Source organism: Rhinatrema bivittatum, chromosome 8 (assembly GCF_901001135.1).
Source record: "Rhinatrema bivittatum chromosome 8, aRhiBiv1.1, whole genome shotgun sequence".
In the NCBI taxonomy this organism is placed as follows: Eukaryota; Metazoa; Chordata; class Amphibia; order Gymnophiona; family Rhinatrematidae; genus Rhinatrema; species Rhinatrema bivittatum.
Window position 1 is genome coordinate 78,958,778 of NC_042622.1, and position 207,153 is coordinate 79,165,930.

A 207,153-nucleotide genomic window follows, 5' to 3' on the forward strand; every position below is an offset into this window, starting at 1 on the left:
TGGGGTGCCTTGGCATTCAGCTGTGTTGCCATCAGGTCGAGATGAGGAACTCCCCATTGGCGGGATATGAGGGACATTGCCTGCCAGGACAGCTCCCATTCCCCAGGATCCAGGGTTTGGCGGCTGAGAAAGTCCGCCTGCATGTTGTCGACCCACTCAATGTGAGATGCCGCTAGCAGAGCTACATGCTTTTTGGCCCAGGCCATCAGACGTTCAGCTTCAAGAGCCTGATATATGCCTGAACAGAAAACCAACATGGAGAAAGAAAATATGTCCCAGAGTCCTCGGTTTTCTTAGCCTGCCTGGGCTGAATGAACTCTAAGTGACTTATTGAGAATGACTTGCAGGTTTTTCAGGACATCTGGACAGGCTGGCTCCAATATGATGCTTATTCATAAGGTCATACAAAGAAGAAACCAACAGCTGGAGCTTCAGGCACTATTCTCAGGAGTATCTATAAACATAGCCAAAGATGTGTTAATTACCTTGACCAGTAAGATTTTAACAGAACAAAGGACTATCTCGAGAGTCATGGTAAATGGGCAGTCACGCAAATCTCTAGAATCTTCTATCCTTGTTCAATTTGAATGTTATCTATAATAGAAGGATCACTTCCTGTATACGATGAGATGCTGGTGGACAGTTTGTCAGAGGCATGGCATCAGCATCTCCTAAGAATACTGATATCGTTCAATAAAAAATCTGCTTCTGATTGTTCTTGTCTCTCTGGCCATAAGCGTCATAAAAAATGGCGTGGCGCTTAACTAGCCACTGGTCAGCTCGTGGTGCCCCCCCCCCCGGCGATTGATGTATGCCACTGTCGTCGCATTGTCCGAAAGGACTCTCACAGCCCTGTTGCGCAAGAGTGAGAAGAAATGCTGCAGCGCCAGCCATTCGGTGGACCACTGTGCCTCCGTCGCTGACCAGTGACCCTGGGCTGAGATTGGCAGACTGCTCCCCAACCGGAGAGGCTGGTAACCATGGTGACTATGACCCACTGAGGGACCTCGAGATCCACCCCTCGCGTCAGATGCTTCAGAACCAGCCACCAGCCACCAGCCAAGACTGGATCTGGCAGAATCTGTGAGTGGCAAGGGAAAGTTGAAATCCTCCAACATTGGGTCCCAGCGGGAGAGGAGCGCTGTTTGTAATGGTCTTATATGCGCAAAGGCCCACGGGACGAACTCCAGAGTAGATGCCATGGAACCTAGGACCTGCAAATAATCCCAGGCTCTGGGAGACTCAAGAGACGACGTACCTGCCGCTGCAGCTTGTCTATGCGTTCGGTCATAAGGAAAACCTTGCCTGCTTGAGTATCGAAGTGTGCCCCTAGGAAGCCCACTTTTTTTTTTTGAAAACCCCAAATAGGTCAGGACCGCAGGTTTTGCACCGTCTCCATCTGCTGGAGACAGAGAAATACTGAAGAGAAGCAGGCAGCACATAGGCTTAAGAGGGGGCACTCTCGAAGTTTTTCTCTGTCTCCATCTGCTGGAAGGGAGGCAAAACCCAGCTATCTGGACTGATCTGGGTATGGACAGGGAATTCAAATTTTTTTTTTTTTACCTTTGCTTTCTGATCTTAGTTTTCTAATTGGTTGGTCATGGGCTTTTTTTTCCCCACTTTTCCTTTCTTGGTCATTTGCCAATTCCTTTTACAGGGTCTCCTTTTTTTTTTCTTTTTCTTCTTTCTCCACCTGTCTTCTTCCCTTCTTCCCTCAAACACACACTCAAGCTCTCATTCTCACATGCTGTCTCTCTCACACATACACACATAGGCTCTCAGTCCTACATGCTGTTTCTCACACACACAGCTCTCACTCACACAGTGTCTCATACATACTGGATGTCTTTCACATGTTGTCTCACATACACACAGCTCTTAGATGTTGTCACACACAGCTCACTCACTTGCTGTCACACATACACAGTTCTCACTCACATGCTGTACCTCTCACACACACAGCTCTCCCTCTCACATGCTCTCTCTCATACATACTGGCTCTCTTTCACATGCTGTCTCACACGAACACATACAGAGGCTACTCATGCTGTCTCTCCATACAGGCTCTCCCTCCCCCACAGTCTCAACTCACTCTCATACACATTCTTGAGGGCCTCATGGATCTCCCTGGTGGCCCTATTCTTCTTGGGCTGCCGTGAGGCTGTTCTGCTTAGCAAGAACAGCACTAGACGAGCACGCGTGCCTACTCAGCTGCCAGTATGATGAAGACCATCAGCACCCACATGGGCCTCCCTATCGTGGCCATGAGCACTCCTATGTCCCTGTGTGTGGGGGGCATTGCCCCCATCGTCCCCCACCTCCTCAGAATGCCCCTCGTAGTAAAAGTGACTTACTCTAAACGGTGGGTGCAGCAGCAGTTTTGCAGCCGTTGTAACTAGCTAGTGGCCCGTACCACACCAACTTCTCTTCTGCGCTTGCCTATAGAGGGAATTGGCCCATTGGGATGGGCTCATGTGTGTATCCGCTTCCTCTCTCCCTTTGCTTTAAAATTTGGAAGAGAGACTGGTGAGGCTTTCAACCCTTCCCTAGTTTTTCTTTTGACCATTTTGAGCCTTCTGCATGTCTGTATTGCCTGTCCGCTGGAGGCTGGTGTGCCTTGGGCTTGGAAAGGTTGGGGAAACGCTGCCCCAGTTGCATTTTTTTACATTTACACAAGTATAAGGATTCCCACGCCTTCCATCACTACTATATTTCTGTTCGTCTGTATCCCAGCAAGCACGCGCCCTCTTGCCCCGATCTCATTTTGAGGTCTCCCATGCCATGATCTGACGACTAAATCTTTCATGTGTAGTCATACAGTTGGTGTGTCTTATTAACCCCGGTATACTAATTCTGCCCACCAGAAACCCCTGCGCTATCCAAAGAGAAGAGCCTTATCACGTGTTCCGGGAGACGACTGCCCTAATCACGTGCAGAGGCTAAGGCGGTAGTTGGTCCGGAAACGGAAGTGGCGGTTGGTAGCCGGCTAGAATATTGGAAATATGCAGTCGAAACGGCGATGGGAGACACTGGAGGCTCTGCGGCGCTCTCGGAAGGGACGTCTGCCGTATTACCGGGATTCTACCCTGCAGGGAGAGGTGGGTTGTATGACACTCTCGGGAGGGGGGCGTGCTTCTCTTCGTCAGGCGGTGAGGCTTGTGCCGTAAGAGAGTCTGGGAGGAAAACGAGCTGTGCCTTCACTGGCAGTATTTGTGCACAGGAGGTGATTGCTATTTCTTGCACGGACATGCAGAAGTTTAATTTGTGATGGAGATGGGGTGATTTGTCGAGAACTTATTGTCCTATCCAACCTAGGGAAGCTGCGTGAAGTATAGTCCCTATGTCTATCTCCAGGTTTCACTGCTTTGATGACTGACTGTGCTGTGGCTTCTGCACTATATGAGTTATGATTTGTGCATTGTCTATATACGAGATTCCAGAGTTACTTTAAAAACTGATTAAATTGCCACTTTGTCATCATCCATCGTGTGCTGCTCTATAAATAAATAAAATAAATAACACACTTTCTCCTTGTAGGATATGTTGGAGAATTTCAGGTTCTCTCCAAAGCTTTCACCTTACTCTGGGTGGGTATTAGATCAACTGCACTCCAGGTCTTCATGGAACACCATGTGCGCCGAGGACTTTGTGTCTCAAGAATCCAGTCTCCCCACGGCCTCTTTTATGAACACACACTCTAATACCTGCCAGTTGGTATCCGCACCGATTTCATCAGAAGCACCAGGTGTGACTAAGGTAACTGTTTTTGCAGCCTGGAGCTCAAAAAAGGGTATCAAGGTGTGATTTGTCAACTTGCATTACTCTGAGCTATGTGAACGTGGACTCCTAGTCTGATCACAGGCTCTTAGATATACCTTGGATTTGTGCTATCACTTTGCAGCCATATTCAGCAATGGTGACTTTTTTTTTTTCCCCATGATCTTCATCTGCCTCTGATGGAGCAGAAACCCTCTCTGATGCTGCTGTCACCCAGAGCTGTGGAGGTGGAAAGCTGCATCAGGCAGTACGAGAAGATTCACAGGACGAAGAGCAAGGTGGGGCAGAAAGACATCTGACGTAACAAGTCCACATCTTGCACTTTGATTAGGCCTGGGCTGTTCCTAAAAAATTACTTACCTTCATGTCTGACATCTATTGTTCTTTTATAGAAGATACGTTTTAAAAATATGAAGTAATAAATAAAAAGATTGTCTGTCTGGGGTAGCGAGAGTAAATTCAAGACACCCATTGAAGGGTTGGCATGTACACGGATACAGATGCAGCAAAGCATCTTGAGGCAGCACATAATCTCTTGCGTGAGTGTAGAAAGGGGAGCATTGCCTTTCTATGGTTTAGCACTGCCCCACTAATACTTTCCTATAATCTTTGGTTTTCAGGAAGGACTGCAGGAACGGCAGGAGCGGCAGGAAAAGCTAGGCAAAAACGTGTCCGATTTTGCAACTGAGCAGCTGAAGCGCTTTGAAGAATTGTTGGAGTTGAAGCAGCGGCAGGAGTGTCAAAACTTGCGAGAGCTGATGGAAGAGGGGTGAGTGATGCTTCTATGATTGTTGTTCTAAAAGGTCATCATGGGAGTTCTATCTGAGTATGTTCAAGGGTATGCTGTTTTCAAATTGCAATTGTGTTTTAATTATTCTCAAAAATTAGTTTAAAAGTAATCCTTGGATTGTAGTATGCCAATCCCTGCTGTATTTGTTACCAGTAGAAAGCTTTTTCACTGGCACACATTTGAAATGTGAAAAAACCAGAACCATGTGCGCCTCGACAAAATGGAGAAGCTTTTCGGGACCCTGAAATCCTCCACTCCTGCATTGGTTTCTTCAGCCAAGGATTGTGGGGAGCCATCTCCATCTTTACCCCTCGCGACTCCTCTAGTCAGCACCCCCAAGGATCTGGGAGAGGGAGATAGATCCTCGGTGGTCATGGACCTCCTCAGCACTGGGGAAAGACCAGGCCGAGCATCTGAAGCGATCCCAGAAGCACCAGCACTTTTCCCTGTTATGGCAAGGTTCTGGAGTGGCATTGGCGGCCGCCATCAAAGCACCAGCCACCAGAGGCCCCATCCTCTGGAGCCTCCGGTAGTCTGAGGCATTCCCACAGATATCTGTGCCACCTCGGGGACCCGAGGATGAGCCGGCAACGCCTCGTCCTCCTCCATCAGTCCTGAACACTCAGGACTTCCAGGAGGAGCTGGACCGCAGGGTGCAATCGGCAGTGCTCAAAGCACTGCAAAGCATTGAATTATCGGTGCCACCGGCCCCCATGCCTGTGCCCGAGCTTCCGCCATCGGTGTTGGAACCCCTGCTAGAGTGTCTGGATATCCTTCTGGGTGCCCTTCCAACGCAGCTGGTGCCTGAGGGGCCATCGATGCCCTGTTGGCCACTGATGCCCTCTACAAGAGCGATCCCAATCCTCGGGTCCTCTGAGGAGGATGAGGCCACCGGGGCTGGGCATCCTTGTCCACGGTTCCCCGAGCAGCTGCCGGGCCCATCCAGCTTGCTGCGGCTGATGGATCCCTCGATGCCAGGGGATCCATCGGTGCCGCTGATGCTCCTGCGTTCTCCGAAGCCCTCGGCGCCCTGGCCCAAGTGAGGAGGAGGGTCCCTATGACCCTTGGGGTGATGTCCTTTTTCATGTAAAATCTGTTATAAATGCATCATTTTGAAATTGTGTGCGAGTAGGGTGTGATGTGGTTGGGGGTACAAGGCTGTAAGGTTTTCCTAAAATGCCTGATACCCTTGTACTGGCCATGGTCATTACTGGACAGACATTTAACAAAGTTTCCCAACTCATGACACTATGTGTTGTGTAAGGACGAGGGTATAGTTTTCCACTTGGCCATAGGTGTCACATTGCCTGGCTACAGCTCTGCAGAAATGCAATGCTAATACTGGCGCTCAAAAAGTGTTGGTTTAAAAAAATTGTTTACACACACAAATTTCCACACACCTAGTCACACTCAGGAGGTGAAGGCAGTTCCCGCGCTGTCATTCCCACATTGGAGTGACTCTATCTGCTGCTGGAACCAGCCTGCTCTTTCAGATCAGTGAGAATAACTAAGGTCATTTTGAAGGCATATGCTGGGGGAAAAGACAGATCTGGTGAGGATGAAGGCCTCTGGCGTTGTTCCCTGCCTGTCCAATTGCTGAACGGATGGGTGAGGACCTCTCCGAGGAGGATTCTGAGGCCACTGAGTCTTTTTCCACAGGCTTTGTGCTTTTACTACAGAAAGCTTTTTTGGCAAAGAAAGGTGAGAAGGAAGCACTCTCATTCCCAAAGTCCCCCTGGGAGAGGTAAGACTAAAGTGTGAACCTTCCGGAGAGCAAGAAGGGGCCCATTTGTAAGGCTGGTCTGGGAAGATGGCTAGTAAGCGCATCAGAGGAATCAGAGGTTCCCTGTATGTACCAGGATCAGTCCAGGCTGCTGGGTTATGCTTCCCCCTCCAGCAGATGGAGTCAGAGAAAAGCTGAAAGCGCCCACCATATAACCTGGTGTGCCACCTGCGATCCCTCAGTATTTTCTCTGACTCCAGCAGATTGAGAGGCATAACCTGCGGTCCTGAATCTCTCAAAATTTCTGGGGACTTGTCCCAACAGGTTTAATTCTATCACAAATAGCCTTTGACTAGATCATTTAAAAAAAAAAAAAAAGTTTTAATTTTGCTTTTTCTAAACTTTTTAGCAGTACTTAAAGCAGCCAGCCACAGGCAGGCGAGGCAGGGCATTGCCCTACAGCCAATTTCCCGGAGTTTTTAGTGCAGTAGCCTGGTGAGCAGAGGGGGAAGACATACCGGTGGGCCGGTCACTCTCCCCCTCCCTCAGAGATGATTCAATTCCTCTGTTCCCCCAGTATTGCCGTTCCCCGAGGGCTGAGTTGTAAGTTTCAAAAAAAAAAAAAAATCAATAGTAGTAATTTACCGAAGCAGCTAATTTGATTAGACAGGTTTTTTTACCTCAGCCGTGCCTGCCTGAATTCTCCCGGGCCTTCAGAAGGGATGGAGCTTTCACCCGGCTGCTTCGCGCGCTTTATGCTGAGAGGAATGGCGTGTGCAGCTTGTGGAGAGCCGGGGCTCCGGATCTCCCACGAAGGCCTCTGCTCCCGGTGTATCCCCGGGGGTGAGGGCCTTCGCGACTTTTGATGCTGGCACGGGGGGGCGGCCATTACAAGGCCACGAGGATCGCGCGGTGGTCAGACGGCTGGGAGGCAGAGGCCTGGCTCGCTCCCGATTAGCGCGGGAGCGGCAGCCATCTTGCCTCCCTTAGACGGAGACGCTGATTTCTCTGACGAGGGAGAGGATCTCCCTCCTCCTCTGTCCCCGCCGGCCCTAAATCCACATAGACCGCGCGGTTTAGCGTCAGACGCGATTCCTCCTCCATCCATCCCCCCCGGGGGGGGGGGGGGGGGAGCCCTTAAAGCGGAAGCACTCGTTTTCTTCTCATTTTATATTACTATTACATAAGGCTTATATGGAAGCGGAGACTGAGTGGGAATCCCAGTCTCCTAGCCCACCTAAGATTCTTAAGGCTTCCATGGATCAGGGAAGATCGGAATCTCGCATTCCTCGCTCTGACCCGGAAGATGGACTACCTGACCCGCTTGCCCTGGTGGACCCAGGGACTCAGGATTCCTTCACCCAGGACATGGGCGATGCGGTTGACAATGCCAACCCAGTGGAAGGGGATGATCCTCAGGTGCTCCATCTTTTCCGCAGAGAAGAGCTGCATCCTTTGATTTCACATGTACTTCAGGACCTGGAGATTCCCCTCCCGCAGGAGACACCTGATACCTCTCCAAGTGATTCGGTTTTAGCGGGACTTCGGGCTCCGCCACAAACGTTTTTCCTTTTCATCTGAAGCTGTTCCAGCTCGTGTCCCGTGAATGGGAGACTCCTGAGGCCTCATTAACAGTTAGTAGGGCCATGGAAAAACTTTATCCACTTCCTAATGATTCTCTCGACCTTAAGATTCCTAAAGTGGACTCGGCGGTCACGGCCATAGCCAAGCATACTACTATCCCAGTGATGGGAAGCACAGCGCTCAAGGACCTTCAGGATAGGAAGCTGGAAGTGTTGCTCAAGCGAATTTTTGAAGTGTCCGTTTTGGGCGTGCGGGCCGCAGTATGTAGTAGCCTTATGCAGAGAGCTACGCTAAGTTGGGTTCAACAAATGCTCACGGCCCAAGACCTTTCCCCGGGAGAGGCTGAGCAGGCGAACCGCATGGAATCAGCGGTCGCCTATACGGCAGATGCCTTGTATGATCTCCTTCGTACTTCGGCACGCACTATGTCTTCGGCGGTATCCGCAAGGCGCCTGCTATGGCTCCGTAACTGGTCGGTGGATGCCTTGTCTAAATCTCAACTGGGTTCCTTCCCTTTCCGGAATAAACTGTTATTTGGAGACAAGCTCGAACAACTCATAAAAGCCTTGGGAGACAACAAGGTTTATAAGCTGCCAGAGGACAAACCCAGGTCGGCCCGCTCGCCCGGTAGCTGCAGGGGCCGTTTTCGGGGACAGCGCCGCTTCAGGTCGGGTAGGGGTCAAAATTACCTCTGATCAGTGGGTTCTAGATATTAAAATTCACGGTTATGCTTTGGATTTTGCTCGTCCCATCTGGGATCTCTTCCTAGTATCTCCCTGCGGACCGCCCCAGAAGCAACAAGTTGTTCTTCAGACCTTATCCCGGTTGAGGGCTCTAGGAGCCATTGTTTCGGTTCCCCGGTCAGAATGCCGGACCAGTCGCTACTCCATTTATTTCGTGGTTCCCAAAAAGGAGGGATCCTTTCGGCCGATTTTTGGACCTCAAACAAGTCAACAGGGCGTTGCTTGTACCTCTGTTTCGAATGGAGACATTGAGATCGGTCATTGCGGCAGTCCACAAAGGCGAGTTTTTGGTTTCTTTGGACTTGACGGAAGCTTACCTTCACATAGGAATCCAAGAACACCATCAGCGGTTTCTGAGATTCATGATCATGGGACAACACTATCAGTTTTGCACCCTGCCCTTCAGGTTGGCGACTGGTCCCCACGTGTTCACTAAGGTGATGGTAGTAGTGGCAGCGAGCTTACGACGGGAAGGGATCTTAGTACATCCTTACCTGGGCGACTGGCTCATACGAGTGAAATTGTAAATCCTCTGCAGGGCAGCGGTTCGTTCGGTTTTACGTCGCCTGCGGTCCCTGGGCAGGGTTGTCAATTATGCAAAGAGCCAACTGATTCCATCCCAGGTATTTGGAGTTTTTAGGAGCCCGGTTCGACACCGTCGTGGGCAAGGTCTCACTACCTCTCGGGCGAATGGACAGGTTGATGTCTCAGGTGCAGCGACTGCTGTCGTCCCCCACACCAGTGGTGTGGGACTATTTACAGGTTCTTGGTTTTATGGCCTCTACCCTGGAATTGGTTCCTTGGGCTTTTGCGCATATGAGACCCTTACAGAGAGCACTACTTTCTCGTTGGGATCCCAAGTCAGAAGAGTTCCACCTTCCCTTGCCTCTGCTCAAGCCGGCCAGATCCAGTCTGGATTGGTGGCTCACTCCGGATCACTTACTGCAAGGGGTAGACCTCGAGAACCCTCAATGGATAATTGTGACAACCGATGCCAGCCTATCCGGTTGGGGGGCGGTTTGTCAATCAAGGTCAGCTCAGGGTCTTTGGACTCCACTACAGACCAAGTGGTCCATCAATCGATTAGAGACTAGGGCGGTTCGTCTAGCACTGCAACAATTCTTACCGATGGTCCACCGCAGAGCGGTAAGGATTCTTTCCGACAATGCGACCACGGTGGCTTACATAAACCGTCAAGGGGGTACAAGAAGTCGCCCCATGGCCGACGAGGTGGACATGTTAATGGCCTGGGCAGAAAGTCATCTGGCCTGCATTGCGGCGTCTCACATAGCCGGGGTTGACAATGTTCAGGCGGTCTTCCTTAGCCGGCAGCGGTTGGATCCCGGAGAATGGGAGCTGTCCGAGGAAGCGCTGCGGATAATCTCGAGCCGGTGGGGGACCCCCCGTCTAGACTTAATGGCAACTTGTCTGAACGTGAAGGCGACTCGCTTCTTCAGTCACAGGAGGGACCACGATTCAGAAGGTGTGGATGACCTGGTCCTTCCTTGGTCGGCACACATTCTCCTTTTGTGTTCCCCCCGGCCGCTGGTAGGAAAGGTGTTGCGTCGCATAGAGTCTCACCAGGGACCGGTGATTCTGGTGGCCCTGGAGTGGCCACGAAGACCGTGGTTTGCCGATCTGATCAACCTAGCGGTGGACGATCCGCTGCGCCTCTGTCATCTGCCCAACCTCCTACGGCAGGGTCCAGTATTTTTTTGAAAAGGCCGACTGCTTCTGTCTAGTGGTTTGGCTTATGAGAGGAGACAGTTAAGGAAGAAGGGTTACTCAGAAGCGGTTATTACTCTTCTCCGTGCAAGAAAAACTTCTACATCTATCACCTACGTTCGGGTATGGAAAATGTTCGATTCTTGGTTTTGCGGGTTGAGCTTGTCCCTGCGACGGGCCACTATTGTTCACATTGTGTCCTTCTTGCAGGACGGCTTACGGAAGGGCTTGGCATGCAGTTCTCTCCAGGTATAGGTAGCGGCCTTGGGCTGTTTTCGGGGTAAGGTTGATGGTATTTCCATTGCTGCACACCCGGATGTGACACTGTTCTTGAAGGGAGCCAAGCACTTGAAGCCGCCAGTGCGTGCAGTTTTCCTGTCCTGGAGTTTAAATTTGGTTTTCTGTAGCCTCTGCGGGTCACCCTTTGAGCCTTTGAAGCGTGCTACGTTAAAAGATTTAACGCTTAAAGCGGTGTTTCTCGTGGCTATCTGTTCAGCGCGACGGATTTCAGAACTTCAAGCCTTGTCATGTCGAGAGCCTTTTCTACATATCTCTGATTCGGGGATTTCTCGTCGCACAGTGCCCTCTTTCCTTCCTTCCAAAGGTAGCATCGGCCTTTCATGTCAACCAGTCAGTTGAGTTGCCGGCATTCTCTGATGAGGATAAGGATCTGAGGAGATTGGATGTCCATAGAGTCCTCTTGCGGTACTTGGAGGTAACTAATCCTTTTCGATTGTCTGATCATCTTTTTTTGTTGTGGAGCGGTCCTAAGAAAGGAACTAAGGCTTCTAAAACGACTATTGCCCGCTGGTTGAAAGACATGAGTGCTTCAGCTTACATATGTCACGTGCGTCCAGTATCGGATGGTTTTAAGGCGCGCACTCTCTTAGGTCGCAAGCAGCGTCCTGGACAGAAAGCCAATGTGTCTCGCCCCAAGAGATTTACCGGGTGGCCACTTGGAAATCTTTGCACACGTTTGCTAAACATTATCGGTTGGACGTATGGGATCCGAAGGTGGATTCTTTTGGCAGCAGTGTGCTTCACGCGGGACTCTCCAGGACCCAACCCTTTTAGGGCAGATTGGGTACATCCCAGCAGTCTGGACTGATCCTGGTACGTACAGGGAAAGGAAAATTAGTTCTTACCTGTTAGTTTTCGTTCCTGTAGTACCAAGGATCAGTCCAGACGCCAGCCCATTGACAGGAGAGTCCATTCAGCTGTTGGTATTTCTCTTGACAGATTTTGTTCCAAGACTTCTCATCTATGCAGCATGGTTATAGTTCTACTTGTTCTTTTTTAAGCATTCATACTAGTTCTACCTTGTTCAATGGAATTAGGATTAATTTGATCTAGTCATTGGTTGTTAAAACGCATTTAATTATAACAATAAGATAATTATAGTTACAGCCATTCATTCTGCTTTGATACTGATTATACTGAGGGATCGCAGGTGGCACACCAGTATATCTGGGGGGTGCTTTTCAGCTTTTCTCTGACTCCATCTGCTGGAAGGGAGGCATAACCCAGCAGTCTGGACTGATCCTTGGTACTACAGAAACGAAAATTATCAGGTAAGAAACTAATTTTCCTTTAGAATTTTCTTGCCTGATACACAAAGCGCACATGATCTCCTCTTGTGCTTCTCAAGCCAAAAGAGAAGCAGTACATTCTACCATAGATCAGCTAAGCCTTCTGGATGCGATCATTCTGCTGCCCCTAGGGGAACAGGGCTGAGGAAGGTTTCTATCTATTTTGCGGTCCCAAATTAGGAGGGGACTTTTTGTCCCATTCTAGACCTGAAGATGGTGAACAGGTCTTTGATAATGCCACAGTTTCAGATGGAAATGTTATGCTCTAAGATTGTGGCGGTCCGCAAAGAAGAGTACCTAGTGTCCCTGGATCTGACAGAAACATATCTGCACATCTCCATCAGGGAGGAGAATTGGAGGTTCCTTTGCTTCTTGGTGTTGGGGAATAATTATCAGTTTTGAGCTCTTCTGTTTGGTGCTTGTGCACCCATACTCGGACAACTGGCTTATCCAAGCAAAGATAGAGGCTCTGTGTCGGGAACTGGTACAATGAGTCATGCAGCTGTTGTAGGCCCTGGGCATGATGGTAAATGTGGCAAAGAGCAACCTGGTTCTGACCCAGTCACTGGATTATCTAGGGGCCCATTTTGATACCAGTTTAGGTTTTTCTAATGGAAGAGAGTGTGTGAAAGGTGCAGACACAGGTTCGCAGGTTATTGCGACTGTTGGTTCCCAAAATCTGGGATTATTTGCAGGTCCTGTGTTCTATGGCGTCTATGCTAGAAACTATGCTCTAGGTGTTTGCGTATTCAAGGCCTCTCCAGAAGGCTCTTTTTGTCCTGCTGGAACCCTCAATCGGAGGAGTTTAAGCTACCTCTGTTTCTGCAGGGGAAATCCAGGTGCACTCTATCCTGGTGGCTTTCCAGGGCCAACTCGGAGAAGAGCATGGAGCTGGATACCCCAGATTGGGTGATAGTTACCACTGATGCCAGCCTCAAGGGCTGGGGTGCCGTTTGCGTAGGACAAACAGTGGAGGGGCAATGGTTGGCAGAGGAGGTCTCTTGGTCCATCAGTCAATTGGAAACGAGAGCAGTATACGAGGTTACGCCTTAGATTTTGTAAGAGTTCCTGTAGACAAGTTTCTCGTGTCCCCGTGCAAAGGTGGCATCAAGCGCGCAGCGATACGAAAAACCCTTCGGCGGCTGGATGCCCTGGGCGCAATAACTCCCGTGCCTCCTGAGCAGCAACGAAAGGGCCGGTACTCCATTTATTTCATCGTACCAAAGAAAGAGGGCACGTTCAGACCAATTTTGGATTTGAAAGGGGTGAACAGGTGTCTTCGCATTCCACGTTTCAAAATGGAGACAATCCGGTCGGTAGTGGCCTCGGTGCGGCCGGGGGAATTCCTGGTGTCGTTGGATCTCACCGAAGCATATCTTCATATAGGCATTCAGCCGTTCTATCAGAGGTTCCTCAGGTTTTGCGTGTTGGGCAGGCACTACCAATTCAGAGCTCTCCCCTTCGGTCTCGCCACCGCTCCCCGTACCTTTACCAAGGTTATGGTGGTGGTGGCAGCCCAGCTCCGGAGGGAAGGATTTCTGGTGCATCCTTATCTAGACGACTGGCTCATCCGAGCAAAGTCCGAAGTACAGTGTCGGCAGGCGGTCAGCAGAGTCCTGCAGCTCTTGCGCTCCCTCGGATGGGTGGTCAATCTGGCCAAGAGTCGGTTAGTCCCCACTCAGTCCTTGGAGTATCTGGGGGCGCTGTTCAATACCAAACAGGGCAAGGTGTCTCTCTCCTCGGAGTGTGTGCACAAGCTGCAGAGTCAAGTGAGACGTTTGCTGTCCCTCCGTATGCCCCTGGTCCGCGATTACCTGATGGTGATAGGTTCTATGGCATCGACGTTAGCTTTGGTGCCCTGGGCGTTTGCGCATCTGCGTCCATTGCAATCAGCATTGCTCTCCCGTTGGAAGCCGGTGTCAGAGGAATTTCATCTCCCGCTACCGCTCATGGACGAGGCAAGGGACAGTCTTCACTAGTGGCTCCATACCGACCATCTGACGTGCGGAATTCCCTTACTCGTGCCCAACTGGACGGTGGTCCCGACAGATGCCAGTCTCTCTGGCTGGGGAGCGGTCTGCCTGGGACACTCGGTTCAAGGACAGTGGTCCAGAGCTCAGTCACGGTGGTCCATCAATCGTCTGGAGACGAGGGCAGTAACGCTGGCGCTGCAATCCTTCCTTCCCCTAATCTGGGGAAAGGCGGTCAGGGTGTTGTCGGACAATGCGACAACCGTGGCATACATCAACCGCCAAGGGGGGACAAGGAGCCAGCTAGTGGCGGAGGAGGCGCACTGCTTGATGGGCTGGGCGGAGCAGAACCTCAGCAGCATCGCGGCGTCTCACATCGCCGGAGTGGACAACGTCCAGGCGGACTTCCTCAGTCGCCATTATCTGGATCCAGGAGAATGGGAGTTGGCGGACGTTGCGTATCGCCTCATCTGCAAAAGGTGGGGTCCGCCACACATGGATCTGATGGCCACTGCTCAGAACATGAAGGCTCCACGGTTTTACAGTCGACGGAGGGAACGAGGGGCCGAAGGAGTCGATGCGCTGATGCTCCCCTGGCCCACAGACGTCTTGCTGTACGTGTTCCCTCCTTGGCCCCTAATAGGCAAGGTCCTTCGACGGATAGAGTTGCATCCAGCGGACGTGATTATGGTAGCGCCAGATTGGCCACGGAGACCTTGGTTTGCGGATCTGCTCCACTTAGCGGTGGAGCCTCCCCTGCGGTTTCAGGGGTCCGTGGCTCTCCTTCGTCAAGGCCCCGTTTGTTTGGAGGACGCGGATCACTTCTGTCTTGCGGCATGGCGTTTGAGAGGAGGCGCTTGCTAAAAAAGGGCTACTCGGATGCGGTGGTGGCCACCTTGTTGCGATCTAGGAAACAGTCTACGTCCTTAGCCTATGTGCGTGTTTGGGCGGTGTTTGAGGACTGGTGCAGAAATCGTAGGGTGGATACTATGTTATCATCCATGTCCGATGTGCTTGCCTTTCTTCAGATGGGCCTTTCTAAAGGTCTGTCTTGTAGTACCCTTCGGGTTCAGGTGGCGGCTCTCGGTTGTCTCAGGGGTAAGGTGCAGAGGGTGTCCCTGGCCCTTCACCCGGACATAGCTCGGTTCCTTCGAGGAGCTAAGCATTTACGTCCTCCGTTACGTCATCCTTGTCCGTCATGGAACCTCAATTGGGTTCTCTCCGCCTTATGTTCGGCTCCGTTTGAACCGATAAGGCGGACGTCACTAAAGGATCTTACACTGAAGGCGGTCTTCCTTGTGGCCATAGCGTCGGCGAGACGAGTTTCAGAGTTACAGGCTCTATCATGTAGGGAGCCATTCTTACGGATCTCAGATTCAGGAGTTTCTCTAAGGACGGTTCCCTCCTTTTTGCCTAAGGTAGTATCTGCTTTTCATTTAAATCAGTCGGTGGAGCTTCCTGCTTTCCCGCAGGAGCGCAGTCCAGAGATGAGGAAACTCCGGAAACTCGATGTGCGTAGGGTCCTCCTTCGTTACCTGGAGGTCACGAATCCGTTCCGAGTCTCCGACCACCTCTTTGTGTTGTGTTCTGGCCCAAAGAGGGGTGGTGCGGCTTCCCGGACAACTATTGCGCGTTGGCTCAAGGAGGCTATCTCTTCGGCGTACATCCTACGAGGGAAGCCGGTTCCGGTGGGCCTTCGGGCTCACTCAACAAGGTCACATGCCGCGTCTTGGGCGGAGTCCTCTCACGTGTCGCCTCAGGAAATCTGCAGAGCGGCGACTTGGAAGTCGTTACACACTTTTACTAGACATTATTGGTTGGATGTCCAGGCGACGGATTCTGGGGGTTTTGGAGAGAGAGTACTCCGAGCGGGACTCTCTGGTTCCCACCCTCAGTAATTTGGCTCTGGTACATCCCAGGTGTCTGGACTGATCCGGGTACGTACAGGGAAAGGAAACTTAGTTTCTTACCTGATAATTTTCGTTCCTGTAGTACCACGGATCGGTCCAGGATCCCGCCCGAGATGCTGTTTTTGTTCTGAAGTAACAGAGAGTCCGCTCGGTGGATTCACTTGTTTAGGTTGGGTTATAGTTCGCGTGTCCCTTGGTTACGGACGTTCTGTTCCGGCTGGGGGTTTATTGAACCGGCCCTGGTTAGGGCGGTCTAGTTAGATAGCTTGGTTATTAAATTTGCTTTGACATTACATAAGACTGAGGGGCTGTGGGTGGCACCTTACTATATGTAGGGAAGCCCGACAAGTTTTGCTCTGTCTCCACCTGCTGGTGCGGAGTCACAACCCAGGTGTCTGGACTGATCCGTGGTACTACAGGAACGAAAATTATCAGGTAAGAAACTAATTTTCCTTTATGGAATGGGCGAAGTTAAATCTACAAGGGATCTTGGCCTCCCACATGGTTGGAAAAGACCACGTCAGAGTAGACATTCTCAGCAGGGAGAGCCTGGGTCCAGGGGAGTAGGCGTTGTCAACCAGAGCCTTCCAGCACCTAGTAGATCGCTTGGGCCTCCCATCCATCAACCTACTGGCGACATCCCACAATGCAAAGGTCCCTCAATTCTTCAGTCACAGATGAGATCAGTGCTCCCAAGTGATCGATGCCCTTGTCCAGACCTGGCTAGAGGAGGACTTACTGTACACCTTCCCTCCGTGGCCTCTGCTGCGCAAGGTCATCTGCAAGATCAAAGGCCATAGAGGATTAATCCTTCTGGTGGCCCCGGATTGGCTCAGACACCTGTGGTATGCAGACATGTGGCGACTCCTAGTGGAGAGTCCCCTATGCCTCCCCCGCACAGGGACCTTCTCCAACAAGGTCTGATCCTTCACGAGGACCCAACTCTGTTTTGTCTTACGGTCTGGCCCTTGAGAGGGCTCATCTGACGAAGCGTGGATATTTGGCGGCTGTAATCGCCACCTTGCTCCGTGCACAGAAGTTCTCAACATCCCTGGCATACGTGCGAATCTGAAGAATATTTCCTGTGAGGAACGCGGGGTGCCCCTATGAATGACCAAGATACCCATGATCCTGGAATTTTTACAGGACGGCCTGAACAAAGGATTGTCCCTCAACTCCTTGAAGGTCCAGGTGGTGACTCTCTCCTATTTTAGGGGTGAGGTGAGCAGAACTCACCTGTCAATGCATCCGGTCTTGGCCCGTTTCCTAAAAGGGGTTAAACACCTACGACCACCCTTAAAGTGGCCGGTCCCCATATGGAACCTCAATCTAGAATTGGACTTTTTAGCAGGGCCTTCCTTTCGGCCACTGTGCAGTCTGTCTCTATGCCTGTTAATGCTGAAAACTGTATTCTTGGTGGCGATATGCTTGGCTTGTCGCATCTCTGAACTACAGGTGCTGTCATGTCTGGAGTCAGTCCTTCGGTTTATTCCAGAAACGGTACAGCTTTGCACCATTCTGTCCTTACCAAAGGTAGTCTCAGAGTTTTACCCGAACCAGTCCATTTCCTTACCGTCCCCTGATAGACGGAAGGACACGGAAGACTACCGCCTCCTACGCTACTTAAACGTCAGTAGGCTTTTAGTACGGTATCTGGAATGTTCAGAATGGGTGCACACCGGGTTAAGAGGCGGAGCCTGTGAAACTTTCTCTGTCTCCATCTGCTGGAAGGGAGGCAAAACCCAGGAGTCTGAACTGATCTGCGGTACTACAGGAATGAAAATTAGCAGGTAAGAATCAATTTTCCTGTCTTGTGCATCCTTGAGCCTTGCACCACTTTCTACTGTAGTTATGGTCCTGTTTGTCACTGAACACATCAAGGCATCTACCTTGGGAGCCAAAACTTAGGAACTTGATGGAAGGTAAAGACCGCATGGCCTATTTAGTCTGCCCATCCATCCAATTAATTTAGCATTATAAATCTCATCTCTTCCTTAGAGATTCCCTGTATTTAACCTATGCTTTCTTGAATTCAGATACTGTGTTTGTCTCCATCGGGATGCTGTTCCACACATCCACCACCCTCTTTGTAAAGAAATATTTCCTAAGATTACTTCTGAGTCTCCCGCCTTTCAACTTTATCTCATGACTCCTCGTTCTAGAGCCTCCTTTCCATTGAAAATGGCTTACCTCCTGTGCATGGAAACTTTTGAGATATTTGAATCTCTATTGTATCTCCCCTTTCTTGCCTTTCCTCCAGGGTGTATATCATTCAAATGCAGATCCAATGGATACAGCTTGGACAAGGAGCATCCTCCTTTAAAACTAGTTTCTGTGGCCACCCATTCTAGATTGATCAAATCCTGCGTCGCCTGGTGTAGGGGGAGAAAACCGCCAGGGTTTTCTCAAACTGACCATAATAGGGTCCTCCTTGGAAGGAAGTGTCTCATTCTTTTTATCATGCAAAATTTGTAAGGTGCACAGTGACTGAGAAATCAAGGACATCACACGGTAGGTGTGAACTTCCCTCTCCAAAGGAACCTAGTCTTCCTCCAACTCCACATTACTGTTACCTTGAGGAAAATTCTTAAAATCCTCCAGGGAATCCTCTGAGGGAGACCCATCTTCCTCTGAGATGCCCTATGCCTTTTCTTACCTCGGGCACCTTGCCCAGAGGGTGCAGGAGGGCAGGAAGATCCAAAACTGCCCTGGGTCTGTGACTTGCTCCTTAAAAAATAAAGCCTGCAACTCCCACAAAATTTGTTGGAAATCATTGCCCTGGGAAAGGAGGAGGAGGAATCCAGTAAAGGAGCAGCAGCACCTACAGGACCCTATCAGACCACAACCCTGGGACTCACAGGTAGCTCTATACACTGCTCAGAGCTATAGCAAGTATCTATCTCAGGGCCCCACCTCTGTAAAAAAAAAAAAAAAAAAAAAAAAGCTGTTGGGGCAGGCAGGGAGGTCAAAAATTCAGCTTCTGTGCCCCGAGTCCTCTCTGAACTAAACACCCCTCCAAGTTAAAATCTCTAGCTGTCCGCGGGCCATGGCACACTTGCGGGGCTGTTCCCACCTGAACCTTTCTCAAGTGGCATGCTGTGCATAGCACGGTCTTCCTCCCATGGTCCCCAGCTGGCGCTGTCTTGTTTTCTCGTGGTTCTGTTCCAAACATGGCTGTCCACAAGGTCAAATCATTTCTGTTCATACCCCAGATCAGTCCAATTGGTGACCCTTTTGTTAGCTCAGTACAAAGTTCTGTGGTATGCACATCTGGAAATCTAGATCCCACCCCCTTCATGAAGCAGCTTGTATCTGCAGAGCTGCCAGTGGATTCCAAGCCTGGTGCAGGAAAGTATTCCCGCTTATATTTCTTGCTTGTCTGGGAGGTTAAAGTTAGTTTAAAAAAAAAAAAAGTAAAACGTTTTACAGTGGCAGGAAATTAGTTCCTGCCTTGCGCTGGTTTTTCTTTTGTGTCTGGCTTTTTTTTTTTTTTTGCAGTGCCAAGGGGTGCAGAGTTAGTGGTTAAAGGCAGCGCAAGGTGAGGGTTTGGCAGTGCATGATCTCAGCTATGTGTGTTATGGTGTGAGTAATGCTCGCCACTCCTGTGGGGGATCGCTATCGCGGCTGAACAGGGCTGGACTCTGTGCGGGCCACATTTCCGGCGGAGAAGACAATTCGGGTGTGCCTGCCACCTCTGTGAAATAGGGTCTTGTTACTGCAGCTCCTGTGGGTCAGTCATGTCGAGCAGCACAGGGTGCCGGATCTGCCGAAATTACTCTCCCCTTTGGTGCAAGAATGGTGGCCATTTTGGATTCTTGAGCTGGACTGTCTGCATCTGCAGGGGAGACGAATCCCCACTGAGGTTATCCTGGCTGTATCTGGCCCCGAGGAGGAGCAGGGAGGCTTTGATTGGGATGATTTCCCTCTTAACTCACTCCCTGAAACCTCACAGACTTTATATATGGAGTTTTTTTTATTAATGTAAAAAGCCTATTTAACAGAGAAAGCAGCAGGAGAGGTGCACTCTCGGATCCGCAGCCAGTATAAAGACCCTTGCAGGCAAAGAGAGAGAATTTATCAAGTGTTCATTGTGTATTGGGTCTTTCTTGTTAGCCTGGTGGTCCAGAGGAGGATTCAGAGATTTATGATGATGCACTGATGGATGTTCTGGGGCTGGATGATGCAGATCCAGCTGGGACCCAGAGGAGGTCCCAGTAACTGGAGAGGATGACCCCAAGGTGGTGTGACTGTTTCGCAGAGAAGAGCTCTGGCCTTTGATTCCACAGGTGTTCCAGGAGCTGGGAATCAAGGTTTCCCAAGAGGAGTATGACTTGGAGGGAATGGATCCTGTGTTAGATGGTTGGAGGAGGTTCAACAAAGGTTTTTCCTTTCATAAGTTGGTGAAGAATTTGGTGGTTCGAGAGTGGGACACTCCAGCCTCTGGCTTAAGGATTGGCAGAGCTGTGGTGAAGCCTTATCTGTTGCCTGAAGAGACATTGGAGCATTGGCGCTTTCCAAGGTCGACACTTCGGTGTTGGCGATAACCAAGAAGACCACTATTCCATTGGTGGGGTCAGCAGTGTTAAGACATGCAGGACCACAAGTTGGAGCTTCACCTCAAGAGGATCTTTGAAGTCTCAGTCCTGGGCATAAGGACTGCGATTTGCAGCAGTTTTATGCAGAGGGGCATGTTTGCGTGGGTCCAGCAATTACAGGAGACTCAAGCTGCTTCATGGGCTGCAACACAGAAGGCTGAGCATTTAGATGCGGCTGTGGCATATGGAGCATCTGGCCTTGTATGACCTGATCATGATATCTGTAACGTCAGCCAGAAGGTTACTATGGTTGCGGAACTGGTCGGTGGACATGTGGGCCAAATCTCAACTGGGAGCTCTTCCATTTAAGGGCAAGCTCTTGTTTGGGAAGGACTTGGAGCAGATAATGAAGCATTAGGGAGAATCCAAAGTGCATAAATTTCCAGAAGACAGGCCAAAGGGCAGAACATTTTTTCCTGCTCGAGCTCTGTTTCGAGACAATAAGAGATTTTATCAATCTAAAGGTTCTTCAGGGCCTTAGAGGCAAGCTGCAGCCAGAGCTTAGTCCTGGGGGAAATCCTGTCGGTGTGGTCGGAGGCCTTCCCAGGACAACCCAGGTACAGGAGGCGCAAAGTCCTCGTAATGAAGCGAGTACCGTCCACTCTTCAGTTCTGGCTGTCAGAAGGCGCTTAGCGCATTTTAAAATTACCAAAATTACCATGGACCAGTGGGTCCTAAAAGTGATAAGATGGCTACATATTAGAAATTGCTTGTCCAGTTCGATACACTTACATTGTTTCCCCTTGTGCTCCTCTTTCCTAGCAGGTAGGTGTTCAAGGGATGTTGGACCGCTTGCAACGTCTGAGGGCTATAGTGCTAGTTCCTCAAAAGGAACAAAGAACAGGAAGATATTCTATTTATTTCATCGTGCCAAAGAAAGAAGGGCTGTTTTGCCCAATCTTGGATTTGAAGAAGGTGAATGTAGCTCTCAAATTTCTTCATTTTTGAATGGAGACCCTGAGTTTGATCATTGTGGCGGTATGCAAGGAGGAGTTTTTAGCATCTCTGGATTTGACAGAAGTTTATCTGTATATAGTCAACAGGCTGGAGCATCAGCGGTTTCTAAGGTTCATGATCCTAGGGGAACATTTTCAGTTTTTGAGCCCTTCCATTCGGGCTGACAATGACACCGTGCACATTCACCGAGGTGATGATGGTTGTAGCAGCGGCCTTTCAACAGGACAGTGTGCTGGTGTATCCATATCTGGACAACGGGCTCATCCGGGTGAAGTCAGAGGATTTCTGTTGGAAGTTGGTGCAGAAGGTTCTGATGAGAGTGAAATCTCTGGACTGGGTGGTAAATCTAGCAAAATGCCATCTCATTCCCTCTCAGACCCTGGAGTTTCTGGGAACGTGCTTCACATGCAGGTGGGGAGTGTGTTCCTCATGGAGAAAAGGTTGCTGAAGTCACATGGTCAGATCCACACCTGTTGGGGCTTTCAATGCCCAAGATCTGGGACTATTTGCAGGTTCTGGGTCCTATGGCATTGACATTGAAATTGATATCTTGAGCAAGTTTCATCTTCTGCTTGAGGGAGAAGGCAGGGACAGTCTTTTGTGGTGGCTTCTTCGGGCCAGTTTGGAGTGTGGTGTGGAATTAGAGGTTCCGGATTGGATGATACTCACCACCAACTCAGCCTTTCGGGCTGGGGAGCAGTATGAAAGGATCAGGTGGCACAGGGCCAGTGGTCAAAGAAAGAGGCTTCATGATCTATCAATCAGAGACGAGAGTGGTACGTTAGTTATGTGACGTCCGGTGAGGGTCCTATCGGACAATGCAATGATGGTGACCTACATCAACAGACAGGGAGGAACTAAGAGTCTGGCAGTGGCTTAGCAGGCACAGAAATTGATTCTCTGGGTGGAACAGCACTTGGAGAGAAAAGCGGTATCTCACATTGCTGGTGTGCACAATGTTCAAGAGGATTTTCTCAGTCGAAGAAAGTTAGACCCCGGGGAGAGGGAGCCATTGGAGGCGGTGATGCTTCTCATCCGTAAGACATGGGGGTATCTTCATATGGACTTAATGGTGACTAGGCAGAATGCCAAGGCTCCTCGTATTTACAGCTGCCTGAGAGAACACGGGGCAGAAGCTATCGATGCTCTGGTTCTTCCATGGCCTCAAGACATTCTTCTTTGTCTTTCCTTCATGGCCACTGGTGGGCAAGGTGATAAAGTTGATAGAGAAACATCCAGGCAAGGTAATTCTGGTGGCTTCAGAGTGCCACGTCATCCATGGTTCACAGATCTCGTTAATATGGCCATAGATGGGCCACTGAGGTTTGGTCATCTGTCAAATCTGCTCCGCCAGGGCCCATTATTTTTGGATCTGGAGGCTGATTTCTGACTCGCAGTTTGGCTTTTGAAAGAAGTCTGCTGAGATGAAAGGGATATTCCTAAACATTTATTACCACCTTACTGCAGGCCAGGTGGCCTTCCATGTCCTTGGCGTATATGAGGATTTGGAGGGTTTTTGAGGCCTGATGTCTCATTAAGAGGGTGCAGCCTATTCAAGCTACTGTATCGTATATTTTGACTTTTCTTCAGGAGGGTTTAGTCAAGGGATTAGTCTTTAACTCCATGAGGGTACAGGTAGTACCTTTGGGCTGTCTCCGGGGTAAGGTGCAGGGAAATCTTCTATCTGCGCATCTGGATGTCATAAGTTTTCTTCTAGAGACAAAGATTTTGCATTCTCTGTTGAGAAAGATCTGTCCCTCTTGGAATCTTAATTTGGTACTTAGAGGTATGTGTGAGGCTCTTTTTGAGTCACTGAGGAGAGCTACCTTAAAGGACTGTTAAGGTGTTTTTTCTAGTGGCTGTTTGTTCAGCTAGGAGAATTTTGGAGCTTCAGGCTTTGTCTTGTTGAGATCCATTCTTGTAGATTTCAGAGTTGGAGATATGTTGCCTTCTTTTCTGCCAAAGGTGATTTCTGAATTCTACTTTAGTCAGGCGGTGGAACTTCCAGCCCTTCCGGATTTGGATTCCTCCTCGCCTCATGCAAGAGAACTTTAGGCACTTGAAAGTAAGGCATGCTTTGTTACAGTATCTGAAAGTTACTAATGATTTCCGGAGATCGGATCATCTCTTTGTACCTTGGAGTGGCCCAAAGAAGGGGTGTAAAGCATCTAAGGCTACAATGGCATGTTGGCTAAAGGAGGCAATTGGCTCGGCTTATATATGTAAGGGTTGCCCTATCCTGGAGGCTTTAAGGGCTCATTCAACATTGTTCTCAGGTGTCTTCTTGGTCCAAGTCACAACAGGGGTGTCTGCAGGAGATTTGCAGGGCGGCTACATGGAAGTCACTACACACTTTCGCCAGACATTATTGCTTGGATGTCTGGGATGTCTGTGGTTTGGTGAAAGTGTTCTGCAAGCAGGGCTCTCCAGGACTGATCTGGGGTATGAACAGGAAAGGAAAATTGGTTTTTACCTGCTAATTTTCATTCCTGGAATACTCCAGATCAGTTCAGGGATCCACCCATCGAGGAGAGGGTAAAATCTGCTCTTACTGATGGATGTACATAATACAGAACTGTTGGAAGTTTCCATGCTGTTTCTTGACTTCATTTATGAAGATGCATCTTCCTTTGGTTACAACGTCACCTTCCTCCTGCTCTTTGTGGGAGTTTGCATTTAAGGTTCTTAGTGTTGTCATCCTGGCTTGGGTATAGGTCAATACTGAGGGACTGCAGGTGGCCTACTAGGTAATGTAGCAGTGTCAGTAAAACTTTCTCTGCCTCCACCTCTGGCAGGGATGCAAAACCTAGGAGTCTGAACTGATCTGTGGTATTCCAGGAGGGAAACTTTAGCAGGTGAGAACCAATTTTTCCTTTCCTCCCAGACTGAGATGTCCCTTGCACTTGCACCGGAGCTTCCTTCCACTACTGCAGAAACCACACTGAGCAGCTCATCCATTGGGACTTTTAAAAAAAATCTTTATTTAAATGAGCACCTTAAAAATTAGACAGCTTCTTTCAACAAGCAGAAGAGGAGGAGAAATAACAGAAGAGAAAGGAAGGAGGGAGGGGAAATAGGAGATCCAAACCCAGACACTTCTGGAAGTCCCCTGACCCTCACCAGCTCAAAAGAGAGAGAGAACCAAAGTTGTCACCTCTGGAGCTCCAGGTACCGTCTCTGTTGCTTTCCTCTTCTCCTATGGAGACACGGGCTCTCACTCAACTGAGGGAGGGAGATGCCAGCCTTTCACTTCAGGAGCTCAAGCTGTACCCTGTATGGCCTAAAGGGCCCAAGTCCACCACACGGGATGCTTGCTTACTATCTGCTGTAGACAGAACACTAATTATATAAACCCTGGTTTGTATAACATGTAACTAATATAAATACAAAAAGACCTGTTATACATCCAGATGTTTCGGAGACTGGCTCCTTCTTCAAGGGCTGGTTGTTTACAAGAGAGACCCGTGGAACATTAGTTGTTGTGGCAGTAATGATTCATCAATTGTGGACTTGTGCAATTATGTGGCGGTCCGTGAAGCTCCGTGAGAGGCTGACGGCTGCTCCTGCGGCTCCTTTAGTGGCGCCACATAATTGCACAAGTCCACAATTGATGAATCATTACTGCCACAACAACTAATGTTCCACGGGTCTCTCTTGTAAACAACCAGCCCTTGAAGAAGGAGCCAGTCTCCGAAACATCTGGATGTCGGCTGAAGCAAGACCGACTACAAGCCTAAGATAAGTGATTATCACAGCGGCATTTATGTCATCATCAAAGTAATAATTCCAAACTGGACAGTGAACACTTTAAGAGTCTTTATTCAACACTGGGGTACCTAATGATTTTTAAAGCCTCGATATAGGCTTACAGTCACGATAGCCGTACCACTTACAGCATCGTATGAAGGTACACTCAGATTTTCAATCATCATTGACATCTATATAACAGGTCTTTTTGTATTTGTAGACAGAACACTGGCAGGCTGGTGCCAGCATAGGTGTATATAATAGTCCTGGGGGAATTATGCGCAGAATTCCCCCCCCCCCCCCACCATGCAGAAGAGAATTGCCATTTTCTGCGTAGAATTTGGCAAAGATGGAGGAGGCCCTGGCATGCCGCAAGTGGAGTAAGTTCCGCTCGCAGCGAAGGTGGAGGCCCCGGTGAGAGTGAGTGTGTGTGTAAGACTGTGAGCTTATGGAGGGAAGGGTGAGAGAGAGCATGTATACGAGTGCCAGAGAGAGGGAGCCTATGTGAGGAGATTGTAAAAGAGTGTGTATATGTGTGAGAGATTGGGAGTTGGTGTGTGTGTGTGAAAAAGGGATTGTATGTATGTGAGGGTCTTGTTTGTTTGTGAGAAAGGGAGCCGGTTTTAAGGGATTGTGTATGTGTGAGAGAGAGCCTGTGTGAAGGGGTGTGTGAGAGCGAAACATAGGTAGCCTATGTAGAAAGTGCAGAGAAGGGTGACCAAAATAAGTGGCTGCCCTATGAGGTATGGCTGAGGAAGTTGGGGCTGTTCAGTTTGGAGAAGATAAGACTGAGGGGGGATATCATAGAGGTCCACAAAATCATGAAAGGACTTGGAAAAAGTTAATGTAAATTGGTTATTTACTCACTGATAGTAGAAGAACCAGGGGGCACTCCATGAAGTTAGTAAGTAGCTTGTTTAAAACAAATTGAAGAATATTCTTTTTCACTCAGCATATAGTTATGCTCTGGAATTCATTGCCAGTGGATGTGGTTACAGCAGTTAGTGTAACTGGGTTTAAAAAAGGTTTGGATAAGTTCCTAGATGAAAAATCCATAAACTGCTATAAATTAATAAGCAATAGTAGCTCGAGATTTATTTAATGTTTGGGTACTTGCCAGGTACTTGTGACTTGGATTGGCCACTGTTGAAAACAGGATACTAGGCTTGATGGATCCTTGATCTGACCCAGTATGGCAATTCTTATGTACTTAGAGAAAGGGAGCCTGTGTGGGTTTTATGCAAGGGAGAGAGGTACCCTGTATGAGGGGATGTGTGTGTGAGATCAAGAGATCTTGTATGAGGGCGTGCGTATGTGCACTAGAGAGAGGGAGCCTGTATGTGTGAGAGAGAGAGAGGGAGGGACAGAGGGAGCCTGTGTGAGGGGCAGTACTGAGAGAGCGGGATCATACTCTGGGAGTTGAGATACAGTGGAAGGAGTTGAGCCTAGAGGGGAGGAGAGAGATACTGGCGGGTGGAGGAGTTGGGGCCTGAGAGGACAAAGCGGCTAGGGAAGTGAAGGGAGAGTGGAAGGGACACTCTTACAGTGAACTTCTAGGAAAATTCTGCTCAACATATTTAAAATTCTGCATCTTTAAGTAATAACTTTTTTCTGTATTACATTTTAAATTAATTATTTAGACTGTCATGTATATTGTGTTATTTTGACCAATATATAGTATGCAGAATTTTAAGTTTTTGTGTGCAGAATTCCCCCAGGAGTAACATAAGGAGTGACATCAGCAAGCCTTTTCATGTCTGTCTCCATCTGCTGGTTGCCATGATTTGGTCTAGTCTAACTGTAGACAGAGAACTACATTCCTTACATAACTTTTTTTGGCTTGTTATCATGGTGTTCTGTACAAACCTAGAAAGTCCTAAACTAGCCTTGTGGTCTTACTTGTCTTTTCTTCTCATTTATTTTAGCTGCAAGGAGGCATTAGGGCAGCAGGAGAAACTGAAGGAAGAACATAAACACCGAGCAAAGGTGTGGATCAGGAGTGAAAAAAGTCAGCAAAGTTTTGAGAGATGCACTTTACAGCAATGTGTGGAGAACCTTGGATGGGTCCCCTGAGCTGTGTGTGTGGATTCTTGGATTGTTGCCATAGTCTGGGGGATCCCCTGAATTGAAGGCATGGAGGAGGAGGCAAATTGATTTTTGCTTTGGTAATTTTCCAGACATACCTGAGTTTGGAGCATTAAGCAGTCTTCTCCAGCAACATTGGTCTGGGAGTGTGTGAATTTGTTACATTTGGAAAGTTAAGTAGGGGGAGGGACAGGTGCTGTGCAAAAATTGGAGCAAGTATAAATGAATCGTAACCTGGGTTTTGGAACTTTATGAGAATTTTTGTCTCTTTTTACAGATTTTGAAGTTGAAGTTGCGAGAAGCAGAGCAGGCAAGACAGCGGCAGGAAGAAGGCCGGGAGAGATTGCACCGTCTCTATGCCATCCAAGAGGAGGTACTGCAGCTTAACCAACAGATTGACCCCAACTACAAGCACAAAGAACTGCTACGTATAGACATATCTGGCTACAGCAATCGTGGCAATCAGATCTGTGGGCTGGTGTCTGGGATCATCCGGACCTGTAGCGAGGTATGTGGTTGATTGGATGTAAGGTGGTGTGGTAGGTAGTGATTCAATAGGCTCAGTGTGCTGAAGCAAACACTATTTGAAGCCTTGTTTGCAGTCATTACTTTGACATTTGTATTCATGTTACAAAAATCTTTGTTCATGGCCAATCTCCCTATCTCTGCTGTAACATAGTGTCACAGTGTTACTATGTAATAATGTCTGAAGTTGAATTTTGGCTCATCTATTGGCAGGTTCTCCAGTGGCTCCTGCTTTTCTTGTGTCCATTATGGCACTGATTTGAAATCTGTCTGCTATTGTACAGAGCATTACCTCTCGATGAGACAAGTTACTTTTCTTTTTGGCAGCGAGGATTCCCAACTCAAGAAGATATGAGCAGTGGGGAGCGAGCATTGCAAGACATGCGAGAATTGATTTCCAACATGCATCAGGATCTCACTGCTGCCATGGAAGAGAAGAAGAGGAGAGATGAGGAAGAGGCTACAGCAGCAAGAGAAAAGCAGAAAGCACTAGAGAGAGAGCAACAGATGAAAACTCAAATGCCTGCTCCTGTACCTGCACAGGAACCAAGGCACAAAGAGAAGGCAGGTGAGGGTTACTCCAGGGGGTGTCAGACAGACAAGACACTCATCCTCCCTCTCTGCTGCAGTAAACATGCTATTCCCTGTACGTACCTGGATCAGTCCAGACAGTGGGTTATGTCCCCAATCCAGCAGATGGAGTCAGCACAAGCTTTGAGGGGGCGTATCCATATATACTACTACCCCCTCTGCAGGAGTTCAGTATCTTCTGACTCCAGCAGATGCGAGTAGGGGAATCAGGCTTCCCCTCTTTTTCCTTCTTTCTCATTTTCTTGCTTGATTATCTGGCTTGTTGCTGTCTTTTTCTTGTGGATCAAGTTTGTATCAATTTTGTACTAAGTAAAAAAAAAAAAAAAGAATAGTAAGGCAGGGGCCTTTCAACTTCTGGGGAGTGGTTTCTCTTCCTTGTCTCTTCTCTGCGGCCTTGCTGTTTGTTTCTCGTTGCAGCCAGGGGTAAGTTGGTTTTCCTTTACAGTTTTTCCCTTCACAGCTCAGCCCCCGGTGCCCGCGAAAGCCGGTGGACCCGGCCTCTTCGCTTTTACTCCCTCACCCGCGGCCATTTTGCAGCTCCTCATGGGCTGCTGCGGCGCTTAGGAAAAGACGTCTGAGGCGGGTTGTGTGGCCGGGAAGGCCCCCCCACGGCACCCTCCTCTATTTTCGGTCAGCGGGCAGTGCGGGCCAACCGGGCCCCCCCGCAGCGGCGCTTTTGTGCACGTGGCCCCCCCGAGGCTTTTTCTCATTTTTGGAGCCGTTTTCTTGTCTCCCACAGCGATCCCGATGCCGCGGCCGTCACGCTGTGCGGCCTGCGGCGACCCGGGGTCCCGGATTTCCCGGGAGGGTATCTGCGCGCGATGCCTTCCCGGGGGGGAAGGTACCTCACAGTCCCTGACTGATTTCTCTTTTTTGCCCGGGTGGCGCGGGCCGGCCACTCCGTCATTTTTGGCGGGAATGGAGGCCATTTTACACTCTGAGCGCCCTGAGGCGCAGGCCACGAGGGAGAACGGATCCCGGGAGGATTCTACAAGCGGGGGTGCTCCCCCGATTTTGGTGCAGGAACCAAGCACCCAGAGCCGGGGAGCAGGAACCACGCTGCTCCTCGAAGCGCACCCGAGCAGGCCGGGGTTCTCTCCGGAGTTTATCCTGCTCATGCATACCGCTTATCTGCAGGGGCTGGAAGCGCCTGTGGGACCCCCCCTCCTAAGATCCCACGGATGTCGCCCTCGACGCCGGCCCCCCCCGACCCTCCGGGAGCGGGGGCCTCCCACCCGAGTCCGCTCTGCATCTGCGGCAGTGGGGGCGGTGCCAGACCCAGCGGGACATGGACCTGACCTCTCGGATGGGGGACAAGGGGACGGCACGCAGAACGGGGATGATCCGCGTACCCTACGCCTCTTCTAGAGGGAAGAGCTGGACGACCTCATCCCGCAGATCATTCAGGAATTAGATTTGGACCCGCCACCAGACCCGCCTGCCCCAGTAGCTCCCGCTGTCGTCACTTCTTCAAAGAAGGGAGATCCAGTCCTGGCGGCACTCCGGCCGAGGGCTCGGGCCTTTCCCATTCATGACTCGTTTTTACAACTTCTCACCAGGGAATGGGACACCCCGGAGGCCTCCCTGAAGAGCAGCCGGGCCATGGAAAAGCTGTACCCGCTCCCCGAAGATTTTCTGGACCTCATCAAGGTCCCAAAGGTGGACTCCGCAGTGTCGGCGGTCACGAAGAGGACGACTATCCCAGTAACGGGAGGTGCGGCGTTGCGGGACACACAGGATCGTAAGTGGGAAGTTTTCCTTAAGCGGGTCTTCGAGATCTCCGCACTGGGTATGCGGGCGGTGATGTGCAGTTCGCTTGCCCAGCGGCCTAGTCTCCTTTGGGTGCAACAACTCCTCACATCTCAGGTCCTGCCGGCCGATGAGGCTGCCCAGGCAGATCGACGAAGCCGCAGTGGCGTATGGGGCGGACGCCTCGTACGACCTCTTTCGGGTCCTCGCAAGATCCATGGTTTCGGTAGTGGCAGCACGACGGCTACTGTGGCTACGCAACTGGGCGGCTGATACGTCCTCTAAGTCCAGTCTGGGCTCTCTTCCCTTCAGGGGCAAGTTCCTCTTCGGGGAGGATTTGGACCAGATCATCAAGTCCCTGGGGGAAAACGCTGTTCATCGGCTGCCGGAGGATAGGTTTCGACCATCCAGAGCGTTTTCTTCTTCTCGGACCAGAGCCAGAGCGCAACGGCGCTATAGGGGATACAGACAGGCGGGCTCCCGGCCATCCGCCCCCAGGTCTCAGCCCTGGTCGCGCTCCTTTTGCGGACGTCGGCCCGCGCGCGCCACCTCCGGACTGGGGAATCCCTCACCCAAGTCTTCACAATGATGCCAGTCTCGCCCACTCCCCTGTCCCCAGGATTGGGGGCCGGCTAACGTATTTCTACGCGGAGTGGGCGCAGATCACCTCGGACCAGGGGGTCCTGGATACCATAAAACACGGCTACGCATTGGAATTTGTCCGCCCCCCGCAGGGAAGGTTCATCTTTTCTCCCTGTGGCTTGGACCTCAAGAGAAGAGCAGTGCAGCTGACTCTGGACAGACTCCGGGAGATAGGCGCTATTGCGCCCGTGCCCTTCGGAGAGGTGGGCTCGGGCCACTATTCCATCTATTTCGTCGTGCCAAAGGACGGTTCCTTCCGGCCTATCCTAGACCTCAAGGAAGTCAACAAATCCCTTCGAGTCGTTCGGTTCCGCATGGAAACGCTCCGATCAGTGATTGCGGCGGTACATCGGGGGGAGTTCCTCGCCTCCCTGGACTTAACGGAGGCCTACCTGCACATTCCCATCCGCCCGGACCACCACCGTTTCCTTCGTTTCAAAATTCTGGCCCAGCATTTTCAGTTCATGGCTCTCCCGTTCGGATTGGCGACGGCGCCACACACCTTCACCAAGATCATGGTAGTCATGGCTGCAGCTCCAAGAGCTCCCTCAAGCCCTCGCAACGCTTGGATTTTTTGGGGGCGACCTTCGACACCCTACTGGGCAAGGGTTTTCTGCGCCAGGACAAGGCTCAATCCTTGCGGGATCACACACGACTGTTCTCTGCGTTACCAGAGCCCACCTCCTGGGACTACCTACCACTCCTGGGAGTGATGGGGTCCACCATCGACCTTGTACCTTGGGCTTTCGCGCACCTCAGGACCTTACAGTGGGCGCTCCTCTCCCGTTGGAAACCAGTATCGCAGGACTACCAGATGATTCTCCCGCAGAATGCCAGGGACAGTCTGGGCTGATGGTTGGATCCGCCAAACCTGGCCCGTGGCATGTCCCTCGATCTGCCAAATTGGGTGGTGGTGACTACCGATGCCAGTCTAGCAGGCTGGGGTGCAGTCTGCGATCGAAGCGCCATGCAGGGGACGTGGTCCACGGTGGAGGCGAAGTGGTCAATCAACCGTCTGGAAACCAGAGCGGTCCGACTAGCTCTGCGACATTTCCTCCCGCTTCTTTGGAACCGGGAAGTCAGAATCCTATCGGACAATGCTACCACCGTGGCCTACATCAACCGACAAGGAGGCACGCGCAGCCCACAGGTCGCGCTCGAGGCGGCGCTGCTGATGCAATGGGCAGAGAGTCATCTCGTCCGGCTAGCGGCCTCGCACATCGCCGGGGTGGACAACGTCCAGGCGGACTTCCTCAGTCGTCATCTGCTGGACCCAGGAGAGTGGTCTCTCTCCGACAAAGCGATGCAACTTCTCGTCCATCGGTGGGGAGCACCCCACTTGGATCTGATGGCGTCCACTCTCAATGCCAAGGCTCCACGCTTCTTCAGTCGCTGGAGAGAGCGCGGCGCGGAGGGACTGGATGCCCTGGTCCTTCCGTGGCCCCCACATCTTCTGCTCTACGCTTTTCCACCGTGGCCCCTGGTGGGCAGAATGCTCCGTAGAATAGAAAGCCATCAGGGGACTGTGATCTTCGTCGCTCCAGAATGACCCAGGCGACCCTGGTTTGCAGACCTGCTACAGCTGGTGATCGACGGGCCAATCAGGCTGGGGCACCTCCCCCAGCTCCTACATCAGGGCCCGGTATTTTTTGAGCAGGCAGAACTCTTCTGTCTTGCGGCCTGGCTTTTGAGAGGCGCCGCCTCCGGCGTCGGGGCTACCCGGAGGTGGTAGTATCCACGCTATTGCGGGCACAAAAGACATCGACGTCGGCGGCCTACGTTCGAGTCTGGAAGGTGTTCGAGCTGCGGTGTACCAGCCAGGCCACAAGACCCGCTAAGGCTTCTGTACCTCAGATCCTTCAGTTTCTACAGGCGGGAGTGGAAAAAGGGCTCGCCTATAATTCACTACGGGTTCAGGTGGCCGCCCTTGGTTCGCTGTTGAGCGTTGGGGGCTCTCTTCTACAGCATCCTGACATTGCTCGTTTTCTCAAGGGTGTCAAGCATATGCGTCCTCCGTTACGGGACCCTTGTCCCTCCTGGAGTCTTAACCTTGTGCTTCGCTCCCTGTCGGGACCACAGTTTGAGCCGCTGTGCAGCGCAACGATAAAGGATCTCACTCTCAAGACTGTATTTCTTGTGGCCATCTGTTCCGCTCGACGCATCTCGGAGCTGCAGGCTCTGTCGTGTAGAGAGCCCTATCTCCGTTTCTCCGACTCTGGAGTTTCGCTTCGCACCGTTCCCTCCTTCCTTCCGAAGGTGGTTTCTGCATTCCATGTGAACCAGACGGTGGAGTTGCCGTCCTTCTCCTCCTCAGAGCCGAAGTCTCTCCGTCTCTTGGATGTCAAGCGCACTCTGCGCCTCTACCTGGAGGCTACAAATGAGTTCCGGATCTCTGACCGTCTCTTCGTACTCTGGTCCGGCCCTAAGAAGGGGTCTCAGGCTTCGAAGACGACCATTGCCAGATGGTTGAAGGCCGGCATTGCTGCTTCCTACATTGGGGCGGGACGGATTCCCCCACCCGGCATCGTCGCGCATTCTACGCGTTCTCAGGCGGCTTCCTGGGCGGAGGCTCGCTCTGTATCCTCAAGAAATTTGTAGAGCAGCCACCTGGAAATCGTTACACACGTTCTCGAGGCACTATCGTCTGCACCTCGCCTCTTCGGTCTCTGGACACTTTTGGCGAGCAGGTTCTCCGTGCAGGCCTCGCAGGACCCCACCCGATTTAGGGAAGCTTGGGTACATCCCACTGTCTGGACTGATCCAGGTACGTACAGGGAAAAGAAAATTATTACTTACCTGCTAATTTTCGTTCCTGTAGTACCATGGATCAGCCCAGACGCCCACCGCGTTTGGGTTCTTGATCCTGCTCTGCTCTGCGTTACTTCTTGCTCGCAGTGTTCTGTGTCTTCACAGTCGTTTCTTTTCACTGTTTTTCACAGCTCCCTACAAGTTGGTAGGATGTTTGCGGTTTACTTGTTGTGGTTACAATTGTTTTAATTATCTGTTTCCACAAACTTGATCCTTCGGGGGTTTCTACTCGGGCTTTGATATACTCGATACTGAACTCCTGCAGAGGGGGTAGTAGTATATATGGATACGCCCCCTCAAAGCTTGTGCTGACTCCATCTGCTGGATTGGGGACATAACCCACTGTCTGGACTGATCCATGGTACTACAGGAACGAAAATTAGCAGGTAAGTAATAATTTTCTTTTCCACTCACTGACAATCCTTTTTCTGTCAGGCTTACAGGTGAAAGCAAAGGTCAGCACAATGCAGTTGTACCAACAGCTCCAGGATAGCTGTGCACAGTGTGTCACATCCTTCAGTGCACTCACAAGCAGCAAGGACCCTCAGGTAGGGAGATGCCTTTAACTACCACTTTCCAAGGCCTATGCTTAGTTTCCACTTCTCTCTGCACCCTCTAAATTGTGTGATCAAGCAAGGTATTCATTTCTAGCCGGGAAAATGACACACAAGCAATATTCTTTTGGTCGTTTGTTCCCCATACTTTATTTATTTATTTTTTTGAAGTATAATGTAAAACTGGCATTTTGAGTTCTGTTTGTATTTTTCAAAATTCCACCTAGTTGCCAATACCTATGGAATATTGTCTATAGAGGTGGCATTTCACACATCTCATACCCTCCCACTCCCCACAGAAAAGTTAGATTGATACCAATAAATGTACAAAGTTTGTGGATGAAAAAGGGATTGAATTAGTAAGTACAGGGTGGTGCTTTTATTATTTGTCTATATATTTGGACTGCTTCATATAATATATTAGCTTTCCCTGTACGTACCAGAAAATTGTCATTACTGTTCATACCCCAGATCAGTCCAGATGAGTGGGTTTCACATCCCTTCCTGAAGATGGAGGCAAAGAATAAAAGCTTTTCAGACACTGCTACATAAGAGTGCCACCTGCAGTCCCTCGGTATTTCTCTGTCTCCAGCAGATGGTAGAGATGTAAAACCTGCAGTCTGGAGTTTAAAAAAAAATAAAATAAATAAAAGAGGATGAAAGAAAATTGCTCCCAGGGGTGTGCTAGCTTCTGTGGAGGACCCATCCCCCTGGTAGAGCAGGGCAAGTAGGAGGTTGGAGGCCCTTCTTTCGCTTGTGCCCGGACCTTTAGGGGGGAGGGTTTGATAGCCAGTGGTGCTGGTTCCCTCGTACCCTGCCTCTTCCTCCCCTCTATGGAAGATCCAGTTCTCTTCAGAGCAAGATCAGCTAAAGGGAAGTATTTTTAAATTTCTGTCATTGCTTTGGGTGCATGGTCATTTTAATGAAACCTAAAATAAAAAATAATAGATAATCAGAGTTCCCTGTACGTACCCGGATCAGTCCAGACAGTGGGTTGAGCCTCCTGTCCAGCAGATGTGACCCTTCAGTATTTCTCTGTCTCCAGCAGATCCAGACAGTTTAATCTGTGGTTCCCTCTCTCTCTTATCTTCCCTCTGGGAGATTTTTCTCTTCGTATCTTTTAAGGATCAAGCAAGTATTATCTCTCTCTCTCTTGTAAAAAAAAAAAAAAAAAAAAAAAAAAAGAGTAAAAGTTAACTGACTGGGCATAGTTCAAAACCTGTTCTCTCTGGGAGACAGCTCTGACTCCTCGCTCTTACAGGATCCTAGGGGAACTTGTCCCTTGATCATTCAACCTAGGACTCCTTACCCGGTGACCTGCTGCTTGACTGGGGTGAAACTGGTGTTCCCTGTATGTACCCGGATCAGACCAGACCGTGGGTTGAACCTCCTTTCCAGCAAGTGGAGACAGACCAAATCTGAAAGAGTATCCTATATGAATGAGGACAGAGCCTATCCTGTAGCCCTTTAGTATTTGTCTATCTCCAGCAGGTGGATCAGCTCACCCTTCGGTCTCCTGATTTAGGCTAGTCGGCCTTCTTTTTCTTCCTCTCTTCTTGGATCAAGCAAGTACTTCTCCCTTATGGATCTTGTTTAGCTTTCTCTCTGTTTAAAAAAAAAAAAAAAAAAATTTTGTTTTTTTCTGCCTAGGGAGCTTAGGACTCCATTGTTGTGCTCAGTTTGAGTTAAAAAAAACAAAACAAAACAAAACAAAAACAAAGGAATAATAATAAAGGAAATATATTATCAAATTTTATTTTGGTCCGTACCTGGGATTCGAACCGGCAGCCAGACGGGCAGGAGTGAGCAGGCTTCACTCCACTGCCTCCGCTCCTACCAGCGGGCTGCCAATCAAGGCAATTTTTAACTTTTTTTCTTCAGCACGTGGCTCCCCTTCATTGGGGATGCCACGGCCAGCAGCCTGCCTTGCTTGTGGGCAATCCCCGGCGTGCCTATCGCGTGAGGGGCTCTGACCTGCCTGGTGAGGAAGGCCCCCCCTCGGCAGGGCAGGCAAATTTAGCCTGAGGATTGATTCCCCAGCGCATGGCCAGGCCGTTCCCGGGTCAACAAAGCCCGGGAATGGTGGCCATTTTGGGTTTTTCGGTAGCTCCCGTTTCGGAGCTGCCTGGGGCTGGGGAGCCAGATTTTTGCGAGTTTCCCCCAGATTTGAGCCCCGAGGCCCCCCAGGATGTGGTCCCTGACCCCCCTCGCCTCCCCTCCCCCCCCCCCCCCCCCCTGGAAATCCAGGGCCTGTTTTTCATCAGAACTTGGCCGCCTCCTGCATAAATCTTATTTGGCTAGCTTTGAGGAGGAGGGTCGCCCCCCCTGGCTCCCCTCCCCGGCAAAAATTCCGCGCCCTGCGCAGTTACCTGTTGGCCCGGCCGCGGAACCCTCAGGGTCTGTTGGGTTGTGGGTGGTTCCGGGGGTGGCCCCTATCCCTGACCCCCCCCCCCCCCCCCCGGTGGCCCCAGTTATGCCGGATCCTGATCCCACTTTAGATTCAGTGAGAACCCGCCCGCCCCTGGGGGGGGGGCGATCCCAGGGTTCTCCGCATGTTTCAGCATGAGGAGTTGGAGCCTCTCATCCCCTCTGTCCTCCAGGAACTGGGGCTGGAGGGGCCCCCTGCAGATACCCTTATGGCCTCCTTGCCCAAGAATATGGACCCAGTCCTGGCGGGACTTAGGGCTCCGGCAAGCGCTTTTCCTTTTCATCCTATGCACAAGTTGCTGCTCTTGCGTGAATGGGAGGCTCCTGAAGCGGGACTCCGGGTGGGGTGGGCTATGGATAAGGTCTACCCTCTCCTGGAGGAATGCTTAGATAGATATTTATTTATTTATTTATTTTCTTTTAATATACCGATGCTCAAGACCAGGTCTTATCGTACCGGTTTACAATAAACTAGGGCAGACCTGGGCAAGGGGCGGCCCGCGGGCTCAATCCGGCCCGCCTACGGTCTGAATGCTGCCCGCCCACTGCTGAGAGCAGACGGGGAATGAGGCACTGCTGCCTTCCCTTGCAGAGGGAAGGCAGCAGTGCCTCATTCCCCGTCTGAATGAACTGCTGCCTTCCCTTGCAGAGGGAAGGCAGCAGTTCATTCTCCGCTCCCTCGCTCCCCGATTGGCCGGCCAATCGTCCGGGGGGGGGGGGGGAGGAGGGAGTGACTCGAGCAAAGGCACGCTGTCCGATTGGCCGGTGCTGGGCAAGCCTTGCCCAGTACCGGCCAATCGGACAGCGTGCCTTCGCTCGAGTTTCTTTCCTACATATGTCACGGAGTTTTTTGCCGGTCCGCGGCGCGCGCTCCCGGTCTCTCCCGCTGCCGCTGGGCTGTCTCACGTTCAAGCCCAGTGGAAACGGCAGCGGTGTTGGAAGAAGCTATGGCACCCGCGGCTGGCCTTTTCTTCTTCCCGCGCCTGCCCCTCCTGTGACCCGAAACAGGAAGTGATACAGGGAGCGGTGCGCGGGAAGGAGAAAGAGCCGTGCCGCGTCGGCTGCAGCATCGGCCCCCGAGCAATTGAACCAGCCGGTAATCGAGAAGAGAGTCAGCAGCATGAGCCTCCCGCGGCCGAAGGGATTCTTCTTTCTTGGCCTGCGGGAGGCTCATGCTGCTGACTCTCTTCTCGATTGCCGGCTGGTTCAATTGCTCGGGGGCCGATGCTGCAGCCGACGCGGCACGGCTCTTTCTCCTTCCCGCGCACCGCTCCCTGTATCACTTCCTGTTTCGGGTCACGGGAGGGGCAGGCGCGGGAAGAAGAAAAGGCCAGCCGCGGGTGCCATAGCTTCTTCCAACACCGCTGCCGTTCCCACTGGGCTTGAACGTGCTGACAGCCCAGCGGCAACGGCAGCGGGAGAGACCGGGAGCGCGCGCTGCGGACCGGCAAAAAACTCCGTGACATATGTAGGGGGAAGAGGAAGTGAGTAAGAGAGAGTGAGATGCAGCCAGCCAGCCTGTGTGTGATTGAGTGGTCAGAGAGCTGATGGGTGTGTGTATGTGAGAGACAATGAAAGTGATTGCTCAGGGAGATGACTGATGTGTATGTGAGAGTGTGAGGCATTAGTCAGGGAGGTGACTGATGTGTGTGTGTGTGTGTGTGTGTGTGTGTGTGTGTGAGAAAAAGCATGGAAGTGAGAAGTCTGGGTATGTGGGAAAGCATGAGCATAAGAAGCCTGGAGTTGTGGGAGTGAGAAACCTGGGTGAGTGTGCATGCATGAGAGAGAGAGACTGCTTGGTAAGGTGACTGTGTGTGTGAGAGAAAAAGACTGGTGTGTGTGAATGTGAGAGAATGTGATTCAGGGAATGAGAAGCCTGTGCACGTGGAGAGTGAGCATGGAAATGAGAGAGACTGGTGTGTGTGTAACAGAGAGAAAGTGATTATGAGAATGAGAAGCCTGTGCATGTGAAGAGAGTGAGCATGAGAGTGAGAAACCTGGGTGTGTGTGAGACAGCATGGGAGGGAGAAGCCTGTATATCTGAAAGAGAACTTGGGAGTGGGAAGCCTGTGTGTGTGTGTATGCATGAGTGAGATCAGGTGACTGGTGTGTGTGTGTGTGTGTGAGAGAGAGAGAAAAAGTGATTATGGGAATGAGAAGCCTGTGCATGTGAAGAGTGAGCATGGGAGTGAGAAACCTGGGTGTGTGTGAGACACATCATGGGAGGGAGAAGCCGGGTATATCTGAAAGAGAACATGGGAGTGAGAGACTGGTGTGTGTGTGTGTGTGTGAGAGAGAAAGAAAGTGATTTTGGGAATGAGAAGCCTGTGCATGTGGAGAGAACAAGCATGGGAGTGAGAGACTGGTGAGTGAGTGTGTGTGTGTGTGAGAGAGAGAGAGACAGAGAAAGTGATTATGAGAGTGAGAAGACCATATATGCAAGTAGAACACGGGAGTGGGAAGCCTGTGTGTGTGTGTGTATGGCATGAGAGAAACTGTTCAGGAAGGTGACTGGTGTGTGTGTGCCAAAGACTGTTTGGGAGATGATTGGTGTGTGAGAGACAGAAACTGGTCATGGGGGCATGATTGGTATGGTGTGTGTGTGAGAGACATGGGCACTAAGGAAGAGGACCATAAGTATAGAGCTTAGCTTCTACTGCTGCTTCTGGTGTGTGCCATGGCCTGCAGGGAAGGGGAGTAGGAGAGCTGCTGGAGGGGGTAAGTAAAGGTGGCTTTAAGTTTATTTTTCTTGACTGCCATTTTAATTGTATGATGTCTGCTTTTTTGAAATATTTTATTGGTGTTTGGAGAATGTTTAATAGTTTTTATGAGTTTTTAATTGTTGGATGTTATTCTGTTCATAGCTGTTTAGAAACATTTATTCTGCTTATTAGTATAGTTTTACAATTATTTCTGTTTGGGGATCTATAGCTGCTTGTTAGTTCTGTTTTCCTAATAAGAGGTGTATTGGTGTTTAGGGTCTGATGTAATATTTGTAGTGTTGCCTTTTCATAGATAGGGTTGCTCCTGTTTGAGTATATTCCATAATACAGGTGTAACTGTGTGCAGATTAGTTTATGTGCATTACTACAGATCCTGGGAGTATGTTAGGTCGGTTCTGTGTCTGTTACAGAGATGAGATATTTTGCTAGCATGTAAGCGTTTGTATCGGTCTTATTTGTTGTGTTTTCTCAGAGGACATACATTGGTGGTAAACTGCTGTCTTTTCATAAGGAGGGCTATTGAGAACTGAGTTAATTATATTAGTCTGGCCCTCTAAAACCATCCCAATTTCTCATGTGGCCCCATGGGAAAATTAATTGCCCACCCCTGAACTAGGGGGAACCAGTTAACAGAGAAAGCAGAAAAAGTTACATTATAACAGGGAAAGTGAACTAGGCTGTTAGAGAAAAAGATAGGTTAAACAAATTCTAACTGGAGAGAAGGGCAAAAGGCAGGAGAGGGTGCTTACAATGTAAGAATTATGTACAAATTTACATAGTGTATATGAATTAAGCAAGTTATAAGATAGTGCAATTAGTCGAGAAACAGTTCCTTTGAGTTGCTGATAAGGACGCAACAGTGGGGTATGAGACTGTGTGGGTGACCCTGAGGCTTTTTCAGGGGTATGCTTGGGCGAACAGCCAAGTTTTTAATTTTTTTCTGAACGTGAAATGGCAATGTTCCTGGCGGAGATCTGGCGGGAGGGAGTTCCAGTGATGCGGACCAGCAATTGATAGTGCTCGTTTTTCAATATAGTTGTGAAGAACGGATTTTTTGGGGGGAACCTGGAGGGAATCTCTATATGCAGATCTGGTGGGTCTTGCAGAGGAGTGTGGTTTGAGGGGTATTGTGAGTTGGAGCGAGGATTCTTGAAATAAGGTTTTGTGGATAATAGTAAGTGTCTTGAAGAGAATTCTGTAGCGAATGGGTAGCCAGTGAAGTATTTTTAGAATCGGGGTGATGTGGTCCATGCGGTGGGAGTTTGTGAGAATCCTGGTGGCAGCGTTTTGCAGCATTTGCAGAGGTTTGGTAGAAGAGGCCTGGAGACCAAGTAACAGCGCATTACAATAGTCAATCTTTGAGAATAGTATGGCTTGAAGGACCGAACGGTAGTCGTGAAAGTGAAGGAGAGGTCTTAGCTGTTTTAATACCTGTAGTTTGTAAAAGCCTTCTTTGGTGGTGGTGTTGATGAATTTTTTAAAGTTCATTCTGGAGTCTAGGAAGGCTCCAAGGTCTCTTACTTGATTTACTAGGGGTGTGTTAGTATTGATGGCTAGCATGTTATTATCATTAGGGGAAATGACTAGCAGTTCAGTCTTGGAGGTATTGAGAACGAGGCAGAGACTTGTGAGAAGGAGGTTGATGGCGTGGAGGCAGCTATTCCAGTAGTTTAGAGTGTCGGAGACGGGTTCCTTGATGGGGATTAGGATCTGCACGTCGTCCGCATAGATGAAGTATGTGAGGTTGAGGTTATCGAGGAGTTGGCATAGGGGGAGAAGATATATGTTGAATAGGGTCGGCGAGAGCGAGGAACCCTGGGGAACTCCTTGTTTGGCAGCTACAGGGTGAGACTCTTTGTTGGTTATTTTTACTTTGTAGTATCTGTCGCTTAGGATTTTAACCAGAGGAGTGCAGCACCTGAGTTACCTATTTCCATCAGACGATTGATGAGGATTGTGTGGTTCACTGTGTCGAACGCTGCCGAGATGTCTAGCAGAGCTAGAAGGTATGATTGACCTTTGTCGAGACCCAACAGGATGTTGTCAGTTAATGAGAGTAGGAGAGTTTCTGTATTTCTGCGTTTCCTGAAACCGAATTGCGATGGATATAGGATGTCGTGGGATTCGAGGTAGTCTGTGAGTCTAGTGTTGACCAGTTTTTCCATTAGCTTGGCTATGAAAGGTAGGTTAGCGATAGGGCGAAAATTTGTGGGATTAGATGGGTCCAGGTTGGGTTTTTTTAGTAAAGGTTTCAGCGAGGCTGTTTTCATTGCTTCTGGGACTGTTCCGTTTGTGAGTGAACAGTTTATGATGTCAGCCAAAGGTTTGGCGATGATGCTAGGAATTGTAAGAAGGAGTTTGGTCGGGATTTGGTCTATTGGGTGCGATGAGGGCTTCATTTTCTTGATGATAGATTCTATTTCCAGGGATGATGTGGTATCAAAAGATTCTAGGGACCGTTTGTGTGTCGATGGGGTGTGGTTTTGGTCCGGTGGAGGCTGGGAGTTGTGAATGGGGTTGTAGGATGTTAGTGGGGTAAGTAGATTTTTTATTTTGTTGTCGAAGAAGACTGCCAGCTCGGTGGATTTGTTTTGTGCTGCTTCTTCCAGGATGATAGGAGGAATAGGGGTGGTGAGTGTGGCAACATATGAGAAGTCTCTTTTTGTACGCAGAATAGTGGTCCTATAGTAGCTCATAGTGGTTTTGTAGGAGGCCCGTGCAGTATTAGTGGGGTTCTTCTGCCATTGTTGTTCTTTATGTTGAAGGTTTTGTTTTAAGTGTTCTTAATTCTGATGAGAACCAGGGTTTTTTGTTAGTACGGGCAGCATCGATATTTTTTTATGTCAAGGGGCATATTTTATCAGCAGCTGCGTGGGTGATGGTTAGCCAGGAGTTCATGGCGGTGTCCGCATTTGTGAGGTCCAGGTTAGTTAGTTCCTTGGTGAGCGTGTTGCTGAGAGTTTCCATGGAGCATGTTTTTCTAAATTGGATCGTGGATTTGGTGATGTTGTTGGTGGGTTTTTTCTTTATGGATATTTCCGTTTCTATAATTGAGTGATCTGACCAAGGGATGGGGGTGCAAGTAGGAAGAGCAGTGGTCGAGATCGGATCATTCGTAAATATTAGATGTAGTGTGTGTCCTGCCTTGTGCGTGGGTTTGTTAATAATTTATTTAAAGCCCATGGCCATGAAGGATGAGGGCTTCGCAGTTGGCTGAGAGAGATGGGGAGTCCACATGAATGTTGAAGTCTCCTGGCAGGATCGCTGGTGAGTTGGTATTGATGTGTTTGGCTATAAGTTCTATGAGGGGTGATGGGTCGGAGTCTAGGAGCTCAGGCGGGGCGTAGATGAGGCAGATTTGGAGTTGATTGGATTTGAATAGCCCGATTTCAAGTTTAGTTGAGGTTTTAATTGCATGCTGGGTTAGTCTAAGTTCTTTTTTGGCAGTTAGCAATAATCCTCCCCCTCTTTTATTTGTTCTAGGGATGGAGAAAAAGTCGTAAAGTTGTGTCGGTAATTGGTTGATTAGTGGTGTGTCCGTGTTTTTTGTTTTTTTTTTTGAAAGTTAAGTTTTATTTATTTTTGCAAAGAGTAGCAAATCTTTCAACAACCTTCCAACAGGGCATACAGTGTACAAAGAAGTTTTCATACAGTGTACATAAAAGTCTGACAAGCAATTAAACATTGGAAAGCTCGACAAGCACTTGTCAAATATTCTCCCCCCATCCCCGTGCCGAACCCTCCCCCCCACCCCAACATGGCCCTGTCTCATAACAGTAGAGTCTTAGTATGCACTTTATAACCATATCAGTAACAATAGAAAGAAATGTGAGTCCCACAGTGTCAACCTCCAAGGCTGATGTCATAACTACCAAAAATAGGGATGTATCTCAGATAAGCTACATGTGATATACTCAGGCGATAAGTTGTGTAAAAGGCTGCCAAATTTTATGGAAGGGCGCCATGCGATTATTTTTAGAGGCGGTCAAAGAAGCCAGCCTATAATAAACATGTAGACGATCCTGAACTCTAGCAATAGTAGGAACCCTGTCCGACTTCCAGTGAACAGCAAGCAGACTTCGGGCCGCTATAAATAACTGAGCACAAAGCCGAGTCTGCATCTCGGATATAGAGTACGGATATATGCCTAGCAGCGCCACGGCTGCCGAGGGGTTCACTTCTACCTTGATTAAATTAGCGAGCAATTGGAAAACTGCTGCCCAATAAAGGGTAATCTTGGGGCAGGACCACCATATATGTATGTAAGTACCCACATTGCCACAATGACGCCAGCAGCTATCATCAGACTGGGGATAAATCCGGCAAAGCCTGTCAGGTGTAAGGTACCACCTATATATCATCTTATATCCATTCTCTTGCATGATAGCTGAAATGGAGCCCCACCCGTGCTCTACGGTATACTGCTTGCCAGGTGCTAGGGTCAATGCTGATATTTAAATCCTCTTCCCATCGGCTTCTATATTTACCTTGTTCCCTCCCAGGGGTATGAAACAACTGGTACAGTTTGGAAATCGCCCCCTTCAGGAAGTCACAACTCGCACAGTAGGCTTCTAGCAACGACCTGCCCGGGCGCAACTGTTTGGCCCCCTGCAAGGATCGGAGAAAATGGGTGACCTGTGCATATGCCAAAAAGTCACAATGAGGGAGATTATATTTTGTGACCAATTGGGCCATAGAGAGGAGTGTACCCTGCGAGAAAAGATGACCTATGGTCGTAACACCCCGCTGTCTCCAAAGTGTGAAATGAGGGTGCTGAAAACCTCCTGGGAATTGTGTGGTATGGTACAGAGAAGTCTGATAATAGTACTGGTGTCGACCCACCAACTGCTTCTTATAATTGCTCTACACTCGGAGAGTGATGGCTAATGACCAAGGTAAAGATTGGACCGGCAGCCACGACTGGCGTGATTGCCATGGCATCGCGGCAATGGACATCTTACCTACTATGTCCTGTGCAATCTGTACCCACTGCTTGGGGTGGCTGGCCCTATTAATATCCAATAAAGCTCGTAATTGAGAAGCAGCATAGTACCACTGAAGGTTTGGAACCCCCCAAACCCCACCCCGAGCAACCGGGAGATAGAGGATAGACCTAGAAATCCTAGGGGTCTACGCCTCCAAATGAAATCAAATATTGTTTTCTACCATTTACGGAGGGTAGAATTGGGAATAAACGCTGGCAGCGAAGCAAACAGGTAAAGAAACTAAGGCAGAATTGTCATTTTAATGATGGCAATCCGACCAAACCAGGAAAAAGGGCCACTATTCCATCTACTCAAATCAATCACCATTTTATCCATTAGGGGTTTATAGTTAAGGGAGTAGAGCTCCTGTATAGTAGATGACAGCCGCACTCCCAAATACTTAATGTGAGACTTTGCCCATTTAAAGGGAAATAACTCTTTGAGTCTCATTACTGTGAGGGGGTCTACATTAACGTTAAGCAATTCCGACTTCTCATAGTTTATCCTGAGGCCAGACACAGCGCTGAACCGGTTCAGCTCCCTCAGTACCCCCTGCAGGGATTTAAGCGGGTCAGTCAGAATCAGCAGCACATCGTCAGCGAATAAGGAGAACTTGTACTGACGGTCACCCAGTCCCACTCCCTTGATATCACTAGCATTTCGAATGGCTGTAGTAAGAGATTCTAAATAGAGGGCAAAAAGGAGGGGAGACAAGGGACATCCCTGCCGGGTACCTCGTTCTATATCAAAAACCGGACTATACCCATTATTTACTTTAACCCGCGCCTTAGGCGAGTCATAAAGCTTATGTAGCCATTTGAGAAAAAAAGGCCCAAACTCCATCTTTTCCAGGGTGCTAAACAAAAAGGGCCAGTGCACCAGATCAAACGCTTTTTCAGCGTCCAGTGATAATAGTACAGCTGGCTCCTTTTCCTCCTGAACCCTCCAGATGAGATCCGCCACCTTCCGAATATTGTCCGCCGCCATGCGGTGCGGGACAAAACCAACTTGGTCAGAGTGGACTAATTGCGGGAGATATTTATTGAGCCGTAGAGCCAGTAAATGAGCTAGTAATTTGAGGTCAATATTTATGAGGGATATGGGCCTATAAGAGGCACACTGGGTGGGGTCCCGTCCAGGCTTAGCCAATACTGTTATACCAGCTACATTAGCTTGCGCTGTAATGCCATCCTCCCCCCCGCAGACTATTAAAAAACTGAGCTAGGGGTTCAGCAACCGTGGCCGCGCATTTCTTATAATAGGCACCAGAAAGGCCATCCAAGCCTGGCGCCTTGCCAGGCTTAAGGGACTTGATAACATTGAGCACCTCTTGCTCGGTAATAGGGGCATCCAACTGCTGTTGCTGTGCATGGGTAACACTGGGCAATTTAACATCTTGAAGATATTGATCAATATCGGCCTGCTGAATATTGAGATCTGCACTATATAGAGTACAATAAAACTCAGAGAAAGCTGCGCGGATCTCCCGAGAGGCCGTTAACATCGTGCCCCCAGAATTTTTAATTTTAGGCACTATATTTTGGGAAATGCGAGCTTTTAGTCTCCGAGCCAGTAAGCGACCGGCTTTGTTCCCCCCCTCAAAGTAGGCCTGCTTAGTAAGTTCCATTTGATGAATGATTTGCGCATTGTCTAATTTATACAGTTCAGATTGTAACGCCATTAGCTTCTGATGATATCGTGGAGACAGACTCCGCATATGTGCCTGCGACACTGCCCGGATCTCCTGTTGTAGTTCTGCCCTCCGCTGCATTTTGAGTTTTTTACAAGCAGCGGCTCTCGATATTAATAGCCCCCGAGCCACAGCCTTAGAGCAATCCCAGATGATGCTAGGAGCGGAATCTGGGACCATATTTAATGTAAAGTATTCTTGCAGGTGCCCTTCAAATGTTTTAAAGAAAGCTGTGTCCTGCAGCAACGATTCGTTGAGTTTCCAGAATCTGTCTCCCCGATCCTCACCACTCATATCCACCTCCAGGCTAATAGGAGCATGGTGAGACCATGAAATTATATCAATGTCAGTCTTCAACACTCTATTCCCCAGAAGCTTATCTGTTAAAAAATAATCGATGCGAGAATAGCTTGTGTGCGGCGTGGAGTAAAATGTATAAGAGCGAGATCTGGGAAACCGACTTCTCCATATATCCACCAAACTCCACGCATGCATTAACTCGTGTAGCGCCCGTCTCTCTTTTCCCTGGCACTGGACCGAGGGAGTAGAGTTATCCAGCTCCCGTCGTAAGGTCATATTAAAGTCTCCGCCAATGATCAGTGTGCCAGTGGCATGAGACAGTAATACCTGTTTGATCTGGTCAAGAAACTCCCCATAATCGTGATTGGGCGCATAAAGTGATAACAGCGAGTATACCTGAGATCCCAACTGCATATTCAAAAGGAGGAAATGCCCTCCAGGGTCAGCAATATGAGAGATGTATTCAAACACCAGCTGAGCTGAGATCAGAATACCAGTACCAACATATTTATGTTTTTTGTCTGCTGCAGCTAAATAAAGGTGTGGATATTCTTTAAAAGCAAGTAAATGCTCATGTCTGCGTTTCAGGTGAGTCTCTTGGACATACACAATATCCGCCCCCTGTCGCAACATTTCTTTACGCAGAAGGAAACGTTTTCTATAGGTATTTAAACCTTTAACATTGAGAGAGATGATCCTAATCATCTTGATTGCAATAAAAAGAAAATTCGCTGGATAGATATGCCCACGAGATCCCTAAATGCGAGGAGACACTGGAGTACAACACTACATAGAACACAAAGCATATCAATATGCATTTCTTAAGATGAAATACGGTCAAACCTGAAAATGAGAGCACTGCCATGTCTAAATACTGGACCGAGGAGATTCGCTCGCAGGAATCTGCGAATCTTGGTCCCAGGGGGTTATAGAGCAGCGCAGAGAGCCGCGAGCCTCCCCCCTCCCCCTCTCCAGGTTATAGAGACAAATGTGACCAAATAAATGATTAACCATCTATAACCATATAGCAATTTGTGCCGGATTACAGGCCAGCTTGCTTATTAAACCAAACTAAACATGGGTAAAGTAGATTGAACCCTCAACATAGATCTCGGACATTGACAAAAACTGTCCAGACAAACTCTGATCCGCAGTGGCATCCGTCGCTCTATTCTTCATCCCTGATCTGCAGATCCAACTCCTGAAACTCTGGAAGCGCTGGGCTGCCGGCGAAGTCTTCCCCGGCCCGCTCCCGGACGCCGCCATCTTGGAATGGAGTTCGCGGGCTTAGGCAGCATGTCCGATGCAGGAACCGCGAACTCCGCCTTTAGGCCTGCTTCTGAAAAAGTGTGAGCGGCCTCCGCCAAAGATTTAATTTTATAGGTGACGCCTTGTCTCTGAAACATCAATGCAAAAGGGAATGCCCACCGATATTTTATGCCCTCTGCACGCAGGGCCACGGTCACATCCCTGAGCTGGTATCTTTTCTGCAGAGTGGAGGGAGCCAAATCATTATACAGCGTTATGTCCAGATTATTCCACTTCCAGATGGGGTGAGTGCGTGCCAGATTAATAACTTCCTCTTTCTGCCGGTAGTTTAAAAATTTAATTATAATGTCCCTGGGCTTGTGGTCGCGGCGCGGGCCTAGCACCCGATGAGCCCTCTCCAGGACGATCTGAGTAGGTGTAGACTCGCTTCCCCAAGCGAAGATACAAGGTCCGAGCAAATCTCCGCCGCGGTTTTCAAACAGTCCATGTATATATCGGATTCGGGAACTCCCCAGATGCGTAAATTAGAACGCCGTGACCGGTTTTCCAGGTCCTCCAGCTTCTCGGCCATAGTATCCATTTCCGAGGTGAGGTGTGTTGTAGCCTGACGTAGATTATCAATATGAGTGCTTTGATTATCCGCTCTGAGGTCTAGTTCATCAACCCGGCGTCCCACGCCATTCAGGTCCTCCCTCATTTCCGCCATCCTTTCCAGTATTTCTGCTTTCTGCGCTCGTAGATCGGATCGCAGCTCGATGAACCAAGTCCTTATTTCGGATCTGGTAGGGATCTCCGGGTGGAGCACGCCTGCGGAGGATTCACCGGGAGCATCTCTATGCATTTCCAGCTCCCCCGGGTCCGATAAGTCACCGCATGAGGTCGCGGCCTGTTCCTCCTCGTCTGTAATCAAGTCTGCGGAGAGTTTGCTAAACGCAAACTGCTTGAGATCTGAAGTTTTCCGTTTCGTCGTCATCTTAACAGGTTCCTTACCCAAATTAGCGTGTTAAGGCCTGGCTAACTCGGCAATAAAGTGCTTAAATAAGCCTTTAGGAGAGGTGCGACAGGGGAGCATCGAAATTAAGCGGCCATTGCTCAGCGCTGCTCAAGAGCGCCCCCCGTGTCCGTGTTTTTTAACCATGTTTCAGTTATAGCACACAGGTCCGGTTGGGTGTCCAGTAGGTAGTCGTTGAGCAAGTGAGATTTTTTATATGTGAAAATATGTGAGATTTTTTATATGTTGAAAATTCCCACTGTGGACTCCTCGGTTTCTGCGGTCACCAAGCACACCGCTTGGTGTGATTGACACATCCCTATGGTGGGATTGATAGCCCTGAAGAACGGACAGGACCGCAAGCTCGAGGCTCATATGAAACATATTTTTGAAGTCCTGGTTCTGGGGGTCTGAGCGACTATCTGCAGCTGTCTCATGCAGCAGGCAGGTCTTAGGTGGGTTCAACAATTACTCGGCACCCAGGACCTCCTGTCTGCAGAGGCGGAGCAGGCTTGAACGTCTGGAAGCCCCCATCACATATGGGGCTGATGCGCTCCTACGACCTCCTGCGCTTCCAGGCGAAGGCGATGGCCTCAGCGGTATCCGCTCGTCGGCTCCTCTGGCTGTGCAGTTGGTCAGCCGATCCATCCTTCAAGGCACGGCTAGGCACGTTGCCTTTCAAAGGTAAGTTGCTCTTTGGAGAGGACCTTGAGAAGCTTATTGACTCCTTGGGGGAAAATAAGGGTCATAAGCTCCAGGAGTACCGTCCAAAACAATTTCGTTCCTTTACTCCCTCTCGTCCTCGCTTCCGGGGACAGAAGAGGTTTACGCCCCGTGAACCTCGTGGCTCCTCTAGGGGTTATTCTTCTCGGTCCCAATCTTGGTCTCAGCCCTTTCGCGGGCGTCGCTCCTTTCGTGAGGGACAGTCCCAGCTCCCCTCCCCAAAGCCTGCCACACAATGAAGTTTAGTCGACCCATTCCTCTGTCCCCTTTCTGGGAGGTCGACTCTTCCTGCTTTTTGAGGAATGGGTCAAGATCACGTCTGACCAGTGGATCCTCGACATTGTCCGAGACGATTACGCTTTCGAACTTGTTCGCGACCATCTGTATTCTCCCCATGCGGTCGTCTCAAGCGGGAAGCGGTAGAGCAAACCCTCATCAGGCTACTGAATCTGGGTGCGGTGGTCCCGATCCCGAAAGCGGAGCTCGGCGCAGGCCAGTATTCTCTTTACTTCGTGGTTCCCAAGAAGGACGGGGCTTTTCGGACGATCTTAGACCTCAAGAGGGTCAACTGGGCCCTCAAGGTCCCATGTTTTCGCATGGAAACCTTGCGAGCGGTCATCGCGGCGGTTCGTCCCGGAGAGTTGCTCGCCTCGCTAGATTTGACAGAGGCGTACTTCCATATTCTGATTCACCGCGATTACCAGAAGTATCTTCGCTTCCACATTCTCAACCGGGATTTCCAGTTCCGGGTGCTGTCTTTCGGCCTCACGACCACACCTTGCACCTTCACCAAGGTCATGGTGGTGGTGGTGGCGGCCCTGCGCCGGGAAGGAATCCTAGTCCACCCCTATCTGGACGACTGGCTTGTAAGGGCCAAGTCGGAGGCTCTCTGCAGACAGGCGGTGGATCGGGTTTTAGCTCTCCTTGTGTCTCTCGGTTGGATAGTGAATTTCTCCAAGAGCGAGCTTCAGCCCTCCCAGGTGTTAGAGTTCCTGGGAGCCCACTTAGACACTCGCGTAGGCAAAGTATTTCTGCCCCGTGCGCAGGCCCTCAAGTTGATCGATCAGGTTTGGAATCTGCTCTAGCTACCTCTTCCAACGGCCTGGGACTACCTGCAGGTCTTAGGGTCCATGGCTTCCACCATAGACCTAGTCCCCTGGGCCTTTGCTCATAAGCGACCATTACAGAAAGCTTTGCTATCCCGTTGGCAGCCGGTGTCGGAACAGTTTCACATAGTCCTCCCTCTTTTGGACTCTACTGTCGCCGCCTTGCAGCGGTGGCTTTCACTTCCTCATCATCTCTGGGGAATGCCCCTGCAATCTCCACAGTGGACAATAGTAACTACGGACGCCAGTCTCTTGGGCAGGGGTAGGTCTGCTTGTCCCAGTCCACTCAGGGGATTTAGTCGCCTGTTCAGACTCGCTGGCACATCAATCGCTTGGAGGCCCGGGTGGTGCGACTGGCTCTGCAGGAGTTTCTGCCCCGATACGCGGCAAAGCGGTGAGGGTTCTCTCTGACAACTCCACCACCGTGGCCTACATCAACTGTCAGGGGGGGCACCCGCAGTCACCTGGTGGCCCTAGAAGCCAGCCGGCTCTTCGTCTGGGCGGAACGACATCTGGAGTGCCTGGCGGCCTCCCACATCGCGGGCAAGGAGAATGTTCAGGCCGAATTTCTCAGTCGTCAATCGCTCGATCCAGGAGAGTGGGAACTCTCGGAAGAAGCCATGGATCTGATCATCGACAGGTGGGGTCCCCCTCACTGGACCTCATGGCGAGGTCCAGTGAGGGGGACCCCACTAATACTAAGGCCAATCGGTTCTTCAGCCGCTGGAGGGAGCACGGCTTGGAGGGCGTAGACGCTCTGGCTCTCCCTTGGAAGGTCTTTGAGACTGTGAGGAGTTAGGGGTCTCAGTGTGCTCAGCCCTGGTCTCGCTGGTTCTTTCCTTTCTTCAGAAGGGTCTCTCCAAGGGCCTTTCCTTCAGTTCCCTTCGCATGCAAGTTTCCGCTCTCGGCTCTCTTGGGTCGGGTCGAGGGTCATCCCCTAGCGGGCCACCCGGACGTGGTTTGGTTCCTGAAGGGAGTCAAACACCTGTGTCCGCCTGCTCGCAATACTTGCCTGTCGTGGAGTCTTAATCTGGTCCTCCAGGCCCTCTGTGCTGCACCGTTCAAACCTCTCCGTCTGGCTACAGTAAAGGACCTCACGCTCAAGACATATTCCTTGTTTCTATGTCCTCCGCTCAGCAAGTTTCTGAGATCCAAGCATTGGATCTCAGAAACTTTTTTGCGCTTCTCTGATTCAGGTGTTTCCCTCAAGACAGTGCCTTCCTTCTTGCCGAAGGTTGTCTCTGCCTTCCATGTCAACCAGTCGGTAGAGCTTCCAGCGTTCTCCCCAGAGGAGATTGCGGGTACCGCTGGGGGCGATCTTCGTAAACTGGATGTCAAACAAGTTCAACTCCGGTATCTTCAGGTTACCAATGACTTTCGGGTCTCGGACCATCTTTTTGTCCTCTGGAGTGGTCCCAATCGGAGTAAACCAGCTTCTAAGACCACTATTGCGCAGTGGTTGAAGGAGGCGATCTCCTCAGCCTATCTTTGCCAAGGTTAGGCGGTCCCGGAGGGCCTAAAGGCTCATTCACTACGTTCTCAAGCTACTTCCTGGGCGGAGAGTCAATCGGTTTCTCCACAGGAAATTTGCAGGGCCGCCACTTGGACGTCCCTGCATACTTTTGCTCGCCACTACCGTCTGGATGTGCAAGCACCGGTTTTTGGTTCCTTTGTGCGGCAAGTGCTTCGAGCGGGACTGTTTCGGTCCCACTCAGGATAGGGAAGCTTTGGTACATCCCATGGTCTGGACTGATCTGGGTACGTACAGGGAAAGGAAAATTAGTTCTTACCTGTTAATTTTCGTTCCTGTAGTACCATAGATCAGTCCAGACGCCCTTCCCTGTTTGTCTTTTTCTGACTTTCCACTCGAAGCTTATGATTGCAGATTTACAGAATTCGATTACAGAACACTGAGCGATTACACCGGAAGCCTTGGTTGTTCGAGCACCAAATATATGCAAGACCGTTTAGCTATACCATGTTTTCTTACATTGTTATGGAGTTGCTCAATTGAGCTTTTTGGTTACTTGCTTGATCCTTTTCTTGTTTTGTTGTTTTCTGCTTTGACAATGGTTATACTGAAGGGCTACAGGATAGGCTCTGTCCTCATATAGGATACCGTTTCAGATTTGGTCTGTCTCCACCTGCTGGAAAGGTGGCTCAACCCATGGTCTGGACTGATCCGTGGTACTACAGGAACGAAAATTAACAGGTAAGAACTCATTTTCCTGTCAAGTCATTCCCCCCCTTGGCTACTTGGAATACCTCGGGTTCCACTGCAGGGAAGAGTAATACCTCTGCTTTTACTTCGGACTGAGAGCCTGGACTAGCTTTGGCAGCACTGCTTACCCGCATTTTTTGGCTCTTCACCAAACAAAAAGAAAATTGAAACGCAGTGTAACAGGGTTTGCTCTCCTCTTGCTTGCGATTACAGCCAGTTGCAGCAGCCTTATTTCTTCGCAGCTCTCCTCATGCCGTGTTCAGCGTGTTGCTTGGCCTGCGGGGAGCCTGCTTCGCAGCTCTCCCACGAGGGGCTTTGTTCTTCATGTTTGCCCGGCGGTGAGGTCCTTCTGCGCCGGCTGCGAGGTTGACCTCCGGGGTCGGGCCGTCAAGCACACCGCTAAGCTGCCTCCCACACAAAAAACCGTGGGAACGGTGGCCATTTTGGGCCCTGCTCTGCCAGAGGAATCGGGACTTCAGGGGGCAGGGGAGCCTGATTTTTTTCGATTTACCACCGAATTTAAGTCCCGTTGACTTCCCCGGATGAGGTCCCTGTCTCTCCCCCCACAGTCTCTCCTCCCACTTTACCCAGAAAATCAAAACCTAAATTTTCTACAGATTTTGTGCTCCTGATGCACAAATCCTATTTAGCTAGCTTGCAAGAGGATGATGATCCCGCTCCGGACCCTCCACCAGCGAAGCTCCCTCGGCCATCCCTTCCCCAGTCCCCGCAGTTGCCAGATCTGCAGGGTGCCATTAGGGTTCGGACTGTCCCATCTGCCCCTAACCCTCCCCAGCCCTCCCCTCCCCATGATACTGATGCGGATTTTCTTTTCTCTAATCCTCCCATTGAAGGAGACGACCCGCGGATTCTTAGATTATTTCAAAGGGAAGAGCTGGATCCGCTCATTCCTTTTGTTCTAGAGGAGCTGGGAATCGAGGTCCCACCTGAAGAATCCATGTCCGTTGCTACCCCAGGTACCTTGGACCCTGTCCTGGCGGGACTTAAGGCTCCTCCTCTTGCGTTCCCGTTCCATTCCATGCTTATGCAGCTTCTCCTCTGGGAATGGGAGTCCCTGGAATCAGGACTCCGGGTGGGTCGGGCAATGGAAAAGCTCTATCCCCTTCCTGACCAATACTTGGAGATGCTTAAGGTTCCCAAGGTGGATGCTTCAGTCTCTGCGGTCACAAAGCGAACCACCATTCCAGTGCTGGGTGCTACGGCATTGAAAGATACTCAGGATCTTAAACTGGAACTGCATCTCAAGCAGATTTTCGAGGTTCTGGCCTTAGATGTCCGGGCGACAGTCTGTAGCAGTCTCATGCAGCGGGCAAGCCTTAGGTGGGTTCAACAATTGCTCAGCTCCCAGGATCTCCCGCCTGCAGAGGCGGAACGGCTGGAAGGCGCTATTGCGTATGGGGCTGATGCCCTTTATGATCTCCGGGTACAAGCCAGGGCTATGATTTCAGCAGTGCCGGCCAGGCGACTTCTTCGGCTGCGGAATTGGTCGGCGGATCCTTCCTCGAAGTCTCAGCTGGGCACACTTCCCTTCAAGGGTAAGTTACTTTTTGGTGAGGACTTTGAACAGCTTATTAAATCTTTGGGAGAAAACAAAATTCATAAGCTGCCTGAGGACCGCCCTAAACAGTTGAAGTCCTTTTTTCCCTCCCGCTCTCGCTTCCGAGGACAGCGTCTGTTTAACCCCAGAGCGCGGGGCTCCTTTCAAATGGGTACTTCCTCCAGGTCACAGTCATGGTCTCATTCCTTTCGTGGCTGACATCCCTTCCGGGATGGTAACCTGCCAGGCTCAGCCGCAAAGTCCTCTTCACAATGAAATACGGCCGGCCCATTCCTCTGTTCCCCGCTTAGATGGACGTCTGTCCCTGTTTGCTGAGGAATAGGTCAAAATCACAACGGATCAGTGGGTCCTCGAAGTGATCAAAAAAGGCTACGCGTTAGAATTTGCTCAGGACCTCCCGGACCGGTATCTGTTCTCTCCCTACGCAGTCAAAGCGCCCAGTGGTATGTCAGACGCTTGCCCGCCTGCAAGAACTCGGAGCTATAGTCCCGGTACCTCTGCGGGAACAGGGGTCCGGCCAGTATTCCATCTACTTCATTGTGCCCAAGAAGGATGGCTCCTTTCGCCCAATCCTGGACCTGAAGAGAGTCAATCGAGCCCTCAGGGTTCCCCATTTCAGAATGGAGACCCTGAGGGCGGTGATTGCAGAAGGTTCACTCGGGAGAATTTCTGGCCTCTCTCGATCTGACGGAGCCTAACTACACATACCAATCCATCAGGAGCACCAGAAGTACCTTCATTTCAACATCCTGGAGCAACACTTCCAGTTTCGGGCGATCCCATTTGGTCTTGCCACAGCGCCGCGCACTTTAACCAATTACATGGTGGTGGTGGCGGCCGCTTTACGCCGGGATGGAATCCTAGTCCATCCCTATCTGGATGACTGGCTCATCCGGGCAAAGTCAGAATCTGTTTGCAAGGCAGCGGTTGACAGAATCTTGAAGTCTCTCGTCTCCCTCGGCTGGATAATCAACTTTCCCAAGAGCGATCTTCAGCCTTCTCAGGTCCTGGAATTTCTGGGAGCATGTTTTGACACTCGGGTGGGCAAGGTGTTCCTGCCCGAGTCTCGGGCGCTTAAATTCATAGATCAAGTGCAGAGTCTGCCGTCCATCTCGGTGCCCACAGCCTGGAATTACCTTCAAGTCTTGGGCTCTATGGCGTCAACTATAGTTTTGGTGCCTTGGGCTTTTGCGCATATGCATCCGTTACAGAAGGCTTTGCTGTCCTGATGGAAACCGGTCTCGGAGGAGTTTTGGACGCCTCTGCTGCTCTCAGATTCTACCATTACCGACATGCAGTGGTGGCTTTTACTTGCCCACCTTCTAAAAGGCATCCTCCTGGAAGCTCCCCAGTGGATCATTGTGATCCACTGGGGAATGGATCACAATGATCCACTCCCCCAGTGGATCCCTTTCTGGCTAGGGAGTGGTGTGTTAACATCAGTCTACCCCAGGGCCTGTGGTCCACTGTTCAAACCCGGTGGCACATCAATCGTCTGGAAGCCCAAGCAGTTCGCCTGGCACTCAAGTTCTTCCTTCCCTTGATACGTCGCAAGGCGGTATGAGTCCTCTCTGACAACGCCACCAAGGTGGCTTATATCAATCGCCAGGGTGGCACCAGAAGTCGTCTGGTAGCATTGGAAGCCAGCAAACTCCTCACCTGGGCGGAGCGACATCTGGAATGACTGGCAGCCTCCCACATTGCGGGGAAAGACAGTGTTCAAGCCGACTTCCTCAGTCGCCAGCATCTAGACCCCAGAGAGTGGGAGTTGTCAGAGGACGCGATGGACCTGATCGTAGACAAGTGGGGGGCTCCCCACTTGGATCTGATGGCCACCCTGGGAAATGCAAAAGCCCCCAGGTTCTTCAGTCGCAGACAGGAGCACTGCTCGGAGGGCGTGGATGCCCTGGTCCTCCCCTGGCCCTGCGACACTCTCCTCTACGTGTTCCCACCTTGGCCTCTAGTGGGCAAGGTGCTCCGAAGGATAGAACTTCACAGGGGTCCGGTCGTTCTCATAGTTCCGGAGTGGCCGCGGAGGCCATGGTTCGCGGATCTCGTAAACCTGGCGATGGACGGTCCTCTGCGTCTCGGTCATCTACTGTGCCAGGGTCCCATATTTTCGCTCAGGCGGATCGCTTTTGTCTAGCGGCCTGGCTTTTGAACGGCGACGATTGAAGAAGAAAGGTTATAAGAAGGAAGTTATATCCACGCTGTTACAGGCACGTAAAACCAAACCATGAGGCGCTTCTTCACCAGTGACAAGCTTCCAGACCTGGTCACACAAAGCTTGAAAGAGCTTGCTATCCCAGGCACAAGGGCCTCGGGGGACCCTAAGACGAATCCCCTACTAGAGGGACTCCGTCAGACCTCCCATCATTTCCCACTATTACAAACCGTCCAGCAGCTAATTGACCTGGAATGGGATGCCCTGGAGACTGCGTTCAAAGGGGGGTGTGCCCTGGAAGCCATGTACCCTCTGGATCCAGCTGCCAAAGATCTCCTGGCATGTCTGAAAGTAGATGCCATGGTCTGTGCGGTTTCGGGGGAGGGAGGGAGGAGCAGCGCTCAAGGACGCTCAAGACAGACGTCTTGAATCCATCCTCAAACAGTCTTTTAACGTCTCCGCTATGTCTCTACAGATTGCGGCCTGCTGTGCCGTAGTGACACGCGCCTGCTTATCACAGACCAGGAAAAACACTCCTGGGGAAGCCCTGGAACCAGCAATATCATTCCTCATGGATACCACTTCTGATCTGGTGCGCACCGCAGCTAGAGGAGTGTCATCAGCCGAGGCAGCCAGAAGGCAACTCTGGCTCCGAAGCTGGGCGGCCGACGCATCCTCCAAAACGGGACTCACAAGGATGCCCTTCAAGGGAACCCTCCTGTTGGGAAGCGAACTAGAGAAACTAGCTAACAAATGGGGCGAATCCCCACTGCCTCGGCTACCGGAGGACAGGAATAAGAGAAGCCAGCGACCCTTCCCCCGAACTTCCAGGGGCAGAGGATCACAGCGCTTCAACCCATACAGAAGCACATATCAAGCGGCTCACCCCGCAGGCAGGAGCCAGTCCTTTCGGAACAAGCACAACAAAAGGGGAGCCAGCTTGGGCCCAGGCCCCAGCCGCACCCCACAATGAAAATCAGCCAACTCGTCCAATGGAAGAAGCCATAGAGGGAAGACTTGTCCTATTCTACCAAAGATGGGTCGAGAGAACTTCGGACAAATGGGTCCTAGCCATCATTTGAGAGGGATATTATCTGGATTTCCACCACCTCCCTCCGGACAAGTTTGTGGAATCCCCCTGCCACGACCCTTCCAAGAGGATGGCAGTGGAAGCTACACTGACCAGATTGCTAGCCTTAGAGGCTATAACACCAGTGCCTACACAAACAAATAAATATTGGACATTATTCCATCTATTTTATCGTTCCCAAGAAAGAAGGATCATTCAGGCCCATCCTGGACCTCAAGTCTGTCAACCACCATCTGAAGAATCCTCGCTTCTGAATGGAAACCCTAGGCTCGGTAATAAGGGCGATACAACCGGGAGAGTTCCTCACATCCCTGGATCTGTCGGCAGCCTACCTACACATTCCGATCCATCAAGAGCATCAGCGTTTTCTAGGCTTCATGATCCTGGACCGTCACTACCAGTTCTGGGCACTACCATTCGGGTTAGCCACAGCACCCCGGACGTTCACCAAGATCATGGTAGTAGTGGCAGCAACACTGAGGAAGGAAGGAATCCTCATACACCCTTATCTAGACGATTGGCTGATCGGGGCGAAATCCCAGAGGAAAGCCACCAGGCGACCAACAGAGTCAAAACTCTACTAGAGAGCCTCAGGTGGGTGGTCAACACAAACAAGAGCTGTCTGCAGCCCTCCCAATCTCTAGAATACTTGGGAGTCTGGTTTGACACCAAATAAGACAAGGTCATCCTGACACCGACAAGGAGATCGAAATTGATGACCCAGTTGAGAAACCTGTTGAGCGAACTTCGCCCCATGGCATGGGACTACCTCCAAGTCCTCGGCCTCATGGCATCCACACTGGATGTAGTGCCATGGGCAAGAGCTCACATGAGACCCCTACAGTGCTCACTACTGTCACGATAGAATCCGCTGTCCCAGAACTACACCATACGTCTTCAGCTCCCAGACAAAGTTCGGACCCAACTACAATGGTGGCTACAAGAAGGCCATATGAGCCAGGGAGTGAGACTATCATCACCAACCTGGATCCTGCTCACCACAGACGCCAGCCTACGAGGATGGGGAGCACACTGCCAAGAGCTAAGCGCCCAGGGGCAATGGAACAAAGAAGAGTCGGGATAGAACATCAATCGCCTAGAAGCCCAGGCAGTCAGACTAGCTTGCCTACGGTTCGGTCACAGACTGTGAGAGACATCAGTCAGAGTAATGTCTGACAATGCCACAACAGTGGCCTACATCAACCGTCAGGGAGGAACCAGAAGCCAACAGGTGTCTCTGGAAATAGACCCCTAATGTCATGGGTGGAAGTAAATCTTCAAGAGATCTCTGCTGTCCACATCACGGAGAACGACAGTGTCGCTGCGGATTACCTCAGCAGAGAAAGTCTAGACCCAGGAGAATGGAGGCTGTCGACCACAGCATTCCAATTGATAGTAAACCGTTGGGGAACACCAACCATGGACCTCCTGGCAAACTGGTCCAACGCCCAAGTGCCCTGCTTCTTCAGCCGCAGGCGGGAACCCCAGTCCCAGGGAATCGATAGCCTGGTACAGACCAGGCCACAGGAGACTCTGTTATACGCCTTCCTGCCATGGCCCCTATTGGGCACAATCATCCACAAGATAGATCACCACAGGGGACCTGTACTTCTAGTGGCCCCGGACTGGCCAAGAAGACCGTGGTACGCAGACGTGCGAAGGCTGCTGACAGGGAACCCCCTCCCGCTACCTCCACACAGAGACCTGCTCCAACAAGGATTGACCCTCCAGGAGGATCCAGCTCGATTCTCTCTTACGGTCTGGCCATTGAAGGGACTTGCCTGAGGAAGAGCGGATACTTGGGGGCAGTAATTGACACCCTGCTCCGAGCACGCAAGTTCTCCACATCCCTAACATACATAAGGGTTTGGAGAGTATTCGAAGCCTGGTGTGAGGACCGCAACATCATTCCACGCACAGTCAATTTTGGAATTCCTGCAGAACGAACTACAGAAGGGATTGTCTCTCAACTCCATCAAGGTACAGGTGGCAGCATTGTCATGCTACGGAACCAAGAGCGAGAGCGGCATCATAGCCTCTCACCCAAATGTCTTCCGCTTTCTGAAAGGAGTCAAGCAGATCTGACCGCCCCTAAAGTGGCCGGTGCCTCTTTGGAACCTCAACCTAGTCCTAGATTTCTTAGCAGGAGCCTCCTTCAGACCTCTTCGCAGCCTGTCTCTCCGACTATTAACATTAAAGACAGCCTTCCTGTTGTCTCGAGCGAGAGATTCTCCCCAGACATGCTACGATTGCTCAGATGTTAGCCTTTTTACAAAATGGTTTAGCCAATGGCTTGTCTTTTAACTCCCTCCGGGTACAGGTAGCGGCCCTAGGCACTCTGGTTAGTAGCTCGGTGGCATTGCATCCAGATGTGGTGCATTTCCTCAGAGGAGTAAGGCATTTGAAGCCTCCTGTTCGTCCGGTATGTCCATCGTGGAGTCTTAATTTGGTACTTCACGTTTTGTGTGATTCGCTGTTTGAGCCCCTTAAAACGCTGTTGTTGAAAGATCTCACGCTGAAAATGGTCTTTTTGGTGGCTAAATGCTCAGCTCGTAGAGTGTCTGAGTTACAGGCTCTCTTGTAGGGAACCTTTTTTGAGAATTTCTGAGTAGGGGGTTTCCCTTCGAACTGTTCAGTCTTTTTTGCTGAAGGTGGTCAAGTCCTTCCATTTAAGTCAGTCAGTTGAGCTCCCGGCTCTTCCTAATTTATCAAGCTATGTTCCACAAGCACGAGAGCTTCGTCGCCTAGATGTTTGTTCTTTGTTACGCTAGTTGGAAGTCACAAATTCTTTCAGACTCTCAGATCATTTGTCCTTTGGAGCGGTCCCAGGAGAGGTCACAAGATTTCTAAAACGATGATTGCCCGCTGGTTGAGGGAAGCGGTTTCACCTGCATATATTTATTTATTTATTTATACATACAGCTTTTTTATACCGTTGTAGAGAGAACTATGTGTCTATCTCTACGGTTTACACAATGATAGTAAAAAACAATAATTAATAAAATATAACAGTTAAGAATAGAAAGTTACATTAAATCAATCAATACAAATAAAATTTGGATAAAAGTAACTAAAAAAACATTACTTAAAGGAAAACAGTAAAAGAAGCAAAAAATACAACAGAATAAAACAAGATCGGATCCATAACTCTCAGTCTGAGGTTTAGGCTGCATCTTGTGGATTACTCCCGTAAGCTTGCCGAAAGCTCCAAGTCTTTAACTCCTTTTTAAATGTTTTCAAATTCGACTGCAGTCTCAAATTTGGTGGTAAAGTGTTCCATAATTTCGGACCGGCGATTGATATCGCATGGTCTCTAACCTCTTAATTCACGTTGGGGTACATGTAGTCTTTTATAGTTGCATTTAACCAGTCTGTCTTTTCCCCATATAGAATTTTATGAATAATACACAACATTTTATGTTTAATTCTAAATTCTACTGGTAACCAATGAAGGCTTTGTAAAACTGGGGAAATATGCTGTCGACGACTGGTATTCGTCAACACCTGGGCTGCAGCATTCTGTAATATCTGTAATCCGGAGGGCCTGAAGGCCCATTCTGTTCACTCTCAAGCAGCTTCTTGGGCTGAATGCCAGTTGGTATCAGCTCAGGAGATTTGCAGAGCTGCTACTTGGAAAACCTTCCATACATTTGCTCGCCACTACCACTTGGATGTTCAGGCGCCCAGAGATTTTGGCAGTGGCGGGCTAGGCATGGAACTCGCGAGGTGCCACCCGGTTTAGGAAAGCTTTGGTACATCCCATGGTTTGGACTGATCCAGGTACGTACAGGGAAAAGAAAACTGGTTCTTACCTGATAATTTTCATTCCTGTAGTCCCACAGATCAGTCCAGACGCCCGCCCAAAGACTAGAAGTGAGTAGCAGGGGGATCTGTAAAGTCTGCACACGCATATTCAGGTTATGTATTGCAGCACACTAAGAAAGAAAGCTACAGGTTACATGTTTATATGTTCGTTCCTATAGTTCTGTTCTTGTTTGATTCATTGCTAGTATTATTCTGCTTTGATACTCTATATATACTGAAGGGATGCAGGAGGCACACCAGGTTAAGTGAGGGTGCCTTTCAAGTTTTTCTCTGTCTCCACCTGCTGGAAGGGAGGCATAACCCATGGTCTGGACTGATCCGTGGTACTACAGGAATGAAAATTATCAGGTAAGAACCAATTTTCTTATTTTTTGAAAGATAAAGTTCCAGTTACTACTATGTTACCTTTTCCCGTTGTGGAGTGGGTGCACAATGTCCATAGTTATGCCTCAAACTATAATGTGGCTACCCGTTAGCAGATCTGTTTGTTTTTTCTTTTATTGACAAGGGAATGTTTTCCTCTGGCTGTGTATACCTCCCCCACTTGGTGTGGACTTAATATGCAACATGATACCTAATGTATGATTTAATTTGTAATGATTGTTAGGTTTCTATAATGTCTGCTTTTTAATTCAAGTACATCTTTCTTGAATTGTAATGTAAACATATTAATAAAAAATTATAAAAAAAGAAAGTGTTTGGTTACAAGAAAAAGTTCCTGAACATACCCAGATCAGTCCAGACAAGCAGTTTTATTCATCCCTACCAGCAAATGAAGGTAGAGAACAAAACTTTGCGCACTGCCACATATACGAGAGTTACCAAATAAGATCCTCACCAAGTGAATGTATAAGTGAATGCACAAATAACCCAACCTGGTGCTTTTATTTTTATGTGGGATATTGTCTGTGTACCTGCTCAGGATTTACACTTGTTGGTTTTCATTAAAGTTTTTTCTTTTATTTTTTATTCAATTTTTATAGGCGAGCGGGGGATGGTTTCATATGTAAATAGGCTACCTCCCAGGTGCCGTTGTTATTTTAATCATTAACGCACCCACCAGCCTCCAATGTTTTATTCAAACTTATATTATTAAAAATCCTTTGAGCTGGGCTACAGAAAAAACCCTTTTTTTTGTTTATATATTTTCTTACTTATTTCATTATATATAATTTAATAAAATGTCCATTGTTTTCTTTCGTGACAATCACTTTTCAACTATTCATATGGCCGTCAAGAATAATGCTCTTGAACTTAGCTTGTAAAGTGTCTCAAATGATCCTGTCAGGATACGAGTGAATATGGAGGTTCGTTTGAACACCGGAGAATTAAAGAATATCATCATGAAAAAGGATCAAGTCAGAACGAACAGACCCTGAGGAAGACAGCAATTGTCGAAACTTGCACAAGTCGGGATCATTTGAGACACTTTACAAGCTAAGTACAAGAGCATTATTCTTGACGGCCATATGGAGAGAGTGTTCTTCGAGTGGGTCTTTCGGGTTCCCTAACAGTGTAAGAGGGCTTTGGTACATCCCGCTTGTCTGGACTGATCTGGGTATGTTCAGGAAAGGAAAATTGGTTCTTACCTGCTAATTTTCATTCCTGTAATAACACAGATCAGTCCAGAGGCCCGCCCTGAGGATCTCTGCCGAAAGACTGCTTGGTCTACTGCTGTATTTATTTCTAAGCAGATTTGCCATTTTTTGGCTTCAATTTCTAGGTTTATTTTTTCTTATCTTGGCTTGGGTATCGATTAATACTGAAGGACTGCAGGTGCTCAAAGTTTTGTTCTCTACCTCCATCTGCTGGTAGGGATGAATAAAACTGCTTGTCTGGACTGATCTGTGGTATTACAGGAACGAAGATTAGCAGGTAAGAACCAATTTTCCTATCGTCAGGCCGGCCACCAGGAGATGGGCCTGCTTGGCAGCTGCGATGCTGATGGGGGAGGCCAGGAAGAGACTGGGATCCACTTTGGGACGGATTCTCTGCTGTGTGCGGGAGTTGAGTGCTGGCAGCGTGTGTAGCTGCATTCCCTGACAGCATTGTTCATGGAGCGCAAAAAACGCTGCTGTTCGTGTGAGGACCAAAAAGCAGGTTGCTGTATTTAATAGCTTTATGGCATGAGCCAGTTGGAAGTACTTCTCCAGAAAATGTGTTGTCTTTGCTATGGGCTTCCGGGCTGCTGTTTGAGGTAGCTTCATGGCGTGCACCCGCTTGCCCTGGGATCAACAGCTCAAGGTGTCTGAGATGGGTCCATCAGCTGTTGCGAAGGGGTGGAGCACTTGGGAGCGGGGGTGGCCTACATTGATGATGCTTTATACACTCAGCTGCATCCATTGGCAAGAAAAATGGTGTCATCCTGGAGTCTCCTCTGACTGCATTTGGTTAGTGGATGTATGCTCCAAGACTCAGTTGGGTAATCTCCCATTTGGAGCAGCTGGTAAAGCTCCTGGGCGAGTCAAAGGGCCATACATCGCCCAAGGACTAGCTGATCGGGAGCAGGAAGTGTTTTCCAGGTAGATACCATCCAGGCATAGGATCCTCTAATCCAGCAGCTCTTCTTCCTTGCAAAGGCACGGATTGGGAAGGTAAAGGTCTTTTCAGGGAACACACAAATCTGCCTGAGATAATTCCGGTTAAGCACCCAGAGAAAATAAGGCCACGCAATTAAACTGTTGATCCTCCCTTTCCTGGAAGTCATCAGAGGGAAATTGGCTCTGTTTTATGAGGAGTGGATCAAGATCACTACAGATTAATGGGTCTTAGAGCTGATAAGAGATGGCTATGCTTTAGAATTTGCTTGGCTAGTTTGAGAATCCTACATAATATCTCCTTGTACATCCCACTTCAAAAGAGATGCAGTGCAGGATACGTTGCGGTGGCTAAAAAGCCTGGAGGCGATAGTGCAAGTTCCCCTGGACAAACGAGGCCAGGGAAGGCACTGGTTTCAAAAAAGGAAGCTATCCGGCCCATTCTGGATCTGAAGGTCAGTGCGGTGCTTTGGTTGGCACATTTTTGAATGGAAACGTGAGTGGTGATAGCTGTGTTTCGCAAGGGGAAATTGCTGGCATCATTAGATGTAACAGAAACCTATCTGCACATTCCCATCTGGCCAGAACATCAAAAGTTCCTGCGCTTTAGGTCCGGGAAGGCATAGAGTCCAACAGGATAAACATCCTGCATGACACTAAATGCACAATTGAATCTTTATGGGTAGAAATCCCTTGTGTGTTGGTGAAGACTATAGTGATAGGAGTATACTACCGTCCACCTGGCCGAGATGGTGAGACAGACAGTGAAATGCTAAGAGAAATTAGGGAAGCTAACCAAATTGGTAGTGCGTTAATAATGGGAGATTTCAATTACCCCAATATTGACTGGGTAAATGTATCATCAGGATATGCTAGAGAGATAAAGTACCTGGATGGAATAATGACAGTTTTATGGAGCAATTGGTTCAGGAACCGACGAGAGAGGGAGAAATTTTAGATCTACTTCTCAGTGGAGCACAGGTTTTGATGAGAGAGATAACTGTGGTAGGGCTGCTTGGCAATGGTGATCATAATATCAAATTTGAATTAATGACTGGAAGGGGGGACAGTAAGCAAATCCACAACTCTCATGCTAAACTTTCAAAAGGGAAACTTTGATAAAATGAGAAAAATAGTTAGAAAAAAACTGAACGGAGCAGCTACAAAGGTAAAAAGTGTGCAAGAGGCGTGGTCATTGTTAAAAACAAAAAAAAAAAACAAAAAAAAAAACCATCCTAGAAGCACAGTCCAGATGTATTCCACACTTTAAGAAAGGTGGAAAGAAGGCAAAACAATTACCGGCATGGTTAAAAGGGGAGGTGACAGAAGCTATTTTAGCCAAAAGATCTTCATTCAAAAATTGGAAGAAGGATCCAACAGAAGAAAATAGGATATTGCATAAGCTTTGGCAAGTTAAATGTAAGACATTGATAAGACATGCTAAGCGAGAATTTGAAAAGAAGTTGGCTGTAGAGGCAAAAACTCACAGTAAAAACTTTTTAAAATATATCCAAAGCAGAAAGCCTGTGAGGGAGTCAGTTGGACCATTAGATCAGTGGTTCTCAACCAGTGTGTCGCGACACACCAGTGTGTCACCAAGAACATGCAGGTGTGTCGCCACACTTCCAGGTCCCCCGCTGACCCAGCTGCTCCCCGGTCCTCCTCCGCTTGGGCTTAAAATGCCATCAGCCCGGGCAGAATGCGGCAGAACAGGTGAAGTCAGCGGCACCAGCATGGTCTCTTCTGAAGAGTAGTAAATCGACTGGATGGTATACACCCCAGGGTTCTGAAGGAACTCAACTCAAAAATGAAATTTCAGACCTATTAGTAAAAATTTGTAACCTATCATTAAAATCATCCATTGTACCTGAAGACTGGAGGGTGGCTAATGTAACCCCAATATTTACAAAGGGCTCCAGGGGCGATCCGGGAAACTGCAGACCAATTAGCCTGATTTCAGTGCCAGGAAAAATAGTGGAAAGTGTTCTAAATATCTAAATCTCACACCAATGGCCTGCCTGGCCATAAGGCTCATGCATTGGACTCTGAGGTCACAATGGATTCAAGCTACTCAGCCTCTGTCGACAATTGTCCACATCACCGACGCACTCCGTCTGTCTCTCGCCTGGTGGAAAGATCAGAACAATCTCCTCCAGGGACTGCCATTTCAACTACCAGATCCTCAACTCATTCTCACCATCGATGCTTCCAACCTCGGGTGGGGAGCCCATGTGAATGATCTACAGACACAAGGATCTTGGTCTCCAGAGGAAGCCAAACACCAGATAAATTTCCTGGAGCTTCGAGCAATGCGATATGCTCTCAGAGCTTTTCAGGATTGCCTGTCAAATCACGTCATCCTGATTCAGACAGACAACCAGGTGGCCATGTGGTACATCAACAAGCAGGGAGGCAGAGGCTCCTTCCTTCTGTGTCAGGAAGCTGCGCAGATTTGGGCAGAAGCGCTCTCCCACTCGATGTATCTCAGGGCCACCTATTTGCCAGGAGTGCACAATGTCTTGGCAGACAAACTGAGTCGTGTCTTCCAACCGCACGAGTGGTCTCTCAACCCCTCGGTAGCGACCTTCCTCTTCCAGCAATAGGGTTATCCCCAAATAGACCTCTTTGCGTCCCCTCAAAACCACAAAATGGACAATTACTGCTCCCTCATTCGCAGCAAACACTCTCAGCCCAGAGATGCATTCTCCCTCTCATGGGCAATCTGTCTGCTTTATGCATTCCCTCCACTTCCTCTTCTTTCGAAGACTCTTGTGAAGCTCTGTCAGGACAAGGGAACCATGATCCTGATAGCACCTCACTGGCCACCAAATGTGGTTTCCCATACTCCAAATGTGGTTTCCCATACTCCAGGATCTCTCCATCCGCAGGCACATTCCCTTGGGAATGGACCCGCATCTGATCACTCAGAACGACGGATGTCTATGCCATCCCAATCTTCAGGCCTTGTCCCTGACGGCATGGATGTTGAAAGGTTAAGCCTTCAACCACTTAACCTTTCAGATTCAGTTTCTCGTGTCCTGATTGCTTCACGGAAGCCTTCCACAAGAAAGTCTTATTCCTATAAATGGAAAAGGTATATATCATGGTGTTCTCCGCAATCCCTTGATCCTTTTTCCTGTCCAATCCCAAGGTTTTTGGACTATCTCTGGCATTTATCGGAATCAGGTCTAAAGACCTCTTCCATCAGAATGCATGTCAGTGCGGTAGCCGCCTTCCATAAATGTGTCGGGGATGTCCCTATATCGGTACAACCCCTCGTAACACGTTTTCTGAAAGGCTTGCTCCATATCAAGCCACCTTTACGTCCTCCGGCCCCTTCTTGGGACCTTAATCTGGTTCTCGGGCGGCTCATGAAACCATCATTCGAACCTCTTCACTCCTGTGACCTAAAATATCTCACATGGAAAGTGATTTTCCTTTTGGCTATCACTTCAGCTCGCAGGGTTAGTGAATTACAGGCCCTAGTTAACTATCCGCCTTACACTAAACTCCTGCAGGACTGGGCGGTACTCCGCACTCGCCCTAAGCTTTTGCCTAAGGTAGTTTCGGAGTTTCACATTAATCAATCCATCATACTACCTATCTTCTTTCCCAGGCCCCACTCCAACCCAGGGGAACAGGCTCCGCATACTCTTGACTGTAAACGGGCTCTAGCGTTTTACCTAGACCGTACAGTTGCCTATAAGAAGAGCACTCAGTTATTCATCTCTTTCCATCCCAACAAATTAGGGCAGCCTGTGGGTAAGCAGACTCTCTCCTCCTGGTTGGCGGACTGCATATCTTTTTGCTATCAGCAAGCAGGCATTCCTTTCCAAGACCATGTTAAAGCACACTCTTTGAGGGCCATGGCGACTTCAGTAGCACACCTACGATCGGTGCTGCTTCCTGACATTTGCAGGGCTGCCACCTGGAGTTCTCTCCACACTTTCGCAGCCCACTATTGCTTGGACAAAGCCGGAAGACAAGATTCCATCTTCGGCCAATCTGTCCTGCGTAACCTATTTCCAACGTGACGTACCAACACCCTTCCGCCTGCCCGGTGGGGTTCAGGATGCCCTCTGCCAAATTCCACCCCAGTTGTTGTGCCTGTTGCACGCCGTTGGGTACATTTGGTGCATGTTCGGACATCCTCAGCTCGGTACTCACCCATATGTGAGGACCACCATCCTGCTTGTCCTGTGAGAAAGCAAATGTTGCTTACCTGTAACAGGTGTTCTCACAGGACAGCAGGATGTTAGTCCTCACGAAACCCACCCGCCCGCCGCCCCGCGGTGTTCGGTTCGTAACGTTTTCTTGTTTTATTTTTTCAGCACTGCCTGTAGCTATCAAATAAGACTGAAGGGGGACCCCTGCTGGCTGCAGGGTTAGTGCCATGCTGGGCATGCCCAGTAGGGGCCAGTCAAAGTTCTGGAAACTTTGACAGAAGTTTTCCGTGATTGGGCTCCATCCTAATGATGTCACCCATATGTGAGGACTAACATCCTGCTGTCCTGTGAGAACACCTGTTACAGGTAAGCAACATTTGCTTTATCTGTTTTTAATCAAGTTTTTTTGATAGTATTTTGAAGAGCATACTGAAGGGCTGAGATCACTGCAGGGGTGTATCTAGGGTGAAGGCAGCTTTGAAACCTGACTCCATCTCCATCTGGTGGCAGGGGAGCACAAACCTTTGGTCCTGAGTCCATCTGTCTACCTAAGGAAAACAAAACTATCAGATAAGTAATTTTTCCAATGGACTTTCACCAAAGTGATGGTGGTAGTAGCCACGATGCTGCAGAAGGAAAGTGTGCTATTTCACCCTTACTTGGACAACTGGCTCATTCAAGCAAAGTCTGAGTTGGAGTGTTGTCAATCAGTTCAGCAGGTCAAGTAAATGTTGCAGTCTCTGGGCTGGATGGTGAATCTAGCAAAGAGCAATCTAGTTCCATCCCAATTGCTAGAGTATCTGGGCTGCGATTTGACACCCGCTTAAGCAAGGGTTTCCTCACGTAAGACAGAGTGATGAAGTTACAGGTTCAGGTCTGTCTACTGCTACAGCTTTCGGAACCCAGGGTCTGGGATTATTTGCAGATTCTGAGTTCTATGGCGTTTACGCTGGAATTAGTTCCGTCAGTGTTTGCTCACATGGAGCCCTTTCAGAGAGCGCTTTTGTCCCAGTGGAGTCCACTGTCGGAGGATTTTCAGCTTCTGCTACCACTTCAGGGAAGATCCAGTCTCTTGTGGTGACTTCTCGTCCCAATTTGGAGAGAGGAATGGAATTGGAAATTCCGGTCTGGGTGGTGGTGACCACGGATGCCAGCTTTGAGAGTTGGGGAGCTGTTCATCAAGGTCAGACAGCCCAAGGTCAGTGGTCGGCAATGGAAGCATTATGGTCTATTAATTGGTTAGAAACCAGGGTAGTTCGCATGGTGTTGCTCTTTACTTGCATGAGTGCAAGATCGGGCAGTGTGAGTTTTCTCGGACAATGCGACAACAGTGGAGTATATCAGTCGCGAAGGTGAGATAAAAGGGCACAGGGTGGCTCAGGAGGCCCAGGAGCTTTTTTCTCTGGGCAGAGCAGCATTTGGCAGCCCTGGCAGCATCTCATGTAGCTAGAGTGGACAATATATAGGTGGACTATCTCAACTGGCAGGAGATAGATCTTGAATATTGGGAGCTGTCCACAGAGGCCATGGATCTCATTCGGACCAGGTGGGTGTGCCCCCAGCTAGACCTGATGCTTCACGATGCAATGCCAAGGCAAACCAATTCTTTAGTCACAGGCAAGAGGTTGGATCTGAGGGACTTGACACTTAGTTCCCCCATGGCTGGGGATCCTGTTATGTTTTTTCCCCTATGGCCTCTCATAGGCAGAGTGTTGCGATGTATAGAGGCACCTGGGAAGAATGGTTGTAATGGTGATGGAGTGGCAACACCAGCTGGGGTTTGTGGATATTGTAAATCTAGCAGTGGACAGGCCCCTAAGGCTAGGACATCTGTGGCGTTTACTTTGTCAAGGGCCAATCTCGGATTGGGCAGGTCATTACTGCTCACTGCCTGGCTATTGAAAGGAGGCGTTTGTGTTGGAAAGATTTCACGGAAGCGGTTATATGTTGCTCCAGCCAGAAGAATCTACACTTCACTGGTTTATGTCATAGTGTAGTAATTGTTTGAAACATGGTTTCTGGAGGAAGATCTTGACCCTACACATGTGGCAGGATCTCTTATTTGGACCTTTTTTCAAAAGGGTCTAGTAAAAGGTCTGGCTTGTAACTTGCTATGAGTGCAAGTGGCAACTTTAGCTTGTTTCCAAAGTAAGATTCTGGTGATACCTCTGGCTTAGCATCCGGATGTGATTCGTTTTCTTAAGGATGTTTGCCAGACTTTGTTGCGGTATCTTAGTCACTAATGGTTTTAGGAGATCAGATCATCTCTTAGTGTTTAGTGGTGTAAAGAAAAAAAGTAAGGCCTCTAAGGCTACAATTGCACGTTGGCTAAAAGAAGCAATTGTATCGGCATATATATGTAAAGGACGGCCGATTTCGGAGGGACTGCGTGAGCATTCTGCCCAGGTTCAGGCAGCTTTTTGGGCAGAGTGTCAGCAGGTTTCTCCTCGGGAGATCTGTCGAGCGGCTATATGGTGTTCACTTCACCCTGTCGCCAGATATTGCCGATCGGATGTTCGGGCACTGGAGGAGGCATGGCTTGGAGAGATTATGTTGTGAGCTGGTCCTTTGTGTTCCTGCCTGGTTTAGGGGAGCCTAAGTATATCCCACTCGTCTGGACTGATCTGGGGTATGAACAGGAAAGGAAAATTTGGTTCTTACCTGCTAATTTTCATTCCTGGAATACCCTAGATCAGTCCAGGACTCCACTTTTTGTTTAGAAAGACCATTCTCTCTTCTGGGTGTATTTAGTGCAGAAACTACTGTCATTGGACATTTTCAATTTCTGTTGTTTGATGCGAGGGCTCTAGTTCAGGGGCTCCAACTTTTCCCCTGCCTGTTCTAGAGAAGAGAGTTAAGTTAGTTTTTGATGAAATTCATCTTGACTTGGGTATAGGTCAATACTGAGGGATTGCAGGTGGCACCCTGTTATGTAACAGTGTCTGAAAATGTTGTATTCTCTGCCTCCATCTACTGGTAAGGATGCAAAACCCACTTGTCTGGACTGATCTGTGGTATTCCACGAGCGAAAATTAGCAGGTAAGAACCAATTTTCCTATGTCTCACTTTAGTAAGAACTTGTAACGGTGGCAGAGTAATGAGGTGGCAGCATATATAGAGCCTGGAGAAGGAGAGAGGGTGTCCTGCTAGTTAAAGGACCGTATTTCTGTACTTTCTGAGCTGTGGAGGAGCTCTGAAAAACCCAGATTTGTTTCTTTTTTACATCGGGGATGGGCAAGCCTTTTGGCCTGTACAGAGAATTAAGTTTGAGGGGAAGAACTGTTATTTCTTTAATGATGAAACTTGCAGCATGGGTTGCCCCATCTCTCTGTGTATCCTGAGTGTGCAGTTTGTGATTCCTTGCAAACAGCACAGATTGGTCTGCTCCTTCTATGGAGCAGCCTCAGACTTGGGCCTGATCACTCTAATTTCTTGTGTGTGTACAGGTAAAAAGGCTGAAGATGGAGCTTCAGAAGGCAGCCACAATCCCTGTGAGTCAGATCTCCAGCATCGCAGGTTAGTGACAGCCAAGGGGCTCTGCTTTTGCTTGATATTCAGGGGATGGGTCCCTCTTTTTACTGATCACTCTTACTTTGTCTACAGGCTCTCAGCTGAAAGAGATATTTGACAAGATCAGTAACCTACTCTCGGGGAAGCAAATTCCATGTGCTGGTCGTATGGTCTCTGTGACACAGCATCCCCACAGCTTGGACTTTGTTTATTATAAACTGGCTGAGAAATTTGTGGTGAGTGACTCATCAGGGAGGGGATGTGAGGGTAATGGGGAGAAATCCATTAATTTTCACCATTGATGCAGAGGTGGAGAGAGGAATTAAAACCTGGAACTAGCTGATGGCAGGGTTAAAAGAAAGTGCTAAATACTTACCTTCCAGTGACTGTGGTAAAATAGAGTGCAGGTTGATAAAAGTAAGAGGCTCAGGATCTGGAGACTTCACCCCCTCAGCATCAGGCTGAGCATTGTACTTTGATTCTGGAAGTCAGCTGAATCTTACTGGTCCTTGCGTTTGTGAAACAACAATCCCAGATGCCTCACTGACCACTTCCCATGTCCCAGTCATTGCTTCTTTCTCTGAGGACAAGCAGGATGGTAACCCTCACACATGGGTGACATCATCAGATGGAGCCCCGATGTGGAAAACGTATGTCAAAATTTCTGGAGCTTTGACTAGCATGCTGAGCATGTCCAATACCACGTATCCATGCAGGGTTCCTCTCTAGTCTCTCTTTCCACTGAGCTGTAAGCCTTGCGGTGTGAGTGAGCTCACTTTTTTTGTTTTTTTGTGGGGTTTTCCTGTGCTATTCCATTACCGGGTCCCTCTTGGTGCCTTCCCGTAGTGCTCCTAGTCGGGGTTTTCGGCGATTCTGGTAAGTTTGCTTTCACGGTCGATTCCCCATGGTGAAGGTGTATCTGTGCTTGCTGCCATCGCTTTCGGTTCATGTCCCTTTAGTTTCGTCTGATGCACCTGGTGCCTGAGGATCATGTCTACACTGATCTGCATGAGATATGTGATCTCTGCCTGGGGGCATCGCATGATGTCTGGTGTTACCATTTATGCGCCCAGATGACCCCCGAAGGGACTTCGGCTTTGGCTCAACAAGAAGGAGCAGCTCTTCAGGTTGAAGAAGTCTGAGCCATCAGCATCAAAGGACCAAGGAGTCACATAGTTGGATACCAAGCCATCAACATTGGAGGGGACTGTATGTTCCATCAGTGCCATTGGCGGACAGGGGTACTGGAGACAGACCACAGTTAATCTTCTCCAGGCCGAGGATGTCAGGTTCCTCGTCATCGGCCTTGGCACTGGGGAAGGACTGGGCCAAGTATTGAGGGAAACTGAAGAAGCATCGGCACTGGTCCCCGTCAATGCATAGAGCCGGGCTTGGTGATGCACCAGCTCATGCTGTGATGCCCCAGAAGTGACCCTGCGGCGAGAACTGCCAGTTCTCTATCAGTGCTGGGGGTCCACCATGATCTCTACTGGTCTTGATGCCAATCTCTGATCAACCTTGAGGGTCCAAAGAGTATCTGGCCACCCCCTCTTTCCTCCCAGTTGGTGTTTGCATCAGCAGCGTTTGAAGAGGAACTGGAGTACAGAGTCCATCAAGTGGTGGACCAGGCGCTGCAGGGCATCAGTCCTGTCGCACCAATGGCACCGGACTCAATGCAGCTCATCCTCCTTCTGGAGGATGAGCTGCTTCTGGAGAAGCTCAAAGTGCTGCTTCTGGAGAAGCTCAAAGTGCTCATTGATGTGTTACCGACCCAGCTGGCATCAGCTCCCGGGACAGCCCGGAGGGGCACTGAGGCCTCCTCCTAGTGATACGGAGGTCATTGCAGGTCCCTCCGAGGAGAATGCTCCACAGAGGTCGGCAGAGATGCCAAGGGATGATACCCTCCCAACCCCCCCCCCCGGTCCAGTTTTACCAATGCCTAATCCTCTGGATGAAAACAACACCTAGGGTCCCATCCCCTGTTGCTTACAGTGTGAGGATGAGGAACCCTATGACCCCTGGGGAGATGATGCTTTGAAGTCCTGCTCAGAGGGTCTCCCATCAGACCTTTCTCCTCCAGAGGAGTGAAGGAAGACTCCACTTGAGGACTTGACCTTCACAGGGTTTGTGAGGGTGATGGCGGAAGTCATCCCATTTCAGTTATTAATGTAGGAAGATGCCAAGCACAAAATACTTGAGATTCTCCAGTTCGTGGAGCCTCCTAAGGAGATTGTGGCAGTCCTGGTGTATGAGATTCTTAAGGAGCTGCTGCTGAGGATACGGGAACACCCCCTCACAGTGCCTCCCATTAATAATAAGGCGGATAGAGTCTACCTCCTCCAGAAAGCTGCTGGATTTCATAATCATCAGCTGCCTCACCAGTCAGTGATGGTAGAATCCACCCTCAAGAGGGCCTTTCCCTCTGTGCCCCCGGAGAAGGATCATAGAGTGATGGATGCAAGTGCAAGGTGATGCATATAGGGAAAAATAACCCATGTTATAATTACACAATGTTGGGTTCCATATTAGGTGCTACAACCCAAGAAAGAGATCTAGGCATCATAGTGGATAACACATTGAAATCGTCGGTTCAGTGTGCTGCAGCAGTCAAAAAAGCAAACAATGCTGGGAATTATTAGAAAGGGAATGGTGAATAAAACTGAAAATATCATAATGCCTCTGTATCGCTCCATGGTGAGACCGCACCTTGAATACTGTGTACAATTCTGGTCGCCGCATCTCAAAAAAGATATAATTGCGATGGAGAAGGTACAGAGAAGGGCTACCAAAATGATAAGGGGAATGGAACAGCTCCCCTATGAGGAAAGACTAAAGAGGTTAGGACTTTTCAGCTTGGAGAAGAGACGGCTGAGTGGGGGATATGATAGAGATGTTTAAAATCATGAGAGGCCTAGAACGGGTAGATGTGAATCGGTTATTTACTCTTTCGGGAAAGACTAGGGGGCACTCCATGAAGTTAACATGGGGCACATTTAAAACTAATCGGAGAAAGTTCTTTTTTACTCAACGCACAATTAAACTCTGGAATTTGTTGTTAGAGGATGTGGTTAGTGCAGTTAGTATAGCTGTGTTTAAAAAAGGATTGGATAAGTTCTTGGAGGAGAAGTCCATTACCTGCTATTAAGTTCAGTTAGAGAATAGCCACTGCCATTAGCAATGGTAACATGGAATAGACTTAATTTTTGGGTACTTGCCAGGTTCTTATGGCCTGGATTGGCCACTGTTGGAAACAGGATGCTGGGCTTGATGGAGCCTTGGTCTGACCCAGTATGGCATTTTCTTATGTTCTTATGCTCTTGGGAGGAAAGTATTTCAAGGCGCCATGCTCATTGCCCATATTGCTGCCTACCAGCTTTACATGAGTCAGTACTTGTGGGACATCAGGAAGCAGGTGTAGGAGGTGGCCGAGCAGCTGCCTCAACAGCAGCAGCACACCCTCATGTTGCTGGTGCATAAGGGCCTGGAGTGCGGAAAACATGAGGTTCGAGGAACCTATGTTGTTTTAAGATGGCATCGAGTGTCTCTGCAGTGGGAATCGGCGCTGCAGAATGGCATGGCTGCGGGCATTGGATCTCCAAACAGAGATACAGAAAAATCTCGCTGACATGCCATGTACTAGGGAGAATATGTTCGGAAACAGGGTGAGGAGCGCTGTGGCCCAACTTCAGGACTACCATGAAACCCTCCAACAGCTCTTCGCCAGTACTCTGGACCCATCCTCTTCTAAGAGGCCAACAAGATGGCCAAGGAAGTCTTTCTTTTGCGAAAGGAAGTACTATCCTCCACTCCCTTGCTCCCATCCACACCATCAGGGCTCCCGTGGCCGTCCCAGACAGCAGAGAAGCCCCCAAGTCCCAGCTGGTTCCAGTCAAATCCATAGACAAGGTTTTGACAGGATCATAGGGAGCGTAGGTCAGTCGCCCATACCCAGGATGTTGGACCCTCCGGTTGGGGGCAGGCTACAGTTCTTTGCAAATGAGTGGCCCAGTATAACCTTGGACCAATGGGTTCTTCCATCGTCTGTCAAGGGTACCAATAGAATCTATTGCTTGCCCCGCCAAATTTCCCTCTGTGCCCTTTTTGGGGGCTGGTAGTTCATCACGAGGTACAATAGTAGTAATGCTCTCCTCCCTCTTAACGGCCAGGGCTGTTGAACCCAGTACCACTAGGGCGAAGAGTACGTGGATTTTACTCCAGGTACTTGCTGATTCCAAAGAGAACAGGAGGATTCTGTCCCATTCTAGACCTGAGGGCCTTAGATGGGCACCTTGATCCCCCTTTTCAAAAAGGAGATTGGCTATGCACCCTCGATTTAAAGGATGAATATACTCACATCGAGTTCTTCCCCGGTCAGAGGAAGTATCTCCAATTTGTGGTGGGGAAAACAGCACTTCTAGTACCGGGTGTTGCCGTTCTGGCTAATGTCAGCCCCATGGGTCTTCACAAAATGCCTAGCTGTGGTGGCAGCACACCTCCGCAGGCTGGGAATGCATGTTTTCCCATATCTGGACGATTGGCTGGTCAAGAGCACATCTCAGGCAGGGGCTGTCCAGTCCATGCGCTTTACCATCCGGGTGTTGGAGTCACTAGGGTTCATTCTCAACTCCCCAAAGTCCCATCCCATCACTTCAATTGGATTTCATAGGAGCCCTGCAAGACTCGGCTTAGGCCAAAGTCTTTCTGCCTCGCCAGAGGGCCATCACCTTGATGACCATCGTAGCAGAGATTCAGCAGGTATCAGCTTTGTACATGTTGAGGCTGTTGTTGGGCATATGGCCGCAATCGTCCATGTCACTCCTTTGGCAAGTTTACATATGTGCAGAACCCGATGGACCTGAGGTTGCAGTGGCGCCAGGCTACTCAAAGCTTCCAGAATTGCTTCAGTGTCACCCCATCTCTATGGGACTCATTGTCCTGGTGGCAGGTACTTCAAATCTGGAACAGGGGATCTCATTTCGAGGTCTCCTTATCCAAACTGACTAATGATGGATGCGTTCACCCAGGGGTGGGAAGCTCATGTAGATAGATTCAGTACCCAAGGTCTCTGGTCCGCTCAGGAATGCTTTTGTCAAATCAACTTCTTGGAGCTTCGAGCAGTCAGGTACGCACTTTGGGCTTTCAGAAATTGGCTGTCCAACAAAGTTGTTCTGATCCAAACCGACAACCAGATAGCCATGTGGAATGTCAGGAAGTGGTCCAGATGTGGTCGTGGGCCCTGTCCCATCGGATGGTGCTCAGGGTCATGTACCTGGCCGGGATGGAGACCGTGATAGGGGACAGGCTGAGTCTAGCCTTTAGGGCCCCACAAGTGGTTCACAAGGGTTTTCTCTCATTTTTACCCCTCTGTCCCTCTTCCATGTAGCCCAGCCAATGATGGCTGGGTAACAGAGAAAACAGCATGCTCCAAAACCCAATATGTGGGCGCCCCAACTCTGGCCACCAGATATTGCAGTTAGGTAAGGGCTAGGACTCCCTTCCCTCTGGAGACTGTGAACACTGTTCCAGCAGACCTGAGAAGCAACACACAGCACTGCCACTGAGTCATTGGGGCAGCCTTATATGGATTTTTTTTTATTTTCCATCGCACATTTTTATTCCTGTTCATACCCCAGATCAGTCCAGACAAATGGGTTTTGCATCCGTACCAGCAGGTGGAAGCAGAGAATAAAAGCTTTTCAGATACTACTACATAACCAAGAGTGCCACCTGCAGTCCCTCAGTATTTCTCTGTCTCCAAGAGGTGCAAACCTACAGTCTAGACTTTATAGAAAAAGAAATAAGGAAAGAAAGAGAAGTTAAGAAGTGGAGATGTTGAAGAGATGGTGCTCCCTGAAATGTTAGGTTCCTTCATGGGCTATCCCTCAGGTAGAGCAGGATCCAAAGGAGGTAAAAGTTAGGGGTCTTGGTTCTCTCCCTTACTCTGAGGTCTTCTCTTCTCCATCTGACAGTCGAAGCAGGAAAATATTCTCTTGATTTTTTTTCCTGGGTCCTTTCTTAGTGCTGGTGCAGTTCCTTTAAATAAAAAAAAAAAAAAAAAAAAAGGTGTACGAGCAGTGCAGGGCTGATCTGATGTTGAGAAGTAGGTACTCTCTGTTCCTAGACATCACTGGGGGTCTGGGGCAGCGTCAAGGGAGTATTGAAAAAAATGTAGCAAATTGGTGTGGCAAAATTTTCTTTGTATAAATTCATGCTGGCAGTGTCCCATTAAACCAGGGGTCAGGAACCTTTTTGGCTGAGAGCCATGAACGCCACATATTTTAAAATGTAATTCTGTGAGAGCCATACAATATGTTTAAAACTAAATACAAGTAAATATGTGCATTTTATGTAAGACCAACACTTTTAAAGTACAATAAATCTCTGAATTCTTTTTAATAACGTTGTTATGCTGTTGCTAACCAATGATGAATAAAGTACTTCTTACCATTAATGTGACTTCTCAGTCATGTGACTTCTGTCACTCCCTGCCACCGCTACTGCCCCTCGCCGCCGCCACTGCTCCTTCCTCCCCCTCAGTCACTCTCTCCTCCTTCCCCCTCCCCTCAGTCACTTCTCCCCTCCCCTCAGTCACTCCCCCCTGTCACTCCCCCTCCCCTCAGTCACTCTCTCCTCCTTCCCCCCTCAATCACTCTCTCCTCCTCCCCCCTCCCCTCAGTCACTTCCCTCCCTCCCCTCAGTCACTCTCTCCTCCTCCCTCCCTCCCCCTCAGTCACTTCCCTCCCTCCCCCTCAGTCAATCTCTCCTCCTTCCCCCCTCAATCACTCTCTCCTCCTTCCTCCTCCCCTCAGTCACTTCCCTCCCTCCCCCTTAGTCACTCTCTCCTCCTTCCCCCCTCAATCACTCTCTCCTCCTCCCCCCCCCCTCCCCTCAGTCACTCCTCGCCGCTGCTACTGCTCCTCGCCGCTGTTACTGCTCCTCCCAGCGCCATTTTTTTTTTTTTTGCAGGCACGCTCTGCTCTGACCGACGTGCTTGCCCACGCATGCGCCGTAGAGCTGCTCTCTACGGCGCATTTGCGGGCCATCGGTCAGAGCCCAGATGGAGCAGACGGAAGATCTTGGGGGGGGGGGTTCCCTTCCCTCCCCTCCCCTCCCCTCCCTCCCCTCCCCTCCCTCCCTCCCTCATGCACGCCGCCGCCGCTACTGCTCCTCGTTGCCACCGCTACTGCTCCTCGCCGCCATAAGCCCATAAGTTTGATTTGTCTGCGAGCCAGATGCAGCCATCGAAAGAGCCACATCTGGCTCGCGAGCCATTGGTTCCCGACCCCTGCATTAAACAATGTATTTCTATATGTTGTGTGATTTTGTTCTTTAGAATAATTTCCACAATTTTTCCTGGCACTGAAGTCAGACATGCTGGTCTATTGTTTCCTGGTCACCCCCGGAGCCCTTTTTAAAGTTCTGGAGTTATGTTGGCCAACCTCCAGTCTTTGGGTACAATGAACGATTTTAATGATAGGTTACAAATCCTAGTCATAGATCTGCAATTTCATTTTTGAAATTAAATTTCATTTTTGAGTTCTTTCCGAATTCAGGGATGTATATCATTTGCTATTCCTTAGTTTAATTTGCTTATTACATCTTTCTGCTTCCCTGAAATTTGTTTCAGTTCTTCCAAATTATCACCATTTAAGTACTGTTTCTGGCACCCTCCAGTAAACACTGAAGCAATGAATTAATTTAATCTTTCTCAATGACCTTATCTTTACTAAGTACCCCTTTAACCCTTCAGAACATCTAACAGTCCAACTGACTCCCTCACAGGCTTCTTGCTTCAGATGTATTTTTAAAAGTTTTATTATGAGTTTCCTAGCGTTTAGCCAGATGGACTCAGGACCAATGCTCCCCTGCTAGCAGATGGAGACGGAGTCAGGTTTCAAAGCTCATGTCACCTTAGATACACCCTTGCAGTGACCTCAGCCCTTCAGTATCTCTCCGTCTCCTAGCAGGTGTGGATGTGCTTTCCCTATCAGGATCACTACCCTTCAAAAAAAGAAATTCGACTTTTAAATTGAAGAAAGATTGAGCCCTGCTCTCCTGCGGTACCTAAAGGTCCTTTCCCCAGTTGAGAATTCCTGAGGTGATTTCCAAGATCCCTCAGAGGTGTACCTTGGTCTGGTAGCTGGTTCCTGGCATGGACTTTGCTGCTGAAGCAGCTGAAAGGCAGCATGTGCAGGAAGCAGAGCATGGCAGTGACAGCTAAAACTCTCTCCCCTCACAGCCAGAGACAGTCTCTGTACTCAGCCGGTAAGTGCTGAACCCAGATAAATTAAAAAAAAAAAAAAAAATCCAGAGGTTTTGGGGGAGTTTCGGTTCCTCTGGTCTCCTTGCTCGGCGCACCATACCGACGACATTCCCGATTCCATTGGGGTAAGGGTAAGTGGGCTTCCGAGTGGGTTGAGCAGCCCCCCGGTGGGCTTAGGCCCTGCTTTAGATTTAGGCACACCGCGTGGTAGGCCACAGTGGCGCCATTTTGCATGCGTTTTTGTGCGCCTTATATTGCCCACCATAGAGTGTCGGTACGTGCGGTGTAGGCTGGGTCTGTGCACGCACTATGCGCGTAACGTCACGTGCATACGTGCGTGCACAATTCTAGGCACGCAGAATTGAAGTAAAGCCGAGCGCATGGGCTGCGTAGGTGCTCAAAATCTGTGTGCACAAAATTTTAAGCACGAGCCGGCTGATCACGCCTTTACTGTCCCTAATGGCTCCAGCAGCAATGAAACATAAGCACCATTCTCTCTGTGCTGCCTGTCATATTAGGGCTACACAGTCTGACCTTAATTCTTATGACAGCGCTGTTAGGAGGCCCAGTGTATAACTTTTTGGGCATTTCTTCCTGGGAGAGTTGGCCTCCCCAGACTTTACTAAGCCTGGATCCTCGCACTCTAATGGGTTAGCCACAACCTTAACCGGAAGTACCCCAATCTGAGTCGTCCCAGGGCTGGGTCTTACATGGGAGAGGTTAATCCAGCGGCGCCTATCTCAGTACCTCCTGGGCTAGGCATGGATCTGGTAGCCTTCTCTTGGGTAGAATTTTTTTCAAGGCTTTCAAGCCTTCGTACAGGCACAGTCTGCTTCACTTGTCCCTGGCCAGATGGAACCCCAGCCAGTAGGGCCTCCCTCTTCCAGCCCTGTCGCAAGGCCTCGAGACATGCCTCATCTCACCGAAGTTATCCCTGGCAGGGACCCAGACAGCACAGATGAAGAAAGGTATCCAGATTCCTTGGAAGATGGAGAAATCCTACCAGGTTTGGAGCCATATCAGACCATGTTACATTTTTTCCATAGAGATGAATTGCTGGCCCTAGTTTCCCAGACCCTGCAAACACTGGGAGTTCCTGGGGCGGACTCTATGATGGAACAAAAGAAGAATCCCATTCTGGTGTCTCTATGGAAAGCCTCTTGCTATTTTCTGGTGCTGGAAGCCATCCAGGAGTTAATTGACCTGGAATGGGATGCCTCTGAAGAGAGTTTTAAAGGTGGTCGAGCATTGGAAGCTCTATTCCCACTGGATACAGCAGCGAGAGAATGCCTGCGTTTCCTTAAAGTGGATGCACTGGTCTGCGCTGTTTAGAAGTGAACAACTATCCCAGCGGAGGGAGGAGCGGCCTCAAAGGATGCGCATGATAGGCGGATGGAGTTCATCCTTAAGCGAGCCTTTGACACGACAGCAATGACTTTACAGATTGCTTTCTGTTATGCCCTGGTAGCTCACTCATGCCTGCTCCTCTCTAGAGAGGTAGATGACTCAGGGGCATATTACAGAGAAGCCATGGAGCCCCCCACTGCCTTTTTAGCTGACGCGGGCTCTGACCTAGTCCGTACCTTGGCCAGAGGAGTAGCTCAGTGATAGTGGCCAGAAGACAGCTATGGCTGCGAAATTGGTCAGCGAATGTGACCTCTAAGGCAAACCTCACAAAGATGTCCTATTCGGAAGCTAATTGGAAAAGCTGGCCAGTAAGAGGGGTGAATCTCCAGCGCCCCGGCTACCAGAAGTTAAGAGAAAGCAGTTACAGTGCCCCTCACCTATGAGGGGTCGATCCAGAGGCTCCCATTGCTTTCAGCCCTACAGAAACTCGACATTTCAGAGGTCTCTGTCCTCGGGGAGGTCTCAGGTTCGGTTCCAGGTTTGGCCCGAACTCCCCAATGAAGTTTTGCCGACCCATCCACGGAACAAGGAGATAAGGAGTCGACTCTTCCTCTTCTACCAGCAGTGAGTCAAGATCACATCGGACAAATGGGTACTGGATGACATACAAGAAGGATATGCCATAGAATTTCGCAGCACTCCTCGGGATATGTTCTTGATGTCTCCTTTCCACTCCCAGCACAAGAAGCAGGCGGTGGAGTCTACCTTGATAAGGCTTCTCAAATTGAGGACTATAATTCCAGGACCGCACCCCAGGAAAATACGGGGCGTTATTCCATCTATTTCATCGTACCCAAGAAGACGTGTTCTTTTTGCCCCGTTCTGGACTTCGAGTGTCAACCGACACCTACGAATAATTCATTTCCACATGGAAACTCTGTGCTCCGTGATAATGGCCATACAACCGGGAGAGTTCTTAACCTCCCTGGACCTTTCCAAGGCCTACCTTCAAATTCCAATCCAGTAAGAACATCAGTGTTTCCTATACTTTGCGTTAGTGGGCCACCATTATCAGTTCTGGGCACTGCCCTTCGGCCTGGCCACCACCCCCAGAACATTTTCCAAGATTAAGGTGGCCGTAGTGGCAGCACTGAGGAGAGAGGGAATCCTGGTGCACCTGTACTTGGACAACTAGTTGATCTTGGCAGAGTCATTGGAAGAGAGTCTCTGGGTGACCAGCAGGGTGACGTCCCTGCTTCAGGAGCTTGGTTGGGTTGTAAACATGGACAAAAGCAGTCTCAAGCCCTCCCAGTCCTTGGAATATCCGGGAGTCCAGTTTGACACCAAGCAGGGCAAGGTCTTTCCTCCCGCCATTGTGGATAAGGAAGTTGATATCCCAAGTGCTATCTTATAGAAACATAGAAATGACAGCAGAAAAAGACCAATCGGTCCATCCAGTCTGCCCAGCAAGCTTCCACACTTATTTTCCCATACTTATCTGTTTCATCAACCTAGTTGGTAACTGTTTGATTCAAATTTCCTGCCATCACCTTTCATTAATGCAGAGAGTAATATTGGAGTTGCATCAAAGGTGAGCATAAGGCTTATGGTTAAGGGTAGTAATCGCTGCATCCAGCAAGTTACCCCGATGCCTGTTTGCCCAGACTGCACAGATTGATGCTTTGTTGGATGTTGTCTGAATGTAAATCCTTTTTATCCCAGGACAAGCAGGATGCTAGTCCTCACATATGGGTGACATCAGTAATGGAGCCCTATGTACGGAAAACTTCTGTAAAAGTTTCTATGAAACTTTTGACTGGCACCAGTGTGCCTACTGAGCATGCCCAGCATGCTATGATATTCCCTGCCACAGGGGTCTCCCTTTAGTCTTCTTTTTTCCGCGAAGCAGTTAGCCTCGCGGTTATTAGGAGTCCTGTGGGATTCTCCACAATTTTTCCTCACGGAAAACTTTCAAAAAAACTTCAACCGCAAAGGGTCTCCCTTAGTTTAGTCATCGCGGTGAGTTTTTACCGTTCTCGCGGTTCCGTTCCGTTTTTTGGTTAAAAAACATTTTTACCTGAGTCTTAGGCCGTCGACGGCTGTCCGGCCACAAAATGGCTACAGGTTTTAAAAAATGCCCAAAATGCGCGAGAAATATGTCTATCACAGACCCACACCAGGACTGTGTACTTTGCCTTGGTGAGGGTCATGAGGTAAAAAATTGTCCCTTATGCGCTACGATGACCTCGAAAGGTCGACGTCTACGGCTGGACAAATGGAGCAGCTATTCAAGATTCAACTAGTTACTGCTCCATCTGCTTCCAAACAATCGTCTCCGGCTGGATCGATTAGAAAAGTAGTATTGAAAAAACGTCACTCAGGTGAGTCGGGAGACGCTCCATTTTTCCTCCCCCTCACCATCGTCCAAGGCCTCAACATCGGGCAGTGAGAAAGCCCGCGAAAAAGACAAACATCACCATCGGCATCGTAGGCCGCATACGGCATCACCTACCCCGATAGCCGGTGAGCCATCGACAGATGACGGGGCACCGTCCAAGAAACCCCGGCTCAAAGGTAAGGCTTCCGAGCCATCGACAAGGCGATCCTCGCCGATTCCGGCGGAAGGAACCGTACCTCCTCAGGGCTCTGAGGTTGTACTGATGTCGCCACCACCCGCCTCCCCCCATGGGTGCTCTGTTCACACCATCCATGCGGGCGGAACTTGACGTTTATATACGCCAAGCGGTTCAGGATGCCTTTGTGGAAGCGATGCCACGACCGACTACTCCTCTCCTGCCATCGACACCGGCCTTCATACCATCGCCGATTCCATCGCCAGTACACGCGATGCCGATGCCGAGGAAATCACAATCAACGATGCCGTCGGTTCCAGGACTGGTACCATCCAGGGCGCAACCAGCGGCACCTTTGATGTCGATGCCCCAGATTCCATCGTTGCCAATGCGGCCATCGACCTCGATGGCACAGCCGGTACCATCTCATGATACGTCCATTTTTCAACCTCTGATGGAAAAATTGGACTCACTTATATACGCTTTTTCCTCTGCACCTCAACATCCAGGTTCTGATCTCCATCAGGAACCGTTACCAGGCCCCTCAGGTGTCATACCACCCATCAGGCCACAAACACCACTCTCTGACACTCCTTTTAAGCCTTCTAGGCCTATAGAACATCCTCTGGACTCTAGTGACTCAGAATATTCATCAGGGGAAGATATCCTCTCTGAGCCCTCACCACCAGAGGATAGAAGAAAATCACCACCGGAGGATCTTTCCTTCTCGAATTTTATAAAGGAAATGTCTGAAACAATTCCCTTCTCCCTCCTTTCAGAGATAGACAGCAGACAAAAAACTTTGGAAGTTCTCCAATTCGTAGATCCTCCTAAGGAAATTCTTGCCATTCCAGTCCATGAGGTCCTACAAGAATTGATGTACAGAATGTGGGAGCACCCTGGATCTGTGGCAGCGGTCAATAAGCGTGCTGATGCCACTTATCTGGTACAGCCCATCCCAGGGTTTCAAAAAACACAATTACCGCATCAGTCAGTGGTGGTCGAGTCGGCCCAAAAGAAGGCCAAGAGGTTAAAACAGCATGCCTCTACACCTCCTGGTAAGGATAACCGGTTCCTGGACAATCTAGGAAGAAAAATATTCCAAGCTGCCATGCTGGTATCTAGAATAAATTCTTACCAGCTCTTTATGAATCAGTACCAGCGAGACCTGTGGAAACAGGTAGAAACACTGTCACACCAGTTACCTGACCAGTTTCAGGACGGATTACTAAAACTCGTGCACAAAGGCCTGGAGGCGGGTAAACACGAGGTTCGAGCAACATATGATTCCTTTGAAACAGCCTCCCGACTGTCAGCGTCAGGAATCACTGCCAGAAGATGGGCCTGGTTGAAATCATCGGAGCTGAGACCAGAGGTACAAGAGCGCTTGGCAGACTTGCCCTGCCTTGGAGAAAACCTCTTTGGGGATAAAGTTAAAGAGGCGGTGGCGACAATTAAGGATCACACTGAGACCCTTAAACAACTATCTCAGCTGCCGCAAGAAGTACACCAACCTTCTAGGAGGCTTCCAAGAAGAGAACCAAGGAAACCATATTACCGCCCTCGGCGGTATTATCCCCCAGCAGCCAGACCCAGACAGCAAAGGCCTACTCAAAGGTCACAACCTCGCCAGAGACCTGCCAGACCTCAACAGCCTCCACCTGCAGCGTCCACGTCTGGATTTTGAAATCCAACCAGAGAGCATGAGTCATTCCAAAAATCCTTGCCCACAATTACCTGTCGGAGGCCGAATTTCTCATTTCCATCAAAATTGGAACTCCATCACGACAGATCAATGGGTACTCTCAATTGTATCTCAAGGGTACCACTTGGATTTCCTCACTGTACCAAACGACAATCCTCCTATCCCATCTTGGACAGTGTCTTATCATTACACAATTCTACAAGTAGAATTATCCACCCTACTGACTGCCAAGGCCATAGAAAAAGTTCCCAGGCCTCAGTGGGGCAGAGGATTCTACTCCCGATATTTCCTCATTCCAAAGAAAACCGGGGGCCTACGCCCAATCCTAGATCTCAGAAATCTCAACAAATTTCTAAAGAAAGAAAAATTCAGGATGGTGTCATTAGGCACCATGCTACCTCTTCTTCAAAAAGGAGATTGGCTCTGCTCTCTGGATCTTCAAGACGCTTATGCTCACATTCCCATTTTTCCTCCTCATCGACAGTACCTGCGATTTCTGGTGGAAGGTCAGCACTTCCAATATCGAGTACTGCCTTTCGGCCTAGCCTCAGCACCTCGAGTGTTCACAAAGTGTCTTGCAGTAGCGGTGGCACATCTTCACAAGCAAAGAGTACATGTGTTTCCCTACTTGGACGATTGGCTAATCAGAAGTCAAACACAAAACGGTGCTCTCACTTCTCTCCATCTCACAATGCAGTTACTTCACTCCTTGGGGTTTCTCATCAACTACGAGAAATCCCATCTCACACCATCTCACCAGTTACAGTTCATAGGTGCAGATCTCAATACTATCACAGCAAAAGCTTTTCTTCCAAGAGACCGTGCTCAGGCACTCGTCCTCTTAGCACAATCAGTTCGCAATCAATCTCGAGTTACAGCTCATCAGTGCCTCACCCTACTCGGACACATGGCCTCAACAGTTCATGTAACTCCCATGGCCAGACTGACCATGCGCCTACCGCAATGGACACTCAAATCTCAATGGATTCAAGCCATTCAACCATTGTCCACTCCCATTCGTATCACACCAGATCTAAGATCATCTCTTCTCTGGTGGACATCCGTAATCAACTTGCTCAAAGGCCTGCCTTTTCAGCAACCAGTTCCACAAGTGACTTTAACAACAGATGCATCCACCTTAGGGTGGGGTGCGCACATTGCTCACTTAAAGACGCAAGGCACGTGGACAAAACAAGAAGCCTCTTTTCAAATAAACTTCCTGGAGCTTCGAGCTATACGCTATGCTCTACATGCGTTCAAGGACTGCCTTTCACACAAAACTGTTCTGATCCAAACGGACAACACAGTAGCCATGTGGTACATCAACAAGCAGGGTGGTACGGGCTCGTACCTCCTTTGCCAGGAAGCAGCTCAAATATGGGACTGGGCCCTAGCACACTCAATTCTACTACGGGCCACCTACCTAGCAGGCATCCACAACACAGTAGCGGATCGCCTCAGCCGCCACTTTCAACCACACGAGTGGTCCCTCGACCCAGCGATAGCAACCAAGATATTTCAACGCTGGGGTCAACCAACAATAGATCTCTTTGCGTCACATCTGAACTACAAAGTGAACAATTACTGCTCTTTCCTCTTCCGGCAGAACAACTTACCAAAGGACGCGTTTGCTCGCCATTGGAACTCAGGCCTGTTATACGCGTATCCACCAATACCGCTCATAACCAAAACATTAGTAAAGCTACAACAGGACAAGGGGTCCATGATACTCATAGCCCCATATTGGCCTCGACAAGTATGGTTCCCCACACTGCTAGATCTCTGTCAGGGATCCAATTCGCCTGGGAGTAGCTCCCACTCTCATAACTCAGGAACAGGGACAGTTGCGCCATCCCAACCTTCAATCCCTGTCCCTGACAGCATGGATGTTGAAAGCTTGATCTTGCAACCATTCAACCTTTCAACTAATATATCTCAGGTACTCATAGCTGCACGTAAACCTTCCACTAGAAAGAATTATTCCTACAAATGGAAAAGGTTTACTTTATGGTGCACTCAGAAAGATTTAGATCCTTTCACTTGCCCCACTACCACGCTACTAGATTACCTTTACCATCTCTCAGACTCTGGTCTTAAGACGTCATCTGTAAGGGTACACTTAAGTGCAATCTCAGCTTATCATAACAAGCTAGGTGATGCGCCTCTCTCCACACAGCCTCTCGTCAGTAAATTCATGAGAGGCCTAACTCACATTAAACCTCCAATTCATTCCCCAAGCATTCAATGGGACCTGAACGTAGTATTAACTAGGCTCATGCGTTCCCCATTTGAACCCATAAATACCTGTGACCTTAAGTACCTAACTTGGAAAACGGTCTTTCTTATAGCCATTACATCAGCTAGAAGGGTCAGTGAATTACAAGCACTAGTCACATACGAACCTTTTACAAAGTTCCTACATGACAGGGTAGTCCTCCGGACACATCCAAAATTCCTTCCTAAGGTTGTCACGGAATTTCACTTGAACCAATCCATAGTTTTACCTACATTCTTTCCCAGGCCTCACTCTCACCAGGGAGAAAGAGCCTTACACACTTTGGACTGTAAGCGTGCGTTATCCTTCTATTTAAACCGCACTACAGCCCAAAGAAAATCCAGTCAGCTGTTTGTATCCTATGATCCAAACAAACCAGGTAAAGCAGTGGGTAAGCATACTCTGTCAAACTGGCTTGCAGATTGCATTCAATTTTGTTATGGAAAAGCAGGCCTTACTCTTCAAGGGCGAGTAAAAGCACATTCAGTCAGAGCAATGTCAACCTCAGTAGCACACCTTCGCTCTGTACCTATTCTGGACATTTGTAAAGCAGCAACCTGGAGTTCTCTTCACACTTTTGCAGCTCACTACTGTCTAGACAAAGAAGGAAGACAAGATTCAGCCTATGGACAATCTGTCTTAAAGAACTTGTTTCCAGTATAATCCCAACTCCTTCTACGTCCAACCTGCTGTGATCTTCGGCTGATTCATTCCATCAACAATACTTCACTGTTGCTACATGACAAATTGACTCAGCCTCTAGCTTGCTAATCACCCATATGTGAGGACTAGCATCCTGCTTGTCCTGGGATAAAGCAAAATTGCTTACCTTGTAATAGGTGTTATCCCAGGACAGCAGGATGTAGTCCTCACGAAACCCACCCACCACCCCGCGGAGTTGGGTCCGATACGTTTTATTATTTTATTTTTGGCTAACGCTATTGCTACAAACCAAGACTAAAGGGAGACCCCTGTGGCAGGGAATATCATAGCATGCTGGGCATGCTCAGTAGGCACACTGGTGCCAGTCAAAAGTTTCATAGAAACTTTTACAGAAGTTTTCCGTACATAGGGCTCCATTACTGATGTCACCCATATGTGAGGACTACATCCTGCTGTCCTGGGATAACACCTATTACAAGGTAAGCAATTTTGCTTTTCCTCATTTCCCCCTACCGTTGAAGCAGAGAGCAACGCTGTATATACTTTCAAAGTGATGTATTAGGTTTAATTGGTTTAGGGTAGTAACCGCCGTAATAAGCAAGCTACCCCCACGCTTATTTGTTTACCCAGATTATGAAGTTCAGTCCTTGTTGGTTGTTGTCTGAATGCAAATCTTCTATTCCACATTTCCCCTTGCTGTTGAAGCAGAGAGCAATGTTGGAGTTGTATTAACCGTGCAAAGGCTTTTTGAGTAAGGGTAGTAATCACAAGGTAGTAGCCAACATTCCAGCAAGCCACCCCTATGGCTCTACTCTTCATTGCCATCCTCTAGCCTTTATGGATCCACAGTGTTTATCCCATGCCCCTTTGAAATCCTTCACTATTTTAGTGGCATCAACCCTGGAGGTAATACTGTGGGCAAGGGCACACGTGACCACTTCAACGCTCCCTGCTAATGCGTTGGAACCCGCTGTCTCAAGACTATTCAATTTGCCTCCACCTACCGATGGAAGTGTGTTCTCAACTCCAGTGATGGCTACAGGAAGCTCGTCTGGGCAAGGGTGTAAGCCTGTCCCCGCCGAACTAGCTGGTCCTCATGACAGACGCGAGCCTAAGAACATAAGAAATTGCCATGCTGGGTCAGACCAAGGGTCTATCAAACCCAGCATCCTGCTTCCAACAGAGGCCAAACCAGGTCACAAGAAACTGGCAAGTACCCAAACACCAAGAAGATCCCATGCTACTGATGCAATTAATAGCAGTGGATATTAGCTAAGTAAACTTGATTAATAACAGTTAATGGACTTCTCCTGCAAGAACTTATCCAAACCTTTTTTGAACCCAGCTATACTAACTGCACTAACCACGTCCTCTGGCAACAAATTCCAGAGCTTAATTGTGGTTGGGGAGCTCACTGTCAGGAACTGATGGCCCAGGGGTGTTGGACCAAGGAAGAGGCGCTCTGGAACATAAATCGTGTCTTCAGTTCAGCTACATACTCCAGGGTCAAGCGGTCCACGTAATGTCAGACAACGCAACAACAGTAGCCTACATCAACCGCCAGGGGGGAGCCAAGAGCCAGCAAGTGTCTCTGGAGATAGATCCCCTTAAGAAATGGGTGGAATTACATCTATAGATGATATCGGCCTCCCACATCACAGGAAAAGACAATGTCAGAGCAGACTTTCTAAACAGGGAGAGTCTGGATCCAGGAGAATGGGCTTTGTTGGCTAAAGCCTTTCAGCTGGTGGTAGATCGCTGGGGCCTCCCATCAATTAACCTCCTGGCCACATATTACAATGCGAAGGTTCCCCGATTTTTCAGTTGCAGAAGGGATCAGTGTTCGCTGGGGATTGATGCCTTAGTTCAGACCTGGTTAGAAGAGGACTTACTATATGCCTTCCCTCTGTGGCCCCTGCTGGGCAGGGTCATTCGCAGGATTGAGTGCCACAGGGGATTAGTCCTACTAGTAGCTCCGGATTGGCCCAGGCGTTCGTGGTATGCGGAGACTCCTGGTAGAGACCCCCCTGTGTCTCCCATTGCACATGGACCTGCTCCAGCAAGGTCAGGTCTTTCACAAGGATCCGAATGGAATCTGTCTTACGGTTTCGCCCTTGAAAGGGCTCACCTGATGAAGCATGGATATTTGGCGGCAGTAATTACTACCTTGCTCTGTGTGCGGATGTTCTCTACGTCCTTAGTGTATGTGTGGATCTGGAGAATATTTGAGGCCTGGTGCGAGGAACACGGTGTTGCTCCTTGGACAGTCAAAATCCCACTGGTTCTGGAATTTTTACAGGATGGCACGAATAAAGGGTTGGCCCTTAACTCCTTGAAGGTCCAGGTAGCAGCTCTCTCCTGTTTCAGGGGCGAGGTAAATGGAACCCGTCTGTCGGCGCATCTGGCCAGTTCCTTGTGGAAATCTTAATCTAGTTTTGAAGTTTTTGGCAGGGCCCTCCTTTTGGCTGCTGCGTAGTCTTTCCTTGCGCTTATTAACCCTGAAAACGGTGTTCCTGGTAGTGATATGCTCGGCTTCTCGCATCTCTGAACTATAGGCATTGTGTCAGTAACTGTTCCTCCGGATCACTCCAGGAGTGTTACAACTTCGTACCATTCCATCCTTTTTGCCCAGGGTAGTCTCGGAGTTTCATTTGAATCAGTCCATTTCGTTGCCATCCCTAGATATGCACAAGGATGCCACCTCCTCTGCCATTTAAACATCAGTAGGCTTTTGGTGCAGTATCTGGAATTTTTAAGAACTGGTGCGCAAGACGGACAGCTTGTTTGTTCTTCGCAGGCTACTATAGCTCGCTAAATCAAGGAGGTTTTCACAGGAGCTTATGTAGAGGCAGGAAAGCCATTACCCTTTCAGGTTAAATCTCATTCCATTAGGGCTCAGGCAGTATCCTGGGTGGAAGCTAGAGTGCTGTCTCCTGTCAATATCTGCCGAGTGGTGACGTGGTCCTTACACTTTCTCCAGGTTCTATTGCCTAGACATTCAGCCCCGAAAGTACTCAGACTTTGCAAGGGCGGTGCTAACCGGACCGCGGGCAGCCTCCCGCCGTGATCGGGAGTACCTTTTGTACATTCCATTGGTCCTGAGACCTTCTGGCTACATGCTAGGAAATGGAGAAATTACTTACCTGATAATTTCATTTTCCTTAGTGTAGCAGATGGACTCAGCATCCCCGCCCATGGCTGCCCAAGAACAGTGCCAAGGAATTGTCCATGAAATGAATATCGATTCCAAGAAGTTACAGGTAAGCTGTTGCCCAATCCCTAGTTCAGGGCATCTATAATCTTGCTGGGATTCAGCGTTTGGTTGAGTACAGTTACGGTTATCCGTTTTTAATCAAGTTTTTTCCAATAGTATGTTCATAATGGCTTTTGAGGAGAATACTGAGGAGCTGAGGTCACTGCAGGGGTGTATCTAAGATGATGTCAGCTTTAGGTAATTTCTCCAATTTTGCCTTTGTAGCCAGTTTCTTTTCAAATTCTCTTTTAGCCTGCTTTATCAATGTTTTATATCTAACTGCCAATGCTTATACTTTTTCCTATTTTCTTCAGATGGATCCTTTTTCCAATTTTTGAAAGAAGTTCTTTGGCTAAAATAGCCTCTTTCACTTCACTTTGAGTGGTTAATGGTAGACCCATGATGTGAATTTTTATTGTTGGACATTGTGGTGTTTGTGTATGCATTTTATGAAATTTAATTTCTTATGGTTGTGGGGATTTAATGTTTGTAGAAACAAGGAGAAGAAGAAATAGCCTCTCACCATGAGGCCGCATTTCCAATTGCTGTGGTAGCTTCTGGAATCTGGGAGCTGCACCCCAGGGTAGGAGAACTCATCCTGGCTCATCTACACAAGAAATGTCCCTACTCAGTGCCCTTCTACCCAGCATATAAAGAAGGAACGCCAACGCATGAATATCAGAGGTAGTACCAGCTTTCAGGCAGATGCATATGTTATTGGAAGTAGCGCCAGCTTCCAACCTGATGTGTACATTATTGGAGTTGGTGCCAACTTCGAGGCAAGGTTCTCAAGCCTTAGGGTAGAGGTAACAGGCCCTTTGAAAGCCTGCTGGTGCAGCCCTTGTTCATCTTTGGATAGGGTAGTAGAAATCACACTCGGGCCGATACAGTAAAGTCTGCGGGAGAGCGGGTGAACGCCCAATCTCCTGTGCGCCCAATTCACTATTCAAATTAGGCCCGGCCCTAGCACCTCCTTTTGGACCGGAGCGGCGGCTGTCAGCGGGTTTGACAGCCAACGCTCAATTTTGCCGGCATCTGTTCTCGAGCCCGCTGACAGCCATGGGCTCGGAAAATGGACGCCGGCAAAATTGAGCGTCCGGTTTTCGAACCCGACAGCTGTGGGCCGACTTCAAATTTTTTTTTTTTTTTTACTTTTGGAAACTTTTGGGACCTGTGACTTAATATCGCCATGATATTAAGTTGGAGGGTGCACAGAAAAGCAGTTTTTACTACTTTTCTGTGCACTTTCCCGGTGCCCGAAGAAATTAGCGCCTACCTTTGGGTAGGCACTAATTTCTGAAAGCAAAATGTGCGGCTTGGCTGCACATTTTGTTTTCTGAATCGCGCTGGAATACCTAATAGGCCCATCAACATGCATTTGCATGTTGCGGGCGCTATTAGGTTCGGGGGGGTTGGACGCGCGTTTTCGGCCCCATACTAAATAAAGGGTAACGCTAGCGCGTCGAAAATGCGCGGCCCGACTATTAGACAAATATATGCAGGAGGTATCTTATGCATGTTTTTATTTTTGATAGAAAATGTGTAAAATTATATTCTCCCAGGACAAGCAGGATTGTAGTCCTCGCATATGGGTGACATCACTGGGCAGAGCCCTACCACAGAAAACTTTTCTGTCAAAGTTTCTAGAAAACTTTGACTGGCCCACTGAGCATGCCCAGCATGCCATGATCCCTGTGTCCACAGGGGTCTCCCTTCAGTCTCTTTTTTTTTTTCTGTGATGCAGTTTGCCTCGCGTTTAGGAGCTCTGAGATTTTTCTCACAACTTTTCCTCATGGAAACACTTGAAGTTTTACTTCACAAATAATTTTCCCTACACGGGTCTCCCTTCGCGTACATTTCATCGACGCTCGGTGAGTACTGTGCCGTATTTCGGTCAGTTCCTGTCACCTCACTAATGGTTCCCCCGGGTTGCCAACTGAATTGCGGCCTTCTTTTCACCCTTTGTCCGCCCCACAATACCCGCGAGTGTCCTTGCTGCGAACCTCCATCAGGGCTAGAGGGTTTGGGATGTCCACGGTTCCCTTTGCCGCCAGGGCTGACGTCGATGCCCCATCGATACCTGTCGACTCCGTCGATGCCCTCTACTAAAGAAAATGCTCCATACTTCGTGTTCTAAACCAGAACCCGTTGTAATCCTTGGGTGACAAACAATGCCAGGAGCAGTAGAGGCACGGTGACCGTCTGTCACCAACGCCATCCGAGACAGGGCATCTTCCTCGGTGCTGGAGATTGACCGGGCCGAGCACCAAGGGAAACATCGTCACTGCCGCAGTGACTGTCTGTCGCCGACGCCATTCTGGACATCGGTGACAACTTCCTCGGTGCTGGAGAATGACCGGACTGAGCACCAAGGGAAACATCGTCGCCGGCACAGACGTGGTTCTGCGTTCGGTGCTGGCACTGATACCGCACCAGCATCAATGTCCATTGAGCCAGTTGCGAAGCGGGCCCAGGTACAAGAGTCTCCATGCTCCTCTGCACCCGAGGCACCAAGGCGTTCTCCACAGACACCGGTGCCGGGTACTGAGCCACCATAGATTCATCTGGAAGTGCCAGTAATGCCTAGCCTGTCTCCCCCTGTAGCTGCGCTACCTATACCAGCTTCCAGGGAGGAGCTGGACGTCCTCATCTGTCAGGCTGTCATCGATGGCGTCCGGAATCTACTAACATCGGAGACATCGATGTTAGTAGATTCCGGTAGCAACATCCAGTAGCAACATTCCAGTAGCAACATCCTTCCTGCCCAACAACCGCGCAGACATCCTATCAAATTGTCCACATCTCTGCGCGCATGCAACATAACCTCGGCCCATCAAATCTTTCATTGCTAGGCCACATGATTCCACGATCCACGTCACTCCTATGGCCAGTCTAGCCATGAGAAGAACTCAGTGGATTTTAAAATTTCAGTGGCTCTAAACTGTTCCACCACTTTCGTCCCTGCTCCATATCACCGATCCTGTACCAAATCCTCACATGATCTTGGGCACGGTCGCATCCAACTTGGGTTGGAGAACTCCTATCAATACCCTCCAAACCCAAAATGTGTCGACTCCACTCCATAACAAGTCTCAGATCAACTTCCTGGAGCTTCGAGCCATGCGTTATGCCCTTTATGCCTTCCAACACTGCCTCTCACACAGAACTTTGTGGATTCAGACAGACAACATAGTAGCAATGTGGTACTTGAACAAACAGGGATGCACAGGCTCTTATCTACTCCGCCAGGCAGCCATGCAGTTCTGAGCCTGGGCATTGCACACTCCATGCATCTCCAGGCCACTTATCTAACAGGCATACCGAATATTCTAACAGACCATCTCAATCGATGTCTCCATCCCCCACGAGTGGTCTCTGAATCCATGTGTAGCGAGCAAAATCTTCTAGCGCTGAGGTCAACAAACCATCGACCTCTTGTGTCCGAATCGAACTACAGAGTGGACAGATTCTGCTCCCTACACAGGCATTCAAATGCGTTAGCCATGGGCGCCTTTGCTCACCCATGCAACAGAGGCCTCATATAGGCATCTCCTCCGATACCGCTCATAGCCAAAACTCTAGTGAAGCTGCAGCAGTACAGGTTTTCAATGATTCTCATAACCCCGTATTGGCCTCAACAAGTATGCTTCCCATACTTTTCAAGCTATCACTCCAGGAACCAATTCGCCTGCCCACAGGCCAATCTTATAACACAGTGAATAAACAAGTTAGACTGTTTATTTAAAAATACAGTCAGTCAATAAGGCAGCTAGTAAGCAGTAGGTAGTGTGTTTATTTTAAAAGTCTGTAAGGCAGCTAGTAAGCAGAACTGAGTGTTTGTATTTAAAAAAACAAACAAAAAAAAAAACCACAACCCCCCCCCCCCCCCCCCCCAAAAAAAAAAGTAGCCAAAAGCTAGAAATAAGCTAGGAGCAGTGTATACCAAAGTAAAAAGGTTGAAAAGTTCAGTTACTCACCTTGGAAAGGTGTTGAGGTAGTGTGATTTGGTTTGAATAGGTACCAACATTTGTTAATCAAGAGAGCAGTGAGTCACTCTGGCTGACTAACTGAAGTTAGACTGTTTGTATTTCCCAACCCTCCCACCCCTTGCCCACCCACCCCCAGTTCATTCTTTAATTTATAAGCAGGGGCCACTTTCACAAAAAACAAAACAAACAAAAAAATCTTTATTGAGAGTTTGATCAGACCCCTGTAGGCCACTACCAGACATATAGTGAATTCACTAATACATTTAAAGGACGTTAATTAAACACATTCCTACTCCCATAGCAACCTAAAACTTAACTAGGAACTGATCAAAATTGAGATGAAAGCAGCAGTCCAGCAGAAAAAGGGGGGCTTCCCAGTCTTTTGCATCGAGTGTCACATGTATGATTTTTTACCCACCAGTGAGAAGTTGTACATGTGCATGCGATGCAAAGAGCTCCTGGCTCTCAGAGAACGAGTCCGATCTCTGGAGGCTAGAGTGGCAGACCTGGAGGAGCTGAGGGAGACAGAGAGGTGTATATAGATGAGACCTTCACGGACATAGTAGCCAAGTCCCAACTTCAGACTGGCAGCCCTGATGCTGCCTTGGAGGAAGAAGGTCTCATGATTGGAGAGCATCAACCTGGTGTAGCAGGAAAGGATCTTGTAACAAGGACCTGCTCTCCAGGTGATACACTGTCCTTTCGTACAGAGGATATCTCCCCAAGGCCTACTGCCCAGGAGGGAAGGGTTAGGTCGGCCGTCATAGTTGGTGATTCGATTATTAGGAATGTAGGCAGGTGGGGGTGGCTGGTGGGCGTGAGGATCGCCTGGTAACATGCCTACCTGGTGCGAAGGTGGCGAACCTCACGAGTCACCTAGATAGGATTTTAGACAGTGCTGGGGAGGAGCCGGCTGTCGTGGTACATGTGGGCACCAACGACGTAGGAAAATGTGGAGGGAGATTCTGGAAGCCAAATTTAGGCTCTTAGGTAGAAAGCTTAAATCCAGAACCTCCAGGGTAGCATTCTCTGAAATGCTCCCTGTTCCACGCGCAGGTCACCAGAGGCAGGCAGAGCTCCGGAGTCTCAATGAGTGGATGAGACGATGGTGCAAGGAAGAGGAATTCAGTTTTGTTAAGAACTGGGGAACCTTTTTGGGAAGGGGGAGCCTCTTCCGAAGGGATGGGCTCCACCTTAACCAGGGTGGAACCAGACTACTGGGCGCTTACCTTTAAAAAGGAGATAGAGCAGCTTTTAAACTAGAACAAAGGGGAAAGCCGACAGTCACTCAGTAGTGCATGGTTCGGACAGAGGTATCTTCAAAGGATACTAATGATGCATTAGAATTAGGGCCTCCCGACAGTGAGGTTCCAATAATAAGAAAAATAGTCCAAGTGCCTGTAACTAAAAACTTACCTGAGCTAAAAAATTCTAACTTATCCCTATCAATTAAAAAGCAGAATGAAAATACAAACAAAAACCAAACTTTGAAATGTTTGTATGCTAATGCCAGAAGTCTAAGTAGTAAGATGGGAGAATTAGAATGTGTAGCAGTGAATGATGACATAGACTTAATTGGCATCTCAGAGACATGGTGGAAGGAGGACAACCAATGGGACAGTGCTATACCGGGGTACAAATTATATCGCAATGACAGAGGAGTGCCCTAACCTCTTCAGCCTTTCCTCAAAGAGGAGCTGTTTCATCTCCTTTATCATTTTGATTGCCCTTCTCTGTACCTTCTCCATCGTAACTATATCTTTTTTCAGATGCGGCGACCAGAATTGTACACAGTATTCAAGGTTCATTCTCACCATGGAGCGATATAGAGGCATTATGACATTTTCCGTTTTATTAACCAGTCCCTTTCTAATAATTCCCAACATTCTGTTTGCTTTTGTGATTGCTGCAGCACACTGAGCCGACGATTTTAAAGTATTATCCACTATGATGCCTAGATCTTTTTCCTGGGTGGTAGCTCCTAATATGGAACCTAACATCGTGTAACTACAGCAAGGGTTATTTTTCCCTATATGCAAAACCTTGCACTTGTCCACATTAAATTTCATCTGCCATTTGGATGCCCAATCTTCCAGTCTTGCAAGGTCCTTCTGCTATTTATCACAATCCGCTTATGATTTAACTACTCTGAATAATTTTGTATCATCCGCAAATTTGATAACCTCACTCATCGTATTCCTTTCCAGATCATTTATATATATATATCTTGAAAAGCACCGGTCCAAGTACAGATCCCTGAGGCACCTCCACTGTTTACCCTTTTCCACTGAGAAATTGACCATTTAATCTGCTCTCTGGTTCCTGTTTTTTTAACCAGTTTGTAATCCACGAAAGGACATCGCCTCCTATCGTATGACTTTTTTGTTTTCTTAGAAGCCTCTCATGAGGGACTTTGTCAAACGCCTTCTGAAAATCAAAATACACTACTTCTACCGGTTCACCTTTATCCACATGTTTATTAACCCCTTCAAAAAAATGAAGCAGATTTGTTAGGCAAGACTTCCCTTGGGTAAATCCATGTTGACTGTGTTTCATTAAACCATGTCTTTCTATATGTTCTACGATTTTGATCTTGAGAATAGTTTCCACTATTTTTCCCGGCACTGAAGTCAGGCTCACTGGTCTATAGTTACCCATATCACCCCTGGAGCCTTTTTTAAATATTGGGGTTACATTGGCCACCCTCCAGTCTTCAGGTACAATGGATGATTTTAATGATAGGTTACAAATTTTAACTAATAGATCAGAAATTTCATTTTTTAGTTCCTTCAGTACCCTAGGATGCATAACATCCGGTCCAGGTGATTTGCTACTCTTTAGTTTGTCAATCTGGCCTACTACATCTTCCAGGTTCACAGTGATTTCGTTCAGTTCGTCTGACTCATCACCCCTGAAAACCATCTCCGGAACTGGTATCTCCCCATCATCCTCATTAGTAAATACGGAAGCAAAGAATTCATTTAGTCTTTCTGCAATGGCCTTATCTTCCCTAAGAGCCCCTTTAAAACCCCTCTGTCATCTAATGGTCCAACCGACTCCCTCACAGGTTTCTTGCTTCGGATATATTTTTTAAAGTTTTTATGAGTTTTTGCCTCTATGGCCAACTTCAATTCAAATTCTCTCTTCGCCTGTCTTATCAATGTTTTACACTTAACTTGACATTCCCTGTACGTACCTGGATCAGTCCAGACAGTGGGTTATGTCCCCAATCCAGCAGATGGAGTCAGTCAAAGCTTCGAGGGGGCGTCACCATGAGTACTACTACCCCCTCTGCAGGAGTTCAGTATCTTCTGACTCCAGCAGATGCGAGTAGTAACTCCGGGTTGCTCCCGATTACCTTAGCATTCTTGTGCTTCTTGTATGCTTCTGAATCTGTTTTCTCTCTGACTGTTTTTTGGATCAAGTTTGTTTTTAAAAAAAATAAAATAAATAATAAGAAAGGTAGAGGGTTCTAATTGGGAGGCGTGGCTCCCTCTGTGTTTGTTTGGCTGTTTGCTCTCTCCATCTTCTCTCCTTGCAGCGGGGGTAAGTGCAGCGTCTTTGGTTTTTGTGCTTTTGCCTTGCAGCTTTTCTTCATCGGGGCTCGCGGAGGCCAGCAGGAGACTGTGCCTCTCCGCGCTCCCTCCCTCACCCGCGGCCATTTTCACACGGCTCCTCGTGGGCTGCAGAGGCAGGCAGGGAGATCGTCGCCGGCGGTCGCGCGGCCAGGAAGGCCCCCCCGCGGTTGCCGCCTTGCTTTCGGCGGTTTGTGCAGGCCGTCCTGGGCCCCCCACAAGCGGTGGCCCCTCCCGCGGCCCCCCTCCCGAGGCTGTGCCGGGTGGTTTTCTGTTTGCCTGCCGGCTCCCTTCTTCCTGACGGCTCCGATGCCGCGGCCAGCGCGCTGCTCGGCCTGCGCGAGCCCGGGTCCCGGATTTCGAGGGAGGGCATCTGTGCGAGGTGCCTCCCCGGGGGGGAAGGCACCTCGCGGCCTCTTGATGATTTCCCTCGGCTGGCAGGCTTGCCCGGGCGGCGTGGGCCGGCCCCTCCCCCATTCCTGGCGGGAACGGCGGCCATTTTACATACTATGCGCGCTGAAGGGGAACAGGCAGCGCTGGGGGCAGGGGATGCTGAGGGCTCTCCTCCACTCTTGCTTCCTGAATCGGACTCGGAGACAGGCCCGCAGGGGCAGGGGTCCCCGGGGGCCCCCCCTCGGAGACCCCCTCGGGTAGACCGGGGGTTTTCCCCGGAATTCATCCTGTTGATGCACACTGCATATCTGCAGGGACTCGATGCTCCCACGGGACCTCCTCCAATCAAGATACCACGGCCCTCGCTACCGACTTCCCCCGGCCCCCCTACCCTCCCCCGGCCCCCCCTGCTCCGGCGGGTGTGGGGGCCCCCCCTACCCCCCGCCCGCGCCCGGCTCCCGGTAGGCTCGGGGGCAGCGGGCACAGGTCCAGCTTCCCCTGGATCGGACCCGGCGGACCCAGGGTCAAGGGGACTCCACTTCCGAGGGGGATGATCCGCGCACGCTGCGTCTGTTCCAGCGGGAAGAGCTGGATGACCTGCTCCCCTCAAATTATCAAGGAGTTGGACCTCGATCCACCGCCGGAGCCGCCCGCTCCCGTAGCGCCCGCTGTGGTCACTTCCTCAAAGAAGGGGGATCCGGTCCTGGCCAGCCCTGAGGCCGAGGAGGCTCGGGCTTTTCCCATTCATGAGTCTTTCATTCAGCTCCTCACCAGGGAATGGGATGCCCCGGAAGCTGGCTCTTAAGGGCAGCCGGGCCATGGAGAAACTGTATCCGCTGCCGGAAGATTTTCTAGATCTCATCAAGGTACCTAAAGTGGACTCCGCGGTGGACAGCGGGTCACGAAGAGGACGACCATCCCTGTGACGGGGGAGCGGCCTTAAGGGACACCCAAGATCGCAAGTTGGAAGTCTTCCTCAAGCGGGTCTTCGAGGTCTCCGCGGTAGGGTTGCGGGCGGTGATTTGTTAGTTCGCTGGACACAGCGGGCCAGCCTCCTCTGGGTGCAACAGCTGCTCACCCCTCCCAGGTCCTACCGGCCGGGGAGGCCGACCAGGCGGATAGGCTGAAGCTGCGGTGGCGTATGGAGCCGACGCTTCCTATGACCTGTTTCGAATCCTCGCCCGCACCATGGCCTCCGTGGTAGCGGCACGCCGTCTCCTATGGCTCCGCAACTGGGCGGCGGACACGTCCTCCAAGTCGAGTCTGGGCTCCCTGCCTTTCAGGGGCAAGGTTTCTGTTCGGGGGAGGATCTGGATCAAATCATCAAGTCGCTGGGGGAAAAATGCGGTCATCGCCTGCCGGAAGACAGATATCGCTCCACCAGGGCGTTTTCGTCCTCTCGGACCAGAGCTAGGGCGCAACGGCGCTACCGAACTACAGACCGGCGGCGGCCAGGTCCTCGGGCCCCCAGGTCTCAACCCTGGTCTCGCTCCTTTCGCGGGCCGCCGCCCCGCACGTCCCGCTCCCTCAGGTGGACAGCCCTCTCCCAAGTCCTCGCAATGATGTTCGGCTCGCCCACTCCGCCGTTCCCAGGATCGGGGGGCGGCTGGCGTTCTTCTACCAGGAGTGGGCGTGGATCACCTCGGACCAGTGGGTCTTGGATACCATCGGACAAGGTTACGCGTTGGAGTTTGTCCGCGCTCCAAAGGGACGGTTCGTATTCTCCCCTTGCGGCTCGGACGACAAGCGAAGGGCGGTGCAGTTGACCCTGGACAGGCTTTGGGAGATAGGCGCCTTTGCACCCGTGGCCCTGCGGAGAGGTGGGCTCGGGCCATTATTCCATCTACTTCGTGGTTCCAAAGAAGGACGGCTCCTACCGCCCCATCCTGGACTTGAAGGAAGTCAACAAATCACTCCGGGTAGTTCGGTTCCGCATGGAAACGCTTGCGGTCAGTGATCGCGGCGGTGCATCGGGGGGAATTCTTGGCCTCCTTGGACCTGACGGAGGCCTACCTCCACATCCCCATTCGCCGGGAGCATCATTGTCTCCTACGGTTCAAGATCCTGGATCAACATTTTCAGTTTGTGGCTCTCCCGTTCGGGCTGGCGACGGCGCCGCGCACTTTCAACCAAAATCATGGTGGTGGTAGCGGCTGCCTTGCGGGAAGGAGGGGATACTAGTTTCATCCTTACCTGAGCGATTGGCTCATCCGAGCGAAGTCTTTTCGCCATGGACAGGAGGCTGTGGCCAGGGTCATAGAGTTTCTGCAGTCCCTGGGATGGGTGGTGAACTTCTCCAAGAGCTCCCTGGTACCCTCGCAGCGCTTGGATTTCCTGGGGCGACCTTCGACACCCGTCTCGGCGCGGTTTGCCTGCGGTCAGGACAAGGCGCAAGGCCCTGCGGGAACACATACAACGTTCTCTGCGTTATCGGTCCCTACCTCCTGGGACTATCTGCAGCTCCTGGGGGTGATGGGTTCCACCATCGACATGGTCCCTTGGGCATTTGCGCACCTCAGGCCTCTACAGAGATCGCTTCTATCCCGGTGGAAACCGCTTTCGCAGGACTATCAGGTGCTCCTCCCCCTGCCGCCGTTTGCCAGGAACAGTCTAACCTGGTGATGGATCCGGAGAACTTGGCCCGCGGCATGTCTCTCGATCTGCCAAATTGGGTCGTGGTTACCACCGACGCCAGTCTAGTAGGCTGGGGAGCGGTCTGCGATCGCAGCGCCACGCAGGGGACGTGGTCCGCGGAGGAATCAAAGTGGTCCATCAATCGCCTGGAGACCAGAGCGGTCAGACTAGCGCTCCAGCACTTCCTGCCGCTCCTTCGGACCGGGAGGTCAGGATCTTATCGGACAACGCGACGACGGTGGCCTATATCAACCGACAGGGCGGCACCCGCAGTCCGCAGGTCGCGCTCGAGGCAGAGATTGCTGATGCAGTGGGCGGAGCAGCATCTGGCCCGCCTGGCCGCCTCGCACATCGCGGGAGTGGACAACGTACAGGCGGATTTCCTCAGCCGTCAACTTCTGGATCCCGGGGAATGGTCCTCTCCTCCGACGAGGCAATGCAGCTGCTCGTCCGGTGGTGGGGAGCCCCCACCTGGATCTCATGGCGTCCGCACGGAACACCAAGGCGCCCCGGTTCTTCAGTTCAGCCGCCGGAGAGAGCGAGGGGCGGAGGGCGTAGACGCTCTCGTGCTCCCGTGGCCGACCAACCTGCTGCTATATGCGTTCCCGCCGTGGCCACTGGTCGGAAGACTACTCCGCCGCGTGGAGGCCCACCAGGGACCTGTGATCTTCGTCGCTCCGGAGTGGCCAAGACGACCTTGGTTTGCAGACCTGCTCCAACTGGTGATCGACGGACCCATCCGTCTGGGACATCTCCCCCGCCTCCTTCACCAAGGCCCGGTTATTTTCGACCAGGCAGAACTCTTCTGTCTTGCGGCCTGGCTTGTTGAGAGGCACCGCCTTCGGCGTCGGGGCTACCAGGAGGCGGTAGTGTCAACGCTGCTGCGTTCTCGAAAGGCTTCGACGTCGGTGGCCTACGTGCGAGTCTGGAAAGTGTTCGAGCTGTGGTGTGCCGGATTGAACACGCGTCCCACGGAGGCTTCGGTTTCCCCAGATCCTTCAGTTTCTGCAAGCGGGGGTGGACAAAGGGCTTGCCTACAACTCACTCCGGGTCCAGGTGGCCGCCCTTGGTTCGCTCCTGCGGGGACGGGGGTTCTCTGATGCAACACCCGGACATCCATCGTTTTCTCAAGGGTGTCAAGCACTTGCGACCGCCGTTGCGGACCTCCTTGTCCCTCCTGGAGTCTCAACCTCGTGCTACGGGCCCATGTCGGGACCTCCGTTTGAACCACTGCGGAATGCGACGCTTAAGGATCTCACGCTTAAGACGGTGTTGTCTGGTGGCTATCTGCTCTGCTCGTCGCATCTCGGAACTGCAGGCCCTGTCGTGCAGAGAGCCCTATCTTCCGTTTCTCGGACTCCGGGGGTTTCGATTCGCACTGTTCCCTCCTTTCTTCCGAAGGTGGTGTCCGCGTTCCATGTGAATCAGACGGTGGAACTGCCGTCCTTCTCTTCTTCTGAGCCGAAGTTCTCTCTCCGACTCTTGGATGTCAAGCGCACTCTGCGTCTCTATCTGGAGGCTACGAATGATTTCCGGACTTCTGACCATCTCTTCGTACTTTGGTCCGGTCCTAAGAAGGGGTCTCAGGCCTCGAAGACGACCATTGCCAGATGGCTGAAGGCCGGCATTGCCGCTTCCCTACATTGGGGTGGGGCGGACTCCCCCACCCGGTATTGTGGCACAGTCGACACGAGCTCAGGCGGCCTCTTGGGCGGAGACTCGCTCGGTCTCCTCTCAAGAAATTTGTAGAGCGGCCACCTGGAAATCGTTACACACTTCTCGAGACACTATCGTCTCCACCTCGCTTCTTCGGTCTTCGGACACTTTGGGGAGCAGGTGCTACGAGCAGGTCTCGCAGGACCCCACCCGGTTTAGGGAAGCTTGGTACATCCCACTGTCTGGGACCTGATCCAGGTACGTACAGGGAAAAGAAAATTATTACTTACCAGCTAATTTTCGTTCCTGTAGTACCATGGATCAGTCCAACGCCCACCGATTTGGGTTCTAATTCCTGCTCGAACTGTTTTCCTCTATGGGACGAATGGTGCTTTCTGTCTCTCACGATTCTCAGTTTTCCCTGTTTGTCACAGTTACGTTTGGGGTTGGCACGCTGACCTCCCGACCCTCCCACCCGTTGGTGGGACGGGCACTGGTTTTTGTTGTTTACGTTCTGCGGCTGTTGTTGCCGTTACTTTAAAACTTGATCCAAATTGGGGGTTCTTTGTTACTCGGGCTTTGATATACTCGATACTGAACTCCTGCAGAGGGGGTAGTAGTACTCATGGTGACGCCCCCTCGAAGCTTTGACTGACTCCATCTGCTGGATTGGGACATAACCCACTGTCTGACTGATCCATGGTACTACAGGAACGAAAATTAGCTGGTAAGTAATAATTTTCTTATGCTTATCCTATTTTCTTCAGATGGATCCTTCTTCCAGTTTTTGAAAGATGTTTTTTGGCTAAATAGCCTCTTTCACCGCACCTTTTAACCATGACTGTAATCGTTTTTTGCCTTTCTTCCACCTACATATGGACTGCGCCTCGAGGATTGTTTAAAAATACAATGTCCATGCCTGTTGACCACTTTTAATCTTTGCAGCTGCACCTTTCAGTTTTTTTCTATTTTCTCCTCATTTTATCAAAGTTTCCCTTTTGAAAGTTTAGGTGTTAGAGTTGTAGATTTACTTATTGTCCCCCTTCCAGTTATTAGTTTACATTTGATCATGTTATGATCACTATTGCCAAGTGGCCCCACCACCGTACCTCTCTCACCAAATCCTGTGTTTCCACTAAGAATTAAATCTAAAATTGCTCCCTCTCTGTTGGTTCCTGACCCAATTGCTCCATGAAACAGTCATTTATTACATCCAGGAACTTTGTCTCTAGCATGTCCTGATGTTACACTTACCCAGTCAATATTGGGGTAATTGAAATCTCCCATTATTATTGCACTGCCAAATTGGTTATCTTCCCTGATTTCTCTAAGCATTTCATCATCTGTCTGACCATTTTGTCCAGGTGGACGGAAGTATACTCCTATCACTATACTCTTACCCAACACATATGGGATTTCTACCGATATAGATTCTACTGAGCATTTAGTCTCTTGTATGATCTTTATCTTGTTGGACTCTATACCCTCCCAGACATAAAGTGCCACATCCCCACGAAGTTGATCCTCCCTATCGTTGCGATATAATTTGTACCCTGATATAGCACTGTCCCATTGGTTATCCTCCTTCCACCAAGTCTCTGTGATGCCAATTATGTACAATCTCAACATTGCTGCTATACACTCTAACTCTCCCATCTTATTTCTTAGACTTCTGGCATTGGCATACAGACATTTCAAAGTGTGTGTTTTGTTTGTTTTAACAAACCTGCTTTCAGTTGTTAGAGATAATTCGGAATTCCCTGTACGTACCAGGATCAGTCCAGACAGTGGGTTATGTTTCCCTGACCAGCAGATGGCGTCAGAACAGACTTCGAAGGGTGATGTCATATAGATCAGTGCACCCTCTGCAGGAGCTCAGTATCTTTCTGACTCCAGCAGATGAGGAGAGTAGGGGACCCAGTTGCTTCCCCAGGGCTGATAGGAATTAGGTTTTTATCTCCTTTTTCTTTGGCCTTTGATTGTCAGGTTTAGATCAAGTTTTTGTACAAAAAAAAAAAAAGTCTAATTTTGGGGAGGCGTGGCCTGTCAGTCTGTTCTACCTCCCTCTGGGTTCGGTCCTTCTTCCTCCCTTTCTAGTTTTCTTCTGTAACTTCGGGGGTAAGTGTTTTTTGCATTTTGTGTGCTTTGCTCCTGTTGCAGGTTCTTAGAAGTCGCGGGTACTCCTCTTTCAGGACTCTGCCACGTGGAAGCCGGCAGTCGGCCTCTTCACGGCGGCTCCTATCGTCCTGCGGCCCCGAGACGCTTTCTTTTTTCCCCGGGGCTGCTGCAGTAGGGAGGGGGTGATTCCCCTGCTGCCGGGACGGGCTCAGCGGGTTGTGTAGGCCGGTGCCGGCCCCCCCCGCAGCATTTTCGCTCCGCTGTTTGCTTCCTCGGGCCCCCCCCCCCCCCCCCCCCGGCGGCCTTTCTTCTTCTCCCCCGGCGGCCATCATGCCTCGACCGTCTCGCAGTGCGGCCTGTGGCGAGCCGGGGTCGAGGATTTCTCAAGAGGGCATATGTGCTAGGTGCTCCCCAGTGGGGAAGGCACCTCGCAGCCGGTCAGCTCCTTTTCGTTCTTTGACTTCAGCACGGCCCGTGAGGGCGCGGGCCGGCCCCCTCCCCCTCCTTGGCCGGGAACGGCAGCCATTTTTTTATCTCCAGCGCGACGATCTCGCTCACACGGAGGAGGAAGGAAGGGACTCTCGGGAGGGCTCTCCCCCGAATCTGTCCCCCGGCGGGACCCCCCCCCCCGGACCAGGGACCCCCAGCGGGCTCCTCCTCAGCTATTCCCGCTGGCATGCCAAGGTTTTCGCCGGAATTCATACTGTTGATGCACAGCGCCTATTTGCAGGGCCTGGAGGCACCTGGGGGGGCTGCCATCGGGGCCCCCCCCCCCCTGCGAAAACTCGCGTCTCACGGCTGCCCCTCTGAGCCACTCCAGACCTAGTGGGCTCGGTATCGGGGGCCCCACGTTTGAATGCCCGGGTTCGGTTTGCCCCGGGAGGGGCGGGTGTTGCTCCGTCTGCCCCGTCTCTGGGGGGAGATCCTCCAGCTTCCCCCGGAGCAGGGCCCCGCTGGACGCGCAACCGGATGGGGACGACCCGCGCGCGCTCCGCATTTTCCAGAGGGAGGAGTTAGATGATCTGATTCCTCAGATCCTCGCGGAGCTGGATCTGGATCCACCAGCCCCGGTTGCTCCAGTTGTCCTCGACGTCCTCCAAGAAGGGGGATCCAGTCCTAGCCGCCCTGAGGCCGCGGGTCCCGGGCTTTTACTACCCACGACTCCTTCTTGCAACTCCTGGCTAGGGAATGGGAATCTCCGGAAGCCTCCTGAAGGTCCAGCCGAGCGATGGAGAAGCTATATCCACTCCCGGAGGACTTTCTTGGAATTTATCAAGGTGCCTAAAGTGGACTCGGCAGTATCGGCAGTTACCAAGAGGACAACTATTCCGGTGACGGGCGGCATGGCCTTGCGGGACACCCAGGACCGCAAGTTAGAGATTTTTCTCAAGCGAGTTTTTGAAGTCTCCGCTCTAGGGATGCATGCGGTCATGTGCAGCTCCCTTGACAGAGGGCCAGTCTCCGTTGGGTTCAACAACTTCTTACCTCTCAGGACCCTGCCGCCGAAGAGGCCTCCCAAGCGGATCGTTTGGAGTCCGCCATAGCGTACGGGGCGGATGCCTTGTATGACCTATTCCGTGTTTTGGCAAGATCCATGGTTTTGATCGTCGCGGCAAGGCGTCTCTTGTGGCTCCGGAATTGGGCGGCGGATGCCTCCTCTAAGTCAGTCTAGGATCCCTCCCCTTCAAGGGCAAGTTCCTCTTCGGCGAGGACTTGGACCAGATCATCAAGTCCCTCGGTGAGAACGCAGTTCATCGCCTCCCTGAGGACAGACAGCGTACCTCCCGGTCCTTCGCCTCGGCTCGAACCAGGGCCAGAGCGCAGCGGCACTATAGGAGTTACCGACAGACAGGACCGCGGAATCCTTCCTCCAAGGTCGCAGTCGTGGTCCCGATCCTTTCGCGGCCGCAGGCCCGCGCGCGACGGGCCAGGCCAGGGGACTGCCTCTAAGGCCCCCCAATGATGCCATCCTCGCCCACTCCCCCGCCCCCAGGATCGGGGGTCGCCTCTCGCATTTCTACGGGGAGTGGGTTCGAATCACCTCAGACCAGTGGGTCCTGGATACTCAAAGAACGGCTACGCCTGGAGTTGTTCCACCTCCCGAGGGACAGGTTCCTCTTTTCCCCCTGCGGGTCGGACCTCAAGAGGAGGGGCGGTACAGCAAACCCTGGATCGGCTGCAGGAGATAGGGGCCATTTCTCCAGTCCCCTTCAGCGAGGTGGGCTCGGGCCACTATTCCATCTACTTCGTCGTTCCCAAAAAGGATGGCTCCTACCGGCCCATCCTGGATCTGAAGGAGGTCAACAAGTCCTTACGGGTAATCCGTTTTTGCATGGAAACGCTGAGCTCAGACATCGCAGCAGTGCATCAGGGAGAGTTCCTTGCGTCTCTGGATTTGACGGAGGCTTATCTGCACATACCCATCCTGCCGGCCCACCGGAGGTTCCTCCGCTTCAAGATTCTGCGTCAACATTTTCAGTTCCAGGCCCTTCCTTTCGGGCTCGCGACCGCTCCCCGAACCTTCACCAAGATCATGGTTGTAGTGGCAGCAGCCTGTGGAGAGAAGGCATTCTTGTTCACCCCTATCTGGACAACTGGCTGATACGCGGGAAGTCCTTTGCCCACGGACAGGCATCAGTGGCCAGGGTGATTCAGTTGCTCCGCTCCCTGGGCTGGGTTGTGAACCTCTCCAAGAGCTCCCTGGTGCCCTCCCAACTCTTGGACTTCTTGGGAGCGCGCTTCGATACGCGTCAGGCCAGGGTCTTCTTGCGCCCAGACAAGGCACAATCGTTGCGAGAACACATACGACGGTTCTCTGCATTGCCGGAACCCACCTCTTGGGACTATCTCCAGCTCCTGGGCGTGATGGCCTCCACCATCGACCTCGTGCCCTGGGCATTTGCTCACCTACGGCCCTGCAGGCAGCTCTCCTCTCCCGTTGGAAGCCTGTCTCTCAGGATTATCAGATGGTTCTCCCTCTTCCACAGGCGGCCAGGGACAGTCTACGGTGGTGGTTGGATCCGAGGCACCTAGCCCGAGATGTCTCCCTCGAGATGCCAAATTGGTTGGTTGTCACCACCGATGCCAGTCTCTCCGGGTGGGGAGCCGTCTGCGCGAACGAAGATCGCGCAGGAGACGTGGTCGAAGTTACAAGCGACTTGGCCCATCAATCGCCTGGAAACCAGAGCAGTGCGTCTGGCGCTCCTACATTTCCTTCCGGTGGTGCAGCACCACGAGGTACAGATATTCTCGGACAACGCCACCACCGTGGCCTACATCAATCGCCAAGGAGGCACAAGAAGTCGGCACGTAGCGCTAGAGGCGGCGCGCCTCATGGAATGGGCGGAGACTCATCTAGCCCGTCTCGCGGCGTCACACATATTGCTGGGGTGGACAACGTTCAGGCGGACTACCTGAGTCGACAACAGCTGGACCCCGGAGAATGGTCACTCTCAGACGAAGCGATGCAGCTTCTTGTCTGCCGATGGGGGTCACCCCACCTGGATCTGATGGCTACCTCGCTCAACGCCAAAGCCCCCCGCTTCTTCAGTCGCAGAAGAGAACACGGCGCGGAAGGGGTGGATGCCCTGGTCCTCCCGTGGCCTTCCCACCTGCTTCTCTACGCTTTTCCCCCATGGCCGCTGGTGGGCAAAGTTCTATGCAGAATAGAAAGTCACCAGGGACCAGTGATTCTCGTGGCTCCAGAATGGCCCCGTCGACCCTGGTTCGCAGATCTGCTACAGCTGGCGACCGACTGTCCCCTCAGGCTCGGACACTTGCCTCGCCTACTCCACCAGGGCCCAGTATTTTTCGACCGGGCAGAACTCTTTTGTCTTGCGGCCTGGCTTTTGAACGGCGTCGGCTCCGTCGCAGGGGATACCTGGAGGCGGTAGTCTCGACTCTCCTCCGAGCTCGAAAGACATCTACCTCGGTAGCTTACGTTCGAGTCTGGAAGGTCTTTGAGATGTGGTGTGCCCAGCGGGACACTCGGCCCACGAAGACGTCTATACCACAGATACTGCAGTTCCTCCAGGACGGACTGGACAAGGGCCTAGCATATAATTCGCTTCGGGTTCAGGTGGCCGCCCTTGGCTCCCTCATACAGATAGCGAATCAAGATCATTCTTCTCTCCTGCTTCAGCCTGACATCGCACGATTTCTCAAGGGAGTTAAACATTTACGGCCTCTGTTGAGGGATCCCTGCCCCTCTTGGAATCTCAATTTGGTACTTCACGCTTTGGCAGGTTCGCCATTCGAACCACTACGGAGGGCAACTATTAAGGATCTCACCCTTAAGGCCGTATTCCTTGTGGCCGTCTGTTCCGCCCGGCGCATCTTGGAGCTCCAAGCATTGTCCTGCAGAGAGCCCTATCTCCGGTTCACGGACTCGGGGGGTCTCCCTCCGCACCGTTCCCTCCTTCCTTCCGAAGGGTAAGTATCGGCATTTCACGTGAATCAGACGATCGAGCTGCCGGCTTTTGCATCCGATGAGCCACGGTCTCTCCGGCTACTGGATGTCAAGCGCACGTTGCTTCGATACCTGGAGGCTACTAATGATTTTAGGGTCTCGGATCATCTGTTCGTCCTCTGGGCGGGCCCGAAGAAGGGTTCCCAGGCTTCCAAAGCAACGATTGCAAGATGGTTAAAGGACGCCATTGCGGCGTCTTACATCGGAGCGGGACGGACACCGCCCTCTCGCCGTCCGGGCTCACTCTAACCCGCTCTCAGGCAGCCTCCTGGGCAGAGTCACGGTCGGTCTCCTCACAAAAAATTTGTCGTGCAGCAACCTGGAAATCGCTGCACACCTTTTCCAGGCATTATCGTCTTCATCTGGCGTCGCCTGCCTCTGGGCATTTTGGCGACCAGGTTCTCCGAGCAGGCCTCTCGGGGACCCACCCGGTTTTAGGGAAGCTTGGGTACATCCCACTGCCTGGACTGATCCTGGTACGTACAGGGAAAAGAAATTTATTCCTTACCTGCTAATTTTCGTTCCTGTAGTACCAAGGATCAGTCTAGATGCCCACCGCTATAGGGTTTTTGGGTCCTGCTCGGCTTGGGGTTGCTTTCTTCTCATACAACATGCTGTGTTTCTTGGCATTTTACTTCTCTGGTCGCAACTCCCTACAAGTTGGCTGTTTTGCCGAATATTTGGGTTTTCATGTTCAATTCATGTTAAATTCATTAGTTGAAAAGCCATTTTTCATGGTTAACTACACTTGAATCCAAACTGTTCTTTTGGTTTGTGCTTTGATATACTTTATACTGAGCTCCTGCAGAGGGTGCACTGATCTATATTACATCACCCTTCGAAGTCTGTTCTGACTCAATCTGCTGGTCGGGGAACATAACCCACTGTCTGGACTGATTCTTGGTACTACAGGAACGAAAATTAGCAGGTAAGGAATAATTTTCTTATCATTAGCTTCGGTGATTTTTTTTTACATATAGACACATGGACTATATTTCCTTTTAATGGAACCTCTCTGTTGGGATGCCCTAATTCTCCTGTTTCATTAGTATCCTTCAAGGTTACATTTCTCTGAACCATGCACTGCTGAGTGACTGTCAGCTTTCCCCCTTGTTCTAGTTTAAAAGCTGCTCTATCTCCTTTTTGAAAGTTAGTGCAAGCAGCTTGGTTCCACTCTTGTTAAGGTGGAGCCCATCCTTTCGGAAAAGTCTTCCCTTTCCCCAAACGTTTTCCCATTTTCTAAAAAAGCTGAATCCCTCTTCCCTGCACTATCATCTCATCCACACATTTGAAACTCTGGAGCTCTGCCTGCTTCTGGGGGCCTGCACGTGGAACAGGAAGTATTTCAGAGAATGCCACCCCTAGAGGTTCTGGATTTCAGCTTCCTACCTAAAATCCTAAATTTGGCTTCGGGAACCTCTCCCACATTTTCCTATGTCATTGGTGCCCACATGTACCACGACAGCCGACTCCTCCCAGCACTGTCTATAATTCTATCTAGGTGACTCGTGAGGTCTGCCACCTTCGCACCAGGCAGGCAAGTTACGAGGCGGTCCTCAAGACCACCAGCCACCCTGCTATCTGGATTTCTAACAATTGAATCACCAACTATGATGGCCGGCCTAACCCTTCCCTCCTGGGCAGTAGCCCTGGGAGACTTGTCCTCAGTGCGAGAGGACAATACATCACCTGGAGAGCAGGTCCTTGCTACAGGATCACTTCCTGCTACACCAGCGTGATTTTCTCCTACTGGGAGACCTTTCTGATCCAAGGCAGCACTGGGGCTGCCAGACTGGATTTGGGACTTGGCTACTATGTCCCTGAAGGTCTCATCAATGTGCCTCTGTGTCTGCCTTAGCTCCTCTGGAGGCTGCTACTCTAGCCTCCAGAGATAGGATTTGTTCCCTGAGAACCAGGAGTTATTTGCACCGAGTGCACACATACAATCTCTTACGGGCGGGTAAAAAATCATATATGTGACACTCAATGCAAAAGACTGGAAAGCCCCCCTCTTGCTGCTGGACTGCTGCCTTCATCTTAGTTTTATTGAGTTCCTAGTTAAGTTTAGGATACTAAGGGAGTTGGATTAAGAGTACTTTAAATTTACAGGTGACTTTACTAATTAATCAGCTAGTGTCCTACAAGGGGATGATTAAACGTTCAATAAGGGTTGGTACAATAATATGATTTAGTGTCTTGTGCCTAAAAATCAAGGGTTGAGTGGGTGGGAAAGACAGACACTAAAATTAACTATCTCTGGCTTGCTTATTACCTCAGACACACACAAACTCTAAAGAATATATCCCTTAATTTCACCTTTCACCAAACTTTTATAAACCCAAACATTTCTGAAAACTATACTTAACCAATCGTCTTTAACCACCTATAAATTAATCTTCACTCAGTTAATGGAAGGGTTTGAGATTTGCGCGCCATTAGGCGCGCGCTTCCGGTCCTCCTCTACTGCAAAGGGTGCGGGGCCTCTGGAAGCTGGGGCTGTGGACGTCAAGCCCTAGATCCCTTGCTGTGACTTCTGGACTCCCCTCCTGGGGGATGCTGGGAGCAGTATGCAGATGAGCCTTCCGGTCCTCCTCTTCTGCAAAGGGTGCGGGGCCTCTGGAAGCTGGGGCTGTGGACATCAATCCCTAGATCCCTTGCTGTGACTTCTGGACTCCTCTCCTGGGGGATGCTGGGAGCAGTATGCAGATGAGCCTTCCGGTCCTCCTCTACTGCAAAGGGTGCGGGACCTCTGGAAGCTGTGGCTGTGGACGTCAATCCCTGGATCCCTTGCGGTGACTTCTGGACTCCTCTCCTGGGGGATGCTGGGAGCAGTATGCAGATGAGCCTTCCGGTCCTCCTCTACTGGAAAGGGTACAGGGCCTCTGGAAGCTTGGGCTGTGGATGTCAATCCCTGGATCGCTTGCTGTGACTTCTGGACTCCTCTCCTGGGGGATGCTGGGAGCAGTATGCAGATGAGCCTTCCGGTCCTCCTCTACTGCAAAGGGTGCGGGGCCTCTGGGGCTGTGGACATCAATCCCTGGATCGCTTGCGGTGACCTCTGGACTCCTCTCCCGGGGGATGCTGGGAGCAGTATGCAGATGGAGCCTTCCGGTCCTCCTCTTCTGCAAAGGGTGCGGGGCCTCTGGAAGCTGGGGGCTGTGGACATCAATCCCTAGATCCCTTGCTGTGACTTCTGGACTCCTCTCCTGGGGGATGCTGGGAGCAGTATACAGATGAGCCTTCCGGTCCTCCTCTACTGCCTCAGTTCCATCTCAGCGTACCACCAGGGAGTAGGGGATGCCCTGTTAATGGTTCAACCCCTTATGAGTCGGCTTATCATGGGTTTTCTACAACTTAAGCCTCCTCTATGATCACTGGTTACGGAATGGGGCCTAAATGTAGTGCTTACAAGGCTCATGCGTTTCCCGTTCGAGCTTTTGCATTTCTATAACATTAAAATTCTAACATGGAAAATTCTTTTCCTCGTACCCATCACCTCTGCTAAAAAGGGTTAGTGAGTTACAAGCCCTTGTTGCATACTCACCCGACACTAGGTTCCTCCGTGACTGAGTGGTCCTCCGTATTCGCCCTAAATTTCTTCTTAAGGTGGATACAGTCTCTCCCCTTACTCAGTCTATAGTCTGCCCACTCTTCTCTAAGTCTCTCTCTCTCACCAGGGCGAGAGGGTTTTGCACACCTTGGACTGTAAGCGTGCACTTGGATTCTATCTAGACCGCACTGCAATCCATAGGAAATCCACCCAACTCTTTGCTTCTTTGACAAAGACAAGTGGGCAAACAAACTCTCTCCAACTGGCTAGCACACTGTATCGAATTCTGCTATGAGGAAGCAGGCCTTCCTCTCCAGGGGTGAGTGCAGGCATATTTTGTAAGGGCCAAGGCAACATCAGTAGCATATTATTATTCAGTACCAATTGCCGACATGTGCTAGGCTGCAACATGGAGCTCTCTTCACACATTCGCAGCCCTCTACTGCTTAGATAAGGAAGTCCGTCAAGACTCTGCCTTTGGCTAATCTGTCTTGCAGAACTTTGTTCCAGTATAATCCCCAACTCCTTCCATAACCACCTGCTGTGATTTCAAGCTGTCTCATCCTTGCCAATAGCACCCCAATTATTGTGCCTGTTGCACAAGTTGTATGCTGTTGGTCCAAATTAACTATGAGTCAGCCTGTAGCTTGTTAATAACCCATATGTGAGGACTACCATCCTGCTTGTCCTGGGAGAAAGCAGAGTTGCTTACCTGTAACAGGTGTTCTCCCAGGACAGCAGGATGTAGTCCTCAAGAAACCCATCCGCCACCCCACGGAATTGGGTCCGCTTACGTTTTATTTTTTTTTCGCTTGCACTTTTTTGCTACAAATGAAACTGAAGGGAGACCCCTGTGGGCACAGGGATCATGGCATGCTGGGCATGCTCAGTATGCCAGTCAAAGCTTTCTAGAAACTTTGACAGAAAAGTTTTCCGTGATAGGGCTCCGTCCAATGACGTCACCCATATGTGAGGACTACATCCTGCTGTCCTGGGAGAACATCTGTTACAGGTAAGCAACTCTGCTTTGTGCCAAGATTGTTTTTTTTGTGTGTGAAGAGTTCCAAGTGCAGATTATTATGATGTATTTTGGGGCAAAGAATCTTACAGTTCTATGCTCAAAAGCATTTTCATATGCTCTACTCCAGACTACATAAAGCCTTGTGGAAGAGATTCCTTTTCCAAAGAATAGCTTTCTTTGTAAAACCATTGGGCCAGATTTAAAAAAAATATGCGCAGGCGTAGATTTGTGCGCGAAACCCAGCGTGCACAAATCTACGCCCAATTTTATAACATGCGCGCGCAGCCGCTCGCATGTTATAAAATTCAGGGTCAGTGCACACAAGGGGGTGCACAATTGTGCAACTTGCGCGCGCCAAGCTGTGCAGCCTTCCTCCATTCCCTATGAGGCCGCTCCGAAATCGGAGCGGCCTTGGAGGGAACTTTCCTTCTGCCCTCCGCCCCACCTTCCTTTCCCTTCCCCTTCCTAACCAATCCCCCAGCCCTACCTAAAACCCCCCCTTAACTTTAATTTTTAAGTTGTGCCTGCCTCTGGGCAGGCGCAGGTTGCGTGCGCCGGCAACAGCCGGCCCGTGATCCCAGGCACAGCGGCAAATGGCCCGCCCACTCCCCGCCCATTCTTTCAAGCCCCGGGACATACGTTCGTCACTGAGTCTATGCAAAATAGGCTCTGCACGCACAGGAGGCTTTTAAAAGGGTTATGCGTGTAACCCTTGTAAAATCTGTCCCATTATGTTGATTGCTTCGTGTAGGTATTGAACTGTACCCATGGCGCATCTTCTCTTAGAGGCCTCTCGATTCTTTGGGTATAGGGCTTGTTGAACCTCCAGGTGACTCCCTCGGCTCAGATTTGGGAGAGGCAACTCCCATTTGTCTCACTTTATTCCATACCTTATTGTTGTTTTCTTGTGATTCAGAGCACTCGGGTACCAGGTGGTGGATGACAAGGTAGAGCAACAAGATAACTTCCTGAAACGGATGTCTGGAATGATCCGTCTTTATGCTGCTATCATTCAGCTACGGTGGCCTTATGGGACAAAAGGGGTAGGTTCAGGAAGGATTGTTGACTATATCATGAAACTGGCATTTTTTCATCCATATAGGCTTTATCTTGTAGACGGTGCATAAATATCCCCTTTCTTCAGTGCTGAAAGAGTAACTGCTGGTGCAGAAACACTTTTTTTCCCAAAATCAGCACACAAGACTGCTATTAGATCTACAGGCCTAATGACGTTTCACCATAAAAGTTTTTGCATAAAAACAGAGGGAGCTAAGCTGTGAAATGTGGAAAACCCTTTTTTTATTTCTGTTGCCTACAGGTCTGGAAAATCAGTTTTATCCACTATTAGCACACGAGACAAATTATTTTCAGCACTGGTTATAGGAGACTTTGTTACTTCTAGCAGGAATCACTATACTGAATCATGTCTGTCACTGGCTGGTCCTGTACTCTGGAATACCATGCCACTAGAAATAAGACTACAGACAAATCTGAAATTATTCAAAACTAATCTGAAAACCTGGCTTTTTAAACAAGCAATTTTATAAAGATAAAGAAAAGGAGAAAAATAGTTGAGCGATAAGGATGCACCAAGCTAGATGTTTTTAGTAACCTACATAAGCATATTAATGTTAAAATCAAACTGCCTAATTTGTTCCTAACAATCAGGTTTAACTTACACACCTAGTTTATTATTTTAAATTGTTACCGTACTATGATGGCACACAAGTAATTTGTAATCTATACCACCCATATTTCTCTTTATCATGCCCTTCTGTAAACCGTTGTGATGGTATTTAACTTAATGACTGTATAGAAATTTTTTTAAATAAATAAATAAAATAAATGTCTGAAAGTGCTGGGGAATGGTATGGAGGGTAGATCACAGGCCCTGCAGTCCTAGTTTCTTCCAGCAGGAGATGCAGTAGGGAATGATGCATGAGCCCTGACTGTGGTTCCAAGGAGGAGTAGGGGGGGAATAGTTCATAGCTGTTGCATTCCCAGCCTCTCCTAGCAGAAGGTACTGTTGAAAATGATTCAGAAGTACCAGCCATAAGGGAAAACTTGAAGCTCCTAAAATCCAAGCAGAAGGCACTCTAGGAAATGGTTCAGGAGCACAGGCTATGGGAGAAAATCAAACCTCCTGAAGTCTCAGCCTCTCCCTGCAGGGAACACTGTAGGGAATGATGAAGTACTAACTGTGGGTGGAGCTGGAAGCTCCTGCAATCCTAGCCTCTCTTGACAGGGGGTACAATATAACTAATAACTAGCAGGTTTCAATTTTTTTAATTTTTAGGGCACAGAAAGATGTGCTTTTTTTTTTTTTTGTGTCTGCAGGCTCATCCTCATGGGCTGAACCATGGTTGGCAATGGCTGGCTCAGATGTTGAATATGGAACCACTGGTTGATGTGACAGCCACTTTGCTATTTGATTTCTTGGAGGTGAGGACTATGGCATTTGCTGTGAGAATGAAGCAGATTCCCTCTATCTACCCAGATCAGTCCAGACTCCTTGGATTTGCATCCCTGCCAGTAGATGTAGACAGATAAAGTTTTACTGACACTGTACATAAGCTAGTGTGCTAACTGCAGTCTCTCAGTATTTCTCTGTCTCCGGTAGATGGTGCAAACCTGCAGTCTGGAGAGAGAAAAAAAAATAGCAGGAGACGCAAATGCTAGAAGTAGATCCTCTGAGGGAGTTGTGAGATCCTGGTGGGGCCATCCTCCCTGGTTTGAGTTGGATGAGCAGGGGGTTGGTGACCTTACTGGTGGCTCGCTCCTACATCCCATGGGGTGGACATCTGGTGGTCCAGATCCCTCATTCTCTACGAGGCAGCTTTGCAGCCCGCCAACAGATCCACACTGCAGCCCAGAAGAGCAAGAAAGCAGGGAAGTACCCATTTTTCTTTGACTTCCAGGGCTGGGGGACTGTGGGTTTTATAAAGTTGGTTTAATTAAAAAAAAAAAAAAAAAGACCAAAGTATTCTTTCTTTGCACTGCTGAGCCTGCAGTAGTTGGGAAGCAGTTTGCTTGGTTTCAGCATGTGGGTCGGTGCGGGGCTGATCTCCGGGTCCCTTCAGGTGAATTTGGTCAGCCTCTGAGCAGCATGCAGCCCAGCCACATGATGCACGCAGCAAGGCTTGCTATGCCTGTGGGAAATCTAGCGAGCTTGAATCTGTGCAGCTTGTGTTTGGGGTGTTTAACAGGCAGGGAAGGCACTACGCTGGTCCTCTGTTTCTGCTCTGGCCATGTAGGCAAGACTTCTCCTGGTTTCCAGAAGTGCCGCGGAGGTTCCCCTTGCTAGTTCGGGAATGGCATCCATTTTACATACTGCAGCAGGGCCAGCAACATTGGCGGGGGAGGGCAGGGGATCCTCTCTGCATCTGTCTCCCAGGAAAACCGGGAAGCTTCAGGTTTTGAAGATTTAGTAGACTTTCCCATGGACAGGGGAGGTTTTGATGTTGATGATTCCCCCTTGGATAGGGATTCAGAGGGGTCCCACAGTTTTTCCCCTGGCTTTATTCTGTTGATTCATATTTAGCTAAGAGGGCAGCTGGAGGGAACACTAGGTCCCAGTCTTGACCCAGGAGTTACTGCACCTGCTGTCTAAGGAGAACACCTGTTACAGGTAAGCAGCTGTTCTCTCTCTCATACAAGGAGTGGGCCAAAGTTACAATAGACCAGTGGGTCTTAAGTGTGATAAGAGACAGTTATGTGTTAAATTTGCTCGTCCTGTTCGGGATGCCTTTTTTGTCTCCCCTTGTGCTCCTCTAGTCAAATGAGTTGCGGTTCAAGAGATAGTGGATCGCTTGCGGTATCTAGGGGCTATAGTCCCTGTGCTGCAAGAAGAGCAAAGGGCAGGCAGGTATTCCATCTGTTTTGTAGTGCCCAAAAAGGAAGCAACATTTCGGTTGATCTTGGATTTAAGGAAGGTAAATGCAGCCCTCAAGGTGCCTTGTTTCTGCATGCAGACTTTGAGGTTGGTCATTGTGGTAGTACGCAAAGGAGAGTTTTTGGTGTCTCTCGACTTGACAGAGGCGTATTTGCATATAGCCATCCAGATGGAGCATCAGAGGTTTCTGAGGTTCATGATCCTAGGGGAATATTTTCAGTTTTGGGACCTTCTCTTTGGCTTCGCGGCGGCTCGTCATATCTTCCCTAAGGTGGTAGCAGTGGTGAGGTGGCTGTGTAATGAAGGGGGAGGGTGTGTTGGTGCATCCATATCTGGATGATTGGCTCATTCGGACGAAATCGGAGGTCCTCTGATTGGTCTAATACTCTGTTAGCAGGCAGTGCAGAAAGTACTGGGATGCCTAAAGTCTTTGGGATGGGTGGTGAAGCTGATGAAGAGCCATCTAGTCCCTTCTCAGACCCTGGAGTATCTGTAGGCTCGCTTCGACATGCTGGCTGGGGAGAGTGTTCCTTACAGAAGAGAGGTTGAAATTGCAGCGTCAGGTTTGACATCTGCTAGGGCACCTGGTACCCAAGGTCTGGGATTATCTGCAAGTCTTGGGCTCTATGGCATTAACATTAGTGCTAATGCATTGGGCATTCGCACATGTGTGACCTCTTCAGATAGCTCTGCTCTCCCACTGGAACCCATTGTCGGATGAGTTTCATCTGCCCCTATTGCTACAAAGGAAAGGCAGAAACAGTCTTTCATGGTGGCTTGTTCGCACCAATCTTGAGTGTGGTGTGGAGTTGGAGGTTCTGAATTGGGTGATAGTTGCCACCAACACCAATCTTTCCAGTTAGGGAGCAGTTTGTCAGGATCAGTTGGCATAGGGCTAGTGGTCAAAACAAGAAGTCTCGAGGTCTATCATTCGGTTAGAGAAGAGAAATACGTTTTGCTTTACTTGCCTTTCTGCCTCAATTACACGGTCATCCAGTACGGATTCTCTCCAACAATGCCATGACTGTGGCATACATTAACCGTCAAGGTGGACCAGGAGTCAGGCGGTGACTCAGGAGGCCCAGGAGTTGATTCTCTGGGCGGAATAGCACTTGGAGAGGATTGCAGTGTCTCAGATTGCCAGGGTAGACAGTGTTCAGGCAGATTTTCTCAGTTGGAGAAAATTAGACCACAGAGTGGAAACTGTCAGAGGCAGTGATGTTTTTCATCCACAAGAAATGGACTTAATGGAAACCAGACAAAATGCCACGGTGGCTTGGTTTTACAGCCACCGAAGAGAACACAGTGCAGATTTCTAGTTCTACTATGGCCTCGAGGAATTCTCCTTTGTCTTCCCTCTTTGGCCTCTGGTGGGCAAGGTGTTATGTCGGTTAGAGAAGCATCCGAGCAACATACTTCTAGTAGCTCCAGAGTGGCCATGTTGAGAAGATCCAGCTGTGGTTCATGGATCTGCTCAACATGGCCATTGACAGGCCGTTGAGGTTCGGCTATCTGGCGGAGGTTCTCCATCAGATCCCAATATGTTCGGATCAGGCGGCTCACTTCTGTCTCATGGCTTGGCTTTTGAGAGGAGAAGATTGAGACGCAGGGGATATTCCGAAGCTGATATTACCACCTTATTGCAGGCCAGGCGACCTTCTACATCTTTAGCATATGTTTGAGTTTGGAGGGTTTTCGAGTCCTAGTGTGTGACTAACATATAGTGCAGCTGATTCAGACCACTGTGTCATATATCCTGGCTTTTTTGCAAGAAGTTTTGATCAGTAGACTGGCCTTTAACTCTTTGAGAGTCCAAGTAGCGTCCTCGGTTGTCTCCAGGGTAAGTGCAGGGGTATTCTCTATCGGCTTATCCAGGTGTCATGAGGTTCCTTCGGGCGGTTAAGAATTTGCGTCTTCCGGTGAAGAAGATTTGTCCATTTTGGAATCTTCATCTGGTGGTACAGGGAATGTGTGATGCTCCGTTTGAACCCCTACAGAGGGCAATGTTAAAAGATTTGACTCTTAAGGTAGTTTTTCTAGTGGCAGCCAGGAGAATTTCAGAGCATAAGAACATAAGAAATTGCCATGCTGGGTCAGACCAAGGGTCCATCAAACCCAGCATCTTGTTTCCAACAGAGGCCAAACCAGGCCACAAGAACCTGGCAAGTAGCCAAACACCAAGAAGATCCCATGCTACTGATCCAATTAATAGCAGTGGCTATTACCTAAGTAAACTTGATTAATAGCAGTTAATGGACTTCTCCAAGAACTTATCCAAACCTTTTTTGAACCCAGCTACACTAACTGCACTAACCACATCCTCTGGCAACAAATTCCAGAGCTTTATTGTGCGTTGAGTGAAAAAGAATTTTCTCCGATTAGTCTTAAATGTACTACTTGCTAACTTCATGGAATGTCCCCCTGGTCCTTCTATTATCCGAAAGTGTAAATAACCGATTCACATCTACTCGTTCAAGACTTCTCATGATCTTAAAGACCTCTATCATATCCCCCCTCAGCTGTCTCTTCTCCAAGCTGAACAGCCCTAACCTCTCAGCCTTTCCTCATAGGGAGCTGTTCCATTCCCTTTATCACTTTGGTTGCCCTTCTCTGTACCTTCTCCATCGCAACTATATCTTTTTTGAGATGCGGCGACCAGAAATGTACACAGTATTCAAGGTGCGATCTCACCATAGAGCGATATAGAGGCATTATGACATTTTCCGTTTTATTAACCATTCCCAGGCTTTGTCATGTCAGGATCCTTTTCTGCAGATCTCAAATTCAGGGGTATTGTTACGTATGGTGCCATCCTTTCTGCCAAAGATGGTTTCAGCATTCCATCTTAGTCAGACAGTGGAGCTTTCAGCCTTTCCAGATTTGGAGACCTCCTTGCCTCATGTGAGGGAGCTTAGGCTGTTGGATGTTCAGTGGACCTTGTTACGTAATCTGAAGATTACTAATGATTTCCGTATGTCTGATAATCTCTTTGTAATCTGTAATGGTCCAAAGAAAGAGGAGGCAAAGCATCAAAAGCTGAGATCAGGTTGACTTATATTTCTAAGGGTCGCCCTGTGCTTATGGGGTTAAGGGCTCACTTGAAATGTTCTCAGGCAACCTCTTTGACAGAGTCCCAACAAGTGTCTCCACAGGAGATCTGTAGAGCAGTTACTTGGAGTTCATTGCATACTTTCACCAGGCATTAGCACTTGGATGTTGGCGCTTCCACTTCCATGAACTTGGCTTGGGTACAGATCAATACTGAGGGACTACAAGTGGCACACTAGGTTATGTACAGTGTCAATAAAACTTTCTCTGTTTCAATCTGCTGGCCGGGATGCAAAACCCAGGAGTCTGAACTGATATGTGGTACTGCAGGAATGAAAATTAGCAGGTAAGAACCAATTTTCCTTTCTTCAATTCATATACAGTCTATGTAAGAGGTGTGAGAGCTGAAATTCTCACTTTAGGAATACTATTTCTTAGGCATCCTAGACAGCTGCCATTAACAGCCAAATTGACATATTTGAGATGGATTCCTTTTAGAGATTTTATTTAGATTTTTTTTAATTCTGATTTGCCATAGCATCAACGTATTCAGCAAGAAAAAGTATTAAAATGTTGAGATTTTATGTGCAAATATTTAGATTATAGTAAGGAAGAATTTTTTACCCATGATTTCACATGTTTCTTCCATACAGCAGCAGGGGATGGACAAATAAATTATGTACAATGGGGAGACTTACTTTCTTTTTTAATTATCTCACTCACTGAGTTGGTCTCTGTCTCCAGAGGGAGACACAGCATCATGGAGACTGATACATCAGGTCCTATAAGACTGCAAGTACTCCTACTCCACTTCACAGAGCTCTTTGGCTTGTCAGCATTGTTGGGTATCCAGGCTAGTTGACACTCTTCCTGGGATTAGGGACTGTAAATTCCAAACATTACACCTGAGGCTTCTGGTCTCTGGCAATGCACTTTTTCCCCTCCCTGTTGCTCCCAGTTTTCTCGCTATTTGAGTCTAAGGATTACAAGCCCTGCCCATTGCACCTGAAGCAGAATTAGAGTTGTGAAAAGTCCTATGGGTCTAAGTCAGTAGAATTACTAGGTTTATAACTTAGTAATGATGGTAGATAAAGACAAAAACAGTCCATCTTGACCATCCAGCAACATGTTTAGGGTTGTGACTGCTGGTCCATTTAGGTGACCCCTGTGCAGAAATGTTACATCAAAATTACTGCCTGTCGTCTGGGTTCTTCATTTCCTTCTTTCAGCTACTATGGATCCTCTGTTTATCCAATGTCTTTTTGAATTCTGCTACTGATTTGACCTCACATCTTCTGGGAAGGCATTCCAGGTATCCGTCACCCTTTCTTAAAAAAAAAAAAAAAAAAGTATTTCCTGACATTGTTCCTGAGACTACCCCCTCTTGGAGCTTCATTTCATCACCACTAGTCCTACAGTTTAATTTCCATCTGAAAGATTTTGATTCCTGTGCATTATTAGTACATTTCAAGTATTTAAGTCTGTATCATATTCCCCCACTCCATATTATATCCTCCTACAACAGTCCAGTCCAAACAGGTTTTATGTCTCCCTGCCAGCACACAGAGGTAGTGTAAACTGATTTCTCCAGTGACATCATGACAATATCTAAAGATGGTGCAGCACAGAGCAAATCCAATATTATCTGCCTCCAGCAGCAGGACTTCTTAGATCACTGTTTCTGGCCAGGTCTCGTGTGCCAGTTTGTTTGAGCCCGCTAAAAGAGGCTTCCAGTCCCAGAGGTCTTATAGCAGGGGTGGCCAACTCTGGTCCTTGAGAGCCACAAACAGGCCAGATTTTCAGGATATCCACAATGAATATGCATGAGAGTAATTTGCATGCAGTGGAGGCAGTGCATGCAAATCTATATCAAGCATATTCATTTTGGATATCCAGAAATCCTGGCCTTTTTGTGGCTCTTGAGGATTGGAATTGGCCACCCCATCTTATAGTGTTCAGAGTTAGCTTGTTACAGGTAATACTGGCAGGCTGAGGTCAGCACAGATGCATTTAAGAGGACATTAGCAAGCTTGTTATTTTCTGTCTCCATCTGCTGGTTGCTGGGCATAACCTATTTGTCTGGACTGGTCTGACTGGACTCAAGGAAAATAAATTATCAGGTAAGAACTGATTTCTCCTTTAACATTATCTACTGTTGTCTGTCAGTTAACCAATTTCTAATCCATTCCACCACCTTGGGATCCATTCCCAGGCTGCTCATTGTATTCATGAGCCTCCCTTGTGGGACAGTATTAAATACTTTGCTGAAATCCAAGTAAACTACATCAAGTGCCTGACCTTGATCTCTAATTTTGTTGTCACCAAGTAAAAAAAAAAAAAATCAATTAGATTCATTTGACACAATCTGCCTCTGGTAAAACCATATTGCTTTATATCCTGCAACTCACCGGATTCTAGCTAGTTCACTAACCTTACCTTCATCAGTCTCCATTACTTTTCCCGTCGCCAAGGCTAGGCTAACCAGTCTGTAATTTCCAGCCTCCTCTTTGCTCCCACTTCTGTGAAGCGGGACCACAATTGTCCTCCTACAGTCTTGTGGCATTACTCTGATCTCCAAAGATTAATTGAACAGATTGTCCACAGATCCCGAGTGGTCTATGGGTGGCGAGAAGAATACAGTGTGGACTCCAGTTTTCTCTCTTGCACAACTTTATTCTTCACATAGCAAACAAAATTCAAACTCCTTACCATGCAGTACTTCAGCAAAACATTAGTAGGTCAGTTATGTTCTCCTAGGACAAGGATGGTAGTCCTCACACATGGGTGACATCATCAGATGGAGCCCGGCACGGAAAACTTTTGTAAAAGTTTCTAGAAACTTTGATAGACACACTGAGCATGCCCGGCATGCCACTAACCACACATCCATACGGGGTCCCTCTTCAGTCCCTCTTTTTCCGTGAAGCTGAAGCCTCGTGGTTGTGGAGCTTGTGCTTTTTAGGTGATAATTCACTTCCAGCTTTGCATAGGGTCCCTCTGCGTTTCGCAGGTTTTTTTCCATCGCTTTCGGTAAGTGTTTCTCTATATCTCACTGTCAGTTACTGACTGTATCACTCTTCAGTGGCCACTGGCCATCGATTGCGTGCCACGGACATTTTGAGATGGCGTTGGGTTTTCGCCGGTGCCCCCAAACCATGTCCATCACAGACCCCAACGAGGTCTGTGATGGAGGTCTGTGATGGATATAGGGCACGGTTAGACAAAATGGAAAAGCTGTTCGGCTCAAAAAAAAAAAATCGGATTCATCATCAGCATCTGGGACTTCTACCCCACAAGGGAAAGAAGCCTTGGTTTTGACCCCCTCTGTCTCCCCTCTGCCACAGCTCTTTGATCCCAAGGTGGGGGCAGGGGACCGAGCAAGATCCATATCTTCTCTGTCCAGGTCAGGCTCCTCGATGTCACTGTCTGTCCCGGGAAAGGACCAAGGTGAGCACCATGAGCAGTCAAGGAAACACTGTCACCGCTCGTCCTCTTTGAAGTCAGACCACGGAAAAGCACCGACCACATCAGTGAGTCCATTGAAGCGGTCTCGTCCGGAGGAAGGGTTTCCCTCCAGTACTACCGAAGACTCTTGGTGGTCCCTACAAGAGGCCAGTGGAAGGGTCGGTTCCCCCCCCCCGATACCGGGGTCGATCCGATTCCGTTGCCGCCGTTGCCTCCTCCTCCTCCTCCTCCTCATGCTGTTCTATCCTCTGCAGCTTTTGAGGAGGAGTTAGGCGTGTGCGATTGGTGGTCGGCCGGGGCCCTGCAGGGCATCGAGCCTCCAATTCCACCGGGACCATCACCACCGCAAGAGCCAACTCCTTTGGTGCTTGTGCCTCTGCTGAAGCGGCTGGAGCTACTGCTTGATATCTTACCTATGCAGCCAGCTTCGATGCTCCAAGCCCCTTTGCAGGCAAGGGGAGCATCGCTGCTACCTCCACCAGTTCCCATTCCGGTGAGCGACTCCTCGGATGAGGAGGGTCCTTCGGGGTCGATGGAGCCTCCATTGCGCACGCCACCCCGTCAACCTCTGGCTCTTCCGGGGCCTCTGGGATTGGTGCCATCAATGCCACTGGCGCTCCCGAAGCCGGGGGATCTATTGGTGCCCATACGGCCCCAGATCCTACCGGTGCCCTCTGTTCTGCCTTCAGTTCCACTGATGCCCCCGTGGCCCCCTGGTTCGAGGCTTAAGGGCCAGAGGGGTGCTCCCCCCCCCCCCCCCCCCCATGTCTCTGGACATTCACAGCGAAGGGGAAGTTCCCTATGATCCCTGGGAGGGTGAAGCATCTCTTTCCTCCATGGAGGAATTGGAGGACTTGCTGTCTGAACCCTTTGCACTGGAGGAGAGGTGCAAATCCCCTCCAGAGGATTTTTCTTTCGCTGGGTTTGTTAAAACCATGGCAGAGTCAGTACCTTTCCAGCTTTTGACAGAACAGGATTCTCGTCACAAGTTGCTGAAAATCCTCAATTTCTGGATGCTCCTAAGGAGGTGGTGGCTGATCCAGTCCATGACATCTTTAAGGAGCTAGTCACCCGACTCTGGGAACACCTCATCTCCATTCCTCCTGTGAACCGGAAGACAGATGCAGTCTATCTGGTCCAACCCACCATGGAGTTTGATTGCCGTCAGCTTCCTCACCAGTCAGTAGTGGTGGAATCTGCCCTTAGGAAGGCGAAGAGTCTTTGCACTTATGCTTCGGCACCCCTGGGCCGAGAGCATAGGGCTCTGAGTGATCTTGGTTGCCAGGTGTTCCAGGGCTTAATGTTAGCAGCTAGGATTGCTTGTTATCAGCTGTATATAGGGCAGTTCTCCAGGAACCTCTGGGAACAAGCCCAAGAGTTGGGAGAATGCCTCCCATAGCAGTTCCAGGAGGACTTCCAGAAAATAGTTCAGCAAGATCTGGACTGTGATAAACACTAAGTTTGTTCTGTGTACGATGACTTTGAGACAGCCATGAGAGTTACTGCCACAGGCATTGGGTCTCACCGAATGGATTGGCTGCGTGCTTCCGACTTGCGCCCCGAGGTCCAGGACAGTCTGCCAGATCTGCCCTGTACAGGCGAGAACCTTTTCAGGGACAGGATTAAAGAGGCAGTAGCCCAACTGAAGGACTATATCACGAAACCCTTCATCAGTTGTCAGCCAGCACTTCAGATACCCAGACTTCCAGCAAAAAGCCTCCCACGCAAGTACTATCTGCTGGCCTCTAGGTCAAGACCTCAGTGGGCTCTGGCAAGACTGAGGGTTCGGCAACTTTGTATGCCGTGCTTGGTTCCTGCCCCACTGCAGAACCCCATTGTGGGATTTTGACTGGTGGCTAGGGAGTTTGAACCAGCCAACCCTGCCCCAGAGTGCCAAACCCCCCCCCCCGTAGGGGGTCACCTGCAACTGTTTGCAGATTGATGGACATCAGTCACCTTAGACCACTGGGTCCTGTCCATCATGAGGCAAGGGTACAAATTGTATTTCCAGTGAACTCCATCCCGTTCTCCTCAGTGTCCCCGGTGGAGAAGTGTAGAGAACCAGCAGATACTCAGAGTAGAACTCTCCGCCCTCTTAATAGCTCGAGTGGTCGAACCACTTCCTCCAGGTCAACAGGGAAACTGGTATTTTCTGATTCCCAAGAAAACTAGTGACCTTCACCCCATTCTTGATCTGAGGGCATTGAACTGGTTTCTTGTCAGAGAGAAGTTCAAAATGGTCTTGTTGGGCATTTTGATTCCCCTCCTCAAGGCTGGGGACTGACTCTGCTCCTGCAATCTCAAAGATGCATACACCCATATCCACAGTTTTCCAGCGGATCAGAGGTACCTACGATCCCTAGCAGAGGAGGAACAATACCAGTACCGCATACTGCCCTTTGCCTTAGTGTCGGCGCCCCGTGTTTTCACCAAATGCCTGGTGGTAGTGGGGGGCCTATCTTCAGAGGCAAGGGGTTCATGTCTTCCCTTACCTTGGCAATTGTCTTAACAAGAGCGACTCCAGGCAGGAGGCGCTGCATTCCCTGCAAATCACAATACACACTTTGGAAAATCTGGGATTCTTATTAACTATCCAAAATCCCATCTCCATCCATCGCTACTACTGGACTTCATCAGGGCCAGGCTGGAAACCGTCCAGAAGAAGGCCTTTCTGTCTCGAGACAGGGCAGCGACCCTTGCTGCCCTTGCTTGGGTAGTCTCCAACTGCTCCCATGTCTCAGCACACCAGTTCCTATGACTTCTGGGTCATATTGCGGCGATGATGCATGTTACACCGTTTGCTCGGCTTCACATGCACAGGGCTCAGTGGACATTATGCTCCCAGTGTGTAAAGTCACCCGGGATCTTCAGACTAGTCCTGATCACCACTCCCCTTTGGCAATCCCTCGTCTGGTGGGCAACCCCATCCAATCTGGAGCAGGGTGTGCCCTTCTGGAGCCCATAGCCCCAGATTGTCCTCACCACAGATACATCTCAGGGAGCCCATGTTGCAGACCTCCACACTCAAGGTCCTTGCAGGAGATGCAGTCACAGATAAACTTCCTGGAATTATGGGTGATCTGGTACGCCCTGAGCACCTGCACAACAAAGTAGTCCTGGTTCAGACCGACAGTCGGGTGGCGACGTGGTATCTGAACAAGCAGGGAGGATTGTATGCCCTCTGTCAGGAAGCTGTCCAGATCTGGTTGTAGGCCCTCGGGAACTGCGTTCTCCTCTGGGTGGTGATCTCCCTGAGATGGACAACATCTAAGCGGACTCCTTGAGTCAAGGCCTTCTGACCTCATGAGTGGTCTCTCAATCAAGAGGTAGCGAACCGCATCTTTCGCTTGTGGAGACCCCCAGACATGGACCTGTTTGCTTCCCCAGAAAAAAAGAAAGAGGATCAATTCTGCTCCTTAGGCCGGGTGAGTAGAGGATCAGTGTCTGATACCATTTCACTTCACTGGGGCACTGATCTGCTGTATGCTTACCCTCCCCTTCCACTGATCTCAAAAACACTCCAAAAGCTCCAACAGGACTGAGGTACCATGATCCTGGATGCATTTTTTTGGCCTCACCAGATCTGGTTCCCGCTTATACGGGAGCTGGCCTCGTGCTCTCCAATCCGGTTGGGAACTGCTCTGGAACTGATCTCTCAGGAGCAGGGCAGGCTCCGCCACCCCAACCTCCAAGCCCTGTCTCTCACGGCTTGGATGTTGACTGGGTGACTCTATAGGCTCTGGACCTTTCGGAAGGCATATCTTGAGTCTTCTTGGAGTCCAGAAAACCCTCCATGAGAAAATCTTACAATCTCAAGTGGAAGCAGTTTTCGGCTTGGTGTATTGGACATGGTCTGGAGCTTTTGGACTACCTATTGCACCTCTCCAAGTCTGGTCTGCAGACCACTTTGGTGAGGATTCACTTTAGTGCCATCGGAGCATACCATCAGGGGAGAGATGGGTGGTTCATGCGGGGCTTGTTGCAACTTAAGCATCCAGCAGTCTCCTGGGACCTCAATGTAGTCCTGTCCCAGCTCATGAAGGCTCCATTTGAGCCCTTGTGTTCTTGCGACCTGAAGTACTTATCCTCGAAGGACATTTTCTTGGTAGAGGTTACTTCAGCATGCAGGGTCAGTGAATTGTAGTCTCTGGTGTCATACCCCCCTTATACCAAACTTTCAGGCCGATTCAGTAAAAGTCACGGGAGAGCGTGCAAGCTCACAGGCCACTCTCCTGTGTGCACGATTCACTATTCAAATGAGGGCCTGCGGTAGAAAGAGGCGCTAGGGACACTAGCACGTCCCTAGCGCCTCTTGTTGGACAGGAGCGGTGGCTGTCAGCGGGTTTGAGAGCAGACGCTCAATTTTGCCAGCGTCGGTTCTCAATCCTGCTGACAGCCAAGGGTTTGGAAACCGGACACCGACAAAATTGAGCATCTGGTTTTCAACCTGCGAGCCGCGGGACGAATTTTTTTTTTTTAATTATTTTTTACTTTTGGGACCTCCGACTTCATATCGCCATGATATGAAGTCGGAGGATGTACAGAAAAGCAGTTTTTACTGCTTTTCTGTACACTTTCCCGGTGCCAAGAGACATTAATGCCTACCTTGGGTAGGCGCTAATTTCTGAAAGTAAAATGTGCAGCTTGGCTGCACATTTTACTTAGTGAATTGCGTGGGAATAACTAATAGGGCCATCAACATGCATTTGCATGTTGCGGGAGCTATTAGTTTCGGGGGGTTGGACGCGCGTTTTCGACCCCTTAAGGAATAAGGGGTAAAGCTAGCGCGTCGAAAACGCGTGTCCAAACGGGGATTAACAGTGCGCTCCACCGAAGCGCACTGTATTGTATCGACCTGTTTGTCATGATAAAGTGGTCTTATGTAAGCATCCGAAGTTCCTCCCTAAGGTAGTCTCGGAGTTCCATCTCAATCACTCCATTGTCCTGCCTTCCTTTTTTCCAAGGCTTACACGTTCACCAAGGTGAACGGGCACTGCAAAGTCTGGATTATAAAAGGGCTCTGGCCTTTTATCTGAAACAGACGGCACCTCACCGCCTGTCCACTCAACTTTGTCTCCTTTGACAAAAACAGTTTGGGGGTTGCAGTGTCTAAGCAGACCTTATCCCATTGGCTAGCAGACTGTATTTCCTTCTGCTACGCTCAAGCGGGCTTGAAGGTTACGTCAAGGCTAATTCCGTTTGGGCCATGTCTGTTTCAGTGGCTCACTTGCATGCCATCCCCATTGACGAGATATGTAGGGCGGCAGCCTGGAGTTCCTTCCACACGTTCGCCTCTCATTATTGTCTGGATAAGGATGGCCGATGTGACAGTCATTTTGGACAGTCAGTCCTCTGTAATGTTTTTCAGCCATGAAACCTCCAACTCTTTCTACCGTGAGCCTGTCCTTGGATGCAGACTTGCTCCCCTAGTTATAGCAGCTGTAGTTGTTGTGCATGTTGGCACCTGTTCTATGCTGCACATATTGGGAGCAGCTTGGAGCTACATAATCACCCATGTGTGAGGACTACCATCCTGCTTGTCCTTGGAGAAAGCAGAGTTGCTTACCTGTAACGGGTGTTCTCCAAGGACAGCAGGATGTTAGTCCTCACGAAACCTGCCCGCCACCCTGCGGAGTTGGGTTTCTTTCAGTTTATTTTATTTTTCGCGAACTCTATTATAAGATTGAAGAGGGACCCCGTGTGGTTAGTGGCATGCTGGGCATGCTCAGTGTTTGTCAGAGTTTCCTGTGCCGAGCTCCATCTGATGACGACACCCATGTGTGAGGACTAACATCTTGCTGTCCTTGGAGAACACCTGTTACAGGTAAGCAACTCTACTTTATCGGTTAGAATAAATTTCTCTTTTTTGCCTTTATTTTTTCAGCCACTTCTTTGGAAAAGCCTACCAGTTTCCTTTTTCTTCTTACTTTATAAAGAAAAGATTTATTGCCATTATATCTTCTTTTAGTTTGGCCCTCTCTTGTTCCACGTCACCTATCTTTAGCTCCTCCTCAGGGTACTTCCCCATTTTACCAAAGTTAGTATTTTTAAAATCTAGGACTTTGAGCTTCCTGTGGCTTCTTTCCACCTCAGCCATCTCAAACCATACTTTCTGATCACTGGGCTCAAGTCATCCCCTCCCTGAACATTAGAGATAATGTAATAAAATAAGTAAGGGAGTTTTCTGGATAGAGAACAAGTTCTCTTTTTAAACCTTCTATCTCTTCTTGCTGATGTATGGAGGAAAATCCAATAGTCAGAAAGATATACGAAAGACTACTTGAATTTATAGTTCTTCTATAGCTTTTCCTTTGCTTCTCCTGATGAAATGAGAAGACTAGCCCAAGACTTATAGCATCAGGATTCCAGATATTTGTCTGCTGCCATCTGGGGTAAGGTAAATGCATAGCTGGATGGCAGAAAGCATTATCCAAGTTCTGTTCTTGTTGGATTTTTTTTCTCTCAAGGTGTGTGGGAACGCATTGATGAAACAATATCAGACCCAGTTCTGGAAACTAATCTTGCTGATTAAAGAGGACTACTTCCCGAGGTATGAGATATGAGCAGCTGGGGTATGATGATGTCTCATCTGTATGTCAGGAGACACATCTCTGAGTTTGTAACTTGAAAAATGTGTGTGTGGAGCTGGCAGGGCCTCACTGCTTTCTTTCCTCTGTAGGATTGAAATGATTACGAATTCTGGACAGATGGGTTCTGTCACTCGGCTCAAGCAATTCTTGCAGGTAAAGGCCTGAACTTATCTATGATTTTTCAGAGAGGGAGCCATATTAATCTATAGCGGGAGGCTAAATTAATCTGTCTGTAAGGTTCCACCAGGCTCTGTCATTTTGTCTTTGATTTATTTATTTACTGATTTTGTATGTTATCATTCGGTGAAGCCATCACAATGGTTTACAAGATAATAAATAAATAGTATACAACATATAAAAACATGAATACAATACTAATATAAAATAATGGTGAGGCAGAGCAAATATTGTTTGAATCGATTAAAAAAAAACCAGAGTTAAATAAAAGACATTATAAAAGGAAGAATCATTATTAAGAGCATTTCATAATAGAGATAAGGTGTAGTGTGGTTAAATGTAGGGGAGTAAGTGTAGAAGACAAAGTGCATTGTTAAGAGTCTTGGTATGCCTGTTTGCCTGTTTCATATCATTAATGTTTGTGTGGACAAGCATAACAAATTGGCCATACAAGATGAGTGATGTCATCTGATGGCGCAGAGTTCTCTATTCTCTCCTAGCCCAGAAATTTCTTTGAGTCCTTTCTGGGCATATGTAGATAAGAACATAAGAAACATAAGAAAATGCCATACTGGGTCAGACCAAGGGTCCATCAAGCCCAGCATCCTGTTTCCAACAGTGGCCAATCCAGGCCATAAGAACCTGGCAAGTACCCAAAAACTAAGTCTATTCCATGTTACTATTGCTAATGGCAGTGGCTATTCTTTAACGGGCGGATTTTAAAAGCCCTGCTCGCGTAAATCCACCCGGATTTACGCGAGCAGGGCCTTGCATGCCTATTTTCCATAGGCCGCCGGCGCACGCAGAACCCCGGGACGCGCGTATGTCCCGAGGTTTGTTGAAGGGGGCGTGTTGGGGCGTGTCGGGGGGCGGGACCCGATGATGCTGCATTTTGGGGGCGGGACGTGGCGTTTTGAGGACGGCCCGGGGGCGTGGTCCAGGCCTCCAGACCAGCCCCCGGGTCGGAAGATGGCGCGCCAGCAGTCCGCTGGCGCGCGTAGATTTACGTCTGCTTCTCGCAGGCGTAAATCTATGGACAAAGGTAAGGGGGGGGTTTAGATAGGGCCGGGGGGGTGGGTTAGGTAGAGGAAGGGAGGGGAAGGTGAGGGGAGGGCGAAAGAGAGTTCCCTCCGAGGCCGCTCCGATTTCGGAGCGGCCTCGGAGGGAATGAAGGCAGGCTGCGCGGCTCAGCGTGCGCCGATCCAGGATTTTAGAGGATACGCGCGGCTATGCGCGTATCTTATAAAATCCAGCGTACTTTTGTTTGCGCCTGCTGCGCAAACAAAAGTACGCAACTGCGCTGTTTCTAAAAATCTACCCCTAAGTGAACTTAATAGCAGGTAATGGACTTCTCCTCCAAGAACTTATCCAATCCTTTTTTTAAACACCGCTATACTAACTGCACTAACCACATACTCTGGCAACAAATTCCAGAGTTTAATTGTGCGTTGAGTAAAAAAGAACGTTCTCCGATTAGTTTTAAATGTGCCCCATGCTAACTTCATGGAGTGCCTAGTCTTTCTACTATCCGAAAGAGTAAATAACCGATTCTCATCTACCCGTTCTAGACCTCTCATAATTTTAAACATCTCTATCATATCCCCCCTCAGCCATCTCTTCTCCAAGCTGAAAAGTCCTAACCTCTTTAGTCTTTCCTCATAGGTGAGCTGTTCCATTCCTCTTATCATTTTGGTAGCCCTTCTCTGTACCTTCTCCATCACAATTATATCTTTTTTGAGATGCGGCGGCCAGAATTGTACACAGTATTTAAGGTGCGGACTCACCATGGAGCGATACAGAGGCATTATGACATTTTCCGTTTTATTCACCATTCCCTTTCTAATAATTCCCAACATTCTGTTTGCTTTTTTGACTGCTGCAGCACACTGAACTGACGATTTCAATGTGTTATCCACTATGACGCCTAGATCTCTTTCTTGGGTAGTAGCACCTAATATGGAACCTAACATTGTTTAATTATAGCATGGGTTATTTTTCCCTATATGCATCACCTTGCACTTATCCACATTAAATTTCATCTGCCATTTGGATGCCCAATTTTCCAGTCTCACAATGGTTTCCTGCAATTTATAACAATCTGCTTGTGATTTAACTACTCTGAACAATTTTGTGTCATTTGCAAATTTGATTATCTCACTCATCGTATTTCTTTCCAGATCATTTATAAATATATTGAAAAGTAAGGGTCCCAATACAGATCCCTGAGGCACTCCACTGTCCACTCCCTTCCACTGAGAAAATTGTCCATTTAATCCTACTCTGTTTCCTGTCTTTTAGCCAGTTTGCAATCCACGAAAGGACATCGCCACCTATCCCATGACTTTTTACTTTTCCTAGAAGCCTCTCATGAGGAACTTTGTCAAACGCCTTCTGAAAATCCAAGTATACTACATCTAAGGGTTCACCTTTATCCACGTGCTTATTAACTCCTTCAAAAAAGTAAAGCAGATTTGTGAGGCAAGACTTGCCCTGGGTAAAGCCATGCTGACTTTGTTCCATTAAACCATGTCTTTCTATATGTTCTGTGATTTTGATATTTAGAACACTTTCCACTATTTTTCCTGGCACTGAAGTCAGGCTAACCGGTCTGTAGTTTCCCGGATCGCCCCTGGAGCCCTTTTTAAATATTGGGGTTACATTTGCTATCCTCAAGTCTTCAGGTACAATGGATGATTTTAATGATAGGTTACAAATTTTTACTAATAGGTCTGAAATTTCATTTTTTAGTTCCTTCAGAACTCTGGGGTGTATACCATCCGGTCCAGGTGATTTACTACTCTTCAGTTTGTCAAGCAGGCCTACCACATCTTCTAGGTTCACCGTGATTTGATTCAGTCCATCTGAATCATTACCCATGAAAACCTTCTCCATTCTGGGTACCTCCCCAACATCCTCTTCAGTAAACTCCGAAGCAAAGAAATCATTTAATCTTTCTGCGATGGCCTTATCTTCTCTAAGTGCCCCTTTAACCCCTCGATCATCTAACGGTCCAACTGACTCCCTCACAGGCTTTCTGCTTCGGATATATTTTAAAAAGTTTTTACTGTGAGTTTTTGCTCTACAGCCAACTTCTTTTCAAATTCTCTCTTAGCCTGTCTTATCAATGTCTTACATTTAACTTGCCAACGTTTATGCTTTATCCTATTTTCTTCTGTTGGATCCTTCTTCCAATTTTTGAATGAAGATCTTTTGGCTAAAATAGCTTCTTTCACCTCCCCTTTTAACCATGCCGGTAATCGTTTTGCCTTCTTTCCACCTTTCTTAATGTGTGGAATACATCTAGACTGTGCTTCTATAATGGTATTTTTTAACAATGACCATGCCTCTTGAACATTTTTTACTTTTGTAGCTGCTCCTTTCAGTTTTTTTCTAACAATTTTTCTCATTTTATCAAAGTTTCCCTTTTGAAAGTTTAGCACGAGAGCCTTGGATTTTCACACTGTTCCTCTTCCAGTCATTAAATCAAATTTGATCATATTATGATCACTATTGCTAAGCGGCCCCACCACCATTACCTCTCTCACCAAGTCCTGTGCTCCACTGAGAATTAGAACTAAAATTGCTCCCTCTTTCGTCTGTTCCTGAACCAATTGCTCCATAAAGCTATCATTTATTCCATCCAGGAACGTTATCTCTCTAGCATGTCCCGATGATACATTTACCCAGTCAATATTGGGGTAATTGAAGTCTAGACACCAAAAGTGCAGAAAAGAATTTAGTCCAAACCACGTAGTTCAAAAAGCTCTACAGAGCGTAAACAGTTTTTATTCTTGAACGGCAACTCCACTGATTCACAAAATACCAATTTAGACCGCGTCCCCCGACACGGTCCCGTGTTTCGCCTAGGGCTGCATCGGGGGGGAGCAACAATTTTTACATGGCACTGTAAATAAAGTATATACAGGTTAGGACTTAGAGCTGCAAAATACCGACACATATCTTATTTCACAAATATCTAACATACCTGAATGCACAGCAGTTTCAAAATTGGCAGGGAGCGCGTCCATCTTACGTACAGACAGGCATTTAAACCTCACGGAGTTGGCGCGAAATCAGGTTGACAGGTCACATGGTCAAGGAGGGGCCAATCACATCGGCCCCCGTTCCTGAGGCGCAACTAGCAGTACGAACAGCAAGCGCTTCTTCTGGTGATCCCACACCGATTTATGTAAATAAATGCCATTCGAGTTCCCGATTCAGCCCACTTGGTGTTACTGTGTTAAGGTAAAAAATCCACCTCTGTTCAACTCGTCCTAACTGTTCACTATAGTTGCCTCCCCGGGGTGAACGGGGGACAACCTCAATAATACGGAAGGTCAAGTCAGCAAGAGTATGTTCCCTTTGAATCCAGTGTGACACAAGTGGTTCATTTTCACGAGAGTGGCGGATGTTAGAACAGTGTTCAATTATGCGTGTTTTAATCATTCTGGAGGTCTTACCCACATAGATCAAGGGGCAGGGACAGGTGATGATATAAATTACTCCTTTAGAAGTACAATTTGAAGGGGCCCTGAGTGGAAAAACTTTACCAGTGATAGGATGTGTAAAGGAGGTGCAGGTTACAGTATACTGACACACTGTACAATGGCCACAAGGTTGATGTATGGCTGGGGTTAAAGGAACCACTGGGTCTAGATTGAGATCTGCATGAATGAGTCTATCACGGAGATTGCGCCCTCGACGGTAAGTAAACCTTAAAGGTCCTTGAAAAAGGCGATTCAATGAAAGAGACTGCCAATGTCTGCGAATAATGGTGGTGACCTGACGACTCAAAGTAGAAAAAGGAATAATACAATTATTAACATTTTCGGATGAATGAGAACGTGGAAGGAATAACCAGTTCCGGTTGACATACAGTGCCCGTTTAAAGGCCTGCTTTATTACTTGAGGCGGATACCCCCTTGATGTTGAACCCCAGGATGTTGAACAGTATGAGGCTGAGGTCTATCGTCAGCTACTTGACCAGTCTTTTTATTTCCCATTACCGGGTGATCCCACACCTGATTTGGTACATCAGATTAAGGAAATTGTACAGGATGCAGCAGATGCAAAAATATTGACCTCTAGGGAAGCTAAGTTTTTGGTAATTGACTTTCTGAAAATACCGGTGTTTTATACCTTACTCAAGGTTCATAAAACTTTACATCATCCCCCTGGTCGCCCTATCGTGGCAGGGATTGGGTCTGTTTTGGAGCCTCTGTCACAGTTCGTCGATTTATTTTTAAAACCTTGGGTCCCAAAAATCCATTCCTATATCCGTGATTCTGCTCATTTAATTACCATCTTAGACAATACACCCCTTCCTCCTACCCCCTTCTTTTTTGTCACCCTGGATATAGTCTCTTTATACACTAACATTCCGCAAGCTGAGGCGTTAAAAATCATTGAAGAGACTCTGAATTTACGCCAAGCCCCATATCGGGTCCCCACGTCATTTTTAACCACTCTGGCGAAGTTAGCCTTGACAAAAAATTATTTCCGGTTTAAACAGTCCTTTTTTCAGCAAATAAAGGGCACGGCGATGGGGGCTACTATGGCCCCCAGTCTGGCGTGCCTTTTTGTGGCTCGATTCGAAGAAACCTATGTATATCCGTCTGAAGGTTTTCAATATATTACTCTTTGGCGTCGGTTTATTGACGATATTTTTTTGGTATGGCAAGGCACTGACATCCAGTTTTTTCTTTTTTTAGACTGGTTGAATTCATGTGATCCGAACATTCAGTTTAATTTTGTAATTAATTCCTGCCAAATTCCATTTTTGGATATTTTAATATCTGTCTCTGAGAATCATTTTATCACCACTATTTACCGTAAAGAAACTGACAGAAATACTTTATTGTCTTTTCAGAGTTGTCATCCACGAAATTTACGGCGGAACATACCGACTGGGCAATTTCTGCGTTTGCGCAGACTGTGTTCCACTCGGGCTGAATTTGTATCCCAAGCTAAGTTCATGACTGAGAGATTTTTATCAAGGGGGTATCCGCCTCAAGTAATAAAGCAGGCCTTTAAACGGGCACTGTATGTCAACCGGGACTGGTTATTCCTTCCACGTTCTCATTCATCCGAAAATGTTAATAATTGTATTATTCCTTTTTCTACTTTGAGTCGTCAGGTCACCACCATTATTCGCAGACATTGGCAGTCTCTTTCATTGAATCGCCTTTTTCAAGGACCTTTAAGGTTTACTTACCGTCGAGGGCGCAATCTCCGTGATAGACTCATTCATGCAGATCTCAATCTAGACCCAGTGGTTCCTTTAACCCCAGCCATACATCAACCTTGTGGCCATTGTACAGTGTGTCAGTATACTGTAACCTGCACCTCCTTTACACATCCTATCACTGGTAAAGTTTTTCCACTCAGGGCCCCTTCAAATTGTACTTCTAAAGGAGTAATTTATATCATCACCTGTCCCTGCCCCTTGATCTATGTGGGTAAGACCTCCAGAATGATTAAAACACGCATAATTGAACACTGTTCTAACATCCGCCACTCTCGTGAAAATGAACCACTTGTGTCACACTGGATTCAAAGGGAACATACTCTTGCTGACTTGACCTTCCGTATTATTGAGGTTGTCCCCCGTTCACCCTGGGGAGGCAACTATAGTGAACAGTTAGGACGAGTTGAACAGAGGTGGATTTTTTACCTTAACACAGTAACACCAAGTGGGCTGAATCGGGAACTCGAATGGCATTTATTTACATAAATCGGTGTGGGATCACCAGAAGAAGCGCTTGCTGTTCGTACTGCTAGTTGCGCCTCAGGAACGGGGGCCGATGTGATTGGCCCCTCCTTGACCATGTGACCTGTCAACCTGATTTCGCGCCAACTCCGTGAGGTTTAAATGCCTGTCTGTACGTAAGATGGACGCGCTCCCTGCCAATTTTGAAACTGCTGTGCATTCAGGTATGTTAGATATTTGTGAAATAAGATATGTGTCGGTATTTTGCAGCTCTAAGTCCTAACCTGTATATACTTTATTTACAGTGCCATGTAAAAATTGTTGCTCCCCCCCGATGCAGCCCTAGGCGAAACACGGGACCGTGTCGGGGGACGCGGTCTAAATAAGTATTTTGTGAATCAGTGGAGTTGCCGTTCAAGAATAAAAACTGTTTACGCTCTGTAGAGCTTTTTGAACTACGTGGTTTGGACTAAATTCTTTTCTGCACTTTTGGTGTCTGGATATTATTGAAGTGCAGTATTCTTTGCTCTGTGGTGTTTTGGGTAATTGAAGTCTCCCATTATTACTGCACTACCAATTTGGTTAGCTTCCCTAATTTCTCTTAGCATTTCACTGTCCGTCTCACCATCTTGACCAGATGGATGGTAGTATACCCCTATCACTATAGTCTTCCCTGTCACACAGGGGATTTCTACCCATAAAGATTCAATTTTGTATTTAGTCTCATGCAGGATGTTGATCCTGTTGGACTCTATGCCATCCCGGACATAAAGCGCCACATCTCCTCCCGGGTGCTCCTCTCTGTCATTGCGATATAATTTGTACCCCGGTATAGCACTGTCCCATTGGTTATCCTCTTTCCACCATGTCTCTGAGATGCCTATGTCTATGTCATCATTCACTGCTATACATTCTAATTCTTCCATCTTACTACTTAGACTTCTGGCATTAGCATACAAACATTTCAAAGTTTGTTTTTTGTTTGTATTTTCATTCTGCTTTTTAATTGATAGGGATAAGTTAGAATTTTTTAGCTCAGGTGAGTTTTTAGTTACAGGCACTTGAACTATTTTTCTAATTACTGGAACCTCACTGTTGGGATCCCCTTATTCTAATGCATCATTAGTATCCTTTGAAGATACCTCTCTCCGAACCATGTGCTGCTGAGCGACTGTCTGCTTTCCCCTTTGTTCTAGTTTAAAAGCTGCTCTATCTCCTTTTTAAAGGTTTTATTTTATTTATTTATTTAAGTTTTTTATATACCAACATTCAGGACGGTGGTCCCATCATGCTGGTTCACAAGAAACAGGGGTGAAATTATAATAAACTTTACCATTTAAACAAAAGTGCAGAAAAGCAGTTACATATAACAAGGAAAACAATAACTTGGAATGAGAGAGGAAATGAAGATCAGATAGTTATATACAAGTATAAATAACATTGTGAAAGGTGGTTATTAACGCTAATGTTAGCGGAGCTTGTTGCATGAAGGGAGTTAGATGGAGTTGGAGTTGGGGAAGGCCTGTGTGAACAGCCACGTTTTGAGTCTTTTCTTGAATGTTGAAATGTTGGGTTCCATTCTAAGATCGGGGGGAATGGAGTTCCATAATGTTGGACCGGCTGTGGAGAATGCCCGATCTCTAAGCGTGATGTGTCTGGTAGTCTTGGCTGGAGGTACTTGAAGTGATCCTTTGTAAGCATCTCTTGTCGGTCTTGTGGAATGGTGTAATCGGAGAGGAATATGGAGATCGATTGGGGCTAATTGATGAATGTTTTTGAAAATGGTGAGAATGGCCTTGTAGATTATTCTGAAGTGGATGGGCAGCCAATGGAGGTCCATCAAGATGGGTGTTATGTGTTCTCTTCTCCTGGTGTTGGTGAGTATACGGGCGGAGGCATTTTGTACCATTTGTAATGGTTTGGTATGTGATGAAGGGAGACCAAGCATGATGGTGTTACAATAGTCCAGCTTTGCGAAAATGATTGATTGTAGGATCGTTCTGAAGTCATGTGTGTGGAAGAGAGGTCGTATTCTTTTCAGCACTTGGAGCTTATAAAAGCAGTCTCTGGTGGTTTTGTTGATGTTGGCTTTCAGGTTTAGGTGATTGTCAATTTGAACTCCAAGATCTCTCACTTGTGTAGTGCTTGGTACGATAGGATGAGTGTATGTGATGGAACTGTTTTCAGGAGTGATGAGTAGAAGTTCCGTTTTTGATGAATTTATTATCAGGTTGAGACTTGTAAGCAGTTGTTTGATATTTTGGAGGCAGGATTCCCAGTAGAACAGTGTTTTTGCGAGCGATTCTTCGATGGGGATCAGTACCTGAATATCGTCGGCGTATAGAAAATGTTTGAGATTGAGGTCAGTGAGAAGTTTACATAAGGGTAACAGATAAATGTTAAACAAGGTAGGAGACAGGGATGAACCCTGAGGGACTCCTACTGCTGCGGGGTGTAGAGAGGATTCTTTATTATGAATTTTGACCTTATAACCTCTATTGCTGAGGAAGGTTCTGAACCATGATAGGGCAGTGCCTGAGATACCTATGGCTGATAATTGGTTGATGAGAAGGGAGTGATTGACCGTATCAAATGCAGACGAGAGGTCAAGTAGTATCAGAAGGAAGGCTTGTCCTTTGTCTAAGCCTAGGATGATGTAGTCAGTCATAGAGATGAGGAGGGCTTCCGTGCTTAAGGTTTTACGGAATCCGTATTGTGATGGAAATAGAAGGTTGTTGTCTTCAATGTGGTTTGAGAGTCGTGAATTTACCAATTTTTCCATTATCTTGGCTATGAATGGGAGGTTAGCTATCGGTCTGAAATTTTTAGGATCGTTTGGGTCGAGATTTGGTTTTTTGAGAAGGGGTTTGAGTGAGGCAAGTTTGAGGTTGTCCGGGTAGAGTCCTTGTGTGAGGGAGCAATTTATGATGTCTGCCAGGGTTTTGGAGATAGATTCTGGAATTGCTAGTAGTAGTTTGGCTGGGATGTGATCCGAAGGATGAGAGGAAGGTTTCATTTTCCTTAGGATTCCTTGGATCTCAGCGGATGAAGTTGTGTCGAGTTCTTCTAAACGAGTGTAGTTGATTGAGGGTTGAGGAGTGGTTAGTGGAACAGTGGGGTTCGTGGGGAGCTGCGATAGGAGAGTATTGATTTTATTGTTGAAGAAAAGAGCTAGTTCTTCTGCTTTTGATTGAGCTTGGTCATGTGAGATCTCAGGTTGTTTAACTTGTGTGAGGTTGGCTACATAGCTGAAGAGGGCTTTGGCATCGAAAACAAGGTCGTGTATCTTTGAGGCGTAGTAGTCCCTCTTGGATCTTAGGGTGCTTGATTTGTATTGATGCAGAGATGCTTTGTAGATTGAAAGGGTGTTGGTTCCTGGGTTTTTGCGCCATTTAGACTCGTTTTGTCTTAGATGGAGTTTGAGCTTTCTTAATTCTGCTGAGAACCATGGCTGTCTTTTGGAGGAATTCTGGTGTGGTTTTTTTGTAATAAGAGGGCATAGTTTGTTGGCTATAGTTTCGGTGATTGTGTTCCATGATCGAAGTGCTGCGTTCGGATCTGTCAGGTCCAGTTGGTGGAGTAGTGGAGATAGGTGATTATTAAGGTCTTCTGGTTAGCGCCAGCAGTCTAGTTCCACCCTGGTTAAGGTGGAGCCCATCCCTTCGGAAGAGACTCCCCTTCCCCAAAAGGTTCCCCAGTTCCTAACAAAACTGAATCCCTCTTCCTTGCACCATCGTCTCATCCACGCATTGAGACTCTGGAGCTCTGCCTGCCTCTGGTGACTTGCGCGTGGAACAGGGAGCATTTCAGAGAATGCTACCCTGGAGGTTCTGGATTTAAGCTTTCTACCTAAGAGCCTAAATTTGGCTTCCAGAACCTCCCTCCCACATTTTCCTATGTCGTTGGTGCCCACATGTACCACGACAGCCAGCTCCTCCCCAGCACTGTCTAAAATCCTATCTAGGTGACGCGTGAGGTCCGCCACCTTGGCACCAGGTAGGCATGTTACCAGGCGATCCTCACGCCCACCAGCCACCCAGCTATCTACATTCCTAATAATCGAATCACCAACTATGACGGCCGACCTAACCCTTCCCTCTTGGGCAGTAGGCCTTGGGGAGTTATCTTCAGTGCAAAATGCCAATGCATCACCTGGAGAGCAGATCCTTGCTACAGGATCCTTTCCTGCTGCACCTGGTTGGTGCTCTCCCATCATGAGACCTTCTTCCTCCAAGGCAGCACCAGGGCTGCCAGTCTGAAGTTGGGACTTGACTACTATGTCCCTGAAGGTCTCATCTATATACCTCTCTGTCTGCCTCAGCTCCTCCAGGTCTGCCACTCTAGCCTCCAGAGATCGGACTCGTTCTCTGAGAGCCAGGAGCTCTTTGCATCGCATGCAAAGAGCATGTTTATGTTCCGTTTTTTTTTTTTGTTCACACCCTCTTGTTATATGTAAACCGGCATGATGGGGTTTCTAATCTCGAATGCCGGTATAGAAAAACTATAAATAAATAAATAAATGCACATGTACAACTTCTCACCAGTGGGTAAAAAATCATACATGTGACACTTCATGCAAAAGACTGGGAAGCCCCCCTCTTGCTGCTGGACTGCTGCCTTCATCTCAATTTTGATCAGTTCCTAGTTAAGTTTTAGGTTGCTGTGGGAGTAGGAATGTGTCTAACGTCCTTTAAATGTATTAGTGAATTAACTATTTATTTTATTTATTTAGCACTTTTATATACCGACTTTCCAATAACAGAGTTACTGATCAATTCGGTTTACATTCTAAACAGAAACATTGACAAGTTAATGTCTTACAATGAACAGGTAGCAGGAACTTGGATACAGATATATGGGGTTAATAACATAACGTAAATGCTACGGAGCCAAATGTTGGCTAAGGAAATAGGTGATAGGTATAAGGCTGGGTATTTGATTTTTAGACTGCCAAGGATTCATAGATGACCTGATAGTTCTTTGGGGGTACTAGAGAGAACTAGAGATGATTAATATAGTTCTCTACTGGTTACCAAAGGAGGGATCCTTGGCAGGTAAAGTTCCGCAGATTGATGATTATGAGAAAGCTTGGTTGAATAACCAGGTCTTTAGTCTTTTTTTAAATGTAGTAGGGCATTGCACTGATCTGAGGTCTGACGGGAGAGCGTTCCAGAGTTTGGGACCGGCTGTAGAGAAGGCTCTTTTGCTTAATGCTGTCTTCATCGGTGGAATCTGAAGGTTGTTTCTGTAGGCTTGTCTCACTGGTCTAGTGGAGGTGTGGAGTTGGAGAGGTATTTTGAGCTCGAGTGGGGCAATGTTATGTAGTGCCTTGTGGATTGATGAGAGCACTTTGAAGAGTATTCTGAATTTGACGGGAAGCCAGTGTAGGCTTTTTAAAATGGGTGAAATGTGTTCTCTTTTGTTAGTCTTGGTTAGGATCCTTGCTGAAGCATTTTGCAACATCTGAAGAGGTTTTATGGCGTTTGCAGGGAGGCCTAGTAGTAGTGAATTGCAGTAATCTATTTTAGTAAGAATGATTGCCTGTAGAACTAATCTGAAATCTTGAAAATGGAGGAGAGGTCTCAGTCTTTTTAAGACTTGTAATTTGAAGAATCCATCCTTTACGATGTTCTTGATGAGAGATCTGTAGTTCATTTGGTTATCTAGTATAACTCCTAGATTTCTGACTTGTGGTGACAATATTAATTGAGAAGACAGGTTGGTAATTGTGTCTGGTAGTGGCCTACTGGGGTCTGATCAAATTCTCCATAAAGTTTTTGTTGATTTTATTTTATTTTTTTTTTGTGAAAGTGGCACCTGCCTATAAATTAAGGGATGAGCTAGGGGTGGGAGGGTTGGGAGGGTTGGGAAATACAAACAGTCTAACTTCAGTTAGTCACCCAGAGTGACTCCCTGCTCTCTTGATTAACAAATGTTGGTCCCTATTCAAACCCAATCACACTACCTCAACACCTTTCCAAGGTGAGTAACTGGGCTGAACTATTCAATGTTTTTACTTAGGTTTACACTGCTCCTAGCTTATTTCTAGCTTCTGGCTACTTTTTGGGTTTGTTTGTTTTTTTTTTGTGGGGGGTTTTTTGTGTGTGTGTGGTTTTTTTTTTCAATACAAACACTCAATTTGTATTAAATGCAAACACTCAGTTCTTGAAAAGTCTGCAGAACACTCAGTTCTGCAGACTTTTAAAAATAAACACACTACCTACTGCTTACTAGCTACCTTATTGACTGACTATTTAAAAATACAAACAGTCTAACTTGTTTATTCACTGCCTTTCTGACTATTAAAGGCACAAACACACTAAATAATATTCCCAGATAGTTAACTTTGCCCCAATACTTTTAAAAAAGACAATGTCCCAAGCAAAAACTTACTGATTCCTTTCAGCCACCAGCAAGGTGATCCTCTCCTCTCAGTGTTCCTATGCTAGTATTGCCGCAAGCCCTATTGCAGACTTTTTTTCGTCCACTTCACAAATGGTTATATTTTCTCTCCTCTCACGTCAGCCATGTCTTGGGGGGGGGGGGGGGAGGAAGGAAGTCAAAAGTTCCACGTTCTGGAAACCTACATCCATTGTTGACATCAAGATCTTCCTCAGAAGAAGGGCAAAAGCCAATTTAAATCTTGTGGAAAATGCTACCATAAGATGGCTTTGGCAGTCCAATATTGACTGATGCCTTTTATGTTTAGACCTGGACCATGACAACTTGTCATGAGGCCACTGTGGCAGAATGTCCCCAAAGGTGGTACTATATCACAACCTCAAGCTCCAATACAAGCTTAAGGGGGTCATCAGAGCACAAAAGATCCAAACATCATAGGAAAAGGGAACAGTCCCCATCATCTGACACTTTGAGCTCAAAAAAGTCTTGACGTAGGTCATCAGCACTGAGAGATTAAGGGGCTACATCCCCTATGTCGAAGCACCATAATAAGCAATTGGTGCCATATGGTGATGGCTCAGAGCTGTTGGCGCCAAAGTATGTAGGCGCAGAGGCAACGAGGCTCAAAGGAAATGCCGTAAAGTCGACTGTGTTGAAAAGTGTGGCACCAAAATATTGGCACAATCATTGGTACCAACTCATCAGTGCTGAAAAGTGCGAGTACATAGGTGCGGTCAGCGCACAGCACTGAAGAAAGGTGCAGAATAATCGACTCTTAAAAAGGCTAAGAAGCTCAAACATACTGGCATTTGTAAGTGCTATGTCATCACTACGTCTGCTGCAGCTAAAAGGACTTTCATCATCTGGTTGAAAGGAACTAGAACTTCCTTTTCCCTAGTTTGTAGACTGTCATGTCTTCATGCAAAAACTGTAAACCAATTTTTGTTACAATTTATATGAAGGAATTACTGGACATTCCAAAGACCAATTTTAGAATGCTTAAGAGAAAAATTTAAAATGTAGACTTCCTCCATCTTATATTGTGAAATCTGAAGAGAAACCAAGAGAGGAAACCATTAAGATCTTCAGAAGGACTATAGTTGCATTGATTATCATAAATTATTCCAGATATAGAAATTATAATTGGAGGCCATTCGCCAGATCCTTCATCAGACTTTTTTCCAGAGCCATATAGTGTATTGACACCACCAGAGGAGGCAGAAGCTTTTACTGACTTGCAAGTACTTTTATAATGTTTACAACTGCCAAAACAATTTAAGGCTGTCCCTATGCATCAAGCACTGAAAGATGTGCAATAAAAAATGTGGAAAATGCCCAATTCCATTACATCAGTGGCAAAAAATGTGGATATCAAATATAGAACTCAAAAATGCCCGGGACATAATAAAGTCCAACTACCGCATGATTTGTAAATCATCAAATCAGTGATGAGGAAAGCCAAAAAAAGCAAAAATGTTTTCCAGTACTCCTCCTGGAAAGGATCAAAGGATCCTGGACACAAGTGGCAAGAATGTCTTCCAGAGTGCAACACAATCTTGAATTGAAGCCCACCAATTATAGATGACTTGAAATTTTTACAACTGTCTTCAAAGGCTAAAAATCCATGTAGAAAAACTACCTGAATAAGAACTTAAACAATTCACAGACGTCCTGAAAGATATCGAAGACTGTGCTAACATATCACATGTTCAATATATGACTCTTGAAGCATCCTCCAGAGTTTCAGCTTCAGGAATAGTGGCAAGAAGATTGGCATTGCTGCGTGCTTCTGGACTCTGGGAAGAAATCCATAAGAAGTTGGTGAAAACCTTTTGGTGTGCAAAAAATTATTTGGGGATAAAATCAACAAGACAGTAGAGTAGATCAACAATCAGAGCACCGCACTGCAGTTATTCAGAGATGGATACTTCCTTGTAGAGGAGATACTGTATATAGAAGACCTTATTACTACACTCGAAGTAAATAAGGGGGGGAGTGACGTCACCCTATCGAATGGCTGCCTAGGGCGCTCGCTCCCGAACCCGATTCTACTATCCACTGCCAAGTGTGAGCATCGAATCGCCTGTGAAGCATTTTCAGATAGAATCCGGCTGCAGAAAGTGTCCCGATGTCAGTGAGGAAGAAAATTGTCGATTTAAAGCAATTTTCCTTTGAAAATATTCCACTGCGACCTGCTGAATTTATGCTGGTGGAGGGTACGAATAGGGAAGATGGCGGCCGGGAGGATCCGCCACAAGACAGAGAAGACCCTCTGATAGCACTACCGATCAATGCTGCATCATTACCCTCCCGAAGCGACTTTCAGGCCTGGTTTGGAGATTTGAAAGCGGACATATGGTCGCTGAAAGAAGAAATGAAATTAATGCTTTCGGATTTATGAAGAGATCATGAAGAGCTGGGAGGCCACGTGGATGCAGCGGAACATCGGGTCAGTGAAATAGAAGATCATCAGGACTCGTTACAAAGAGAAGCGAAGCAGCTACAAGAGGACAACTCGACCCTGCGGGACTGGCTGGATGACTTAGAAAATCGATCGAGGCGGGGCAATTTGAGATTTCGTGGGGTCCCGGAGGAATCCACATACGCAGACTGCACTGTAGTCAAGGATATTTGCAATCTCCTTCTATACAACAGTGACCCACCGGGAGGCGGTAAAGAGCCCATCTTGGAGAGAGCACACCGTGCCTTAGCGAAACCACGCAGCAACCAGCCATGGGATATCGTGGTATGTTTTCACTTGTTCCAAGTGAAGGAGAAAGTGCTGGCCTGTGCGCGTAGAAGAAAAGAAATTGTGTGGCAGAGTTACAATATTGAAGTATTCCATGATTTATCTTTTCAGACTATCAAGAAAAGGAGAGAATTTAAAGATATTGTGAGTACCCTCCGTGATGGTGACATTAGATATAGATGGCTTTTCCCCTTCGGACTGGCATTTACAATTAAAGGGGTAGCATCCAGAGTTAAAACGATCAAGGAAGCCCGTTCAATCTTATCAGCTGCGGGCCTAGAGGCGCCAAAGGGATCGCTCCTCAAGTCATTGGACCATTCGGATCCAAAGGGTGCACACATGCGATGGCAAAGAATTCAGTCGGGCAGAAAACGGCTGCACCGGAATTCTGGGGGATCGGTGTCCGCAAAAGACACTAACGGCTGACCAAAGAAGAATTTGGAAGTAGTTTTCTCCAGCCTAATCTGATGATTCGTGGACAGTTGAAGTACATCTAGATCTGTATATGATAATACAATTTATTGGTTACTTCAGAGATAGCTGTCTGGCAGTGGTATCTCTCATGTTACTGTATATTTATTTATTTATTTAAAAACTTTTTTCTATACCATCATTTAGTAGTATACCATCACAATGGTTTATAGATAGGCACATAAATAAGTCTGGTTAGGATTATACTGTTTTTGAACTCGGGCGGGTAGAGGGTGGGCTCCTGGGAGCATTTTGGGAATGACCATTCCTCTTGTTGGTGCTCTTAGGTGGGGGGAAGTGGTGGGGGGTGGGAGGCAGGATGAGCTACCTAGTGGGTTAATAATGGGGTGGTATGTTAGCAGAGTACTAGTTTCTACAGAGGAGAAGGGTGAGAATATATATAGTTGGATTGGGGGGTTGTCATTTGAGGTTGTTGCATTTTCTCATGACTTCATAGATGGCTAGTTTAAAAATTATTTCCTGGAATGTGAAAGGCTTAAATACCTATGTAAAAAGGAAAAAATTAATGGCGGATGCATCTTCCTTACATGCAGATATTCTTTTATGCCAGGAAACATATCTTCGGAAAAGGCATGAATGACTGCTGATGTCTTCCCAATTTCCCTGTCAATTTTTTGCCTCATCTAATAAGGGGAATAGATATTGTGGGGTGGGCATTTTATTTGCTAAAGCATTGGTAGTAGATGTGCTCTCCGTTATATGAGATGTTAACGGAGGTATATTTTGGTAAAATTTCAATTAGGGAATCAGTTGTTCACTGTAGGAAATGTCTATTGCCCAAACACAGGACAAGGGAAATTTTTGGATACCCTCTCTGGTGTAATGGAACTTTGGGCGGAAGGTTCTATAATCATAGGTGACGACTTTAATTTGACACGATACCCTTATCTAGACCATAGCGGGGGAGGGGGGGGGGTCTACGGTAGCCAAGGTCCATAGGGCAAGTCTTAAAGCTATGATGACCACTTGGGGCCTTATCAATATTTGGCGGTTTTTACATCCCACAGAAAGGAAATATACCTTTTTCTCAAAGGTGCATAACATATATTCACGCATCAATCTTATACTAGTGGACAAGGGGTTGGTAAATAACGTACAGCTTATGGATATTGAGCCAATAACGTGGTCAGACCACGCTGCAGTCTGAATTAAACTTCGGACAGCTTCTCCCCAGGGACTGAAGGGGCATTGGAGACTAAATGAAAGCATTTTAGAAGACACTAAGTTTTGCGCGACACTGCGGGAAGTGATGGGCCATTCTATGGAAGAAAATGATACTGGAGAGGTGTCCAAAGGTACAACTTGGGACTGTTTTAAAACAGTGGCCAGGGGATATCTGATAGCCCAAGCCTCGTTTGTTAAAAGAAATAGAGATAAGAAATGGCTAGAGCTTTTGCAAAGGATCGGGAAAGTTGAACTACGTCATAAAAGGAATTTAGATTTGGCTTTGGGGAGGGAACTGGACAATTTACGTAGGGAGTTGCATGATCTAGACGCTAAGACAATTGCTTTTAATCTAGATAAATGACATCAAGAACACTTCGAAGGGGACAATAAAGCAAGTCTGTTACTGGCGAGATCCTTAAAAGCTAGGGTTTTGCAGAACGAGATCTTAAAGATTAACGATAGACAGGGCAAGATGGTTATAGAAAACGCGTTGATTCAATCTCGGTTCTCTCAATTCTATCAGGAGTTATATCAAGCCAGACAGGACATCACACAAACCAATATTAACGACTATCTCGAAGGGGTTAGGTTTCCAAACATTGATGGAGTGTAAGTAGTCTAAATAAAAATATATCCATTGAGGAGGTAGTGGCAGCGATCAAGGAATTGAAAATAGGCAAATCACCGGGACTAGACTGCTTCACGGCCGGGTTTTACAAAAAGTTGGTCTCTGAAGTATCTCCGCCATTAGCTGCAGCGTTTAATGATCTTCTTGAAGGAGGTACTATAGCCCAGGAGGCTAACAGGGCAGAGATTACGGTGCTTCCCAAACCAGAGAGAGATGCCACCCTTTGCGGATCTTACAGACCCATTTCTCTCTTAAATCTAAATTTAAAACTGTTAGCAAAAATACTAGCCAAAAGATTAAGCAGACTGGCGGGTCAAATGATTCATCCAGATCAAACGGGATTTATCCCAGGCAGGTTAGCCACTGACAACGTCCAGCAAGTGGTCAATCTATTGTGGTGGGCTAGAGAGTCTCAAACACAGTTAGGGCTACTCACAATCGATGCTGAAAAAGCCTTTGATCTGGTACATTGGGATTTGGGAATGACTGTGACGGACATTAAACGGCACCAGAACACCGGGTGCTTGCGCACAGGGATGCCATACACCATCACCACCGGGCTCCCTGAAATAACTAACAGTGATGAGAAAGACAGAAAGAAAGAAAAAAATGGTGAAAGAATCCATCTGGAACTGAGAGGGGAGGGGCGGTGTGTGATCCTTGATCAGGAGACCTGCCCCCTCTGACGTCACTGAGGACTGTGACGGACATTAAACGGCGCCAGAACACCGGGTGCCTGTGCACAGGGATGCCACACGCCATCACCACCGGGCTCCCTGAAATAACTAACAGTGATGAGAAAGACAGAAAGAAAGAAAAAAATGGTGAATGAATCCATCTGGAACTGAGAGGGGAGGGGCGGTGTGTGATCCTTGATCAGGAGACCCGCTCCCTCTGATGTCACTGAGGACTGTGAAGGACGTTAAACGGCGCCAGAACACAAGGCGCCGTGCGTCGCGCACCGAAGGGGTAGGACAAAGGGGCACTCCCCTTTGTGCACCCCTTCGTGCATCCCGTAGTGTTAGCCATTCCCCATGTTCTTTTATATCCTTGTTAACAATCCCCATATTTAAATGTTTAATGTATTTGACAAAGGGTAACGCATGAGTTCCTGCAAATTTTGTTTAAATGTAAACCGATGTGATATGTAAAATCGAACACCGGTATATAAAAATAAATAAATAAATAAAATTTCCTATTTACAGTGTTACAAAGATTTGGAGTGGGGGAAAATTTCCTTACCTGGATCAGACAATTATACTTGACACCCAGTACCTGTATCAAGGTAAACAGAGGCTACTCACCAACATTTCCCATAGGTCGGGGCACTCGGCAGGGGTGCCCCTCTCCCCTTTGCTGTTTGCCCTTTATTTAGAGCCACTAGCAATCAAACTCCGGCAAAAGGTAGAAGTTCAAGGTCTGCGGGTGGGTGATGAGGAGTATAAATTGTCCTTGTTCGCGGATGATGTGTTATTCACGATCGCGAACCCACTTGACTCCTTACCATTTCTCATGGCTGAATTAGAACTTTTCAGTAAGGTGACTGGGTATCAATTAAATGTTGAAAAGTTTGAATTTCTGAACATTACATTGCCAAGCAATCAGATGACAGCTATTAGAGGCAAATTTCCTTTTAAAATTGTGACTGTTGGGGTAAAATATCTGGGCGTGATGGTAGGGGATAAACTAGAGCAGTGGTTCTCAACCTTTTTTTTGGCCGGGACACACCTGACAGATGGTTCTCACATGTGTGACACACTGAACATGTGACCATCACGGGGCTAAATGTAAACATGCACTCTGCATCCACAGGAATCCCCTCAACCCCCAGCAATAAGTGCAGAGCAGATCAAGGGCATTACCCTGTACAACTCGCCATAAAAAAGATATTCCCTGTACGTACCTGGATCAGTCCAGACAGTGGGTTATGTCCCCAATCCAGCAGATGGAGTCAGCACAAGCTTTGAGGGGGCGTATCCATATATACTACTACCCCCTCTGCTGGAGTTCAGTATCTTCTGACTCCAGCAGATGCGAGTAGGGGAATCAGGCTTCTCCTCTTTTTCCTTCTTTCTCACTTTTTGGCTTGATTGTCTGGCTTGTTGCTGTCTTTTTCTCGTGGATCAAGTTTGTATCAAGTTTGTCTTAAGTTTAAAAAAAAAAGGGAAGGCAGGGTCCTTTCACCTTTTGGGGAGTGACTTATCTTCCTTGTCTCTTCTCTGCGGCCGTGCTGTTTATTTCTCTTTGTAGCCAGGGGTAAGTTGGTTTTATTCCTTTGTAGTTTTTCCTTCACAGCACAGCCCCCGGTGCCCGCGAAAGCCGGTGGAGCCGGCCTCTTCGTTTTACACTCCCTCACCCGCGGCCATTTTGCAGCTCCTCGTGGGCTGCTGCGGCGCTTAGGGAAAGACGTCTGGGGCGGGCTGTGTGGCCGGGAAGGCCCCCCCGCGGCACCCTCCTCTATTTTTGGACAGCGGGCAGTGCGGGCCGCCCGGGCCCCCCCGCAGCGGCGCTTTGTACGCGTGGGCCCCCCCCCCCGAGGCTTTTTCTCATTTTTGGCGCCGTTTTTCCTCTCTCCTCCGGCGATCCTGATGCCGCGGCCGTCACGCTGTGTGGCCTGCGGCATCCCGGGGTCCCAGATTTCTCGGGAGGGCATCTGTGCACGATGCCTTCCCGGGGGGGAAGGTACCTCACAGTCCCTTACTGATTTCTCTTTTTTGCCCGGGCGGCGCGGGCCGGCCACTCCGCCATTTTTGGCGGGAACGGCGGCCATTTTACATTCTGAGCGCCCTGAGGCGCAGGCCACGAGGGAGAATGGCTCTCTGGAGGATTCTACAAGCGGGGGTGCTCCCCCAATTTTGGTGCAGGAACCAAGCACCCAGAGCCAGGGAGCAGGAACCACGCCGCCCCTCGAAGCGCACCCGAGCAGGCCGGGGTTCTCTCCGAAGTTTATCCTGCTCATGCATACAGCTTATCTGCAGGGGCTGGAAACACCTGTGGGACCCCCCCCCCACCTAAGATCCCACGGATGTCGCCCTCGGCGCCGGCCCCCCCGACCCTCCGGGAGCGGGGGCCTCCCGCCCTCCTACCCCGGGTCCGATCTGCGCCCGCGGCAGTGGGGGCGGTGCCAGACCCAGCGGGACAGGGACCTGACCTCCCGGACGGGGGTCAAGGGGACGGCACGCAAGAAGGGGATGATCCGCGTACCCTACGCCTCTTCCAGAGGGAAGAGCTGGGCGACCTCATCTCGCAGATCATTCAGGAATTAGATCTGGACCCACCACCGGACCCGCCTGCCCCAGTAGCTCCCGCTGTCGTCACTTCTTCAAAGAAGGGAGATCGGTCCTGGCGGCACTCCGGCCGAGGGCTCGGGCTTTTCCCATTCATGACTCGTTTTTACAACTTCTCACCAGGGAATGGGACACCCCGGAGGCCTCCCTGAAGGGCAGCCGGGCCATGGAAAAGCTGTACCCGCTCCCTGAAGATGTTCTGGACCTCATCAAGGTTCCAAAGGTGGACTCCGCAGTGTCTGCGGTCATGAAAAGGACGACTATCCCAGTAACGGGAGGTGCGGCATTGCGGGACACACAGGATCGTAAGTTGGAAGTTTTCCTTAAGCGTGTCTTCGAGGTCTCCGCGCTGGGTATGCGGGCGGTGATGTGCAGTTCGCTTGCCCAGCGGACTAGCCTCCTTTGGGTGCAACAACTCCTCACATCTCAGAACCTGACGGCCGATGAGGCTGCCCAGGTGGATCGGCTGGAAGCCGCAGTGGCGTATGGGGCAGACGCCTCGTATGACCTTTTTCGGGTCCTCGCAAGATCCATGGTATCGGTAGTGGCGGCACGACGACTACTGTGGCTACGCAACTGGGCGGCTGATACGTCCTCTAAGTCGAGCCTGGGCTCTCTTCCCTTCAGGGGCAAGTTCCTCTTCGGGGAGGATTTGGATCAGATCATCAAGTCCCTGGGGGAGAACGCTGTTCATCGGCTGCCGGAGGATAGGTTTCGACCATCCAGAGCGTTTTCTTCTTCTCGGACCAGAGCCAGAGCACAGCGGCGCTATAGGGGATACAGACAGGCGGGCTCCCGGCCATCCGCCCCCAGTTCTCAGCCCTGGTCGCGCTCCTTTTGCGGGCGTCGGCCCGCACGCACTACTCCCGGACCCGGGAACTCCTCTACCAAGTCTTCACAATGATACCAGTCTCGCCCACTCCCCAGTCCCCAGGATTGGGGGCCGGTTAACGTATTTCTACGCGGAGTGGGCGCGGATCACCTCGGCCCAGTGGGTCCTGGATGTCATAAAACACGGCTACGCATTGGAATTTGTCCGCCCCCCGCAGGGAAGGTTCATCTTTTCTCCCTGTGGCTCGGACCTCAAGAGAAGAGCGGTGCAGCTGACTCTGGACAGACTCCGGGAGATAGGCGCTATTGCACCCATGCCCTTCGGAGAGGTGGGCTTGAGCCACTATTCCATCTATTTCGTCGTGCCAAAGAAGGACGGTGCCTTCCGGCCTATCCTAGACCTCAAGGAAGTCGTCAAATCCCTTTGAGTCGTTCGGTTCCGTATGGAAACGCTCCGGTCAGTGATTGCGGCGGTGCATCGGGGGGAGTCCCTCGCCTCCCTGGACTTAACATCCCCATCCGCCCGGACCACCACCGTTTCCTTCGTTTCAAAATTCTGGATCAGCATTTTCAGTTTACGGCTCTCCCGTTCGGATTGGCGACGGTGCCGCGCACCTTCACCAAGATTATGGTAGTCGTGGCTGCAGCTCTCCGGAAGGAGGAGGGCATCCTGGTTCATCCTTATCTGGACGACTGGCTCATCCGGGCGAAGTCATTCGATCAGGGACGCTCAGCTGTGACTCGAGTAGTACGGTTTCTACATTCCCTGGGATGGGTAGTGAACTTCTCCAAGAGCTCCCTCATGCCCTCGCAACGCTTGGATTTTTTGGGGGCGACCTTCGACACCCGGCTGGGCAAAGTTTTTCTGCGCCAGGACAAGGCTCAATCCTTGCGAGATCACACACGACGGTTCTCTGCATTACCAGAGCCCACCTCCTGGGACTACCTGCAACTCCTGGGAGTGATGGGGTCCACCATCGACCTTGTACCTTGGGCTTTCGCGCACCTCAGGACCTTACAGTGGGCGCTCCTCTCCCGCTGGAAACCAGTATCGCAGGACTACCAGATGATTCTCCCGCTCCCGCGGAATGCCAGGGACAGTCTGGGCTGGTGGTTGGATCCGTCGAACCTGGCCCGTGGCGTGTCCCTCGATCTGCCAAATTGGGTGGTGGTGACCACCGACGCCAGTCTAGCAGGCCGGGGTGCAGTCTGCTATCAAAGCGCCACACAGGGGACGTGGTCCACGGTGGAGGCGAAGTGGTCAATCAACCGTCTGGAAACCAGAGCGGTCCGGCTAGCTCTGCGACATTTCCTCCCGCTTCTTCCGAACCGGGAGGTCAGAATCCTATCGGACAACGCTACCACCGTGGCCTACATCAACCGACAAGGAGGCACGCGCAGCCTGCAGGTCGCGCTCGAGGCGGCGCTGCTGATGCAATGGGCGGAGCGTCATCTCGTCCGGCTAGCGGCCTCGCACATCGCTGGGGTGGACAACGTCCAGGCGGACTTCCTCAGTCGTCAACTGCTGGACCCAGGAGAGTGGTCTCTCTCCGACAAAGCGATGCAACTTCTCGTCCATCGGTGGGGGGCCCCCCACTTAGATCTGATGGCGTCCGCTCTCAACGCCAAGGCTCCACGCTTCTTCAGTCGCCGGAGAGAGCGCGGCGCGGAGGGAGTGGATGCCCTGGTCCTCCCGTGGCCGCCACATCTTCTGCTCTACGCCTTTCCTCCGTGGCCCCTGGTGGGCAGGATGCTCCGCAGAATAGAAAGCCATCAGGGGACCGTGGTTTTCGTCGCCCCGGAATGGCCCAGACGACCCTGGTTTGCGGACCTGCTACAGCTGGTGATCGACGGGCCAATCAGGCTGGGGCACCTCCCCCAGCTCCTACATCAGGGCCCGGTATTTTTCGAGCAGGCAGAACTCTTCTGTCTTGCGGCCTGGCTTTTGAGAGGCGCCGCCTCCGGCGTCGGGGCTACCCGGAGGCGGTAGTATCCACACTATTGCGGGCACGAAAGACATTGACGTCGGCGGCCTATGTTCGCGTCTGGAAAGTGTTCGAGCTGTGGTGTACCAGCCAGGCCACGAGACCCGCTAAGGCTTCTGTACCTCAGATCCTTCAGTTTCTACAGGCGGGGGTGGAAAAAGGGCTCGCCTATAATTCACTACGGGTTCAGGTGGCCGCACTTGGTTCGCTATTGAGCGATGGGGGCTCTCTTCTACAGCATTCTGACATTGCTCGTTTTCTCAAGGGTGTCAAGCATATGCGTCCTCCGTTACGGGACCCTTGTCCCTCCTGGAGTCTTAACCTTGTGCTTCGCTCCCTGTCGGGACCACCGTTCGAGCCGCTGCGCAGCGCAACGATATAGGATCTCACTCTCAAGACTGTGTTTCTTGTGGCCATCTGTTCCGCTCGACGCATCTCGGAGCTGCAGGCTCTGTCGTGTAGAGAGCCCTATCTCCGTTTCTCCGACTCTGGAGTTTCGCTTCGCACCGTTCCCTCCTTCCTTCCGAAGGTGGTTTCTGCATTCCATGTGAACCAGACGGTGGAGTTGCCGTCCTTCTCTTCCTCTGAGCCGAAGTCTCTCCGTCTCCTGGATGTAAAGCGCACTTTGCGTCTCTATCTGGAGGCTAGAAACGAGTTCCGGACCTCTGACCGTCTCTTCGTACTCTGGTCCGGCCCTAAGAAGGGGGTCTCAGGCTTCGAAGACTACCATTGCCAGATGGCTGAAGGCCGGCATTGCTGCTTCCTACATTGGGGCGGGTCAGACTCCCCCACCCGGAATCGTAGCGCATTCTACACGTTCTCAGGCGGCGTCCTGGGCGGAGTCTCGCTCTGTATCCTCGCAAGAAATTTGTGGAGCAGCCACCTGGAAATCGTTACACACGTTCTCGAGGCACTATCGTCTGCACCTCGCCTCTTCGATCTCTGGACACTTTGGCGAGCAGGTTCTCCTAGCAGGCCTCGCAGGACCCCACCCGATTTAGGGAAGCTTGGGTACATCCCACTGTCTGGACTGATCCAGGTACGTACAGGGAAAAGAAAATTATTACTTACCTGCTAATTTTCGTTCCTATAGTACCATGGATCAGTCCAGACGCCCACCGCGTTTGGGTTCTTGATCCTGCTCTGCTCTGCGTTACTTCTTGCTCGCAGTGTTCTGTGTCTTCACAGTCGTTTCTTTTCACTGTTTTTCACAGCTCCCTACAAGTTGGTAGGATGTTTGCGGTTTACTTGTTGTGGTTACAATTGTTTTCATTATCTGTTTCCACAAACTTGATCCTTCGGGGGTTTCTACTCGGGCTTTGATATACTCTATACTGAACTCCAGCAGAGGGGGTAGTAGTATATATGGATACGCCCCCTCAAAGCTTCTGCTGACTCCATCTGCTGGATTGGGGACATAACCCACTGTCTGGACTGATCCATGGTACTACAGGAACGAAAATTAGCAGGTAAGTAATAATTTTCTTTTCTGGTTCTGATGACATCCCAGTAAAAGCAAAACAAACTCCTTTTACTACCAGGCAAAATAGCCTTCCTTATGAAAAGACAGTAATTTACCACTAATGCTTATCCTATTGAGAAAACACAACAAATAAGATTGATACAAATGCCTACATGCTAGTTAAATACCTCACCTTGGTCACAAACCCTTCACCAAGTACAGAAAAACCACAAATTATAAATATGGAGACAGAAACTGGAATGGAAAACCAAAAAAAGCCACTCTGCATGCAGTGCGAACCTGGAGAAATGGAAAGAGAAATATAGCACCTAACAGACTTTCAGGATTTGCAATAATGCACACAAACTAACCCGCACAAAGTTACACCTGTATTATGGAACACACTAAAACAGATGTACCTACAAATGTCGGTAAAAAAAAAAAGCTTTTAAATAAATAAATAAAGTAACAATCCTATCGAAGAAATACAACTATTAAACAGGCCCTAAACACTAATACATTTCCTATTGGGAAAACAGAATAAGCCAAGCTGCTATAGAGCCCCACGCAGAAATAATTGTAAAGCTATAATAAAAATGTTGCAAAACAGCTGCTGAACAGAATAATATCCAGCAATTAAAAACTCATAAAAAATTATTAAAACATGTCCAAATATCAATAAAATATTTCAAAACAGCAGACATCGCATAATACCCAATAATTAAAATGGCAGTCAATCAAGAAAAATAAATTTAAAAAGCCACCTTTACTTACCCTCTCCAGCAACTCTCCTACTCCTTTTCCTTCCAGGCCAATAGCACTCACCAGAAGCAGCAAGGGCTGCTGAAGCTCTGTCCTCACAGTCCTCTTCCTTAGCTCCCACAACCAGTCACTCACACACACACCTCCAATTAGACCCCACGACCAGTCTCGGTCTCCCTCACACCAGTCATCTTCCTGTCCAGTCTCTCTCTCAATCACACTCATGGTCTCTTATATACAAGCTCTCAATCGCACACAAATGCTCTCGCACCCATTCACACCAGCTCTCACCCAGGCTTCCATTCACACCCACAAACACACCAGCTCTCACCCAGGCTTCCATTCACACCCACAGACACACCAGCTCTCACCCAGGCATCCATTCACACCCACAGACACACCAGCTCTCATCAAAAAATGCATTCTTTTTTCACTGCAGGGATGGGCTCTGGCGTACCTTCTTTTTGCGCCACCACTGGGATGGGCTCCCGTGGTAGCCTCGGTCGGGGTCAGGTTTCCTCTTCGTCGCCACGGGCTGTGGCGACCTTGCTTCGTTGGCATCCGAAACTGCTATTTCTCCCATCCCACCCCTGGGCTAGGCGATGCCTGCCTCACCGGCCAGTCAAAGGCTTCCTCCCTTCTTCCTACTCCCACTGGTAGGTTGAAGGAAGGAGATTTCCGATTGGCCTGCGTTGGGGGCAGGCAGAATGAAGGAGTCTTCCCATTGGGCAATGGGGGTAGGAAGAGAGGAGGCTTCCAATTGGCCCATAGGGGCTGGAAAAAAGGGAGAAGGGAAGTGCAACGGGCAGTGGGACACCGGGAGACGCGACACAACTGCCGGTGTTTGGCGACACACTAGTGTGTCGCGACACACCGGTTGAGAAGCGCTGAACTAGAGGATCTCTATAAACCTAACTTTGAGAAAGTCTGGGGGACTATTCAGAAAGATTTACAACTCTGGGATAGGCTACCTCATTCGTGGTTGGGGAGAATCAATGTTGTGAAAATGAACATTTTACCAAAGTTGAGTTACCTATTTCAGACTCTTCCCATTATGATTCCTGATGACAGGATTAACCAATGACAACGCAAACTGTTTCATTATATCTGGAGAAGGAGACCTCTGAGGGTGAACAAGGAGATTATGATGAGTCCTAGAAAGCAGGGGGAAATGGGGGTCCCATGCCTCCAAAGATATTATTTGGGGGCACAGTTGAGAGCCGTTATAAATTGGCATCTTAATGGCCTGGAAAAACATTGGGTGGGGTTGGAAGCGGCTCTAATGGGGGTCTCCTCTTTACACCCTTTAGTTTGGCTTCCAAAAAATAATCATAATCAACCGAAGGTGATACATACTACGGTGGCCCTCACTTTCCGACTCTGGGATAAATGGAAGCACACTAGTGGGCCAGAGAAACTATTTTTATAGTTCCCCAATTTTCTTCAACACGAGTTTCATACCAGGTTGTACTAAAACGGGGGAACGGCGCTGGGCAAGTAAGGGATGTTTGCGGCTAGGGCAAGTTTGGCAGCGGACTCATGTTAAAAACTTTGAGAAAGTGGCGGCGGAATTTCACTTCCCTACTTCAGATGCTTATTTCTATCTTCAATTAGGGCAATATATTTCTAGGATGGAAGTGAAAGCGGACTTACTCAAAGGCAAAACTCTCTTTGAAGGGTTTTGTGAGAGAGCGCGTTTTGTTACTAAAGGGATTTCCACAATATACAATATGCTTTTCTTAAAGCCTCCTCCACCATCCCATGTTCTAGCATGGGAAAAGGATATAGGAAGACATTTTACTGATAAAGACTGGGAGGCCTGCTATGTTAGTATTAAGAAGAGCTCCATTTCGTGGGAATAATTGAACAGGGCTATAAATTATTGTACAGATGGCATTTACCACCCACTAAAATTGCTAAATTCACTAAATCTGTGACTGGTAAATGATGGAGGGGCTGTGGCGTTGCTGGTACATATTTTCATATGTGGTGGGAATGTACTGAGGTAGCGAAATTTTGGGGGGAGGTGAAACAACTCATTGAGAGTATGACAGTCCAACATCACATTAGATCCCGCATCGGTATTTCTGGAGATCCCTCCCATGGGTACTGGAGTCCAGTTGTCCTTTGTGGGACAGCAAGTGATGATAGCAGCAAGGGGAGCATTAGCCTACTCTTGGAAAAGCCCCCCGGACTCTGTCGTTGCAAAATGTAACCCAGAGAATGCAGAAAATCTATGGTTTAAGCCGTTTCACGGTGCTCTGCCACGGATGGATAGCTAAATTTGAAAAATTATGGTGCCCATATGTACAATGGATGCCTCATATTGTTCCATCAGAGGGGGTAGATACAGATACAGTGGCCTAAAGGATCAACCTAGCACACGTTCCTACAGGCTGGATGTACCTACAAATCACATTCACCCACATATACAGTTAATCTAATGTACCAGGGGGGACGGGAAGGGGGTTCTAGCATCATTAAAATGATGGACAATTGCAGAAGTGTTCACAAGGTTGGATATCCCTGTTATAAGAACCACTAAAGAATGCTGTCTGGTTTTGTATTAGTTTATTTTTTACTGTATTGTATTTTATTCCAGTACCAGAGTTATTCATGTTGTATGGTGACACGGTTCAAAGTTATGCTGTGAACAATTGCATTCTGTAACGATTTACTGTCTAATAAAAAAATGTTAATGACACAAAATAAGAAGTAAATAAAACCCATACTCGTATTAAAGACAGTGACCAATAGTTTTACAGCAGCCTCAGCAGCTAATACAACAATCACAACCAAGACAATAGGGGTCATGTCCATCAACAGCAGAGACAATCGCAGCAGACTCCACAAAAGCTAGCTTCTAGTTTTCTTGATCCACACAGAACCCATTTCTGGACATACCAAGAGGGAAAAGGCTAATATTCTTCAAAGATCAATGGAGTCTCATTGCTTCAGACAAATGAGTTTTGAAAATCAGTGAAGCATATTTCCTCAATTTTGAAAGCTTACAACCTCACAACCCCCCACCCACCCACCCACCATTAGCTTCATTTGAAAATTCAGCTACAAGTATTAACCCAAGAAATGCATTCCCTCTTGAAATCTAGAGTAGAACAACTAGTCGCCCTACAGTCAACAAGGAAAAGGATTTTATTCCAGGTACTTCCTAATCCCAAAGAAAATGGGAGATCTTTGTCCTATAAATAATTTTCTAAAGAAGGAAAAATTTAAGATGAATTCCTTATATGATCCTTCCACTTCAACAGCAAGCCTTAGCTGAACCTGATATTTATGCGCATATTCATATCAACAAAAAACTCAGAAAATACCTAAGATTCACTCTGCAAGATCGATATTTTATTTTAAAATGTTTGTATACCGCTTTTACAAACAGAGTAGATCAAAACTGTTTACAATATTTCTATACATAAATAATGTATAGGTTCAACATACATAATTAAGAGACATGAGTAATCAGCTTTTAATCTGATAAAATCTATTTCTCATTTGGAGTTAGCTGCACTAATAATCTGTTTAAATATTAATATTGGGGACTAAAGAGCTGTGTAAAAAAAAAATATTACAAAAAAGGACAAACAAACTTCTAGAAGTGATCTGTTCTATCTAGATTAGGTGTGGCTGGCTCAGAACTTAGGGGAGGTAAACTTTGAGAAGCAGGAGAGCCATTGTGGCCCGTGCACAGTATGGAGCCAGGGAGCACTAAATATTCTTGTGTCCAGCTAAGTAAAGGTTTAACTTAGTTAAACTTAGTAAGCTAATCAGGGGGAAGGTCTTATTAAACTCAATTGCAGATACAGAGTCCTGAGAACATCCGTGACCAAGGGTTAACTGTTGCTGTCACGGAGACGTGGTTCACGGAATCTCACGATTGGGATACGGCAATACCGGGCTATAACTTGTTAAGGAAGGACAGAGAGGATAGGAAAGGGGGAGGAGTGGCTCTTTATATCAGAAACAATATCCAAGCATCTGAGCTGCAAGGAAGATGGGGCAATGAAGAAGCACTATGGGCCAACCTAAAAAAAGATGGGTCATCCATTTTTATTGGAGTGGTTTACAGACCTCCAAACCAAAAGGAAGAGCTTGACAGAGATCTGGTTGAAGACATCCAAAAGATGGGAAAGAAGGGAGAATTGGTGATGGAGACTTTAATTTGCCGGATGTAGACTGGAGAATCCCATCTGCAGAATCTAACAATAGTAGAGACATAGTGGATGCTCTGCAAGGAGCTCTGTTCAAACAAATGGTAATGGAACCCTCAAGAGAGGGAGCTATACTCAATTTAGTGCTCACTAATGGAGATAATGTCTCTGATGTGCAGGTGGGCGCCCACCTCAGCACCAGTGATCATCAAACAGTATGGTTTAATATCACAAAAAGGATACGGAAAAGAAGCACACGAACCCAAGTTTTGCAGTTCAAAAACACAGACTTTGATGAAATGGGGAAGTACCTGGAGGAAGAACTATTAGGCTGGGAGAACAAGAGATGTGGAACAACAGTGGACCAAACTAAAAGGAGCAATAACCAAGGCAACTAATCTATATGTTAGAAATGTAAAGAAAAGCAAAAGAAAAATGAAACCTATCTGGTTCTCCAAGGAGGTGGCTGACAAAATAAAGGCTAAAAGAACAGCATTCAAGAAATACAAAGGATCCCAAAGGGAGGAGCACAAAGAAGAATATCTGGTAGAACTGAAGGCAACAAAGAAAGTAATCAAGACGGCAAAAAGTCAAGCGGAAGAAAGGATTGCCAAAGAGATTAAGAGAGGTGACAAAACATTTTTCAGATATATCAGTGAAAGGAGAAAAGTTCAAAGTGGTATAGTGAAATTGAAAGGTGAAAAGGATCAATGTGTGGAGAGAGACAAAGAAATGGCAGAAATATTAAACAAATACTTCAGTTCTGTGTTCACTAAAGAAGACTCTGGAGAAGGACCATTGCTAGTTAACAAACTAGAGGGGAATGGAGTAGATGTAACTCCATTTACAGTAGAGAATGTATGGGAAGAGCTGAAGAAACTGAAAGTGGACAAAGCCATGGGGCTTGATAAGGTTCATCCCAGGATACTGAGGATGTGCTGGTAGGTCCACTGTGTGACCTGTTCAATAGATCCCTAGAAACAGGAGTGGTGCCGAGTGACTGGAGAAGAGCGGTGGTGATCCCGCTTCACAAGAGTGAAAACAGAGAAGAGGCTGGTAATTACAAACCGGTTAGCCTCACCTCAGTGGTGGCCGCTGTTGAAAGAGAGAATAGTGAACTATCTACAGTCGGGAGAATTGCTGGATCAGAGGCAGCATGGATTCACCAGGGGAAGATCCTGTCAGACAAATCTGATAGAATTTTTTGACTGGGTAACCAAGGAATTGGATCAAGGAAGAGCACTTGATGTCATCTACTTGGATTTCAGCAAAGCTTTTGATACAGTCCCTCACAGGAGACTGGTGAATAAAATGAGAAGCTTAGGAGTGAGTGCCGAGGTGGTGGCCTGGATTGCAAACTGGTTGACAGACAGAAGACAATGTGTGATGATAAATGGAACTCTCTCTGAAGAGAGAGCGGTTTTAAGTGGTGTACTGCAAGGATCGGTGTTGGGACCGGTCCTGTTCAGTATCTTTGTGAGCGACATTGCGGATGGGTTAGAAGGTAAAGTTTGTCTTTTTGCGGATGACACTAAGATCTGCAACAGAGGGACCCGCCGGAAGGAGTGGAGAGAATGAGACTGGATTTAAGAAAGCTGGAAGAGTGATCGAAGATATGGCAGCTGAGATTCAATGCCAAGAAGTGCAGAGTCATGCATATGGGAAGTGGAAATCCGAATGAACTGTATTCGATGGGGGGAGAAAGGCTGATGTGCACGGAGCAGGAGAGAGACCTTGGGGTGATATTGTCTAATGATCTGAAGTCGGCAAAACAATGTGACAAGGCGATAGCTAAAGCCAGAAGAATGCTGGGCTGCATAGAGAGAGGAATATCGAGTAAGAAAAGGGAAGTGATTATCCCCTTGTACAGGTCCTTGGTGAGGCCTCACCTGGAGTACTGTGTTCAGTTCTGGAGACCGTATCTCCAAAGAGACAGAGACAAGATGGAGGTGGTCCAGAGAAGGGCGACCAAAAAGGTGGAGGGTCTTCATCGAATAACTTATGAGGAGAGATTGAAGAATCTAAATATGTACACCCTGGAGGAAAGGAGGATCAGAGAGGTGATATGATACAGACTTTCAGATACTTGAAAGACTTTAATGATCCAAAGACAACGACAAACCTTTTCCATCGGGAAAAAATCAGCAGAACCAGGGGTCACGATTTGAAGCTCCAGGGAGGAAGACTCTCAACCAATGTCAGGAAGTATTTCTTCACGGAGAAGGGTGGTGGATGCCTGGAATGCCCTTCTGGAGGAAGTGGTGAAGACCAGAACTGTGAAGGACTTCAAAGGGGCGTGGGATAAACACTGTGGATCCATAGTCTAGAGGACGTGAATGAAGAGTGGGTGGCTCGCGGGAATGACGGCTACTACCTGCAGATAATACCCGTATTCAATAAACATACACACGGTTAATGTGACTCCAACATTGCTCTAAGCTTCAACGGCAAGAGGAATTGTGGAAAAAAGGATTTGCATTCACAAAAAAGCGGGGAGTAGCTTGCTTGTTACGGCGGCTACTACCCCAAACCAAATAAGCCTGATACTTCACTTTCAATGCATATCCAGCATAGCTCTCTGCTTCAATGGCAGTGGGAATGAAGAAAGGTGGATCTATATACAAACAACCAACAAGGACTGAATTATTTATTCTGAGTGGGCACGTGGGTGTGGCTTGCTTATTGCGGCAGTTGCTACCCTAACTAATTGGGCTAGATATTTTACTTAGATGCAGTTCCAACACTGCTCTCTCATTAATGGTGGGGGTGGAAGGGAAATAGAGCCAAAAGGTTACTAAGAGCCAAGAGTAACATAAGTATGAGGAAAAAAAAAAGTGCAAAACTTGCTGGGCAGACTGGATGGACCGTTTGGTCTTCTTCTGCCGTCATTTCTATGTTTCTATGTATGTTTCTATTAATCAAATTGAGATCCAAATAAAATACGTCCAGATAATAAAACTTACAAAATTAAGACAATTAAAAACCTAAATAAACGTCAAACAAAAAACGTAAGGCAGCCCAAATAGTAAATAATGACTTGATATATATAGGCGGGGTGGGTTATACTACAGTGTAATAGTGTGTGTTTATGGAACTTTAGAATTGTTAAAAGCCAATTCAAAAAGAAAAGTTTTAATTTTCTTTTTAAATTCCTTATAATTTATAGTCTGCCTAATATCATCTGGTATTAAATTCCATACAATGGGGCAGACTACTGAAAAGACACGTCTGCATGTCATGTCAAGTCTAGCCACTCTGATAGTTGGGACGTGAAGTAGATACCGTATTTTTCGCTCCATAAGACGCACTTTTTTCCCCCAAAACTGGGGGAAATGTCTGTGCGTCTTATGGAGTGAATATTAAAAAAAAGAAAAAACTACAACCCCCCACCCTCCTAACCCCCCAAGACTTGCCAAAAGTCCCTGGTGGTCCAGCGGGGGTCTGAGAGCGATCTCCTGCACTTGTATGAATATCAGTAGAATTGTGTTTCTTTGTGCCTTTAGAAATTGGAAACAAAGCATTAATGACCCCTGATGAAGCAAGCGAAACACGAGCCGTGTCAGGTTGTTCCTAATGATAGTCAACGCTCTGCAACGATAAGTGCTCTTTCGCTAAAACATGTTGTTCCAAAGTGGGTGGTTACCGATGATTAAAAATACAATTTACAGTCTCATGTCTAACCTTTGACTGTAAGGTGAGTTTAACTGCGAACAGCAGTGACCCCAGGGAGCTATTCTCACAACGGAGAAAGCTCTAAAAAATTTGAGGTTTCCGCTCACTAACAGTTACAAAATATATATTAAAAAAAATATATATATAAAAAATTAAAAGTTAAATTAAATTAGAAATTTGTGCACAAACACCTATCAGCTGTTAAAGATGATGTTTTGTTGATTCATAAGATTGGGTATTACATCATCATATACAGTTTATTCATCTATAGAAGAGGAATTGGGAGCTTCCAGGCTCTATACCACTGGTGAACCACAAAACCGATGCCACATATCTGGTGCAAACCGCCCCTGGTTTCAGAAAACACAGTTGGCCCGTCATTCTGTGGTTGTGGAGTTGGCCCAGAAGAAGGCACGTCTGTCTAAGCCTCATTCTTCCATACCTCCAGGAAAGGAACAGAGATCCCTAGATGCATTCGGCTGATGTGTGTTTCATGGCTCAATGCTTATTTCTCGCATTGCTTCTTACCAGTTATACATGACAGGGACCTTTTTAAGAAGATCCAAGATTTCTCTGAGTCTTTGCCAGACCAACTTCAGGATAATCTCAGTAGCCTGGCTCAGAAGGGTCTAGATGCTGACAAGCACAAGGTCTGCACTGCCTATGATATTTTTGACACTGCCTCTAGGGTGTCTGCAGCGGGGATTAGTGCACAAAGGTGGGCCTGGCTAAAGTCCTCTGACCTAAGACCAGAAGTACAGGACCACTTAGCTGACTTGCCCTGTGCTGGAGATAATCTATTCGGGGACAGAATCCAGGAGACCGTAGCGCAGCTTAAGGACCACCACAAGACGCTACCTCAGCTTTCATCTGTGCCTTCTGATTTCTCATCCACCTCCATGAGGACATTCAGAAGGGACTCTAAGCGGCCGTTCTTCAAGCCACGAAGATATTATCCTCCTACTTCTCGGGGTCGTTCCTCCAGGCCTTACCAAAAGGGGTCAGTCCAGACAATCCCGGCCTCAAAAGACCCAGCCAGGCCCTCAACCGGGCCCAGCTGCAGGATTTTGACTCCTCGCTGGAGGGCATTTGCCAACCTCCTCGACCATCCGTACCCGTCGGCGGTCGGTTGTGCCATTTCACCAACATATGGCACACGATCACTACAGATCAATGGGTACTCGCTGTAGTGGCTCAAGGTTACCACCTCAACTTCCTGACTGTACTGGCGGACTCCCCACCTCGGCTGACGTGGGGATTATCCAACCACTCCCTTCTTCTAGAGAAAGAAATTTCAACCCTCCTCAAATCCCGGGCGATAGAACCGGTGCCCTTCTCCCAACAGGGGCAGGGGTTCTATTCCTGGTATTTCCTCATTCCAAAAAAGTCAGGGGGCATTTGTCCAATTTTGGACTTGAGTGCCTTAAACAGGTATCTTCACAGGGAAAAGTTCAGGATGGTAACCTTGGGCTCTTTACTTCCTCTTCTACAAAGAGAAGATTGGCTGTGCTTTCTGGATCTCCAAGACGCATACACACACACCTCGATCACTCCGTCTCATCGCAAATTCCTTCGGTTCCTAGTTGGCCACAGACACTTCCAGTACCGGGTACTGCCATTCGGCCTAGCATCTGCACCTCAGGTCTTTACCAAGTGCTCGCAGTGGTCGCAGCCTACCTCAGGGGTCAAGGTGTCCATGTCTACCCTTATCTTGACGATTGTTGATAAGGGCCCCAACTCAAAAGGATGCACTAGTCTCCTTACATCTAACTCTCAGTACACTGCTGACCCTTAGGTTTCTGGTCAACTATACCAAGTCCAAGCTAGTTCCATCTCAACCCCTATCCTTCATAGGTGCTGACCTGGATACCATACAGGCAAAGCCTTCCTCCCTCATGATCAAGCTCGTACTCTCACGTCCCTGGCGCAATCCCTCCATGCTCGGGATTACTCAACAGCTCATTTCCTCATTTTGCTGGGTCACATGGCATCCTCGGTACATGTCACTCCGATGGCCCGCCTTGCCATGAGAGTGATGCAGTGGACCTAAAATCCCAGTGGGCTCAGATTTATCATCCAATGTCCAGCATTGTCCACGTTACCAAGCAGCTCCGCCTGTCGCTGACTGGTGGATGCAATACTCCAATCTCCTTCAAGGCCTTCCTTTTCGGGCTCCAGAACCTCAGATTACCTTGACGACAGATGCCTCCAACCTAGGGTGGGGTGCTCATGTCGATGACCTGCAGACTCAGGGAACCTGGTCTCCAGAGGAATCCAAACATCAAATAAATTTACTGGAACTTCTTGCGATCAGATATGCCCTCAGGGTTTTTCAGGATTGCCTCTCAAACAAGGCCATCCATATTCAGACTGACAATCAGGTGGTGATGTGGTACATCAACAAGCAGGGGGAACGGGTTCCTACCTTCTGTGTCAGGAAGCTGCACAGATATGGGCATGGGCTCTTTCCCACTCGATGTACCTCAGAGCCAACCTACTTGGCCGGCGCGGACAAGTTGAGTCGAACCTTCCATCCGCACGAATGGTCTCTCAACCCCATGGTAGCGGACACAATATTCCAACGTTTCGGTTATCCACACATAGACCTCTTTGCGTCCATCCACAACTGCAAAATACAGAACCTCTGCTCACTCATTCACAACTGCCACTCACCGCCGAGGGACGCTTTTGCCCTCTTGTGGTCCAGCGGTCTCCTCTATGTGTACCCTCCACTTTCACTCATATCAAAGACTCTCGTGAAGTTGCGGAGGGACAAGGGCTTAATGATTCTGATAGCCTCTCATTGGCCACGCCAGGTCTGGTTTCCAATCCTCCAGGACCTATCAGTACGCCGGCACATCTCTCTGGGGGAGAACCCGCTTCTGATAACTCAGAACGACAGGTGCCTGCGCCACCCCAACCTCCAGGCCCTGACCCTGACGGCCTGGATGTTGAAAGGTTAATACTCCTACCCCTTAACCTTTCAGAGTCCGTATCCTGAGTCCTGGTAGCTTCATGAAAGCCTTCCACGAGATGTTCTTATCGTTCAAAATGGAAGAGGTTTACGGTCTGGTGCACATCCATGTCCATAGACCCCTTCACTTGCTCCACCGTGAAGTTTCTGGACTATCTCTGGCACCTGTCAGAGTCAGGCTTCAAAACTTCCTCTATACGAGTGTATGTTAGTGCGGTAGCTGCTTTCCACAATGGCGTGGGTGATGTCTCTATTTTGACACAACCCTTAGTAACACGCTTCATGAGAGACTTACTCCACCTGAAACCTCCTCTTTGCCCTCCGGCCCCTGCTTGGGACCTTAACGTGGTTTTGGGATGACTCATGAAACCTCCGTTTGAACCTCTCCATTCCTGCGATCTCCGCTATCTCACCTGGAAAGTAATTTTCCTTCTTGCAGTAACATCCGCTCGCAGAGTTAGTGAGTTGCAGGCTTTAGTCACCTACCCGCCTTACACTAAAATTCTACATGAGAGGGTAGTGCTCCGCACCCACCCTAAACTTTTACCAAAGGTACTATCGGAATTTCATCTTTTTTTTTTTTGTCAGAATAATTTTTATTGGTCAAGGGTTGTACAAGGCCATGCAAAGAGAGCAGCACGCTGAACAGTGTACAAAAACAAACAATTACAACAAGTAAGTCAAGCCGCAATATGAAATAACAATCACTGTAAAAAGTGTAAATCTTAGGATAAAACATAGCCTTTCACAAGCCCCAGTCCTTTGTTTTTCCTTTTTCCTTTTACACATCCAATGTCAATCTGCCCTACCTCCCCAAAGACAGTCATACAACTCCCAAGTCTAATCATTTTCCCATCCCCTACAAAATACTTTCTCTCTCACACACACAAATCATACATCCAGCAGCCACTTCACTACATCCCCCCCCCCCCCCCCCCCCACCCCCAGAGACCAAGGAAAAAATTAAGCCCAAACAGAGTATCCAGCAGTGTGTAAATTCGCCCTCATCTTGCTAGGGAGGCCCCTGAAAAAAAGCCTGCCAGCAGTCCTCATACAGTTTATCTCTTGTACGATGTCCCGATAGTCAGTCCATGAGTTCAATTTGGAGCTCAGATACCATCCGGTAATACCAAGCTGTAACGGGGAGATGTATTCGGTTCCACCCAAAATGACAAAATGGTCCTACACGCCAATAACATCACTAGACCAAATTTGGCCTTGGAAAGTGGACAAGGAAGAGGACTATGAAGAGGATGTGTAACCACCATGATGCCAGCATGCTGTGCGGTGATACTTGTACACTGAGAGATAACTTGCAAAACCTGAGTCCAGAAAAGACTGACAGTCGTACAGTGAAGGAGGTGATGCAGCAAAGTGCCTTCCTGTTTGCCGCACTTGATGCAGAGCGGGGAATCTGTGAGCCCCATCCGGAAGCGCCGCACATCATCATAATATGATAAATGCAGAAGTCTATATTGTAACTCCCGAAGCCCCAAATCTAGGTTCTGTGTATGTAGGGATTTGAACAAACGCTGCATGTGATCAGGTGTCACTTCACTGTCTAGGATAGTCGACCAGTGAGATGCCAGTAAGGTCAGATGATCCCTGCGTTTATATTCCGCACCAAGCCATTTCCAACTAGTGATAGTGTTAGCAAGACAGATCGTGTCAAAAAGCTTGGTGGCAAATAGAGTTTCCGCTGCAAGTTCCTCCTTAGACCAATGGAGAACTTGAATGTAATGTCGGACTTGTAGATATTCAAAGAAATGTTTAGGTGGTATATGGAAGGTTCTAGTTAAGGTTTGAAAATCCACGAGTTCATGGGTTTCAGGATCAAACATGTGGAAAAGGTACACCAGCCCCTTAGTAGCCCAGGTTTGAAAAATACCCCTACAGTGTCGGACTGGATGAAAGTCCAAATTTCCTACAATGGAGTTAACAAAGACGCGAGACCTCGCAGGCCACTTAGCCGTCGTAACCACCTCCAGGCCTTTATGCAAGGGTAAATTAAACATCTTGGAAAGACCAGCGCCGCAACCCTACCGGGATTAGCTGAAGAAGAGAAAGAGGTGACCAGGGAGCGGCCATGCTATTCAGTAAACCCGCATCACAATAACAATATTGGTCGATGATCCATTCGCCCACAAACCTCAGCTGGCATGCCACATTATAGAGGCGGAAATCAGGCAGCCCGTAACCTCCCGCCTCCATAGGGTGTTCCAAAATAGTGTACTTTTATACGTGCCCTCTTACCCTTCCAGAGAAACCTAGACAACCCTGTGCGCAGGCGTTGTACATCCCGAACTGTTAACCAGCATGGAAGCATATGTAAAACATATAAAAGTCTGGGTACAATGATCATTTTTAGCAGCGCATACCTGCCAAAAAAACTCAGCGGGAGAGGGCACCATGCAGTCAGCTGCGATAGGATTTTGGCAATCATATCCGTAATATTAAGGTCATATAAAAGATGGAGATCCCTAGGGACCCAAACTCCCAAATATCTGAGCTTCCCAGGCGCCCACACAAATGGGAAAGAGCCTTGCCAGGTGTTATGAATCTCCTGCCCGCGGTGTTTCCCGTGAGCAGGGTCACTCACCCACGCTGCTTCCTTACCCGACGCAGCAGGGACGCCGACGTCGGGCCTTCCAGCGTGGCCGGAGCCGAGGACTTTGTTTGCTGCCTGCAGCCTGGAGGCTGCCTGGACTCGTCCTCTTCACCGCGGCTGGAGCCGCGGACTTTCTGTCTCCCCAGCTCGGCCGGGATCGCCGCAGTCGTTTCCTGCATCTTCGCGGCGCTAAGCCCCAAGCCCCGGTCTTTCCTGGTGGCTGGAGCTGTCCTCGAGGCTTCCTGCAGCGGCTGGAGCTGCTGCCTACATCGGGCCTGCGTCTCAGGCCAGCCCTGCCTCTTCTGCACACTGTGCGTCAGTGCAGGCTGCTGTCCGCAGTCCTGCACAGATCTCCTGCTTCCCTTGGGCAATGGCGCGCGCCTCTCCACTAAATTTTAAAGGGCCAGGCACAGGAAGTGTGCTGGCCCCACCTAGGGAGTGGACTTCCTGCTCCAGCCCTGTAAAGGGCTGCTCAGTCTTTGCCTTGCATCGGAGTTGCTTCACTCTGGAGGCTCCTGCCGGCCAGAGCTCCATCAGGTCTTTTTTGTCTTCTCCATGGAGTTCTTGTTGTTACGCCATGTCAAGTTATGTCTTCGTTGCCTGAGGTCCCTGTCCTGGTGTCTCGCTTTAATCCTTCATTTCCTGATGTTCCAGGTTCCTTGATGTCCTGCTCCTGTGTCTTCGTCTTCAGCACTCTTGAGCCTTTTGGTACCTGTTAGGCCGGGGGTCCCTCGGATGATGTCTTGCCCGAGCGTGGACTAGCCTACAGATGGACTTGTGTCCTGTGCTCCTGAGCCGTCATGTCCTGCCAGCCGTTGGTGGAGCTTCGGACGACATCGGCTCCGTCGGAGTTCTGCTTCGACTGGATCCTTCCCTGCGCTTGTCCAGCTCCCAGTGTGGTCCGTGACCAGCCTCCTCTGGCTGTGTAGGGCGCGCAGTGGGACAGGGTGGTCTGCGACTCAGTGGGCTGAGTAGAGTGCCCTGAGAGACAGTGCCAATGTCCTTCCGCCCAGCTTCTCGTCTCATCTGGACTTCGTCAGTTCCTCGTCTCGTTCTGGATGCCGTTGCATCACTTTTGGTATCATGTCTTGTTCCTGATGTTGTAGCATCGACCCTGGTCCAGGATGCCGTCGCATCGATCCTGGTATCATGTCTTCGTCCGCGATGCCATTGCATCGACCCTGGTGTCATGTCTTCAGCAGCCTTGGTGTCAAGTCTTCGTCCACGATGCTGTTGCATCGATCTTGCTGTCATGTCTTCGTGTCAAGGCCCGTCTGCCCTCATCCTCAGGCCAGGCCTACTGCTCCATGCTGTTCCATGCAGCAGGTCCGAAAGGGCTCGGAATGGTCGGAGAACCATTCATCTGTTGTTGGCCTTGGGAGCTTGCCGGCCTGGCAGAGGGTAAGACCGTCAACCATGGTGGAACCCGCCATCAACCCTCTGTTTGGTCCTGGATCTGTCTGGGGTCGGGCTGGGACCCAAGGGCACACTAAAACAACCCTTCTCAACACCAGGTGAGCTGCAGCCGCAGATCTAATGCTAACGCTTCAGACTTAGAATAGTTGATCTTCAACTCTGCTATCTCCCTAAAGTGCTCAAAAATATTGATGATAATAGGCACACTACTACGGGGTCGCCCCACAAATAGTATGTCTGCAAAGAGTGCTATCTTTAGAAGATGACCACTGAGGCTGAGCACCGAGAAACCCTATTCTTCCCGCAATCATATGGCCAAGGGTTCAACAGCTAGTACAAATAAGAGCGGGGAAAGGGGCATCCTTGTCTCACTCCACATTGAAGCGCAAAATGATCCGTAAGGGCTCCATTTAGCAAAATATGGGCACTAGGGTTTTTATATAAGGTCCCAAGCCATGTTACAAACGCCCCGGTAAAGCCATATTGACCTAACATCCAAAATAAGTAATCCCAGGACACTGAGTCGAAGGCCTTTTCCGCGTCCAAACTCAGTGCGCCTCACATTCTGCACTCCCTGGTGACCCTTAACAAACCCCGTCTGATCCTCACCAATTAGAGTGGATAAAATTTGATTTAGGCGAGCCGCCAGTATTTTAAGTTCTACATTTAGCAGGGAAACAGGTCTATATGAGCCAACATCTGCCGGGTCCTTGCTTTTTTTGGTAAAACAAGGATAACTGATTGATTGGTCGCAGTGGATAATTCCATAGTATTAACTAGCTCATTATAAAATTTGGAAAGTGGGGACAGAAGGTGAAATTTAAGGATTTTATAGAATTCTGCCCCTAATCCATCCGGCCCTGCAGCCTTCCTCTGCTTCAAGCCCTGGACCACCGAATATATTTCTTGGTCAGCAATAGGTTTATTTAGTAATAATCGTTGATCTAGAGATAAGCATGGCCATCGTATCTTTTCGAAAAATAAGGTCGTGGCAGCAGGATCTTGTCCCTTTTTCCCATAAAGAGCTGTATAATACTCTAAGAACCTGGTTACTATATCCGCGGGAGCAGTCACATCCTGACCTTTACGGTCCCTAATCCCTGCAATAACTATTTTTGCTTTTGGGGGTCTAATTAAATGAGCTAGCATTTTACTGGGCCGATTGCCATGTTTATATAATTGATATTGGTAATAGCTGAGTGATTTGGAAGCTCTTTGATGTAAACAACTATTGAGAGTCTCTTGCAGCTGATCAACACGACCCTTACTCTAGTTGGGGACAGATCAAGCATATGTCGCCATTGAGCGCTCTTAAACTCAGTAGTGAGGCGCAAAATCTCCTCATTCCGTTGTTGGTTTACCTTAGCAGTATTTGCAATGATATGCCCCCGCATCACAGTCTTCCCCACCTCCCAAAACATCATGGGGAAGATGTCCAGAGTACCATTAAACACTAAATACTCCTTCCTGCAGGATTGTAGGTGGAGGTGAAATGCGCTATCCAAAAACAGGTCTAGCCTCATACGCCATGAAAAAGCTCCTCGGGCCCCTTTCCACAAAGCATAGTAATGTGAATCACCGCATGATCTGATATGGTAATTGCACCTATAGCCGCCTCCACTACCGCTGGGAACATTTTGTCAGAAATTAGCAAATAATCCAAGCGGGAGTAGGATTGGTGTGGATTGGAAAAAAAGGTGTAATCCTGCTCAAGCTGAAGCTCCTGACATAGAAAATTGATCCCCTGACTCGCGTCCTGCGGAGCGATCAGCTTAGCTGGTCTACAATCCAGCTGTTTATTCGCCACTAAATTAAAATCTCCCCCTAATATTAGAGTGTACCCAGACAGTGCCGTCAGTAAACTGACTAAATGAGGAAAAAAATACATGTGCATAGGTGTTATGCGCATAAATGTTGCAGAACGCCACTTGTTGCTGGTTAAGAGTCCCTACGTCCACCACATATCTCCCTTCCTTATCATGATATGTACGGGTAAGCTGAAAGGGTAGCTGTTTATGAATAAGAATAGCTACTCCTCTCTTGCGCAGGGAGAAGGAGGAAAACCAGCACTGCTCCACCCACTCCTTTTTCAATTTCCCATGTTAAGCATCATTTAAATGCGTTTCCTGAAGGAATACCATCTGCGACTTTGCGCGCTGGAACAATGCTAATAACTTTTTCCTTTTAATTGGCGAATGACTCCCATCGACATTGAGGGATTTATTTGATTTATTTATTTATTTATTTATTTAAGGTTTTTATATACCGGCAATCATGAGCACATATCTTGCTGGTTTACATGAAACGGGAGTGCATTAGATACATCAACTAGAACTGTGGTGATTGAAGGAGCAGTTACAAATAACAGGGGTAGCAGAACTTGGATAAGAAGGAAGAGATAGGAAAGAATAAACGATTAAACGGTATATAAATAAATTAAATGCTATGTATAGATGGCATGATTAATGGCTGAATATTTTGAAGTCCTTGGTTTGAGTCCGTGACTTGTGACATTAGATTGTGTCTGGGAAAGCTTGCTTGAATAACCAAGTCTTAAGTCTTTTCCTAAAAGTTAAGAGGCAGGGTTCCAGTCTGAGATCTGTAGGAATGGAATTCCACAGGGAAGGGCCAGCTGTGGAGGTGGCACGATCTCTTAGAGTGATGTGTCTGGTCATTTTCGCAGGAGGAACTTTGAGGGCGCCTCTGTAAACATTTCTGGTAGGTCTTGTCGAGTTGTGTACTTGGAGGGGGATTTGTAGATCGAGGAAGATGCGTTGATGAATAGTTTTGAAGATGACACATATGGCTTTATACATGATACGGAAGTGGACGGGTAGCCAATGTAACTCTTTCAGAATGGGTGATATGTGGTCTCTTTTTCTTGCGCCTGTTAGTAATCGGGCTGCTGAATTTTGAACCATCTGTAGTGGTTTGGAATAGGATGAGGGCAGACCTAGCAATAGGGAATTGCAGTAGTCTAATTTTGCAAAAATGACTGCTTGGATGATCGTTCTGAAGTCTTGAGCATGGAAGAGAGGTCTTATCCTCTTCAGAACCTGGAGTTTATAGAAGCAGTCTTTGGTTGTTTTGTTGATATTTGCCTTGAAGTTTAGCCGGTTGTCTATTAACACTCCTAAGTCTCTAACTTGTGTGGTAGGTAGGTTGGTGGGAAGAGTAGTGTTGGAGATATTGTTTTCGGGAGAGATGAGTAGGATTTCTGTCTTGGAAGAGTTTAATATGAGGTGTAAGTTGTTTAGTAGTTGTTTGATTTTCAGGTGGCATGATTCCCAGTAGTCAATAGTTTTAGAGTATGTGTCTTTGATGGGGATGATGATTTGGATATCGTCTGCTTAAAGGAAGTACTTTAGATTGAGGTCGGTAAGAAGTTGGCAGAGAGGAAGAAGATAGATATTAAATAGGGTTGGAGATAATGAAGAACCTTGAGGGACTCCTATGACAGAGTCAAATCTTGAGGATTCCTTGTTTTGGATTTTAACTTTGTAACCTCTGTTATTGAGAAACGTTTTGAACCAGGATATGGCGGTACCGCTGATTCCTATAGACGAAAGCTGGTTTAGGAGGATGGTGTGGTTGACCGTGTCGAATGCTGCTGAAAGGTCTAACAAGATCAATAGGAAAGAGTTTCCTTTGTCCAGGCCCATTAAGATATAATCTGTCAACGAGGAGAGGAGGGATTCTGTGCCTCGATTTTTTCGGAAGCCGTGTTGTGGGGTGAAGAGAAGATTGTTGTCTTCGATGAAATCTGAGAGTTGAGAGTTCACTAGTTTTTCCATGATCTTGGCGATGATGGGAGGTTAGCTATGGGACGGAAGTTGTTGGGGTCCTTCGGGTCAAGGTTGGGTTTCTTTAGGAGCGGTGAGATTGAGGCCATTTTGAGGTCATCAGGGAAGGTTCCTTGGGCTAGAGAGCAGTTGATGATGTTTGTCAAAGATGTTGCTATTGTGTCTGGAATAGATAGAAGTAGTTTGGAAGGGATGTGGTCTGCAGGATGAGATGAAGGTTTCATTTTTCTCAAGATGGCTAGTATCTCAGTAGAAGCTACAGGTTCGAAGGTGTTTAAGCTGACGTTTTTGTGAGCAGGTTGTTGATATGTCTGGAGAGCGGCGGTGTCGGGAGGCAGTTGTATTAAGAGATTGGAAATTTTATTTTGGAAAAACTGAGCGAGTTCATCAGCTTTGGATTGAGCCATGTTGCCGGGGATCTCTCGCGGTATGGTTTGAGTGAGGCTGGAGACATAGGCGAAGAGGGCTTTGGCGTCAAAGACCAGGTTGTGAATCTTAGATGCATAAAAGTCTTTTTTTGATTTTGAGGTGAGAGAATTGTACTGGTATAGTGTAGATTTGTATGAAGAGATGGTGGTGTCGCAAGGGGTTTTACGCCAGGTCGCTTCTTTTTTTCTTAAACTTTGTTTAAGTTTTCTGAGTTCGTTGGTGAACCAAGGTTGTCTGTTGGCTGCATTGGTGTGAGATTTTTTTGTAATAGACGGACAGAGCTTGTTGGCTATATTTTCTGTTATATTGTTCCATGAACGAATGGCAGTGTTCGGGTCGGTGAGGTCTAATAGGGGGAGCTGGGAGACTAATTGGGTGTTAAGGTCTTCTGGAGAGCATCGCTTTTTGTAGTGGAATGAAGGTGAAGGGATGTTGGGAGTGTTGGTTTCTTTCAGTGCGAAAGAGGTGGAAATGAGAGTGTGGTCTGACCAAGGGATCTTTTTGTTCTTCGAGTTGGAAATATTCGTAATGCCTTTGTTGACGAAAATCAAGTCCAGGGTGTGACCCGCTTTGTGTGTGGGTTCATTGACTATTTATTTATTTTTATTTTATTTTAAGTTTTTCTATATCGGCATTCGCGATGGAAATCGCATCATACCGGTTTACAATTAACAAAAGTTGAAGGAACAAAGTATTAATGAGATAATAAATAATAATAATAAAACATTAACAAGGTGCTGACAGGAGGTTGCAGTTACAATAAAACAAGGGAATTACACAACTTGGAGCAGTGAAAAGTAGCTAGGATTTAAACATAGGGTTGGAATCCCATAGCAGATAGGGCTGTGAGGAGGGTTACGCAGCTGTTAGATGGAGAGGGATTGTCTATGTGAAGATTGAAGTCTCCTAAGATGATTGCTGGAGAATCCAGGTTGATGAGCATGGTGGTGATTTCAAGGATAGGGGAGACATTAGATTCTAGGAACCCTGGGGGGGCGTAGACAAGAAGGATTTGAAGATGTTGTGAGGTAAAGAAGCCGACTTCCAATTTTGAGTTAGAGCTGAATGGATGTTGGGAGAAGTTCAGGCTTTTTTTCGTAGCCAGAAGGATTCCACCTCCTCTTTTTTTCAGTCTCGGGAGTGAGAAGACGTCATAGGTATGTGTAGGTAGTTGGTTTATTAAAGCTGTGTCTGAGGGCTTAAGCCATGTTTCGGTTACTGCACAAATATCTGGCTTGGCGTCGGTGAGATAATCATTGAAAATTAGGGATTTTTTTGTCAGGGATTGTGCATTGAAGAGTGAGATTGAGAAGAGGGAGAGGCCTAGAAGCTGGGTGATTGGTGTAATCAAGGTGGGGGTGAGGGTTTTTAAGTTCTTGTGAAGGGCTTGTCTGGCAGATATTCTTTTAGGTGGGAGGCGGTGTTGTAATGTTGGTATTGGGAGTACTAGAGACATTGTGGATGGTTAGCTGGCTGGTGCAGTGGGTAGGCGGATGACTGATGGGAGGAAAGGCTGAGATTAGGAGAAATAATTAGGAGAAATAATTAGTTGGTTAGGGCTCTGGATGAGCGTATGGTTGTTTGCTGTAAACTTGCTGAATGTTTGCAGGGAGGATGTTTGCAGGATGGTTGTTTGCTGAGCACTTGTATGCTTGCAGGATGGTTGTTTGCTGAGCACTTGTATGCTTGCAGGATGGTTGTTTGCTGAGCACTTGTATGCTTGCAGGATGGTTGTTTGCTGAAAAAAATACATGTGCATAGGTGTTATGCGCATAAATGTTGCAGAACGCCACTTGTTGCTGGTTAAGAGTCCCTACGTCCACCACATATCTCCCTTCCTTATCATGATATGTACGGGTAAGCTGAAAGGGTAGCTGTTTATGAATAAGAATAGCTACTCCTCTCTTGCGCAGGGAGAAGGAGGAAAACCAGCACTGCTCCACCCACTCCTTTTTCAATTTCCCATGTTAAGCATCGTTTAAATGCGTTTCCTGAAGGAATACCATCTGCGACTTTGCGCGCTGGAACAATGCTAATAACTTTTTCCTTTTAATTGGCGAATGACTCCCATCGACATTGAGGGATGTTATTTTAACCTTCTCCATTCCCACTAGAAAAGTAGATAGGCACAGAAGCCCTCCCAAGGGCCTCATATCTGCAAAAACAGAGGATTCTGGAGCCTCCCAGCCACGGCCCCAGGACCCAAAGCACACAGATTTCAGTAAACTGTTCCTTGGTCCCTTCCCTTGAACCCTGTCTCTGCCCCTGTTCCCCCTTACAGTTTCCCCCTTGTAACATCCATCCCCAGTCACACATACATCCAGTCATCACAACCATCCACGCCCAATCAAGCATTCTAACAGACTCCAAGAGGCAAGGGGTCCCTGCCTGCCACCCACCACTAACCAGACGTCCCAAGACCCCCCTCTCTCCAGCCCCCCCCCTCCTCCATATCAAACAGAAGAATTATAACCTGGTCACAAATGCAGTGGAATTCAAGAATACCCATCTGTGTCTCCCGCCAATTACGCCATCAGCAGTGTGTACCCCAAACTACGGGAGGTTCCCAGTGGGAACTACAACTGTAATATGGCAGAAAAATAAACCAGGTGCCTACTGAAGCTCAAATTGTCAAATAACATTTTGATTAAATTGAACCAGTAAACCTCATTAATCAACAGGAGTGTAACATTCTAAGCCCTTGGTCCTCCAAGGAGACAAGGCCACAATGGGGCAGACACATATAGCTGCCCCATTGTGGGGCAGCTGTATGTGTCTGCCCCATTGTACAAATAGTACTTTGTTCTCATGACGTGTACGTCATGAGAACAAAGTACTATTTCTTCATATGAAAGCTGAGGCCACAGCCTTCATCGCAACGCTGCCAAATCCCGCAGTGGTATGGGAAGAATACCCTATACCACTGCGGGATTTGGCAGCGTTGCGATGAAGGCTGTGGCCTCAGCTTTCATATGAAGAAATAGTACTTTGTTCTCATGACGTACACGTAGTTTTGCAGGATGGAGAAGAACAAAATGGATTCCGTGCTTATGTAGCTCAGTACATGCTGGAGCCATCTTCCTCCTGAGAGCTGCTGTATTTTCTGAGAAATCATTAAAGATTAACAGGCGTTGTCCCTGATATTCCACTGAAGTCGCTCTGTGCAAGGCCCTGAGCAGCTGCATCTTGTACGCCCAATTAAGGATGTGGGCCATCACTGGCCTGGGGCTCCCTGGGTGGACCGATGCGGTGTATCTTTTCACAGCACAGGTGGTCTCATGGCAGCGGCAGCCCTATATATGCTCAGGAAGCCATGACTCCACAAATTGTAGCAGTTCGTCGTCCTTGACAGATTCAGGTAGCCCAATTATTTTAATGTTGTTTCTGCGGCTTCTGTCTTCCTGGTCTTCTAGCTTCGCCAGCAGGTCTGTTTGTTTAGCCTGCAACTCTGCCACTCTTCGCTCCGCCAGCCGGTCCCCATGATCCAAAAGCACCTGTTCTGCTCCCTCCAGCCATTTAGATTGCCCCTCTAAAGTGTCCCTAATGCCATCCATAGAGGTTTGTATTTTTAACAGGCTCACCTCCAAAGCTGCAGTCACGCTGCAGGTTATCTGCCGGATCACTTCCTCTGAGATGGTGGGGCCTGTACTTTGGGGCTCTCTGGTGCAGCAGCCATCTTAGGTACACGAGGGCAATGAGAAGCTTGGTTTCTGCTGCTCCTTTGTCTCATTACCTGTCAGTCCGTTTGTTTCCCCCGGTGGCCGATCAAGTGGGGGGCTGTCCGGAGCAATTTTTGGACTAAAACGCTGCGATGGGACCACATGCAGGAGCAAGTTATGGTGAGGCCGCGGGGGCTCGGTCTCAGCGTTGCAGCATGTGTTTCGCTGCTCCTTAGGTCCTGTACCCGCTGGATTTTGAAGTTTCCGCGATAGCCCGAGCAACTGGGGAGCCGTCCAGAGTTATTTTTTAAGAGTCCCTCTGCACGGGGACTGCGTTAGAGAGCGATTTGCGGAGGGGGGACCGCGGAGCTCGGTCTCAACGCTGCTGCTCGGCTGACGTCATCGCCGCACAAAATCCGGAATTTCATCTTACCTACTTTCTTTCCCAGGCCCCATTCAAATCCGGGAGAACAGGCTCTACGTTCCTTGGACTGTAAGCGTGGAGGTCATTACTACTTTGTTGCAGGCTAGGAGACCTCCATTTTTTTAGTTAGTTTGGTTGTGGAAAGTGTTTGAGGCATGGTGCCTTGTAGAGGGTGTGGTACTGCTGCAGGCTTCAGTGTCTTGTATCTTAGCCTTTTTGCAGAATGGCCTAAAGAAAGGGCTTGTGTTCAATTCCTTAAGGGTCCAGGTAATGGCCCTAGGCTGTTTTAGAGGTAAGATGCATGGCCTTGGCTTCATATCCATATGTGATTCATTTTCTGCAAGAGGGTAAAGCATTTTTGCCCTCTGGTGAGGCGGTTTGTTCCTTCTTGGAATCTTGATGCTGAAGGTCCTTTATGGTTCACCTTTTGAGCCCTTGATAAACATTGAAGGACTTAATGCTGAATGTTTTTCTGGTGGCAGTCTGTTTGGACAGACTGATTTTAGAACTTCAAACCTTGTTGTGTTGGGACCCTTTCTTTCAGTTTACTGAGGATTGGATGTCGTTGCGCACCATATCTTCCTTGTCGAAGGTAGTATCTGCTGTTTATTTTAGTCAGATGGTGGAGCTTCCCTCCCTTAGGGGCTTGGATTCAGCTGCACAGGCAAAGATACGGTATTTATTGGATGTTTGGGGATTGTTGTGCTATTTGAAGATGACTAATAGCTTTTGTTGTTCGAACTATGTCTTTGATGGAACAAAGAAAAGAAATAGTGTCTAAGTTGACCATAACAAGATGGCTCAAGGAGGCTATTGCATCAGCTTATGTCTGCAAGGAGCGTTCTGTGCCTGCTACTAGGGCACAGGCAGCATCCTGGGCTGAGTGTCAGTTGGTATCCCGAGAAATTTGATGGGCAGCAACTTGATCATCATTGCACAATTTTGTGAGACATTACCACCTGGATGTGCGTGCGCCACAAGAGGCGGGGTTTGAAGAGAGTGTGTTGCAAGCGGGTCTTTCAGGGTCTTGTCCAGTGTAGGGGGAGCTTGGGTACATCCCAGTTATCTGGACTTATCTGGGTATGAACAGGAAAGGAAAACTTTTTCTTACCTACTAATTTTTGTTCCTGGATTACCACAGATCAGCACAGAATCCTGTCTTCTCTGGGAAAAACTGCTCATTTTTCTGCTGTGGTTTTTAAGTTTGGATAATCCATACAGTTATGTTAGTTCATTGACGGAGTTGGTTCAGTTGTGTTTTCAAGCTCCATGTTGAACAGTGGGCTGGGTTCTGGGGCTTTACCTATCCCCTGGTATTGTAAAGGGTGACAAATAGTTAGAAATTTACTCATCATGGCGTGTTTACAGGTCATACTGAAGGACTGCAGGTGATACACTGTCAACATAGTACAGGCTCAGTAAAGCTTTTCTTTTCTGTTTCTAATTCTGCTGGTAAGAATGCAAAATGTAGTTGTCTGGACTGATCTATTCCAGGAATGAAAATTAGCAGGTAAGAATCTATTTTCCTTTTGTTATGCTTGTTCACAAAGAAAACAAGTTGCTTACCTGTAACAGGTGTTCTCCATGGACAGCAGAACAAATAGCCACACAATCCCTCCCTTTTCCCCAAGAAGTTGAAGACAAGTTAGAGGACAGAATGAGGGAGGGCTTGTGGCAATGCTAATGGATGCCTAGAAGGGACTCAAAGACATTTCTGGGCTAAAAATATAGAGAATGACTTGGCACTGTTGGATAAGTCACCCATCTTGTGTGGCTGTCCATAGAGAACACTTGTTACAGGTAAGCAACTTGTTTTCTTTGTGGACAAGCATAACAAAAGGAAAATTGAGTCTTACCTGTTAATTTTTGTTCCTGGTAAGCAACATGGCTTTATGTTCAGATGTATTTCTCTGTGTTGGCTTTTTTCCCCCCATGGCTCTTTTGTATCTATTGCTAGATTGTTTCCAGCTTTGTTTCATTTGTGATTTTTAATTCAATACACAGCTGTTATTTCATGGGTGACACTGACAACCTTTTTATCTTTCTTTTTTAGCAATGTCTGCAACGGAAAGAGATTCCTGTGCCTAACGGAACCCTGACTGCTTCTTTCTGGAGATCTTGAGTTAGCTTTTCCTTCTGACCTTTACTCACTGTTCCTCCAGCCAGTGCTTTATTTTTTTATTTTTTTTAGAATATGTAAATTAAGACCTATTTTAATTGATAAATAATGATTCTGCTGGTACTGATTATGAACTCTAGTCCTCAAGTGCTGCAAAGTGGTCTGATTTTTCAGGGTAAACAGCCTATGCAAATGAACATGGTTATTGGATCAAATGTATGAAAATATATTTTGAATATTCACGAAGGAAATCCTGCATGGCAGACAGGGACTGGAGTTTGTCATCCAGTGAGGGTTCTTTAGCACTGCAGCATGAGTGCCATAGACCCATGCTTGGCAGTCAGGCAGGTATGGTAGTGTCACATTTCCTTTTGCTGGGAATGGGTAAGAATGATTATCACTGGCTCATGATCAACACCAAACCATTCTGCCTTGCAGCAGGCTAGCTGTCATTCAGCTAGAGGGTCTACAGGTGTGGGCAAGAGAATGGAGGTGAAATTTGGGTCTCTGCTCTCAGGTTTTGGATCTATCTTCATTATTGTCCTGGGTTAACCTTACAAGTGATAGGAAGGACTCAGTCTACCTTGGAGCCCCCCGGTTCTGCATTGGGTTGAGAGAAATTTGAGAGTATTTCTTCTGTCAGTGTCACAGTTAAAAAAAAAAAAAAAAAAAAAAGCCCGACAGCAGCTCTGTATTGCCTGCTGATTTCTACATTAACAAAACAGCTATTTTGTGGTATATTATCATGTCAATTGTTTTAAACAAAGTTTGTAAATAAATGTATAACTGAATTATTTTATGGCTCAAGAAATTGCAATATTTGAGGGAAACATTAAACTTTTGTATTTAAGGTAGAATTTGCATTATTTTTACTTTTGTGTGTGAATTTTTGGGTTGTAGATGGGCTCCTGGAATGAATCTTAACTCTTTGTCCCTTAACAAAGAGAGGTTATATCATAGTTCAAGATCCTCTGATTGTTGAAAGTAATTGCCACATCTCTGAATCCTAAATCCAAATTTTGGCACATAGCACAAATGTATTGTGGACAGAGCATTTAAATTCTGTACAAAGGTATAATAAAGTATATAGTGAAGATAAACAAGGAAAGCCATCTGTTATAGTTTTGGATGATAAAGTGTAGGTCCTTGTCGTTGCAAGAGATGGCTCCTCCCAATGATAGGCTAACTCTGAGCAGGTATGGAGACAGAGAATTGTTTTTATTATACTGCAATATGGAGTAGTCCCAGGAGTGGATACTGATCCCTGCCAGAAGAGGATGTCTCTGATGGCGGTGTTCCTTCTGCTAGCTGCAGGATGGAAAGGCAGCGCTGTAGTGTCACCAGATCCAAATAGCAGGAAGAACCTGGCTGTGGTCCGCGGTGAAGGGCAGTCCAGGGATCTATGAGAGAAGTGAGACAATGTAGAGATAGAACAGGAGCAACAGTACTCACTGAGATGATGATAATTGTAGTAGCAGGGAACCCCCGAGGAGCGGAGGTCCGGGACGGAATTAGGCCCCTGAGGAGCGGGTACCCTAGGCATCCTTGTTGTTGAGAGAGACCCCGGAGGGTCGACAGGAGCGAGGTAAGGCCCCGAGGAGCAGGTACCTTAGGCGTCCTTGTTGTTGAGAGATACCCCGGAGGGTCGACAGGAACGAGGCAAGGCCCTGTATAGCGAGTTCCTAGGCTTTTGTTGGAGACAGTCTGATCCTGAAGGGTGTAGAGAAGCAAGGCAAGGCCCTTGAGGAGTGAGTGCCCAAAGTCGTCCAGAGTAAGCGAACCAGAGCGATGTCTGTTAGCGAGTCAGAGAAGCATGGAGGATTCCTTGCTAACGTAGTTGGAGATTCAAGTTTAAATACCGGAGGCCCGTGATGTCATGCGGTGGGGACGCCCCCGAGGTTCCCGCCACGTAAAGAATGGAGTTGCGTGCGCACCTAGGTGAATCCTCGGCAAAGATGGCAAACACAATCGCCCATGCCGGGCTGAAGACACCGAAGGGGTCGGCGAGGAGAAGCAGCGGCAGCCACTCTCCCAACATGGGTTGAAGCAGGCAAGAAAAAGGTGAGCAGTAGAGGATGCAGCCGTCTGCGACCAACAGGCACAACACCATCCTGTAATGCAGCTGATTCTGCTCCCAGCATGAGCTTTCACCAGCCAAAAGCAAACAAAACTGTCAATGTTTAGATGCTTATAAGAGACCAGCTGAAATTCCTATTCTTTGGCTGGGTTCAGGAGAAGAACTGTTAGGCACTTGTTAAATTGGTTAAAACCTCTTAGTATACATTGGAGACTATGGGAAGGCCTGCTCCCAGGTAGCACGTTATTCATTAAAATTTCAATTCCCTGTACGTACCTGGATCAGTCGAGACAGTGGGTTATATCCCCCGACCAGCAGATGGAGTCAGAACAGAGTTTGAGAGCGTCAGCATATAGAGTAGTGCACCCTCTGCTGGAGCTCAGTATTCTTCTGACTCCAGCAGATGTGAGCAGGGGGATCCACTAGCTCCCCCAGATTGACAGGGTTTCTTCATTTTTGGTTATTTCTTTCTTTTTCTCCACAGTATTTCCCTGTCTTATGTTTCTCTTCATTTTGGATCCTTAAAATAAAAAAAAAAAAAAAGACTTTTCAATTTTTGAGGAGGCGTGTGTCTGTGGCTCTGCCTTCTCTATTCTGTACTCCTTTCCTCTTCCGTTGGGGTAAGTGGAAGTTTTTTGAGTTTCTTTCTCCACAGGTTTGCTTCTTTTTGGTGGTGCCCCGTGGATGCCGATGCTTCCGGCCGCTCCACGCGTTGTTTGTGGGGTCCCGTGGTTCGCAAGCTCCGCTCCGCGGGTGTGTGCTCAACTGAAACGGGGGTTTTCCCCCGCAGTTCCTGGACCCCTTCGGCGGGTTGTTAGGGCCATTCCAGGGCCCCCCCCCCCGCGGCACTAGCTCGTTTTTGGGCCCCCCCCCGAGGTTTTTTTTCCCGGTGCTGACATGCCGCGGTCCTCGAGGTGTGAGGCCTGCGGCGAACCGGGGAATCAATTTCTGAGGGAGGGGCTTTGTGAGCGGAGCTTCCCCGACGGGGAAGGCACCCTGCAGTCCTCCGGTGCGATTTCGGACCTGCCTCCTCCTCAGCCCGGGCGACGCGGGCCGGCCACGATGCCGCCTTTGCTGGGAACGGCGGCCATTTTAGGGGGACAGCGTGAGACGGACTCGCTCCCAGATGCAGACAGGATTGGTTGCACTGGCTCTCAACAGGCTTTGCCCCCGGTGGGGGGTTTGCCCGACCGGGGCTCCCAGGACGGTCCCCCCCAGGGATTCCAATCAGCTCCCCGTTTTTCTCACCTGATTTTATTCTGGCAATGCAATTTGCAGGGTATGGGAGTACAGGCACCGAATCCCCTGGGGGACCCTCCCCCCAAGGTTCCTAAACTTGCTGTTGGTCTCACCGCCTCGCCTGTTACGCCTGGATCCCTGCCGGGTCCCTCTCCCGTGCCACCCCGGCGTACCACGGGGGTGGCTTCGCCGGTGAGAGACGACTCCTCGGAACCCCCGGAGGCGCATCCGGATGGACATACGGAGGGGGACGACCCTCGAGCCCTACGGATTTTTCAAAAAGAAGAGCTGGATGAACTCATCCACCATATTATTAAGGAGCTGGACCTCGACCCACCTCCAGATCCGCCGATCCCTGTGGCTCCTGCCGTCGCCACCTCTTCTCGCAAAGGGGATCCAGTACTTGCCGCCCTCCGTCCTAGGGCAAGGGCTTTCCCTATCCATGAGTCCTTCCTACAGCTTCTCACCAGGGAGTGGGACACTCCCGAGGCGTCCTTGAAGGTCACATGCGCCATGGAAAAGCTATACCCTGCTCCCTGAGGATTTTTTGGATCTTATCAAGGTGCCCAAGGTGGATTCAGCGGTGTCGGCAGTGACCAAGAGGACAACCATCCCGGTCACGGGTGGAAAGGCCCTGCGGGATACGCAGGACCGCAAACTAGAAACCTTCCTCAAGAGGGTCTTCGAAGTCTCCGCCCTAGGTATGCGGGCCGTGATGTGCAGTTCGCTCGCGCAAAGGGCCAGCTTACTCTGGGTACAGCAGCTTCTCACCTCTCAGGAGTTGCCCCCCAAAGAGGCTGCCCAGGCGGACCGTCTGGAATCTGCCATAGCATAAGGGGCGGATGCCTTGTATGATCTCTTTCGCGTAATGGTGCGAACCATGGTTTCGGTTGTAGCAGCCCGACGGCTCTTGTGGCTTCGCAACTGGGCGGCGGATGCTTCCTCCAAGTCGAGCCTTGGCTCCCTCCCCTTTCGGGGGAAGTTTTTATTTGGAGAGGACCTGGATCAGATCATCAAGTCACTGGGGGAAAATTCGGTGCATCGGCTGCCGGAGGATAGATAGCGTTCCTTCAGGTCATTTTCTTCCGGTAGAACCAGGGCCAGGGCACAGCGACGTTATAGGTCTTACCGGCAGTCCGGTTTCCGGACACAGCCGACAAGATCCCAGCCTTGGTCTCGTTCCTTTCGTGGGCGGAGGCCCGCGAGAGAGGGTCCAGGGCAGGGAAATCGACTTCTCCTCCAAGAACTTCTCCAATCCTTTTTTAAACACAGCTATACTAACTGCACTAACCACATCCTCTGGCAACAAATTCCAGAGTTTAATTGTGTGTTGAGTAAAAAAGAACGTTCTCCGATTAGTTTTAAATGTGCCCCATGCTAACTTCATGGAGTGCCCCCTAGTCTTTCTATTATCCGAAAGAGTAAATAACCGATTCACATCTACCCATTCTAGAACTCTCATGATTTTAAACACCTCTATCATATCCCCCCTCAGCCTTCTCTTCTCCAAGCTGAAAAGTCCTAACCTCTTTAGTCTTTCCTCATAGGGGAGCTGTTCCATTCCTCTTATTTTGGTAGCCCTTCTCTGTACCTTCTCCATCGCAATTATATCTTTTTTGAGATGTGGCGACCAGAATTGTACACAGTATTCAAGGTGCGGTCTCACTATAGAGTGATACAGAGGCATTTTGACATTTTCCGTTTTATTCACCATTCCCTTTCTAATAATTCCCAACATTCTGTTTGCTTTTTTGACTGCCGCAGCACACTGAACCGACGATTTCAATGTGTTATCCACTATGACGCCTAGATCTCTTTCTTGGGTAGTAGCACCTAATGTGGAACCTAACATTGTGTAACTATAGCATGGGTTATTTTTCCCTATATGCATCACCGTGCACTTGTCCACATTAAATTTCATCTGCCATTTTGATGCCCAATTTTCCAGCCTCACAAGGTCTTCCTGCAATGTATCACAATCTGCTTGTGATTTAACTACTCTGAACAATTTTGTATCATCTGCAAATTTAATTACCTCACTCGTCGTATTTCTTTACAGATCATTTATAAATACATTGAAAAGTAAGGGTCCCAATACAGATCCCTGAGGCACTCCACTGTCCACTCCCTTCCACTGAGAAAATTGACCATTTAATCCTACTCTGTTTCCTGTCTTTTAGCCAATTTGTAATACACGAAAGGACATCACCACCTAGCCCATGACTTTTTACTTTTCCTAGAAGCCTCTCATGAGGAACTTTGTCAAACGCCTTCTGAAAATCCAAGTACACTAAATCTACCGGTTCACCTTTATCCACATGTTTATTAACTCCTTCAAAGAAGTGAAGCAGATTAGTGAGGCAAGACTTTCCTTGGGTAAAGCCATGCTGACTTTGTTCCATTAAACCATGTCTTTCTATATGTTCTGTGATTTTGATGTTTAGAACACTTTCCACTATTTTTCCTGGCACTGAAGTCAGGCTAACCGGTCTGTAGTTTCTCGTAACACCCCTGGAGCCCTTTTTAAATATTGGGGTTACATTAGTTATTCTCCAGTCTTCAGGTACAATGAATGATTTTAATGATAGGTTACAAATTTTACTAATAGGTCTGAAATTTCATTTTTGAGTTCCTTCAGAACTCTGGGGTGTATACCATTCGGTCCAGGTGATTTACTACTCTTCAGTTTGTCAATCAGGTCTACCACATCTTCTAGGTTCACCATAATTTGGTTCAGTCCATCTGAATCATTACACATGAAAACCTTCTCCAGTACAGGTACCTCCCCAACATCCTCTTCAGTAAATACCGAAGCAAAGAAATCATTTAATCTTTCCGCGATGGCCTTATCTTCTCTAAGTGCCCCTTTTAACCCCTCGATCATCTAACGGTCCAACTGACTTCCTCACAGGCTTTCTGCTTCGGATATATATTTTAAAAAGTTTTTACTGTGAGTTTTTACCTTTTCGGCCAACTTCTTTTCAAATTCTCTCTTAGCCTGTCTTATCAATGTCTTACATTTAACTTGCCAACATTTATGCATTATCCTATTTTCTTCTGTTGAATCCTTCTTCCAATTTTTGAATGAAGATCTTTTGGCTAGAATAGCTTCTTTCACCTCCCCTTTTAACCATGCCGGTAATCATTTTGTCTTCTTTCCACCTTTCTTAATGTGTGGAATACATCTGGACTGTGCTTCTATAATGGTATTTTTTAACAATGACCATGCCTCTTGCACACTTTTTATTTTTGTAGCTGCTCCTTTCCGTTTTTTTTCTATTTTTCTCATTTTATCAAAGTTTCCCTTTTGAAAGTTTAGCACGAGAGCCGTGGATTTACTTACTGTCCCCCTTCCAGTCATTAATTCAAATTTGATCATATTATGATCACTATTGCCAAGCGGCCCCACCACTGTTGCCTCTCTCACCATATCCTGTTCTCCACTGAGAATTAGCTCTAAAGTTGCTCCCTCTCTTGTCAGTTCCTGAACCAATTTCTCCATAAAGCTATCATTTATTCCATCCAGGAACGTTATCTCTCTAGCGTGTCCCGATGATACATTTACCCAGTCAATAGTGGGGTAATTGAAGTCTCCCATTATTACCGCACTACCAATTTGGTTAGCTTCCCTAATTTCTCTTAGCATTTCACTGTCAGTCTCACCAGCCTGACCAGGTGGACGGTAGTATACTCCTATCACTATAGTCTTCTCCGACACACAAGGGATTTCTACCCATAAAGATTCAATTTTGCATTTAGTCTCATGCAGGATGTTTATCCTGTTGGACTCTATGCCATCCCGGACATAAAGCGCCACACCGCCTCCCGGGTGTTCCCCTCTGTCATTGCGATATAATTTGTACCCCGGTATAGCACTGTCCCATTGGTTGTCCTCCTGCCACCATGTCTCTGAGATGCCAATTAAGTCTGTCATCATTCACTGCTATACATTCTAATTCTTCCATCTTACTTCTTAGACTTATGGCATTAGCATACAAGCATTTCAAAGTTTGTTTTTTGTTTGTATTTTCATTCTGCTTTGTAATTGATAGGGATAAGTTAGAATTTTTTTAGCTCAGGTGAGTTTTTAGTTACAGGCACTTGGACTACTTTTCTTCTTATTGGAACCTCACTGTGGGGATGCCCTAATTCTAATGCATCATTAGTATCCTTTGAAGATACCTCTGTTTTGGTCGTGGACCCTTGGGCCGGCTGAGACGGTAGAGGGAATACTGTGGGAACCCACAGGAAGCGTCAGAGCCAGGAGGCGGCACTGAAGAGACTCTGGAGAAGACTTCACCACTGGAAGCCCGAGGTCCCCCTAGGAGGAGCCCGTAGGAACCTGGGCCTCTTGGACTTAGGCGGGACCCTTTGTGACCAAGGATCCGGGCAGCGTCCAGAGAGGTGGACAAAGAGGACGGCTGGGCCCAGGAGGCTGGAAGAGTCTTCACCCTCAGAAGCCCGCGGCTCCCCCAGGAGGAGCCCGTGAGAGCCCGAGCCGCTGGGACTTAGGAGAATCCTCTGGGCTAGCGATTACCGGATACCTGAGGTGGTGGAAGAAGCCGAAGTCGGAGTCCAGGAGCGAAGCCGGGTCAGAAGCCAGAAGTCAGAGATCCAAACCAAAGCCATGGGCGAAAGCTGAAGACAGAGTCATGGGTCAGAGCCGGGTTGGAAGCCAGAAGTCAGAAGACAAACCAAAACCAGGAGCGGAAGCTGAAGACGTAGTCAGGAGATGAAGTCAGGTCAGAAACCAGAAGTCAGAAGACAAACCAAAGCCGGGGGGCGGAAGCTGAAGACATAGTTGGGGAACAGAGCCAGGTCAGAAGCCAGAAGTCAGCAGAGACGAACCAGAGTCCAAACGCAGCAACTAGTGACCAGAGTCCAAACGCAGCAACTAGTGACTTCAGTGCCTTGCAAAGAGGTTCACTCAGTTGAGTGAACCTCTTTGCAAGGCACTGAAGATGTCCAGAAGCAGGGTTTAAATACCCATATAGCATCTGACGTCATCCGAGGCAGGGCTAGAGTTTTCCTGCACTGGCCCCTTTAAGAGGGACTCCTCCTCGCACGTGAGTCTAGGGGGTGGGGCCAGCCGCGGCGGATCATCGGCGTCTCTCCCTCCTCAGGAGAGACGCGCTGGAAGCTCTGCAGGCCTGAGGAGGCCCCAAAACGGCCCGGGCCATCCCTGAGGTAGGTGGAGGGACCGGGGCACAGCCTGGGACCGCAACAGTACCCCCCCCCCTTACACCCCCTTCTCGGGGGTCTCAGTTTAACCAGGTGGTTCAGATGAAACTGGTGGAGGAGAGCCTTGTCCAGGATATGGGACGAAGGGTCCCAGGAATTCTCCTCTGGACCGTACCCCTACCTCGAGAGGAGGTACTCCCACCGGCAACGATGGAACCGAACATCCAGGACATCTTTCATGGTGTAGGTGACATCTTGGTCGGCAGTGGCGATGGCGGGCTCGGGAGGCTTGGCATGAAATGCTGAGAGAACCACCGGCTTGAGCAGAGACACGTGGAACACGTTGTGGATCCTCTGGTAGACTGCAGACATAACCAGTAGGAGACTGCCCCTACTCACTCCACTACCATGAATGGACCAATATACCTGGGGGCCAGGCGCATAGAGGGAGTCCATAAGTGGATGTTCCTGGTACTCAACCATACTTTCTGCCCCAGAAGGAAGGCCAGGGCAGGCCTTCGTGACCTGTCCGCATATCTTTTAGCCTTGGCCGCTGTCAGACGGAGTTTCTCTTGGGTGGCTCTCCAGACGTTGCGCAACTGTCGTGCGGTAAGTTGAACTGCTGGGGACGGTACCATCAAAGGCAGTGGCAGAGGAGGCCTCGGGGTCTTCCCATAGACCAACTGGAACGGGGACTGGTTGGTCGCAGAGTGCTTATGACTGTTATAGGAGATCTCTGCCCACGGTAGCAAGGTGACCCAATCATCCTGGAGGTCCCCCATGAAGGACCGGAGGAACGCCTTTAAAGGTCCTATTAGTGCGTTTGGCTTGCCCGTTGCCCTGGGGGTGGAAAGCAGTAGTTAAGTCGAGTTGCACACCGAATATTTTGCAGTAAACTGCGGACCACGGTCAGAGGCTATGTGCAAAGGGAGTCCATGTAATCAGAAGATATGTTGCGTAAAGAGGGTAGTTAATTCTGGCGCCGAAGGCAGTTTAGCGAGAGGCACGAAGTGAGCCATCTTTGAGAAACGGTCGACCGTGACCCAGATCACGGTCTTCCCATCTGAAACAGGCAAATCGACAATAAAATCGGTGGAAAGATGGGTCCAGGGCTCGGTACGAATGGACAGCGGCTGAAGGAGCCCCCAGGGGTGTCTGTGCAAGGGTTTCTGCCGGGCACAGGTAGGATACGACTGAACGTAGAGTCGGACATCCCTCTTGAGCTGCGGCCACCAATAGAACTCCGACAGAAGTTCCAGGGTCCTGGATGTTCCTGGATGTCCATCGGTCAAGGAGTCATGGGCCCACGCTAACACTCTCCTGCGGGAACGAGAGGGCACCACAGTCTTTCCTGCGGGGGCCACCTCGGATGCTGCCAGAAGAACTTTGGCCGGGTCCAGAATGTACTGAGGCAGGTTGTGATATATTCTGTCTCCGTCGTGCGGGAGAGGGCATCCGCTTGAACGTTCTTGGACGCCGGTTGGTAACCGAGAGAAAAATTAAAACGGCTGAAGAAGAGTGACCAGCCTGCCGTGGGTTAAGGCGCTGGGCGCGACACAAATACTCCAAGTTCTTATGGTCTGTGTAAATGATTACTGGGTATTGGGCCCCCTCCAACAATTGGCGCCATTCCTCGAATACAAGTTTGATGGCCAGTAGCTCCTTATCCCCTATGCCGTAGTTCCTCTCGGCGGGGGAGAACTTGCCTGAGTAGTAGGAACATGGCAGGGATTTGCCTCCATTGGACAACTGGCTCAGAACGGCCCTGACAGCTATGTCGGAGGCATCGACTTCCACGATGAACTGGTGTTGAGGGTCAGGGTGGCGGAGGCAGTGTCTTGGAGGAACACAATCTTCAAGTCCTGGAAGGCTCATAGGGCCATCGGCGGCCAGTTCTTAGCGTCGGCGCCCTTTCTGGTAAGGGCCGTCAGCAGGGCCACCATCTGGGAATAGTGGGGAATAAATTGCCGGTAAAAGTTGGTGAACCCCTGGAACCGTTGAAGTGCCTTCACTCCCAGTGGTTGCAGCCAATTCTTGATTGCCGCGACCTTCTCCGGGTCCATAAAGAAACCTGTGGAGGTTACGATGTACCCAAGGAAGGGTAGCGACTCCTGCTCAAAGAGACACTTCTCAAACTTTGCGTAGAGTTGGTTATCTCGGAGTTTCTGTAGCACACAGCGGACATCGTAGCGATGTGTCTCCAAGTCCTTGGAATAAATGAGCACATCGTCAAGGTAAACAATTACCGAGGTATGTAACATCTCCCTCAGGACCTCGTTCATGAGGTTCTGAAATACTGCCGGGGCATTGCAGAGACTGAAGGGCATGACCAGGTATTCGTAGTGGCCATCCCTTGTGTTAAAAGCAGTCTTCCATTCATCTCCCAGCCGAATTCTCACTAGATTATACCCCTCACGGAGATCCAACTTAGTGAACACCTTGGCCCCCTGTAGTCTGTCCAGAAGTCCCGGGATCAAGGGCAAAGGATACCGGTCCCGCCGGGTAATGCTGTTCAGGCCACGGTAATCTATGCAGGGTCGGAGGGACCTGTCCTTCTTCGCTATGAAGAAGAACCCCGCTCCAGCCGGGGATTTGGATGGTCGAATGAACCCTTGGTGCAGGTTCTCCCGGATGTATGCAGACATGGCCTGTGTCTCGGGAAGGGACAATGGGTATTCCCGCCTTCGTGGCGGTGTGTTACCTGGGAGCAAGTTGATCGCACAGTCGAAGGGGTGGTGCTCCAGGAGGATCTCAGCTTTTTCCTTAGAAAAGACATCGCGGTAGTCCTGGTAGTGGGGTGGCAGTGCCAAGGAAGTCGTCAGCAGAGATACTGGTGGTTGTGGGTCAGCGTCCAAACAGGAGTTGAAGCACGAGGGGCCCCAGGACGCCACCTGGAGGGTATCCCATGAGATTACAGGAGAGTGCTTCCGCAGCCAAGGTAGCCCCAGGATGACCGGTTGAATGGACTTTTCCAGGATGAGGAACGAGATCTCCTCCTGATGCAGAATACCAGTGCGTAGCGTGAGAGGCTTGGTACACATAGCGATGGTCCCTGGAAGAAGTTTCCCCTGAATAGAAGACACACGGAGAGGGGGTCTTTGGGGTTGAACCCCAATCTGGAGTTGCTGGACCAAGTCTTTGAGTATGAAGTTCCCCCCGGCTCCAGAGTCTATCAGGGCTAGCGTATCGAACTCTCCTTCGGGAAGGAGTAAGGTCATTGGAACAGTGCACGGGGAGGCAGAAATGGTGTGACCTAGGGTTAGCTCCCAGACTGACCCTAGGTCCGAGCGTTTCCCGGATGCACGCTACAGTGGGCAAGGAAATGGCCCTTGCCACCGCAATACAGGCACAGGCCCCCGGCCCACCTGCATGGGTCGGTGTCTTGAGCCCCCGGAGAGGCAGAAGGGGAGTGCCCACTTCAGGAAGGTGTGGTTCCGGAGCTCCTGGGTCTGAGAGCAGGCCTCCTCTCTCGGAAGCGGCGTTGAATACAGCAGTCTACGCGGCCCGCTAGGTCAATGAGATCGTTCAAGTCGTCCTGGAGATCTCTGGCTGCCAATTCATCCTGAAGTCTTGGGGAGAGACTTTCCAAAAAGATGCCGTGCAGGCTATCACTTCCCCAGTTCAATTCGGCAGCAAGAGTCTGGAAATCCACGGCATGTTCAGCCAAAGGCCAGTTACCCTGACACAGCTGGAGCAGTTCAGATGCGGCAGTAGGTCTGCGGGAGGACGCATTGAAGAACCGCCGAAAGGCGGTGACAAATTGTACCAACTTGGCTAGGCGGGAGTCCTGATGCTCTCACAGGGTGGAGGCCCACGCCAAGGGTCTCCCGTCCAGCAGGGAGATAATATAGCTCGTCTTGACCCGGTCCAGGAACTGGGCTGGAAGAAGATTGAATCGAATATAGCACTGGGTTCAGGAACCCTCGGCAGAGCTTCACGTCCCCTGAAAACCGCGAGGGTGCTGGCATCTGTATGGGTGCCGCTGGTCCGGTATTGATCTCAGCTCCAGGTACCAGGGGACTAGAAGCAGTGGCTCTGCCAATGCGGTCAGCTAGTCCCTTCACTGTTGCCATCAGGGACTCGAGGCAAGTTTGCTGCTGTTGCAGCCTCTGTGCGATCCCCGGAATGGCTTTCAAGCCTGCAAGATCCGCCGGGTCCATGGCCTTGCAAACTGTTACTGTCGTGGACCCTTGGGCTGGCTGAGCCGGTAGAGGGAATACTGTGGGAACCCACAGAAAGCGTCACAGCCGGGAAGCGGCGCTAAAGAGACTTTGGAGAAGACTTCACCACTGGAAGCCCGAGGTCCCCCCCAGGAGGAGCCCGTAGGAACCCGGGCCTCTTGGACTTAGGCGGGACCCTATTCGACCAAGGATCCGGGCAGCGTCCAGAGAGGTGGACGAAGAGGACGGCTGGGCCCAGGAGGCTGGAAGAGTCTTCACCCTCGGAAGCCTGCGGCTCCCCCGGGAGGAGCCCGAGCCACTGGAACTTAGGAGAATCCTCTGGGCCAGTGATTACTGGATACCTGAGGTGGTGGAAAAAGCCGAAGTCGGAGTCCAGGAGCGAAGCCGGGTCAGAAGTCAGAAGACAAAACAAAGCCAGGGGTGGAAGCTGAAGACGTAGTCGGGGAACGGAGCCAGGTCAGAAGCCAGAAATCAGCAGAGATGAACCAGAGTCCAAACGCAGCAACTAGTGACTCAGGGGAACTGAGTGAACCTCGTTGCAAGGCACTGAAGATGTCCAGAAGCAGGGTTTAATTACCCTGATAGCGTATGACGTCATCCGAGGCAGGGCTAGAGTTTTCCGGCGCTGGCACCTTTTAAGAGGGACTCCTCCTCGCGCATGCGAGTCTAGGGGGCGGGGCCAGCCGCGGTGGATCGTCGGCGTCTCTCCTGAGGAGGAAGAGATGTGCTGGAAGCTCTGCAGACCCGAGGCGGCCCCGAAACGGCCCGGGCCATCCCTGAGGTAGGTGGAGGGACCGGGGCACGGCCCAGGACCGCAACAACCTCTCTCCGAACCATGCGCTACTGAGCAACTGTCGGCTTTCCCCTTTGTTCTAGTTTAAAAGCTGCTGTATCTCCTTTTTAAAGGTTAGCGCCAGCAGTCTGGTTCCACCCTGGTTAAGGTGGAGCCCATCCCTTCGGAAGAGACTCCCCCCTTCCCCAAAAGGTTCCCCAGTTCCTAACAAAACTGAATCCCTCTTCCTTGCACCATCTTCTCAAATGCAAGGGAGTCTGGGAGTTGACCCCAGGACCTCTCGCTCCCTAAGCAAGAATCATACCCCTAGACCAACAAGTCAGTGCAAAGCTTGATTAGTACCCACTTTCCATCTCCCTCCCTATTTCCTTCAGCTGGATTCAAACTCACAGCCCTGGGCACTCAGAGGGCAGCCCCTCACTGCCCAAGCCACCGGCACACACACAAGCCAGAAACTCTTCTTTGTGCACTGCTGCAATGACCGAATGCAGAGTCTCCATGAGAAAACAAACCCTGAAAGTCACATTCACCTTTTTCAAATCCAAAATCAGACAGAAGGACCCTGAGTCACTGGAAGCTAAGGATTTGCTACCATTTCTGGAGACCTGGCTAGTGAGTGAATTAGGCCTGCAGCCTTCACTTGGTTCCTTTTGCATAGAGCGAGCACACCGTTTGGAAGCTCGATGAGACGGAGTTACAAGACCGAGGCTGTTGATATCCAGACTGCTTGATTTTGCCTACAAAATGGAGATACTGAGGGCTTTGTGCACCGGGAAACAACTGCTTTACAATAACCAGCACATACTGGTCTTTCAAGAATATTCCATGAAACTTTCAGCGCAATGCAAAGAATTTGTGCCTGTGTGCTCACATCTGCACGCTCTCGGTTTGCAATTCGCATTATTGTATCCAGCAAAGCTTTGGCTTCTCCTCCCTAACAGAATCCAATGGTGTTATTTAGTAGAGGAGGCTAAGATACACTTGGCGACTTTGGATACCAGTAAAACATCAGATCCCTTTGGCTGAATGAACGGTAATAGCGTCTGCTACACTTGGAGGATTTATGATTGTCATGTGTGATGGACCTGTAGCAGTTTTGCTTCCAGACCATGAAGATGGTTTATTATGCAATGATTTTTTTTTAGACAGAGTTTGTGACTGTTGTTGGTCTGGTTTAACAGTTTCTACATGGTACTATCTCATTTGTGTTGTGTTTGTTTGGGGGGAGGTCCGTTGACTAAAAACTCTGTACCTGCAGCACACAGTTCTTACCTGCATTTTTTTTCATTATGGGACTCTGTTCTCCTACTATGTGGTTCTCTGTATATTGCGGTTCTACTAACTGGGGAACCATAGTGGGGGGTTTTCCCCTTTTTGGGGGTAGGTGATTGATGGTGGTAGGAGTGATCTCTCATATGCAGATTAGTGGAAGGAAGGGTAAAGGGGTGGGGGGTTGGAGGGTTGGAGGGAGGGATTGGTTTCAGGTCTGAACATGTGGTAGTAAGGTTACCAATCGGTTTGGTATGCATAGTCACATTAGTGAGAATAGTTGGAGAGGCACCTGCTTTCTTACTACTAGTGGTGTTCGGCTATATCTATTCTGGGAGGGTGTTTTTGGCTAAACAGGGCTTGAAAATAGTGTCCTGGAATGTTTGTGGCTTACATACACCCATTAAACGAACTAAAATTCCCTGTACGTACCCGGATCAGTCCAGACTGCTGGGTTTTGCCTCCCTTCCAGCAGATGGAGACAGAGAAAAACTTGAAGAGCACCCCCTCTTAACCTGGTGTGCCACCTGCACCTCTTCAGTATTTCTCTGTGTCCAGCACATGGAGGGTGGTGCAAAACCTGAGGTCCTGAACCAAACTTTTCAGATTAAAAAAAAAAAGGAAAAGAAGATCAAGCAAGCAATTTAGTGAGGACATTCCTCCCAGGGGGTTGGCAGGTCCTAGGGCGACCATCCTCCCTGGTCGTAGGTCTTGTGGAGCAGAGGTTGGTTGCCCCATGAGGCTCCCCTTTCTGGTGAGGCACCAGGGGTGAATACTGGTGGTCTGGTCCCTACCCCTACCCAGCCTGGATCCAGAGCAGCCTGAATGCCTTTCTTCATTCTTGGAGCGTAGAGAGATTACAAAATAAATAACACCAAGGAAGACTCCAAAGGTCAGGCTCTGTTTATTTGGGGCTGTGGGTGATTCTCAGCAACCGCGATCTGTGGCAATGCCGGTGGCCACAGCCGTGTTGTCTGTGCTGTGAGTGGCTTCTCCTGGTTGGCAATCTCTTTGGCGCCCTCCCCAAGTGCTCCCACTGTGACCATGCCATGTCCCTCGTCCTGCTCGGTGTGCAGGAGTCCACTCTGCGGCTCTCCCTCTCTGGCTTGTGTATCCGCTGCCTCCCTGGTGGGGAAGGATCATCAGGAACGACACGGGAGTCAGCTTTGAAATCCTGCGGTGTGGGCAAGCGAACTGGGAGTCAGGAGGAGCAGGCTGATTCTTCTTCTCCCCTCCCCCCAAACGCCGACCAGCGAGCTTCCTCCCGGCATAACTGATCCCCGACGAACATGGATGTCCATTGGTCCCACCAATGGAAGGGGAAAGAGAGCTGCCAAGGCCAAATGCTCCCTTGCCCTTTGCTTGCAGGCTGAGTGCGGCATTGCACAGAGAAAAAAGCAAGAGGAAAAGAGACTGTACTCGCTTTGCTAAGGTGCTATCTTGGATCTGCCCGCTCTCCCTTTTAAGGGCAAGTTTCTCTTTGGTGAAGACCTGGAGCAGCTCATTAAGTCACTGGGTGACAAAGTGCATAAGCTTCCGGAGGATAAACCCAAGTCAGCTAAGGGTTTTTTCCCAGTCCGCTTCCGAGGGTAGAGGCACTTTCATCAGAGCAGGGCTCCTGCTTAGAGCCAGAGACAGGTTTCGGGAAGGTTTCCATCCTGGTCTCATTTCTTTTGCGGCCCTATAGCGTCTCGAGATGGGGGTCGGTCAGGGTTCCCTGGCACCCAAGTCCTCTCAATGAGATTCGGTTGGCCCATTCCTCGATTCCGATTGTTGGCGGATGGCTGTCCCTGTTTTACGAGGGTTGGGTCAAGATAACCTCCGACCGGTGGGTCCTAAGCATTGTAGAACACAGCTATGCGTTAGTTTGCTCGGCCTCTCCGAGACCTGTTTGTGGTTTCACCATGCAGCTCCCCCTTGAAAGAGCGGGTTGTTCGCCAGACCCTCCACGGCTACAGTGCCCCAGAGCCATCATTCCTGTTCCCCAAGGAGAGTGGAAGAAGGGATGTTATTCCATCTATTTTGTGGTCCCAAAGAAGGACAGCTCCTTCTGTCCAATTCTGGATCTGAAAAAGGTGAACAAGCCCCTCAAGGTACCGCATTTTCACATAGAGACCCTGCGCTCGGTCATCGTGGCGGTCCGCAGCGGGGAGTTCTTGGCTTCCCTGGATCTGACAGAAGCTTACTTACACATCGCTAACCACAAGGATCACCAGACGTTTCTTCGCTTCAATTTCCTTGGAATGCATTTCCAGTTCTGTGCCCTCCCATTTGGTCTCGCTACGGCTCCCCAAACTTTCACCAAGGTGATGGTGGTGGTGGTGGTGGCGGCAGCTCTCCGGGAGGGAGTTCTGGTTCACCCGTACCTTGACAACTGGCTCATTCGGGTGAAGTCAAAAGAACTCTGCAAGCTGGCAGTCAAGAAAGTCTTGCGCCTTCTGAAATCCCTAGGCTGGATTGGCAATCGGGTCAAGAGTCACCTTTTACCTTCTCATGTTCTGGACTTCTTGGGAGCACGGTTTGACACCCGAGTGGGCAAAGTCTTTCTCCAGGAGGAGCAGTTCACCAAAATGATGCAGCAAGTTAATCACCTCATGTTGGTACCCCTTCCCAGGGTCTGGGATTATTTGCCGGTCCTTGGCTCTGTGGTGTCCACTCTAGAGTTAGTCCTGTGGGTGTCTGCTCATATGAGGCCTTTACAGAGAGCGTTACTCTCCCGTTGGGACCCAATGTCGAAAGAATTTCAGATTCCCTTACCACTCACAGAGTCCACCAGGTCCAGTCTTGGCTGGTGGCTTGTCCCAAGACATTTGAGCTGCAGGATGGACCTCGAGATGCCTCAGTGGGTGATAGTGACCACGGATGCCAGCCTCTCCGGCTGGGGAGCTGTGTGTCAGTCTCGTTCGGTCCAGGGTTGGTGGTCCCCGGAGGAGGCATGCTGGTCCATCAATCGCCTGGAAACAAGATTAGTACGCTTGGCATTACAGAACTTTCTACCTCTCGTCCACAACCGGACAGTACGAGTCTTGTCTGACATTGCGACTATGGTAGCCTACATCAACCGTCAAGGGGGGACCAAGAGTTGTCCATTAGCCTCGGAAGCGGAGCTCCTCATGAACTGGGCCGAACAGCATCTTGTGCTGTTGGCAGCATTGCACATTGCAGGAATCAACAATGTACAAGCAGATTTTCTGAGCCAGCAGCAGCTAGACCCCAGAGAGTAGGAACTTTCAGACGACGTGATGACCCTTGTCTCTCACAGGTGGGCCCCCCAACTCAAAAGAATGCCAAAGCTCCACACTTCTTCAGTCGCAGAAGAGAACACAGAGTGGAGGTTGTTGACACACTGGTACTCCCGTGGCCGACCAATGTGCTCCTTTATGCATTCCCTCTGTGGCCTCCCATTGAGAGGGTTCTTCACTCAGTTTTCTTGAGAGTCCACTCTGATTATCCTAAGCAGTGAAGGTTTCTACAGGTTTCTTCTTATCCTGGGCTCGGTTTTCACAAGTTCATGTTTACTTGGTTGATTTTCTTCTTGTCCTTTGCTTGATCTATACTAGTTGTCATGTTCTGCTTTGGTAATGTTCATACTGAAGAGATGCAGGTGGCACACCAAGTTAAGGGAGGGTGCTCTTCAAGTTTTTCTCTGTCTCCATCTGCTGGAAGGGAGGCAAAACCCAGCAGTCTGGACTGATTTGTGGTACTACAGGAACAAAAATTAGCAGGTAAGAACCAATTTTCCTTTCTTGCGGCACTGAAAAAGATGACAGCAGACGTGTTTTTACAGGAAATACATTTGAATGATGTGGAACATCAAAAGCTACAGAGATGGTGGGTAGGACAAATTAGTTACGCTTCTGCAAACACCTGATCTAGAGGTGTTGCTACTTTAGTTCATAAGAATGCTTCTTTAAAGATCACAAAAGAAATAAGACCCTCAAGGTCACTATGTGATTACGTTGGTAAAACATGATAGAAAGAGGGCTGCCCCCTGTAATGTGTATGTACGAAATAAATATACAAGCTTTTTTCACGCATCTGGTTCGACTTATAGTTCCAAACATCGACAATTTTGTCATAATGGGTGATGATTTCAGTATGGTGGGAGATCCGACATTAGATAAATCATATTCTACTCAAGGACAGGGGAACCTAGCTAGAGGGATGGGTTTAGCCTTGCTAAATTCCGAATTACAATTTTTAGATACCTGGAGGGCACTGCACCCGTTTGAAAGAGATTATATCCACATGGCTAGAGCCCATGCGACTTTCTCCAGAATACACTTTTTTTTTTTTTTACATCCATTAGTGAATTTTCTAAGATAGAGGCTGGGATTGGAGAAATTAAAATTTCTGATTGTGCTCCCATATGGATTACGTTGCCCTTCCAGAGAGAGAACTTTATTAGGCACAACTGGAAATTTCCATATTTTTTGGCTACTAATGTGAACTATCAAGATTATTTGCAGGCTAGGTGGAAGGATTATATTTTGCATAATGCACTACATGTGAAGGAAGACCTGATTTTATCATGGTACACAGTTAAAGCGGTTTGACGTGGGGATATAATCTCTTTCCTTGTTCGCAGGCATAAAGTTATGGATAGATAAATTTTAACCCTAGAATATATCTTGTAGAAAATGAAAAAGAATTTGGAAGCTGCAAATACTAGATCTAACAGAGGCATTTCTTTCTTCACAAGTGGCACTAAATACCTTATTACACCAAAGGGCTAAAAAGAGCATAGAATATTATAGGTTTAGACTCTATCAACATAGTAACAAGGAGGGTAATTTGATGACAAATTTAATCGTCAGCATCAGGGTCTCATTTCATTTCTCATTTAAAAACACAGACTAATAAAATTTTGAATTCTAATGAGGACATATTGCAAACCTTTGTAGCCTTTTATAAGAGGCTATATAACTCAGAGGGCTAGAATGAATCCCAGTGCAAGGAATTTTTGCAAAATTTAGGTTTGTGTTCTTTAGAACATCGACATTTGCAAATATTAAATAAGCCTATCAGTTTCGAAGAGGTATTGTGGGGTATTTGCAGGACTAAAGCCTTCCTTGAAGGCTCGTGGACCTGATGATATGGCGAATTTTACAAAATTTTAGCAGAACAAATTGCTCCATTGCTTTGTAGAACATTTGCCATATTACTTGATAGGGGGTATTTTCCCCTGGAGGTAATTAAAGTGGTGCTTATTGTAATCCCTAAACCTGGGAAAGAACACTTCTGTAGTGTCATATTGCCCTATTTCTTTGTTAAATATGGATCACAAATTGTTGGCTACGATTATGGCAGATCGATTAGCCTTTATTCTGCCAGCAAATGGATTTTGTTCGAGGGACGTATGCTACGGTAAATGTGAGGAAGTTATTGGCCACCATAATGCTATGTACAGGAAATAACACCCCCTTTGTAGTGGTCAGTTTTGATGCCAAAAAGGCATTCGATAGGGTGGAATGGCAATATCTCTTTGGCATCCTGGATTAAATGGGATTGGTTGGGTTGTTCAGACAAGGAATCCAGTTGCTATACAAAGATCCATTGGCAGTTGTAGCAGCTAATGGAGAGTGCTCATCCCCGTTTGAGGTGCACAGGGAGACGAGACAAGGCTGTCCCCTGTACCTTTTGCTATTTCTTTTATCACTGGAACCGTTACTGCTATCCATACATCAGGACCCGGTAGTCAGAGGCATTTCTTTGGGCCCTGAACAATTTAAGTACGCTGCCTTTGCAGATGACCTGTTGGTGATTTTGTGTGACCCAGTTGTTTCTCTTGGACACTTGTTAAAGGCTTTTGGTAGTTTTTCTGGGTTTCAACTTAATAAAGATAAATACGAAGGTCTTGCATGTCCAGATAGTGTTAAGATCAATTGGGTAGGAAATTTTTCCTTGAAATGGGGCCCTGGCTTTTTTACCTACCTGGGAGTTAAGATATTCACTGATTTGAGACAACTGTATGAGTTGAATATACCTCCTCTTCTTTTTCTGACTAAAGATAAACTGCATATTTGGCAGAAACTGCCATTATCATTAGGGGGGTCGTATAAATCTTTTCAAAATGGTTCTTTCCCAAATAGTTATATTTATTACAGACTCTTCTGGTGCGTATTACCTCCAGAGATGTAAAAAAGAAATTACTACATTTTGTATGGTCTGGTAAGAAGCCCAGAATAGCTCTTCGATGGATAAAGAAATCTTGGTCCTGGGGGGGGGGTCTTCCGGATATGGAACTTTATTCTTTAGCTAGCTTATTGAGGATAATAAGGGCTTGGCTCTTTGATGACTCTACTTTTACTAGTGTGGAGTGTAATAGGGCAGTGGTGTCTAATTTAGATTTCAGATATAAGCAGATTCCTTTCGATTACCTAGCGGACTGCAGGCTCTATAGTGATTGCATCCCTGAGTTGGGCTTGGAAGAAGCTTGCAAGATTACTGAAGGTGGATGGACATTGCTCTTCATTCTTGCCCATTCAAGGAAATTTGTATTTTCTGCCTGGTTCACAGACTAGTGGTTTTCTTTTCTGGAAAGCTCAAGGCATTACGCAACTACATGTTGTAGTGTTATATTGTATGTTGCTATCTTTCCCAGCCCTAAAGACACAGGATGCCTTGCGGGATTCTGATATTTTTTCTTACTTGCAATTACATTATTTGCGATACTTGCACCGGGAATCTTTGAATTTGGATAGTGCTGACTTATTTGAAAACTTTTTTCACATGGAGCGTACAAAGGTCTCGCTTTCTTGTATCCATAAAGAGATAAAGCAAGCACCCACTGAGACTGAGCTTAATAATCTTGCATATAGATGGTCTGAGGAGGGTGGCTTTTCCATTTCTCAAAAGTCTTTATTATACTGTAAAATATATCTCTTCCAATATGTATTTAAGAGAGATGAAGTTCAGATGTATTTATCGGGCTTATATTTCTCAAGTGGTGACCTTTAAGGCACACATCTCTCAATTCAACTTTTGTTTGAAATGTACAAGAGAGCGGTACCTTGACTCATGCATTTTGTTCTTGTCCAGTAATTGCGGACTTTTGGGGAAAAATTCTGGATTATGTTGGAACTCTTTCGCGTTGTTTGATTCCCCATTGCCCTGAATTGGTTCTTTTTGGGATAGGGAATTCCCAATCTGTGGGCAAGGAAGGGGAAAAGTTTTTGGTACAAAAATTGCTGACACAAGGTAAGAAGTCGATTCTGTTAGCGTGGTGTGGCAAAGACCCACACGCCTTTTGGCAATGGCTTAATGCTGTCCATAATATGTTTATGGAATCTATGGCAGCCCATACTTTTAAATCAAAAAAGCGTTTTTTAAATATTTGGGGCACGTATCTTCAGAGTCTATCCAGTAGGGCACGCATACAAGAAACGGTTTCCCAACTAAAGGAACAAAATGTGGTGGTGCAATCCTTAACTAATCTTCTGCCCCACGCTGCGTTCCCTCGACGATACTTCGCCCCTCTTCGCAGGTAACCATATCAGCAGCGACCTTACCGGACCTACCCTTCGTATCGCCCACCCTCTTATCCACAACGCCAGTAGTTACAACAGCAGCAACAACAACGACGATGTAGACCCAGAGCCCAGCAACAACAAGGCCAACAACCCCCTGCCAACCCGAAGGCCCCACTATCTTTTTTAACTTGACGGGACCACCACCCCGCATAGCGGTGGGAGGCAGGATATCATCGTTCGTCAGCACCTAGTCGCGAATCACTACCGATTGTTGGATTTTGGAGATAGCCATGACATATTATCAACTCCGTTTTCAAACCAGACTGCCCCTGCCCAATCTCAGCCCCATCAAGGGAGTACGAAACAATCATCTGCAGCTAGCGGAAGAAATCTCAACTCTTCAGCTTCAGCATGCAATCCAAGTCCTACCCACATCACTCTGGAATACGGGTTTTTACTCCCCCTATTTCCTAATACCCAAGAAATCAGGAGGTCTCCGTCCAATATTGGACCTACTCAAGTTGAACAAATGTCTAGTCTGAGAAAAATTCAAGATGGTCTCCCTCAAGGCCATCCTTCCTCTCCTTCAACCCAATGATTGGATGTGCTCACTAATCTTGAAGGCTGCCTATACACACATTCCAATGCACCATTCCTCATGGCGATACCTGTGCTTCCAATTCAATGGTCAGCACTACCAGTACAAAGTTCTCCCCTTCGGCCTCTCGGCCATGCCATGAGTCTTCACAAAGTGAATGGCAGTGGTGGTGGCCCACCTCAGGAAACAGGGGATCCAGCTGTTTCGTTACCTTGACGATTGGCTCCTCGTAGCCTTGGACTTGAGAACTCTACACTCCCACTTTCTCCAAACCATCACCTGCCTCCAGGAACTGGGCCTGATAATCAACTACGAGAAAGTGAGCCTCCAACCCTCCCAAAACCTACAGTTTATTGGTACCCAACTCAGCACATCCCAGGGCAGAGCCTTCCTTCCTCAGGATCAGACATTAGTACTCAGACAATTGAAGAAGGAGCTTTACTCCACCGCAAGATCATCTGCCTGACAGATTCTCACCATCTTGGGGTCATATGGCATCGGCCATTCACACAGTTCCCCATACCCATCTACACATGTGTTGGCTCCAGTGGGGCCCCATAATATCGTCAACCGC

The 207,153-nt window shown here is 48.6% G+C and overlaps 1 protein-coding gene across 3 annotated transcripts; it reads left to right on the forward strand.

Annotated features, from left to right (window-relative positions):
• The first annotated feature begins 2,913 nt into the window (after window positions 1-2,913).
• GLE1 (GLE1 RNA export mediator) lies at window positions 2,914-184,477 on the forward strand. Of its 3 annotated transcripts, XM_029612697.1 has the most exons (16): window positions 2,920-3,098; window positions 3,538-3,756; window positions 3,966-4,055; window positions 4,398-4,546; window positions 27,036-27,096; window positions 27,473-27,703; window positions 28,048-28,288; window positions 33,946-34,058; window positions 71,307-71,376; window positions 71,464-71,606; window positions 91,943-92,133; window positions 115,770-115,896; window positions 117,191-117,295; window positions 131,726-131,808; window positions 131,938-132,001; window positions 183,704-184,477. In XM_029612697.1, the coding sequence occupies exons 1-16, from the start codon at window positions 3,003-3,005 to the stop codon at window positions 183,770-183,772; spliced, it is 2,052 nt and encodes a 683-aa protein (XP_029468557.1). In that variant the 5' UTR covers window positions 2,920-3,002; the 3' UTR covers window positions 183,773-184,477. The 3 variants fall into 3 exon arrangements, with proteins under 3 accessions (XP_029468559.1, XP_029468558.1, XP_029468557.1); XM_029612698.1 differs by lacking the exons at window positions 131,726-131,808; window positions 131,938-132,001 and having other exon boundaries at window positions 2,915-3,098; XM_029612699.1 differs by lacking the exons at window positions 117,191-117,295; window positions 131,726-131,808; window positions 131,938-132,001 and having other exon boundaries at window positions 2,914-3,098.
• Window positions 184,478-207,153: the final 22,676 nt, after the last annotated feature.

Excerpts from the sequence above, each read along its gene's own strand:
- GLE1 (XM_029612697.1), top strand. The coding sequence starts at position 3,003 with ATGCAGTCGAAACGGCGATGGGAGACACTGGAGGCTCTGCGGCGCTCT. Across the intron at positions 4,547-27,035 it reads CGAGAGCTGATGGAAGAGGG|CTGCAAGGAGGCATTAGGGC; the intron begins GTGAGTGATGCT and ends CATTTATTTTAG. Across the intron at positions 34,059-71,306 it reads CAAGCAGCAAGGACCCTCAG|GTAAAAAGGCTGAAGATGGA; the intron begins GTAGGGAGATGC and ends GTGTGTGTACAG.